Genomic DNA, 288,358 nt, shown 5'->3' with positions numbered 1-288,358 from the left:
ATTAATTGTCATTTTTATTTAGATTTATTTTAATTATGTTAAAGTTAGTGGGTGTTAGGGTTAGGGTTGAGTTAGGGTTAGGGTTAGACTTAGGGTTAGGTTTAGGGGTTAATAACTTTAGTATAGTGGCAGCGATGTTGGGGGCAGCAGATTAGGGGTTAATAAGTATAGGTAGGTAGCGACGACATTGGGGGCGGCAGATTAGGGGTTAATAAGAGTAATGTAGGTAGCGACAACATTGGGGGCAGCAGATTTAAAAAAAACAACAACAAAAAAACAACACGGGACAAAAAAAACCCTCTCCCTTCCCCCCCCCACCCCAAAACACTTCAAAGGCATTACACTTCGTATAACCACTAGGATAAAACCCCCTGTATATAATAAAACAAGACCTCAGCAACCGCTGTTCAAATAACATTTGTCTAGGGAGATAACCATTTGTGTCTTTCATTACCCTCTTTGTACAATAACTCAGTTTGAGGGTATGCTGTAACCATCCAATTCCCTTTATATGTAGTCTGTATTTCCTTGATCTATTCCTCCTTAAACGTATTTTTATCTTATGTGTAAATCGCATCCCATGAAAAAAAGTTCCTATCATATACTTAACTAACCTCTTCTTTTAAGGTAGGGAATGCAGTGTAAATTCTGCGCTATGACATCTGCCTATGTTATTGATTAATCCCTTTCTCTCTACAAAATATTCTCGCTTCCTGAGGGGTTTCAAGGGTCTTAGGCTCTCCTTCTGTTAAAATAATTAGCTTGGCTGGATACACTAGTCTAACGTTGTAATTTGCTTTGATCAGCTGTGAACAGAAAGGTGACATTAATCTTCTTTTGGCCGAGGTCTCTGCCGAGAAATCTTGGAATAACATTATCTTATTTTGTTCTATCATAACTGGAAATGTTTTCCTATAATGCCTCATCATATTAACTTTATCTGTAAATTTTAAAAACTTAACAATTATCGGCCTCGGTTGTGACGCACCCTCTGGGTTCCTATGGCTTATCCCCATTCTATGTATTCTTTCAATTTGTAGCGGTTGGGACTCTGAGTACATATTCAAAGCTTTAGGCAGTGTATTAGTAATGAAATAGACCAAATCTTTAAAATCAGCATTCTCAGGGACCCCTATGATTCTAATGTTATTGCGTCGTGCCCTATCCTCCAAATCTTCTACCTTTTTCTGCATCGTATCTGAGTGAATCTGCAATCTTGTATTAGTCTGCTCTATCTGGATCATTCTATCTTCTAAGTCAGACACCCTATTTTCTACCTCTTCTATTCTTGTAGTGAACTGTCTAACTTCAGTCGATAAGGAGTTGATATCATGTTTGATCTCCACTTTTAGGGCATCTAACTGCAACGTGAACACTCTGGAAATTTGTGCTACTATCTCGGCTGTATTATTTGTAGGTAGCTGGGTCTCAGTGTCAGTTTGCAATGTCTCGGCGCCTAATTCTGAATTTTTAGGGTTATTCTTTTTATCTCTATGTCTCGGTGGCATAGCTGGAGAGCTCCCTTTAGAAGCCGCTATATATTTATCCATCAGAGTATTTATCAATTTTTAAGGGAGCAAGTGTAAACAAGTGTTGTGAAGAAAAAAAAAAAAAAAAAAAAAAAGTGAAGTGCAAAAGTGCAAAGTGAAAATATGGCTCTATTTTAGTAGAGCATACACTTAAAAAAAGTGAAAAAAATATCTCTAAAACTTATTTATCTCCTGTATGTGTACCTTTAGTGAACTTTTAGTGAACTAAGTGTTATTTAAGTGAAATTCCAGTGATTACGGCCTATCTCCGAGACTTAGAGCAAAATAAGGAGTGCTGTATTCTTGTTTTAACCCAGATATTATGTATACTCTAACTGTGGTTTAGGGTACCGAGTTTACAAATAATTCTTTGCAATGTTTCTAGACTGTGTCACTTAAGCTACCAAGCCTGTGTATATATATATATATTTGCACAATCTGAGGTATTATAGCCTTTATTACTACAGCTTCCGCCTCTCTGAATTCTTCTCTCTTAAGCTTGATACTTAAATGCAGATACTCTACAAAGAAAGATCTCTCTGTATTTTAGACTTTAACAAAATTGAGTGTTTCCCCACTAGGGCTCTTTGAATTTTTAACCTAGGTAATCTATGACCAAAAAAAAAAGGAAGAAAAGAATAGCACACAGCGTTCAGGTTTTAGTTTACATCTAGCATGACTCAGAGACAGATACCGAGAATAGTAGACAGACAAATACATAAATATCTAACTCTCATATATGTTATTATCTACTGTCAACTATATATATATGTCCTTATACATTTAAACTACTTCCAAGCCTCAAAACTATTATATTCAACAATGGATCTCTGCTTCTGAGTCGGTATCCACAACCTTATAGACAGTGAGAATTATGTATATAAGTCACAGCTGCAATGGTAACCTGGTGGCAACAAGATGGGAAGAGAAAACCAAGGCAAAAAAACATAAGAAAAAAAAAAAAAAAAAGGAAAATACAGAGCAAAACAACAGAAAGTCCAAAATCAGAACACACAAATACAAAAAAGTCCCCCTTTCCTTCTTCCCTGTTCAAGTTAGTCCCCTCTGAAAAAAAGAAAGTTAGTCCCTTCTGAAAAAAATGTCTTTCCAGCCCTCTGGGCTCTACCGAGGCCTATGACTTCTCCTGGTCCTGCTTCTTTCTATTGTAACAGTCAAAGGTAACACCGGCAGTCCATAGAAGCCGTTAACTTATAATCTTCCTCTTGATATCGGAATGGAGGGTATAAAAATGTTATGACTCTTATGACTCTCTGCTTTCTTAGCTCCTACCCGAAGGTTATGGGAGCTCTACTTTGTACTCCTACCCGTAAGGGTTATGGGAGTGTGTCATAGCATATTTAGTACCACTAGCTTGGTGTTTATAATGATGTCGCTTTCTATCTCCACAGGTAAGCAAAACAGATAAGCACCTTTCCCAGCTGCACAGATAAAGGATAATTTTCTCAGGCTGCAATTTCCTCAACCTTTATTCCTCTTTATCCCTGTCTTGCCCGCTTCCCTTGTGAGGGCTTTGCTCAGGGGTGCTGTATAGCGACTCTTCTCTCCCCCCCTCCACTCTGCCCCTTTGCTTTTACTCAGCTTTAGTAATTTTACACAGTACCTTAGTGACCGCTGAATATCCGGTATGTATCCGCTGCCAAAAGGAACTCCGTTAACTATCCCCTCACCTTGTGAGGTCAGGCACACCTCTCAGCAACACCACGATATCGTCTAGAGGGGGGGGGGGGGGTGGGAGCTTGATGGGGTTTTTACCAGGGCCCACAGCGCTGCTTCAGGATCCGCTCCCTGCCGAAACTTGCAGGGTACTGTTTCCTCGCTCCCGGCCGGTTGCTGTCTCTACAGCCTGCACGCTGTAGTTAAGGCTCTTCTGTCCGCTTACTTAGTTAGATTAGGTACTCTGTTTCCTATGTGAGAGTGAACAATGAAGTTGCTTCAGTCACAGAAGCCTCGCTTATGGCTGACTTCCAGGTGCTGACTGCTCCTGCAATCTATCTGCTATCCGGGTCGCCTGTATGTAGCGGCCAAGGATCACTGCACCTGAGGAGCTGGTGTACGAGCTCGGGGGAGAAGCGCCAAGCTGCAAGCAGATTAGGGGTTAATAAGTGTAGACAGGTGGCGGCGATGTTGGGGGCTGCAGATTAGGGGTTAATAAGTGTAGGTTGGTGACAGCGATGTCGGGGGTGGCAGATTAGGAGTTAATAAGTGTAATGTAGGTGTCAGCGATGTCAAGGGCATCAGATTAGTGGTTAATAAGTGTAGGTAGGTGGCGTCGATGTCGGGGGGTGGCAGATTTTCTTTTCCCATAGAAATCAATGGGGCTGCGTTACGGAGCTTTACGCTCCTTTATTGCAGGTGTTAGGCTTTTTTTTTAGCCGGCTCTCCCCATTGATGTCTATGGGGAAATCGTGCACAAGCACGTAAAACCAGCTCAAAGCAGCACTGGTATTTGTGTGCGGTATGGTGCTCAACGCAACCATATTGCCTGCTAACGCAATAGCAGCGCTATTAAAGGTGAGTGGTGGAAAAAACGTGCAAATTATTACCGAGCCGCTCATAACGCAAAACTCGTAATCTGGCTAATAGTTTATTTTATTTTTTTCAGAAGGTCCAGCAGATTAAGAATATATAATTATTGAAATTATATTTCATTGCATGGGAGAAGGCTGCAACAAAAATATTTTTAAAATTATATATTTTTTCTAAGATTTTAGTAAATAACATTGAAAGTAGGCGGGTGACCGCCATTGCTACTGTGACCAGTTTATTGAATTGTTATCAAGGGTATCCAAATTAGAAAGAGAGGCTTTTGGGAGTTTTAATAAAAACATCCCATTTGCCAGAGTAGAAATAAAAGCACATGTTTTGCAACTTATCACTGTCAACACAATGATCACCTAGCTATAGAGACAAAGGCCTCAATGCATTAAGCAGCAAAAGCTGCTCTTAATCACCTCAAATAGGCTTGCTTGGGTGACTGACAGGCCCTTCTTTCAAGCGAGATGGCGGTATTACTCACTCAAGCAACTGTGTAATTGTACATACAGGCAGCAGATGTACAAGGTCCACTGCCCATTCATTGTGAAGCCACACGGAAAGGTTCTCAAATTGTCTACACAGGCATGGCTTGAGACATTGATACATTAAAAAAAAAAGAGACATCCACTAAAAAAAAGTTTATTTTGGGACTTTGCACATTGAAAGCCTGGGAGTGCCCACTAGACCATCAACAATCCTGACCGGTAGTATAATGGATTGTCAAAAACAATTTCCCCTGCATGAAAAAAAAGGATCGTCATGCACATACAAGCTGCAAAGTACACGCGGAGAACAGCTTGTCATACTTAACAAAGTGGTTAAATGCTGAAATAAAGATGTTTTTACTTATTATTCCAGACTAATGACCATTTTTTGGCAAAACTATTGGTGTCATGGGCATGATGACTAAAGTTTAGCTGGAAGGCACACATTTCCAGCTTTGTGACTCTGGAGGAGGGAAATAAGTGCTCTGGCTTAAACTAGTGCTTTGAGTAACTACAGGGCTTTCTACCTTTAAGGTATATGCACAAATAGTTGTACATGTGTTAAGCTCCACATTTAATCTTGTGAAATGCTTGTGCATTGCCGCCCCTGCACATTGGCCGTGTGATGACCAGGGTTAACCAACCCTGTGGCAGTCACTTGTTTGGCACAAAAGGGTTATCAGACCCCTTCTACTGTCACTAATCTGTCACAATCTAGCCACACCAGGAAAGCCTGTGACTTAGTTCAGTGGGTGCAAGGGTTAACAACACTCTCTAGCCTGTACTAGACATAAAAGAAATGCCCAAAACTCCCCTTTAATGTCACTAACACTAAACTAAAACTATAGCTAGCTGCCACCATTTAAGATTATATGATATAAGAAATGTTAAGGAAAACTCAGAAAATTACAAATGAAATCCCAGAATAAAATATAGCAAAAAACAACCTAAAATCACAGTACTTATACTACCAGTCTTAATACTACCAGTCTCTTTCAGTAACATGGTTCAAATATTAGACACAGGCCAAAGCTTAATAAATTAAGGTTTATTATGTGAAAAATTAGCACAATACATTAATAATAAAAAGATATTAGCAAGGGGGGTGGGTCCGAACACCGAACAAGATGGCCGCTTTTAACTTCGGCTGAATTCTGGACCTGATAGATCCGTTACTTATCGCTCCCATCCCAGGCCAATAAAAGTAATGGGACAACCGGGCTTTGGTTTTCTGTACCCCTAAATGTCCTTCGATAGGAATTTCATGGGCCATTCCCAACAGTTGCACTCTGTTGCACTAAACTGTTTAGGTACCACTAACTATCTCTCAGCTAGCCAGGGATCCTGTCCCTCGACTGGAATGGGCTCCTGGTACAACCTCCCTTTGTCCCAGTATACTCTTTCTTTATCAGAGGCAGCAGGCAGCTGCCTAGCTATGTCCCTGATCTTCTCTAATGTGGGATATGTCCCCTGGGCCTGCTTGAAGGCCTGACTCTGACCAATTATGAATTGCTGTGCACGGGGAAGCCCCCACCCTCCTTATCAGTGTTCTCCCCTGGGTCCTTGGGCTGAAGTACCCCCTGCTCCCTAATCTGGGCAGACTGCTGTCGGGTCACCACTGATACTGAGGGACCCTTCCCCTCTGGCACTACTTCCACACATTTCAGGTACTGAGGGATGAAAGGTTCACACACCAACAAATATCATTTTCATTCAGCTCTCTCTGTCAGTGCATCCTTCCACATTTTCACAGTGCACTGCAGACATGTCTGGCTCAGGTAAAGGATGCATCTCACACACACACCCTGCCCCTCCTCCCCTTAAGCACATATCAGGGCATAGTTAGACATGGTCTCTTGTACGTTAGGACCCATACCTGATTTACTTATGTCACAGGTATCATGGTCAGGTATATACTGTGACAATAACCTACCCAAATAAGTACCAAGCAATACATTTGTAGGAATATTATCTGACACTCCCATATCTCTTAACCCTCTTCCTGCTCCCCAATCTAGATATACTCGTGCCATAGGCACTGCAGGCTGTTCTCCCCCAATCCCTTTTATTACTAGAGTCTTTCCAGGGATAATGTCCTCAGAGCTCACTAGCTCTAAGTGCACAATAGTCACTTCTGCACCTGTGTCCCGAAGCCCAAATGTTACCTTATCTCCAACAGTCACAGGTTGTAAGTTCTCATTGGTACTTTCCTATGGTCGGGTTACAAACAAAACAGAATATGATAATCCTGAGGAGCAGCCTCCCCCTGCAGATGCTGAAGGTTTCTTCCTTTCTGGGCAGTTAATGCTGATGTGACCCATTTTTTGACAAGCAAAACACTTGCGGGTATCTCCTTGCCTAGGTGCAGCACTCGCCCTCCTTTCTCAGAGCGAGCAGACACACTATACGAATGCACAACAGGTTTTGTGAAGGGGATCATGCAGCAGCTCCTTTCCAGGTGGATACCCCCTTAACCTGTTAGCTGTGTAAGAATCTGGCAGCTCACCCGCTTCCAATGCTGTTTTGGGTTTATGATCCAAAACCCATTCTTGGACTTCTGCTGGGCACAGCTGCATAAATTGCTCCTTCGCCATCAGATCTTCCAGCTCTTCTATAGTGGCAACATTTAGCCCTCTGATCCACTGTTTAAAGGCTGTCATCAGGTTTCCAACAACTGCAGTATAGCTCTCTGATATACCCCTCTGCAGAGTACGGAATATCTTTCTGTACACCTCACGAGTGAGAATATACCTCCTCTGCAGAGCAGCTTTAATTGCATCACAGCCCTGATCAAACTCTGAGGCAAGTTCAGCAAAAGCTTCCAGTGCAGGACCTTTCAGACCAGGGGTAAGATACATGGCCCACTGCTCCCATGGCAGCTGGATCTGTCTGCAAACTTTTTCAAAGCTACGCAGGAATACATCCACATCACCATCTTTCTCCAGCATGGGAAAATTCTCTGCATGCACTCTGGGAGCAGAGGAGTCTCTAGGTTCGCTAACAACAGGTGAGACAGTCTCTCTCTCTCTCTCTCTCTCCAAACATGCAAGCTGTAATTGATGTTCTCTCTCAGCTTGGCATTCAGCAGCCTCTCTCTCTCAGCTTGGCGTTCAGCAGCCTGTCTCTCAGCTACAGCAGCCTGTCTCTCATAAAATTTTGTAATCAGCTCCATGCGGAAAACTTGCATCCGCTGAGCCCATATGTTTCAGAAAAGTTTGCAAATAATAGTCCAATGGATTCCCAGATCCTGATGAGTCACTACCCACAGAAGCAGACACCTCTCCTGAGGCTTCAGCTGTTGTGGCCTGGCTGTTATCATATTCGGTAAGAAGTTGTATTTTTCCATCTTTGTTCTTTCCACTGGATGGGATATCTCGCTCCTGGCATATCAGTGCCATCATTTCCTTGCTCTGTTGCTGGTATGCCTCCATAGTAAAAAATAAAATAGAAAAGAAAAACAGAGAATAGGGAAGGGAACTGTTTGCAATGTGTGACTATATAATGCACTGAGTATTAGCCTTTGGAAATTGTGAGAGTCACAATTTTTTTAGTACTAGGATTTTCACACAAGCAAATCCACAAAGCACTAAAATCTAATAAAAACATTATCTACAATGCTGTCCACCAATTTGTGACAACCAGGGTTAACCAACCCTGCGCCAGTCACTTGTTTGGCACAGAAAGGGTTATCAGACCCCTTCTACTGTCACTAATCTGTCACAATCTAGCCATGCCAGGCAAGCCTGTGACTTAGTTCAGTGGGTGCAAGGGTTAACAACACTCTCTGATCTGTACTAGATGTAAATTAAATGCCCAAACCTCCCCTTTAATGCCACCCACACTAAACTAACACTATATCTAGCTGCCACCACTTAAGATTATATAATATGAGAAATCTTAAGGAAAACCCAGATTACAATTTAGCAAAAAACAACCTAAAATCACAGTCTTAATACTACCAGTCTCTTTCAGTAAAGTGGTTCAAATATTAGACAAAAGCCAAAGCTTAACAAATGAAGGTTTATTGTGCAAAAAATTAGCACAATACATTAATAATAAAAAGATATTAGCAAATAGAATTACACAAGCATACCGTTTTTAAAATAAAAAAGAGAAAAAGCAGAACCATTTTACTTTACTAGCCTTGGTATCTGTGACAGGAAGATTGGCAGGAAAAGATAGTCTCTCACTCTGTTGGTATACATTCTCCCATGTAAGAAGAACAACTTTACATGTTAAAACACAAAACTTTATACCTCTTTCCATGATATCAGATTGCTTGAGCCAACCATCTGGCAGCACCTTTGGCTGAAATCATAGAACACATTACATCTTCTGATAGGAAAATTCAGCACATTCACCTATATAAGCACCTTCCCAGGGACATGATGAGAATGAGTTTGGTACCAAATATGACAGGATTGTCATATTTCCCTCATCTAGTGTCATAACATGTGTTAAAAGCATATCTTAAATTGTACCAGTGTCCTTTCATTGACCTTATTTGCTCTGGGGAGGTGCGCTGCTTTGTTTCTCTGGAGCGGACAAGTTTACTGGCTTTATGGCTCAATGCATACACTATAACATTGGGTGAAATGGGCCTTAGAAACTATTTATTAGGGGGTTCTGGTTTATCAAAGGAAAACACACAAACAGCACATAAACACAGCACCACATTTCTTCTTGAAAATAAAAAAAGTTTTTTTTAGCTCACAGGCTAAATAATATTAACCCCTTAGCATCTAAATCATGAGGTATTCATGACACACTCACCATCTAAATAATATTAACCCCTTAGCATCTAAATCATGAGGTATTCATGACTCACTCACAGGCTAAATAATATTAACCCCTTAGCATCTAAATCATGAGTTATTCATGACAGGCCACCAGCAGGGAGTGTCAATCATCCCGATCGGATCAGGATCATTGCAGTCCGCCACCTAGAGGGTGGCGGACAAGTTAAGGAGCAGCTCTCTTACAACCGCTGCTTCTTAACTTAGGTTTCAGCTGAACCTGAAACATTGGGCGTAGAAAGGAGCATCCGCTGCTTAATAAATCTACCCCATGGTCTCTATGACCAAACCCCATTCTTTCAAAAATTAGCTGTGTAATGTAGTGTAGTTAATCACCATTCTGCAGATAAATCCCATCATCATTTAAATGAGTGGGAGTCTCCTCTTTGAAATGAGGGTCACAAATTGCACAGAACAATAGCCAGGCTTCATTTTAATAGGGTTAACTGCAGTCTAGGAAACCAGAACAGAGTACTATTAACATATGCCTAGCTAAAAGCAGTGAATGACAACTTAAAGTAGGTCTACTTTTAGGTATTGCTCTCAAAAATGGGCCCTCCAAAGCATTGTGGGCTGATACACATTAGAACTGTGCATTCATTAAATGGAATTCATATATTTGTTATCCTCAAAATTAGTTTTACACGGTAATACTAAACTATAGCATGGTGGGAGCCGCACTAATCCAACCCTTCTTTACAATGTCCAGGGATGCACTATTAGGAGGATTAGGGCAGCTAAATCCCAGAACCTGCACTTAAGTAGATTCCAAGATGCTGGGGTCCGCTGCACTAATCCTCCTATTAGCACGGCCTTGGACTCTGTGAACAAGAGTTGGATTAGCGCGGCCCCCACCACGCTACAGGTAAGTATTTAAAAAAAAAAATTAAACAGATTTATTGTTTTTCAATTAAATTTATACATATAAGAAAATTCAAGACATTACAATTCTGTCAAACAATTCAGATTATGCAATGTGAAACCTTCAACATGTGTTGTTCTTTTTACTTATTATTTATTGCAACAAATTTTTGAGTATTGTATCTTGCTGCTGTTTATCTTTGAATTTTTGAATTTCTTATTTGTGTACTTATATCTTTGAAGTGATATATACTGATATTAATGAAAAAGTTAAATAGTAATACAAATAATTAATGGGTTAAATGTTCTCTAGCACCACCTAGTGGTACACCTGTATATAAATCACTTGTCTGTTTGTGGGAGACATGGTATGATTAAGGGATTAAGGTCCCGAAACGTCACCTTTTTTGTCTTATAACAATAAATTATATTGAATTTGCTGTTACCTGCCTGCTTCCTTTTTATGATTTTTTGAGGACCTGGGCAGTGGTCCTTAGGTAACGTGCAAACAAGCCAGGGTGCTGAAGTATTTCTCTGATCTTTTTCAAACAATACCAGACCTGACTATATCTGAATCTTTTCTACCTACTCTTGAGTCTACACAATACAGGCACACCTCACCTTACCTGGGGGAAGGGGTTCAACCATGTTATAACTAGTTTATTAAATCCTGATCGGGATTGTATGAACCAAAAAAAAAAAAATGATATACAGGTAAGTGTTTTATGTTACAAATCTTTGAGGATATATTCCTTACATAAAATCTTAAAAATAAACGGCGAAATTACGAGTTTTGCGTTATGAGCTGTGCGGTGCTAACGAGCAGTTTTCTCTCACCGCTCACCTGCAGCGCTGGTATTACAAGTTTTCTGAAACCCGGCGTTAACAAGCAAGAAGTGAGCGTAGAGCAAAATTGAGCTCCAAACTTCACTTCAATACCAGCGCTGCTAAAGTCATCGGTGAGCTGGTTGTACGTGCTCGTGCACGATTTCCCCATAGACATCAATGGGGAGAGCCAGTTGAGAAAAAGTCTAACACCTGCCAAACAGCAGAGTAAAACTCTGTAACGCAGCCCCATTGATTCCTATGGGGAAACACATTTTATGTTTACACCTACCACCCTAACATGAACCCCGAGTCTAAACACCCCTAATCTTACACTTATTAACCCTTAATCTGCTGCCCCCAACATCGCCGACACCTACATTATATTTATTAAACCCTAATCTGCCGCCCCCAACGTCACCGCAACCTACCTACATTTATTAACCCCTAATCTGCCGCCCCCAACGTCGCCGCCACTGGCACTAAATTAAATTTATTAACACGTAAACCTAAGTCTAACCCTAACCCTAACACCCCCTAACTTAAATATAATTTAAATAAATCTAAATAAAATTCCTATCATTAACTACATTATTCCTATTTAAAACTAAATACTTACCTATAAAATAAACCCTAAGCTAGCTACAATGTAACTAATAGTTACATTGTATCTAGTTTAGGGTTTATTTTTATTTTACAGGCAAGTTTGTATTTATTTTAACTAAGTAGAATAGTTATTAAATAGTTATTAACTATTTAATAACTTCCTAGCTAAAATAAATACAAATACGGCAAGATGTCTTCAACAAAGCTGGCAGAAGTGGTCCTCCAGACGGGCAGAAGTGGTCCTCCAGACAGGCAGAAGTCTTCATCCAGACAGCATCTTCTATCTTCATCCTTCCGGCGCAGAGCGGGTCCATCTTCAAGACATCCGAAGCGGAGCATCCTCTTCTTCCGACGGCTTCTTCGTAATTAATATCACTTTAAGTGACGTTATCCAAGATGGCATCCCTTAGATTCCGATTTGCTGATAGAATTCTCTCAGCCAATCGGAATTAAGGTAGAAAAAATCCTATTGGCTGATGCAATCAGTCAATAGGATTTAACTTCTATCCTATTGGATGATCCAATCAGCCAATAGGATTGAGCTTGCATTCTATTGACTGATTGGAACAGCCAATAGAATGCCAGCTCAATCCTATTGGCTGATGCCTTACCTCTACCTTAATTCCAATTGGCTGATAGAATTCTATCAGCCAATCGGAATCTAAGGGACGCCATCTTGGATGACGTCACTTAAAGTGATATTCATTACGAAGAAGCCATCGGAAGAAGAGAATGCTCTGTGTCGGATGTCTTGAAGATGGACCCGCTCCGCGCCGGAAGGATGAAGATAGAAGATGCCGTCTGGATGAAGACTTCTGCCTGTCTGGAGGACCACTTCTGCCCGTCTGGAGGACCACTTCTGCCAGCTTCGTTGAAGACATCTTGCCGTATTTGTATTTATTTTAGCTAGGAAGTTATTAAATAGTTAATAACTATTTAATAACTATTCTACTTAGTTAAAATAAATACAAACTTGCCTGTAAAATAAAAATAAACCCTAAGCTAGATAGTAGTGTAAAACTTATAACTTCTGACTTTAGAATGCGTTAGGAATCTTGACGGAGTAGGGTGTACCGCTCACTTTTTGGCCTCCCAGGACAGACTCGTAATACCGGCGCTATGGAAGTCCCATAGAAAAAAGACTTTACGAAGTTTACGTATATCTGTTTGTGGTTAAGCCAAAAAAGTGTACGGTGCCCCTAAACCTGCAAGACTCATAATACCAGCGGTAGTGAAAAAGCAGCGTTAAGACCTGTTAACACTGCTTTTTCAGCTTACCGCAAAACTCGTAATCTAGCCGAAAGTGATTCTTTATTAAAGTAACCCAAAAACAATGATTTATGCTAGAGAGCTGTATTTTAATCTACTAAATGACCTGTGTTATCTTTTGCAGTTGTAGGGGCCCCCATTTATTGCTGGAGTACCCTAAATCTCAAAGGAGACAGATTCCTGGAATATCCAGTGCAGTACCTTTTTACTTACCCTTTGGTCAAGGCATTGCAAGAAGAGAGATAAAAGTTAAAAGAAGAATGGGTTGTAAATTATCAGAATGTCATGAACCACTTTATTTTGTGTCAAGTTTTTTTGCAGCTCCTAAATATTTTGGTCTATAACCCCTCCTGGTTCCAATTCATGAGAAATAAAATAACAATGCTTCAATCTGGTTCTCTAGTGACTTAACTCCACACAATTTCCATCTATACTATACATCAAGAGAATAACTGTATTCCAATTTATTAGAAAATTATTGTCCAGCAATCTCTCTGCATGATTTCTAAATGTTTCTGTTTTTAAAGAATTACCTCTTAAAACCACCTTGGCCTCTTTTCAATGGCATAACTTAGCTGTTCATACTTCTTTTTTACAATATGATATAATACTTTTTTGTTCATACTCAGGCTATATGAAGCAATTCCATACTTTTCATTACATGCCAATGTAGTATGCAGGGCCCCAATGTTGTGGAGCAATCTGTTAAAGTGAATGTTTGATTCTAAGTCACAATTGCACTGTCATGTTTGTCACCAATAGTACAGACGTTTTCATAACTGGGTTTAAAACGGCTTTACACAATTATGGGTTCCATGGGAACCTATTACAATCCATTTCCACCCACACCACTGCTAATGCTAAACCATCGGAATGTCAATTGTATTTTGGCATGATGGGCATACTAATATCTATATTCTCACTTATAAACGTTCACAAGTATTATCTTTTATAATATTTATTTATTTATGTCCTATAGAAGACAGTAGCCACAGCTTTATTAAACGTGTTTTAGGAATTGAGAGCTTTTTAACATTGTATTTTTTTCATCAGCTATAAGTTCACACTGTATTACACGTGTTTCATTCTAATAATGAGACCCCACTGTACCAAACATGTTCTTTATTAGTAACCTGTTTGTTACAGTGTGGCTGCACAATTATAAGTAAACCAGCTCAGTACTGTGTAAGCTTAGATGCATTTCTAGTATTGTACTCGCAGTATACTAAATGTGTTTGCATGGAAAGCCCCCCCCCCTCATTTGGGCAGCAAGGGTTAGGGTTTATAACATTTGGCCCAAAAGATGGATTGTGAGACTGGCGATACTGAAATGAGCATTACTCGTGGATCTGATAATGCTTTAAACATTGGAATCAATTAAGCATGTGTATATGCACCACATTTTGACATTTTAGTCTATACATTTGAATTAAATAAATTAATAGTAAATAATTTCCTATGTCACTTTAAATAAAAAAAGTCATTATCATCTAATCATATTTTAAGGCATTGGGGCCTATTTATCAAAGCGTCAACTATGTTGCATTCACCTGCATCAATACGCTTGTCAGACATCGCCAGACCTGAATACAATCTCCTTATTTATCAAAAAAAGCCGTCAAAAACATGGCGTCAAGTATGGTGCAAAGAGCATCGGACTGGTGTTAACTAACATTCATCGATGTTCCGTTTTTTCGGGTTTTTCCCAACTTTATTTATACCATTTCACTACTGTCCATGAACAAGCACATTTTTCTAAAGCTAATCTTTTATTTTTCATCTGTTAATGTCCAAGAAATAGATTGATTTATACTTCAACAAACAATGAGGCCTATTTATCAAACCGATAACCACAAATACGCTGGGATTCCGCAGCGTAATTGTGGAGAGCCTGATTTCCCGTAGTTATCAAAGCCTACAGAACGGCAAAAGTAGAAATCTGTGACGTAACATACTATCCGCCAGTCTCAGTCCGACACAGATCGATGCTTACGTCATTACAGATGTTCCGAAAACAAATTCGGCACTATCTGACTACTTTTGCAAGTTATCAACTTTCTAACAGGTACGCTCGCCACTATTCCGGTCCAGCGTACCTGCTTTTCAATCCGCCGCCCTGGATGCCATAGGAATCAATGGGAGTCTGAAAGCAGCGAAAGCTTATGTTCGCTGCTGCCCGATATCCCATTGATTCCTATGAGAGAATAAAAGTTATGTTTACAACTAACACCCTAACATGTACCTCGAGTCTAAACACCCCTAATCTGCCGCCCCAACATCACCGCCACCTACATTATACTTATTAACCCCTAATCTGCCGCCCAACACCGCCGCCACCTACATGATACTTATTAACCCCTAATCTGCCGCCCCTACACCGCCGCCACCTACATTATACTTATTAACCCCTATTCTGCCATGCCGACACCGCTGACACCTAAATAAAAGTTATTAACTCCTATCCCGCTGCTCACGGACCCCGCCGCCACCTACATAAAGTTATTAACCCCTATCCTGCCGCTCCCGGAGCCCACTGCAACTAACTAAAGGTATTAACCCTTAAACCCCTGGCCTCCCACATCACTAGCACTTACTAAACCTATTAACCCCTAAACCGCCAGCCCCCCACATCACCATAAACTAAATTAAACTATTAACCCCTAAACCTAACAACCTGCTAACTTTATATTAAATATTAACTCATCCCTATCTCATAATAAATTAAAAATTACCTTTAGAATTAAATTAAACTATATTAAACTAATAATTAATCTACCCTATTAGACTAAAATTAAAATAAACTATTTTAAACTACTAATTAACCTACCCTAACTGTTAGACTAAATTACATTAAACTACAAATTAAATTAACTATGTTATATATTTAAACACCTAATCCTACTCAAATAATTTAAATCTACACTAAAAATTACTAAGTTACAAAAAACTAACAACTAAGTTACAAAAAAATAGCAAACACTAAGTTACACAAAATATAAAAGAAATGATCAAATATTTAAACTATTTACACCTAATCTAAGAGCCCTATGAAAATAAAAAGCCCCCCAAAATAAAAAAACCCTAGCCTACAATAAACTACAAATAGCCCCTAAAAGGGCCTTTTGTGGGGCATTGCCCCAAAGAAATCGTCTCTTTTACCTCTAAATAAAATATACAAACACCCCCCCAACAGTAAAACCCACCACCCACACAACCAACTCCCCCAAATAAAAACCTAACTAAAAAAACCTAAGCTCCCCATTGCCCTGAAAAGGGCATTTGGATGGGCATTGCCCTTAAAATGGTATTTAGCTCTATTGCAGCCCAAAACTCTAATCTAAAAATAAAACCCACCCAATACACCCTTAAAAAATCCTAACACTAACCCCTGAAGATTCACTTACAGTTTTGAAGATCCGACATCCATCCTCAAAGAAGCCGGGAGAAGTCCTCAACGAAGCCGGCAGAAGTCTTCATCCAATCGGCCGAAGTCTTCATCCAAGCCCGCAGAAGTCTTCACCCAGACAACATCTTCTATCTTCATCCATCCGGCGCGGAGCGGCTCCATCTTCAAGACATCCGTCGCGGAGCATCCTTTTCGTTCGACGTCTTCTTCCCGAATGAAGGTTCCTTTAAATTACGTCTTCCAAGATGGCGTCCCTTAGATTCCAATTGGCTGATAGAATTCTATCAGCCAATCGGAATTAAGGTTGAAAAAATCCTATTGGCTGTTGCAATCAGCCAATATGATTGAACTTTCATCCTATTGGCTGATCCAATTAGCCAATAGAATGCAAGCTCAATACTATTGGCTGATTGGATCAGCCAATAGGATTGAAGTTCAATCCTATTGGCTGATGGCATCATCCAATAGGATTTTTTCAACCTTAATTCCGATTAGCTGATAGAATTCTATTCGTCGGGAGTCGTCGTAAGAAGAGGATGCTCCACGCCGGATGTCTTGAAGATAGAGCCGCTCCTCGCCGGATGGATGAAGACTTCTGCGGGCTTGGATGAAGACTTTGGTTGCTTGGATGAAGACTTCTGCTGGCTTCTTGGAGGATGGATGTCGGATCTTCAAAACTGTAAGTGAATCTTCGGGGGTTAGTGTAAGGATTTTTTAAGGGTGTTTTTTTAGGTGGGTTTTATTTTTAGATTAGGGGTTTGGGCCTTGAATGGAGCTAAATGCCCTTTTAAGAGCAATGCCCATACAAGTGCCCTTTTCAGGGCAATGGGGAGCTTAGGTTTTTTTAGTTAGGATTTTATTTGGGGGGGTTGGTTGTGTGGGTGGTGGGTTTTACAGTTGGGGGGGTTGTTTGTATTTTTTGTTTAGGTAAAAGAGCTGATTTCTTTGGTGCAATGCCCTGCAAAAGACCCTTTTAAGGGTTATTTGTAGTTTATTGTAAGCTAGGGTTTTTTATTTTGGGGGGCTTTTAATTTTCATAGGGCTCTTAGATTAGGTGTAATTAGTTTAAATCTTTGATAATTTATTTTTTATTTTGTGTAACATAGTGGGGTTTTTTTGTAACTTAGTGTTTGTTATTTTTTGTAACTTAGTTGTTAGTTTTTTGTAATTTAGTAATTTTTTAGTTTAGATTTAAATTATTTGAGTAGGGTTAGGTGTTATATAATATATATAATGTAGTTAATTTAATTTGTAGTTTAATGTAATTTAGTCTAACAGTTAGGGTAGATTAATTATTAGTTTAATATAGTTTAATGTAATTTTAGTATAATAGTTAGGATAGATTAATTAATAGTTTAATATAGTTTAATGTAATTTTAGTATAACAGTTAGGGTAGATTAATTATTAGTTTAATATAGTTTAATGTAATTGTAGTATAATAGTTAGGGTAGGTTGATTATCAGTTTAATATAGTTTTTTTTAAATCTAAAGGTAAGTTTAAATTTATTATAAGATAGGGATGAGTTAATATTTAATATAAATTTAGCGGGTTTAGGTTTAGGGGTTAATAGGTTAATTTAGTTTATGGCGATGTGGGGGGCAGGCGGTTTAGGGGTTAATAACTTTATTTAGTTGCGGTGGGCTCCGTGAGCAGCGGGATAGGGGTTAATAACATAATGTAGGTGACGGCGGTGTAGGGGGCGGCAGATAAGGGGTTAAGAACATAATGTAGGTGGCGGCGGGGTCCGGGAGCAGCGGGATAGGGGTTAATAAGTTTATTAGAGTTGCGGTGGGCTCCGGGAGACGCGGTTTTGGGTTAATAACTTTATTTAGTTGCGGCGGGGTCCGGGAGCGGCGGGATCAGTGACGTGCACTCATAGGAGGCAGGTGAGGCACTGCCGCACCTGCCATTTGGGACAAATGAAAACAAAATATATAATTTTATTAAAAAAAAAAAAGTTAAATAAAGTTAAATGTTTTTTTTGTTTTGTTTTACATTTCTAGCTCTATAATATTGTGCAATAGAGAGGCACTGGATTCTGGTGTTTCTCTATTGCGCAATATTTTACATGTATTTTTATTACTAGCCGCTCTGCAGCACCACCCGGTGGTGATTTGCAGCAGCAGCGCAGCTGAAAAAACTGTGAAAGAGGCACCTCTGATGAGGCCTCGTATTTTCCCTGGGAGACCGGCTCAGCCAATCAACACTGGTTGACTCCCTGGCCCTGCTGTATGGTGTCTACTGCGCATGCGCAACGAGGAGCAGTCTGACGGCGCGGGAACAACAGTCAGTGCCACTCATTGCTAACTGTTTGGGACTGTCAGCGAGTGGAGCCTGAGCTAATCGCAGCTGCTGCTGCTGCTGCCCCCTGGTCCTGCCTGGTCACTGAGGAGCCGTCGCCGAGTCACCAACACAGTCACACAAGTAAGTCAGAATGACAAGCCATCGTGTGTGACTGTGATGTGATGATTTATTGTGAGCACTGCAGTAAATATAATAAGGCAGAGAGTGGAGACTGAGAGACAAGTAGTGGCCGCGGCCGCCGCCCCCCCCCACCCCTCTGCTCTGATGTTAAGTGTCTGTGTAAGTCTCACACAGACTCTTAACATCAGAGCAGAGGGGGACAGTGTGATGACATGAGTGAGTGACCGGGCGTCAATGACATGTAATGAGACTCTGATGTGACATCATCTTCTCCTCTGCTTACTAAAATGTAAAATGTAAATGAGCAGCCGGCATCTTGTGATTTTGTAGGCAGTAGACAGTGGGCACTAAGGCAGTTAGGCAGAGTAGTGGCCGCCCGCCCCCTCTGATGTTAAATAAACTTTGTGCCTGATGGTCCCGGTCAGTGTTGCTGCCTACTACTGAGTGTCTGAGTCTGACATCTTCTAGTCTGCTTACAAAATTTATTTTACAGAATGATGAGCAGCCATCTTGTGCACACTGCACAATGCACATAATATATTAAATAGGGGAGAGAGTGAGAGAGAGGGGATAGAGTGAGACAGAGGGGAGAGAGATACTGCATTGTGCAGTGTGCACAAGATGGCTGCTCATTCTGTAAAATAAATTTTGTAAGCAGACTAGAAGATGTCAGACTCAGACACTCAATAGTAGGCAGCAACACTGACCGGGATTATAAGGCAGAGAATAGTGGCCTCCCCCTCTCTGATGTTAAATTTTGAGTCTGACCCGGTCAGTGTTGCTGCCTACACCTACTACTGAGTGTCTGAGTCTGACATCTTCTCTGCTTACAAAATTTATTTTACAGAATGAGCAGCCATCTTGTGCACACTGCACAATGCAGTATCTCTCTCCCCTCTGTCTCACTCTATCCCCTCTCTCTCACTCTCTCCCCTCTCTCTCTCACTCTCTCCCCTCTCTCTCTCACTCCCCTCTGTCTCTCTCCCCTCTGTCTCTCTCCCCTCTGTCTATCTCCCCTCTGTCTATCTCTCTCCCCTCTGTCTCTCTCTCTCCCCTCTGTCTCTCTCTCTCCCCTCTCCCTCTCTCTCTCTCTCCCCTCTGTCTCTCTCTGTCTCTCTCCCCTCTGTCTCTCTCCCCTCTGTCTCTCTCCCCTCTGTCTCTCTCTCTCTCCCCTCTGTCTCTCGCTTCCCTCTGTCTCTCTCTCCCCTCTGTCTCCCTCCCCTCTGTCTCTCTCTCTCCCCTCTGTCTCTCTCTCCCCTCTGTCTCTCTCTCTCCCCTCTGTCTCTCTCTCCCCTCTGTCTCTCTCTCTCCCCTCTCTCTCCCTCTCTCCCCTCTCTCTCCCTCCCATCTGTGTCTCTCTCTCTCCCCTCTGTCTCTCTCTCCCCTCTTTCTCCCTCCCTCCCCTCTGTCTCTCTCCCTCCCCTCCGTCTCTCTCCCTCCCCTCTGTCTCTCTCTCTCTCTCCCCTCTGTCTCTCTCCACTCTGTCTCTCTCTCCCCTTTGTCTCTCTCTCTCCCCTCTGTCTCTCTCTCTCTCCCCTCTGTCTCTCTCTCTCCCCTCTGTCTCTCTCTCTCTCCCCTCTGTCTATCTCTCTCTCCCCCTCTGTCTCTCTCTCCTCTCTGTCTCTCTCCCCTCTGTCTCTCTCTCCCCTCTGTCTCTCTCTCTCTCCCCTCTGTCTCTCTCTCTCTCCTCTCTGTCTCTCTCTCCTCTCTGTCTCTCTCCCCTCTGTCTCTCTCTCTCCCCTCTGTCTCTCTCTCTCTCCCCTCTGTCTCTCTCCCCTCTCTCTCCCTCCCTTCTGTCTCTCTCCCTCCCCTCTGTCTCTCTCCCTCCCCTCTGTCTCTCTCCCTCCCCTCTGTCTCTCTCTCTCTCCCCTCTGTCTCTCTCTCTCCCCTCTCCCCCTCTCTCTCCCCTCTCCCCCTCTCTCTCCTCTCTCCTCTGTCTCTCTCTCCCCTCTGTCTCTCTCCCCCCTCTGTCTCTCTCTCCCCTCTGTCTCTCTCCCTCCCCTCTGTCTCTCTCCCTCCCCTCTGTGTCTCTCTCTCCTCCCTCTGTGTCTCTCTCTCCCCTCTGTGTCTCTCTCTCTCCCCTCTGTCTCTCTCTCTCCCCTCTGTCTCTCTCTCTCCCCTCTGTCTCTCTTTCTCTCTCCCCCCTCTGTCTCTCTCTCCCCTCTGTCTCTCTTTCTCTCTCCCCCCCCCCTCTCTCTCTCTCTCTTCTCTCTCTGTCTCTCTCTCTTCTCTCTCTGTCTCTCTCTTCTCTTCTCTCTCTGTCTCTCTCTTCTCTTCTCTTCTCTCTCTGTCTCTCTCTCTCTCTCCCCTGTCTCTCTCTCCCCTCTGTCTCTCTCCCTCCCCTCTGTCTCTCTCCCTCCCCTCTGTCTCTCTCTCTCTCCCCTCTGTCTCTATCCCTCCCCTCTGTCTCTCTGTCTCTCTCTCTTCTCTCTCTGTCTCTCTCTTCTCTTCTCTCTCTGTCTCTCTCTTCTCTTCTCTCTCTGTCTCTCTCTCTCTCTTCCCTGTCTCTCTCTCCCCTCTGTCTCTCTCCCTCCACTCTGTCTCTCTCCCTCCCCTCTGTCTCTCTCCCTCCCCTCTGTCTCTCTCTCTCCCCTCTGTCTCTCTCCCTCCCCTCTGTCTCTCTCTCTCCCCTCTGTCTCTCTCTCTCTCCCCTCTGTCTCTCTCTCTCCCCTCTCCCCCCTCTCTCTCCTCTCCCCTCTGTCTCTCTCTCCCCTCTGTCTCTCTCTCCCCTATGTCTCTCTCCCTCCCCTCTGTCTCTCTCCCTCCCCTCTGTCTCTCTTCCTCCCCTCTGTCTCTCTCCCTCCCCTCTGTCTCTCTCCCTCCCCTCTGTGTCTCTCTCTCTCCCCTCTGTGTCTCTCTCTCTCCCCTCTGTCTCTCTCTCTCCCCTCTGTCTCTCTCTCTCCCCTCTGTCTCTCTTTCTCTCTCCCCTCTGTCTCTCTTTCTCTCTCCCCCCTCTGTCTCTCTCTCTCCCCTCTGTCTCTCTTTCTCTCCCCCCCCCCCTCTCTCTCTCTCTCTCTCTCTCTCTTCTCTCTCTGTCTCTCTCTCTTCTCTCTCTGTCTCTCTCTTCTGTTCTCTCTCTGTCTCTCTCTTCTCTTCTCTCTCTGCCTCTCTCTCTTCTCTCTCTCTCCCCTCTGTCTCTCTCTCTCTCTCCCCTGTCTCTCTCTCCCCTCTGTCTCTCTCTCTCTCCCCTCTGTCTCTCCCCTCTGTCTCTCTCTCTCCCCTCTGTCTCTCTCTCTCTCTCCCCTCTGTCTCTCTCTCTCCCCTCTGTCTCTCTCTCTCCCCTCTGTCTCTCTCTCTCTCTCTCTCTCTCTCTCCCCCCTGTCTCTCTCTCTCTTCCCCCCTGTCTTTCTCTCTCTCTCTCTCTCTCTCTCTCTCTCTCTCTCTCTCTCTCTCTCTCTCTCTCTCTCCCCTCTGTCTCTCTCTTTCTCCCCTCTGTCTCTCTCTTTCTCCCCTCTGTCTCTCTCTCTCTCTCTCTCTCCCCTCTGTCTCTCTCTCTCTCCCCTCTGTCTCTCTCTCTCTCTCCTCTGTCTCTCTCTCTCTCTCCCCCCTCTGTATCTCTCTCTCTCTCCCCTCTGTATCTCTCTCTCTCTCTCCCCTCTGTATCTCTCTCTCCCCTCTGTCTCTCTCTCCCTCCCCCTCTGTCTCTTTATCCCTCCCCCTCTGTCTCTCTCTCCCCTCTGTCTCCCCCCCTCTGTCTCTCTCTCTCTCCCTTCTGTCTCTCCCCTTCTCCATCCCCCTCTGTCTGTCTCTCTCTCTCCCATCTGTCTCTCTCTCTCTCCCCCTCTGTCTCTCTCTCCTCTGTCTCTCTCTCTCTCTCCCCTCTGTCTTCTCTCTCTCTCCCTCCCCCTCTGTCTCTATATCCCTCCCCCTCTGTCTCTCTCTCCCCTCTGTCTCCCCCCCTCTGTCTCTCTCTCTCTCCCTTCTGTCTCTCCCCTTCTCCATCCCCCTCTGTCTGTCTCTCTCTCTCTCTCCCATCTGTCTCTCTCTCTCCCCCTCTGTCTCTCTCTCCTCTGTCTCTCTCTCTCCCCTCTGTCTTCTCTCTCTCTCCCTCCCCCTCTGTCTCTCCCTTTCTCCCTCCCCCTCTGCCTCTCCCTTTCTCCCTCCCCCTCTGTCTCTCCCTTTCTCCCTCCCCCTCTGTCTCTCTCCCTCCCCTCTGTGTCTCTCTTTCTCTCTCCCCCTCTGTGTGTCTCTCTCTTCTCTCTCTCTTTCTCTCCCTCTCTCTCTCTATCCATCTCTCTCTCCCTGTCTCTCCCACCCCCTCAGTCTCTCTCCTTACGTGTCTCATTCTCCCCCATGGTCTCTTTCTCTGTCTCTCTACCCTCTGTCTCTCTCTCTCTCTCTCTCTCTCTCTCCCCTCTGTCTCTTTGTCTCTCTCCCCCCCCTGTCTCTCTGACTATCTCTCTCTCCCTGTCTCTCCCACCCCCTCTGTCCAATTTATAATCTAATATCTAATTTCCTTCATTCTCTTGATATCCTTAAATGAAAATCATATCTAAATATGCTCAGTAGATGCTGATTGGTGGCTGCACAATAGATACCTCATGTGATTGGCTCACCCATGTACATTGCTATTTCTTCAACAAAGGATATCTAAGGAATGAAGGCATATCCTAGCCAGTGCCTCACCTGCCTCTGACCTCACTGCACGTCACTGGGCGGGATAGGGGTTAAACAGTTTAGTATAGTGGTAGTGTTTAATGACAGTATATAAATAAAGCTGTGAAAAAGCCGAATAGCAGTGAGATCGATGACTGTTTAGTTAACAACAGTCCACTGCTCATCGCCCCATACTTGGTGCGCGGCTTTTTGACAGCTTTTTTGTTAAATATGGAGAGCGTATTCAGGTCCACGGCTGCGATGTTAGGCGATGTCAGGCGAGCGGATTGGTGCCGTCAAATGCAGCACAGTTGACGGCTTGATAAATAGACCTCAATATCTCATAGAAAGTTTTTTTTATATTTATTTGTTATATGATACTTTCACGGAAATTAATGTGTATGTGTATTTCTAGGAGTCATATTTTTTATTTATTTTTTTAAATTATCATTAATGATAGAATTTGTACATATATCCTTGCACATACTTGTATATATATATATATATATATATATATATATATATATATATATATATATATATATATATGTGTGTGTGTGTGTGTATGTGTTATGTCAGAAATCTTTTGCAAACATATTAACATGTATCTATTTTTTTTTTGTTCTAAACAATGTTGTCTGTCATATCTCTGTGTTTATTTATACCACTATATGTATATATTTTAAATGTATTATTATTCTGTGCAGCAATAATTGTGAATATAACATGTAATCAGAGTATCATATGTATTTATTTGCCATCAATGGATATTTTAAAGGGATAGGAAAGTAAAAATTTAAGTTGCATGATTCAGAAAGAGCATGTCATTTTAAAACACTTTTTTAAATTCACTTCTTTTTTCAAATGTGCTTTGTTCTCTTCGTATCCCTCGTTGGAAAAGAATACGCACATATCCTACACTAGTGGGAGCTAGCTGCTAATTGGTGCCTGCACACATTTGTCTCTTGTGATTGGCTAAATAGATGTGCTCAACTAGCTGCCAATAGTGCAATGTTGTTCCTTCAGAAAAGGATAACAAGAGAATGAAGCAAATTTCATAATAGAAGTAAATTGGAACGTTGTTTAAAATTGTATGTTCTATCCAAATCATGAAAGAATATTTTGGGGTGTCCTGTCCCTTGAAGAGCTGGGCAAGGTTTCTCTCTTCACCTGCCTAACCCCTCCTGATTGCAATCTATTTTTAAAAATCACCCCTTCACATGGACTGGCATATAAGAAATTCACTGAAAATAGCATGCCAGTAAAGAGGTGATTTTAATTTCTGCTGTATCTGAATCATGACAGTTTAAAGTTAGGTGGGCTATCCCTTTGAGCTATCAACTTAAGATTCTATTGAATCAAACATTAATTCAAATTTTAAAATCCTTGTCTAAAATATTACACGTTGTGTCCTAATGTCAGCATCAATTTTTTTTTTTAATACTAATTTCACATTTACAAACTTTCAAAGTATAATGCACAATGTAACAAATGGTACTTACAAGTATCAAGCAATTTGATTCGTCAGTGATAGTTTATAATGTGTATTTGAATCAGATTGGCTGATGTCATAAATCATATGATTATGCATATTCCAATCGAAAGTGGTGGAAAAATTCACTAGTGTGTGGGTTGTTTAGGAGTTTGCGTCATAATTGGTGCGAAAAGTGTTGAGTCAAATATATCACAAAGTGGAGAGTGGGACCTGTATTACATGGCTTAAACATGGTGCACATAGATTTTTCCAAAAAATAAAAAAAGGAAGTTAGCTATATTATGTTGTGTATTTATTTCATTTTTGTCTCTATATCTATTAGTGCAACAAGTTTGGGGCAAAACTTTGCACTAAATATGTAGGAATATTGTCTCCTTACTTTGTAATGAGAGACAAAGTTGTAGCATAATCCATAAGTAGTAATGTATTTTTCATTTTTATCCCTATATCTACTAGTGCACCAAATGTGGAGCAATAATATTGTTTGTTTGAAAAAGGGTATACAATTTTAATAAAGTTTCTAATTTACTTTAATTATGTAATATACTTCATTCTCTTGCATCATCGAACATAAGCTTTCTGTGTTTTCAGACTCCCATTGAGTTCTATGGCATCCGTGACCTCAAGGGTGGTGGATTGAAAACTAGGTAAACTGAGTCGGAAAAGACACAAGAAAAACTGTAGAATTTTTTATAACTTTGTGAGAGCTTCAAATAGTGTCGATTAGGTGGGTGAATGAACATGATTCCAATCGAATACCATGGTTTTCAACTTGCATTGATCTGTGTCGGATTAAAAATTGCAGGATCGTATTTTACATCGCAAATTTCGACAAAATTGCCGATCTTGATGCTTTGATAACTACGGCATATCAATCTTGCAACAATTACAACGCGGAATTCCAGCGTATTTTGAGTTGACGCTTTGATAAATAGGCCCCATAATCTTAAGCTTAACATAATGAGGTCCTTCACCAATGCCATCACCCATCATTAGTGACCAACCTTTCATAAAATAAAATAAAAATTTGCTTCCACTTATCTAATAGAAATACAAGTTTAAAAATGCCAGGCAATAAAAACAGAAAAAAATGTATTGCAATAAACACAATATAAGCTTTCAAATTCTGTTATGATTATTTTTGAAATGTATTAATATTAATTTTTTAAAGTACATACATTTAAAAAGCAACAAGAATAGCAGCCTACGTAACTACAAGAATATAATTACTCTCTCAAAAATTGAACTAATTTAAAATCTATAGGGCTAAATCTACCTCTATAAGTATGTCATATAAAATTTAACACACTAATTATTTGGATGACTGGCTGATTATCTGCATTATGACAAACAAAAAAATATGTTCTGTGTCAATAGGCCAAATATACACATAAAAATATGACAGAATTTTTCAATAACATGATTCTCTCATTAGCATGGGTGTGTTTTTCAGATCAGCATACAACCACAATTAATGATTTTTTGCACATAATTTAAGGCTTAACAAGCTGTTTTATTACAAGATTGGTAAAAAGAGACTACTACACCCATTACAAATTCACATATAAATATATCCTTCTGCGGTACACCTTGATAGCTGCACTAAATATCAGGAATTCCTTGAAATTGAAGAGGTTGTAGACACCATTTGTAACCATGTCTTGCCATTGGAATAGTGGATCTATTAGAACATCTGTCTGCGGCAGTGTTAGAGTGAGTGGAATAGCAGCAGACTTTGCAAAGGGATCTGAACATATTGGAGCTAGTAACCTCAGTGCAAATGATGGTCTGCTTCAGTGGGGGGAGAAAGAGACAATGCAGAACCTTAACTTCCGACTAGCCTCATACTTGGACAAAGTAAGAGCCTTGGAAGACGCCAATGCTGATCTAGAGTCAAAAATCAAGGAATGGTACATAAAACACCAGGCAACCACTGTACCCCGTGATTACAGCAAGTACTATCAAATAATTGAAGAACTCAAGAGGAAGGTGAGAAGACTATTTTATTTATTTAAGTCAAAACCTACAACACCTCCCATAATGTATAAGCCATATCAATCACATGACAGGCTGTAAACTTTATTTTAAAAACATCAGAATTAGTAAACTGAAGAGTAGACTTTATCAGCATTTGTAGAATTGTATGCAAACATCAATATATACCTTATGCAGGACATTTTGCATCCAGTATGCTGCCTTTGTTTGCCAAATATGTCTTTCTGAGTGGAGAATGGTTGTGTAATATATATAGTCTAATTCCAACCAAAAAGACAGCCCTTACTACTAGCAATTATCCTCTGAGCAAATGACTTACATACAACAGTTCTAGACGTACATGCTGGTCTTTATGGGCCTCAACCATTAAGGGTGCAGTTACATCCCTTTAAGTTGTTCATGGGTGAGCACTATCACACAGAACAGACCACTGAGCAAAGTTCCTTCCTAGGTAAATGCCCCTCTCTCTTGTTATGTTTCTGCTGGAATTCACTACATTAGTTTCTGTAAATCATTAACTGTGCTTATGAGCATTATATAGATAATTGTTTATTTCTTTAAAAGAACATGACAAAAAAAGATAAAATCTAATTTATCTACACATGATAATATTAAGTTATTAATGTCCTCCCCTGCAGCCAAATCAAAACTACATACAAATACTGCAAATTAAATTATGCCAAACATTTTACAGAGAGTAGGCAAATCAGGGGACAAGATGCAATATGGGTGAATAAGGCTTTATTTCCTTGTGTCTGTATCACTGTGATAGGCTCTGGTTATCATTAAATAAGTTTCATTGCAACAATTGTTTCATTTAGTTATATATTATATTGCATTGTATCACCACATTTAAATGTCCTTTTATTTAAATTTGGAGATATTTAAAATACAAAATAATAGAAGGAAGTAAAGATGGTTTGCTGTCACAGAACACCTGGTATAAATTTCTGATAGAGTCGAGTGGAATTAATAAAACGTGAAATGTAATAATACCTGTGATAACACTAGCCTGTCATGCATATAAATGAGGTGGACCAAGTTGTCTCTTGAAAGAACTGAATATGTCTGAACATACCCAGTGCTTTTAGTGGAAAGCATGTAGATTAATCTGTCTTCAACATCTTAACATATATATCTTCTCAGATCCAAGCTGAAACTGTTGAAAATGCTAGAGTTGTGCTACAGATTGATAATGCCAAGTTGGCTGCAGAAGACTTCAGAATCAAGTAAGTACTGATGTAGATAAGGGTTTTAAGAATGGTTTACTTGGTCAGAAGCAGTCAAACTTTTCTTAGATCATTTACATAAATTGACAAATGCTGGGAGCAGATGAGCCACTGCTTCTAAAAAAAATTCTATATACAAACTCCTTTTATACAGTTGATATGAGGAGAAAATGTTGAACATTTTGCCTCATATTTGCAAGATGAAAAAATAAAACAAAATGTGATTGTGTAAAATTTTTCAGGATTGGCAAAAGTGAGTGAGGTACATTCATATTCCATATCTCTGTGTTACAGGTATGAGAATGAATTGTGCCTTCACCAGAGTGTGGAATCAGATATTAATGGTCTACGCAGATTACTGGATGAGTTGAGCTTTGCTAAATCCAACCTGGCATCTCAGCTTGAAAGCCTGAAAGATGAGATTACATGTCTGAAGAAGAATCACGAGGAGGTGTGTTGTTTAACAAATTATTCCTAATATTTATAAAATCCAATTGCTTTTCTCTAAAGAAGTTTTATAAGTTGTGAATTTGTTAATTATTTTTAGCAATAAAAGCATCTTAGGCTGTTAGTGTCTTCTCACAAAGAAGAATCACAATTTGGGTAATTTCTCATTTTAAAGATACTAGCCTATATTGTAACATTGAAAGATATCTTCCAGCTCATTGATTTTAAAATATGTTATGGACTTCTTAATAAATTCTGACCTTTTATGTGTCCTGTTTAGAATGGTATAATTATTTTTTTCCCTTTTTCTCATCTTCTCAGGAAATGAAGGCCCTGAGGGGACAAAAGGGAGAAATTAACGTGGAAATGGATGCTGCCCCTGGAATTGATTTAAGCAAATTGCTAAATGACATGAGAGCTCAATATGAAGAACTTTCTGAGCAGAACAGACAGAAAGCAGCAGAGTGGTTTAATGAAAAGGTGATTTAGTAATATTATTTGTAATATTTTGACCTTAACCTGCTCCCTACTTAGATGGGTGGATTCATTTTCCAAACTACAGCGCAAATAATATTAATTTCCCTTAATTTTCATCCATTTAGAGTGCAGAACTGAAAAAGGAAATCACACACAGCAGTGAATTGGTTGAGTGCCATAAAACCCAGCTGACAGATTTAAGACGAACTCTTCAGGAATTAGAAATCGATCTTCAGGCCCAAGTTGCTTTGGTAACATAATAGAGCATGCAGTTATATTAAATGTCTTCTATGTCTAAATTCATTAAAACACATAGACATAATCTACTAGCAGTATAATTATAAGTAAGAACAAATATATGTGATTAACATGAATTAAGTAATGTTTTGTAATACTATAATTTTAATAATAATTAGTCAATCAAAATAATAATTCAGTAGTATCTCTGTCAATATCTTGCCAGTTTCTCAGTCACTATATATTACAAATAGAATTGTAAAGTGAGTATAGAAATAATTGTAATTGTCACCTAAATGAATAATGTGTATTAGCCTGTCAATTTAAAAAAATATGTTACACTTACCTAGACATTTTCCTTTCTTTCTTTTTTTTTAAACAGAAAAAGTCTCTTGAGTGCTCCCTGGCAGAAACTGAGTGCTGTTACAATTCTCAGCTAGCGCAGCTTCAGGGATATGTAGGAAATGTAGAGGAACAGCTGAGTCAGGTCCGAAGTGACATGGAGCGACAGAATGGTGAATACAAAGTCCTTTTGGACATTAAGGCACGTCTAGAAATGGAGATCGAGACCTACAGACGACTGCTTGATGGAGAGGCGTAAGTATATATGTAAAAACTAGAGGTTTGGATGAAATATAATCTGTTACATTTGATAACCAATCTAATGGCAATATCATAATTTATTTTTGTAGATGGCAACATAAACAAATTCCAGTCCCTGTAAAAGGTACGTTTGAATAGCTGATAATAAGTGTACAGATGGTCGTTAGGTTTACCTGGTAAAATGCTATTAGTTATATAGGAATCACATATTAAAAAGATAGTCATCATTGTGACGGATTACTCCCCCACTTCTCTTTCGCTCTCTTTTATATATATATATACACACACACACACTGTATAACTGTATATAGGCATCCTTCTTTTGTAAATCAGCAATGAATGTCAAGAAGACTTCAACTACATTCCAGATTAAAAATAAATAATATTATAGGAGTTATTATTTAGTTCTATTATAGAGTTACTTAAAAGGTAAGGAAAGTCAAAATGAAACTTGCATGATTCAGATAGAACATGTCATTTTAAGACACTTTTAAATTCACTTCTATTTTCCAATGTGCTTAATATCCCTTGTTAAAAAATGAATACGCACATATACACTAGTGGGAGCTGCTGCTAATTGGCGCCTGCACATATTTGTCTCTTGTGATTGGCTAAATAGATATTTTCAGCTTCCTGTCAGTAGTGCAATGCTGTCCCTTCAGCAATGGATAACAAGAGAATGAAGAAAATTTTATAATAGAATTAAATTAAAAAGTTGTTTAAAATTGTTTGTTCTACCTGAATCATAAAAGAAAATATTGGGGTTTACTATCCCTTTCATTTTTGCATTACTAATCCTTCCTTACTATGACCCACTATTACCCATGATGTGCTATCAATAACACGGGACTGCACCGAGATTAGAGCACAGTCAGAATTACCAGACAATGTTTAGTGCGGCCTACATCTCTTTAGCACTCCCTGTACTTTCAATGGATAGTTTGCCCGCACTAAACATCACTATATACGCAATTCGCGTTTTGCATTATCAAATATATATATATATATATATATATATATATATACTGTATATATTTATTTAATAATAAAAATATTTTTTTCTATGTGAAGAACATAGGATTGTAAAATATGCGTAATGTAATTTGTGTTTCATGCTTTAGGCCTTACGCCTTGTCTGGTTAGCACAGATGAAGAATTAGTCATCTAAAAGTGCGTTCTTGAAATATTAAATATAAAATAATAAAATATAATAATAATTATTAAAAAAATATTATAGATACTGTAATATATATATTTACTTATTTTGTCCCCTTTTCCTGTATTCCATTCTGAAATTGTGAGCATTCCAGTTCCTGTTAGAAGTGGAAGTGCAGGAAACTGTTATATTCCACACAGCCATTGGCTGCACACATTAGTGACCTATTTATAACAGCCCCTTATTGGCCACAGCAGAGAAAGTAGCCTAAGTTACAACATTGCAGCTCCCATTGTTTTATAGACACTAAAACTTTACACTTATTTTGTCGATATTTAAACAGCTAAAATTGTGATTTTTCATGTTTTCAGCAACTTGACTACAAAGGGCTCCAATGCACTTATATTTTTGTCTTTATGTGTATACATGTGTATTTATGTGTTAATACTTGTATATATGTCTGTAAATACATATATACACATATAAATACATAAATACATATGTGCACACATATAATCATATATATATATATATATATATATATATATATATACACACATACATATATATCTTTAGACATGTATTTGTATGTATCTCTCTATGTTAAAGCCATTTGCATACCCTTTTTTACCCAAATGCCTGAGACCTCATATCTTTGAGCCTTCATAACTTTTTATTGCAATATTTTCTTAAATCATTTTTATTAGTGTTATTATGAGTTTAGCTGTGCTTTTAAATGTATTTTTGATGTGTTTTGTGCAACTTTTTAGTTGAGCGTAACAGTTAACCAGAGTTCTGAAGTGGCATTAACCCAACTCACGTTAAATTAAATTGCGCTCAAGTGAACGCATTCGCAAGTTACTTCTGGTGCACTCAAAGAGCCGCAAAAAAAACTTTTCTCTTACGCACAACTGTTAGGGTCACACTTAATCTAGCCCTAAATGTTGCCAGCCCTAGTGGTTCTATTTTTATTTCTAAATGGGTCTCTGATTTAAATGTATGATAATGAGATAATAAACTATTTTAGGCTAGCTGAGAGGCAAAGCAGTGCATTGTGAAACAAATTAGCCTTCTTGTCCATGTAATGATGATGTTATATAGCTCAAGAACAGTCCAGCTTATAAGAATATGTTTACAAAGTATCCAGTTGTTATTGGCAAATCTGGGTGATATTGTCCATTTTACACTTTCTCTCATCTTTTAGAGCCAAACAAAACCAGGAAAGTTACAACCATAGTGGAGGAGGTTGTGAATGGCAAAATTGTGTCACACAAGGTGAACGAAACAGAAGAGAAGCTAAAAGTATAAATCTGTGTGTCACCATGGAAACATCTGTTCAACATATGTCTTTTTAAAAAAGTATTATCAGTAATATGCTATTTGCTTGTTTACTATATACATGTATAGGGTGTATTTTCTTGCTAATTACTCTTCAATAAAGTCTTTTTTGCAGCACATTTCTTTCCTTTTTTTTTCCTGTTGACACTGTATAGTATCAACCAGCACTAAGAGTGCACCCTAATATATATAAACCAGCACTGAGTGTACCATAATATATATTAACCAGAACTAAGAGTGCACCATATTATATATCAACCAGCACTAAGAGTACACTATAATATATATCAAACAGCATTAAGAGTGCACCATAATATACTGTATATCAACCAGCAAGAGTGTACCATAATATATATCAACAGACACTGAGTGCACCATAATATATATCAACCAGAACTAAGAGTGCACCATAATATGTATCAACCAGCGCTAAGAGTGCACCATAATATATATCAACCAGCACTAAGAGTGTACAATAATATATATCAACCAGCACTGAGTGCACCATAATATATATCAACCAGAACTAAGAGTTCACCATAATATATATCAACCAGCACTGAGTGCACCATAATATATATCAATAAGCACTAAGAGTGCACCATAATATATATCAACCAGCACTAAGAGGGTACCATAATATATATCAACCAAAACTAAGAGTGTACAATAATATATATAAACCAGCACTGAGTGCACCATAATATATATCAACCAGAACTAAGAGTTCACCATAATACATATCAACCAGCACTGAGTGCACATAATATATATCAACCAGCACTGAGTACTCCATAATATATATATCAACCAGAACTAAGAGTGCACCATAATATACATCAACCAGCACAGAGTTCACCATAACATGTATCAACCAGCACTAAGAGTTCAGCATAATATATATCAACCAGAACTAAGAGTTCACCATAATATATTTCAACCAGCACTAAGAGTGCACCATAATATATATATCAACCAGCACTGAATGCACCATAATATATATCAACCAGCACTGAGTGCAGCATAATATATATCACTAAGAGTGCACCATAATATATATCACCCAGCACTGAGTGCACCATAATATATATCAACCAGCACTAAGAATGCACCATAATATATATCAACCAGCATTGAGTGCACCATAATATATTTCAACCAGCACTAAGAGTACAGCTTAATATACACTCACCGGCCACTTTATTAGGTACACCTGTTCTATTGCTTTTTAACAAAAATTGCTAATCAGCCAATCACATGGCAGCAACTCATTGCATTTAGGCATCTAGACGTGGTAAAGACGACTTGCTGAAGTTCAAACCAAGCATCAGAATGGAGAAGAAAGGGGATTTAAGTTACTTTGAACGTGGCATAGTTGTAAGTGCCAGACGGGCTGGTCTGAGTATTTAAAAAACTGCTGATCTACTGGGATTTTCATGTACAACCATCTCTAGGGTTTACAGAGAATGGTCCAAAAAAGAGAAAGTATCCAGTGAGTGGTAGTTGTGTGGACGAAAATGCCTTGTTGATGTCAGAGTTCAGAAGAGAATGGACATACTGGTAACAGGTTTGATGAAAGAAAGGCAACAGTAAATCAAATAACCACTCATTACAACCAAGGCATGCAGAATACCATCTCTGAACGCACAACATGTTGAACCTTGAAACAGATGGGCTACAGCAGCAGAAGACCACACCGGGTGCCCCTTCTGTCAGCTAAGAACAGGAAACTGAGGCTACAATTCGCATAGGCTCACAATAATTGGACAATAGAAAATTAGAAAAACGTTGCCTTGTCTGATGAGTCTTGATTTCAGCTGTGACATTCAGATGGTAGGGTCAGAATTTAGCATAAACAACATGAAAGCATGGATCCATCCTGCCTTGTATTAAAGGTTCAGGCTGGTGGTGGGTGTGGTGTAATGGTGTTGGGGGATATTTTCTTGCCACACTTTGGGGCCCTTAGTACCAATTGAGCATTGTTTAAATGCCACAACCTACCTGAATATTGTTGCTAACCATGTCCATCACTTTATGACTATGTGACAATGAGTTCACTGTACTTCAATGGCTTCCACAGTCACCAGATCTCAATCCAATAGAGCACCTTTGGGATGTGGTGGAAAGGGAGATTCGCATCATGGATGTGCAGTTGACAAATCTGCAGCAATTGAGTGCTGCTATCATGTCAATATGGACCAAAATATCTGAGGAATGTTTCAAACACCTTGTTGAATCTATGCCATGAAGAATGAAGGCAGTTCTGAAGATAAAAGGGGGTCCAACCCGGTACTAGCAAGGTATACCTAATAAAGTGGCCAGTGAGTGCATATCAACCAGCAATATGAGTGAACCATAATAAATATGAACCAGCATTAAGAGTGCGCCATATATATAATATTGCTTTCTAGTTCTGCAGTATTTATCAACACTTGAACACTGCATTTCAAAAGGTCTGAATATGAAAACAACCATTTAACAAAACGTGCAGCGTTTTGCCCACCCAGGGCACTGCAGGACATGCCTCTTAGAATCCATTTCAGTATAGTTAGCTTTTATCCTTTCTGGGTCAGATGTGAACAATCTTGTGCACAGATCTAAGTATACAGGGAGTGCAGAATTATTAGGCAAGTTGTATTTTTGAGGATAAATTTTATTATTGAACAACAACCATGTTCTCAATGAACCCAAAAAACTCATTAATATCAAAGCTGAATAGTTTTGGAAGTAGTTTTTAGTTTGTTTTTAGTTATAGCTATTTTAGGGGGATATCTGTGTGTGCAGGTGACTATTACTGTGCATAATTATTAGGCAACTTAAAAAAAACAAATATATACCCATTTCAATTATTTATTTTTACCAGTGAAACCAATATAACATCTCAACATTCACAAATATACATTTCTGGCATTCAAAAACAAAACAAAAACAAATCAGTGACCAATATAGCCACCTTTCTTTGCAAGGACACTCAAAAGCCTGCCATCCATGGATTCTGTCAGTGTTTTGATCTGTTCACCATCAACATTGCGTGCAGCAGCAACCACAGCCTCCCAGACACTGTTCAGAGAGGTGTACTGTTTTCCCTCCTTGTAAATCTCACATTTGATGATGGACCACAGGTTCTCAATGGGGTTCAGATCAGGTGAACAAGGAGGCCATGTCATTAGATTTTCTTCTTTTATACCCTTTCTTGCCAGCCACGCTGTGGAGAACTTGGGGACGCGTGTGATGGAGCATTGTCCTGCATGAAAATCATGTTTTTCTTGAAGGATGCAGACTTCTTCCTGTACCACTGCTTGAAGAAGGTGTCTTCCAGAAACTGGCAGTAGGACTGGGAGTTGAGCTTGACTCCATCCTCAACCCGAAAAGGCCCCACAAGCTCATCTTTGATGATACCAGCCCAAACCAGTACTCCACCTCCACCTTGCTGGCGTCTGAGTCGGACTGGAGCTCTCTGCCCTTTACCAATCCAGCCACGGGCCCATCCATCTGGCCCATCAAGACTCACTCTCATTTCATCAGTCCATAAAACCTTAGAAAAATCAGTCTTGAGATATTTCTTGGCCCAGTCTTGACGTTTCAGCTTGTGTGTCTTGTTCAGTGGTGGTCGTCTTTCAGCCTTTCTTACCTTGGCCATGTCTCTGAGTATTGCACACCTTGTGCTTTTGGGCACTCCAGTTATGTTGCAGCTCTGAAATATGGCCAAACTGGTGGCAAGTGGCATCTTGGCAGCTGCACGCTTGACTTTTCTCAGTTCATGGGCAGTTATTTTGCGCCTTGGTTTTTTCCACACGTTTCTTGCGACCCTGTTGACTATTTTGAATGAAACGATTGATTGTTCGATGATCACGCTTCAGAAGCTTTGCAATTTTAAGAGTGCTGCATCCCTCTGCAAGATATCTCACTATTTTTGACTTTTCTGAGCCTGTCAAGTCCTTCTTTTGACCCATTTTGCCAAAGGAAAGGAAGTTGCCTAATAATTATGCACACCTGATATAGGGTGTTGATGTCATTAGACCACACCCCTTCTCATTACAGAGATGCACATCACCTAATATGCTTAATTGGTAGTAGGCTTTCGAGCCTATACAGCTTGGAGTAAGACAACATGCATAAAGAGGATGATGTGGTCAAAATACTCATTTGCCTAATAATTCTGCACTCCCTGTAGGTTGACCAGAATAAATATATGTTTAGTGAATAGCACATAATGTTATGTTTTTAATGATTTATATTTTTTATTATGGCCCAGATTACAAGTGGAGCTCATTTGATAGTGTAGGGTGCGCTATCAATATCACGGCCCATGCTCAATATGGAGCAAAATCTAGTATTACAAATCAATGATAATTCAAAATTTCAAGAGAATGTTTAGCGCTGCTGACATATCTTTAGAGTGCCATATACTTTCAATGGATAGAGCAGCCACGCTAAACATTGCTCATATCACAGCGTAAGAGCTCTAAAAAAGTTAGCACCACTTGAGGCCTGAAGTAAAGTATTAGGGCTAGAATAAAAGTATAATAAAACACATGCTAAACTTATAAAAAATAAAGTATTACAGACATTCACATAAATATTACATGTAAAGTATAAGTTTATTATTTAAATAAATATATAAAGAGTATTTTAAAGTTATATGGTATATGGCAATGTGTTGGGCTGAGAAGAATCAAAGATGTGCATATATTTTATGTATGTGTTTGAATATACATTCAAGTATGTGTACATATGTATGTGAACACACGCACATTATATATATATAAATTAAACATTTTCTACTGAGTAAAGAACAATCAGCTAGATTACAAGTTTTGCGTTATGAGTGGCTCAGTAATAACTTGCAACTTTTGCCACCGCTCACCTTTAATAGCGCTGCTATTACAGGTTTGCAAAAACCCGGCGATATGGCTGCATTGATCTCCATACCGCACTCAAATACCAGCGCTGCTTTGAGCTGGTTTGATGTGCTTGTGCACGATTTCCCCATATACATCAATGGGGAGAGCCAGCTAAAAAAAAATCTAACACTTGCAATAAAGAAGCGTAAAGCTCCATAACGCAGCCCCATTGGTGTCTATGGGGAAACAAAATCTATGTTAACACCTAACACCCTAACATAAACCCTGAGTCTAAACACCCTAATCTGCTGCCCCAGACATCGCCGACACCTACATTACACTTATTAACCCCTAATCTGCCGCCCCCAATGTCGCCGTATCTACATTACAGTTATTAACCGCTAATATGCCGCCCCCAAAGTTGCCGCCACTTACATTGCAGTTATTAACTCCTAATCTGCCATCACAATGTCGCCGCCGCCACTATACTAAAGTTATTAACCCCTAAACCACTGGCCTCCCACATCACTAACACTAAATAAATATATTAACCCCTAAACCTAACCCTAAGTCTAACCCTAACCCTAACACCCCTAACTTTAATATAATTAAAATAAATCATTACCTAAATAATTCCTATTTAAAACTAAATACTTACGTGTAAAATAAACCCTAAGCTAGCTACAATATAACTAATAGTTACATTGTAGCTATCTTAGGTTTTATTTTTATTTCACAGCTAAATCTGTATTTATTTTACAGAGGTTTAGGGGTTAATAACTTTAGTATAGTGGCGGCAGCGACATTGGGGATGGCAGATTAGTGGTTAATAATATTTAGTTTAAGTAGTGTTTGTGATGCGGGAGTGTGGTGGTTTAGGGGTTAATATGTTTATTATATATGTTTATTATAGTGGCAGCGATGTCCGGAACGGCAGATTAGGGGTTAATAATTTTATTTTAGGGTTTGCAATGCAGGAGGGCCTCGGGTTTAGGGATTAATAGGTAGTTTATGGGTGTTAGTGTACTTTTTAACACTTTAGTTATGAGTTTTATGCTACAGTTTTGTAATGTAAAACTCATAACTACTGACTTTAGATGGTTGTACGAATCTTGTCGGTATAGGCTGTATCGCTCACTTTTTGGCATCCCAGGCAAAACTCGTAATACCGGCGCTATGGAAATCCCATTAAAAAGGACTTTTTGAAAGCTGCGGTAGTTACGTTGCATTACAGCCAAAAAGGTGTGCGGTACAGCTATACCTACAAGACTCGTAATACCAGCAGTAGTTAAAAAAAAGTGTTATGAGCCATAACACAAAACTCGTAATCTAGTTAAATGCTATTTAAACTAACAAACAGTGTTTTATTTTTTTTGAATATCTGAATTGGGTACCCCCAGGCTTTTCACAAGCTTTTCTTGGACTTCTCTGGGACTTCACATACCTGCACAGACTCAAAATATAAGCAAACAATGCAGAAGGAAATCATAACAACTATCGATCCAGGCAGTTTTGTTTATTAACATGAACTTACCATGTACAGTCAACTTAAACATCAAAATAAAAGCCAAGAAACGTTTTGCATAAAGGCAGAAGCAGGATTTTGGGAGGATAAGGCTACTGAATTAAATTAAAGCAAAAACTGTTGTGAAAGGTGCATTCTGATATACTAGAATAGTATTGGTTAATAGTTCTCAATAGGGCTCGATTACAAGTGCAGCTGTAAATATTTTTGCGTTATCGAAAACACTGCTGTTATTACAAGTTGAAAAAAAAAACTTATTTTGCACTACCAGTAACCTGAAAAGTGCAAAAATCATGTGTGAGGTGTTTTCTTGTGCGTGTGCATGTATTTCCCTATAGAAATCAATGGAGAAAAAAAAGTGGAAAAAAACCCTAACACCCTACTCGACGCAACGACCTTGCATCTTCACTTTTCACTTGCTCTCATGCTATTGGCTAATTTAAATGGGTAGTTTAGGTTTATTAGTGTTAGGTTATTTTATTTGGGGGGGTTGGTGGGTGAGGGAGTTTACTGTTAGGGGGGGGCTTTGTGTATTTCTTGAAAAGAGCTGATTATCTTGGGGCAATGCCCTGAAAAAAGGCATTTTAAAGGCTACTGGTAGTTTATTCTTAGAGTAGGGGTGTTTTTATTTTGGGGGGTCTTTTTTATTTTCATAGGGATTAGGTTTAATTTTGATAAATTTGGTAATTTGATTTTTTTTATTTTCTGTAATGTTAGCTTTTTTTTATTTTTTGTAAACTTATTTTTTTTTGTAACTTTAGAATGTATTAGTTTAGGTAATATGGGTTTATTTAATGGGTTGCTAGGTTAGGGGTTGTAAGGTTAGGTGGTGTTAGGTTAGTGTACTGTACTTAGTTATTTAAATACCTATTTGCATTGTGGGTTTTGGCGGTTTAAAGGGTTAATAAGTTAAATAGGTTTATTGCGATGTAGGGGTTTTGCGGTTTAGGGGTTAATAGGGTAAATAGGTTTATTGCAATGTAGGGGTTTTGCGGTTTAGGGGCTAATAGGGTAAAAAGGATTATTGCGATATAGGGGTTTCTCAGGTTTAGGGGTTAATAGGGTAAATAGGTTTATTGCAATGTAGGGGTTTTGTATATAAAGAAATATACTTAAAGTAGATATAATAGAGTATAAAACTATATAGAAGTAGATATAGAGAAGAAACTTTGTATTTATTTAGGACAGTAGTTTGTTTGTAATTAGAGTGTGGCTATATCTGTAGTTTATTATATAGAAACTATATTTGATATATATATCTATTAAAATTATACACCTAGATTACGAGTTTTGCGTTAGAGGCTATGCGGTGCTAATGAGCAGTTTTGTTTCACCGCTCACTTACCTGCAGCGCTGGTATTACGGGTTTTTACAAACCTGGCGTTAAAAGGCAAGAAGTGAGCGTAGAGAAAATGTTTGCTCCTTACCGCACTCCAATACCAGTGCTGCTTAAGTCAGCGGTGAGCTGGTCGTACGTGCCTGTGCACGATTTCCCCATAGGAATCAACGGGGAGAGCCGGCTGAGAAAAAGTCTAACACCTGCAAAACAGCAGCGTAAAACTTACTAACGCAGCCCCATTGATTCCTATGGGGAAACACATTTTATGTTTACACCTAACACCCTAACATGAACCCCGAGTCTAAACACCCCTAATCTTACACTTATTAACCCCTAATCTGCCGCTCCGGACACCGCTGCCACCTACATTATACTTATGAACCCCTAATCTGCTGCCCCCAACATCGACGACACCTACATTATATTTATTAACCCCTAATCTGCCACCCCCAATGTCGCCGCAACCTACCTACACTTATTAACCCCTAATCTGCCGCCCCCAACGTCGCCGCCACTATAATAAACATATAAATCTCTAAACCGCCGCACTCCCGCCTCACAAACATTAGTTAAATATTATTAACCCCTAATCTGCCGTCCCTAACATCGCCGCCACCTACCTACATTTATTAACTCCTAATCTGACGTCCCAACGTAGCCGCCACTATACTAAATTGTTACAAACTGCTGTTTGTAACTGGCCCTTTAAATGGAAAATTGCCCTGCTTCCCTGGATTTTGGAGAAGCCTATTTGCCAGCCTCCTTCCACATGACTATGGCCCCTGGAAGATTGTGCCCCTGAGGACATATTGACTTTTGTTGGGTGTGTGTGGCCCTTTAAGAACCGTCTGGGGACATATTGTGACTTTGGTGAACAATGCCCCTTTAAGACTATGTCCCCAGACCTGTGAAATGACTTGTCCCTGGCTTTCTCCCACTTGGTTCAGTTTCATTGTGTGCCATTAAGTGCTATGTGACAGACCCTTCGGTCAGAACTACAGAGATAACTTTGTTCAGCTTCAAGAAGCATTCTAAATACAAGTTTGCTGGGATCAGCTCTAATTAAGTTTAGTGATAAAACATTCCCATTGTCTAATCAGACTTCTAGTATTGATAAGGTGGACTGCATTGTTTTATTGTGTGTAAAATGTTATCTGCTGAAGTAATGTTGTGGCCTGTCAAAGGGAGTGTCTCTCTATCTAATATCAAATGTGTGATGGGGGATTTTATGCCTCCCCCTGAGAGTGTCCTGTTTGCATGTAACCTCAATAAAAAGCAGGCTCTGTGCTCCAGCACTTCAGACCTATGTTGACCCTCTAACTTGCAGCTTTGACTTATGTTTGTAGGGGACAGCTTCAGCTATAATCACTACAGGGATTGCTATGCTCTTCATACTCCCTTAGCTATAGGGATTGCTACAGAAGGAAGAGGTTTACCTACTGGAGCCTGGTCGTAGGTCCAGGGCGCAGAGCAGACGGCGAGATACCAGCCCAGCAGCGGTGGTTTGTGGAGTCTGCGTTACTTATGGTGGCTACGCAGCAGTTATAGTGTCCACGGTGCTGCTGCTCCTTTGGTGAGCGCTAGGAGCATCATTTTCTACGGTCCAACTTCCAGCCAGCCTGGAGGCAACCGTAACATTTGGCGGCAGCAGTGGGATCGCGTCCTAGCGCAAGGAGCAGCACCACAACAGCACTGGTATCGTAGGAGAGTAATTGAGGGCAACGCTAGCCACTGCGCAGCGTCCCTACCTACAGCAGCATGGAGCTGACAAGACACTGGTCAGAACCCTGTGAAGAGCACCTCAACCTGATCCGTCGCTATGAGGGCGCTGATTTCGTTCCAGAGGTAAAGAGGCGGCTAGTCCGATATGGTCCAGACCCTGCACAGGAGGTAGTCAGTCGCCTCATCCGGGAATTGGCTACTGAGAACGAAGCGGCACGAGCCTTTGAGCGCCAACTGTGGAGTTTGAGGGTATGGACACCTGGTCTCTCTCCCCAGCCGCAGCATGTTCCACAGGGAGAGGAGAGCAGCGACCTCCCTCCCCAGCGGCAGTATACTGTGCAGAGGGAAGAGACAACCGGTCTCCTTCCCCAACCCCAACCAGAGATAGCAGAGGCTGCAGGCCTCATAGACTGGTCCTGGGAGGACCCCCAGCAGGCAGGTGGAGATGGGACCGCAGTCTCTCTACCGGCCCTACAGGGATGCTGGGCAGGCGGCCCAGATCCCCAGCGACAGACCCAGCTACAGGAAGGGGAGAGCATCGACCTCCCTCCCCAGCCAGAGTGTGCCTTCCAGGGAGCGGAGACAACCGGTCTCTCTCCCCAGCCGCAGCACGTTCCACAGGAAGCGGAGAGCATCGACCTCCCTTCCCAACGGCCGCCGGAGTATCAGGAGGAGGAGGTAAGCCAATCTCCCCCTCCCCAGCTAACTCCTAACTTGGGCCCAGGGTTAACAGTGGAGATGTTAACCCCCACTGACCCCCACGTTCCCTTTGCCACCGGGCAGGACTATGCCCCAATTCCCCCAGCAGAAGAGCTGGCATCAGGACAGAGCGCTGCTGGCCTCTGCCCTACAGACCTTGTCCTTGTTACAGAACTGGCCTGCAAACCCCTCACCCCAGCAGAAGCGCTGGCACCAGGGCAGAGTGCCGCTGGCCTCTGCCCCCCAAGTACCATCAGCTATTTGCCCAGCTGCGCCAGGAAGGCCGAGGATGCTACACTTTCATCCTACAACCTGGAACTTACAGGCCAGTACTACGTATTGTGGGGGGGCTACTTTGCTGCTAACGATTATTTGTGGGTGGGTTGCGAGTCTAACTTAGGCACTGACCGGCAGAAGCTCAGGTGCCTGGTTAGTCTCCCTCCAAAAGGGGAGATATGTTACAAACTGCTGTTTGTAACTGGCCCTTTAAATGGAAAATTGCCCTGCTTCCCTGGATTTTGGAGAAGCCTATTTGCCAGCCTCCTTCCACATGACTATGGCCCCTGGAAGATTGTGCCCCTGAGGACATATTGACTTTTGTTGGGTGTGTGTGGCCCTTTAAGAACCGTCTGGGGACATATTGTGACTTTGGTGAACAATGCCCCTTTAAGACTATGTCCCCAGACCTGTGAAATGACTTGTCCCTGGCTTTCTCCCACTTGGTTCAGTTTCATTGTGTGCCATTAAGTGCTATGTGACAGACCCTTCGGTCAGAACTACAGAGATAACTTTGTTCAGCTTCAAGAAGCATTCTAAATACAAGTTTGCTGGGATCAGCTCTAATTAAGTTTAGTGATAAAACATTCCCATTGTCTAATCAGACTTCTAGTATTGATAAGGTGGACTGCATTGTTTTATTGTGTGTAAAATGTTATCTGCTGAAGTAATGTTGTGGCCTGTCAAAGGGAGTGTCTCTCTATCTAATATCAAATGTGTGATGGGGGATTTTATGCCTCCCCCTGAGAGTGTCCTGTTTGCATGTAACCTCAATAAAAAGCAGGCTCTGTGCTCCAGCACTTCAGACCTATGTTGACCCTCTAACTTGCAGCTTTGACTTATGTTTGTAGGGGACAGCTTCAGCTATAATCACTACAGGGATTGCTATGCTCTTCATACTCCCTTAGCTACAGGGATTGCTACAGAAGGAAGAGGTTTACCTACTGGAGCCTGGTCGTAGGTCCAGGGCGCAGAGCAGACGGCGAGATACCAGCCCAGCAGCGGTGGTTTGTGGAGTCTGCGTTACTTATGGTGGCTACGCAGCAGTTATAGAGTCTACGGTGCTGCTGCTCCTTTGGTGAGCGCTAGGAGCATCCTTTTCTACGGTCCAACTTCCAGCCAGCCTGGAGGCAACCGTAACATAAATGTATTAACCCCTAAACCTAAGTCTAACCCTAACCCCCCTAACTTAAATATAATTACAATAAATCTAAAGAAAACTTACTATTAATAACTAAATAATTCCTATTTAAAAATAAATACTTACCTATAAAATAAACCCTAAGATACCTACAATATAACTAATACTTACAGTATAGCTATCTTAGGGTTTATTTTTATTTTACAGGCAAGTTTGAATTTATTTTAACTATGTAGAATAGTTACTAAATAGTTATTAACTATTTAATAACTACCTAGCTAAAATAAATACAAATTGACCTGTAAAACAAAACCTAACCTAAGTTACAATAACACCTATACACTAACACTATAATTAAATAAATTAACAATTAAATAAATTAAATTAAATTAGCTAAAGTACAAAAAAACCCCACAAAATTACAGAAAATAATAAACAAATTACAAGATTTTTAAACTAATTACACCTAATCTAATAGCCCTATCAAAATAAAAAAGCCCCCCCCAAAATAAAAAAAACCCTAGCCTAAACTAAACTATCAATAGCCCTTAAAAGGGCCTTTTGCGGGGCATTGTCCCAAAGAAATCAGCTCTTTTACCTGTAAAAAAAAATACAAATAAGCCCCCAACATTAAAACCCACCACCCACACAACCAACCCCCAAATAAAATACTATCTAAAAAAAACCTAAGTTCCCCATTGCCCTGAAAAGAGCATTTGGATGGGCATTGCCCTTAAAAGGGCAGTTAGCTTTTTTGCGGCCCAAAGTCCCTAACCTAAAAATAAAACCCACCCAATACCCCCTTAAAAAAACCTAACACTAACCCCATGAAGATCGACTTACAGTTCTGAAGACCGGACATCCATCCTCAAGGAAGCGGCAGAAGTCTTCATCCAACCAGGCCGAAGTCCTCAACGAAGCTGGGAGAAGTCTTCATCCAAGCCGGGAGAAGTCTTCATCCAAGCCGGGCGAAGTGGTCCTCCATCCGATGCGGAGTGGCTCCATCTTCAAGACATCCGACGCGGAGCATCCTCTTCAAACAAAGTCTTCTTACTGAATGACGGTTCCTTTAAGTGACGTCATCCAGGACCTCTTAACGCTGCTTTTTTATCCTAACGCACAACTCGTAATCTAGCCGATAGTATTGCTACACCTGTAGCTTAAATTTTTATATAAAAGAAGAGTTACACAATACTTTCAGCTAGATTACGAGTTGTGCGTTAGGGTAAAAAAGCAGCGTTAAGAGGTCCTAACGTTGCTTTTTTACACCCGCTGGTATTACGAGTCTTGAAGGTATAGAGGCACCGCACACTTCTTTGGCCTTACTGCAAAACGACTTAGTAAACTTTGTAAAGTCTTTTTTCTTTGGGACTTCCTTAGCGCCGGTATTATGAGTCTGTTCTGGGAGGCCAAAAAGTGAGCCTGTCAAGAGTCCTAACGCATTTTAAAGTCAGTAGTTAAGAGTTTTATGGTACAACGCTGTAACATAAAACTCATAACTAAAGTGCTAAAAAGTATACTAACACTCTTAAACTACCTATTAACCCCTAAACCGAGACCCTCCCGCATCGCAAACACTAAAATAATATTTGTAACCCCTAATCTGCCACTCCGGAAACGGCCACCACCTACTTTATATTTATGAACCCCTAATCTGATGCCCCCAACATCACCGACACCTACATTATATTTATTAACCCTTAATCTGCCACACCCAATATCCCCGCAACCTACCTACACTTATTAACCCCTAATTTGCCACCCCCAACGTCGCCACCACTATACTAAATGTATTAACCCCTAAACCTAAGTCTAACCCTAACCCTAACACCCCCTAACTTAAATATAATTACAATAAATCTAAAGAAAACTTACTATTAATAACTAAATAATTCCTATTTAAAACTAAATACTTACCTATAAAATAAACCCTATTCTAGCTACAATATAACTAATAGTTACATTGTAGCTACAGTGGGGCAAAAAAGTATTTAGTCAGCCACCAATTGTGTGAGTTATCCCACTTAAGAAGATGAGAGAGGCCTGTAATTTTCATCATAGGTATGCCTCAACTATGAGAGACAAAATGTGGAAACAAATCCAGACAATCACATTGTCTGATTTGGAAAGAATTTATTTGCATATTATGGTGGAAAATAAGTATTTGGTCACCTTCAACAAGTAAGATTTCTGGCTCTCACAGACCTGTATCTACTTCTTTAAGAGGCTCCTCTGTCCTCCAATCATTACCTGTATTAATGGCACTTGTTTGAACTTGTTATCAGTATAGAAGACACCTGTCCACAACCTCAAACAGTCACACTCCAAACTCCACTATGGTGAAGACCAAAGAGCTGTCGAAGGACACCAGAAATAAAATTGTAGACCTGCACCAGGCTGGGAAGACTGAATCTGCAATAGGCAAGCAGCTTGGTGTGAAGAAATCAACTGTGGGCGCAATAATTAGAAAATGGAAGACATACAAGACCACCGATAATCTCCCTCGATCTGGGGCTCCTCGCAAGATCTCACCCCGTGGGGTCAAAATGATCACAAGAATGGTGAGCAAACATCCCAGAACTACACGGGGGGACCTAGTGAATTACCTGCAGAGAGCTGGGACCAACGTAACAAAGGCTACCATTAGAACACACTACGCCACCAGGGACTCAGATCCTGCAGTGCCAGACGTGTCCCCCTGCTTAAGCCAGTACATGTCCGGGCCCATCTAGAGAGCATTTGGATGATCCAGAAGTGGATTGGGAGAATGTCATATGGTCAGATGAAACCAAAGTAGAACTGTTTGGTAGAAACACAACTCGTTGTGTTTGGAGGAGAGAGAATGCTGAGTTGCAACCAAAGAACACCATACCTACTGTGAAGCATGGGGGTGGCAACATCATGCTTTGGGGCTGTTTCTCTGCAAAAAGAACAGGACGACTGATCCGTGTACATGAAAGAATGAGTGGGGCCATGTATCGTGAGATAAGTGCAAACCTCCTTCCATCAGAAAGGGCATTGAAGATGAAACATGGCTGGGTCTTTCAGCATGACAATGATCCCAAACACACCGCCCGGGCAACGAAGTAGTGGCTTCCTAAGAAGCATTTCAAGGTCCTGGAGTGGCCTAGCCAGTCTCCAGATCTCAACCCCATAGAAAACCTTTGGAGGGAGTTGAAAGTCCGTGTTGCCCAGCGACAGCCCCAAAACATCACTGCTCTAGAGGAGATCTGCATGCAGGAATGGGCCAACATACCAGCAACAGTGTGTGACAACCTTGTGAAGACTTACAGAAAACGTTTGACCTCTGTCATTGCCAACAAAGGATATATAACAAAGTATTGAGATGAACTTTTGATATTGACCAAATACTTATTTTCCAACATAATATTCAAATAAATTATTTCCAAATTAGATAATGTGATTGTCTGGATTTGTTTCCACATTTTGCCCGGCTTGGATGAAGACTTCTCCCGGCTTCGTTGAGGACTTCGGCCCGATTGGATGAAGACTTCTTTGGCAATGGGGAGCTTAGGTTTTTTAGATAGCATTTTATTTTGGGGTTGGTTGTGTGGGTGGTGGGTTTTAATGTTGGTAGGGTTGTTTGTATTTTTTTACAGATAAAAGAGCTGATTTCTTTGGGGCAATGCCCGGCAAAAGGCCTTTTTAAGGGCTATTGATAGTTTGGTTTAGGCTAGGGGTTTTTTTTTTATTTTTGGGAGGCTTTTTGTATTATGATAGGGCTATTAGATTACGTGTAATTAGTTTAAATATCTTATAATTTTTTTATTATTTTCTGTAATTTAGTGTTTTTTAAGTTAGGGGGTGTTAGGGTTAGGGTTAGACTTAGGTTTAGGGGTTAATACATTTAGTATAGTGGCTCGGCATATTAGGGGTTAATAAATGTAGGTAGGTGGCGGGGATGTTAGGGACGGCAGATTAGGGGTTAATAATATTTAACTAATGTTTGCGAGGCTGGAGTGCGGCGGTTTAGGGGTTAATATGTTTATTATAGTGGCGGCGACATTGGGGGCAGCAGATTAGGGGTTAATAAGTGTAGGTAGGTTGCGGCGACATTTGGGGCGGCAGATTAGGGGTTAATAAATATAATGTAGGTGTTGTCGATGTTGGGGGCAGCAGATTAGGGGTTCATAAGTATAATGTAGGTGGCAGCGGTGTCCGGAGCGGTACATTAGGGGTTAATAAATATAATGGAGGTGTCGGCGATGTAGCGGGTGGCAGATTAGTGGTTAATAAGTGTAAGATTAGGGGTGTTTAGACTCTGGGTTCATGTTAGGGTGTTAGGTGTAAACATAAAATGTGTTTCCCCATAGAAATCAATGGGGCTGCGTTAGTGAGTTTTACGCTGCTTTTTTGCAGGTGTTAGACTTTTTCTCAGCCGGCTCTCCCCGTTGATTTCTATGGTGAAATCGCACACGAGCACATACGACCAGCTCACCGCTGACTTAAGCAGCGCTGGTATTGGAGTGCGGTAAGGAGCAAAATTTTGCTCAACGCTCACTTCTTGCCTAATAACGCCGGGTTTATAAAAACCTGTAATACCAGCGCTGTAGGTAAGTGAGCGGTGAGATTAAACTGCTCGTTAGCACCGCATAGCCTCTAATGCAAAACTCGTAATCTAGGTGTGTGTTTCTACACCTGTAGTTTAAAAATAATTAGACTGCCCTCTGGGCAGGCTTATCAACTAGTTGTAATATAATGCAAAAATTTACTTAAAGTAACGACATGCCTTTAGCTAACTGTGTCATGGATTGACCAATATATCTTATATCCATTATGTAATAATCATCATCATCTCGATCTTCAAGTAATCTTTGTTGCAGTATATGCTGCGCCTCTGCTAACTGCCACCTCTCATAACCTCCTCAGTGTTACTTCCTACATTAAGTCTTTCTCATACTTATGTATTCCTTCTTCTTTCAATTTGATTTCTGACACTAAAGGGCAGATTAAGTGGCATGCTATTTAGTGCTTTTGCTTGCCTGCTAACATTGCTAGATGTAAACTTTTAATGCACATGGGTTAGCGAGTGTATCACAAGATGAAAGTAAAAGGTTTGCGTGTGAGTGCTAGCTAACTTTAGGACTTTGGAGACGCATACATTAAATATAGTGCTGAATACAAAAAGAACTTTATAAAGTATAAAGTAAAAACCATCATTAAAGTATGAATTAAAACATATTATTTTAATAATACAAACTTTGTTTTAAAATAATGCAGCTAAATCTTAATTTGTGCTCCAACTTCAGAACTTCGGATATTGTGACCACGTTAACTTCTCTCCATGGACTTCAATGGGGAGCACTGTTAAAAAAATAACTCTTATTGCACGCACGCTAACCCAACACAGGAATAGACCAACTGCACTAAACCCGAATGAAGTTATGCATATTTTACATTCCATTTTTCTTTACATGTTAGAAAATTTTATTTTTATTTTTAAATATTTATTTCTCTATATATCTGATGGGTTTTTTAATGTATAGGTGGCCCTCGGTTTACAACGGTTCAATTTGCGCCGTTTCAGAATAACAACCATTTTTTTTTCAGTCATGTGACTGGCCAGTAGGTGGAGCTGTCCGCTTGTGTTGCAGCAAAGATATGCAAGCCAAGCAAGCTGAAATTAATTAGTTTAACCAGACCTGAGCTATCAAGCAGATTTCAAAGGAACAAGATCTTCCTGTCTATAAATCAGTCCAGATTGGGATGCATAGAAATAACTGCTTGCAGAAAAATGCAAGTAAAGTCTGTGTTGTATGATTATTTTATTAGGTTTATAATGCTGTTTAGCAAATGGTTTTTGTTCATTTAACTTAGTTTAATTATATATTCTGTGTTGTGTGATTATTTTATTAGGTTTATAATGCTGTTTAGCAAATGTTTTTTGTTCATTTAACTTAGTTTAATTATATATTCTGTGTTGTGTGATTATTTTATTAGGTTTATAATGCTGTTTAGCATTTAAAGTCTTCATTTCAAAGCTTTAAAAATAATGTATTAGGTATTACTTATGACAATTTTGAGAGGGACCTGGAACTTAACTCCCTCACTTCCCATTGAATTACATTATAAACTGGGTTTCAATTTGCAACGGTTTTGATTTACAACCATTCCTTCTGGAATCTAACCCCGGCGTAAACTGAGGGCTACCTGTATATATATATATATATATATATATATATATATTTTTTTTTTTTTTTGTTAGCCCTTTCTAGTCATATGCCTTGTCATATACAATAAAAGTTTTAACCCTTATTAAAAAAAATATTTATATGAATTTTTTTATCAGAAAGTGTATATATGAGTGTAAAAATGTATTTTAATGTATTTATACAGTCAGCCAGATTACGTGTTTTGCATTATGGCTGGTTTGCTAATAACTTGCAAGCTATTTTCAACGCTCACCTTTAATAGCGCTGCTATTACAGGTTTGCAAATAAACGCTTGTGCGGGCGATATGGTTGCATTGAGCTCCATACCGCACCCAAATACAAGCGGTGTTTTGACGTGCTCGTGCACGATTTCCACATAGACATCAATGGGGAGAGCCAGCAAAAAAAAAGCCTAACAACTGCAATCGCCGAGCGTAAAGCTCCATAACACAGCCCCGTTGATGTCTATGGGGAAAAAAATTTATGTTTAAACCTAACACCCTAACATTAACCCCGAGTCTAAACACCCCTAATCTGCCGCCCCAATGTCGCTGCCACCTACATAAATTTATTAACCCCTAATCTGATGCCCCCAATGTGGCCGCCGCCACTATACTAAATTTATTAACCCCTAAACCTCTGGCCTCCCACATCACCAACACTAAATAAATATATTAACCCCTAATGTAACCCTAAGTCTAACCCTAAGCTGATTGGAATAGCCAATAGAATGTGAGCTCAATCCTATTGGCTGATTGCAACAGCGAATAGGATTTTTTACCCTTAATTCCGATTGGCTGACAGAATTCTATCAGCCAATCGGAATGTAAGGGACGCCATTTTGGATGATGTCATTTAAAGGGAAACTTCATTCTTCAACAGACATCATAAGAAGAGGATGCTCCGCGCCAGATGTCTTGAATATGGACCCGCTCCCCGCCATCTGGATGAAGACTTCTGCCGCCTGGATGAGGATGGATCTCCGGTCTTCAAAAACTGTAAGTGGATCGTCGGGGGTTAGTGTTAAGTTTTTTTAAGGGTTTATTGGGTGGGTTTTATTTTTAGCTTAGGGTTTTGGGCAATGTAAAAGAGCTAAATGCCCTTTTAAGGGCAATGCACATCCAAATGCCCTTTTCAGGGCAATGGGGAGCTTAGGTTTATATAGATAGGATTTTATTTGGGGGTTTGGTTGTGTGGGTGATGGGTTTTACTGTTGGGGGGTTGTTTTTTTACAGGTAATAGAGCTGATTTCTTTGGGGCAATGACCCGCAAAAGACCCTTTTAAGGCCATTGGCAGTTTAGTGTAGGCTAGGGTTTTTTTTATTTGGGGGGGGGGTTTATTTTGATAGGGCTATTAGATTAGGAGTAATTTGTTTTTATTTTTGATAATTTCTTTTTTTATTTTGTGTAATTTAGTGTTTATTTTTTTTGTAATTTAGAAAAATGTATTTTGTTAATTTAATTTATTTAATTTTATTGTAATGTTAGGTGTTAGTAAAAGGCAGGTTAGGTTTTATTTTACAGTTAAATTTGTATTTATTTAACTAGGTAGCTAGTAAATAGTTAATAACTATTTACTAACTAGTCTACCTAGTTAAAATAAATACAATCTTAGCTGTGAAATAAAAATAAAACCTAAGATAGATACAATGTAACTATTAGTTATATTGTAGCTAGCTTAGGGTTTATTTTACAGGTAAGTAAGTATTTAGTTTTAAACAGGAATTAGTTAGTTATTAGTAAGTTTTATTTAGATTTATTTTAAATATATTTAAGTTAGGGTTATGTTAGGATTAGGTTTAGGGGTTAATAGGTTTATTATAGCGGCGGAGTGGGCGGACAGCAGATTAGGGGTTAATTATATTTAAATAGTGTTTTTGATGCGGGAGTGCGGGGTTTTAGGGGTTAATACATTTTTCAAGTGGCGCCGATGTCCGGAGCGGCAGATTATGGGTTAATCATTTTATTTTAGTATTTGCGATGCGGAAGGGCCTCGGTTTAGGGGTTAATAGGTAGTTTATGGGTGTTAGTGTACTTTTTAACACTTTAGTTATGAATTTATGCTACAGCTTTGTAATGTAAAACTCATAACTACTGACTTTAGATGGCGGTACGAATCTTGTCGATATAGGCTGTACCACTCACTTTTTGGACTCCCAGGCAAAACTCGTAATACTATGGCACTATGGAAGTCCCATTGAAAAAGGACTTTTTTAAAAGTGCGGTACTGACGTTGCGTGACAGCCAAAAAAGTGTGCGGTACAGCTATACCTGCAAGACTTGTAATAGCAGCGGTAGGGAAAAAGCAGCATTATACTCATAACGCAAAACTCGTAATCTAGCTGAGTGTTTGTTGAACAATTTTTTTTAACCCTTACACGTTACTCTGGGGGTTCAATTTATCAAGATCGCTGCTCCATAACCTGTCCGCCTGATGCGGTGGACAGAAATCAACCTGATCGAATACGATCAGGTCGATTGACACCCCCTGCTGGTGGCCAATTGGCCGCGAATATGCAGGGGGCGGTATTGCACCAGCAGTTCACAAGAACTGCTGGTGCAATGATAAATGCTGACAGCGTATGCTGTCGGCATTTATCGATGTGCAACGGACATGATACGCTACATGATACGCTACATTGTACATTGTTTGCTTTCAACTTGTAAAATGTGTGTAAGTGTGTAAGTTAGTGCAGTTGTGATATTGCTTATTACGTCCTGAGCTAACAATAGCACGACCTAACGTGCAATGTAAATTCAAAATATAGAGATAAAATTGTGGTAAAAAGTACAATGCTGAAATTGTGCTATGTTATTTTCTGAGTCTGAAGTTCTCTCACAGATCTCATTTATTTTGTACGCTGGTAATTGTATTAAATATGCAATGCAAATATGCAATTACATTGATAGAAAAAACATGATGCAAATTTTTAAGTAAATGCTCGTTAAAATGCACAGGAAAAAAATAAAACAATTTGATTGATATTTACTTCAGGTAAAATGTTATCAGCAGCTGGTACTCCATGTTAAATTGACTTCTCCCTGTGAGATTCTAAATGCCAGATATCTTTATTAGTTACTAAGAGAGGTAGATCAGCAGTCATCACTCTGCAGGACATCAAGGTTTAGAGAACTTAGAGCAGTTTGACCAGTAAGGGTCGGCATGATGATTTCACTGAATGCTGGCAGGTGTTTGTGAATCAGGGCCCCTTCCTTCCTTTCTCTCTTCTTCACTCTTAAATTTCTCTACATATTCACATTTCCATAAAAGTGTCTCCTCTTTTCTGCATCCTGGTGGACCCTTGTGGAATGCATAATTATTATTAATTTTGAGATACATAAATTATGCACTTTAAATCATACAATGTTTTTCTCATACTGTTTCAGAAAGGGACAGTGATTTTTAATATCTGCTTACTATGCTTCCATAAGAAGCAATTTTTACATTGCAGAGTAAGCAAATTGCAGATAAAAAGATTAATGTTTAGAACAACAAACGGCAAAATATAGCAAAGGAAGAAAAATGTGACTTCAAAAAGCATCAAATACTCTCTCAACAACTGTAGTAATCCCCAAAGTATAGGGCTAGACCTATCTTAAAGAATATACATGATAAAAATAAGGCCTAATAATAATTAGGATGACTGACTGACTTTCTGTATTATACTAAACAAAGGAATTGTACGCAAACAGACCAATTAATCTGTAAGTAAAGCAAAAAATGTAGCAAAATGTTTCAGGAACAATACATTCCTTTTCATAAAAGATTGACAGCCTTGGGTGTTTTTTTAAACCTACAAAAAATAAAGTGAGCTAATCATTTTTTTACACATAATTTATAGTAATCCGACCAGGATTAGCTAATGATTTTATAGTAAAAACAGTGAAAAGGGACTACTACACCCATTCAAACTCATGTATATAAATGCCCATCATGGGACACCTGGATATCCACTGAGTGCTCCAGATCAGAATCTCCTTGAAGTCTGCACAGGCTGTAACTTGGCACCATGTCTTGCTCCTGGAATAGCGGATCTATTAGAACATCAGTCAGTGGTAGCATTGGAAGTATTAAAATGAGTGGGATAGCAGCAGACCTGGCAAAGGGATCTGAATATATTCTAAACGGGAATTTACATGGAAATGATGGTCTACTACAAGGGGGAGAGAAGGAGACAATGCAGAACCTTAACATACGGCTGGCTTCATACCTGGACAAAGTAAAAGCCTTGGAAGAGGCAAATGCTGATTTAGAGTCAAAAATCAAGGAGTGGTACATCAAACATCAGGCCAAAAGCACGCCAGCAGATTACAGCCATTACTATCGCATAATTGAAGAATTAAAAAATAAGGTGAGAAAAATAAGACAGCCCCTGTTACTGAATTAAACACATTTTTATTTCTTAACATTTTGCAGCATATGTATTTTGTTTAAGTTCACAACCACTGGCAATTTTACACACACACATACACACAAGTACACATACACCTATACTAACACAAAACACGGACACACACACCTACACTACCACAACACACATACACACATACACCTACACTATCACAACACACAAACACACATACAAACAAGCACACACACACCTACACTACCACAACACACAAACACACATACACACAAGTACACATACACCTACACTACCACAACCCACAAACACACATGAATACAAGGAGCACACACACCTACAATACCACAACACACAATCACACCTATACTACCATAACACACACATGCACACAAACACCTAAACTTCCACAACACACAAACACACATGAACACAAGCATATACAAACACACATTAACACAACCACACACACATCTACACTTCCACAACACACAAACACACACGAACACAAGCACACACCTACACTTCCACAACAAACACACATAAACACAAGCACACACACACACCTACACTACCACAGCACACATGCACACACACACCTACATTACCACAACACAAAAACACACATGCACACTACCATACACAGATTTGTAGTAATTGAAATGCATAATTTATCAATATATTATCCATACAGAACAAATGCAATGCAGCTATATGTGTGTGTGTGTTTGGCAATACTGTATTATTCATAGCATTAATTTACATTTATCTTCTTCTAAAAAAGGAAAATTCAATTAAACTTTACAGATAATAGTTCATTTGGAGTAATTGGTCATTTATACTGCAAAGTAAACTAATTTTAAATTTAAACAACTAACTGATCTTTTTAAAGGGACAGTCTACACCAGAATTGTTATTGTTTCAAAAGATAGATAATCCCTTTATTACCCATTCCCCAGTTTTGCATAACCAACACTGTTATATTAATGCCCTTTTTACCTCTTTGGTTACCTTGTATCTAAGCATCTGCTGACAGCCCCCAGATCACAAGACTTTTTATTTTTTATCTATTGACTTGCATTTTAGCCAATTAGTGCTGTGTAATGCTGACTCTTAAATAACTCCCTGTGCATTAGCACAATGTTATCTAAGTGGCCCACATGAATTAGCAGTCTCCTGTTGTGAAAAGCTAATAAAAAAGCATGTGATAAGAGGTTGTCTGCAGTGGCTTAGAAACAAGCAGAAATTTAGAGGTTTAAATGTTATAAAGTATAATAATATAGCAATATTGGCTGTGCAAAGCTGGGGAATGGGTAGTAGAGGCGTTATCTAACTTTTTAAACAGTAACAATTTTGGTGTAGACTATCCCTTTAAATAGTATCTGGTACATAAATACAATTTCTCCACTGTTTAGGATTAGGCATGGGTAAAAAAAAAAGTATAACAATTGACACAAGAAACTTAATGGCAGGGTTAAAAGAAGTTTTCCCTATATCAGTTTAGGGTGAATATTTTTCTAAACCAGATCATGCTCTCTATTGAGAGTTGTAGGCCCAGTTCAACATATGATTATTATCTAATATAAGTTATGCAATTGTTTTAGATACTTTTAAAAACAAAAAACAAAGAATGAACATATTCTATAAAGCATAAGAAATATAACCATAGCTTAGTAAATATTGGTAACACCAAAATTCAAGAGATGTATGCTATGGGAGAATTGTCTTCATGTTAATTAAATATAAATCACTGTCTGCCAAACTAGCAATTCTGCTGCAAATTAAATGTTGTCAATTATTATTGTCTGACGTGAATATAATGATAGGCTTTCATAATCATTGCAATTAAAACCTGACTAAATCTTGGCTCTGAAAGAAGAAAGAGCCATAGGGGCCGATTTTAACAATGTCTGTACGACATGATACACTGTAGCGTATCATATCCGACAGACATCGCTGAATGCGGACAGCATACGCTGTCGGCATTCAGCATTGCACAAGCAGTTCTAGTGAACTGCTTGTGCAATGCCACCCCCTGAAGATTTGCGGCCACTAGCAGGGGGTGTCAATCAACCTGATCGTATTTGATCAGGTTGATTGCTGTACGCCTCTCCGAGTGTCGGCGGATCCAGTTAAAGAGCAGCGGTCTTAAGACTGCTGCTTCTTAACTCCTGTTTCTAGTGAGCCTGAAGGGCGAGTTAGCCCAATTTGTAAATAGTAAATTGGCCCCAATAAGTTCTGAAATTTTACTGAAAGTAAAAGTAGCAAAATTGTTCATGTTTCTGAGCAAAAGTCTCCTGAAAATAGATTACATGATAGATAGTTTAAGAAAAGAAAACATTTAAAGGAAACTGTTACTGATGTCTGGAAGATATTTATACATATACAGTCAATCTGTTAAACTGGAATATAGTAGAAAAAAATATACAACATGGGGAAAAACAGACATTTAAACATTCTGGGAAAAGTTACCAAGCAGAAGTAATACAAATTCCTACTGGAGATACTGGACTATACTTACACCTGGGATAGGCAAAGGATAAATCTTCATGTAGAAAGACAAAGATCATTCATAGCCTGCAGCTTTGGAGCAGATTATGAAAAAGTAGTTGCTGTTGCTGTAGTTTTTTTAATCCTTTAAAGGGACATGGAACACTTTGAGATGACAATATAACATGATAAACTGTATGAATAAAAAAACTATGCAATACACTTTTATTATTTATTTTGTTTCCTTTTATTGTAAGTTCATTCTGAAATTGTGAGCTTTTCGGTTCCTGTTAGAAATGGAAGTGCAGAACACTGTTATATTCCACACAGCCATTGGCTGCACTCTCATGTGACTTATTTATAACTGTCCCTAATTGGCCACAGCAGAGAAGGTAACCAAAGTTACAACATGGCAGCTGCCATTGTTTATGGACATTAAACCTCTACACTTGTTTTGTTACTATTTAAACAGCTAATGAAACTTTAAAAAATAAATCTACATGGTAATCTCAGACTAATCTTTTCTTTGAATGCATCATTCTATCGAGCATTTATTTAGTGTTTAATGTCCCTTTAATATTAAAACTAAATGCATAGGATGGATCATATTTAACACACTTTAACTTCTGTCTCCTCAGATCTTAATTGAAAGTACTGAGAATGCTAGAGTTGTCCTGCAGATTGACAATGCCAAGTTGGCTGCTGAAGACTTTAGAATTAAGTAAGTATCAAAATTAAGTAAATATGAGAATATTAATGTTTAGACTATTTATAATTAGCACATAGTAAAACAAGTTTTTTGCATAAATCTTTATTGCATCATCTAAATAGACAGGCAAAGTGAACTATAATGATAGTATGAGATAAAATCATTTAAAAAATAATTAAATCATATTTCAGGTATGAGAACGAAATGTGTCTCCTTCAGAATGTTGAATCAGATATTAGTGGCTTACGCAGAGTGCTTGATGAGCTAACATTTTCCAAATCCACCCTGGTGCCTCAACTTGAAAGCCTTAAAGAGGAGATTGAGTGTCTGAAGAAGAATCATGAAGAAGTGAGTTGTTAAACCTAACTAGTTAATGTAATATTTAGATTGTTTCATTAAAGGGACAGTCTACAATATAATTGTTATTGTTTTAAAAGATAAATAATCCCTTTATTACCCATTCCCCAGTTTTGCATAACCAACACTGTTATATTAATACATTTTTTACCTCTGTGATTACCTTGTATCTAAGCATCTTCTGACAGCCCCATGATCACATGACCTTTTTATTTATTTTCTATTGACTTTCATTTAGTACTGTGTTGTGCTAAATCTTAAATAACTCCTCCAGTGTGAAAACCAGGCCTGGACTAGCCATAGGGCATTCAAGGCAAATGTCCGGTGGACCGGGCTCTTATGGGGGCCTTGCTTCTATATAGAGGCCCCACCCTCTGTTAATATGGGTAACAATAAGAAAGCTGTAACAGTCTGCCTATTTTTATAAGGCAGAAAGTACAGTCTGTCCGTTAAGCAGAGATGCTGCAGAATGAGTTCTGGTCTATTATGGCTACGTAGCTGACAGAAGTCTAACTTATGTTGGCTGCTCCACCTTTAAATGCCCGGGCCTATTTTTGTTCCCAGTCCGGTCCTGGTGAACACAATATTATCTATATGGCCCACATGAACTAGCAGTCTCCTGTTGTTAAAAGCTAATAAAAAAAGCATGTGATTAAGAGGCTGTCTGTAGTGACTTAGAAAAAGGCATACATTTAGAGGTTTAAATGTTATAAAGTATATTAATATAACAATGTTGGTTGTGCAAAGATGGGGAATGGGTAGTAAAGGCGTTTTCTATCTTTTTAAACAATAACAACTTTAGTGTAGACTGTTCCTTTAAATGTTGGGTTCTTTCAAGAAGAATATCGCATGACTGGAAGACATCTACATTTTCGTTCGTTGACAAAAACATGAGTTTGGAAATCTTAAAAAACATGTCCTATATTTTTGTTGTGTCTATTAATTCCCATGAATTATTTTAAATCTCAGGAAATTAAGGCCTTAAGGGGACAAAAGGGAGACATAAATGTGGAAATGGATGCTGCTCCTGGAATTGATCTAAGCAAATTGTTGAACGACATGAGAGCTCAATATGAAATAATTGCTGAGGAAAACCGGCAAAAAGCAGCTGAATGGTTTAATGAGAAGGTAAATTTGTGCTAAAAATTCCCATATCAACTCTGTCATCTGACTTTTCTGTTTTTAAATATTGGGTTTCTTCGGTTTTATTCATTTCACATCTCCCATGAATAAATATATTTTAGAGCACAGAATTGAACAAAGAAATCTCCCACAGCAGTGAGATGGTTGAGAGCCATAAAACCCAACTGACAGATTTGAGACGCACGCTACAAGAACTGGAAATTGAGCTTCAAGCCCAACTTGCAATGGTAAAAATGATATTGAAGTAAAAGTGGTTTAAAGCGTTTCATAGGGGGAGATTTATGAAGCAGCCGATGCCGCTTGCTCCGCCCGATGTTTCCGGCTCGTCTGAAACATAAGTTAAGAAGTAGCGCTCATAAGACCGCTGCTTCTTAACTTATCCGTCATCTCTGAGGTGGCGGACTGCAATCATCCAGATCAGATACGATGTGCAGGGGACAGTATTGTATAAGCATTTCCCCAGAAATGCTTGTGCAATGTTAAATGCTGACATTGCATGCTGTCAGCATTTAGTGATGTCAGGCAGACATTAAAGGACCAGTAGATGTGCATAATCAACAAATGCATAATAAGAAGACAATGCAATAGCACTTAGTCTGAACTTCAAATGAGTAGTAGATTTTTTTAAAATAAATTGCAAAGTTATGTCTATTTCCACTCCCCCTGTATCATGTGACAGCCATCAGCCAATCACAAATGCATATACGTATATGCTGTGAATTCTTGCACATGCTCAGTAGGAGCAGGTGACTCAAAAAGTGTAAATATAAAACACTGTGCACATTTTGTTAATGGAAGTAAATTGGAAAGTTGTTTAAAATTGCATGCTCTATCTGAATCATGAAGTTTAATTTTGACTTGAGTGTCCCTTTAAATCGGCACCATAGCATGATCTTTTTTCTGACTCTAATTCATAATTACAAGTTTGTAAAAACAAGAATGCATCTCAACTTCACCTATATATAAATTTAAAAACAACAAGCATTCTTTCTCTTAACCAAATCATGTTCTTCATGGTAATACAATGTAAATATTGAAAACAAATGGAAAGTCATGCAAACAATATAATATAGTTAAAAATGTACATACCATAGGTTTAAAATGGCATTATATAAAATAAGGCCTTAATCTTAAAAAGTCTCCTTAAATTATCCTAAATGGAGACTGCAACCTTAAAATGTGTATTCAGTATTAAAAAAACAAGCTAAATAAGTGTTACATTCTGAACCAACTTTACATAATGTAAAAAAATATACATTTCATAGAATTTAAAAATGTGTTAGACTTTAAAATCTACAACAAAGCTATTTATTATTTTTATCTTTTTAACATAAACATCCTTTATTTATATGTAAAGACTGATACACAGTTTATTTTAACTCATTAAAGGCCATCTAGACGTTTATCAATATCAAATGTTTTTGGACCATACTTATGTATATACTGTATACATATCCAGATGCTGTAAGCGTCTGGGTATCAAAGAGGCTCTAGCATAACAGAGCACCTCAACTACCATGGATAATATTTGGTTTTTGATTTGCAAACTATCTCTTTTTTAAAAGGTCAAATTTAAACTTTTTATATTAAGCAGAGTTTGAATAGTAGTGAAGTGCATAATAGGAACACTAAAGTCAAAATTAGACTTTCACATTTCAAACAATTTTTAACAACTTTCCAACTTACATCCATTACCTACATTTGCAGTTTCTGAGACACCAACTCCTACTGAGCATGTCTAAAAACTCACAGAATAAACGTATATTCATGTTGTGATTGGCTGATGACAGTCACCTGAACCAGGGGAAATAAAACAATTTGACTAACTTTGAAACTTGAAAGAAAAAAATCTACTAACTAATTCTAAATTTGGACTAACTGATTTTTTATTATCTTTTTATTATGACTGGGCTGATCATGCAATTCTACTATATTTGATGGTGTTTTAAATTAAATGGTGAAAAAGCACTGAATTGAGATGATCAAATAATGTCCCAGCGAGCTAGCTGACTATTCAGGAAGAAAATTAACCAACTTTCTTACTTGAAGTCTTGAAAATATGAAATCAGAAAATTGTATCTTTAAAGAAAATACTAAACACGAGAAATATTTTATTATACCACTTTTTATAAGCAATCTTTTGATTCATTACTCATCTTTCCTCTTTTTGTGGCGATATACAGTGTTTTTTTTTCCTAAAAAAGAGAAGATAGATATAATTTAAGAGAATATATAGATAATTAAGGGGTTAGCATATTGATAATATTTTTATTAAAAAATATGTTTTAAGCAATTATTAACTATTTGACCTCCTTTTTGAAACTAGAAAAACTCCCTTGAGTGCTCCGTGGCAGAAACAGAGCGATGCTATAATTCTCAACTGATACAAATTCAGGGATATGTATTAGATATAGAAGAGCAGCTGAGTCAGCTCCGAGGTGACATGGAGCGCCAGAATGGTGAATACAAAATTCTCTTGGACATCAAGACTCGTCTAGAAATGGAGATAGAGACCTACAGACGGCTGCTTGATGGAGAGGCGTAAGTATGACAGTATTAGACATTAAGAATTTTAAAATCACCATTTATTTGTAGTAACAATATTCACTTACATTATAGTAAACTAATTCTCAACCCATGTCTTTGTTTTCTCACCACATTCCATGATTTTAGGGAATGCAGAGATAGCTTGTTCAATCAAATTGATAAATGACTAAGCTTTTGATTTACCAATTAGCTTAAGGATGTAAACTTACCAAACCAAACCCAACCAAGCTAAGAATTTAGTTAATTATAAGTTCATAATCTTTTTAGAACAGAGATATGATTGGATGAGAGATGACATCAATATATATATATATACAGAGTAGATTAATTATAACCTAATAATATTTAACAATTATTAATGTTACAAATCTCTGCTTAAAGGAAAAAAACACATTCAATTAAAACAGGAGGCAATATATATGGCAATGATGATTTAAAACTTAGTAAACAATGTAGTACTGCAGTGAGTAAGGCCAGCAGAATGCTTGGATGTATTGGTAGATTTATTTGCAGCAGAAATAGTAAGGTTCTTATGCCACTTTATAGATCATTAGTTAGGCCTCATCTTGAGTATTGTGTGCAGTTCTGGAGGCCATATCTTCAGAAGGATATTAACAAACTTGAATCTGTGCAAAGGAGGGCTACCAAAATGGTACATGGTCTAAAAAATAAAACTTACCAGGATAGGCTCAATGACCTAAATATGTATAGCTTAGAGGAGAGAAGGGAAAGAGGTGATATGATAGCAACTTTCAAGTATGTTAAAGGGCTTAGTAAAACTGAGGCTGTGGGTATTTTACATAAAATGGAAAATTCAAGAACAAGGAGTCATGATCTCAAGCTAAAGGGTAGTAGATTCAGGAGTAATTTGAGGAAGCACTTCTTACAGAAAGAGTGATTGATTTATGGAATAAACTTCCTCAAGAGCAGGGGCGAAATTACAGGGGGTACAGATGTCGCAATTGTGACTGGGCCCCCAAAGGTGGGGGTCCAGCTTAAAAAAACAACAACTTTTTTTTTAATAAAAAATGTTTACTTTCCACTGCCTGCACTGATATCATGTGAGTGTGACATGATGCTTTACTAGTGTCTCTGACTACAGGGGTTAGTCTTTCTGTTTTACCCATTGGTGTTTATGTGTGTGTGTGTGTGTTTTTGTGTATGTATGTATGCGACTGTGTGTGTATTTATGCATGTATTGTATGTATGTGTGTATGTATGTATGTGACTGTGTGTGTATTTATGCATTTATGTATGTATGTGACTGTGTGTGTATGTATGCATGTATGTGTGTATGTATGTATGTGACTGTGTGTGTATTTATGCATGTATGTGTGTATGTATGTATGTATGTGACTGTGTGTGTATTTATGCATGTATGTGTGTATGTATGTATGTGACTGTGTGTGTATTTATGCATGTATGTGTGTATGTATGTATGTGACTGTGTGTGTATTTATGCATGTATGTGTGTATGTATGTATGTGACTGTGTGTGTATTTATGCATGTATGTGTGTATGTATTTATGTGACTGTGTGTGTATTTATGCATGTATGTGTGTATGTATGTATGTGACTGTGTGTGTATTTATGCATGTATGTGTGTATGTATGTATGTGACTGTGTGTGTATTTATGCATGTATGTGTGTATGTATGTGACTGTGTGTGTATTTATGCATGTATGTGTGTATGTATGTATGCGACTATGTGTGTATTTATGCATGTATGTATGTATGTGACTGTGTGTGTATTTATGCATGTATGTGTGTATGTATGTATGTGACTGTGTGTGTATTTATGCATGTATGTGTGTGTGTGTGTGTGTGTATGTATGTATGTATGTAACTGGGTGTGTATTTATGCATGTGTGTGTGTGTGTATGTTTGTGGAACCAGCAAATTACAGACCTTGTTACTACAGCAAGGGGGCGGGGGTAAACATTGTCACTATACAGTACCACTATATCCAGTACAGGGTTGTTGGACCATGTCAAAGACTACTGTGGTCACTTTATAAAGTACTGGGGTGGGTAGGGTCAGGCCAGCCATCTCACCGGCAGATTACAGACTGTGTCACTAACTCACTATATACAGTACTGGTGGGTTATACAGTGTCACTATATACAGTAATAGGGGGTCAGACCATCTCACAGACTGTGGGCACAGGGTTCCTCCTTTTGCAGACATGTAATCTGATTTACATTTTTTTTCTGTGTTAAATGTAAAAAAAAAAAAAAAAAAAAAAAAAAAAAAAGATATGTATCAAATTCACTTTTTTTTTTTGGGAGGGGGGGGCCCTTCTTAGATTCTTGCACCTGGACCCTGTGAATTCTAGTTACACCTCTGCTCAAGAGGTAGTAATGACAAACACTGTGGGGGACTTTAAAAATGCCTGGACAAGGATAAGGCTATCCTACGAACTAGATAAGTTTATACTTTTAGGTAATATCGAGCAGACTTGCTGGGCCTATGGCTCTTATCTGCCATCAATCTCTATGTTTCTATATTTTTCTTTATTTCAATTTCCATTTTGATAAATTAACTATTTGTTTTAAAATATAAATATCCTAATAGTACTGTTAAATTGTATCTTTGCAGATGGCAACCTAGACCAGTACCAGTCCCTGTAAAAGGTATGTTTTAGTTCTTGAATCAATTCTTGAGTAATGTTTTTTATAAAAGAATGATCCAGCGCTACGGAATTTGGCGGCGTTATACAAATAAATGATAATAATAATAATAATAATAATCAAGCAATTAATAAGGCATGAAGTCAAATTGCATCAGCCCTGTCCCAGTGTGTACTGTATATTATGCTTTTTATTTGTTACCTTTTAACATAGATTAATTAAATTAATATTTTTATCCCACTGGCCTGTGTGGCTCTTTATCAGTGGATACTTACAGAACAATAAGAATGCCTGAATGAAATACACAAAGTCAGTATTCTACCAGTAGTTGGTCTGATCTTGAATAACATATCTGAGTATGAATCTGGTAAATGATTTCAAAGGTAATTTATTCCTCCTACTATCTATATTAACTTAAATCTATGTTTATTATCCAGAGCCAAATAAAACCAGAAAAGTTACTACCATTGTGGAGGAGGTGGTGGATGGCAAGGTCGTATCCCACAAAGTCAATGAAACTGAAGAAAAACTGAAATCATAATACTATGTGGCTTATTACAGATAATTAAGACAACACAAATATGCGTCTTTAATAAAGCAACTCTAGGAGAACAGTTGTGGCTTATTAAAGTGAATGTTGTTACCCATCAGGTAAAGGGTGCCCCTCCGCTTTTAATTAATAAAGACAATTATGCAATACACCTCTGTCATCTTTAGTTTTTGCAAAATGTATTTTTTATCTGTGTACAAATATAGTGTTGTCCTGGCAGAAGTGAAAAGATCGCTTATTTGCTGTAGTGAACACACATCTAATACACATATTGAGAGAGATAATGCACTGTGATAATATCCAGAACAGTTTGGTGTGTTTGTGTTTGTGTATGTATATACTGTATATACTGTATATATATATAGACATACATTTCTACTCACCCCCCTCAAAAAAAACAAAAAAAACATTGAAAACAATTTATGGGACTTCCATGCCCCATAAACAATAAGCTTCACTCCTAAAATAAGTGGCTATTGGCCACAGCATATTATTGTAGTCTTACTGTCCTCATCCCAACTAGCCCACACCCTATCTATGGATGCATTTCCATATAAATAACAGTGATACCTTCATACTACTGCACCATTTAGGATTTTTTTTTAATTATTGGTTGAGAGACCAATAATAAACCTATAGCACTAGGATTTGTATTGTCTGCTACACCTTACAAAACAATGATTGTAAAATACAATCTTGAACCAGGGTGTTATTTGTGGAGGAATGTCCGTATGAGTGATTTTTCTCTCAATGCTGCAAACATTTTGCCAGATGCCTCCAACAACAAATATGTATCTGAATAATACAACCAGCATTAATGCTGATACAACTACACTACCAATAATATTTGAGAATAAAATCTCAATTAAAATACAACCTCAAAAATTGCTATTATAGGAGTCTATGCCATTTTTTAGAAGAGCTGTGCAAAGTGGCCTGTGCAGCTTTTAGTATATTTTGCTAATTAAAGAACTTTCAGCTCATTAGAAAGTCCAGTGAATTTAAATTGTGTAAACTGCATCAAACACTTTACAATGAGATCCCTCCACACGGAAGCCAAGATGCTGATTGCAGTGGGAAGACCTTGTTGTGACATCACCACATACATGCTTGATCACAAACAAAGCCCATTATCTCCCCTCTGTGCTAGAGGGAAGAGATGCCTCATTCAAAAGACAGACTTCCTTCTTTCAAATGAGGGGTCACTTGTAAGCCTATAATGCAGATGATCACCCTGCCCCTCTAAAAACCTGATAATCTTTAGTGGTGGGGAGAAATGCTACTGCAGACCCCTTACACTCCATCTGAATTAATTAGAGTGGTATGATGCTAACCCACATGTGAAAGAGGAAATGACATTTTTTTAAAGAGGGGATATGCAGCGGTTATGTAGTATTGATCCTTGTCCTAGTTATGCATCTCTGCAGTGTCTGATGAGAGAGAAGGGGCACTTTTAGCGTCCCTGTCCCCGTGTAAAACAGAGGTACTGTATATGAGATCCCAATGTGGAAGAGTTGAATATGCCTTTTTTATGTAGTGTCTCATATACCTGTCATTAATTAACAGGTAATTCCCATAAAAATACTTATGAGGAGTGGATCTAATGGAGCTCCAAACCCCTAAATAAAGCATACAACATACATACACACAATGCCTCTCACATGAAACAGGGGATAGCACAGTTTAAAATTAGGGTTTTCATGACCCTTTAGATAGCAGGTGATTGCCATAGAAATGGCAGTCACCTGTTTGCTAAGTAACTTTTGCAGTGCTCTAAGCTTTAGAAGGGACCCGAGCACCCCAAAAATAAGAACTACAATAGGGCAAGTGACCTTTTTAAAACAGGGTTATAATAAAAAAATGTAAATGAAAATGAATGAAAATCTAATTTTAAAAATTATGAGGAAAAAAATTAAACTATAATTACTGTAATCCCACCTTCATCACAAGACTGCCCATGTAGGGAACTCTGGAAAATCACATTACAATAAGATATTCATGCTGTAGACAGCACACAGGCAAATAAGTTTACTTACTAATGCTATTATTATATGCTGTTATTATAGCTGGTAAAAAACGTCAAAGTCCTGTCAGTTACTGACAGACCATGGGGCTGAATTTTTAAGCACCGTATGATACCTAATACATCTGTTTCCGCACGAGCCTTCACGTCTTAAGACCGCTGCTCCTTAACTGGATACAATCAGATACGATCGGGTTGATTGACACCCCCTGCTAGAGGCTGATTGGCTGCAAATCTGCAGGGAGCAGCATTGCACAAGCAGTTCACCAGAACTGCTTGCGCAATGCTAAATGCCGACAGCGTATGCTGTCAGCATTCAGCGATGTCTGTCGGACATGATCCGCTGAGCGGATCTTGTCGGACAGACATATGATAAAGCGGCCCCCATGTCTGGACTTGAACTTGGGTCTCTAGTACCATATTCCTTTGCTCTGTAATCTTTCCACTCCAGAAACAACTTTGTATCCTCCTTGTGATTTAGTTCTGCCTTGATCACCTAATTATCTGAAATGATTCTCACCCTGACCTGATCATGTAAGTGAGCCTATAAAAACATACTTCCTACTGCTACTCATTGCCACATTATTGTAGTATTGTAGGATGCTTGGGATGCTTATTTTTAAAGTTTCTGATATGTGTAGGAGCATGCACTTTAGATGCTGGTACCTAACTTCTCTCATCAGGACCATATCCTTTCCAATGGATTAGGAATTCCAGTTTCCCTCTGCGAAGCCTGGCATTTAGAATTTCATCCACCATGACAGGCCCTGGAGTAGGTGGCTTACAAGATGGAAAGGGGTCTGGCATTGCAGGTTTGAGAAGGGAGACATGAAAAACTAGATGGATGTTATAGGAAGATTGCAAATGAAGACAAATTGCAACTGGAGATATTATTTTCTCAATGGTGAAAGGTCCAATAAAATGGGGACCTAATTTTTTGGAAGGAAGATCAAGTCAATAAATATACTTTGTCTCCAACTTGTAGGAGTAAGATGCCTCTTCTTGTCAGGACTCAGCATAATGTTTATATTGTTGTTGGGCCTCCTGTAAATGTTGATCAGCAGCAGGAACTGAGCTTTGGAGAGGTGACCCAGGTAACATAGTTTGATGATAACCATAGGTACACAGGAAAGGAGACATGGATACAGATCTATGAACTTGATTATTATAGGCAAATTCAGCCAAAGCAAGTTATTGAGCCCAGTCATCTTGTAAAGTGGTAGTATAACATCTGATGTACTGCTCCAAAGTTTGATTTGTTCGTTCAGCTTGGCCATCCTTTTTGAGATGGAAAGTGGTAGACAGGGCCCACTGAAAGTCATTTGCCAAAAGGCTGTCCAAAATTTGGATATAAATTGGGGACCTCTACCTGACACTATAGTCTCTGGTACGCTATGCAGCCGGAAAATATCTCAGAAGATGGTAGCTATGTGATCTGCATCGGGTACAACCTTGGTGGCAACAAAATGGGCCATTTTAGAAAAGCAATATACTACCACTAAAACTGAAGTTTACCCTTAAGAAGTGGGTTAATCAATTATATATAAAGTCCATTGCTATTTCAGCCCACTGTCTGCTTATTACAGGAACTGGCTGGAACAGACCCAAAGAGGGTTGTCATGAGACTGTGCTAACTATGCACACAGAACATAACTGTACATAAAAATTTATATCTTTTTGCATGCCAGGCCACCAAAATTGTCGACTAATTAACTCTTGAGTCTTATGGATTTCCCTAAGCCCTCCTAGAGAGGTGTCATGGAAATAATGTAGAACCTCAGGAACTACAGAGGATGGCACTACTACCTTATTGTCCTGAATCTGGAACTTTGGATGCTGAATAGTTTCTGTGGATGGCTGGACATCTTCTGGATTTAGAGTCTTTAGACAAAGAGTGTCCCATAAAGAAGCTTTGTTAGATAGGAAATTTCCTGGTTGGAAAATAGTAGTTCACTCTGATACTGTTTTCTCAATGTATCCAGTATGGGATAAGACTCCTGAACGATATGTAATTAAGAAATGGAAGCGGCTGAAGAAGAGTGCCCACCGACCCTACCTGGCTTTGAGTCTACAGGCTGAGCAAATCTATTTCTGATTTCTTTGGTTTGTGAAATGATCATCCCCCTCCAGTAGATGTCTAGATGTCTTTACTCCTTGAAAGCTGTTTTTATGGCGAGTAGTTCTTTATCCCCCATGTCCCAGTTTCTTTCTGCTGGGGAGAGAACTTGAGACAGAAAGGCCACAGGGTGGAGGTAATCCTTGTCACCAAATCTTTGAAATAATACTGCTCCAATGGCAGTCTCAAAGGCATGAACTTCGACATAGAAGGGCTGTCTTGGTTCAGGTAAAATCAGAATGGGTGAGGAAGAGAAAACTCACTTTAGGTTATTAAAGGCTTGTTGTCCTTTGAAATTGATGGTCTTTTTAGTGAGGGCTGTAATAGGTTGAGAAGCAGCAAACAAAGGGTATGAGGGGGTGCTCTATATTTCAAATACATAAATAACTATACATACATAAATATAAACAATGGAAAGCAGAATAATATTATAATCTAAATTTTTATTTACCATCATCTCTTAAAATCTAACCTTTTTTTTTTAACAATTTACATTGTAATATTATTCTGCTTTCCATTGTCTATATTTATGTATGTATTTGATGGACATGTATTTGATGGATATATTATACATATGTTAGGGGTTAATTTTATTTAGTAACTGAATGATTCAATTGGGTATGACTTAAATACTCCCTTATTGGTAAACAACACATCTGATTGGATGTTGTTGTACAAGTTCTGTAACAGTTGGTGCTTTATGCCTGATGAAACGGCTGTTCACAAGTCGCATAGAAAGGGGGTCACATATGTGCCCCTGATAACTTCTGCTTATGTTTTTAATTTGTTTTTAAATAAATAAGTTTTAACTTAGCATATAGTGATAGCACCTTTTGTTATGAGCAACACACACCTTTGGTAGGACACAGCATATCCTTTGGACAGAGTCTAAGATCCTGTCTGTTCCTCACACCAGGTTTGGGTGAACTGATACTCCCTGAGATATCAGCTTGCTACCACTAGCACATAAGGGTGCTCTTGCTTATTGTGAGTACCCATTTTGCTTATCTTACCTATTGATGTGAGACACCACTTTCTTGATCTACACATGAGGTGCCCCTCTATCTGCTTAATTTTTCTAGAATTGCTTGATAGGTTGAGAAGTCCCTTATACATTTTCTATAAAACTTTTTGAAGCCCACAAAGCATTTTAATGGCTCTTTTACTGTGTGGAGTGGGCAAGTTTATTATAGCTTCAGTTTTCATGGAATCCATATGAATCTATCCAGGTGCTAGGATGAAGCACAGGAGTCAGTATTAATGATATATTTATCCAGTTTAGCCTATAGCCAATTAGTTTGTAGATGAGATAGCACAGTCCTTACATTATCATAGTGTTGTTGTACAGAAGAATTCTAAATGAGTATGTTGGCTAGGTAAGCTACTACATAAAATGTCAAGGATATTATGAACAATGTTGTTGACAAACCTTTGAAAGGTAGCAGGGGCATTGCACAGACCAAAGGGCCTCACTGTTCCAGTTTCCAAGTTGATAAACTGATTATGCCTTCATAACCAGGGGAGGCCAAGCACTAAAGGAAACACTGGTGAAGTCAGTAAATAAAAAATCATAGTCTCATGATGCCAAGGCCCAATTTAGACCGATAAAGAAATAGACTCTTATGTGATTGGACCAATTTTCAATGGTGACCCATTAATGAGCTGTATGTGAATTGACTTTTCTTTAGTGACTCTGGGAATCTGCAATCTTTGGGCTAATTGGGTGTCTAGAAAACATTCGCTGGCCCCAGAATCAATCAGGTAGACTAACAGAGTTCTTATCCCACTGCAAGAAGAGAGGTAGGGACAAATAAGGTTTTGAATATCTAGGCATTTGATAAACGGATAGGAGGGGAAGAGGGTGCTTACCCCTAGGAGTCTTGGGCTTGGCAGTGCACAATCAAGCTATATGTCCAGGTTTTCTGCAGTACAAGCAAAGGTTTAACAACCTTCTTCTTTGCTTTTTGGCATCAGAAAGGGGACCCTGGACACCTCCTGCAGGCAGTTACCTTGTTCTAACTGCTATAAAAGGCAGCCTCACAGGCATCTCCCTTCCTTGACATTGTGGTTCTACCTGTCTATTAGCGCCTCTGACCTTGTCTGGTTTCCTGTTTGGTGTTTTCCTCTGATTCCTGCAATCAGCTTGCCTCCTGCCTACTCTCTTGGATTTTCCTTTTGTTTGATGAAATATCGGACCACAATTCTGGTATACCGAACTTGGCCTTGTTTTCTGACTACTATTTTCCCTGTATTTGGTGACTTTTCAGACTTCTCTCAGGTATCTGATGCTCGGCTTTTCTCCTGGCTATTCTCTCATTACCAGCCTGTCACTACTGCCTGTTATCCTGTGCCACCACCCTCCTTTCTCTGGTATCCTGTATCTGTACCCAAGCTCTGTAAAGGGTGTCTGTCAAGTTCCTGTATCCTGGAGGGTATAAGCCAAGTGCCAGTCTCCAGCTGCTGCACCCAAGCTCTGCAGAGGTTATCTGCCAAGTTCCTGTATCTAGTTTGCTGTACCCTAGCTCTACAGAGGTTATCTGCCAAGTGCCAGTCTCCAGTTCCTGCTTACAAGGCCTGCAGAGGGTACTTGCCACATACCAGTATCCAGCTATTGTACTCAATCTCTGCAGTAAATGTCCACCCAGCTTCTGTATCCTGTTCCAGTGTTCGGCCTCAAGTGGGCATTCCAGTCTTCAGCCTCAAGTGGGCATTTCAGTCTTTGACCTCAAGTGGGCATTCCTGTCTTCAGCCTCAAGTGGGCATTCCTGTCTTCAGCTTCAAGTGGGCAGTCCTGTCTTGACCTTGTGGGCACTCTGGTCTCGGTCTTAGAGTGGGCATTCCTGTTCCTTGTACTATCGTGGGCATTACCTCTATTTCCAGCTCTTGAAAGAGAGCACCTGCTCAACTATCCTGCTTCCAGTATCTGATCCTTCAGTGTCCTGTACAATAAACTTGCATTGACTAACTGTTTCTTCAACTATACCTAAAAGGGGTAGTTCCATTAAGAAACCCATTCCACTGACCCCTATTAGTGCACAAGACAGCCTGAAGTTTGACACCACCTCACATGAGATCCAAACACCTGAACCTGTTCCACAGAGAATGAAAATGATAAATTATTACACATCTCTTTTACCCTGTTTAAGGGCATAAATCTTAGCTTGTGCAGTGGAGGTCTTACAAGGGCCTTCATACTGCGACTCAAGACTTTGTAAGAATTGACCCCAAGACACAAGGATAGGGCTGTTAGTGACAAGGAGCTGGGGAGCCCATAACTGTGGTTCATCAGTGAGAAGTTTAATAACAGTTTGCACACGTATAAAATCTGAGTAGAAAGTTCTGAGTTGCAGACAGAATAGAATCTGGAAAGAGGTAATAAAAGTCAGAAATTGTGGCCGATCCCCATTCAATTTCTCAGGTAAAGCAACTCTAGGTTCTGGTGTTGTTAACAGCAGGTTCTGATACAGATGCACTAGTTACTGGTGCTGGAGGGGTACGACCATGCAGGGGTCTTTGGAGTTGCTGTTCCATTCTGTTCTGATTATCTTGTAAGGCAAGCACAGATTAAGTTACTGCTTTTACTTTCTGGGTTAATGCTTCAACTATTCCTGTGAGTTCCATTTTTTTTTGGAGTTATTCTGTGAGGGGGTTAGGGTGTGTTGAACTCAGAATGCAGGAACAGATACACAGAACAATGAAAGTCTTGTTAAAAGCTTAACTGGTTGCTAAGCAAAAGAACATTTGGTAGTTCAAATTGAAGATCAAAGTAACAGCAAGTTTGAACACTAAGGCCCAATGCAAAACACTAAGGTCTGGAATACTTTAAGCCGTTTGCAGTAACAAATTTCACTGGGCACTGGTGCTTGCAAAGGGTAGGTATAGCAGGCACAGCTGATAAAAGGAAAGTAGACACAGGATTAGGTACAGCAGGCACAGTGGGCTTGAGAAAGACTGTCACTGGTATGGTAGACATAGGTTTCTCAGCAGACACAGGATACCCAGCGGGTACTGTTGGTGTCACAGGATACCAGACAGGTACAGCTTCAGGAACAAGGTAAACATACACAGGTATCAGGTAAGTATGCTTGGTCTCTGGAACAAGGTAAGCATACACAGATATCAGGTAAGTATGCTTGGTCTCTGGAACAGGGTGAGCATACACAGGTACAAGGTAAGTAGCCATGAGTCTCTGGAATAAGGTGAGCATATACAAATAGCAGGTAAGTGTGCTTTAGCTAAACAGGAACCAGGAGCAAGGTTGAAAGGTAATAACTCAGCCCTTTTGTTTTTTTATCTCAATATTTTTTGCTATACTGAGTTTGGACATAGGAAGGAGCAGAGCAAACATATGTTTTATAAACAGATTGAGCTACCATTCTTAGACAACAGAATTGGGAAAGTATACTTAATAATGGCTTTGTATGAGCATGTATGTCATATACATTTTTTCCTATTTCATATGGTGGAACATTGCCAAATTAGCCTGCAAAATAGAGTATCCCTGTAAAAATAATTGCTCTGCTGAAAAAAAAATGGTATGATTTCCGTGGGTACTTCACAGAATTATTATTTTTTTTTTTATTGAATTTAATGAGCCCCAAATGACTAAAATTAGCTGTTGCGTGGGGTATGAAAAGGTTTAGCACAGAAGGGTTTTAAAAAAATCACTAGAATGTGTCTTTATGAAGTAAAAAAAACATTAAAGTTTTAAAACATTAAATTAAAAATTGCATAATTTAGTCAGAAACTGATTATTATTGAACAAGTAAATAATCTGCATCCAATCACAATAGGCTTCAACAGTAAATAATCAACTAGCCCTCACTCACTTTCACTCAAGCCTTAGCACTGGCAGAAGTATTATTTTTGCGTGCGCAGGTTAGCCTGCATATTACAAGCTGAAAGTAAAAGTTTTGCGCGCAAGCCAAACCTGATGTGTGCTAGCCAAAGGACTTTGAATATTATGACCATGCTAACTTATTCACCCCATAGACGTCAATAAAGAGTGCAGAAGAAAAAACGTAATACATCATTTGCGTGCTAACCCGACAGAAGATATTAATATCTCACATTCCAACGTTCTTCACATACAGGAAAATGTTATTTTATAATTTATTTTATAAATATATATATTCTTATAGATATATAGGTATAGATATACTGTATATTTTACATTAATATTATTCGATAGCTGCGACAATTTTCAGATATATATAGATTTTTTTATATATATTTTAGTACATCTATATTAATTCTTTTCATTGATTATTAATTTTTTTCAATATATATGTTTAACAAATACATAACACACCTAAATATAACTTCATGTGCACTAACCAAAGGACTTCGGGTATCGCAACCAAGCTAACTTATTCTCCCCATAGACTTCAACAAAGAGCGCAGAAGAAAAAACCTTATCGCTTCTGCGCTAACCCAACATGAGCTATTAATATGCTATTAATATAGCTATTAATATAAAAACGTGGATTTTGTGATGTTGTACAATTTATTTTAAGTGTTGTAATTACAAACAGACAAACACAACAATAAAAATTACTTATTTTGCATCTGCAACCTACAAAAACTATTTGAGTACTTCTTTGTAAACAACATTATTTGTTCTCCCTTCAGGTGCTAGGATCACCAGAGAGTTAGATGTGCTCACACTTAAACAGGCGACTTAAAACTGGCCATGCGAGATGCAGTTTTTCCTTAGGTCAATCCCCTATTTGTTCTCCCTTCAGGTGCTAGGAACACCAGAGAGTTACGTGAGCTCACTCTGGAACAGGCGACGTAAAACTGGCCATGTGAGAAGCAGTCTTCCATTAGGTCAATCCCCGCTATTTTCAAAGTCTGCCCCTGAGACTTGATGATGGTCATGGCGAAACAAACCTTTAGGGGGAACTGAAGTCTTTTGAATTCAAACAGATATTATGAAGGTATAAGAGATATTCATGGTATGAAGAACAATTTCCCCTGGCCAGAATTGGTAAGCATCGTAGCCTCAATCACATTTCTGTAGAGAGCTTTCACTATCAATCTGGTACCATTACAGAGTTTAGGTGGGTTGAGTATCCGCAATAATATCACAGGTGCTCCCACTTTAAGAAGAAGTCTGTGTTCGGGAAGACCAGGAGGATTTAAAGTGTTCAAGAACTCCACCAGGTAGTAGACTGTGTCATTACTTTAAGCCACTGAGTCTACATCAGCTAAGTTGTGGGCGGGATGTCCATCCAGCACACTAAAAATATGTTATTATTGTTCTGTTTACAATTATTTTAATATTAAATTGTAATTATATATTATGACTCAACTGTCAGATGTGAAAAAAAGTAATTTATTTTTTTAGTGATATATATTTATCTTGAGAACTACTAATGTTAGGAGAAGGGATGGGTGAATGTTAGAACGAATGTTATTGTAGAAATTCGATTTACATAATAGGATATAAACAAGATACGCAAAAGCAACTAAGTGACAAGCTAATATCTGTAAGAGGCGCCAATCGTATATTGAAAGGTGTAAGCAATAAGGAGGTATACTCTAGTATAGTAGATCTAGTAAGCCAAAAAGTGTAAAAATGTCTGTCAATCTCTATAATATGTATAGTGGTCTCTACATAAAAAAACGTGAAATAACGTGAATTCCTAAGTTCAAATGCTATAACACATGCACAGTTAGTATAAAATACACAAACAGTAGCATGCAGTATATATAACAAGAACAAAATAATATTAAAGGAAAATATATATAAAAATCTAATTAGTAACAATCATTAGATACTAAAGTCCATAGAATAAAAGGATAAGGAATAGAGTCTCAGTGTAGAACAGTGTAGAGAGCTTTCACTATCAATCTGGTACCATTACAGAGTTTAGGTGGGTTGAGTATCCGCAATAATATCACAGGTGCTCCCACTTTAAGAAGAAGTCTGTGTTCGGGAAGACCAGGAGGATTTAAAGTGTTCAAGAACTCCACCAGGTAGTAGACTGTGTCATTACTTTAAGCCACTGAGTCTACATCAGCTAAGTTGTGGGCGGGATGTCCATCCAGCACACTAAAAATATGTTATTATTGTTCTGTTTACAATTATTTTAATATTAAATTGTAATTATATATTATGACTCAACTGTCAGATGTGAAAAAAAGTAATTTATTTTTTTAGTGATATATATTTATCTTGAGAACTACTAATGTTAGGAGAAGGGATGGGTGAATGTTAGAACGAATGTTATTGTAGAAATTCGATTTACATAATAGGATATAAACAAGATACGCAAAAGCAACTAAGTGACAAGCTAATATCTGTAAGAGGCGCCAATCGTATATTGAAAGGTGTAAGCAATAAGGAGGTATACTCTAGTATAGTAGATCTAGTAAGCCAAAAAGTGTAAAAATGTCTGTCAATCTCTATAATATGTATAGTGGTCTCTACACAAAAAAACGTGAAATAACGTGAATTCCTAAGTTCAAATGCTATAACACATGCACAGTTAGTATAAAATACACAAACAGTAGCATGCAGTATATATAACAAGAACAAAATAATATTAAAGGAAAATATATATAAAAATCTAATTAGTAACAATCATTAGATACTAAAGTCCATAGAATAAAAGGATAAGGAATAGAGTCTCAGTGTAGAACTTTATCCAATTACAAGAAATTGCTACAATTCCAGGATGCTCCTCTAGTGTGTCACACCACAACACAGGATAAGAAGATCAAAAATAAAAAATATAGAGGGCGCCACATGGTGCAAATCAGAAAAAACAGATGATGGATATAGGTGATGTTAGTCCTACTCACATGATATAAAGCACAATTGTGCTATGCAGGCAAGCCGAAACCACAAAAGTCGCCCGGCAGACTCTAAGGCACAGTCGGAGCAGGGGATATCCTTGTCCCGCCAGAGGGAGTCCAGAGATAATCCTGAGATGTGCAGGGAAAGTCAGGCCACAGTCAGTGGTGATGAGCAGAACTCCAGCGTGACCAATAACAATCAGGATGAAGGAATCCAAATGAATAGAGTGCAGCAGCGAGATGGTAAAGGTTAAAAGTTTAATAAAAACATTAAAACAACAGCAACGCGTTTCTCAGTGACACAGCACTGTTTCCTCTATCCCCCTGTCTCTCTCTTTGTCTCTCTCATGTCTCTTTCTCTCTCTCTCTCCCCCTGTCTCTATCTCCCATCTCTCTCTCTCTTGTCTCTCTCTATCTCTCTCTCTCGCTCACTCTCTCTCTCTCCCCTCTCTCTCTCCTCCCTGTCTCTCTCTCTCCCCCTCTCTCTCTCTCTCTCTCTCTCTCTTCCCTGTCTCTCTCTCCCACTCCCCACCTGCCTCTCTCTCCCCTGTCTCTCTCTCTCTCCACTGTCTCTCTCCCCTGTCTTTCTCTCTCTCCCTCTCCCTGGGCGCCATGTACTAAGCTTCGAAGTGACCGTCCGTCTGTATTTCCGCGTCAAAATTCGCTCACGATCTGCTTCTCGTATGTATCAATCTGCGATCTGCTCGAAAAACCACTATTTTCATCAGCGATCGTAATTTTACTCAACTCATCGTTCCGAAGCCTTTTTCCACTTACTACATGTTCGATCGCACGTAAATTCGCTGTAATCGGAAATTATGAATGTTACAACTAATCCGCCCGCTCCAACTTTCACTGTAACTTCGCGTGATTTGCTTCGCGACCATTTAGGTAGCGAATACAATAGAAAACTATAGGGGTTATCAACCTGACGCCAGGTAGAAGTACTTAAGTGAAAGGACTAGACTACTATTGTAGCATTATTGGTTTTTGGATCAGTGAATGAAGATGGAGACAGTTTTACACATGTTTCTTTTCCGATTAATTCAATTACGAGGAAGAAGGGCTATACAGGCACCGGTTAACAACTTGCAGAGAAGGAGAGGTAGAAGAATTAGAGTCCCTAGAGTTTTCCTTCCACGTATGGGTTTGGAAAGCATTTCTGATCGAGAGATTATCCAGAGATTCCGTTTGGACAGAGAAGCTATTATGCAACTTTACAATGAAATAGCAGAATACCTTGAACCAATGACAGCGCGTTCACAAGCCATACCAAGCGATTATGACACCTAGATCGTCACGTGGGTAAAGAACTAAACCAATTAGGTCGCAGACTGCTTCTTAACTTTGCTCTTTCACGCCGAACGAAGCTTCAAAGTTATCAATAATCCGATTGTCTTCGACACACAATAGACGCGAAATTTTACGGCTTGGTTTTTAGTACATTCATGTAACGAAGTGCCATCCGCATGGTGCGAATGCCGGCGGGTTATTTCGATACGGTCTGTGCGAAAAAATTGACGCCTTAGTACATGTCTCTTTCTCTCTCCTCTCTCTCCCCTGTCTCTTTCTCTCCTCTCTCTCTCTCCCCTGTCTCTCTTCCCTGTCTCTCGAAATTCGATTTGAACAAGCAAATGTATCAAAATTCGTATTAAATTTCAAATTTTTAGAAACATTTGCCCATCTCTAGTTAGGAGCAATACATTTGGCATGTAAACTTACTTTATAATGAAGATTTAAAAATTATAATGTTTACGTTTCTAACATCTGTGGTTTTTGAGATATTGATAACGTCATAAATCACCCCCCCCCCTTTTTACCTCCCTTATGTGGATTTTCAGGAAATGGTAAAACAGGTATTTCTTTATTTTTAAAGGAGAATTTTAATACCAATGTTCCCGTATGTAACATCTTCGCTTTTTGTGATAAAAATTCAACCCCTTTTTTAACCCCCTTATGGACGTAATTCCCAAAAATACTGTCATAAAAACAACATACCTTCCAAATTTCACTTTCCTAGGTTAATCGGGTTAAGCAGGGCATTGATGAGTCAGTCAGTCAGGACTTCTTTTATGCTGCGTATATATATATATATATATATATATATATATATATATATATATGTGTGTGTGTGTGTGTAACGCGCTTCGGGTTACACACTTTAGGTCAAACATGGTATCTGCTTAGTGCACATGAAGAATTAGTTATCTTAAGGCATGTTATTGAAATATTAAATATGAAATATTGATAAAAAGATTAACCATTATTAATAATTATTATAGATACTTAAAAAAAAATATATATATATATATATATATATATATTCTATAATTGTTTTTAGAATATTTTAGTACATCTATAATAATTATTGACATTAATTATTAATATTTTCCAATATTTTATATTTAATAAATGCATAACACACCTTCATATAACTCATGTCGGCTTAGCACACATTGAGAACTAGTGTACTCCTGTCAGGTTTGCACACATAAGTCAAACAGGAGTATATTAATTATTTATGTGCGCTAACTCGACATGAAGTATAAAACGTTTAGCCATATAAAAACTTTTAATTAATATGTATTTGAATAATTTTTATCCGATATTTTTTATATGAGTGTAACAGTTTATTTAAATATATTTATGTTGTGTTTGGTGCAACTTTTATTTTATCCCTAACCCTTTACTTGAGGTCTTCAGTCGCTCTATCTAGACTCACTGTAAATTCAATTGCGCTCAAGTGAACATGTTAACGCATGCAAATTAATAAGCATGCAATTTTCTAATATCGCTTGCAGGCAAACATTAGCGTGCCACTTGTAATCTAGCCCCTGGTTTACTTTCAATCTGAAAATTTATTTTTTGCATTCTGTTGAAAATTTCTTTGAAAGTCTATATTCTTCATATCAGTACAGATCAGCTATTTTAGCCATTATTATTATCATTATACATAGAGCTTTTTATGGTGTAAGGACATAATTACTGTTTACAAATAATAGGTTAGTTCTCTTCAGTTTTCAAAGAAATGTTACCTGTTCTGCTATACTATACAAGCTGAAATGTAAAATAGAGCAGGTGGCAAAAACCTGATAATCAGCATTCTCTGTCGTGTACAATTCTGACAAGCTACATTCTCTGTAAAGGTAAACGCTTCACAATCTCCAGGGTCGCAGTTCTTTGAAGTACCTTGTATATCTCTCTTGAGACTGAAGAAAAATAAGGATACTCTGAAAATCTAAAAAAAAATGTAAAGGGCAAGATAACTGCATCTTCTCCTAAAGTCCTGAAGTCTGTAAGTATGTGAAAGATATTTTCTGTATTTATAAAGGTGTCATAGTTCAAGGGAAACACAAAATACAAGGGTTAGAAGACAAATTCATCTGATTTATATCAATTCATCTGTTTATATCAAATACCAAAGGCTAAAACAAGTACAATTCTGTTTATTAAAATTAGTGGTACGAAATCATCAATCATTCTCAGCGTAGCTGATTTTTGGTTTCTTAAAACCAGTTTTCCATTCTATTAGAAATGCATCCTTTTGAATTAATTAATACGTGGAAGTTATGTTTGAAATAATTTCAGAATATCTGTATTTCCTACAAAAGGAAGGATAACCAAATAAGTTAAATAAATAATCTGCAGTTAACAGTTTTCTATCTTTTTGTTATCAATTTTTATTCCCAAATACTGAACTGCAATTATAAATGCTCTGATCTGATGTTCATATTTTAGTTGTGAAAATGTTTCATCGTTTAACAGTAGGATTTGTTGACCATTGAAAAAAAATTTAAAATTGTATTGGTTCAAATGTGAACTGAGAGTGTGTAAGATTGATAAAAACAAACAAATGAAAAAGACTTGAAAACAGCCAATATATTTCTAATGGATTGGAATACAGTTGATATGACAGACAGATAGATAGATAGATAGATAGATAGATAGATAGATAGATAGATAGATAGATAGATAGATAGTGTTCAATTTAGCAAAACTGTTGCCCTGAAAGGGACACAAAAACCCACATTTTTCTTTGTTGATTCAGATAGAGAATGCAATTTTAAACAGCATTCCAATTTACTTCTCTTATTTATTTTGCTTCATTCTTCAGATATCCTTTGTTGAAGAAATAGAAATGCACATGAGTGAGCCAATCACAATTGGCATCTATGTGCAGCCACCTATCAGCAGCTCCTAAGCCTATTTATATATGCTTTTCAACAAAGGATATCATGGGAATAAATAAAATTAAGTAATAGAATTAAACTGCAAAGTTGTTTAAAATGGCATGCACTTTGTAAATAATGAAAGAAAAGAATTGTGTTTCATGTTCCTTTAACCAGCAGTGTACTTTTATTCTGTCCTACATATTCAAAGCTGTTTCAATCTCTCTCTTCCTTTTAATTCTCTATAGATATATAACATTTCTGAAATGATCTGTATAGTAAGCACAGTATGCTTCTTAAGGGTGTGTGCGGGGTAACATCTGCATAAAAATGCAGGAGCAGACTATCACCCCACTATGATATAAATAGCATACCTGAACATGCAGAAACAAGGCTCGAAATCTTAAGAAATGTTTAATTTAGAGAAAATGCATGCTCAGTGATAAAGCTCTTAAAAACTAACTAAACTGGTTCTTGGGGGATTACGTGCTTAAATGGATATTAGACTCATAGCACGTATAGGTAATTAAGCACTTTATTGCAGAAGGCATTTAAAACTGACATCTTTTTAGCACAATTTTTTAAGGTTTTGAGAATCAAGAGCAGTTCAGTGATATAACTCATGAACACCCTGGTAGGATCTATTTTCCTCATCACCTTTGCTCTAGCCAATTACAGAAAATATGTAAATGAGCATGTGTTCTGAGCTAATTAATCACCTTGCAGCCTTAAAGGGACACTGAACCCACATTTTTTCTTTCGTGATTCAGATAGAGCATGCAATTTTAAGCAACTTTCTAATTTACTCCTATTATTAAATGTTCTTCATTCTCTTTGTATCTTTATTTGAAAAGCAAGAATGTACATTTAGATGCCAGCCCATTTTTGGTAAACAACCTGGGTTGTTCTTGCTGATTGGTGGATAAATTCACTCACCAATAAACAAGTGCTGTCCAGGGTACTAAACCATAAATTGGCTGACTTCTTAGCTTAGATGCCTTCTTTTCAAATAAACATAGCAAGAGAACGAAGAAAAAATGATAATAGGAGTAAATTAGAAAGTTGATTAAAATTGGATGCTCTATCTAAATCACAAAAGAAAAAATGTGGGTTCAGTGTCCCTTTAAGTACATTTCACCATACTTCATTATTATGGAGTCACTTCAGCATCTATGGAGGAAGTGCTATTACAACAAAATTGGAGTTTAACTTAAATCCCATCAAAAGACACCGTAATAGTTACACAAAATTTAGAGCGGTGGTTATAACTCAAAACAGCTCAGATACTGGGAGAGCACCCATAACTCTAGGACCCAGAATATCCCAACAGGGTAGTGGCATATTGGGTCCATGTGTCAAACTGCACATGTGACAAACAAAATCAAATACGGAGGACATTTATAAACATCCCAATAGCTACAGCCTGTACAAGAAGCATAAGGGAAAAAACGCCAAACCATAGTTGCCGGGTGTTTGCTGCAAAATGCAAACTTCAACCTGATTATCACAGTGTAAATGCAAACAATACCCATGTACTACCAGAAACTCTTGTCCCATTGGGAGATGGGTGAAAACCAGCAGAGCAAACTGACATTCCAAAAACTGCCAAACAAATCTTTCCTGAATGTAACGAGGCACCTAGTGAATGGCTAGAATACAAGCACAGATACGCAACATTGTAACTCCAAAACTCCATTAAACACGCCTCCCGCTGGACCATATCTGGATACTCTTGTCATAAGTATAAGTGCCCACAACACGAAAGGACAAAAAATGCATAAAACATCAAGTAATCATAACTTACCATAAGTCGGCCATTGAGCCGTACTCCCAGAAGGAAGAGAATAGCCATAGTTAGCCCCTTCTTAAATAGCGTCACTCTTAGAATTGGGAAACAAGCACTAGCTGTATGCAAACTGGAAGCTGACAACATGCCCACAGCATCACCTAATTGTACAGGTGTGCTCCCAATTTCTGCAAACCCCAATATCAGAGCCCTTGTGATCGCACATCACTAGCTAGGACTGAACAGCTGGGCTCAGCTGAAAGGGCTACATCAATGTGTGCATACTATGACAAAGTGAATGGAGCAATGAACAAACTAGGGCATGCGAGTATGAAACTCAAACCAATAAACAATACCGGAAGGCACAGAGGCACCATGTTCAAATCCAAGATCCATACCTTGCAACTATTACAACATCCATCAGTAAAAGAGATAGTTAAAGTGAATTACATAATGTCTATTCCATGAACTAACATAACAGATTGCATAGGTTAACAACTGCAGATATGTCCGGTGTGAAGTCATGTTGTAATCACATAAACACCTCCAATGCACTACAAGCCACACAAACCATCCTCTATGTGATGGTCCAAAAAACTCAAACAGCCAGGACATTATATGCTAGACAGAGCCTGCAATATAAAGAAATACACTACGAGGACAGGTCATAGTTGAATGCAAGTCACAATAGAATAAAGAGGAGATCTATAGAACACCATTACACGAATCCAGCATCCATGATAAAGGAACCACATCTGTAGCTAAAAATCTAGTCTAATTGTTACAGATTAGTCACGCAAGAGGGACATAGAGCCATAACATCACAATTTCGCAACAAACGGTGCAATTTACCCTTAGCACCAGTGCTCAAAGCAACCTATTAAGGAACCCTAAGTTATCTTGACCCGAAAGGACCAACGAGAAAAAGAAAAAAAAACAGACTGGCAAATCTACAAACAATGAGAATAGTCTAAGCTCTCCCTCCACTATAGAAAAATAGTGGCCCAAAGGACCATACTAGAAGACTGTCAAACATGAGAACCCTAAACCAAAACAGGCCCTTACATTATATAGACCTGTCTACAAGAAGAAACCACTACCCAGTGTGCCTGGTAATATGGTGCGCGTGCCTCACTTGCAAAATGACAAACATACATACACAGAGCAATATTAATAAAACAGGGCATAACCAAGGTGTACATTAAGGCCATGAGGCACAAAAGTAGTCTGAAGATCCACCATGTTTCACAACGAAGCAACTCTGTGTCCCTGTCGCCATCCCGCCTCAGGGGGGCCACCATGTCAATGAGCTTCACTTTCAGGAATGATATGGGATGTTTGGATGGCACTCTTATGATTAGCCAGTCGCTCACAGAAAGACGTGCTGGTCTTTCCTACGTAATAGCGACCACATGAGCAGGAAAGGAAAAAGACCACATACTGTGATGTACATGTGAGTCGTGTCTGATCAGGTATGTTTTGGTTGAATTTGGATGATGGAATTTCTGGCCGGTCAACAAAGTGCTACAAGTTATGCAGATGCCACATTTGTAGCAGCCATTTTTGGTCTTAGCTAGCCACGTTTTTTCACTGTGCCATGGATCCGTTTTCATAAGTAGTGTCTTCAGACTGCATCCACTCTTATGCACCACCCTGGGAGGTGGCATGTCATATAGTTGGTAATTAAATTAATTGTCGGATCATTCCTTTCCTTGCTATCCTTGAGTTTCCTCTGTAATAGAGCTGTTTGATCAAGATGTATCAATTAGCTCAAAATGTCATTGACCATGTTCAGGCCATAGCCCCTTTCAAGGAACCTATTCTTCATCTCATTCAATAGTATCTGTTAAAGGACAGGGTCTGAGTTGTTCCGAATGACCCTGAAGAACTGTGATTTAATGATGCCTTTCTTCAGTTGTATGGGGTTAAAGCTACTGTGCTGTAGCAACGTGTTGTGGTCCATGGGTTTAGAGAAAAGAGTAGTTTTCAGCAGACAGTCCCCATCAGTATCCCTCTTAAAAATACATAGAACAAGAAAATTAATTATTTGTTCATTACTTTCACTTTTTAGGGATATAGGAGCTTCTGACTGGTTGAGGTACTGGATCCATTTAGAGAGGTCAAGTTGGGAACCACCCTATATATATATATATATATATATATATATATATATATATATATACATATGTCTATATATGTGTACATATGTATTTATATGTATATATATATATATAAGTACACATATATAGACATATATAGAAGTGCATTGAAACCTTTGCAGTTAAGTAGATTAAATTTTCGAAAAACATATTTATGCAATATTCATATTTAATAAAGGTTTTAACTATATATTTAATGTAAATATTTCACATTCCAATGTTCTGCACATAGGGGAATATGTTCTAAGTATTTATAAATGGATATTCCAATATACTGTATGTATATATCTATACCTATATATAACCATCTCTCTCTCGCTCTCTCTCTCTAAATATATATATATATATATATATATATATATATATATATATTTGTTTTATAAACCATCAGATATATGTAGATAGAAATATTTAATTATGAATAAATAGAACATATACTGTTATGTAAAGAACATTGGAAAATGAAATATTCCTATATTCAAATCAGGTTAGTGCTAATGAGAATATGCTATGTTGTTTTTGCAATATTTTTTTCCAGCTTTTTCTTCTTCATTGACTTCAATGGGGAATGTGAATTTGCTATGTTGTTTGCCCGATATTGAGTTGTTATTTTTTTAAAACATTTTTTTTTCTTCAGTGACATCTATGGGGAATGTGAATATGCGATAGTGTTTGAATGATATTGATATTGATATCCTGATTTTATGGACTTCGACTTTATTCGCGATTTTACCACTAGAGAAAAAACAGTTTACTTTCAACTTGTAATACCAGCGCAACCCAAGTAGCGCAAAAATTAAAATCCTAGCAGAGTTTTAGCAAAAACACAAAATACCGCTCCACTTTTAACCTTGCCCTCTACATTTAAATTAATAGTATGTTTATTGTGCGGATATTAAGGTATTATGATTTAAAGGACCAGTTAATACAGTAGATTAGCATTATCAATAAATGCATTATAAAAAGACAATGCAATAGCACTTAGTCTGAACTTCAAATTAGTAGAATTTTTTCTGATAAATTTCAAAGTTATGTCTATTTCCATTCCTCTGTATCAGGTGACAGCCAATCACAAATGCATATACGTGTATTTTGTGACCTCTTGCTCAGTAGGAGGTAGTTACTCAAAAAGTGTAAATATAAAAAGATGGTGCACATTTTGTTAATGGAAGTAAATTGGAAAGTTGTTTAAAACTGCTGATCTGTCTGAATCATCAAAGTTTAATTTTAACTTGAGTGTCCCTTTAAATGGACTATTTTTTATTTTGTTTTTTAGTACATGATTATGTAGTCGATTCTAAGCCTTCAGAAATTCTTGTTCTATATAAAAAAATAGGATTGGTAATTATTATTATTTTTTTTTCAAAACATTCACAACCTTTCCGAGTCAAACACAGACAATGTTACAAACTCCCATAATATTCAATCTCCATTTGCCCACAATGGTACCAATAATGGCTGTTGAGCACAGAAAAACTAATTTAATGGGGTTAATTGACATATTATGAAGACATATTACACAGTGCAAAGTCAGTTGAAAACTGTCCAACAGCATGATTTACTGCTGGATATGCTCTTTTAGCACAATATACTCTAAATTTGGAATGAATCAATTATTTAATAAATTTCCTTAAACAGATGTGATGTGCACATTTTAGTTTTTGGGTTCAGGCAACACCATTTAAGCTGCTTAAGATATTGTATTCTTAAGTGAAGGGCTAATTAGTTGTGGATGAGGAAATCTGAGTAATATATTAAATGTGTTTGTGTGTATATGTTTGTATGCGTTTGTATATGAATGTTTGTGTGTATAAATGTGTATATGTGTGTGTGCATTAATGTATATGTGAGTGTGTATATGCATGTGTGTATGAATATATATGTTTGTGTGTATGAGTGTGCGTATGAATTTGTAAGTGTGTGTATGAAAGTATATGTGTGTATGTGAAAGCCTGTGTGTACAAATGTATATGTGTGCTTGTGTGTATGATTGTATGTGTGTGTATGAATTTATATTGTCTGCATATGAATGTATATGTATAATTAATTCCAAAAGGACAAGGAGCAAAACCCGGAGCCAAAAAGCTTGAATGGAAGTGATTTATTCAACAATGTTGCTTAGGTATCAGGTAGACAGTCAAAAAATTCCTGATGTGATTTGCGCATGCGCACATGCGCTTCATCAGAGGCTGACTATTCAATGTGCAAGGAGGCCTAAATAGAGGTCAATAGCCAATCACCTCTGAAGATACCTATCCGAATGGTAAGTAGTCAGATGGTAAGGTATCAGGTAATTACCAATAGGGGCTGCAAAACCTATATAGGCTTCCTGCTCATATACTTTCTTATACAACATTATAAGATTATTAAAAACATCAATAAGAATGCATACTGACAATTCAGAAATGTACATATTTAGTTGACTAGGTACTAATTCAATTAATGGAACTTATCTTGGTTGAGAAAAACCTGGAAATCTGCGGAATCTGTTGGCACTCTACAAATAACCAATAATAATAATAATAATAATAATAATAATAATAAATACAGATAAGTAGTGTAAGGCATGAATAATACAACAGGTCAGGGATTAGACTGTCCATAAACAATGAACAACAAATAAATAAACAAATTCAAGCTGTTTAACTAAACATCATTAGGGGTTAATAGATTTAATAGATAGTTTGTGTTGTGAGGGGATGGCGGTTTAGAGGTTATTAACTTTGATAGATACTTTGCGGTATGGGGGTTGGCAGATTAGGGGTTAATACATTAGTTATTGTGGTGGGGGGTTGCGGTTGAGAGGTAGATATCGCGCATGTGTTAGGTGTTTGATTTTTAGCAACGAGCGACGGGTAAAATAAACGGCGCCGCACTTGTATGTGGCACAGTATAAGCGATCGAGTGTAGTGTAAGGTCGGGTTACCATAGTAACCTATTAATGTTTTAGAAATCCATCATCGGGTGGAAGCGCTAACACAACACTAACTTACACCTACACGAAAAGAGCGACCACTCGCAAAGCAGAAACCTTTTCAATGGAAACCTGGTACTAAAATGGAGCTCAATGGAAGCAAGCCCTAAGTTCACTAGGTACTCATTCAATTAATGGAACTGATCTGGCAATGATTGTATAAATAAACAAATACAGAAATGGGTGTAAGGCATGAATAATACAACAGGTCAGGGATCTATCCATAAACAAAGAACAACAAATAAATAAACAAAAAATAATAATTCCAGCTGTTTAACTAAACATCCTTATAGAGAAATTGAAAAAAGCATAAAAGAACTCATAATGAATAAGACATAAAAAGTAACATATTAAAAAAAATGTGTATACCACATCGTAAATTAAACAACAATAAATTTGAATATAAAAATTAAAAATTAAAAAACATATATCAAATTCATATATACACATCATTCTCTAAAGTTAATCATTGGTTGGAAAGCACAATAAATAGAATATGTAGCATAGTATTAGATATTCTACATAGGGCAGAAATGTTTTACTGCAGACTTAAATGTAACTAGTTCAACTAACATTTTATATAAGATAGACACATTATCTCTATGGTCATGTGTATTGGGATCAGGGTAGGCACATAGGGGGTCCTAGGTCCAACATCTAAAAAGCCGTTTTTTGATTATTATGCTATTCAATACTATAATTAAATCCAAAAATAACTCATAAAAGTCATAGTACAACTTAAAAAGTATATGTATCCTTAAAGGGACACTGAACTGATTTCTTTCGTGATTAAGATAGAGCATGCAATTTTAAGCAACTTTCTAATTTAGTCCTTTTTTATTCAGAACTCTGGACAGCACTTTTTTATTGGTGGATGAATTTATCAACCAATCAGCAAGAACAACCCAGGTTGTTCACAAAAATGGACCGGCATCTAAACTTACATTTCAAATAAAGATACCAAAAGAATGAAGACAATTTGATAATAGGAGTAAATTAGAAAGTTGCTTAAAATTTCATGCTCTATCTGGTTTGGGTTCAGTGTCCCTTTAAGACGATAAGGAGGATTATTTTTAATCTTTGTATTTGTATTTATTTATTCAGTAAATGGGGCCTATTTATCAAGCTCCGTATGGAGCTTGAAGGCCCGTGTTTCTGACGTGCCTTCTAAAGACCGCTGCTCCATAACCTGTCCGCATGCTCTGAGGCGGCGGACAGAAATCAACCCAATCGAATAATTGGCCGTGAATCTGCAGGGGGCGGCACTGCACCAGCAGTTCACAAGAACTGCTGGTGCTATGATAAATGCCAACAGCATATGCTGTCGGCATTTATCGATGTGCGGCGGTCATGATACACTACATCGTATCATGTCCGTCGGCACTATCATAAATAGACCCTAATAAATCTACATCCATTCTTTTGTTCATACCATCTGGAAATCTGGTTTGTAATTTTACTATCCAAAATATTTCCTTCCTAAGAAGTCTTTTTTCTCTATCACCTCCCTGGGGTGTTTTTTATGGTGTTGATCCCAATAAATGAGAGATGTCTAGTGCCTGGACCAGGCATTCTGAAGTGTTTTGCAACTGGAGTCCTAGGGTCTTTCTCATCTAGGGATAATAAATGTTTACAAATTCTATCCTTGAAGAGACGGGTCATAATACCAACATACTGTTGGGAGCAGAATAAACAATTAACCAAATAAATGACATATTGTGAGGTACAATCAATTCTATCTCTGATATGAAATGTTTGACCTGTAGTATGAGATGTAAACATATTGGTTACTGTGGTATAATTACAAATTTTGCAGGGGACATGGCCACATTTGAAGCAGCCTGTTTTAGAATTTAACCAATTGGTTTTGGAAGAAGACTTCCCAGCAAAGTTTTTTTCTGGTTATGTCTCCTAAAGTGGGAGCCTTCCTATCTATACATTTGACTCCATTGGAAATTATTTCGGTCAGTGTGTCATCTCCCTTCAGAATTGCTCAATTTCTCCTAATTATATTACAGACTTGTTGGTACTGTCTGCTAAACTGCGTAATAAATAGAATGTTATTCACTAGATCATTGGTTTTGGTATTCTTAGATACTGTCTTATTTTTTTCTTTCAATAAACAAGTCATGTCTGTCTGTTTGAGCAACTAGCCTAGAGGTTAGATCCTGAGCTTGTTCATGATACTTTTTTATTTCAGGATAATTTCAATGTAACCGTAAATATTGTGCTTTTGGGATTCCCTTCTTCAGATGTGGTATATGACATGAATCAGCTCTTAATATGGTGTTACGTGCTAGTGGTTTACGATAAGTAGATTATTCTGTTGTCCTTAGATTCAAGTTTTAGATATAAAAAAATCTATGATCAAAGTGTTATGTTGGGCTGTGAAGTTTAAATTGAATTTGTTATCGTTCATAAAATCAATGATATATTCAACCTTAAGTATGTCATCTCTTTGCCAGATAATAATTAGGTTGGTGATAAAACTGCCAATCTTGGATTTGGCAGTTGAACATGATTTCTTTGACAAAGAATTGGCTGAATACCTTAATGTGGAAGAGCCCACTACCCCATACTTTTGCATAGTGCCAAAAATCCACAAAAGGCCTAACTAAACCACCAAGCCAGCCCATAGTGGCTAGTAATGGCTCAATGTGTGAGAGACTGGGGGGGTTGGCTCGACCACATATTGCAACCTATCATGCTTGCACTACCAGGATACATCAGAGATAGTGCCCATTTAATCACACAACTCAAATGCAATAAAAAAAAAAATCACATGGCTGGACACCTATATTTGGGTCACAATTGATGTAACAGCATTATATTCTAACATTCCACACAGACTAGGCCTTGAAGACTCTAACCATATGTTACATAGACATTCCAATTATAGTGATGACTATATTCAGTTCATTATTCAAGTCACTGAGTTTCTGTTACATCATCATTTTTTCATGTATCAAGAAGAGTATTTTCTGCAAAGATGCGGTATGGCAAAAGGGGCAATATTTGCCCCTGCATATGCCAACATTTACATGAGGTGGTTAGAACTAAACCACATCTGTGCAGATGATTTTCCCTACAGGAAAAATTTGTTTCTATATGGTCGTTTTATTGACGACCTAATTATTATCTGGCAAAGAGATGACATACATAAGGTTGAAACATTCATTGACTTTATGAACGATAACAAATTCAATTTAAATTTCACAGCCCAACATAACTCTACAACAATAGATTTTTAGATCTAAAACTTGAAGCCAAGGACAACAGAATAATGACATCTACTTATCGTAAACCACTAGCACGTAACACCATATTAAGAGCTGATTCGTGTCATATACCACATCTGAAGAAGGGAATCCCAAAAGCACAATATTTACGGTTACATTGAAATTATCCTGAAATAACAAAGTATCATGAACAAGCTAAGGAACTAACCTCTAGGCTAGTTGCTCAAACAGACAGACATGACTTGTTTATTGAAAGAAAAAATAAGATAGTATCTAAGAATACAAAAACCAATGATCTAGTGAATAACATTCTATTTATTACGCAGTTTAGCAGACAGTACCATCAAGTCTGTAATACAATTAGGAGAAATTGAGCAATTCTGAAGGGAGATGACACACTGACCGAAATAATTTCCAATGGAGTCAAATGTATAGCTAGGAAGGCTCCCACTTTAGGAGACTTTACCAGAAAAAACTTTGCTGGGGAGCCTTCTTCCAAAACCAATTGGTTAAATTCTAAAACAGGCTGCTTCAAATGTGGCCATGTCCCCTGCAAAAGTTGTGATCATACCAAAGTAACCAATATGTTTACATCGCATACTACAAGTCAAACATTTCATATCAGAGATAGAATTGAGTGTACATCACAATATATCATTTATTTGGTTAATTGTCTATTCTGCTACCAACAGTTTGTTGGTATTACAACCCGCCTCTTCAAGGATAGAATTTGTGAACATTTATTATCCCTAGATGAGAAAGACCCTAAGACTCCAGTTTTAAAACACTTCAGAATGCATGGTCCAGGCACTAGACACTTCTCATTTATTGGGATCAACACCATAAAAAAACACCCCAGGGGAGGTGATAGAGAAAAAAGACTTCTTAGGAAGGAAATCTTTTGGATAGTAAAATTACAATCCAGATTTCCAGATGGTATGAACAAAAGAATGGATGTAGATTTATTTACTGAATAAAGAAATACAAATTCCTCAACCTATTCATACCTTTTCCAAGATTACAAATAACCCTCCTTATCGTCTTAAGGATACATACACTTTTTAAGTTCTACTATGACTTTTATGAGTTCTTTTTGGATTTAATTATAGTATTGAATAGCATAATAATAGAAAAAGGGCTTTTTACAGATTGGACCTAGGACCCCCTATGTGCCTACCCAGATACACATGACCATAGAGATAATTATGTCTATCTTATGTAATATGTTTATTCAAAGATTAGCGGCTTCCTATACTTTGTATGGGACACAATAATGTTTTCTGCAGCCGGAGTCCGGTTGTCGAAATTGGGTTATAATGGGCTGTTGGAAGCAGTCGATAAACGATATTGCTTCCGACAGCATATTTATCGGTTTGCAAGTGCACGCAAACGGAATTACGGCTCAATGGAAACATACCCTAAATATGAACATTTCTGAATTGTCAGTATGCATTGTTATTGATGTTTTTAAAAGACATATTGTATTGGCTTTTTTTTTAAAAAAATTATTTTTTAAATTAGGGATTTGGGCGCTGAAAAAAGCTGAATGCCCATACAAATGCCCCTTTAGCTTAATTTAAACTTAGCTTTTTTTATTTTTTAAATAATGTTAGCATTTTTATTTTAATTAAGGATTATTTTAATCTATGTAATGGGGTTAATTTAGGGGGTGTTAGGTTAGGGGGCTTAGTAATTAGTTATTTGCGTTGTGGGGTTTGGCGGTTTAGGGGTTAATAGATTTATTAGGTTAATTGCGATGTGGGTTAATGGCAGATTAGGGGTTAATAGTATAAATAGATAGGTTGCATTGTGGGGGCATGGCGGATTAGGGGTTAATACATTTATTATAAATTGCGATGTGGGGGGAATGGCAGATAGAGGGGTTTTCAAGTGTCGGGTTAGATTTCAATGGGAAAAAGGTCTCAAAGAGCACCTTTTTCCTGTTTTACACCTAGTTGAGCTGGGTGTAATTTTTGTTAGTGTATCGGCAGCCTCCGACATTGTATTTACGGTTTGCGTGGGTATTGGAAACCGGGTATTATTTAAAGATTAGTGGCTTACTATACTTTGTATGGGCGCGATAATGTTTTCGGCAGCCGGAGTCCGGTTGCCGAAATTGGGTTATAACGGGCTGTTGGAAGCAGTCGAGAAACAATATTGCTTCTGACAGCATATTTATAGGTTTGCGAGTGCACGCAAACCGAATTATGGCTCAATGGAAACGAGCCCTAAATATGTACATTTCTGAATTGTCAGTATGCATTCTTATTGATATTTTTAATAGTCTTATAATGTTGTATTAGAAAGTATATGAGCAGGAAGCCTATAGGTTTCGAAGCCTATAGGTTTCGCAGCCTGCATTGGTAATTACCTGATACCTTACCATCTGACTCCTTACCATTCGGAGAGGTATCTGAGAAGGTGATTGGCTATTAACCCCTATTTAGGCCTCCTTGCACATTGAATCGTCAGCCTCTGATGAAGCAAATGTGTGCATGCGCAAAACACATCAGGCATTTTTTGACTGTCTACCTGATACCTAAGCAACATTGCTGAATAAATCACTTGCATTCAATCTTTTCTGGCTCTGGTTTTTGCTCCTTGTTCTTTTGGAATTATCTATACATATAGCGGATGGGAATAATGCTTTCCTGCTTACCGAAGCCTCAAGTCCTGTTCGCAGCTGATTGGTGCATCCCAATATTGATTTTTGCCTACCCCATGATCCGGCGCCTATCGTAGGCATGCATGCTCTGACGTCAGAACAGGTGGAGAGCCCACCGAGAAGAAAGATGTGTTTGCACATGGTGCACATTCCCTGCTGATGAGACCGGAGGGCTTTATCGTTTAACTGGAATCGCCAACAGAAGTTGTCCACAGCATATTAAAGACACGTACCAGGCGGCCATAGAGGGGAATAATGGCTGATACCTACGATACTGTAGAGTATCAACAGCACCTACATCCAGCTGGAGGGTAAGTACTTACACTGTCTGCATTCGAACTCTGCCTCACTATTTGCGACTCTTGGCTTTTGCATATTATATGCCAGACATCTACTGGTCTGAACCTGTCACATAAGGACCATCCTTACACTGGGAACTGTAAACAACAAATATTACTGGTCCTTTTGGAGGCGCAGCACACAAGTGCATATTGGAACTTTTCTTATCTTTTTCTTATTGCTATTTGTATTTTTTATTGGTATAATACTATGAATGTATATGTCTGTGTATGACTGTTAGGGATGGGAGAATGTGTTTATATCCGAATTCGAATGTTAGAACGAATGTTATTGTAGAGATTCGATTTACATAATAAAATGTTGAACGAATATTCTTAAAAATTAGATTTTCGAATTTTATTTACAGTTTTCGAATGTCACATTCGAATTCGAATGTCACATTCGAATTCAAATGTCACATTCGAATTCGAATGTTACATTTGAATGTCACATTCGAATTCGAATGTTACATTCGAATGTCACATTTGAATTCGAATATTACATTTATAAAACACAATTGTAGACTAGAAACACTATTTTGAATGTCACATTCGAATCGAATATCATATTCAAATCGAATGTCACATTCGAATTCAAATATTACATTTATAAAACACAGTATTAGACTAGAAATACTATTTCGAATTCGAATGTCACATTCGAATCAAATATCACATTTAAAACACAGTATTAGACTAGAAATACTATTTCAAATTCGAATGTTACATTCTAATTCGAATGTAGAGTTCGAATTCAAATATTTAATTTATTAAACACAGTTGTAGACTAGAAATACTATTTCAAATTTGAATGTCACATTCGAATTTGAATGTCACATTCAAATTCGAATATTACATTTCGAAATTGAATGAATACATAGCTAAACATTCTATTAATCGAACAAATATATTCGAGTTTTATTGAAAAATTCGAAAATGAAAATTCGAAAATAGAATGTTAGAATGTTATATAAACATTCGAAATTCGATTAGAATGAACGAATGTATCAAAATTCATTTAAATTTTGAATTTTTAAAGAAACATTCGCCCATCCCTAATGACTGTATGTCTGTGTATATGCGTGTGTATGAATGTATGTGTGCTTGCATTGAATTAATGTATATGTGTGTGTGTGTGTATGAATGTATATTGTCTGTGTATGAATGTATATGTCTGTGTGCATGAATGTATATGTGTTTGTGTTTCTGTGTGTGTGAGTGAGTCACTGCATGGAACACATCAGACACATTTTGTGTGTGTTGCTTTCTCAGAGATGTATCAATTATGCAGTAAACCTATTACTTTTTATAGTCAGACACTTCCTGAAAAACAAATGTTGTTACTGGACAATTGCATTCAAACAAACCAGTGGAATAGAAGTAGCTTCCTTCCCCTTTAAGTAGTATAAGTAATTAACCCTTCATGAATGAATGAAAATTTATTTCACAGAGCTGGGGCAGTTACAAAAATCTTGTCAACATGGTAGCAGTAATAGAGATGGAGGTCCTTGATGGGTGGTAGAGCGCATGTAGACAATAGATATAGAAAATTGCAAGCTTTTTTACGGTTTAGATTTTGAATTTTATTCTTGAAGCTAAGGGAAGAAAATGAAGCAGCTAACGGAGAGATGCAGTGAATGAGGAGCAGTTTTTAAGAAGTGTGAATTTGGCAGAGGCCTTCATGGTGCACTCCAGAGGGGTGAGATGGCGAATTGGGGAACCACAGATGATAAAATTGGTTAGAGTGCAGAAGTGGAACATTTAGAGATATTAAATTTCTAAAGGGGAAGCAGCAAAAATTAGCCAAGAACTCATTGTGGGGAGCAAAGTTCTGATTCAAACGAGACCCAAAGGCCTTGGAGTTTGAGAGGTTAAAGTGATGGTGGTGTTATCAGCAGCAATCAAGTAAAAGAAGAGGCTCTCTATTTTGTATATATAACGCTTTTTGTAATGGGAAGACATCCAGGGTGAGATACTGGATAAACAGGTGGTGACATAGTAATAAAGGAGGGTAAAGAAGGGTAAATGTATGTGTCAGTTTACAGGTGAAATTGAAATATACATCACTTTATTAAGCACCTAGAGATGACGTGTAAGCTGAAAAAAGAAGGGGGGAATAGAACTAGGCTAGAGGAACTGAAAGTACATGTGACAAATGTCTCCTTGGTGATTGCAGTTACTGTGGATTGTTTGTGATGAAATACGGGTTTTACAGGTACATTAAAATATTTTGGTGTGAGTGATGATGATCATTTGTACACAAATCTTTCAACAGTTAGATTTAAAGGGACAGTCTACTCCAGAATTTTTTATTGTTTAAAAAGCTAGATTAACCCTTTATTACCCATTTCCCAGTTTTGCATAACTAACAGTTATATGAATACAATGTTTACCTCTGTGATTCTACGTGACAGCCCCTTATTTCAGCTTTTTGACAGGCTTGCATTTTATTAAAGCAAACAGAGATGGATACAGCACCCACTACTCACTAAAGCACGGAGGGGCTTACCAAACCCAAGTAAATCAAATGAAAGGATAATCTCCAGCTGTAGTGAGCAAAGTGACTTTTTTATTTTTCATACAAGGTCAAACACAGCAACGTTTCGGGCTAACAATAAGCCCTTTTTCAAGCATGATATTAAGTGAATAAAACAGTGTTTAAATAGCCTTATTGGCGCCAAACAATTGTGAAAAATGCACAAATATTGCCCTCTACTGGTGAAAGATGAATATTGCATATAAAATACAGAACATTATTTCATAAAACTACAACAAAAATTGTAATACAAAAATGTGTTACTTCATATTTTGCAAAATTCAAAAATCACCTCCTTAGGTAAAGTGCCAAGTGATCCTATAAAATAAAATAGAATAAAATAAGTGTCAAATTCTAAATTAAAGTGCAATGTGAATATATAGATCATATAATTCAATATTAAAAATATTTAAATTATGAATTTTCAATTAGTCACAATACTCCTTATATTATAACATAATCAAGTCTTCCTTTTTTATATAGAAACACAATCACCTGAATGGATTATAATAATAGATTTAAAAATTGATATATATGGGGATCCTTCAACAAATATTTGTGCATTTGTGCGATATTTGTGCATTTTTCACAATTGTTTTTTTACTTTTTTTCTGCATAAGGTATAAAAGTTTTTTTTTAATTTCATTTGTTTGTTTGTTTTTTAACATTTTTGTGTGCAGAAAAGTGACCAGTTGTAAGATAGAATTGATCCATTGATTTCAAAGGAGCTGAACTCGCTGCCTGCCGCTCTGAGGAGGGAAGGGTACAAATCTTCATGAATTCTGGTGATGTTGAAATTAGTTTCTCCCACAAGATATTAGTTTCACAAATAGGTTGTATTGAATATAGGCCATTGATTTGTTATTGCTGCCAACAAAGACCCAACTTGCAAATAATCACCGATGGGTTGTGCATTATGGTGCGTTAAGCTCCATACTGCACAAAACCCAGGGCCTGACTTAACGTGCTTGTGCACGTTTTCCCCCATAGACATCAATGGACAGAAAAAAAACGAACACCTGCGATCGTGGAATGGCGATCACTATAATGCATTCCCCATTGATGTCTATGGGGAAAAAAGTTACGTTAAAACACCCTAACATAAACCCCTAATCTAAATACCCCTAACACACCTCCTCCCGACATCATCGACACTAAATAAACCTATTAACCCCTAAACCACCGCCCCCACATTGCAACTACTATAATAAACCTATTAATCCCTAACCCGCCGCCCCGACACTAAAAAAGTTATTAACCCCTAAACTGCCAACCCCCCCACAACGCAACTACTATAATAAACATATTAACCCCTAAACTGCTGGCCCCCCACATCGCTTCTACTATAATAAACCTATTAACGCCTAAACCGCCACCCCCTCATATTGCTAATACTATAATAAACCTATTAACCCCTAAACCGCCGGCCCCTCACACTGATAATACTAAACTAAAACTATTGACCCCTAAAACGCCGACCCCCCACATTGCAAAACACTACATTAAACTATTAACCCCTAAACCTAAAATCCCCCTAACTTTAAATTAAAATTACAATATAACCTTAAAATAAATGAAAACTTACCTGTGAAATAAAAAAATCTAAGATTAAACTATAAATTAACCTAACATTACTAATTAAAAAAATGAAATAAACTAAAAATAAAAAAATTACAAAAAAAACACTAAATTACAAAAAATGTTAATTATCTAACATTAGAAAAAACAAAAAAGTAAAATTATGAAAAAATAAAAAAACACTGATTACGAAAAATAATAAACAAAATTATCCAAAATAATAAAAATTAAACCTAATCTAATAGCCCTATAGAAACAAAAAAAGACACCCCAAAATAAAAACACCCCTAACCTAACAATAAACTACCAATAGCCCTTAAAAGGGCCTTTTGTAGGTCATTGACCTAAGTTAAACTGCTCTTTTACATAATAAAATTACAAAGTCCCCCTAACCGTAAAACCCCCCACCCAACCAAACCCCCAAAATAAAAAAACCTAAGTCTAATAAAAACCTAAGCTACCCTTTGTTCAAATCAGCCAATATAATTTAAGCAGCTCTCATCCTATTGGTTGAGTTAAATATTTCAGTCAATTTTGTTTATTTGGTTAGGTACTGTTTTTATTTTGGGGGAGCTTTTTTGTTTTTATAGGGCTATTAGATTATGTTTCATTTTTATTATTTTGGATAATTTTGTTTATTGTTTTTTTTGTAATGTTAGATCATTTTAAATTCTCGTAATGTAGTGTTTTTTTTGCAATTTAGGTTTTTCTATTTTTCATTATTTTAATTTTTTTAAATATTAGTCACCTAGATTACGAGTTTTGCGTTATGAGCTGCGCAGTGCTAACGAGCAGTTTATCCTCACCGCTCACTTACTTACAAAATTGTGCTCCTTACCGCACTCCAATAACAGCGCTGCTTAAGTCACCGGTGAGCTGGTCGTACGTGCTCGTGCACGATTTCCCCATAGAAATCAACCGGGAGACGCGGCTGAGAAAAAGTCTAACACCTGCAAAAAACTCAGTAACACAGCCCTATCGATTCCTATGGGGAAATAAAAGTTATGTTTACACCTAACACCCTTCATCGGTGGTAAGAGAAAAACTTGTTTAAGGAGATTTCTCTGGGGAGGATGACAGGGCCTTTTGCAGAGCAACTTTTTCATAATTTGCTGGTTTTGCCTATAGGAGTTGTGCCAGAAGAAAAGGAGGGCCAGTTGCGGATGATACATAATTTGCCTTATCCAAAAGAGGGCTTCTGTATGATCCAGAGTTGATATCGGTGAGGTATGCTTCTTTTTACAGAGCGGTGGCTTTGGTCAGAGAGGCTGCCCCTGGGACGTTACTTGCAAAGGTGGATGTGGAGTCAGCGTTTCAGTTGTTGCCAGTTCATTCAAAATGCCATCATCTTCTGGGTAGTTTTTTTGAGGGTTCCTTTTTTGTTGATCTTTGTTTGCCTATGGACTCTGGGGAGGATTACAGGGTCTTTTGCAGATCCACCTTTTCATAATTTGCTGGTTTTGCCTCCAGGAGTTGTGCCAGAAGAAAAGAAAGGTCAGTTGCGGATGATACATAATTTGCCTTAACCAAAAGTGGCTTCTGTAAACGTCGGAATTGATCCAGAGTTGATATCGGTGAGGTATGCTTCTTTTGACAGAGCGGTGACTTTGGTCAGGGAGGCTTCCCCTGGGATGTTACTTCCAAAGGTGGATGTGGAGGCGGCATTTCATTTGTTGCCAGTTCATCCAAAATACCATCATCTTCTGGGTTGTTTTTTTGAGGGTTCCTTTTTTGTTGATCTTTGTTTGCCTATTGACTGTTTTTTCTCTTATTTTGAGAAATTTAGTTCCTTTGTTGAGTGGGTGGTCAGGGGAGCTTTTGTCTAGGCATTTATTGGGGCATTCCGAATTTCTGAATTGGTGGGGAAGAATAGGTGGGATTCTGGTGGTTTCCGAGTAAATAATTTGAGTTTGAGGGATTGTATGGTAGAATTGTGGTTGAGGAAGTTGAAGACTGACCAGTTGGGGAAAGGGGTCTTGATTGATTTAAGGGAAATTGGGGAATTTGCTTACAGCAGTTTCTGAATTTGTCAGAGGCCCTCAGGGGAAGAGGCTTTTTTAATTCATAGGGACAGATCTGTATTGTCACGTTTTCAATTTGTATCCATCTTTCATAAAACCCTTCGTTTTTTGGGCCTGCAAGGGTAGGATTTTGGGTTTCACTCATTGAGAATTAGGGCGCCAACTGAAGCTTCGAATCTGGGTCAGAATGCTTCGGTAATTAGGAGGATTGGGAGGTGGCAGTCTGAAAGATTTCGGGCATACAGTGGGGCAAAAAAGTATTTAGTCAGCCACTAATTGTGCAAGTTCTCCCACTGAGAGAGGCCTGTAATTTTCATCATAGGTATACCTCAACTATGAGAGACAAAATGTGGAAACAAATCCAGACAATCACATTTGGAAATAATTTATTTGCAAATTATGGTGGAAAATAAGTATTTGGTCAATATCAAAAGTTCATCTCAATACTTTGTTATATATCCTTTGTTGGCAATGACAGAGGTCAAACGTTTTCTGTAAGTCTTCACAAGGATGTCACACACTGTTGCTGGTATGTTGGCCCATTCCTGCATGCAGATCTCCTCTAGAGCAGTGATGTTTTGGGGCTGCCACTGGGCAACATGGACTTTTAACTCCCTCCAAAATTTTTCTATGGGGTTGAGATCTGGAGACTGGCTAGGTCACTCCAGGACCTTGAAATGCTTCTTACAAAGCCACTCCTTCATTATTCAATATTTTTCTCAGGTACTGTGTGATGCTGGCTGATCAGACAATTAATTATTGGACGAGGAGAGCAGTCACATTTAAGGATATAAAGGCATTCAGCTGGGTTTTGCAATGGAGAGAATATTGCTAAAGTGGTTTGGGATTAGGGGTATGAGATGGGATCAGCTGGTGAGGTAAGTGGTGGAGTATGCTAGGTTTTTCTCCCCTCCTCATATCTTGGTTGTACACGCTGGGGGGAAATGATTTGGGTTTCATGTCCAAGAAGGATCTAGTAGATATAATTAAAGGGGGGTTTGACAGATTGTTACAATTGTTTCCAAGCCTGGTCATAGTATGGCCTGAAATTGAAAGACGGGTAGTTTGGCGGGTCAGCTTGGAACTTAGGGAGGGAGATTTGAGCCTTCCAGATGGAAGAATAACAGGATGGTGAAAATTGGGGGATGTTGGGGTTCATCATATGGAGTTTGAAAGCGAGTCTGGGCATTGTTTTTAAATCAAAGCTGGGGTTCATGTGAATGAAGTGGGTTTGTATCTGTTTAATTTTACAATCAGAGAAGGGATTGGAAAGTCCTTGGCTTTGGTGGGCAGTACTCACCCAGTAGGCAAGATGTGACCGGGTGCTTGCCCTGATTTGTCAAGTTGTCAAATTGTCAAGTTCTCTAATAAAACCCACCCTGATAAACCACTATGACACATTTTCTAGGCATGAAAAGGCCACAGCTTCTTTATTAAACCATCTTAACTTACAATCATAAAATATATAACTTTTATAAATACCCAACTTCAATTCTTATCCTTCTCCAATAACATGCCTCAACCATTCTAAGTCATGCCCCCTAATATTAACCTTCCCAATAACTTCACAAGAGGTACCTGCCACAGAACAAAACCTTAAAATTATGAAGGATCTCCACTCAATAATAACAATTTAGAAAAATCCAGTGTTAGTGGGGTGGGGAAGCATAGCCATATGCATTTCAGGCTACTCCTAGCTCTTGTTCACCGGCTGCATACCTCCCCACTAATTAACCCTTATATATGCCCTAAAAATTTTGCTGATAGGGTGTTATTATGTTCACCACAGAAATAATATAATTACCTAGGTAAATTTATTTTTGTTGCAGTAATGTTGCTGTCAACATTGCAGGTCCCCTGCAATAGGAGCTTACCCTTTATTTGTCACCCTCACACCAAATGTAAACCTAACTCCTTGCTATAAAATCTGCAGTTAAAGTGACAGTCTACTCCAGAATTTTTTTTTGTTTAAAAAGATAGATAATCCCTTTATTACCAATGTCCCAGTTGTTGTTTTTTTTATAACTAACACTAGTATATTAGTACACTTTTACCTCTCTGATTACCTTGTATCTAAGGAGTGAAAAAAAACTGTCAAATGCAATGAGATAAGAGGCAGCCTTCAAGGGCTTGGAATCTAGCATATGAGCCTACCTAGGTTTAGCTTTCAACAAAGAATACAAAAAGAACAAAGCAAATTTGATGAAAAACGTAAATTGGAAAGTTGTTTAAAAATGCACGCCCTATCTGAATCATGAAAGTTTAATTTTTACTAGACTGTCCCTTTAACCCTAACTGTAACCCTGAAGCCTAAGCTTACTAGTGGCATCACAAATGATGCTGTATGTCATATGTGACTGGATACTAAGAAAACCTTGTATATTTACACATAATAATATTCCTGTAACAATTTATTTTCTCCCTACATTTTTTATTTATTTATAATTACAACCAGCAATGTTTATTTATTCCTGCACATGTATCGTTACTAGTATGGTTGAGAAAATGTAGCCAGAATATAAAGGCTCTGAAACTCTGACAACCACTCAATGAAGGAAAATAGGAGTTAACATGTTTGCATGACAAATAAACCAATATTTGCTTAAAGTGAGCCTAACAGTCTGCATACTTGCAGTTGTAATACAAAGAGCACTCAGACTGAAGTCCTACACTTGAAGAAACATTAAAGGTATTATTTAACATATTTGTATTCTGCATTAAAAGCAAACTCGCTGAAAAAAATGGCATAAACTAAGTTATAATTGAACCATACTATTTAGTTGTTCAATGGATGAACCAGTTAGATATTATGCAGCAAGAAAGAATATTATTAAATTTAAGCATATTTATTTATACTTTGTGGATCTTATATAATTTTAAATTGTATGTGTTTTGTTCATTTTTATATGAATGCCATGTTGTATATAAGAAAAGGGGCACCACAGGGTTTTCAAGAAAGGTTTCACTGATTTTCAGAGACCTTTACAAAAGCAACAAACCTGAGAAAAAGTAAAATATGATGACCTATTAATGATGATGATGGTTGCCTAATATGTTTGAATGTTGGATGTTTAATTAACCTTTAATTCAAGGCACATGTTCAATTAATAGCAAATAACAGACATTTAGATGATTGGAATTAATTTGTGTACACATTTCATATTTTAAACATGTGATTTGCATAATATTTTTAAAATTTGTATTAAATTAATCACTGTGTTTATTTATTTGTGAAATGAGCATGAGCAAAAATGCTAACTTATTAAAAAAAAGCCATGCAGTCACTTAAGAAATGCAAGTGGAGATGGTTTTTCAGTAGGCCTAGGGTGTAGAATTTGGAAGTTCAATGTTCTATAAAAAGCTACAGAGAAAGAGTTTTCCTATTGAATGGAATACTGGTCTCAAATCATCCACATGCAAGGTATAGGGAGTGTTAGTACATTACAAATTCACTTGGAAACCTTATGATATAGTGAGATTTTCAAACACATTGGAATTTGTTCATATTTGTATACCCCAATTCTGATGGCTTGGAATAGGGCCAATGGGTAAAAAAAAAAAAATCTGTTTGAAAACAAACCCCCTGACTTACATATATGTAAATAGACTCAACATTTAATTATTTAAATTCATCAAACCTCCTTATATTGGCAGATCCAGGAACACATATATAGGTCATACATGAGCCAGACTCACCGAAGAAAATAACTTTGTATGTGCTCCATATTTGAAGCATTAGAGGAGTAGTGTAGGACAAGGGAAGTGGACTGGGGCAGATACATGTCTGAAACTCATGCTCTTAGGTCGCATAAACTCCACTTCCATTTCATAAGTCTCTATTAAATAGTTGCATATGGAACTTAAAGGGACACTGTACCCAAAAATTTTCTTTCGCGATTCAGATTGAGCATGAAATTTTAAGCAACTTTCTTATTTACTCCTATTATCAAATGTTCTTCATTCTCTTGGTATCTTTATTTGAAATGCAAGAATGTAAGTTTAGATGCCGGCCCATTTTTGGTGAACAACCTGGGTTGTCCTTGCTGATTGGTGGATAAATTAATCCACCAATAAAAAAGTGCTGTCCAGAGTACTGAAACCAAAAAAAAGCTTAGATGCCTTCTTTTTAAAATAATCATAGCAAGAGAACGAAGAAAAATTGATAATAGGAGTAAATTAGAAAGTTGCTTAAAATTGCATGCTCTTTCTGAATAACAAAAGAAAAAATTTGGGTCCAGTGTCCCTTTAATGGAACTTAACAAGACCTAGAAGTTTCTACTGCAATCCTTAGACCAACGCAGTCATAAAAATAACATGTATTTAACATAAAGATCACAAGGAACAGCCCTAAATATAAAGAAAGAAAAAAAAAATCAGAGGATGAAAAGTGCACATACAGAAGGTTTTTAATTATTTCTGTGTACTTTTAATTATGTCTTTTTTAATTATGTCTGTTTTAATTATGTCTGTGGAAAGTAGGAAGTAGACATCAGGGAGATAAGAAAACTGATGCATGCAAATTCTGATGGGAAATAAAAAGTGATGCCAATAAAATTTAGTCATTTTCTATTTAAAACTCCTTCATCAATCTTCATGATTAACCTAGGTATAACTGACATTTATTTGCTGTCTTTTGTACTCCTGTGAAGTAATTACATGCTTTTACATTATTATTATTATTTAACAAATGTATTCAGCTTTAAATCACTGAATTACTACCAATTAGCCAAAGGGGCGGCAGATTTCATCTTGATGTCTTAGGGTTAGCTTATTTATGGACACTATAGATACAGATGAGAGTAGTAAGGTCACACTAGCTGATTGACACCTTACTCTGATTAATCTAAGGGGTTCCCTCCTCTATGTACAGAAAAAAAATTCAATTTCCGAATGACAAATCAGGTTAAACAAAGCTCAGCAGCACATGTCAATTAAAAGATACCTTTATTCAAATATATTAGATTTTATATAATAATTCAACATTTAGTGCGAACAACTTTAACCATGTTTGCCTGGAACACTGTATTGTGATATAAAACACAAAAGGGCTAGATTACAAGTAAATCCCGCTTTATACAGTGAGAACTTACAGTATTGCTAGCAAGTGGCTCAATAGTTTTAATGTTAGAAATCTGCAATTTTACAAAAGAACGTTTACAGTGTGAGAACAGTTTAAGAGCCCATTATTGCAAATACGAAAAGTCACAGACATTTATTTTCTGTGAGATATTAACATCCAGTTCTATGAATCTTGATTCTAGAACAAAACCTTGTAAAATTAAAAAAAACATGTTTTTTTACAATAAACGTTGTTTGAAAAAAATGTATAATGATCAATTTTATAATGTAATGCATATATATAAAATACATCTTACACACAAGCACTGTATACCCATAATGCCCCAGCTCAAATGGATTAAACAATAATGTTGTTTTCTTTGTAAAAACAAATACAAATGGTTTCACAATTTCTACGGATATCTGTTATTGCACCATATCACAACACAAAATACTGTAATTTCAAAATGGCATCTATTACTTAACCACAGAGAAAAATCATGTTTTAAATAATGAGAATGGCTGGCATTCATGAACGGCCAGATGGTCAAGTTTCTCCGCATCATGGTGCGCATTAGCTGCCCAATTGTACAAGAGCAGGGCTGGTCAATCAATCCCAGTTGATCCTGACAGGATGATTTAACTCCGCCATCTGCAACACTCACGGCTCATTTTATAAAGCACAAACACAATGGTTATTCTTGATGTTGTGATTGTGATTTATGTACTCTCACATTTTTCTGGTTCTCATGTGCTGTGCAACATTACATATTTACTGACCAATTAAGATAGTTAAATATTTAAATTTAAAGACCAACCAAAAGGGAAAAACTATAAAACAGATATGAATATATCCTTAAAGTGAAGGTAACCTTTGGTGAATGAAAGCACTTTTAAAAAAAATACTATTAAAAACAGGGGCACTTTCATTCATCAAAGTTTACAAAACAGCTTCCCCCACATAGAGATCATCTATTCACACGTCTGCAATGACTAATCCTGCTTCCTCCAATCACAGCTTTCCCCCCAGGGTAGTCATTGCCTGAGGCCATGCTGTGATTGGAGGAAGCAGGATTAGTCATTCCTGACGTGTGAATAGAGGATCTCTAGGTGGGGGAAGCTGCTCTAGCTGTGAAAAGAAAAAAAGGTAATTTTTTAACAAAACGGCTGCTTTGTAAACTTTGATGAATGAAAGTGCCCCTGTTTTTAATAGTATTTTTAAAAATCTGGCTTTCATTCACCAAAGTTTACCTTCACTTTAATGAATCTATAAGTACATCTAAGTACATCTAAAATAGCATCAGTGAGTCTTGAAATAGTGTGAAAATAAAAGATAAGAGGCCAGTTTTGTAGTTTATGAAGTCCTGTATAAGCAGTTACAGTGACTATCCCAAAGCTTTCAACTCAGGTTAACATTTGCAGCATTAAAATAATGATATATGTAATAGAGCATACAATTTTAAACAACTTTCCATTTTTACTCTAATTTTCTTTGTTCTCTTGGTATCCTTTGTTGAAAGACATACCTAAGTAGGCTCATCTTTGCTCTACTTGGAGCTAGCTGCTGATTGGTGTACATATAAGACTCTTGTAAGTGGTTCACCCACTGTGTTCAGCTAGCTCCCAGTAAGTAGTACATTGCTGCTTCTTCAATAGATAATGCAAAAAGAATTAAGCAAATTTGATAATAGAAGTAAATAGACATTTGTTTAAAATTGTATGTTCTAACTGAATTAAGAAAGAAAAATGTTGGGTTTTAAGTCCCTTTAACCATGAACTTATAATTCAAGTACTTTTTTTGGCACTTAATATTGAAAGTAAAAGGAGCAGTATTAATCTCCCTCACAGTTTTTTTATTTTTTATTCCTGACGTAATACAGGTTCTATTGGTAAAATGATAATAACCGTATTGCAAATATGTTTACCTTTACAGGTTTGCTGAAAACATTACTGGTCTTTTGAAAATTTGGGTAATAAATCATGGATAACTTATTACGAATTCCACTCTTTTTGGAGGCTGATAGCTGTTTTTCTGGGTCAAAGTGGATGATGCAGCAGCTGAATACAAGACTGGCTGATTTTATGAAGCACTGCTGTCTTTTGGAAGAGACTAATATTGCATTAGAGAAAAAAATTGAGGAGAAGTTAATGAAAAGCGAAGCTGAATTATTTCCTACCTGGAAAGAGAAGGAGCAAGAGTGCAGAGAACTGATGATTTCTGTAAGTGTAATTACTTTACCTCTAACTGAATGGTGCTTCAATGTTAAGCTTAAAGGAACAAATTGAAACAGAAAAATTAATGCAGCGCTAATGACAATTGCCAACGTATACCTTGGAGTATGATAAAAACCATGTGAGTGGTAGTGAATCAATCAGTTCAATCAGTATAGGATGCAGCTGTTCAGTAATCCGTGGGTTTCTTGGTAGTATTTATTTATTCCAGATGAACACAAGTCACGCAAGTAGAAATATACTCACTAGACAATAAAAAACAATCGCCTAGATTTAGAGTTCTGCGTTAGCCGTCAAAAGCAGCGTTAAGGGCTCCTAACGCTGCTTTTGGCCGCCCGCTGGTATTTAGAGTCGGCCAGGTAAAGCTGTACCGCTCACTTTCAAGCCGCAACTTTTCCACACCGCAGATCCCCTTACACCAATTGTGTATCCTATCTTTTCAATGGGATCTTCCTAACATCGGTATTTAGAGTCTTGGCTGAAGTGAGCATTACACCTCTACCGACAAGACTCCTGCCGCCCATGGAAAGGCTGTAGTTAAGAGCTTTATGGGCTAATGCCGGTATATAAAGCTCTTAACTACAGTACTCTAAAGTACACTAACACCCATAAACTACCTATGCACCCCTAAACCGAGGTCCCCCCACATCGCCGCCACTATAATAAAGATTTTTAAGCGCTAATCTGCCGACCGCACATCGCCGCCACCTACATTATCCCTATGAACCCCTAATCTGCTGCCCCTAACATCGCCGACACCTACATAATATTTATTAACCCCTAATCTGCCCCCCCCCCAACGTCGCCGCCACCTAACTACAAGTATTAACCCCTAATCTGCCGACTGGACCTCGCCGCTACTCTAATAAAGTTATTAACCCCTAAACTGCTGCACTCCTGCCTCACAAACACTATAATAAATAGTATTAACCCCTAATCTGCCCCCCCAACGTCGCAAGGTCTGGTCGGCATATTAGGGGTTAATAAGTGTAGGTAGGTGGCGGCGACGTTGGGGGGGGGGGCAGATTAGGGGTTAATAAATATTATGTAGGTGTCAGCGATGTTGGGGGCAGCAGATTATGGGTTCATAGGGATAATGTAGGTGGCAGCATTGTCCGGTGGCAGTAGTGTAAATTTTTTGTAAAAAACTTTTTTGACTGTGAAACATCAGTCTGCTAGTGTAATCTAATTGCAGTTGCCTGCCTGCCAGCGTGTGTGCCAGGCCCACTTGCCAACTAGTGCCACCACTCATATCTGTTGTAACAGTAGTGTAAATTTAAAAAAAAAACTTTTTTGACTGTGAAACATCAGTCTGCTAGTGTAATCTAATTGCAGTTGCCTGCCTGCCAGCGTGTGTGCCAGGCCCACTTGCCAACTAGTGCCACCACTCATATCTGTTGTAACAGTAGTGTACATTTTAAAAAAAAACTTTTTTGACTGTGAAACATCAGTCTGCTAGTGTAATCTAATAGCAGTTGCCTGCCTGCCAGTGTGTGTGCCAGGCCCACTTTCCAACTAGTGCCACCACTCATATCTGTTGTAACAGTAATGCAAATTAAAAAAAAAAAAAAAATTGACTGTGAAACATCAGTCTGCTAGTGTAATCTAATAGCAGTTGCCTGTTCCGATTTCGGCCGAGGGCAGATACACAGAGTGCTCTGTTCTAATCAGAGCCTCGGGTGCCGCAACTGCCTCTGGGAACCTTACCATGGGTCCCAGACTTCCCGTCTTGTAATTCTCTGTCTGGGAAATTATCTATCTATCTATCTATCAAATCTATCTATTTATCTATCAAATCTATCTATCGTATCTATCATCAAATGTATCTATTGCTTCTATTGATCTATCTAATCTATGTATCTATCTATCTATCTCGTGGCTGGACCGACCAAGCATCTTTTTCCATCTCCCGGTTCCTAAAATCATCTCCGGGTTCCTAAAATCAATGCCATATACACGTCCCCTGATAGGGGACGTAACAGGGATTAAACTGATAAGAATAGTACTAGTTAACACACCACTCCTATCTAGTGGCACAGTAGATTGCACGCGGTGCTCTGACAAAATGCAGAAGGACATTTGGCAGACGGACATTTGGCAGATGGACATTTGGCCAACAGGCAGAAAGCTAAAGAATGTTCCAATTTCGGCCGAGGGCAGATACACAGAGTGCTCTGTTCTAATCAGAGCCTTGGGCACCGCAACTGCCTCTGGGAACCTTACCATGGGTCCCAGACCGCCCATCTTCTAATTCTCTGTCTGGGAAATTATCTATCTATCAAATCTATCTATTTATCTATCAAATCTATCTATCGTATCTATCATCAAATGTATCTATTGCTTCTATTGATCTATCTATCTAATATATGTATCTATCTATCTATCTCGTGGCCGGACCGAGCAAGCATCTTTTTCCATCTCCCAGTTCCTAAAATCATCTCCGGGTTCCTAAAATCGATGCCATATACACGTCCCCTGATAGGGGACGTATCAGGGATTAAACTGATATAAATAGTACTAGTTAACACACCACTCCTATCTGGTGGCACATTAGATTGCACGCGCAGTGCCCAAAATTGGAAGTGATTCCTGTTCTTGTAGGGCAGTTAATAGGTCATTCATGTTGCACAGCTCCTCAATGTGACAAATCTTCCTGGTTAGCTCGTCGTTCTCTTTTTCCCAGCTGCTGGATCAGATCAGAGATTGTGAGTAAAACCTGCTCCTGCTGCCGGGTGATCTCACTCAGGACTCGCTTCTCTAGGTCTTCCAGCTGTTTCCTGATGTCCCTAATCAGGGCAGTCAGTCTCTCTGTTACACCAGCTGCTTTCTCTTGCACCCCTCTCCTGTGCTTCTGCAGACTCTGGACTCTTTTCTCAGTCTCCTTTCTCTTTGTGGTCAGTTTCTGCAGAACATTTCTCAGTTTCTTTTTCTTCTTCTCAGAAGCCTCATTCAGCAGCTCGACCTGGTGTCCCCTGTGCTCTCCGGCCAGGGAGCAGGACACACAGATACAGGCAGCATCCTCAGTGCAGTAATATAATAGGAGCATCTTGTGGGTGGAGCATTTTCTGTTACCCCAGGAAGTGATTGCACGTGCAGTGACATCAGTGAGGACAAGGAACGGGACATGGCTAGCTTGGTATCCAACCTTGTGCAAATGGGGAGTTTGTGGTTGTGCAAATGGACAGTTTGTGGTTGTTTGCGGTGCGTTAAACGGGGGGTTTGGTCTGTCACTGTGAAGCGGGCGTAACCCTTACACTACCTGAATGATACAAAATCATACCTGATGTTTTAAAGCACGTTATTCCAAACAATTTAGGAATTTTAGGTGATTTATGCCCTTTATGGATTAAAAACAGACTCTGCATCAACTATGTAATTTTCCATGGGAGTTTTGCCATGGATCCCCCTCCGGCATGCCACAGTCCAGGTGTTAGTCCCCTTGAAACAACTTTTCCATCACTTTTGTGGCCAGAAAGAGTCCCTGTGGGTTTTAAAATTTGCCTGCCTATTGAAGTCAATGGCGGTTTGCCCGGTTCGCCAGTTCGCAAACTTTTGCGGAAGTTCGCATTCGCTGTTCGCGAACGCAAAATTTTAGGTTCGCGACATCACTAATTCTGCTATGTGAAGAACATTGGAATGTGAAATTTTTACATTAAATACACAGTATAACACTTTATTAAAAATGTTATGAAAATTAAATATATTTTCTCAAGTGCGTTAACCCAACATGAAAATATTAATATTTCACTTTTCAATGTTCTTCACATAGAAGAATATGTTCTATTTATTCATAAATACATATTTCTATATATATATGGTGGTATTTTGGCACAATATATATCTATACATATACATATATATATATATATGTATACACACATGATTATATATAGGTAAAGATATATACAGATATATATATAAGACCATCTATTTAAAAATATTTAGAACATATTTCCCTATGTAAGGAACATTGGAATGTGAAATATATACAGTAAATACATAGTTAAACAATTAAATATGAATATTGCATAAATATGATTTTACGTTTTCATGTACTTGACTGCAAAGGGCTCCAATGCACTTATATATATGTCTACATATGTGTACATATTTATTTATGTGTTAATATGTTTATATATGTCTGTAAATATATATATATAAACATATAAATACATAAATAAAAAATGTACACACATTTGTATTTATTTACATACATATTTAAACAAGTACAATATATGCCTTGATTTATCAAAGTGTCAATCTCAGTGCATTCGCCAGTGTCACTACGCTCGCCAGACATCTCTGCCGTGGATCTACATACGATTCTCCTATTTATGAAAAAGGTTTTCGAAAACACGCGCATCAAGCACAACATGATGAGCAGCGGACTGAGCAGCGGATTTTTGTTTAATAATATTCTTCGATGTTGCGAATTTCCATACTTATCAAATTTTTCCCCTTGCATGTATATCATATGAAGACTTTTTTAGTCTTCTTATTGCAACCCTATCCATACCATTTGTACGTATCTTTGTTAATATACTCATTGAGATATATATATATATATATATATATATATATATATATATATTATATAGATATACTTTATATAGATATACAGTATTTTATAAGTTTGCAAGGAAACAGTGTATGCAATACACAGACTTATAACTGTAGCATGAGAAAAAAATTGAACCATGGTACCATTAATAAAATGGACATATGATAGTTTATTAATATCTAACATCACTGACAAAAAAAATTCAGTAATTTGTCTATTATAAGATGTCTGCGACGACAAAAAACAATAGATCAATCATTTTCAAAATAACATTGATTCCTATGGCATTCGCGACCTCAGAGGTGGCGGTTTGAACAATAGGTACGCTGCGTCTTAATAGATGAAAGTGTATATATTGAATATTTGATAAATTTCAGAGAATTTGATTACAATCGAATTACAACTCGTATCACCAGTATTATGCTAAATTTTTGGAGAATGTCAGAGTGAATCATCAGTATTCTGCTGGAAGACCGCGAGAATCGATATGCATCAGTCATCTCATGGGAGTGTAAATTATTTCAAACATTGCAACATTTGACAATCTTGATGCTTTGTTAACTATGGCGAATCAATCTCGCATCATATTCGACGCGGAATTCAATCGTATTATCTGTTGAAGCCTTGATAAATCGAGGCCTTTGTATGTATCTCTAATATGTTAAAGTCCTTTGAATGTCTTTTTTTCTAACACCTGAGGCCTATCATATCATTGAGCCTTTATATCTTTTTTTGTTTTGTGTAGTATTTTTTTTTATTAGATGGTGTTATTATGAGTGTACCTGTACTTTTACGTGTAATTTTGATGTGCATTGTGCAACTTTTTTTATTGAAGCGTATCAGTTAACCAGAGCTCTAATGCGCACCCTAATACTGACATATGCAAACACCCACGATAAACCCAATATAGCTTGTGCGTAACTGTTAGCGCGCCACTCCTAATATGTCCTTTTGTGTTTAATATCCCTTTAATTATTCATTGTTTCATTTGTCAATCATTATTTTACAACAATCACTAATTGTTTTGTTTTTTCTAATATAATTGCTAGCTTATGTCACATAATAAAATACAATATAGGCATGAGTGAAAGATTTAGTACCTTCATTTATAGCCATTGATTATAATGAGTCGTCATAACCAGTAGTTCCTTTACTAAATAGTTATGAGTCAGATCACACAGCTTGCAATTGGAACGTGCATTCTTAATAATTCTGCTTGTCAACACAATTTAAAACATAAAAAAAAATTCTGGTTATTATAAAGTAAAACAGCTTCAAGCAAAAAAAACATATTAACCCCTTAGTGACCAGACCATTTTTCAATTTTCTTACCGTTTGGGACCAGGGCTATTATTACATTTCTGTGGTTTTGTGTTTAGCTGTAATTTTCCACTTACTCATTTACTGTACCCACACATATTATATACCGTTTTTCTTGCCATTAAATGTACTTTCTAAAGATTCCATTATTTTCATATCTTATAATTTAATATAAAACAAATTATAAAATATGATGAAAAAATTTAAAAAAACACAATTTTTTCTAAATTTGACCCCTAAAATCTGTTACACATCTACAACCACCAAAAAACACCTATGCTAAATAGTATCTAAATGTTGTCCCGAGTTTAGAAATACCTAATGTTTACATGTTCTTTACTTTTTTTGCAAGTTATATGGAAATAAGTACAAGTAGCACTTTGCTATTTCCAAACCATTTTTTTTTCTTCAAAATTAGCGATAGTTACATTGTAACACTGATATCTGTCAGGAATCCCTGAATAACCCTTCACATGTATATATATATATATATATATATATATATATATATATATATATATATATATATATATATATATATATATATATATATATATATATATATATATATATATATATATATATATATTTTTAGTACATAACCCAAAGTATTGATCTAGACCCATTTTGGTAAATTTCATGCCACAAGTTCACCGGCAAATGCCATTAAATAAAAAAGAAATCATTAACTTTTTCACAAACTTTTTCACAAACTTTAGGTTTCTCAATGAAATTATTTATAAACAGCTTGTGCAATTATGGCACAAATAGTTATAAATGCTTCTCTGGGATCCCCTTTGTTCAGAAATAGCAGACATATATTGCTTTGGCATTGCTTTTTGGTAATTAGAAGGCCGCTAAATGCCACTGTGCACCACACTTGTATTATGCCCAGCAGTTAATGGGGTTAATTAGGTAGCTTGTAGGGTTAATTTTAGCTTTAGTGTAGAGATCAGCCTCCCACCTGACATATCCCACCCCCTGATCCCCCCTTGACCCCCTCAAACAGCTCTCTTCCCTCCCCCACCTCACAATGGTCACCACTATCTTAAGTACTAGCAGAAAGTCTGCCAGTACTAAAATAAAAGGCTATATATATATATATATATATATATATATATATATATATATATATATATATATATATATATATATATATATATTGTATTATTTATTTTGCAGTGTTGGATCCCCCCTTAGCCCCCAACCTCCCTGATCCCCCCAAACAGCTCTCTAACCCTCCAAGCTCTACCTATTTGCTGCTATCTTGGGTAAAATTTGGCAAAAAATCAAATTTTCTGTAGTGTAGCTGCCCACCTCAATAGCTTACCCCCTCCCAGATCCCTTTCTTAAAATGTTTTCACCCCCCCCTTTCCCTTCTCCCTTCATCCCATACAATTCAATACAAGTTATGTACTAGTGAGCGCACACGCTCCCGCCCCCTGCAGGCTCCCAACCACTCACGCACACTGGATGAAGGGGATCCAGAAGTGATCCAGCGATGGGCTGCCCACCCGCCTCCCTTCTACAGTTCCCACCCACCAACGACCGGCACCATCACTGGCCGATGCAGAGAGGGCCACAGAATGGCTCTCTCAGCATCAGTGGCTAAAAAAAGGGTATTGCAGGGGTGTCTCAATATCGACGCATCACTGCAATACCCTGAAAGCAGCTGGAAGTGATCACGTTTGCTTCCAGAGCTTGAAACCCCAGAGGACATGCCCGGAATGGTTTTTGTAGGACATGCCTGGCACGTCCTTGGTCGTTAACGGGTTAAAGGGATAGGAAAGTCAAAATGATTCCGACAGAGCATGTCATTTTAAGACACTTACATTCACTTCTATTTTTAAATGTGCTTCGTTCTCTGGGTATCTCTTGTTCAAAAAAAATACGCACATATCCTACACTAGTGAGAGCTAGTTGCTGATTGGTGCCAGCAAAGGATAACAAGAGAACAAAGCAAATTTGTTAATAGAAGTAAATTGGCTATTTAACTCATCACTGATTTACCTGCATTGGCGTAGGTGACTTACTGGATGCCTTCATTTCTTGCTGGATATGGGAAGTGACGGGCCAGTCTGGCTGGGTGACCTCTGTTGTTGGCAGGTTGTGACTCAGTGATCTTGGCCAGCCCTCCCTGGAGATTCGACTCCCGACTGGAGAGTGGCGTTCACCATTCCTCTCCATGTTGAACTGCTGAGACGCAGTCCCTTGAGTTAGCTCCTGCAGTCGAAGTGGAGCTGTGCAGCGCTGGAATCTGTCTTCGTGTGAATCGGCCCACCTCCCCCCTCCCACGGGGGCTGCGTGAGGGGGCCTTGGTTTGCCAGCAGGAGCGGAGGTTCTTTTTGGGTCATGTCAGCAGTAGTCTTTGTGAAGCTCACAGATAGGGCCGGTTTTACTCCGGAGACTGTCTGGCCTGAAGAACAGCGGTATCCACCCCTCCTACTTGGAACTGGATGTGGGCGGTTTCTTTTTTTCCTTGTGGAAGTTTCCGTCTTCATCGACCTACCCCCTCCCACTGGTGCTGCGTGAGGGGGGCCCGGACTAACAGCAGGAGTAGTGACCCTCTCTTCGCTACTACAGTTGTCGTGGTTGCAAGTCTTAAGGACAGGGCTAGGTACTTTTTTACCCCTAGAGGGGTTCCCTTCTTTCCTGGAAATTGTTCTAGGTTAATCCTGGCCCTCGTTTGATACTCTGCTACGATTCTAGAACGATTCAATAATACAGTAAAACACTGTGGCAAAGACTTGATAACTATAACTAGAGGCTGAATTGTTAAAATGTTAAATCTCCTGAAAAAAGAGATATAATCTTATTCTTTGATAAAAGATAGTTCATTAGGTAAACAAGAGTATCTTAGGTTTATAACACCTGCTTACAAATTCCTGTTATACTAAAAGTAAAAGCATGTCTACATAAAGATTAACTCAGAATACAGGAAAACATAGGCAGGATTTATAAACATTTTCACCTAGATTTAGAGTTCTGCGTTAGCCTTAAAAAGCAGCATTAAGGGGTCCTAACGCTGCTTTTTAACGCCCGCTGTTATTACGAGTATGGCAGGTACAGGTGTACCGCTCACTTTTCTTCTGCGACTTTTGGCTACCGCAAATTCCCTTACGTCAGTTGTGTATCCTATCTTTTTAATGGGATTTGCCTAATGCCGGAATTATGAGTCTTGGAAGAAGTGAACGGTACAGCCTCTACCTCCAAGACTCCTACCGCATAAAAAAGTCAGTAGTTAAGAGTTTTATGGGCTAACGCCGGAACATAAAGCTTTTAACTACAGTGCTACAAAGTACACTAACACCCATAAACGACCTATTAACCCCTAAACCGAGCCCCCACCCCACATCGCAAACACTAAAATAAAATTATTTAACCCCTAATCTGCCGACCGGACATTGCCGCTACCTACATTATACCTATGAACCCCTAATCTGCTGCCCCTAACATCGCAGACACCTATATTATATTTATTAACCCCTAATCTGCCCCCCCCCAACGTCGCCGCCACCTACCTACACCTTTTAACCCCTAATCTGCCGACCGGACATAGCCGCCACTATAATAAATGTATTAAACCCTAAACCGCCGCACTCCCACCTCGCAAACACTATAATACATTTCATTAACCCCTAATCTGCCCTCCCTAACATCGCTGCCACCTACCTACAATTATTAACCCCTAATCTCCCTCCCCCAACGTCGCCGCTACTATAATAAAGTTATTAACTCCTAAACCTAAGTCTAACCCTAACCCTAACACCCCCCTAACTTAAATATAATTTAAATAAAATTAAATAAATGTACTATAATTAAATAAATTATTCCTATTTAAAAATAAATACTTACCTATAAAATAAACCATAAGATAGCTACAATATAACTAATAGTTACATTGTATCTATTTTAGAATTCTCACTGTCAGGCCGTATAGCGTTATACAAAATGGTCCTTCTACCAAAAATACTATACGTATGCTAAAATTCTCCACTGATACTGAAAGAGAAAGATATTAGGATATTTAATTCAGCCTTGAGAAAATGTATTTGGCAGGATAAAAAAAAAACAGAATATCATTGGCAAAATTGTCTTTACCCAAAAAATTTGGAGGCTGCGCTTTGCCCAATATTCAGTTATATAATTATGCATTCATTGCACGAATAGTCACTGACTGGATATTTTCAAGGGATTACGTAATGAATAACGAACTGGAGAATAATGTAACTGCTCCATTTCTTACCACTGCATTAATACATACTGATAATAAGGAAATTCCAGTTAAAATAAAAAAAAAAAATAGGTCTATTGTTAATCCAATACAGGCATGGAGGAAGATCTGTAAATTACTAGAATTGGATGGCGGGGTCTCCAGATATTTACCGTTGAAGGAGAATCCTCAATTTCATGCAGGGGTACAATCAGCCTTATTTCAAAGATGGCATAATTTAGGCCTAGACAAGGTTATCCATCTAATAGATGTAGAAGGAAGATGTATTAAAACCTTTGCCTCCCTTAGAAGGGAATTTGATCTTCCTCAGAAAGATTTCTTCGCTTATCTACAGGCTAGGCACTATGCTGGTAAGCTAATAAATGCTTCTGGATATAATTGGGCATGGGGTGAACTGGAGAATTGGCTGATGTTAGTGAGAAACAGGCACATGTCTATATCCAATTGTTATCAACTTCTTATCTCCCGCAAAGGCCCTATGAATTTGAGGAAAATTTTGTCTAAATGGACAACAGTCATAGCATCAGGCTTGATAGAAGATACTTATATACAATCATCTATCTTGGAAGTTTCATGTACTACTCTCTCCACAACATGGAGGGAATCCCACACTAAATTGCTATATATGACATACTACACGCCTGAAAAGGGGCTCAAATGTGGAAACTCTCATTTTAATAAATACCCAAAATGCTCACTGTCATCCGCTAATCTCAAACACATGATATGGGAATGCCCAAAAATCAGATATCTTTGGTCAGAATTAGAGTTTTAGTTAAGTAAAGTATTGTGGATCTCCCTTCTGTCTCTTTCATTGAAACAGGTAATATTATTGGGGATGGAGGGGGTAGATCCATCCTGCAAGGGGAAAATGATTAACATGGCCATCTTAGCTGCCAGATATTTAATTTTTTAAAAATGGAAAGAAACTTCTATCCCCAGCATTTCGGAGATCAAGAATTGCATGAAAAAGCAATGCATATTGGAGCAGCTAGATACAAAAATACATGACGCCCGAGATGTAGGCAATTTTTTTTTTTAAAGTGGTCATTATTTATCAAAACGCTCCCAATTAATGAAATTGATTATTTAATATATCCATTTAGACACTCCGAATTAGTCTTATTAGGAGTATGGTAATATATTATTTTTATTACATAAAATTTATTAGTACGAGGTTAATGTTCTAAATTCCCCTTTTTCATTTCTTTAATTATCACTTGTTTACCTCCTTCATCTTTTTTTTTTTTTTTCCCTGGTTTCCTTTTTTTTTTGGCCATACCGGCCCGTTATGAGTTATATCTTTGTCTATCCCGATTGCTCAAGTAAATAGAAAAGAAGCAAAAAAAATACCAACAGTATAATAAGTTTGATGGTATCCTATCCCGTTTTCCTTCACTTTAATTAGACCTGAATTATAATTAAAAGGAAAAAAAAAAGAAGGAAGGAAAAAGGAAGAGAGGAACTAAGGTTGTAATATAATAATATACTGCATGATTTACTTTACTTTTTCCTTATTTAATGTATATTTTCTGAGTTGTATAATGAAAATATGTGTACATTTTGTTTAATCATTCACACTGTTGGCCAATAAATAAAGATATAAAAACAAAAACAAATTGTTCTATCCAAATCATGAAAGAAAATTTTGGAGTTTCCTGTCCCTTTAATGTTGTAGAATTTGTTCTGCTTTATCTAGTAGGACATTTTCCTACTCAAATCCCCATTTTATTTTTAGTAACCAAGGCATAAACTAACTTGAGGACAGTACACAAAAAAAAATCATAAAATCCTACATTCTCCACATTTTGTCAAGTCCAAAGGCAAATACTATTGGAATATGGTATAAATGCAACCATAAGTATAGGTTTTAGGTTTGGTACATGCATTAAGTGAAACCAAATCAAAATCCGACTGTATCTCGCATTGTAATCTGCATGCATACTCCTTTCACAGAGGACTAATCAACATATTTGTTCTGAATAGCCATTGACAGAAAATCTATGGGCAAAACCTTTTGGTATTAAAAACATAATAATAAGTATATATTCATTACAGTTTATTGCCCTTAATTGGACCTACACCTCCTCAGCAGGGGGTTAGCAAATTGAAAGCAATATGTAGCCCCAACATTGGTGATAACTAAAAGCATGACAAGTATGTCAATATGGAAAGATACTTCTACTTAGTAACAAATTATTGGGGCCTCAATAACAATCTTTTTAATATTGGCTCAAGAAAACGAAGGTGGCGCGGAGGGAAGGTGTGAAGCTGTCCTCCCCGATGCATAAATCCTTTGCGGCGGTCCTATCTGTACTTTTACATGCAATTTTGATGTGTTTAGTGCAACTTTTTATTCAAGCGTAACAGTTAACCAGAGCACTAATACGCACGCTAATACTGACGTACTCAAACACCCATGACAAACCCAATATCACTTGCGCGTAACTGTTAGCGCGCCACTCATAATATGTCCCTTTGTGGATAATATCCCTTTAATTATTCATTGTTTCATTTGTCAATCATTATTTTACAACAATCACTAAATGTTTTGTTTTTCTAATATAATTGCTAGCTTATGTCACATAATAAAATACAATATAGGCATGAGTGAAAGATTTAGTACCTTCATTTATAGCCATTGATTATAATGAGTCGTCATAACCAGTAGTTCCTTTACAAAATAGTTATGCGTCAGATCACACAGCTTGCTATTGCAACATGCATTCTAAATAATTCTACTTGTCAACACAATTTAAAACAAACAAAAAAAAATCTGGTTTTTATAAAGTAAAACAGCTGCAAGCAAAAAAAAACATATTAAAGGCATAGGAAAGTCGAAATGAAACTTGCACGATTCAGATGTGCTTCATTCTCTGGGTATCTATTGTTTAAAAAGAATACGCACATATCCAGCACTAGTGGGAGCTAGCTGCTGATTGGTGCTTGCATACATTTGTCTCTTGTGATAGGCTGACTAGATGTGTTCATCTAGCTGCCAGTGGTTCAGTGCATTCGGAAATTCGGAAGTTCAGTATGTTCAGATTCAATCATTATGTTATGTTACGTTAATTCGGATGGTTCCAACCAACACAAAAGGAATAATTCCACTGTTCTATCTCACAATATCTCACAATATTTAATTGTAATATATCTCTATTGTTTTTTTTAATAATAAATATGGAACGGCAAAGGAATTGGGATTAGTCCAGAGAGTAGGACTATCGCGCCATGGCCATTTGAATAAAACAAATTAATCCAAACTAAATCAGATTTTTCGTTACAAATTGATTCGGATTAGTTTTGTTTTGTTTCGTTACTAGGGTGATTCGGAGATTAGGATACATCCAAATCTCTGAATCAAATGATTTTTGTCCAAATTTTGATTCGGAACTAAACAAATTGCATATGTCTAGTCTCAATCATTATTTTACAACAATCACTAAATGTTTTGTTTTTTTTCTAATATAATTGCTAGCTTATTCAATAAATTCAATATAGGCATGAGTGAAAGATTTAGTACCTTCATTTATAGCCATTGATTATAATGAGTTGTCATTCATAACTAGTAATTCCTTTACTAAATAGTTATGAGTCAGATCTCACAGCTTGCAATTGTCAACACAATTTAAAACAAAAAAAAAATAATTCTGGTTATTATAAAGTAAAAAAAACATTAAAGGGATAGGAAAATCAAAATGAAACTTGCATGATTCCGATAGAGCGTGTCATTTTAAGACACTTTTACATTCACTTCTATTTTCAAATGTGCTTCATTCTCTGGATATCTCTTGTTTAAAAAGAATACGCACATATCCTACACTAGTGGAAGCTAGCTGCTGATTGGTGCCTGCATACATTTGTCTTTAGTGATTGGCTGACTAGATGTGTTCATCTAGCTGCCAGTGGTGCAATGCTGTTCCTTCAGCAAAGGATAACAAGAGACAAAGCAAATTTGTTAGAAGTAAATTGGAAAGTTGTTTAAAATTGGTTGTTCTATCCAAATCATGAAAGAGCATGTTGGAGTTTTCTGTCCCTTTAATGTTGTAGAATTGGTTCTGCTTTATCTAGTAGGACATTTTCCTACTCAAATCCCCATTTTTTTTAGTAACCAAGGCATAAAGTAACTTGAGGATAGTACCCACACAAAAAATTTGAAAATCCAAATGCAAGTACTATTGGAAAAGTCCAAAGGCAAGTACTATTGGAATATGGTATTCAATTTTGCATCCAAAATTATAGGTTGGATACAAGCATTTAGTGAAACCAAATCTAGCTCCGACTGTATCTCGCATTGTAATCTGCATGCATAATCCTTTCACAGAGGACTAATCAACATATTTGTTCTGAATAGCCATTGGCAAAAAATCTATGGGCAAAACCTTTTGGTAATAAAAACATAATAATAAGTATATATTCATTACAGTTTATTGCTCTTAATTGGACCTACACCTCCTCAGCAGGGGGTTAGCAAATTGAAAGCAATATGTAGCCCCAACATTGGTGATAACTAAAAACATGACAATTATGTCAATATGGAAAGATACTTCTACTCAGTAACAAATTATTGGGGCCTCAATCACAATCTTTTTAATATTGGCTCCCGATAACAAGGTTTCAGCTAGTATGGAAAGCATGTTCTTTCAGTGATCACAATCCAGAATGGAATTTGGTGCTAAAATGCCAGAGCTGTAAAAGAGCTTTACTCAAAAAATGGCCTGAAAATGTGTTTTCGGTTGTTACGTAGTTGCTATTGTGATCGAAACTGGGAATCCAAACTGACAAATACAATGGCCATTTTACACCTTTAATGTTTGCATTACAGGCATTTTTAATCAATCCCTTGGTAAGCAATATGAATGCCATTTTGTAAAAGGGCAAGATAGGTATATTGGGCATGTTTCATCAATTATTATATTCACACTTTTAATATTTTAAAAGTTTTTTAGTATTGACTGAGAAAGCACTTTTTTTCTAGTTTGGTGAATTTTACATCAGAAATCATGAAGAACACTGCAGGCAATTAGTTTCTATAAAATAGACTGTAACTAACATCATCTTCTAGAATGGGATTTTTAATAATTTTCATACTGTAAATTATGAAATCATGAAGTTACAAGTTTTATTCCATTGCACTAACGAGGCCGCAAAATTGTTGCCAAACCTTCTGCACCTCACTGTAAAGAATGAAGTTTGCCTTTGCCCAATTTCTATTACTGTAAGAAGATGGTGAGACAAGGTACTAGATAATATATTTTAAACACAATTATTCAAAACACTATTTTTGAGCCTGTGCAGAAGATCTCTGTATCCAGCAAACAAAGACCGAATGGCAAAAAATTTAATTCTGTCCACAGCAATGTAAATCCCGATTGATATCCCCCAAAAATGAAAGTACTGTATCTGACAAACATGAAACTGCCAAAATAAAATAAAAAAAAAACATTTTTGGAATTCACGTTCTACACAGCATTTCTAGATTTTGTGGTCTTAATTTGCCTTTTCTCAAGATTCCTGTCAATCTCATTATCATATATTAATACCTAGACCTTCTGTTGATGAACTATATTATAGCGAACTGACGTTTAATGAATCTAGACTAAATATACAAGTATACTTTTAAAAATGGTGTCTGTGGCCAGTTTAAAACCCATTGAAAAGAATTAAGAAAATGGATTGTGATGGCTGAAAAAATGTTGGCTTTTTCTGTAAGATAATAATTCGTTTTTAGGTCTAAGAAAGGTCCAAAAATGTATGATTGTGATCAACTTCAAAAAGAAAACTGCACTTTTTGTGATTGATGCCTAGAAAAGGATAAAGAGTTAAACTATCACAAATCAAAATGATTGTCAATATGCCTAGCAATGTGATGCTGTATAATAGAAAAAAAGCATTAAAGTGAATGTAAATTTTCACAAATCAAAGCCCTGTTTGTAAAAATACTATTAAAAACAGGGGCACTTTCATTCATGAAAATTTACATTGCAGTCATTTTTTTAAAATACTTACCTTTTATTCCTTGCAAGCTTGGAAAACCGGAGCAGTAATTCCCCCGCCGCCAGGTCGTCTCTTCTAATGTCAGAAATAACAAAATATAATAAACACTGAAATTACAAACAAAAAAAAATGCTACCATTACAAAAAATAACAAACTAAATGATCCAAAATAATAAAAACTATCACAGGTAAGTTTTTATTTATTTTAAGGTAGTTAGTATATTGTTACTTTAATTTAGGTGTATTTAAATGTTGTTAAATTTAGGGGGTGTTAGGTTAGGGGTTGATAGTAGGTAGTTGCGATGTGGGGGGGGGGGGGCGCGGTTTAGGGGTTAATAACTTTATTTTGTGTTAGCGATGGGGGGCGGCGGTTAAGGGGTTAATAGCTTTATTTTGTGTTGGTGATGTGGGGGACGGCGGTTTAGGGGTTAATAGCTTTATATTGTGTTGGTGATTCTTTTCTCCATAGACTTCAATGGGGAATGCGAAAATGCAATGGGGATTTCACAATCGCAGGTGTTTGTTTTTTCCAAAAAAAATTCTCCATTGATCTCTATGGGGGAATACGTGCATGAGCACGCCAAGTCGGAAATTGGGTTGTGTGCGGTATGTGTGTTGCCACACCATAACGCACACGAAAAGAAAGTTTGATTAACTCTTGTAATGACGGCGCAATGGAAATAGCGGTACGGCCACTAGATAAATATTTGAATGTTATTTTTACATTAATCACTTCATGATGTGTGCAATTAATCATTTCATATCATTTGAGTAATCATATAATTAACAGCTAAGAGAAAATATGTTTTAAAAATGTGCAACGTAAAAAATTCTGAACAGTTTATAATGAGTTTGAATTTGAAAAACCCACAAACAGACATGTAATACAGTTTTGATGGATTGTAAAGTAGCCCAATGTAGAGATGTGTTATTACTACTTGTTTCTTTCATAAACTGGTGATGATATATATATATATATATATATATATATATATATATATATATATATATATATATATATATATATATATATATATTTATTTACCATATTGCCGCTTTAAAAAAGGCCACATATGAAAAATACATAAGTCAGGGCTGCTTTCAGGGCTGCTTAAAGAATTTTTTTTTATAAAAACCCTGTATTTTTCTTATGTGTCCATTTTTAAAGTGGCAATATGGTAACTATATATATATATATATATATATATATATATATATATATATATATATATATTGGCCAGATGCGGTAACTAACTCTTCCAGATTTGCTTTTAATCTTAGCTGAGAGCTTGTAAGCGAGTGCTGGACTTTCTCGGTGTGTTGCATTAATTTATTTTGTAATTTTCCCTATGGGCCTTGCACCCAGGCTTGTCTGGGGTTAACTGCCTGTGACTCTGGACACAGCACAGCTTCCTGAGAGTGCTATAGCACCCAGGGCTGAGCATGTTTCAGGGTCATGGGATGTGTACCCAGTCAAGTCTGAGAGTGCAGTCTCCTTCCGTGTTTTGTATGTATATATATATATATATATATATATATATATATATATGTTGTAGTGGTTTAAAATACATTAGGGACATTATAGTCCTTAAAGACATCCACAATAATAAACCTTGTGAACACCACAATAAACTTTAATCACATCCTCCAACCACAATTAACTCTAACCTCACTGGCTTCCCAGACACAATATACAAGTTGTTCAACATGATTCCAGCCCACTAGCTTTTCCCCAGAGTCCATTCTCAACCACTCCATTCTCAACCACTCCTCCCCCCTTATATGACCAATCAGAAATGTAGTGAGAGGGCCGATCTGCCACCAAGTACTGGTTCAAATTAGCATTTAAAAAAATGTATACATAGGAAGGAATACCTAGATCTATGTAGACAGGAAGATAAATGTGAGAATGGGAGGTACAATTTTGCTGCCACTGGAGGAGGATGTATATTGACAAAGTGGATAAAGGTAAGAGGTCCTGAGGAAAGAGGGAGGCCTCTAGGAAGTTTTGGAAGAGTTTGGGTTGTGGTGGAAATTATAGAGGTGGCTGGAGTTGCAAATGGTTTAGTGACTGTGTATTGGGTAGATTGTAGTGGGGGCCAGTGCATTTAGGATCAAATATGGTGGGGGTCATGGTTTTTGTTTATTGAAGTGGGGGAACATAAAACGCACTAATACTTAGGGCCAGTATGTTCACAAACTGCATGCATCAGGTAGCACTCGAATTACAAGTAAAAAGTAAATTGTTTTCACTCTCATGCACTAACCCGACGATCATAAAAAGACGAACTTAGAATATTGCGTGCAATAACCTATTCCACCATAGCAGTCAAAGGAGAAAAAAAACACCCTACTCGCACGCAAACATGATTGCATATTCTCAAGTGCGCTGACCCGCCATGAAAATTTGAATATTTCACATTTTAATGTTCTTCACATTGAAGAATATGTTCTATTTATTCATAAATACATATTTCTACATGGTATTTTGCTACAATATATATCTATACCTATATATAAAGATGAATATATATAGGTAGAGATATATACAGTTTTATATATATATATATATATATATATATATATATATATATATATATATATATATATATATATATATATATATATATAAAAATATATATATATATATATTAGGCAAGTTGTATTTTTGAGGATTAATTTTATTATTGAACAACAACCATGTTCTCAATGAACCCAAAAAAACCATTAATATCAAAGCTGAATATTTTTGGAAGTAGTTTTTAGTTTGTTTTTAGTTTTAGCTATTTTAGGGGGATATCTGTGTGTGCAGGTGACTATTACTGTGCATAATTATTAGGCAACTTAACAAAAAACAAATATATACCCATTTCAATTATTTATTTTTACCAGTGAAACCAATGTAACATCTCAACATTCACAAATATACATTTCTGACATTCAAAAACAAATCAAAAACAAATCAGTGACCAATATAGCCACCTTTCTTTGCAAGGACACTCAAAAGCCTGCCATCCATGGATTCTGTCAGTGTTTTGATCGGTTCACCATCAACATTGCGTGCAGCAGTAACCACAGCCTCCCAGACACTGTTCAGAGAGGTGTACTGTTTTCCCTCCTTGTAAATCTCACATTTGATGATGGACCACAGGTTCTCAATGGGGTTCAGATCAGGTGAACAACGAGGCCATGTCATTAGATTTTCTTCTTTTATACCCTTTCTTGCCAGCCACGCTGTGGAGTACTTGGACGTGTGTGATGGAGCATTGTCCTGCATGAAAATCATGTTTTTCTTGAAGGATGCAGACTTCTTCCTGTACCACTGCTTGAAGAAGGTGTCTTCCAGAAACTGACAGTAGGACTGGGAGTTGAGCTTGACTCCATCCTCAACCCGAAAAGGCCCCACAAGCTCATCTTTGATGATACCAGCCCAAACCAGTACTCCACCTCCACCTTGCTGGCGTCTGAGTCGGACTGGAGCTCTCTGCCCTTTACCAATCCAGCCACGTGCTCATCCATCTGGCCCATCAAGACTCACTCTCATTTCATCAGTCCATAAAACCTTAGAAAAATCAGTCTTGAGATATTTCTTAGCCCAGTCTTGACGTTTCAGCTTGTGTGTCTTGTTCAGTGGTGGTCGTCTTTCAGCCTTTCTTACCTTGGCCATGTCTCTGAGTATTGCACACCTTGTGCTTTTGGGCACTCCAGTGATGTTGCAGCTCTGAAATATGGCCAAACTGGTGACAAGTGGCATCTTGGCAGCTGCACGCTTGACTTTTCTCAGTTCATGGGCAGTTATTTTGCGCCTTGGTTTTTCCACACGCTTCTTGCGACCCTGTTGACTATTTTGAATGAAACGCTTTATTGTTCGATGATCACGCTTCAGAAGCTTTGCAATTTTAAGAGTGCTGCATCCCTCTGCAAGATATCTCACTATTTTTGACTTTTCTGAGCCTGTCAAGTCCTTCTTTTGACCCATTTTGCCAAAGGAAAGGAAGTTGCCTAATAATTATGCACACCTGATATAGGGTGTTGATGTAATTAGACCACACCCCTTCTCATTACAGAGATGCACATCACCTAATATTCTTAATTGGTAGTAGGCTTTCGAGCCTATACAGCTTGGAGTAAGACAACATGCATAAAGAGGATGATGTGGTCAAAATACTAATTTGCCTAATAATTCTGCACTCCCTGTATATACATATATATATATATATATATATATATATATATATATAGGAATACCTATTTATAAATACATAGAATACATAGAACATATTCTGCTATGTGAAGAACATTAGAATGGGAAATATATACAGTAAACACAAAGTATAACACTTTATTAAAAATGAATTTTGCCAGAAATCTTGCTGATTGATAGGGGATCAAATATTTATTTCACTCATTAAAATGCAAATAAATGTATAACTTTTTAAAATGCGTTTTTCTGGATTTTCTTGTTCTTATTCTGTATCAATATCACTGATCAAATAAACCTACCATTAAAATTATAGACTGATCATTTCTTTGTCAGTGGGCAAACGTACAAAATCAGCAGGCGATCAAATAATTTCTTTCCTCACTATATATATATATATATATATATATATATATATATATATATACAGGGAGTGCAGAATTATTAGGCAAATTAGTATTTTGACCACATCATCCTCTTTATGCATGTTGTCTTACTCCAAGCTGTATAGGCTCGAAGGCCTACTACCAATTTAGCATATTAGGTGATGTGCATCTCTGTAATGAGAAGGGGTGTGGTCTAATGACATCAACACCCTATATCAGGTGTGCATAATTATTAGGCAACTTCCTTTCCTTTGGCAAAATGGGTCAAAAGAAGGACTTGACAGGATCAGAAAAGTCAAAAATAGTGAGATATCTTGCAGAGGGATGCAGCACTCTTAAAATTGCAAAGCTTCTGAAGCGTGATCATCGAACAATCAATCGTTTCATTCAAAATAGTCAACAGGGTCGGAAGAAGCGTGTGGAAAAACCAAGGCGCAAAATAACTGCCCATGAACTGAGAAAAGTCAAGCGTGCAGCTGCCAAGATGCCACTTGCCACCAGTTTGGCCATATTTCAGAGCTGCAACATCACTTGAGTGCCCAAAAGCACAAGGTGTGCAATACTCAGAGACATGGCCAAGGTAAGAAAGGCTGAAAGACGACCACCACTGAACAAGACACACAAGCTGCAACATCAAGACTGGGCCAAGAAATATCTCAAGACTGATTTTTCTAAGGTTTTATGGACTGATGAAATGAGAGTGAGTCTTGATGGACCAGATGGATGGGCCCGTGGCTGGATTGGTAAAGGGCAGAGAGCTCCAGTCCGACTCAGACGCCAGCAAGGTGGAGGTGGAGTACTGGTTTGGGCTGGTATCATCAAAGATGAGCTTGTGGGGCCTTTTCGGGTTGAGGATGGAGTCAAGCTCCACTCCCAGTCCTACTGCCAGTTTCTGGAAGACACCTTCTTCAAGCAGTGGTACAGGAAGAAGTCTGCATCCTTCAAGAAAAACATGATTTTCATGCAGGACAATGCTCCATCACACGCGTCCAAGTACTCCACAGCGTGGCTGGCAAGAAAGGGTATAAAAGAAGAAAATCTAATGACATGGCCTCCTTGTTCACCTGAACCTGTGGTCCATCATCAAATGTGAGATTTACAAGGAGGGAAAACAGTACACCTCTCTGAACAGTGTCTTTGAGGCTGTGGTTTGTTGCTGAACGCAATGTTGATGGTGAACAGATCAAAACACTGACAGAATCCATGGATGGCAGGCTTTTGAGTGTCCTTGCAAAGAAAGGTGGCTATATTGGTCACTGATTTGTTTTTGTTTTGTTTTTGAATGTCAGAAATGTATATTTCTGAATGTTGAGATGTTATATTGGTTTCACTGGTAAAAATAAATAATTGAAATGGGTATATATTTGTTTTTTGTTAAGTTGCCTAATAATTATGCACAGTAATAGTCACCTGCACACACAGATATCCCCCTAAAATAGCTATAACTAAAAACAAACTAAAAACTACTTCCAAAACTATTCAGCTTTGATATTAATGAGTTTTTTGGGTTCATTGAGAACATGGTTATTGTTCAATAATAAAATGAATCCTCAAAAATACAACTTGCTTAATAATTCTGCACTCCCTGTATATATATATATATATATATATATATATATATATATATATACAGTGGGGGGCAAAAAAGTATTTAGTCAGCCACTAATTGTGCAAGTTCTCCCACTTAAGAAGATGAGAGAGGCCTGTAATTTTCATCATAGGTATACCTCAACTATGAGAGACAAAATGTGGAAACAAATCCAGACAATCACATTGTCTGATTTGGAAATAATTTATTTGCATATTATGGTGGAAAATAAGTATTTGGTCACCTACAAACAAGCAAGATTTCTGGCTCTCACAGACCTGTATCTTCTTCTTTAAGAGGCTCCTCAGTCCTCCATTCATTACCTGTATTAATGGCACCTGGTTGAACGTGTTATCAGTATAAAAGACACCTGTCCACAACCTCAAACAGTCACACTCCAAACTCCACTATGGTGAAGACCAAAGAGCTGTCGAAGGACACCAGAAACAAAATTGTAGACTTGCACCAGGCTGGGAAGACTGAATCTGCAATAGCCAAGCAGCTTGGTGTGAAGAAATCAACTGTGGGAGCAATAATTAGAAAATGGAAGACATACAAGACCACTGATAATCTCCCTCGATCTGGGGCTCCACGCAAGATCTCACCCCGTGGGGTCAAAATGATCACAAGAACGGTGAGCAAACATCCTAGAACCACACGGGGACCTAGAGAATGACCTGCAGAGAGCTGGGACCAACGTAACAAAGGCTGCCATCAGTAACACACTACGCCGCCAGGGACTCAGATCCTGCAGTGCCAAACGTGTCCCCCTGCTTAAGCCAGTACATGTCCGGGCCCGTCTGAAGTATTCTAGAGAGCATTTGGATGATCCAGAAGCAGATTGGGAGAATGTCATATGGTCAGATGAAACCAAAGTAGAACTGTTTGGTAGAAATACAACTCATCGTGTTTGGAGGAGAGAGCATGCTGAGTTGCAACCAAAGAACACCATACCTACTGTGAAGCATGGGGATGGCAACATCATGCTTTGGGGCTGTTTCTTTGCAAAGGGAACAGGACGACTGATCCGTGTACATGAAAGAATGAATGGGGCCATGTATCGTGATATTTTGAGTGCAAACCTCCTTCTATCAGCAAGGGCATTGAAGATGAAACATGGCTGGGTCTTTCAGCATGACAATGATCCCAAACACACCACCCAGGCAATGAAGGCGTGGCTTCGTAAGAAGCATTTCAAGGTCCTGGAGTGGCCTAGCCAGTCTCCAAATCTCAACCCCATAGAAAACCTTTGGAGGGAGTTGAAAGTCCATGTTGCCCAGCGACAGCCCCAAAACATCACTGCTCTAGAGGAGATCTGCATGCAGGAATGGGCCAACATACCAGCAACAGTGTGTGACAACCTTGTGAAGACTTACAGAAAACGTTTGACCTCTGTCATTGCCAACAAAGGATATATAACAAAGTATTGAGATGAACTTTTGATATTGACCAAATACTTATTTTCCACCATAATTTGCAAATAAATTCTTTCCAAATCAGACAATGTGATTGTCTGGATTTGTTTCCACATTTTGTCTCTCATAGTTGAGGTATACCTATGATGAAAATTACAGGCCTCTCTCATCTTCTTAAGTGAGAGAACTTGCACAATTGGTGGCTGACTAAATACTTTTTTGCCCCACTGTATATAAGAAATAGATGGCTAGATTATGAGTTTTGCGTTATGAGCTGTGCGGTGCTAACGTGCAGTTTATTGTCACCGCTCACTTACATACAGCGCTGGTAGTACAGGTTTTTACCAACCCAGCGTTAAAAGGCAAGAAGTGAGCGTAGAGCAAAGTTTTGCTCCACACTACACTCCAATACCAGCGCTGCTTAAGTCAGTGGTGAGCTGGTTGTACGTGCTCGTGCACGATTTCCCCATAGACATCAATGGGGAGAGCCGGCTGAGAAAAAGTCTAACACCTGCAAAAAAGCAGCATATAACTCAGTAACGCAGCCCTATTGATTCCTATGGGAAAATAAAAGTTATGTTTACACCTAACACCCTAACATGAACCCCAAGTCTAAACACCCCTAATCTTATACTTATTAACCCCTAATCTGCCATCCCCGACATCGCTGACACCTACATTATATTTATTAACCCCTAATCTGCCGCTCCGGACATCGCTGCCACCTACATTATACTTATTAACCCCTAATCTGCTGCCCCCAACATCGACGACACCTACATTATATTTATTAACCCATAATCTCCCTCCCCCAATGTCGCCGCAACCTACCTACATTTATTAACCCCTAATCTGCCGCCCCCAACATCGCCGCCACTATTCTAAATTTATTAACCCCTAAGTCTAACCCTAAACCTAACACCCCCTAACTTAAATATAATTTAAATAAATCTAAATAAAATTCCTAACATTAACTAAATAATTCCTACTTAAAACTAAATACTTACCTGTAAAATAAACCCTAAGCTAGCTACAATATAACTAATAGTTACATTGTAGCTATCTTAGGGTTTATTTTTATTTTACAGGCAAGTTTGTATTTATTTTAACTAGGTAGAATAGTTACTAAATAGTTATTAACTATTTAATAACTACCTAGCTAAAATAAATACAAATTGACCTGTAAAATAAAACACTAACACCTAACACTACACTGCAATTAAATACATTTCCTACATTAAATACAATTAAATAAATTAAATTAAATTAAATTAGCTAAATCACAAAAAAAACACTAAATTACAGAAAATAAAAACAAATTACAAGATCTTTAAACTAATTAAGATCAAAATAAAAAAAAAGCCCCCCCAAAATAAAAAAAAAACCCTAGCCTAAACTAAACTATCAATAGCCCGTAAAAGGGCCTTTTGCTAGGCATTGCCCCAAAGAAATCAGCTCTTTTATCTGATTGGATCCGCCAATAGGATTGAGCTTGCATTCAAGCCAATCAGAATTAAGGTAGAAAAAAATCCTATTGGCTGATTGGATCAGCCAATAGGATTCATCTTGGATGACGTCATTTAAAGGTACCTTCATTCGTTGTTAGTCCGTTGTCTTGAAGATGGACCCGTTCCACGCCGGAAGGAAAAAGATAGAAGATGCCGTCTGGATGAAGACTTCTGCCCATCTGGAGGACCACTTCTGCCCATCTGGAGGACCACTTCTGCCGGCTTCGTTGAAGACATCTTGCTGCTTGGATGAAGACTTCTCATGGTAAGTGAATCTTCGGGGGTTAGTGTTAGGATTTTTTTAAGGGTGTATTGGGTGGGTTTATTTTTTAGGTTAGGGCTTTGGGCCTGCAATAGAGCTAAATGCCCTTTTAAGGGCAATGCCTATCCAAATGCCCTTTTCAGGGCAATGGGGAACTTAGGTTTTTTAAGTTAGGCTTTTATTTGGGGGGTTGGTTGTGTGGGTGGTGGGTTTTACTGTTGGGCGGGTTGTTTATATTTTTTTCCAGGTAAAAGAGCTGATTTCTTTGGGGCAATGCCCCGCAAAAGGCCCTTTTAAGGGCTATTGATAGTTTTGTTTAGGTTAGGGTTGTTTTTTTTATTTTGGGGGGGCTTTTTTTAATTTTGATAGGGCTCTTAGATTAGGTGTAATTAGTTTAAAGATCTTGTAATTTGTTTTTTATTTTCTGTAATTTAGTGTTTCTTTTTTTTTGTAATTTAGCTAATTTTATTTAATTTAGTTAATTGTATTTAATGCAGGGAATTTATTTAATTGTAGTGTAGTGTTAGGTGTTAGTGTAACTAAGGTCAATTTGTATTTATTTTAGCTAGGTAGTTATTAAATAGTTAATAACTATTTAATAACTATTCTACTTAGTTAAAATAAATACAAACTTGCCTGTAAAATAAAAAAAAAAGCCTAAGCTAGCTACAATGTAACTATTAGTTATATTGTAGCTAGCTTAGGGTTTATTTTACAGGTAAGTATTTAGTTTTAAATAGGAATAATTTAGTTAATGATAGTAATTTTATTTAGATTTATTTAAATTATATTTAAGTTAGGGGGGTTAAGTTTAGGGTTAGACTTAGGTTTAAAGGGTTAATAAATTTAGAATAGTGGCGGCGACATTGGGGACGGCAGTTTAGGGGTTAATAAATGTAGGTAGGTGTCTGTCTGCGATGTTGGGGGCAGAAGATTAGGGTTAATAAATATAATGTAGGTTGCGGCAATGTTAGGGGCAGCAGATTAGGGGTTACTAATATTTAACTAGTGTTTGCGAGGTGGGAGTGTGGCGGTTTAGGGGTAAATATGTTTATTTTAGTGGCGGTGATGTCCGGAGCAGCAGATTAGGGGTCAAAAAAATTATTTTTGTGTTTGCGATGCGGGAGGGCCTTGGTTTAGGGGTTAATAGGTAGTTTATGGGTGTTTAGTGTACTTTTTAGCACTTTAGTTATTAGTTTTATGCTACAGCGTTGTAGTGTAAAACTCATAACTACTGACTTTAAAATGCGGTAGGAATCTTGGAGGTAGAGGGTGTACCGCTCACTTTTTGGCCTCCCAGGACTAACTCGTAATACCAGCGCTATGGAAGTCCCATAGAAAAAAGGGTTTACGAAGTTTACGTAAGTCGGTTTGCGGTGAGGCCAAAAAAGTGTGCGGTGCACCTAAACCTGCAAAACTCGTAATACCAGCGGTAGCGAAAAAGAAGCATTAGAACCTGTTAACACTGCTTTTTCAGCTTACCACAAAACTTGTAATTTAGCCAAATGAGTTTCCAGCATATAATCCAAATAGCAAGTATTTTAACACTGGTTAATTCCAGTGTATTACACTCCAGCACTTTCTTTCACCACAATGACATAGGTACCCTATTACTGACTTAACAGGATCTTTATAGCCTTAATACCCTCCAGGTGAATTTGATAATATTAATTAACACACACCTAGGTTACAAGTTTTGAGCGCTATAGGGAAAGTAAAGAACGCAACAAAAGTTGCGTTATTCAACCCCCTAGAGCGCTGCCATTACAAGTTTTAAAAAACCCGGCTTGTGCGTGCGATATGGCTGTGTTGAGCTCCGTACAGCACACAAAACAAGCGCTGTGTTTGATGTGCTCGTGCACACTTTCCCCATATACATCAATGGGGAGAGCCGGCTAAAAGAAAGCCTAACACCTGTGATCGCGGAAACAAAAGCTCCGTAACGCAGCCCCATTGATGTCTATGGGGGAAAAAAACTAATGTTTAAATCTAACACTCTAACATAAACCCCGAATCTAAACACCCCTAATCTGCTGCAGTTATTAACCCGTAATCTGCCGCTCCCGATATCGCCACCACATACTAAAATTATTAACCCCTAATCTGCTGCTCCCGATATCGCCGCCACTATACTACATTTATTAACCCCTATTCCGCCGCACCAAAACATTGCCGCTACTATTTTAAAGTTATTAACCCTTATTCCGACACTCCCCAACATCGCAGCAACTAAATAAAGTTGTTAACCTATGGCCTCCCACATCACAACCACCAAATAAACCTATTAACTAAACCTATTAACCCCTAAACCGACAGCCCCCCACATCGCAACAACCTAAATTAAACTATTAACCCCTACACCTACCCCTAAACCTACCCCTAAACCTAACCCTAACCCTAACAACCAGTCTAGGCCAAAATAAACTTTCATGATTAAGATAGAGCATGTAATTTTAAACAATTTTCCAATTTACTTTTATCACCAATTTTGCTTTGTTCTCTTGGTATTCTTAGTTGAAAGCTTAACCTAGGAGGTTCATATGCTAATTTCTTAGACCTTGAAGCCCACCTCTTTCAGATTGCATTTTAACAGTTTTTCACCACTAGAGGGTGTTAGTTCACATATTTCATATAGATAACACTGTGCTCATGCACGTGAAGTTATCTGGGAGCAGGCACTGATTGGCTAGACTGCAAGTCTGTCAAAAGAACTGAAAAAAGGGGCAGTTTGCAGAGGCTTAGATACAAGATAATCACAGAGGTTAAAAGTATATTATTATAATTGTGTTGGTTATGCAAAACTGGGAAATGGGTAATAAAGGGATTATCTATCTTTTAAAACAATAAAAATTCTGGTGTAGACTGTCCCTTTAACTAAATAATTCCTATATAAAACTAAAAACGTACCTGTGGAATAAAACCTAAGCTAGCTACAATATAACTAATAGTTACATTGCAGCTAGCTTAGGTTTTATTTTTATTTCACAGGTAAGTTTGTATTTATTTTAACTAGGTAGAATAGTTACTAAATAATTATTAACTATTTACTAACTACCTAGTTAAAATAAAAACAAACTTACCTGTGAAATAAAACCTAACCTGCCTTACACTAAAACCTAAAAAAAAACTACCATTACAAAAAATTTTAAAAAAAAACTACCATTACAAAAAAGAAAAAAAACTACCATTACAAAAAAAAAAAAACAAAGGATATTATCCAAATAAATAAAGATTATTCCTATTCTATAAAAAAGCCTAATCTAGAATAAACTACCAAGGGTCCTTAAAAGGGCCTTTTGGGGGGCCTTTAAAAGGGCCTTTTGTAGGGCATTGCCCTAAGTTAAACAGCTCTTTTGCTACAAAAAACACCCCCTAAAAATACATTACACAAAATAACAAACAAATTATCAAAAATAAAAAAAATGATTCCTATTCTAATACACATTAAAAAAAAACACCCCAAAATAAAAAACCTAATCAAGAATAAACTATCAATGACCCTTAAAAGGGCCTTTTGTAGGACATTGCCCTAAAGATATCAGTTCTTTTAGTGAAAAAAAATTACAAAGACCCACTAACATTACAAACCCCCACCCCCCAAAACCCACAAAATAAAAAAACTATCTACAAAACCTAAGCTACCCATTGCCCTGAAAGGGCATTTGTATGGGCATTGCCCTTAAAAGGGCATTTAGCTCTTTTACTGTCCAGACCCTAGACTAAAAAAAAAACACCCAAAAAACACTAACCCCCGACGATCCACTTACAGTTTTAATTCAAATTAGCCAATAGAATAAGAGCTGCTTAAATCCTATTGGCTGATTTGAACAGCCAATAGGATTTTAGCAGCCCTAATTCCTATTGGCTGATTTTAATTTTTCAGCCAATAGGAATGTAAGGAACGCCATCTTAACTTGTGTCCCTTGCATTGAAGATTCAGTGTACGGTGGCGACCGTATGAAGAGGATGCTCAGCGCCGGATGTCTTGAGGATGGACCTGCTCCGTGCCTCCGGGATCAAGATAGAAGATGTTGCCTGAATGAAGATTGAAGAGGCTGTCTGGATGAAGACTTCTCACTGCCTGGATCAGGACTTCAACTCTGGGATGAAGATCGTTCAAGCGTGACTTCAAAAACTGTAAGTGGATCGTCGGGGGTTAATGTTAGGCTTTTTTAAAAAAAAATTGGATGTTTTTTTTTTTTTAGTTTAGAGTCTGGGCAGTAAAAGAGCTAAATGCCCTTTTAAGGACAATGCCCATACAAATGCCCTTTTCAGGGCAATGGGTAGCTTAGGTTTTTTTAGAATTAGGTTTTTTATTTTGGGGGGTTGGTTGGGTGGTGGGTTTTACTCTTGGGAGGGTCTTTGTGTTTTTTTTACAGGTAAAAGAGCTGACAATGCCCCACAAAAGGCCCTTTTAAGGGCCATTGGTAGTTTATTGTAGGCTAGGGTTTTTTTTTATTTTGGGTGAGCTTTTTTATTTTGATATGGCTATTAGATTAGGTGTAATTCTTTTTTATTTTGGATAATTTCTTTTTTTTTTTTTTTTTATTTAGATACTTTGTACATTTATAGAGTAGTGTTAGGATTTTTTTAATGTGTATTTTAGTTTATTTAATTGGTAGTTAGTTTAATTTTAGTTTTTTAAATTTGACATTTAAATTTTAGTTTTTTTAATTTGACATTTAAGTTTTAATTTAATTTAAGATAGGAAAATTGTAAATTTAATATAAAGTTAGGGGGGCATTAGGTTTAGGGGTGAATAGTTTAATTTAGTTTATTTCTATGTGGGGGGCTTTCGGTTTAGGGGTTAATAGTTTAATTTAGTATAATTTGTTGTGGGGGGCTTGCGGTTTAGGGGTTAAAAGGTTTATTATAGTGGCGGCGGTGTAGGGCTTAATAACTTTAGTATAGTGGGGGCGATGTGTGCGGACAGCAGATTAGGTTTTAATAATATTTAAATAGTGTTTGCGATGCAGGAGGGCAGCGGTTTAGGGGTTAATAACTTTAGTATAGTGGTGAGGGTGTCAGGGAGCAACGGAATAGGGATTAATATTTTTTTAAAGTGGCAGTGATATCGGGAGCGGCAGATTAGGGGTTAATTAATTTATTATAGTGTTTGAGATGCGGGAGGGCCTCGGTTTAGGGGTTAATAGGTAGTTTATGGGTGTTAGTGTACTTTTTAACACTTAAGTTATGAGTTTTATGTTACAGCTTTGTAGCGTAAAACTCATAACTACTGACTTTAGATGGCATTACGGATCTTGTCGTTTTAGGCTGTAACGCTCGCTTTTTAGCCAAAACACAAAACTCGTAATACCGGCGCTATGGGAATCCCATTAAAAAAAGTTATTTTTAGGAGTGCGGTACTGACTGTGTTACAGGCTAAAATTCAGAAGCATCTGTCTGTACAAAAATTTCTATAGAAAAATCAAGGGTTACTAGGACAGGTTGTGTACAAATTGGCCTTTATTTAACAAGCTGTCTACTTTCCTGCATTAGCGGCCCCAATACGCTCACCTAAGCTCGCCTAACATCGCTGCCGCTGACCTGAATACGTTCGCCAAATTTATCAAGAAAGCTGTCAAAAAGCCACGCACCAAGTACGGTGAGATGAGCAGCGGACTGTTGTTAACTGACAGTCATCGATCTCGCTGCTCATCGGCTTATTCGCAGCTTTCTTGCTAGCCTGTCACTAAGCACCCACACTATACTATACAATTATACCCCCTAAACCGCTGCTCCCGGAGCCCCCCGCAACTAAATAAAGTTATTAACCCCTAAACCGCCGCTCCCAGACCCCGACGCAACTCTAATAAATATATTAACCACTAAACCGCCGCTCCTGGACCCTGCCGCAACTCTAATAAATATATTAACCCCTAATCTGCCGCCCCCTATACCGCCGCCACCTACATAAAGTTATTAACCCCTATCCTGCTGATCCCGGACCCTGCCACAAATAAATCAATTGTTTTACCCCTAAACCGCCGTACCCGGAGCCACCCCACCTACATTACATTTATTAACCCCTAATCTACCCCCCCTACACCGCCGCCACTATATTAAATGAATTAACCCCTAAACCTAAATCTAACCCTAACACCCCCCTAACTTAAATATAATTTAAATACATCTAAATAAAATGACTATTATTAACTAAATTATTCCTATTTAAAACTAAATACCTATAAAATAAACCCTAAGCTAGCTACAATATAACTAATAGTTACATTTGTATCTATCTTAGGGTTTATATTTATTTTACAGGCAACTTTGTATTTATTTTAACTAGGTACAATAGCTATTAAATATTTATTAACTATTTAATAGTTACCTAGCTAAAATAAATACAAAATTACCTATAAAATAAATCAAAACATAAGTTACAATTACACCTAACACTACACTATCATTAAATAAATTAAATTAATTTAATACAATTACCTAAAATTAAATTAAAATAACTAAAATTAACTAAAGTACAAAAAAACCTCTAAATTACAGAAAATAAAAAAAACAAGAAGTTTAAACTAATTACACCTAATCTAAGCCCCCTAATAAAATAAAAAAGCCCCCTAAAATAATAAAATTTCCTACCCTAAACTAAATTACAAATAGCCCTTAAAAGGGCCTTTTGCGGGGCATTGCCCCAAAGTAATCAGCTCTTTTACCTGTAAAAAAAAGAAATACACCCCCCATCATTAAAACCCACCACCCACACCCAACCTTACTCTAAAACCCACCCAATCCCCCCTTAAAAAACCGAACACTACCCCATTGAAGATCACCCTACCTTGAGCCGTCTTCACCCAGCTGGGCACAAGTCTTCATCCGATCCGGCCAGAAGTCTTCATCGAAGCAGAAGAGGTCCTCCAAGCGGCAGAAGTCTTCATCCAAGCGGCATCTTCTATCTTCAATCAATCGGAGTGGAGCGGATCCATCTTCAATCCAGCCGGTGCAGAGCCATCCTCTTCTTCCGACGCCCTAACACTGAATGAAGGTTCCTTTAAATGATGTTATCCAAGATGGTGTCCCTTGAATTCCGATTGGCTGATAGAATTCTATCAGCCAATCGGAATTAAGGTAGGAAAAATCAGATTGGCTGATGCAATCAGCCAATCGGATTGAAGTTCAATCCGATTGGCTGATTGGATCAGCCAATAGGATTGACCTTGCATTCTATTGGCTGTTCCGGTCAGCCAATAGAATGCGAGGTCAATCCTATTGGCTGATCCAATTGGCTGACGTAACTTAGGTTAGGATTTATTTTACTTGGTAAATTTGTAGTTATTTTAACTAGGTAGCTATTAAATAGTTAATAACTATTTAATCGCTATTGTACCTAGTTAAAATAAGTACAAAGTTGCCTGTAAAATAAAAATAAACCCTAAAATAGCTACAATGTAATTATTAATTATATTGTAGCTATCTTAGGGTTTATTTTATAGGTAAGTATTTAGTTTTAAATAGGATTAATTTATTTAATTATAGGAATATTTATTTAGATTAATTTAAATAATATTTAAGTTAGGGGAGTGTTAGGGTTAGGGTTAGACTTAGGTTTAGGGGTTAATTCATTTAATATAGTGGTGGAGGTGTAGGGGGGGCAGGATAGTGGTTAATAAATGTAATGTAGGTGGCAGCGGGCTCCGGGAGCGGCGGTTTAGGGGTTAAACTATTATTTTATTTGCAGCGGGCTCCGGGAGCGGCGGTTTAGGGGTTAAACAATTATTTTATTTGCGGCGGAGTCCGGGAGCGGCAGGATAGGGGTTAATAACTTTATGTAGGTGGCGGTGGTATAGGGGGCGGTAGATTAGGGGTTAATAGGTATAATGTAGGTGGCAGCGGGGTCCGGGAGCGGCGGTTTAGGGGTTAATAAATGTATTATAGTTGCGGCAGAGTCCGGGAGCGGTGGCTTAGGGGTTAATACGTATAATGTAGGTGGTGGCGGTGTAGGGGGGGCAGATTAGGGGTGTTTAGACTCGGGGTACATGTTAGGGTGTTAGATGCAGACACTTCCCATAGGAATCAATGGGATATCGGGCAGCAGCGAACATGAGCTCTCGCTGCTGTCAGACTCCCATTGATTCCTATGGGATCTACCGCCTCCAGGGCAGCGGATTGAACACCAGGTATGCCGGGCCGGAATAGTGGCGAGTGTACCTGGTTGTTCTTTGATAACTTCTAAAAGTAGTCAGATTGTGCCGAACTTGCATTCAGAACATCTGTAGTGATGTAACCATCGATCTGTGTCGGACTGAGTCCGGTGGTTCATAGGTTACATCACTAGATTCTACTTTTGCCAGTCTGTAGGGCTTGATAACTATGGCAAATCAGCTTTGCCACAAATACGCTGCAGAATTCCAGTGTATTTGCGGTTGAAGGCTTGATATAAATAGAGGCCATAGCCTTCTTCAATTTTACAAAGGCTTGTTTGCACTCAGAAAACCACTTTATCATCAATGGAGCATTTGCCTTTGTAAGGTCAGTAAGGGGGCCAGAAATTGAAGCAAAGTCTGGGATAAACCTCCTATAGTACCCAATTAACCCTATAAAGGTCCTGACTTGCTTCTTAGTGAGGGCATGAGGCCAGTTTTGTATGGCTTCCATCTTTACTTTTTGGGCTTTGCCAAACCCCTACCAATTGAATAGCCCAGGTATTTTGCCTCTTCCAAACCTATTTTGAAGGATTAGCTATTAGCCCAGCTAAGCAAATAGATCCAAAATTGCCTGACCTTTAGGAAGATGTGAGTCCCAGTCTGCACTGTGAATGACTACATAATCCAAATATGCTGCAGCATAACGACTGTGAGATATCAGAATTCTGTCTATTAATCTCTGAAAGGTAGCTGGGACCCCATGTCACCAAAATTGTAACACTTTATATTGAAACAAGCCCTCTGATATTGAAAAAGCAGTCTTTTCCTCAGTCAGTCAGGAGTACCTGCCAATAGCCTTTCATGAGGTCTAAAGTCGTCAAGTAGCAAGCTTTGCTCAATCTCTCTATGAGTTCATCAACACTGGGCATTGGATTAGCATCAACTTTTTACACACTGTTTTACAGTAGTAGTTTACAGTAATCATTACAAAATCTTAATGACCCACCAGGTTTTGGTATCAAAGCAATAGAACTATTCCCCTCACTTTGTGACTCCTCAATAACATCAAGTTCTAACACTTTCTTCCTTTCTGGCTTCGGGAATTCTATTAGGGTTACGATTTATTCTTACACTCGGTTCAGTAACAATGTTATTTTTAAGAATAATGGTCCTACCTGGTAATACATAAAACACATTGCTATTTCTTATAATATAAACCCTAACTTCATGTTTCTGATAAGGAGACAGTGTTTCTGCAATATTCCCCTCAGGATTTTTAACCACAGCAGATACTGCTGCAGTGGTTAAAACCTCTCTGTCCTTCCAAGGCTTTAGCAGGTTAATATGATATATTTGCTCTGGTTTCCTTCTGCCTGGTTGTCTCACTTTATAATTTACCTTACTAACTTTTTTAATAATCTCATATAGACCATGCCAGGAAGCAAGGAACTTGTTTTCTACAGTAAAAACAAGGACCAACACCCTGTATCATGTGCTTATTGCATATGTTCCTAGACTATAAGCATGACAGCTGCCATTCTATCCTGCATCTGGCCTATGTGCTCATTAACACTGTGGTATGGGTTAGATTCTTGTTCCTAGTTTTCTTGGCTATATCTAGTAATCCTCAAGGATGTTGTGCATATAAAAGCTTGACAGGGGAAAAACAGTGGATGCTTGTGGCACTTCCGTATTGAAAACACCAAATAAGGCAACAAACAATCCCTATATTTCTCATCCTTATCAATCACTTTCCTTAACATACATTTCAGGTTTTTATTTAATCTTTTTACTAGGCTATCAGTCTGGGGATGATAAACAGATGTTTTAAGATGTTTAATTTGGAGAAGTTTACATAAAATAATTACCCTGATCAGTAAAAAGTTATATAGGAATACCCACCCTGCTAAACATTAGCATTCGTTCTTTTGCTATTAAGTTGGCAGATGTATTTTTTAGTTGAAATATTTTCATTAATTTTACTTTCGCAGTAAACATAAAATGTCAAACAACAACATGGATACATTGTATATATTATCACAGTATTTTGTCTTGGTAAGAGGTAACAGTGTCCCAGGTATTGTTGCATCCTCCTATTAATCAAAAGATGAAAAGTAGATTCTGGGGACCTCCAAAAGTAGAATAGACCCTAGGAAAGAGTTCAAAATCGGAATTAACTTAGTCCTCAAATGTAGGTATTGTCTCTATCCTGCATCCTTAGGGACAATGATATCAAGACTTGAGAAGTTGTTTTGGTGGAGATTGTTAAAAAAATAGAAATAACTACATGGTATAACACAAACTGCCAATAAAACATGAACAAATAATATGATAACACTTATATATGTTGGGTACAAACATGAGTGTCTGTTATTACCTAGGATACAGGTACTTCCATAAGGGATAGGTGAGTGTTCCATCATATGTGTCAAAATGTATCTAGTTGTGTAGGGGTGAGCTGGCCATCATTTATATCTCAGGGATTCACCTCATAGTCTATCTAATTCCCTTTCTTTCATGATCCAGTAAAACCAGACTTTGTGGAAATGTGTGTTTGTGCCTTGAACCCATGAGGCTTGTTCCGACATAGTGTATGTATCTTTGATCTTTGATAAAATCTCATCCCACATAGGGGCCCCCACCTTCCAATGTCTAGCTATAGAAATTTGTGTGGCTGTACATAAGGTTCTAATAAACGTATTTATTGCAGGATTGTGCGGTTTAATGTATTTATTTAATAAGGCTTGGGAGAGTGTGAGGGTTATGCGTTCTGATAATACCATACTGATTAATGTGGAGAGTCTGATCCAAATATATTGTATTTTGGGGCATTCCCACCACATTTGTATATAAGTCCCAGGCATTGCGCATCCTCTATAGCAGTTCCTGTTATTTTGTGTGGAGAAATGCATGGTCTTCAGGGGGGTCAGATACTATCTGAATATGGTTTTAATACAGTTTTCCCTAAAGTCAGTACTGATTAATCCTTTATTAGATCATAAGAAAATATGGTCCCATTCATCTTTTGTATGTACCTGTCCAATGTCTGCTTCCCATTTTTCTAGTATGGGTGATTTAGAGTTATATTTAGCATTTTGTATAGCCAAGTATATTTTAGAGATCATATATTTATTCCTTACCCCAGAGCTACATATCTGTTCTAGCGGGGTGAACTGTTGAGTTGTCGGGTAGGGGTAGTATTTATTGATTGCTGCATTAACCTGGAGGTACAAGAACCAGTGTAATTTAATGGAAATGATTCTTTCTTGGATCTGAGCATAAGAGATAATTGTTTCCTTTTTCTAAGACATCAGCCACTCTATATCTATCTATCTATCTATTGGGTACTTGTAAAGCGCAAACTAATCCCCCGTGAGGGTCTCAAGGCGCTATGGGGGGGAGAGGGGGGATAAGGGAAGACGATTCAGTTGAAGAGCCAGGTCTTGAGGTCCTTCCTGAAGTTTGTAAGGGAGGTGGATTGTCTGAGGTGCAGCGGAAGGGAGTTCCATGACCTTGCTGCCAAATAGGAGAAGGATTTTCCTCCAGCTGTTTTTTTCTTGATGCGGGGGATGACTGCGAGTGCTTGGTCGGCAGAGTGGAGTTGTCTGGAGGGGTGTAGAAATTGACACAGTGATTGATGTATTCAGGTTAAGTCTGAAGAAAGGTTTCTTCCACTGTGGCAGTAGAAGGTGCATTTCATGCACCCATGCCACGCTGGGGGATACGTTTACATCTACTGATAATGAAAAATCCTTTCATATAAAGGAATACATTAATTGTAATACATCTTACGTGATTTATCTACTCACGTGCAAACAGTGCAATATTAAATATAATATATTAAATATGTTGGCCAGACGACCAGACCCCTCAAAACAAGGTTCCTGGAACATCTGAGATCCATCAGTGATGAGGACTCGGATACTCCAGTTGCCTTACATTTTAAGTCTGAACATAATGGCAACAGTAAATTACTATGCTTTCAGGGTATTGAGCACGTGAAAAGACCACCTAGAGGAGGCAATAGATTAAAACTCCTAAGTCAAAGGGAGGTCTATTGGATTTTCCAACTGAATACGAGGGTCCCTAAAGGGTTAAACTCAGATTGGGACATTAAACTCTATGTGGACTGAATTCATTTAACATTTGGAGAAGAGGGTATCATTTAATAATAATTACTTTTGGTGAAATATAATTGTGGAGCATTTATTATTGAAACCTAGGCTTCACCTTGATTATTATAAATTTCAATTGAAAAACTATGCCCCTTTATTATTGTTAAATATAATGATTTCGTTTTATAATGGGACATATCTATTTAGATAATAACAATTACTTTTGGTGAAATATAATTGTGGAATATTAATTACTGAAACCTAGGTTTCATTTTGATTACTACAAATCTCATATGAAAAATTATGACCCTTTATTATTGCTAAATATAATAACCTTATCTTATAATGGGCCACATCTGTTTAGATACTAGGTAACTTTTTGGAGGTTTATTAAATATGTTCTACACATGTTGATCATTTATGGCTTTTTGGGTGATTCAAAGAGAATGATGATTTCTAAACATTAATTGAAGTAAGCCAATTGATCCATAGAATGTAATACATATGAGTGTCTCTCTGCATATTCTGTTTTCACATAGGCTTACCCTTTATTCATTGTTTGTAATGAACTCAAATGAATGTATATGTTACCCTCCATTTTCTTACTTTAATCTGACTTACCTTTAAACACCTGTGTTAGGGGAGTGGTTACTGCCTTTATCAAGGGAGTGTTTTCAGGTTTAGTCAGAGGTCACTGAAGAAGTGAGAACTACGAAACGCGTTTGACCTGTAATTTGTGCTGGCGTGTATGCCTTTTTATGTGCTATCTATCTAATAAAAGAAGCTTTTTATCATAGCTCATTGGTGCCGGTTCGTTTTTTGGCATTTCACCCTGACCGATCCATTTGAGTGCAAGGATTCTGGCTACTCCTTAGATTGATGTATTCAGGACCGATGTTGTGGAGGGCATTGAATGCACAGGTTAGGAGCTTGAAGGTGATTCTCTTGTTAACGGGGAGCCAGTGTAGGTTCCTTAGGTGTTCAGTGATGTGGTTTTGGTGAGGGATGTCGAGGATGAGTCTGGCCGAGGTGTTCTGGATGCATTGGAGTCGTTTCTGGAGCTTGATGGTGGGGTAGAGTGCATTGCCGTAGTCCAGTCGACTACTGACGAGGGCCTGGGTGACAGATTTTCTAGTTTCAGTGGGGATCCACTTGAAGATTTTTGCAGTAGGTGGAGTATGTGAAAACAAGTCAAAGAGACAGCGTTGACTTGGCGGTCCATGGAAAGTGATGAGTCGAGGATGACGCCTAGATTTCGTGCGTGGTGTGTTGGAGTTGGAGGGTGTCCGAGGGCTGTGGGCCACCAGGAGTCATCCCATGCAGATTTGGTGGGTCCGAGGAGGAGGATTTTGGTCTTGTCAGTGTTGAGTTTGAGACGGTTGTTGTTCATCCAGGTGGCGATTGCTGTAAGTCCTTCGTGGGCATTTTTCTTGGCGGTGGCGGGGTCTCGGGTGAGTGAGATGATTAACTGGGTATCATCGGCGTAGGAGACGATGTTGAGGTTGTGTTGCCGGACGATGGCGGCGAGGGGGCCATGTAGATGTTGAAGAGGGTGGGGCTAAGAGAAGAGCATTGGGGTACGCCGCAGCTGATTGCTGTGGGATTGGAGGAGAAGGGTGGGAGTCTGACTTTCTGGGTTCTGCCGCTGAGGAAGGAGGTGATCCATTCCAGGGCCTTATTGCAGATGCCAGCATTGTGTAGGTGCGTCAGGAGGGTGTTGTGGGCTACAGTGTCGAATGCAGCTGAGAGGTCTAGAAGAATGAGCACAGCAGTCTCTCCTTGGTCGAGCAGGGTGCGGATGTCATCTGTGGCAGCGAGGAGGGTGGTCTCAGTTCTGTAATTGCTCCTGAAACCAGATTGGGAGGGGTCCAAGATGTGGTTGGTCTCGATGTGGTCAACAAGTTGTGCGTTGATGGCCTTCTCGATTACTTTGGCTGGAAAGGGGAGAAGAGAGATGGGGCAGTAGTTTTTAGGATCTATGGGGTCAGCTGTAGGTTTCTTCAGCAGGGGTTCCATTCTTCTGGGAAGGTGCCAGTTTTGATGGAGCAGTTTATGGTGAGGCAGAGTTCATGGGCGATGGTAAAACCTGCTTGGTTGAATATGTGGTGCGGGCATGGGTCTGAGGGTGCTCCGGAGTGGATAGATTTCATGATTCTGAATGTGTCCTCCGTGGTGAGGGGGCTCCAGGTAGTGCGAAGAAGGTGGCGGGTAGTGGGTTTGGGTGAGGTGGTGGGTCGGCAGTGAGTGGTGAGTTCTGGAGTACAAGGCTGTTGTAGATGTTGATGATCTTGTGGTGGAAGTAAGTAGCGATGTTGTCGCAGAGGTCCTGGGAGGGTGGGATGTCATTAGTATCACTGTTGGGTTTGGAGAATTCCTTGATGACTGTGAACAGCTCTTTGCTGTTGTGGGTTTTGGCGTGGATTCTGTCTAGGATAGCGGTTTTCTTTGTGGTTTTGATGAGTTAGTGGTGGGTGATGACGGCTTCTTTGTAGGCGGATTTGTCTGAGGGGGACTTGCTGGATCACCATATTCTCTCTAATCGTCTGCAGTGGCATTTGGAGTCCTGGAGGGTGGGGGTGAACCAGCTGTCCTTGTTGGTGGGCTGGCGGCAGGACGGTTTCTTGAGGGGGGTGGGGGTATTTGTTCAGTCTGTGATCCAGCGATGTAGGTGGTGGGCGGAGGAGTTGGCAACAGTGGAGGTCACTGGGGGAGACTTGATCAGGGTGGAGTGCAGTTGTTCTTGGGTGATGTTGTTCCAGTTTCTGCAGGGCGGGTGGTGATGCTGGACGTGCGTGGTGGGTTTGTTGAAGGAGAAGTGTATACAGTGATGGTCAGTCCAGTGGAGTTCGGTTATGTGGTTGACTGAGATGTGGTTGCCTGCGGAGAAGATTGGGTCGAGGGTGTGTCTGGCTATGTGAGTTGGGGCATTTACAAGTTGCTTCAGTCCAATGGTTCCAAGGTTTTCCAGGAGGTTGGTGGTGTTGTGGTCATTGGGGTTGTCTAGATGGAAGTTGAGGTCACCGAGTAGGATGTAGTCCTTTGAAGCGAGGGTGTGGGGTGCAAGGTGGTCAGTGATGGAGTCACAGAAGGCGGGACGCAGTCCTGGAGGTCTGTAGATGAGGCTGCCGCGGAGGGTGATGTTATGGTTAACCTTGATTTTGAAGTGTAGATGTTTCCAGTCTGGTGAGTGATCATCAGAGGTGGTTGTGACTTGGATGGAGTGTTTGTGGATGATGGCAATGCCTCCTCCAGGTTGGTTGCTGCGGTCTTTGTGGGTGATTTTATAGCCATAGGGGATGGCATTGGCGATGTCCGGCGCGGATGTGGGGTTGAGCCAGGTTTCAGTGAGGAAGGCGACGTCTGGGGAGGTGGAGTCAGGCAGGTTCCAGATTTCGATGGTGTGCTTGTGGATGGAGCGGGTGTTGAGGAAGATGCAGTTGAGGTTCTCCCAGCTATTTGAGTGAGGGATGTTTGGTAGGTTTGTGGTCGGGAGGGCGGTGAAAGAGCAGTTGCGGCAGGTGAATGGTCCTTTGGTGTTCATCGGGGATGGCATGCTGATGATTTACCGATGTTGAGAGAGCGAAGGGTGCTGGAATTATAGTGGTGGCAGGTGTGGAGGTCATGGTTCGTGGCGCTGGGTGCGGTCCAGGCGCAGACGGGCGCTGACATGCTTACATTTGGCGCACCTTCGGCTCGCCATCGGTGCATCCGCTGCGCGTGTCCGCTGCACAGTCACACAGCGACTGCAAGTATATAGAGATGGGAGGGGGGGAGGGTTGGAGCAGGAAGTCAGAAGAATACAGGAGGGCAGGGAGTCTCAGAAGGGACTGAGCAAAATAGCAGAGAATGCAAGTATATAGAGCTGGGAGGGGGGAAGGGTTGGAGCAGGAAGTCAGAAGAATACAGGAGGGCAGGGTGTCTCAGAAGGGACTGAGCAGAAGAGCAGAGAATGCAAGTATATAGAGCTGGGAGGGGGGAAGGGTTGGAGCAGGAAGTCAGAAGAATACAGGAGGGCAGGGAGTCTCAGAAGGGACTGAGCAGAATAGCAGAGAATGCAAGTATATAGACCTGGGAGGGGGAAGGGTTGGAGCAGGAAGTCAAAAGAATACAGGAGGGCAGGGAGTCTCAGAACGGACTGAGTAGAATAGCAGAGAATGCAAGTATATAGAGCTGGGAGGGGGGAAGGGTTGGAGCAGGAAGTCAGAAGAATACAGGAGGGCAGGGAGTCTCAGCAGGGACTAAGCAGAATAGCAGAGAATGCAGGTATATAGAGCTGGGAGGGGGGAAGGGTTGGAGCAGGAAGTCAGAAGAATACAGGAGGGCAGGGAGTCTCAGAAGGAACTGAGCAGAATAGCAGAGAATGCAAGTATATAGAGCTGGGAGGGGGGAAGAGTTGGAGCAGGAAGTCAGAAGAATAAAGGAGGGCAGGGAGTCTCAGAAGGGACTGAGCAGAATAGCAGAGAATGCAAGTATATAGAGCTGGGAGGGGGGAAGGGTTGGAGCAGGAAGTCAGAAGAATACAGGAGGGCAGGGAGTCTCAGAAGGGACTGAGAAGAATAGCAGAAAATGCAAGTATATAGAGCTGGGAGGGGGGAAGGGTTGGAGCAAGAAGTCAGAAGAATACAGGAGGGCAGGGAGTCTCAGAAGGGACTGAGCAGAATAGCAGAGAATGCAAGTATATAGAGCTGGGGGGGGAAGGGTTGGAGCAGGAAGTCAGAAGAATACAGGAGGGCAGGGAGTCTCAGAACGGACTGAGCAGAAAAGCAGATAATGCAAGTATATAGAGCTTGGAGGGGGGAAGGGTTGGAGCAGGAAGTCAGAAGAATACAGGAGGGCAGGGAATCTCAGAAGGGACTGAGCAGAATAGCAGAGAATGCAAGTATATAGAGCTGGGAGGGGGGAAGGGTTGGAGCAGGAAGTCAGAAGAATACAGGAAGGCAGTTAACTCTTTTTGCAGTTTATCAAGGTCCGGAAGGGAAATCCTGATTGGTAAAACTCTAAAGAGATATAGTAGTCTAGGGACTACATTCAACTTGATGGTAGACAGGCGACCATACCATGAAAAACCACAGTTTTTCCATTTACCCAAGTCTTTTCTAATAGTTTTGTAAAGGGGGATATCATTTAATTTAGATAGGCCTGTGTAGTTCTGTGATAGTTTGACTCCTAGGTATTTAATTGAGTCTTTCACCCATGTAAACTCAAAATTAGATTCTATTAACTTTTTAGTTTGTTGTGGTAGAGATAATGGTAGGGCTTCGCATTTGTCGGGGTTAATCTTGTAACGCGATATGTCAGAGAAGTGTCTCAGAGTTTGATAGAGGTTAGGTAGGGTGATTAGTGGTTTAGTCAAGGTTAAAAGGATGTTGTCTGCAAACAGTGTTAATTTATAGGTCTTCTGATTCAATTGGACCCCGTGTTCAATTGGGAGTTTCTAATATAAGCTGCTAAGGGATCGATACAAAGGGCAAATAAAAGAGGCAATGGGGGCAACCCTCTCAGGTTCCATTTAGGATATTAATAGACCTTTGACTGGTAACCTGCTGCTCTAATAATTGCTGTAGGATGGGAGTATATCCCTTTAATAGCTTGCACAAATCCATGAAAACCCATTTGTTTGATTGTTTCTAGCATATAGTTCCAGTCAACTCTGTTGAATGCCTTCTCTGCATCCAATGATAGAAGCAGAAAAGGCACTTCTTTTGTTCTTAGATAGTCAATAAGGGAGATTCTAGTATGTATGGAGAGAGTGGTGTGTACTCAGTGGACACACCACGCCCTTAGGGGGCGCTTCCTCAGTTTCAATATAATAGGTGATATGGTAGTGCTTGTAATGTCTCAACAGAAAAAAACAGACCTAAATCTAGAAATATGATAATAGCAACAATAATAAAACTATAAATAAAACCCTAAAAAATCTAAAATGTGGACATAAGTAAGTAACCACAATGCTGAAAATGATAATAGTAAAAAACTATATATATATATATATATATATATATATATATATATATATATATATATATATATATATATATATACACATACATATATAAGAATACATATATATATATATATATATATATATATATATTACTGGAATATAAACATAGATTGGAAAAAATATTAAAACCAATTCAAAACCAAATAATGATAATGTGAAAGTCTTTTTTTTTTTATTCATAACACATCACTTTTCACACCACTAATTTAGTCACTGTTACACAGTGCTATTAATATATTCTTCATATTTGCACTAGTCCCTATGAACACACCATCAACTATTTAACATGTATATCACTTTTTTTATAGGATATCACCATGTATCTATTCTAGCACTACTAAATCATATGGAACAGTGATTACCATTTGTAATTTAATATACATGTTCTCTATGTGAACACTGATAGTTACTGGCAGCACAGGTCTAATCCCCTGGATGAGATATAAATTATTTAATAAAACAGAATATAGATAAGCACTTTAATGTTTTTCTCAATTGGAGAAAGAGGATTCACTAACAAGAAATTATTGTTTAGTTACTGTGTCTCTTAATAACTTGTTAAAATAGATTCACCAAATAGTGAATTAACAATGCACATCATATATTTTCCAATATGTTATACCTGTTTATTATTTACATAAAATATCATGCCTTTACAACTAAAAAACATTTTATAAATCCTGCTTTTCTGCCCTTACCCTTAGCAATTGCAACTGTCTGTTCAATTCTGGATTTATAAAAAACATTTTATAAATCCTGCACTTCTGCCCTCACCCTTAGCAATTGCAACTGTCTGTTCAATTCTGAGGTTCATTAATATGCACAATCTCAGTGTTTGACTGGCATCTATGTGGACCAATCACCTAACACTTCACATCAAAACACTTGATACACCCATTCAATGAATCAAGTGTGACAGGCAGCAAAAGCTGCATTCAAGACATCTGTTCACAAAACAGTTATGGCTCTATTATTTTTATGTTTAAGGAGTTACAGCTCTACTTTTGAAGTAATAGTACCAATACAAATATCAAATTAAACAGTTATGGAAAGTCTGCTCAAGACAATCATACGTTACCCTAATAAACCGTAAGTCAGCACTAATGTGTTATCTAACATTTGAGATCAATCAGCTAGTTTCAACAAGTGGCAACATTAATATTAAGAGTATCAGACTTGCAGCATACTGAGAAACTAAGGAGATTTAAATTGAGAGAATGTATAGGCAGTTATTTTAGATGCACTTTGGGTTTATGTATATAGATAAAAGCAATGGTTCTATGATTTATGTCAATTTTTTAATATGTCCTATTGAGATAGACTTTGGACAAAAAATGTTATGTTTAATGTAGTTTTTTAGTTATTTTGTATTGTATGTTTTTATACATCTATTTATACATTGTATTTGTAAGGAGGTTCAACATGTAAATATCTTCTTACCTACATGTGTTTACAAAGGTTACCTTAACAACCACACAAAGGTGATTGTAGTTAGGTGTGGTTTTTTTGCCAATTGTGTTTCTGCTAATTGATTATCCAATCACAATAGCCCATTTGTTTTTAGATTTCTGTTAAATAGCAAGTGTTTTATAATGTTTGTCATAGCCTGATGAAACAGCCCTGAGTAGGCTGAGAAACTAGTTGCTGTGTTAATAAAGACTTTTTATACTTTTATACACTTGCTATTGTGTGTATTTTTTTCACCTCCTGTGATAAATTATATCGTTGATCCTGGTTCCTGTTGAGGATTGCTGTTTTAAGTCTACTGGGCGACGTTTTGGCTCCAGTTTGCTGAGATTGCACCTGCAGGTGCCCACCATCTTGTAAGTGCAAGCTATTGGTATTATTTTCCCCTTGTCCTGATGATATTGGGCCATGTCGTGTTGCTTTTTCCTTTATCCATAGGCACATATACATTGGAGTGTCAGAGGATTCCTGACTGTCTCTGCGCTTTGGATACAGTGTGCTGAACCACTGAGAAGTGTCAGTCTGCTCTACTAGCACCAATTGGGCTGCTTTATGTTTGTGAGTATTCACATTCTCATATTGCTGCTCATTTTACCTGTACTGGCGATATTAGGCCATGGTGGCGCCTCTGTTTTTTATTCTTTAATAAGGGAGATTGTTCATCGAACATTATCTGGGGCTTCGCGATTAGTTATGAATCCTACCTGATCGGGATGACTCAGGGAAGGAAGATGTCTGTTGAGTCGGGTGGCCATGATCTTGGTGAGTATTTTTATGTCCTGATTAATCAGGGAAATTGCATGATAGCTTTTGCACAGTTTGGGGTTTTCCCCTGCCTTAGGTATTACCACTATCTTAGCTTGTAAAATTCCTAGGGGTATTTCCCTTCCTTGCATTATATGTTTGCAAAATTTTAATAAGTCTGGGACTAATGTTTGTTTGAAGAGTTGATAGTATTCGCCTGGAAACCCGTTGGGGCCTACCGCCTTTCCTGGTTTTAGATCTTTGATGGCTGCTAAAATTTCTCCCGTAGTTACTTTAGCATTTAAGTCTTTATTTATATCCTGGTCTATAGTCTTAAGATGAGCTTTTGTAGAAACTGTTGAAGTAAGGTTTGTGTCTGAGGGGACGGATCAGTTTTATTGCCATCATAGAGGTGTTCATAATAGGAAGCAAAGCTATCCGTGATCTCTTGAGCGTTTGAGGTACTGGAACCATCTGGTTTTTGTAATATAGGGATGGAAAAGGATCAGATCCTCTCTCGCAGCTTATACGCCAAAAATGTATCTGTTTTTTTTTTTTGAGAAGATAAAGTATAAGGCTCTGAGTCTTTGGGTAGCCCTAATGGAGTCTTTATTCAAAAGTTTTGCAAGTTCCTGCCTTTTGTGTTGCAGTAATTTAAAGGTAGATTGTGACAGAGTCTGTTGGTGTTGTTTCGTTAGTTTGTCAATGTCTTTTTATAAAGTGTCAGATGTAGCCTGGTATAGTTTTATGCGTATAGCTTTTTCCCTAATAAGAAGCCCTCTAATAAAAGGCTTGGAAGCCACCCATGTGAGAAGGGGATTATTTGAAGTTCCCTCATTAATTTCCCAGTATTCCATCATAGCTTTCAGGATAGAATTTTGGGTCTCAGGGTTTTTAAGGGTGTTGGGGTCGTATGTCCAGGACTTAGGTCTGTGGTAACCATGAATATTTGAGATCTCAATCTGGACTATAGAGTGGTCCGACCATACACATGAGTGTATGGAGGAGGAGATTAAGTCAGGGATTAGTACTTGGCTTAAATATACATAGGTGCCCTTAGGCCCGTGTTTCTGGTGAGTCTTCAGACTCGCCAGAAACAGCAGTTATGAAGCAGCGGTCTAAAGACTGCTGCTCCATAACCCTGTCCACCTGCTCTGAGGAAGCGGACAGAAATCGCCGGAAATCAACCCGATCGGGTTGATTGACACCTCCCTGCTGGTGGCCATTGGCTGCGAGTCAGCAGAGGGCGGCGTTGCACCAGCAGCTCTTGTGAGCTGCTGGTGCAATGTTAAATGCAGAGAGCGTATTGCTCTCCGCATTGAGGTCTTGCGGACCTGATCCGCACTGTTGGATCAGGTCCGCAAGAACTTTGATAAATAGGCCCTATTGTCTAGTTTTGAATATAACTTATGTGTATGGGAGTAAAAAGTTTGTTCTATGGTCTTTCCATATAGTGTGTCCCATGAGTCTAATATGGTATGGGCTTGTAAGGAGTCTTTGATAGATTTAACAACTGTATTGTGTTTATGCGTCACTTTTGCAGAAGCTGCTACTAAATTGTGAGACATGTTGATATTGAAATCTCCTCCTAAGAAGATTCTGGATTGTGACCATCTAGTTAATAATATCAATATTTTTCTGAAGAAAGAGTCCTGTTTATCATTTCGGGCATATATATTGCATAAAGTTATATCTATACCTTGGAGCCTTCCCCTGACTATTAAGTATCTTCCTTCAGGGTCTTTGATTACTTCTTCTAAAGTGAAATCGAGTGAGCTGTGTATCAAAATTGTAACCCCTCTCTTCTTCTTTTCTGTGGTGAAATGATAGATATGTGGGAACTGTCTTGTCCAACTCTTTGGTATTGCCATATGAGTGAAGTGTGTTTCTTGAAGGTAAATTATATTGGCCTTAAGTTTGGAATATTGTGTGAGGGCTGTTTTACATTTAATATCAGAATTAAGGCCACATACATTATGGGTGATAAGCTTAATAATTGGGGTCATAATTATACTTCAAAGTGTACTCTCGTAGTTGGGACCCTCTGTAAATAGATCTTAGTGAGTCAGGCCATGTTCTACTTACGTATCCTGCCCTGGTAACCAGACTAGTGTTTGTATTCATGTTATTGTATATCGTACAAAGAATAAAAAAACAATAATGTAGAACAAAAATAATTTAACAGTAACAAGAACAACAAATTAACATATTGTAAAATTAACTGACATGTACTCATCATATGTTGATAACTGACAAATAGGCTGTGCAGTGTGCTGCTTATAGTATCTAAATATTAATAATTAACTACAATGAAAAATGGTTTGACAAATGTGGCTTTTTACGGCCCTCTGAACTTTACTAACAGTAGTATGCAACTTATGATATTAACTAAACAAAGATCAGAACAGTCCCTTGTTGTAGACATATGTGACTCCTCACCTAAGCTGTAGTTCAAGGCTAAAACATTGTATAAACATTTTTAAAAACCTGCAGAAAAAAAAGATAGCAAGATTAGTTTGAGCATATATACTCATCTCTATCTCTGCTTCATCTGTCATCTCTTCTTAGTGGTCATAAGTGACCTAAGAGTCCAGCGTTCTCCAAACAATCAACTCTGGTTAAAGGCTTTAACAGTGATGAATAAGAAGTAATCGCTGGAGAAGATGTTCTTCAGGTTTTGGATTTCTTTTTTGTAATCCTAGTCCATCTTTGTCTCTGTGGTTGGCTTGAGTTATATGTGGCTCCTCTGCTCCGGCTGTATAAGAAGGAGGCATGTTAGGTGGCTCCAATTGTAGGTATTTGCAGATTTCCAGGATGTTCACCTCTTCCTTGAAGCTGAGAGTTTTTCCTTCGTGAAATATCTGAAGAGCAAAAGGAAAGCCCCATCTGTAGTTGATCTGGTACTTCCTTAGAAGTGATCTAAGAGGACACAGTGTGCTTTGTTTTTTGAGTGTTCTTTGGCAAAGAGATAGAATTGGATGATAGAGCCTTGGAACTTAAACGTTGGTGTTTTCCTTGTCGCTGTGAGAACTATCTCTTTCACTGGAAAGCAAAGCATTTTAACTATTTCATTTTCTTTAGGTTTTGGGGCAAAGTGCCCGGTGAGCCTGTTCTATCTTGAACATGTTGCCGTCTGTCTCTCCCGTAATGGCTTGGAAGAGCTGCAGCAGGTAGGCATTCAATTCATCTGGGGTAATTGACTCTGGTACGCCTTTTAGCATCAGATTATTTCTACGGCTCTGGTTCTCCATATCCTCTATTTTGTCCTGGATGTTATTAATTATTTGCTGTTGAGTGGAGACCTGGTGAGCGAGGGTGGTTATTTTGTCGGATGTGGTTTTCTCATTATATTCTAAGGTAGTCACTCTAGTGCCAAGATCAGTCATGTCTCACTTGAGGTCTGGCAGACTACTAGTGACTGTATTTTGTAGAGAGTCAAACTTCTCCCAAAGCTTGTCGAAATTGACAGAGATGTCCTGTTTGGAAACCAGCATTTTTTGGTTTGCTTTTGTTGCAGGTATTGAGTCTTTCAATGAAATCTGAGATTCAATTTCTGAATCTGAATCTTCTTCCAAAGTGTTTTGAGATTCCAGAGTCTTTTCACCTTTGGTTGATTTAAAGAATAATGCGGCTGCTGAAACCTTATTTGCTGAGTTCGGCTTATTTAATTTTCTGGCCGCAACAATTTTGACAACAATTTGTAATAGCAGATTCTATATAATTTAACATGCATGAATTTTGGCAATCAGTATTACCAATGTTGCATTGTATCGGATCATGACAGTCTTTCACTTTATGACCCAGTTCATTGCAAAGAAAACATTTTATAACATAATCTGCTCCTCACCTAGATCCTTTTAAATGATTAACACTCCTGGAAGTAGAAATATAGAGTCCCTGAAAGTATGTCCTATGTTCCTCAGTGTCCCTCAAACCAAGAACAGTCTTATCAGGTCTTGCAGCATCTTGATTTCTCACTCTCTACACCCGCTCTGATCAAGAAGGCCCCTGCTTGTCTTTTGCATAACTCTCCACCAGACCAATCAACTGATCTGCAGACTGAGGATCACTCTGACTGACCAAGTGTTGCACGGCAGCAGGTAAAACTCTCAAGAGTTCCACAATATAACTGGAAGAATTCACCTCTGGTTGTAGCCATTTGCGAACAAGATGTATAGAAGGTCCATGCATGAAATCTATGAGCATGTGCTGCTATAGTCACTCCCAGCCTTGTCAGGATCTCAGCTTTCAGCATGGCGTAGTCCCCTGCTTGTTCTGGCTCCAAATCATAAAAGGCCTTCTGGGGTTCTCCACTCTAAAAAGGTGTCAATATACTTGGCCATTCACTTACAGGCCATCCTTCTCTCTCAGCAGACCTTTCAAATGTCAAAAGGTATACCTCAACGTCATCTGCAGGTGTCATCTTCTGAAGGTAACAGCTGGCACGGATCATCTTAGCCTCTGTATGTGTCCCTTCAGGGATTTTAGTCAAACCTTTAGCCAAGTGTCTGTTGCTGCTCCATTCTGAACACACAGTTTGCTTCTGATTGAGATGCCACAACTTTCTGAATCATGGCATCTGTATTTGTCTTTTGAGTAATTACCAGTTGCTGCAGAACTGCCATATTCTCTTGTTGTGCAGCTATGGCTTGTTGCTGTGTGACTGTAGCCTTCTGCTGTGTAGCTGTAGGTTGCAGTAAAACATTCACAACATACTCTATTTTACAGACTGCTAGTTTCCTCTTCAATACCCACAGGCTTCTTCAATGACGGGCCCGCAAACCCCACCAAATGCAACAGACTGCCTGTCTGTCTGGTACTTTACAAGCATAGCCCCAGGGGTGGAACTTCAGGGGGTGCAGAGTAAGAAACTGTGACTGCCCCCCGCCCCCCGAGGGTGGGGGCCCAGTTTAAAAAAAAAGTTGACCTGCCACTGCCTGCACTGATATCATGTGAGTGTGACGTGATGCTTCACTAGTGTCTCTGACTACAGGAGTTAGTGTTTCTGTTTTACCCATTGGCGTTTATGTGTATGTGTGTGTGTGTGTGTATGTTTGTTGAACCAGCAAATTACAGACCTTGTTACTACAGCATTGGGGGGACGGGGGTAAACAGTGTCACTATACAGTACCACTATATCCAGTACAGGGTTGTTGGACCATGTCACAGACTACTGTGATCACTTTATAAAGTACTGGGACGGGTAGGGTCAGGCCAGCCATCTCACCGGCAGATTACAGACTGTGTCACTAACTCACTATATACAGTACTGGTGGGTTAAACAGTGTCACTATACATAGTAATAGGGGGTCAGACCATCTCACAGACTGTGGGCACAGGGTACCTCCTTTTGCAGACGTAATCTGATTCACATTTTTTTTTCTGTGTTAAATGTTAATAAAAAAAAAAAGATGTATCAAATTCACATTTTTTTTGGGGGGTGGGGGGTCTTCTTAGATTATTGCACCTGGGCCCTGTGGTTTCTAGTTACGCCTCTGCATCGCTCTCTAGGGTTTTAGGGAAACACGTCCAAACTGTTGTGAAGTTTAAAAAGGCAGCAGCCTGTTTATTTGTAGTTCATAACATTATTCCAGCAAAACAAACAAACAGTGAGTTTTTAGCATAAAGTCCAGCATATAATCCAAATAACAAGTCTTTTAACACTGGTTTATTAGACTCCATCACTTTCCTTCACCACAATGACACATGTATATGATATGTATATATGATATATATATATATATATATCAAAACTAAACAATAGTTAGGCATTTGTATATCAAGTTGATTTTTTTGGTTTATTGCAGCATAAGAGTAAAAACATAAACAGTAGTTTGGTAATATCTCCTGCAAAAAAACAATTCATACTCAATACTAGGGAATACCAGGTATGAGTTGTTACGCAAATGTATACCAAAAATCAGCAAAGCCACACCTGAGCTCATTGTTCACACTAGGAAGTAGCGTACCATGTCACAGGGCACAATTTGGAAAACAGGTTTAACCAGATCTCAATCAATATTGCATAAAAGTAGCCTGATCCTAAACTTCAATATTTAACATGTGGCAGTGTAAATAAAACTCTGTAATATCCATGTGCACTGGACATTTCACAGTATTAACAATGCAAACACTTTGCCCACCTGTAAGGATCTCTACTGGTTGGTCAAATCCTTCCAAGCCCAAGCTGGTGAAAACTCTTTCTTATGCTCCTGAAACTTTTCAGTGTTTTTCAGTAGCGACCATCCTGACGTATTGACCATGTGACCAGCTTTCTGATTCACAAAAATGCTTATCCAAAAGTCTCTGGAAATAGCGTCTGCTATAGCAATGGTGTCATAAATAATCAACTTCATAAAGGATGAAACAGCCAGCTCTCCAGACTAAAATCTTAACGCCTAGATTTGGAGTTTTGTCGGTAAAGACCTGCGGTGCTAACAAGCCTTTTTTTCCAGCGCACCCTTAAGACAAAACTGGTATTACGAGTTTTCTGAATGGCTGCGTTAGCCTCAGAAAAGTGAGCATTGAGCCAAATTTAGCTCCACTTCAACCCTCAATACCAGCGTTGCTTACGGTAGCGGTAAACTGGAAAAACGTGCTCGTGCACGATTTCCCCATAGGAAACAATGGGGCTGAGCTGGCTGAAAAAAAAACTAACACCTGCAAAAAAGCAGCGTTCATCTCCTAACGCAGCCCCATTGTTTCCTATGGGGAAACACTTTCTAAGTCTACACCTAACACCCTAACATGAACCCCGAGTCTAAACACCCCTAATCTTACACTTATTAACCCCTAATCTGCCGCTATCGCTGACACCTGCATTATACTATTAACCCCTAATCTGCCGCTCCGGACACCGCCGCAACCTACATTATAGCTATGAACCCCTAATCTGCTGTCTCTAACATCGCGACACCTACATTATATTTATTAACCCCTAATCTGCCCCCCCAACGTCGCCGCCATCTACCTACACTTATTAACCCCTAATCTGCCGACCGGACATCGCCGCCACTATAATAAATGTATTAACCCCTAAACCGCCGCACTCCTGCCTCGCAAAAACTATAATTTTTTTTATTAACCCCTAATCTGCCCTCCCTAACATCGCCGCCACCTACCTGCAATTATTAACCCCTAATCTCCCGCCCCCAAAGTCGCCGCTACTATAATAAAGTTATTAACCCCTAAACCTAAGTCTAACCCTAACACCCCCCTAAGTTAAATATAATTTAAATAAAACTAACTAAAATTACTATAATTAAATAAATTAATCCTATTTAAAACTAAATACTTACCTATAAAATAAGCCCTAATATAGCTACAATATAACTAATAGTTACATTGTAGCTATTTTAGGATTTATATTTATTTTACAGGCAACTTTGTATTTATTTTAACTAGGTACAATAGCTATTAAATAGTTATTAACTATTTAATAGCTACCTAGTTAAAATAATTACAAAATTACCTGTAAAATAAATCCTAACCTAAGTTACAAATACACCTAACACTACACTATCAATAAATTAATTAAATAAATTAACTACAATTATCTAAACTAAAATACAATTAAATAAACTAAACTATAATACAAAAAAAACACTAAATTACAAAAAATAAAAAAATATTACAAGAATTTTAATCTAATTACACCTAATCTAAGCCCCCTAATAAAATAAAAAAGCCCCCCAAAATAATAAAATTCCCTACCCTAAACTAAATTACAAAGTAATCAGCTCTTTTACCAGCCATTAAAAGGGCTTTTTACGGGGCATTGCCTCAAAGTAATAAGCTAAAAAAAAATACAATCCCTCCCCAACATTACAACCCACCACCCACACACCCCTACTCTAAAACCCACCCGATCCCCCCTTAAAAAAACCTAACACTACCCCATTGAAGATCACCCTACATTGAGCCGTCTTCAGCCAGCCGGCCACCGATGGGACAGAAGAGGACATCCGGACCGGCAGAAGTCTTCATCCTATCAGGGCAGAAGAGGACATCCGGACCGGCAGAAGTCTTCATCCTATCCGGGCAGAAGAGGACATCCGGACCGGCAGACATCTTCATCCAGGCGGCATCTTCTATCTTCATCCTTCCGGAGCGGAGCCATCTTCTATCCAGCCGACGCGGAGCCATCCTCTTCTTCCGATGGACTAATGACGAATGAAGGTTCCTTTAAATGAAGTCATCCAAGATGGCGTCCCTCGAATTCCGATTGGCTGATAGGATTCTATCAGCCAATCGGAATTAAGGTAGGAAATATCTGATTGGTTGATTTAATCAGCCAATCAGATGGAAGTTCAATCCGATTGGCTGATTGGATCAGCCAATAGAATGTGAGGTAAATTCTATTGGCTCCTCCAATCAGCCAATCGGATTGAACTTCAATCCGATTGGCTGATTAAATCAAGCAATCAGATTTTTCCTACCTTAATTCCGATTGGCTTATAGAATCCTATCAGCCAATCGGAATTCGAGGGACGCCATCTTGGATGACGTCATTTAAAGGAACCTTCATTCGTCGCTAGTCCGTCGGAAGAAGAGGATGGCTCCGTGTCGGCTGGATAGAAGATGGCTCTGCTCCGCTCTGGAAGGATGAAGATAGAAGATGCCACCTGGATGAAGATGTCTGCCGGTCCGGGTGTCCTCTTCTGTGGCTCAAGGTAAGGTGATCTTCAATGGGGTAGTGTTAGGTTTATTTAAGGGGGGATCAGGTGGGTTTTAGAGTATGGGTGTGTGGGTTGTAATGTTGGGGGGGATTGTATTTTTTTTTACAGGTAAAAGAGCTGATTACTTTGGGGCAATGCCCCGCAAAAATCCCTTTTAAGGCTGGTACAAGAGCTGATTACTTTGTAATTTAGTTTAGGGTAGGGAATTTTATTATTTTGGGGGGCTTTTTTATTTTATTAGGGGGCTTAGATTGTAATATTTTTTTATTTTTTGTAATTTAGTGGGGGTTTTTTTTTTATTATAGTTTAGTTTATTTAATTGTATTTTAGTTTAGATAATTGTAGTTAATTAATTTATTTAATTAATTTATTGATAGTGTAGTGTTAGGTGTATTTGTAACTTAGGTTAGGATTTATTTTACAGGTAATTTTGTAATTATATTAACTAGGTAGCTATTAAATAGGTAATAACTATTTAATAGATATTGTACCTAGTTAAAATAAATACAAAGTTGCCTGTAAAATAAATATAAATCCTAAAATAGCTGCAATGTAATTATTAGTTATATTGTAGCTATATTAGGGTTTATTTTATAGGTAAGTATTTAGTTTTAAATAGGATTAATTTATTTAATTATAGTAATTTTAGATAATTTTATTTAAATTATATTTAACTTAGGGGGGTGTTAGGGTTAGGGTTAAACTTAGGTTTAGGGGTTAATAACTTTATTATAGTAGCGGCGACGTTGGGGGCGGGAGATTAGGGGTTAATAATTGTAGGTAGGTGGCGGCGATGTTAGGGAGGGCAGATTAGGGGTTAATAAAATTTATTATAGTGTTTGCGAGGCGGGAGTGCGGCGGTTTAGGGGTTAATACATTTATTAAAGTGGCGGCGATGTCCGGTCGGCAAATTAGGGGTTAATAAGTGTAGTTAGGTTGCGGCGACGTTGGGGGGGGGCAAATTAGGGGTTAATAAATATAATGTAGGTGTCGGCGATGTTAGGGACAGCAGATTAGGGGTTCATAGCGATAATGTAGGTGGCGGCGGTGCCCGGTCGGCAGATTAGGGGTTAAATAATTTTATTATAGGGTTTGCTATGTGGGGGGGCCTTGGTTTAGGGGTTCATAGGTAGTTTATGGGTGTTAATGTACTTTATAGCACTGTAGTTAAGAGCTTTATGTTCCGGCGTTAGCCCATAAAATTCTTAACTACTGACTTTTTTATGCGGTAGGAGTCTTGGCGGTAGAGGCTGTACCGCTCACTTTCTCCAAGACTCGTAATACCAGCGTTAGGCAAATCCCATTAAAAAGATAGGATGCGCAATTGACGTAAGGGGATTTGCGGTAGCATCGAGTCGCGGAAAAAAAGTGAGCGGTACACCTGTACTAGCCAAACTCTAAATACCGGCGGGCCTTAAAAAGCAGCGTTAGGACCCCTTAACGCTGCTTTTTAAGGCTAACGCAGAACTCTAAATCTAGGTGTATGACTTTATTCAAATAGCGTGGTAAAAAACATCATCTTCATAAAATCATATAGGTCATCAGGCAAGATACATGATCGTATGATTTTATGAAGATGATGTTTTTACCACTCAATTTGAATAAATAATTTTTCGTTTAGTCCGGAGAGCTGGCTGTTTTATCCTTTAACCCCTTAATGACCACAGCACTTTTCCATTTTCTGTCCGTTTGGGACCAAGGCTATTTTTACATTTTTGCGGTGTTTGTGTTTAGCTGTAATTTTCCTCTTACTCATTTACTGTACCCACACGTATTATATACCGTTTTTCTCGCCATTAAATGGACTTTCAAAATATACCATTATTTTCATCATATCTTATAATTTACTGTAAAAAATATTATAAAATATGAGGAAAAAATGGAAAAAAAACTTTTTCTAACTTTGACCCCCAAAATCTGTTACACATCTACAACCACCAAAAAACACCCATGCTAAATAGTTTCTAAATTTTGTCCTGAGTTTAGAAATACCCAATGTTTACATGTTCTTTGCTTTTTTTGCAAGTTATAGGGCCATAAATACAAGTAGCACTTTGCCATTTCCAAACCACTTTTTTTCAAAATTAGTGCTAGTTACATTGGGACACTAATATCTTTCAGGAATCTCTGAATATCCATTGACATGTATATATTTTTTTTTAGAAGACATCCCAAAGTATTGATCTAGGCCCATTTTGGTATATTTCATGCCACCATTTCACCGCCGAATGCGATCAAATAAAAAATGTTTTTTACTTTTTCACAAATTTTTTCACAAACTTTAGGTTTCTCACTGAAATTATTTACAAACAACTCATGAAATTATGGAATAAATGGTTGTAAATGCTTCTCTGGGATCCCCTTTGTTCATAAATAGCAGACATATATGGCTTTGGCTTTGCTTTTTGGAAATTAGAAGGCTGCTAAATGCCACTGCGCACCACACGTGTATTATGCCCAGCAGTGAATGGGTTAATTAGGGAGCATGTAGGGAGCTTCTAGGGTTAATTTTAGCTCTAGTGTAGTGTAGTAGACAACCCCAAGTATTGATCTAGGCCCATTTTGGTATATTTCATGCTACCATTTCACCGCCAAAAGCAATCAAATAAAAAAAAATTGTTCACTTTTTCAAACTTTAGGTTTCTCACTAAAATTATTTACAAACAGCTTGTGCAATTATGGCACAAATGGTTTTAAATGCTTCTCTGGGATCCCCTTTGTTCAGAAATAGCAGACATATATGGCTTTGGCGTTGCTTTTTGGTAATTAGAAGGCCGCTAAATGCTGCTGCGCATCACATGTGTATTATGGCCAGCAGTGAAGGGGTTAATTAGGTAGTTTGTAGGGAGCTTGCAGGGTTAATTTTAGCTTTAGTGTAGAGATCAGACTCCCACCTGACACATCCCACCCCCTGATCCCTCCCAAACAGCTCTCTTCCCTCCCCAACCCCACAATTGTCCCCGCCATCTTAAGTACTGGCAGAAAGTCTGCCAGTACTAAAATAAAAGGTATTAAAAAAAATAATATTTTTTTTAGCATATTTACATATGCTGCTATGTAGGGTCCCCCCTTAGCCCCCAACCTCCCTGATCCCCCCAAAATAGCTCCCTAACCCTCCCCCTCTGCCTTATTGGGGCCATCTTGGGTACTGGCAGCTGTCTGCCAGTACCCAGTTTGCAAATAAAAATGTTTTTTTTTATTATTTTTTTTTATTTGTTTCTGTAGTGTAGCTTCCCCCCCACAGTCCAATACCCCACCAGCCAAACCGATCACCGTGCGCATCCCCCCGGTCATCCCCGCCCCCCTCCGCATCACAAAGGCCATCGATGGCCGCCACCCACCTCCCACACCGGCTCCCACCCACCAACGAACTTAGCCGTTAATGTCCGGTGCAGATAGGGCCACAGAGTGGCTCTCTCTGCACCGGATGGCTAAAAATGGTTATTGCAGGATGCCTCGATATCGAGGCATCACTGCAATAACCGAAAAGCAGCTGGAAGCGAGCAGGATCGCTTCCAGCTGCTTTCCACACCGAGGACGTGCAGGGTACGTCCTCAGGCGTTAACTGCCTTTTTTTGAGGATGTACCCTGCACGTCCTCGATCGTTAAGGGGTTAAGCAACTGACTGCTGTGTGCATTGCTGTGCAGTCATTTTTTGAGGGAAAGAGCCACAGGCTCACAGCAGTGTGTGCAGCATGGCAGAGTGTGAGTAATTAAAAGGTTGACAGTGCTAACGGAACCAGCAGCCCACCGGGCATTTGCCTTCTTTGCCAGATGGTCAGTCCGGGTCTGCTTTGAGCACTTATAACGTTTTGTGCAATTATTTTTAAAGTATTTTTTATTAGATGGTGTTATTATGAGTGTGTGTACTTTGTAATGTATTTTTGATGTGTTTTGTGACACTTTTTTTGTTTCGCAAAACAGTTAACCAGAGCTCTAAGGTTGCGATAACCCAACATGCGTTAACTTCAAATGCGGTCAAGCTATCACGTTTACTTTCAACTTGTAATACGATCGAAAAACCTGATCCATACAAACAACCGCGATAGACCCTTTTTCACTCATGCATAACTGTTAGATCTCCATTCATAATCTAGCCCATAGTATGGTTCACAAAATAATACAAATTTGAATGAGACCATGCATCACAAACTAAAAGCACAAGGGCAAATTGTGGTCACATATTTTTTTTCCCCTATACCAACTTTAAGTTCTGCAATAGGATTAAGATCTTGCTCAAAATAGAGAAAGCATCTTAAACTGGTGATTCATCTCAAAAGTGAGAAATGGTTTAGCAGTGACAGAGTTAACAAATTGCTAGGGACATTAAAAGTCAGTTTATGATACTGTGTGGCAAAAGTCCATGACTACAAAAAGTAGATCTCAGTGAATGAGAAAGATTAGATTATGTTTATTTATAAATTAGTAAAAAAAATATTTCTAGTACATCTTAACTGTTCTATTAATGTTCTTTCTATTTTACAGATAAATAAAGCAGTTATGGAAAAGGCTCAAATCACCTCAGAAATTGATTATTACAACATGGAACTCACTCATCTACAACAAAGGTAGTAAATTATCATTTTATTATAAACAGCTGATATTTTTATTGCTGATATCTAAGTATTTATGTCTTTAGGATTGCAATACCAAGCTAATCAGTTATATACATTTTCATCAATACAAACTGACATCACATTAGAAAACTTTCGTTACATTTCCCCGCAGGTTATCTGTAATAAGTACTATGATTCCAAAATGACGTGTGCATTTTCTTATATTAATTATGATTTGTGGAAAAATCAAAGGCCAAGATTCAATAAAACAAATGTGCAATTAAAAGCTTGCCGCAATTTTACAATTCAAAGATTAGTACCCACCCTTTGTCACAGCCACGAGTTTCAAGTTAAGTTCTGCAGTAATCGTGAGCTGCATCTACCTCATAACCATTCCCCAGGAGCGAAACTACAGGGGGTGCAGAGGGCTCAATTGCGACTGGGCCCCCAAGGGTGGGGGCCCAGCTTCAATCGGCCAATAGAAAGCAAGCTCAATCCTATTGGCTGATTGGATCAGCCAATAGGATGAAAGCTCAATCCTATTGGCTGATTGCAACAGCCAATAGGATTTTTTCACCTTTAATTCCTATTGGCTGATAGAATTCTATTAGCCAATTGGAATGGAAGGGATGTCATCTTGGATGACGTACCTTAAGGGGAAACTTCATTCTTCGCTGACCATCAGAAGAAGAGGATGCTCTGCGCCGGATGTCTTGAAGATGGACCTGCTCTGCGCCGGATGGATGAAGATAGAAGATGCCATCTGGATGAAGACTTCTGCCCGCTTGGATGAAGACTTCTGCCGGCTTCGAGGAGGACTTCTGCCTGCTTGGATGAAGACTTCTGCCACGTGGATGAGGATGGATGTCCGGTCTTCAAAAACTGTAAGTGGATCATCGGAGGTTAGTGTTAGGTTTTTTCAAGGGTTTATTGGGTGGGTTTTATTTTTAGATTAGGGTTTGGGCAGTAAAAGCGCTAAATGCCCTTTTTAAGGGCAATGCCCATCCAAATGCCCTTTTTACGGCAATGGGGAGCTTAGGTTTATTTAGATAGGTTTTTATTTGGGGTTTGGTTGTGTGGGTGGTGGGTTTTACTGTTGGGGAGGTGTTTGTATTTTTTTTACAGGTAAAAGAGCTGATTTCTTTGGGGCAATGCCCCGCAAAAGGCCCTTTTAAGGACCATTGGCAGTTTAGTGTAGGCTAGGGGTTTTTTATTTTGGGGGGGCTTTTTAATTTTGATAGGGCTATTAGATTAGGAGTAATTATTTTTTATTTTTGATAATTTCGTTTTTTATTTTGTGTAATTTAGTGTTTATTTTTTTTAAATGTAGATACATGTATTGTATTAATTTAATTTAACCCCTTAACGACCGAGGACGTGCAGGGTACGTCCTCAAAAAAAAGGCAGTTAATGCCTGAGGACGTACCCTGCACGTCCTCGGTGTGGAAAGCAGCTGGAAGCGATCCTGCTCGCTTCCAGCTGCTTTCCGGTTATTGCAGTGATGCCTCGATATCGAGGCATCCTGCAATAACCATTTGTAGCCATCCGATGCAGAGAGAGCCACTCTGTGGCCCTCTCTGCACCGGACATTAACGGCTAGGTTTGTGGGTGGATAGGAGCCGGTGTGGGAGGCGGGTGGCGGCCATCGATGGCCCTGGATGATGCTGAGGGGGGCGGGATCGGGGGCGGGGATGCCCGGGGGGCGCGCACGGGCGCGCGCGCGTGCACGGGAGGTGGGGGCGTGCACGGGGAGGGAGCGGGTGGGAACCGCTGCACTACAGAAAAAGTAGCATTAAAATTTACTAAAAAGGGGAAATAAAGTTGGAAGTAAAAAGATCAGGCAGGTGGTGGGGGTTGGTCTGTGGGGGGGGGAAGCTACACTACAGAAACTAAAAATAAAAACAAAAAAAAACCTTTTTATTTTGCAAAATGGGTACTGGCAGACAGCTGCCAGTACCCAAGATGGCCCCCAATAAGGCAGATGGGGAGGATTAGAGAGCTGTTTGGGGGGATCAGGGAGGTTGGGGGGCTAAGGGGGGATGCTACACCCCCAGCATATGTAAATATGCTTTAAAAAAATAAAAATTAAAATAAAAAAAACTTTTATTTTAGTACTGGCAGACTTTCTGCCAGTACTTAAGATGGCGGAGACAATTGTGGGGTGGGGGAGGGAAGGGAGCTGTTTGGGAGGGATCAGGGGGTCTGATGTGTCAGGTGGGAGGCTGATCTCTACACTAAAGCTAAAATTAACCCTGCAAGCTCCCTACAAACTACCTAATTAACCCCTTCACTGCTAGCCATAATACACGTGTGATGCGCAGCAGCATTTAGCGGCCTTCTAATTACCAGAAAGCAACGCCAAAGTCATATATGTCTGCTATTTCTGAACAAAGGGGATCCCAGAGAAGCATTTACAACCATTTGTGCCATAATTGCACAAGCTATTTGTAAATCATTTCAGTGAGAAACCTAAAATTGTGAAAAATTCAACGTTTTTTTTAATTTGATCGCATTTAGCGGTAATATGGTGGCATGCAATATACCAAACTGGGCCTAGATCAATACTTTGGGTTGTCTGCTACACTACACTAAAGCTAAAATTAACCCTACAAGCTCCCTACAAGCTCGCCTAATTAACCCCTGCACTACTGGGCATAATACACGTGTGGTGCGCAGCGGCATTTAGCGGCCTTCTAATTACCAAAAAGCAATGCCAAAGCCATATATGTCTGCTATTTCTGAACAAAGGGGATCCCAGAGAAAAATTTACAACCATTTATGCCATAATTGCACAAGCTGTTTGTAAATAATTTCAGTGAGAAACCGAAAGTTTGTGAAAAAGTGAACGATTTTTTGTATTTGATCGCATTTGGCGGTGAAATGGTGGCATGAAATATACCAAAATTGGCCTAGATCAATACTTTGGGATGTCTTCTAAAAAAATATATATACATGTCAAGGGATATTCAGGGATTCCTGAAAGATATCAGTGTCCCAATGTAACTAGCGCTAGTCTTGAATAAAATGGTTTGGAAATAGCAAAGTGCTACTTGTATTTATGGCCCTATAACTTGCAAAAAAAAAGCAAAGAACATGTAAACATTGGGTATTTCTAAACTCAGGACAAAATTTAGAAAATATTTAGCATGGGTGTTTTTTGGTGATTGTAGATGTGTAACAGATTTTGGGGGTCAAAGTTAGAAAAAGTGTTTTTTTTCTATTTTTTTCTCATATTTTATAAAAAAAATTATAATAAATTATAAGATATGATGAAAATAATGGTATCTTTGGAAAGTCCATTTAATGGCGAGAAAAACGGTATATAATATGTGTGGGTACAATAAATGAGCAAGAGGAAAATTACAGCTAAACACAAACACCACAAAAATGTAAAAATAGCCTTGGTCCCAAACGGACAGAAAATGGAAAAGTGCTGTGGTCATTAAGGGGTTAATTTATTTTATTTTATTGCAATGTTAGGTTTTAGTGTAAGGCAGGTTAGGTTTTATTTTACAGGTAAGTTTGTATTTATTTTAGCTAAGTAATTAGTAAATAGTTAATAACTATTTACTAACTAGTCTACCTAGTTGAAATAAATACAAACTTACCTGTGAAATAAAAATAAACCTAAGATAGATACAATGAAACTATTAGTTATATTGTGGCTAGCTTAGTTTTTATTTTATAGGTAAGTATTTAGTTTTAAATAGGAATTATTTATGTAATAATTGTAAGGTTTATTTAGATTTATTTAAATTATATTTAAGTTAGGGGGTGTTAGTGCTACGTTAGGGTTACGTTTAGGGGTTAATAGGTTTATTATAGCGGCCGTGTGGGCGGACGGCAGATTAGGGGTTAATAATTTTATTATAGTGTTTGCAAAGCGGAATGGGCCTCGGTTTAGGGGTTAATAGGTAGTTTATGGGTGTTTGTGTACTTTTTAACACTTTAGTTATGAATTTTATGCTACAGCTTTGTAGCATAAAACTCATAACTACTGACTTTAGATGGCGGTACGGATCTTTTCATTTTAGGCTGTACCGCTCACTTTTTGGCCTCACAGCAAAACTTGTAATACCGGCGCTATGGAAGTCTGATTGAAAAAGGGCTTTTCTTAAAATGTGGTACTGACGTTGCGTGACTGCCAAAAAAGTGTGCGGTACAGCTATTCTTACAAGACTTGTAATAGCGGCGTTAGAGAAAAAGCATCATTATGGTCCATAACGATGCTTTTTCACTCATAACGCCAAACTCGTAATCTAGCTGAGAGTTTCTCCTACAACTGTTTCAGTGCTATAAACATTACCTTTGCTGCAAATGATCATGCTGCCTGCTCTTGCACAACCAATGATACAAGAGCAGAGCTTGTCAATAAACTATTACAATTCTAAATTACAAATATTAAAATGTAACTCCGCCAGTCTTAAAGGGACAGTATACACTCATTTTCATATAACTGCATTTAATAGACACTACTATAAAGAATAAGATGCACAGATACTGATATAAAAATCCAGTATAAAATGGTTTAAAACGTACTTAGAAGCTTTCAGTTTAGCTCTGTTGAAAAGGTAGCTGGAAAGCCCACTGCAAGTGGGAAATAAGACACTCCCCCCCTCCTCCTTCTTTTGCATATGAAAAGACCCTTTACACAAACAGCAGCAAGCTGGAGAAGGTAGCTGACGGTATTCTCATAAAACTTTGGGGCTTGGTTAGGAGTCTGAAAATCAGAGCAATGTTATTTAAAAATAAGCAAAATTATACATTTTTAAAAAAAACAAACTTTATGGGCTTTATAAACATATCATCTACAAAACATTTATGCAAAGAAAAAATTAGTGTATAATGTCCCTTTAAGGTGGAGGATTGGCTAAGTAGCAGTGGTCTTATGACTGTAGCTACTTAACTAGTGCTTCAGGACAGGTTCACTTACGCAAGCCTGAAATACTCAGGCCTCGAAAGCTTCATAAATGGGGCCCTGTATCTTTAGAACAGCTAGCACCACTGAAGCATGATGGTGCTACAGTAATGGGTTTGTATTTCAGTCTTACAATTAGAGAATACTACTCTTATAGAAATACCTTGTAAATGGATTGTTTTGCCTTTGTCATTTGTGATCAATAAATTATTTCCCAATGCTCATGTTTCAGGAGCAGCAAAGAACTTTGCATACAGAAAGAGCTTTTAAACAAATTTCAGCTGCTTAAAACAAATAAAATGGAGTTCGATCAGTGTATTGCAGATTTAGAGCTTGTTATCAAGACCAAAGAGGAAGAAAAGGATGATTTAGAATCAAGTCATGCACAGGTAAGTTAATGGATCTTTATAATGACTGCTAAGGATACTAAAATTTTAAAAGTTAAGAAACTAGAAGCCAAAGGATGTCCCAGGGACTTAAGTGGGGTCATTAGAGGAGAGAAGGAAAGGGTGATATTATTATCAGTTATTTGAGCACCAACAGATTCTGCAGCACTAAAGACATGGGTCTAATATGCAAGGTGACAATTATAGGAGGCAAAGGGATAGAGGGCCCTGCCAAGAGTTTCACTGTTGTAAATCATCTCTCTTGAAAGTGATCTACAAAGCAGCTAGGCTCATAGGCGTACATGCTAAGTGGGTTCAAGGGGATAACTAAAGAAGGAGAGGAACTAAGATAGGAAAATGTTAGTGTATATTCTATGCATCCCTAAACAGTAGAGTCTTTATGGAGAACTTGAAAGTTTGAAATCTAGGGGAAGTCGTGTAGAGTGAGGCTGAGGGTTCCACATAATAGGGGCCACTATGGAGAAGTCTTGGAGATGGCAATGTGAGGAGGTAACAAGAGCGGAGGAGAGGAGTTCATGAGCAGAGCAAAAGGGTAGAGTATCTGGAGACTAGGTTGGAGATATAGGTGGGGCAGTGTTATTGAGAGCTTTAAAAGTTAGTCAGGATTTTATGTTTTATTCTGGAGGTTAGAGGAAGCCAGTGAAGGGACTGGAAAAGAGGTGCAGCAGGTGAGGAGCAACGTGTAAGGAAGATTAACCTGGCAGAGGCATTTATTATGGATTGTAAGGGAGATAGACGGCAGCTAGGGAGACTGTAAAGAATGGAGTTACAATAGTCAAGGCGGGAAATGATGAGAAAGTGGATTAATGTCTTGGTTGTGTCTAGTGTAAGGAAGTGGCAAATTTTGGAGTTGTTTTTAAGGTGAAGGTGGCAGGAATTAGCCAAAGACTGGGTGTGGGGAGTGAAAGAGAGATCCAAATCAAGTGTGACCCCAAGACATCGGGCATGCAGGGTTGGGGTAATGATGTTATTATCAACAGTTAGAGAAAGTTGGAGGTAGGGATTGTGGAAGAAGGGGGAAAAATAAGGAGCTCAGTTTTGGAGAGATTTAGCTTAAGGTAGTGAGAGGACATCCATGACATATGGTAGAAGCCTTAAAGGGACACTCAAGTCAAAATAAACTTTTATGATTGAGATATAGCATGCAGTTTTAAGACACTTTCCAATTTATATGTTCATACTTTCTGGGGAACAAGATCCTACTGAGCATGTGCACAGGGTATACATATACTAGTCTGTGATTGGCTGTCTGTCACATGATACAGGAGGCCGGAAAATGGGAGAAAAAATAAATTTGTCTATAAAAATACCATTGCTTATTGAAGTTCAGAGTTAAGTATTATTGTATTGTCTTTTTATTATGTACTTGTTAATTATGTAATTCTACTGCATTGAGTGGTCCTTTAAAAGTAACATGACACACTTTGGAATAGTAGTATAATATGTTTAATTATGAATAAGTATGTATAAAAAACAGCAATAAACTTTGAATATTTATAATTTAATTTTTTTAATCCTAAGAATTGGAAGTGCAACACCACAGATTTTACAAGCCTAAGCTCCCACATATCTTTCCCTAACTGGCTCTAGCTGAGGTTATAAAACAACATACTGCAAAACAATGCAGCTTTTACTTACGGCTAGATTTGGAGTTTTGTCGGTAACGACCCGAAAAACTAACGCCGGCTTTTTTCTGGCCGCACCATAAAAATAACTCTGGTATCGAGAGTCCACATAAAGGCTGCGTTAGGCTCCAAAAAAGGAGCGTAGAGCATTTTTAACGCAGCTTCAACTCTCGATACCAGAGTTGCTTACGGACACGGCCAGCCTCAAAAACGTGCTTGTGCACGATTCTCCCATAGGAAACAATGGGGCTGTTTGAGCTGAAAAAAAAACCTAACACCTGCAAAAAAGCTGCGTTCAGCTCCTAACGCAGCCCCATTGTTTGCTATCCGGTAACCCTTCCTACGTCTGCACTTAACACTCTAACATGTACCCCGAGTCTAAACACCCCTAACCTTACACTTATTAACCCCTAATCTGCCGCCCCCGCTATCGCTGACCCCTGCATATTATTTTTAACCCCTAATCTGCCGCTCCGTAAACCGCCGCTACTTACATTATCCCTATGTACCCCTAATCTGCTGCCCTAACATCGCCGACCCCTATATTATATTTATTAACCCCTAATCTGCCCCCCACAACGTCGCCTCCACCTGCCTACACTTATTAACCCCTAATCTGCCGACCGGACCGCACCGCTATTATAATAAAGTTATTAACCCCTAATCCGCCTCACTAACCCTATAATAAATAGTATTAACCCCTAATCTGCCCTCCCTAACATCGCCGACACCTAACTTCAATTATTAACCCCTAATCTGCCAACCGAATCTTGCCGCTATTCTAATAAATGTATTAACCCCTAAAGCTAAGTCTAACCCTAATACTAACACCCCCCTAAGTTAAATATAATTTAAATCTAACGAAATTAATTAACTCTTATTAAATAAATTATTCCTATTTAAAGCTAAATACTTACCTGTAAAATAAATCCTAATATAGCTACAATATAAATTATAATTATATTATAGCTATTTTAGGATTTATATTTATTTTACAGGTAACTTTGTATTTATTTTAACCAGGTACAATAGCTATTAAATAGTTAAGAACTATTTAATAGCTAAAATAGTTAAAATAATTAAAAATTTACCTGTAAAAGAAATCCTAACCTAAGTTACAAATAAACCTAACACTAGACTATCAATAAATTAATTAAATAAACTACCTACAATTACCTACAATTAACCTAACACTACACTATCAATAAATTTATTAAATACAATTGCTACAAATAAATACAATTAAATAAACTAGCTAAAGTACAAAAAATAAAAAAGAACTAAGTTACAAAAAATAAAAAAATATCTACAAACATAAGAAAAATATTACAACAATTTTAAACTAATTACACCTACTCTAAGCCCCCTAATAAAACAACAAAGCCCCCCAAAATAAAAAATGCCCTACCCTATTCTAAATTACTAAAGTTAAAAGCTCTTTTACCTTACCAGCCCTGAACAGGGCCCTTTGCGGGGCATGCCCCAAGAAGTTCAGCTCTTTTGCCTGTAAAAAAAAAAACATACAATACCCCCCCCAACATTACAACCCACCACCCACATACCCCTAATCTAACCCAAACCCCCCTTAAATAAACCTAACACTAAGCCCCTGAAGATCATCCTACCTTGTCTTCACCTCACCAGGTATCACGATCCGTCCTGGCTCCAAAATCTTCATCCAACCCAAGCGGGGGTTGGCGATCCATCATCCGGTGCCTGAAGAGGTCCAGAAGAGGCTCCAAAGTCTTCATCCTATCCGGGAAGAAGAGGCGATCCAGACCGGCAACCATCTTGATCCAAGCGGCATCTTCTATCTTCATCCGATGACGACCGGCTCCATCCTGAAGGCCTCCACCGCGGACCCATCTTCTTCCGGCGACGTCCAACTGCAGAATGACGGTTCCTTTAAGGGACGTCATCCAAGATGGCGTCCCTCGAATTCCGATTGGCTGATCGGAACAGCCAATAGAATGCGAGCTCAATCTGATTGGCTGATTGGATCAGCCAATCGGATTGAACTTGATTCTGATTGGCTGATTCCATCAGCCAATCAGAATATTCCTACCTTAATTCCGATTGGCTGATAGAATCCTATCAGCCAATCGGAATTCGAGGGACGCCATCTTGGATGACGTCCCTTAAAGGAACCGTCATTCTGCAGTTGGACGTCGCCGGAAGAAGCTGGGTCCGCGGTGGAGGTCTTCAGGATGGAGCCGGTCGTCATCGGATGAAGATAGAAGATGCCGCTTGGATCAAGATGGTTGCCGGTCCGGATCGCCTCTTCTTCCCGGATAGGATGAAGACTTTGGAGCCTCTTCTGGACCTCTTCAGGCACCGGATGATGGATCGCCAACCCCCGCTTGGGTTGGATGAAGATTTTGGAGCCAGGACGGATCGGTGATACCTGGTGAGGTGAAGACAAGGTAGGATGATCTTCAGGGGCTTAGTGTTAGGTTTATTTAAGGGGGGTTTGGGTTAGATTAGGGGTATGTCGGTGGTGGGTTGTAATGTTGGGGGGGGTATTGTATGTTTTTTTTTTACAGGCAAAAGAGCTTAACTTCTTGGGGCATGCCCCGCAAAGGGCCCTGTTCAGGGCTGGTAATGTAAAAGAGCTTTTAACTTTAGTAATTTAGAATAGGGTAGGGCATTTTTTATTTTGGGGGGCTTTGTTGTTTTATTAGGGGGCTTAGAGTAGGTGTAATTAGTTTAAAATTGTTGTAATATTTTTCTTATGTTTGTAGATATTTTTTTATTTTTTGTAACTTAGTTCTTTTTTATTTTTTGTACTTTAGCAAGTTTATTTAATTGTATTTATTTGTAGCTATTGTATTTAATTAATTTATTGATAGTGTAGTGTTAGGTTAATTGTAGGTAATTGTAGGTAGTTTATTTAATTAATTTATTGATAGTATAGTGTTAGTTTTAATTGTAACTTAGTTTAGGATTTCTTTTACAGGTAAATTTTTAATTATTTTAACTATTTTAGCTATTAAATAGTTCTTAACTATTTAATAGCTATTGTACCTGGTTAAAATAAATACAAAGTTACCTGTAAAATAAATATAAATCCTAAAATAGCTATAATATAATTATAATTTATATTGTAGCTATATTAGGATTTATTTTACAGGTAAGTATTTAGCTTTAAATAGGAATAATTTATTTAATAAGAGTTAATTTATTTAGTTAGATTTAAATTATATTTAACTTAGGGGGGTGTTAGTGTTAGGGTTAGACTTAGCTTTAGGGGTTAATACATTTATTAGAATAGCGGTGAGCTCCGGTCGGCAGATTAGGGGTTAATAATTGAAGTTAGGTGTCGGCGATGTTAGGGAGGGCAGATTAGGGGTTAATACTATGTATTATAGGGTTAGTGAGGCGGATTAGGGGTTAATAACTTTATTATAGTAGCGCTCAGGTCCGCTCGGCAGATTAGGGGTTAATAAGTGTAGGTAGCTGGCGGAGACGTTGTGGGGGGCAGATTAGGGGTTAATAAATATAATACAGGGGTCGGCGGTGTTAGGGGCAGCAGATTAGGGGTACATAGGGATAATGTAGCTGGCGGCGGCATGCGGACGGCAGATTAGGGGTTAATAAGTGTAGGTAGCTGGCGGCTACGTTGTAGGGGGCAGATTAGGGGTTAATAAATATAATACAGGGGTCGGCGGTGTTAGGGGCAGCAGATTAGGGGTACATAAGGATAACGTAGGTGGCGGTCGGCAGATTAGGGGTTAAAAAAATGTAATCGAGTGTCGGCGATGTGGGGGGACCTCGGTTTAGGGGTACATAGGTAGTTTATGGGTGTTAGTGTACTTTAGAGTACAGTAGTTAAGAGCTTTATGAAACGGCGTTAGCCCAGAAAGCTCTTAACTACTGACTTTTTTCCTGCGGCTGGAGTTTTGTCGTTAGTTGTCTAACGCTCACTTCAGACACGACTCTAAATACCGGAGTTAGGAAGATCCCATTGAAAAGATAGGATATGCAATTGACGTAAGGGTATCTGCGGTATGGAAAAGTCGCGGCTGAAAAGTGAGCGTTAGACCCTATTTTGAGTGACTCTAAATACCGGTGGTAGCCTAAAACCAGCGTTAGGAGCCTCTAACGCTGGTTTTCACGGCTACCGCCAAACTCCAAATCTAGGCCTTAGAAAATTACTGCAGTAAGTCTTATCTACCAAAGTAATGCAACTGGATTGGCTGTTCCAAATAAGCAAAATGGTGATTGGTCATTGAAAAAAAGCTTCAGCATTTATTTATTATTATTTCAAGCTTGTATAGTATGATTATTTACCTCAAGACTACAGAAAGTATTTTAGTTGCAAAGTGTTTCATTCCCATTTAACAGAAGTCTTTTTGAGATCAGCTTTATATTTTAAAACAGAATCTGCAGAAGTTTTGAGTTTAAAGTGACATTAGGTAAAATTATGTATTTAAAACAAAGATTAAACTGAGAATAAAATGTAAATGTATTTTTTTAGCTTATAATACTTTAAATATTGAAGAAATAAGTGTAACATTTTAGTCTCTCTAAAGCAGGAGTTGACAATGTCTTAGGCAGTGGGCAGTGGTGTATTTAGGTTTTGTGCTATCCTAAGCACTCAAAGTGATGCTGCCCCCCCCCCCCCCAGTTCACCAAGGCTTACAAAACACTTGTATACACTCAGGGGGTTAAATTAGCACATGTGTACACAGTATATGCTGTATGTGAGCAGTAATATTTATATATACAGTATATATATATTACAGATGGCTAGCGCTATTTAAGTCACCTGCTGCTCCTACAGAGACTCAAAAAGTGCTGCCCCCAATCTGCTGCCCTAGGCAAGTGCCTTGTTTGCCGAGGCCAAAATATGCCCCTGGTGGTGGGGCCTGTGATAAATTTACAGGACAGCCAGCTTATATAGAAAGCACACAGAACACAATGTCTGAGCGGTTTTGACCTTTTGTCTTGTAGGAATCTATTGGTGTCTATATTTTATGTTTATTTATAAATCTGTTTCTTGGTTATTGTTTATGTCCAACCCTTATCTTCTTAAAAAATGATATTCATACAATAAGTATATCACAGAGCCAGTTTTAAACGCTCATCCTATCAAATCCAGAATGTCATATCAGAATCCATATTTGTGCATAAAGTTTCACAGATGTTTAGCAGCTACATAACTTACATATTTTAGGCTCTCTTAGCTGCTTTGCACAAAGTTATATATTAAGGCCTAGATTACAATTGGAGCACAAAAATATTAGTCCTATTGTGTGTTAACATTGTTTGAGCCAATCAGAAGCGCTTCTATTTTTGTGCTCATATTACAAGTCCAGTCTTAATTTGTATCACTCAAGCTATAGCCTAGGGCGCATAATATACTGTATGCATGTCAGATAGTCACATTATAGATTTTTATGTAGGCGCATACTAAAATTCACGCTCAAGCACTAAGCCAAAGTAGCGCTAAGCAGACGGTTTCATGGGGCCTATTTATTAATGTGCGAGCGGACATGATCCAATATTGCGGATCATGTCCGCTGCACATCGATAAATGCAGACAGCATACGCTCTCAGTATTTATCATTGCAACAGCAGTTCTTGTGAACTGCTGGTGAAATGCCGCCCCCTGCAGATTCGCGGCCGCTAGCAGGGGGTGTCAATCAACCTGATCGTATTCGATTGGGTTGATTTCTGGTGATGTCTGTCCGCCGCCTGAGAGCAGGTGGACAGTTATGGAGCAGCGGTCTTTAGACCGCTGCTTCATAACTTCTGTTTCAAAACGGAGCATCAAGATCTGTACAGAGCTTGATAAATATGCCCCCATGCCTCAATAAATTTTACACAAGGCTTAACTTTACACTTATAAGCGCAATGAGTCCGCTAATAGAATTCCCTCCACTATCCATTAAAATTATCAGTTGCTATAAAAATGTTTTACCCGTCTTAAGATGCTCTGGTTAAAATTTATATCCATATACTTGTAATTACAGATTGTGTGTTATTCTTAGAGCAAGATAATGCACCCGGTGCTATTGATTGTGCTCCACTTGTAATCTAGTCCTAGTTATTGTTACCTTAAAGAGTAAAAAAATTGGCAAGCGTGGATTTTTACACAATATTTCTACAAGGGCCTAACCTTATTTTACAGATACTAAATTTATGCAAATTTGCATTTATGTATGTGTTTAATAGTGCATAATTACATAGTCCCACAGTTAAAAGAAAGAGAAAAAATGTTTTCTCATTCTGTACTATAGGAAGTATCTGTAAAAAGGAATGATTATGGGGCAGTAACTCTAGGAGGACATGTTTCAACTGGATTCTCTATCCACATCCTTAATGACCTAAGTTACTTGTCCTCTTTGTTTCTTCTTAATGGTTTTCAGGCTACAAGGCATATATAATTTTATATTTATGTTCTATAAATAGAGAAATCAAAATATGATATACCTAATGATTATTAAGATCTAACAGCAAGACATTTTTATTTAGGTATCTGAATATGATTCCGAAGATAAAATATAAAATGTAACCCCTAGCTGGCAGAACACATGGCCATGCTTAAAGGGACAGTGTACACTTATTTTCATATAATTGCATGTAATAGTCACTACTATAAAGAATAAGATGCACGGATACTGATATAAAAATTCTGTATAAAACTGTTTAAAAACTTACTTAGAAGCTCTGTTGAAAAGGTAGCTGGAAAGCCTACTTCACGTGGCAAATACGACACTCCCCCCTCCCCCTTCTTTTGCATATTAAAAGACCCTTTACACAAACAGGAGCAAGCTGGAGTAGGTAGCTGTCGGTATTCTCATAAAACTTTGGGGCTTGGTTAGGAGTCTGAAAATCAGAGCAATGTTATTTAAAAATAAGCAAAACTATACATTTAAAAAAAAAAAAAAAAACTTTATGGGCTATAAATAGATCATCTACAAAACATTTATGCAAAGTAAAAATGAGTGTATAATGTCCCTTTAATATAATTTATAATCATACAACAGACAGCCGTGCTTAATATAATCATACTACAGACTGGCTTTAACCTTATTTGGTTTGGAGCACTTTGAGTAAGTGGCTTTGACTATATTGGTTAAACCATTTGCAGGGGTTAAAAATAGTAATACTGGAATTAGTTTTATAAATAATAATAAATTAGTTTTAATAAAATAGAACAATTCATTTTTTACTTTAGAATGCTCATTTACCTGTATTTTTCTGCTGGTTATAGTTCAGTTCTACCAGCTATTAAACTGTAATCTACTTGGCAGCAGTTGCCAGGTGGGACTGCCTGTGTTTGGCTGTTCTTTTGCCCCATATGGAGCACAACATACTGTTAACTTTTTTTTTATTATTATTACTCACTCACTCAAATATTTTTATTGAAGTACACAAAACTTGTATTATGATGACAAAAAACACACGTGATTATTCTTCTCTACAAATATTAATGCTTTGACGACTGTTATAACCATTAGATACCACAGGAAGGCCACATATCAATTAAAATAAAATAGATGTGCATTGGGGAATATTAGTGCATATTAAATATTGTCGACTAGATTACAAGTGGTGTGCTAACTTTTGCACACAAACGATATCGGGTTTTTTCATCATTTTGCATGTGTTAAAAAGAGTGCTCGTATTACAAGTTGAAAGTAAGCAATTGCATTTTACACTTGCCAGATTATCGCAACTGAAGCTCTTGTGTAAAGGGTAGTGCATTAAAAAACGGTTGTGCTAAACACAACATAAATACTTTTTAACATACAGTTGCACTCATCTAAACACTATTGCTTCTTGCTTGTGTGAAAAACTCTTTACTTTCAACTGGTAACACGCGTGCAAAAGGATTACTTCTAGCGAAGATAATGCTCGAGCGGAAGTGCTAAATGGCATGCCACTTGTAATCTGACTCTGTGTTTGCTTTGTTCCCCTTCCCATCTTTCCTATTTTCAAACTATTCATTATGTTATCTGCAAATTCATCTACCTCTTCCACAATTTAACACTTTTGTCATTTTCTCATTTTTTTTATTCTTTAACCCTTTATCCTCTATTTCCCATACTTTTATTGGCCCTTAATCCTAATCTTGCTTCCTTCCCGCATTCATCTTTCGCCCATCTTCTTCCCAAACTTTTTCTATAAATTGAATTCATCCTTCTTTTTCTCTTGTTAATCTGCCTTCACTTTTCCCTAAATTCTGTTTTTCTATCCTTCCCTTAATTTACTTTTTCTTTCTCTCTCTACCTCCCCTTTTCCCTCTCTCATTCCCCCTCTCCCTCTCTCCCCCTCTCTCTCACACTGCAGGCAGTCCTAGCTGTGCAGCAGTTAATTCATCCTATCGATAAGATTCACATTGCCAAGGTGGAGGATGGAAATAGGATGGAACTGTCCCAGCTGCTCAATGAAATTAGGACACACTATGAAACTCTCATCAGCAACAATCAGATATACAACGACATTCCTCACAACATCCAGGTAACTGTTTTACACATGCAGGCCCCTTCCCAGAAGGGATGCAGAGTCATTATCTGCTAAGCACTGACTCAGCCTCTCCTGACGATCTGTTCTCTATTCCCTATTCAGTGTAACATTTGCCGGTGTGGGAGTGTCACTTCCACTGCAGAAGAACATAACAATATACAGCATGCAATACAGCTGTCTAAATTCAGTACGCTTTGTAATGTTTTACTTTTATTACCTATTGAATTCTTACACTTCCTATCTTAGCAATAGGCCTGACATTGCTTAACATGTAAATAAGGGAAAGGCCTTTTATACAGGATTTTCTGATAACATAATTGTTAGACAGAGAACAGATGTTTAACGCAAGCGACCTGTATCCCAGCTCACTTAAACATATGTGTATTAAATAAATGTTCTCTTTTTCATGCTTAAAGGGATATGAAACCAAAAAAATTTATTTTATAATTCAGATAGAGTAGGCAATTTTAAGCAACTTTTTTATTTTTCTCCTATTATCAATTTTTCTTTGTTCTCTTGGTATCATTATTTGAAAAAGATTAATTTAGCCACCAATCAGCAAGCACTCCCCAGCAAGCACTACCCCTAAGCTTTCATTCCTGCTTTTAAAATAAATACACCAAGAGAATGAAATAAAATTGATAACATGAGTAAACTAGAAAGTTGCTTAAAATTGCATGTTCTATCTGAATCATGAAAGAAAAAAAAATGGGTTTCATATCCCTTTAATGTTTTTAAAGTAATATCATTAGTATTTATCCTTACAGATGTGAAACTTAAAGGGACACTGAACCCACATGTTTTCTTTTGTGATTGAGATAGAGTAAGCAATTTTAAGCAACTTTCTAATTTACTCCTATTATCAATTTTTCTTCGTTCTCTTGCTATCTTTTTTTGAAAAAGAAGGCATATAAGCTAAGCACTTGTTTATTGGGTGAATTTATCCACCAATCAGTAAAAACAACCCAGGTTGTTCACCAAAAATGGGCCGGCATCTAGACTTACATTGTTGCTTTTCAAATAAATATACCAAGAGAATGAAGAAAATTTGATAATAGGAGTAAATTAGAAAGTTGCTTAAAATTGCATGCTCTATCTGAATCACAAAAGAAAACAATTGAGTTCAGTGTCCCTTTAATGCTTTGCAATGTGTAAGATGTAAGAATGAGGGTGAAATAAACAAAATTCACAATATATTAGGTCATCTAGACTTTCTTTTTACAAATTTACAGATTTTCCTTTAACATATTCAAGGTAAGAATACCTTAGCGTAGTAACTGCTATTAGTCATTTCTATGAAGTTTCTTCACTAGAAGATATAACCATTCTTGTATGGGAAAAAAATGTTCCATATTTGCTTGACAATTTTTCCCAAAAACTTATACAAAGATTTTAAAAAATGATTGATGGTCTTATACAATTGTGTCATCAAAGAGACAGAAAACTTTAAAATTTTCAAGAATGCATATGAAAGTGCAGTGTTTGCACATGCTAAAAATATTTTTGAATGAAAAATGTTAAGTTAAAGCTGTTTATTTGGGTTTTGAACCTAACAGGATGTGCAAATGGGCAATTACAGGGATAATTTATTACTAGTTATGGGCGAATGTTTTGCAACATTCGAAAAATGAAACAAATTTAACACATTAGTTCGTTAATTTCGAATGTTTGTACAACATTGTAACATTCGTTTCATGTATTCGAATTATGCAATATTCAAATTAAAAAAAATTGAATTTATATATATGTAATAGTATTTCTAATGCTTTCTTTAAATATCATATTCGAATTATGTATTATTCGAAATAGAAACATTCAAATTTATATATTTATATCTATTATGTATCAATTTACTAAATTCTCTACCACATTAACTATTGAACTTCTGAATAGTATTTGTTAAATCAAATGTTACATTCAAAATTTCGAATGTGGACATTCAATCTAATTATGAACATTCAAATTCGAAAGTGACATTCAAAAACTGTAAATAGCATTCGATTGTAGAATTTTTGAGAATATTCATTCTTGTCAACGTTCGATTAAAAAAGTGTAAATTGAATTTCTACAATAACATTCACTCTAACATTCAAATTTGAATATAAACACATTCGCTCATCCCTATTTATTATTAGTGGCCCTGTTTGTTTGATGCACATTTCACATACTTTTGCATTTCTTTTTCCAGTGCACAAAAACTTGTCAGGTAGTAACCATAATTGATTGCGTTTTTGGTGTAAAAAGCCAACTTTTGTTAATGTCAGAATGAAAACCATATACTCATATAACTATGATCAACTTTTTGCGATAGACAGGTCAGGATTGTGGGTGGAAGAGCTTTAGTGAATAGTGGTAGTTTGGAAATGTTAGTAGTAGGTTTACACACAAATCAGTTACGCACATACACATCTTTTTGTTTTACCCTTTGGACACACAAAACCTTATTTTCTCTTTGTTAAAACTTACATATATGTTTATTTTAATATTGTTTACTGTTTTTAATTTAATGCTGTTTACTTTCTACTTTGAGGTAATTTTTTTCTGATTTATTATACTTTAATGCAGTGTAAAAACATATTATTAAAGTATATGTTATGTGATATTAAGAGGTTATATGTCTTTTTATTCTGCAACAATGTTTCTTTCATGTAATTAGCAAGAGTCCATGAGCTAGTGACGTATGGGATATACATTCCTACCAGGAGGGGCAAAGTTTCCCAAACCTTAAAATGCCTATAAATACACCCCTCACCACACCCACAATTCAGTTTTACAAACTTTGCCTCCGATGGAGGTGGTGAAGTAAGTTTGTGCTAGATTCTACGTTGATATGCGCTCCGCAGCAAGTTGGAGCCCGGTTTTCCTCTCAGCGTGCAGTGAATGTCAGAGGGATGTGAGGAGAGTATTGCCTATTTGAATGCAGTGATCTCCTTCTAAGGGGTCTATTTCATAGGTTCTCTGTTATCGGTCGTAGAGATTCATCTCTTACCTCCCTTTTCAGATCGACGATATACTCTTATATATACTATTACCTCTGCTGATTCTCGTTTCAGTACTGGTTTGGCTATCTGCTATATGTAGATGAGTGTCCTGGGGTAAGTAAGTCTTATTTTCTGTGACACTCCTAGCTATGGTTGGGCACTTTGTTTATAAAGTTCTAAATATATGTATTCAAACATTTATTTGCCTTGACTCAGAATGTTCAACTTTCCTTATTTTTCAGACAGTCAGTTTCATATTTGGGATAATGCATTTTAATTTAACATTTTTTACCTTAAAATTTGACTTTTTCCCTGTGGGCTGTTAGGCTCGCGGGGGCTGAAAATGCTTCATTTTATTGCGTCATTCTTGGCGCGGACTTTTTTGGCGCAAAAATTCTATTTCCGTTTCCGGCGTCATACGTGTCGCCGGAAGTTGCGTCATTCTTTGACGTTATTTTGCGCCAAAAATGTCGGCGTTCCGGATGTGGCGTCATTTTTGGCGCCAAAAAGCATTTAGGCGCCAAATAATGTGGGCGTCTTATTTGGCGCGAAAAAATATGGGCGTCACTTTTGTCTCCACATTATTTAAGTCTCATTTTTTATTGCTTCTGGTTGCTAGAAGCTTGTTCTTTGGCATTTTTTCCCATTCCTGAAACTGTCATTTAAGGAATTTGATCAATTTTGCTTTATATGTTGTTTTTTTCTTTTACATATTGCAAGATGTTCCACGTTGCAACTGAGTCAGAAGATACTTCAGGAAAATCACTGCACAATGCTGGAGCTACCAAGCTAAGTGTATCTGCTATAAACTTTTGGTATCTGTTTCTCCAGCTGTTATTTGTATTGCATGTCATGTCAAACTTATTAATGCAGATAAAATTTCCTTTAGTACTGTTACATTACCTGTTGCTGTTCCGTCAACATCTAATTTTCAGAGTGTTCCTGATAACATAAGAGATTTTATTTTTTTAAATCCATTAAGAAGGCTATGTCTGTTGTTTCTCCTTCTAGTATACATAAAAGTCTTTTAAAACTTCTCTTTTTTCAGATGAATTTTTAAATGAACATCATCATTCTGATACTGATAATGGTTCTTCTGGTTCTGAGGTTTCTGTCTCAGAGGTTGATGCTGATAAATCTTTGTATTTGTTCAAGATGGAATTTATTCGTTCTTTACTTAAAGAAGTGTTATTTGCATTAGAAATAGAGGATTCTGGTCCTCTTGATACTAAATGTAAACGTTTAAATAAGGTTTTTAAATCTCCTGTAGTTATTCCAGAAGTGTTTTATCTCCCTGATGCTATTTCTGAAGTAATTTCCAGGGAATGGAATAATTTGGGTAATTCATTTACTCCTTCTAGACGTTTAAGCAAATTATATCCTGTGCCATCTGACAGATTAGAGTTTTTTGGGACAAAAATCCCTAAGGTTATGGGGCTGTCTCTACTCCTGCTAATGTACTACTATTCCTACGGCAGATAGTACTTCATTTAAGGATCCTTTAGATAGGAAAATTGAATCCTTTCTAAGAAAAGCTTACTTATGTTCAGGTAATCTTCTTAGACCTGCTATATTTTTAGCGGATGTTGCTGCAGCTTCAACTTTTTGGTTAGAAGCTTTAGCGCAACAAGTAACAGATCATAATTTTATAGCATTATTTTTATTCTATAACATGCTAATAATTTTATTGGTGATACCATCTTTTGATATCATTAGAGTTGATGTCAGGTATGTGTCTCTAGCTATTTTAGCTAGAATAGCTTTATGGATTAAACTTGGAATGCTGACATGTCTTCTAAGTCAACTTTGCTTTCCCTTTCTTTCCAGGGTAAATAATCATTTTCGTTCCTTTCCTCACAAGGAACAAAAGCCTGATCCTTCATCCTCAGGAGCGGTATCAGTTTGGAAACTATTTCCAGTTTGGAATATATCCAAGCCTTATAGAAACCTATAGCCAGCTCCTAAGTACCTATGAAGGTGCGGCCCTTATTCCAGCTCAGCTGGTATGGGGCAGATTACGTTTTCTTCAAAGAAATTTGGATCACTTCCGTTCTTAATCTCTGGTTTCAGAAACATTGTTTCAGAAAGGTACAGAATTGGCTTCAAGTTAAGGCCTCCTGCTAAGAGATTCTTTTCTTTCCCGTGTCCCAGTTAACACAGCAAAGGCTCAGCATTTCTGAAATGTGTTTCAGATCTAGAGTTGGCTGGAGTATTTATGCCAGTTCCAGTTCTGGAACAGGGGCTGGGGTTTTATTTTATCTCTTCATTGTACCAAAGAAGGTCAATTCCTTCAGACCAGTTCCGGATCTATCATTATTGAATCGTTATGTTAGGATACCAACATTCAAGATGGTTTCTGTAGGACTATCCTGCCTTTTGTTTAGCAAGGGCATTATATGTCTACAATAGATTTACAGGATGTGTATCTGCATATTCCGATTCATCCAGATCACTTTTAGTGTCTGAGATTCTCTTTTTAGACAAGCATAACCAGTTTTGTGGCTCTACCGTTTGGCTTAGCCTCAGTTCCAAGAATTTTTTTCAAAGGTTCTCGGTGCCCTTCTTTCTGTAATCAGAGAATAGGGTTTTGGTATTTCCTTATTTGGACGATATCTTGGTATTTGCTCAGTCTTCTCATTTTCGAAGAATCTCATACAAATCGACTTGTGTTGTTTCTTCAAGTTCATGGTTGGAGGATCAATTTACCAATCAGTTCATTGATTCCTCAGACAAGGGTAACCTTTTTAGGTTTCTAGATAAATTCAGTGTCTATGACTCTGTCCTTGTCAGACAAGAGAAGTTTAACATTGATATCAGCTTGTCAAAACCTTCAGTCACAATCATTCCCTTTGGTAGCCTTATGCATGGAAATGTTGGGTCTTAGGACTGCCGCATCAGATGCGATCTCCTTTGCTCGTTTTCACATGCGACCTCTTCAGCTCTGTATGCTGAACCAATGGTGCAGGGATTACTCAAAGATATCTCAATTAATATCTTTAAACCGATTTTACAACACTCTCTGACATGGTGGACAGATCACCATCGTTTAGTTCAGGGGGCTTCTTTGTTCTTCCGACCTGGACTATAATCTCAACAGATGCAAGTCTTACAGGTTGGGGAGCTGTGTGGGGGTATCTGACGGCACAAGGGGTTTGGGAATCTCAGGAGGTGAGATTTCCGATCAATATTTTGGAACTCCGTGCAATTTTCAGAGCTCTTCAGTCTTGGCCTCTTCTGAAGAGAGAGTTGTTCATTTGTTTTCAGGATGGTTTAGATAAGGGTTTGTCCGCAAGTTCCTTGAAAGGTCAAATCTCTGCTCTTTCTGTTCTTTTTCACAGAAAGATTGCTATTCTTCCTGATATTCATTGTTTTGTACAAGCTTTGGTTCGTATAAAGCCTGTCATTAAGTCAGTTTCTCCTCCTTGGAGTTTGAATTTGGTTCTGGGGGCTCTTCAAGCTCCTCCATTTGAACCTATGCATTCATTGGATATTAAATTACTTTCTTGGAAAGTTTTTTGTTCCTTTTGACCATCTCTTCTGCCAGAAGAGTTTCTGAATTATCTGCTCTTTCTTGTGAGTCTCCTTTTCTGATTTTTCATCAGGATAAGGCGGTGTTGCGAACTTCTTTTGAATTTTTACCTAAAGTTGTGAATTCCAACAACATTAGTAGAGAAATTGTGGTTCCTTCATTATGTCCTAATCCTAAGAATTCTAAGGAGAAATCGTTGCATTCTTTGGATGTTGTTAGAGCTTTGAAATATTATGTTGAAGCTACGAAATCTTTTCGTAAGACTTCTAGTCTATTTGTTATCTTTTCCGGTTCTAGAAAAGGCCAGAAAGCTTCTGCCATTTCTTTGGCATCTTGGTTGAAATCTTTAATTCATCTTGCCTATGTTGAGTCGGGTGAAACTCCGCCTCAGAGAATTACAGCTCATTCTACTAGGTCAGTTTCTACTTCCTGGGCGTTTAGGAATGGAGCTTCGGTTGACCAGATCTGCAAAGCAGCGACTTGGTCCTCTTTGCATACTAAATTCTACCATTTTGATGTATTTTCTTCTTCTGAAGCAGTTTTTGGTAGAAAAGTACTTCAGGCAGCGGTTTCAGTTTGAATCTTCTGCTTATGTTTTTCGTTAAACTTTATTTTGGGTGTGGATTATTTTCAGCAGGAATTGGCTGTCTTTATTTTATCCCTCCCTCTCTAGTGACTCTTGTGTGGAAAGATCCACTTCTTGGGTAGTCATTATCCCATACGTCACTAGCTCATGGACTCTTGCTAATTACATGAAAGAAAACATAATTTATGTAAGAACTTACCTGATAAATTCATTTCTTTCATATTAGCAAGAGTCCATGAGGCCCGCCCTTTTTTTGTGGTGGTTATGATTTTGTATAAAGCACAATTATTCCAATTCCTTATTTTATATGCTTTCGCACTTTTTTCTTATCACCCCACTTCTTGGCTATTCGTTAAACTGAATTGTGGGTGTGGTGAGGGGTGTATTTATAGGCATTTTAAGGTTTGGGAAACTTTGCCCCTCCTGGTAGGAATGTATATCCCATACGTCACTAGCTCATGGACTCTTGCTAATATGAAAGAAATGAATTTATCAGGTAAGTTCTTACATAAATTATGTTTTTTTTTTGTTTTGTTTTTAATTGCTAACATTTATACACATAATTGTGCCCATGGCTTTTGGCCAAAGTTCCCCAGTTGTTAATGTTAAACAATAATTTGTGCAGTCTAAACTTAATTCAAGTTATCATTTAGAATTTCCCATTGATGTCACTGTAAGTTGATAAAACCAAATCACTGCCAATATTTAGAAAATGCTAAGCTTAAAAATCTGTACTCTACAAACTGCAAATAGACATTAATCATTAAACTACAATTTTAACGATTAACAGCTATCGAAAATTCATTATTAACAACTATTTAAAAAGAGGCCTAAATTAGGCATTTTATACTTTACCTATTAAAAAAGTAGGCACATACATTAAAATGTACGATATAAACCATTAATGACCTAGATTACAAGTGGAGCGGAAAAATATTAGCGCTATTGAGATCTAACACCATTCAAGTTAAATCAATAGTGCTCTTTATTTTTGTGCTCATATTACAAGTTGAAAGTAAAATGGTAGCTCCCAAGTAAAAGCCTCAGGCGCGATAACATTTATAGGTTGGATAAATACTTCACCTAATAGACTTCTATTTGGTGTGTTGCAAAACGTAGCTCTTGGCTTTCGATCAAGCGTTAACTCAAAGGTGCGCTAATCCAAAGGTACACTAACGCAAACTTTGGTTTAGAAATAAATCTAAAAGTAAAATATATGTATTTCATTAAAATAAATGTTTCAAAAGTGCTTTAAAGAGATATGCTATAAGACAAAGTGTTGGATTTGGAAACACTCAAATGTGAACATATATATTTCTGTGTATTTGCATGTACATATGCATATATGTGTAAGTATGTGTACTTGTGTACATGTATATGCACACATACATACACATACAGTACAGGCAGTATGTACACGCACAATCCTACAGATACTGTATACATACAAACATACAAATGCACACATATACATATACATTTTTAAATCCTTCCAAATTCAACACCTTGTTATATATCATATCTCTTTAAAACACTTTTTATATATAGAAAATACATATATTTTACTTTTAAAACAGTATAGATTACAAGTGCTGCACAAACTGAATTAGCGTGTGTCGGGTTTGCGTGAGTGAAGACCTAGCATAAAGTGCAAGAGGTAGAAAAAAAATGTGCACCAAATACAACATAAATACATTAAAATAAAGTATTACACTCATATATACCCTATCTGATAAAAATATTCATATAAATATTAAAAGTTAAAAGTTACAATGTATATATATATATATATCTGATGAAGCGCATGTGCGCATACGCGAAACGCGTCAGGTGTTAATGTCTTGGCTTCACCTATGTACTAGCACTTTGCTATAAACTTGCTTTGAACTGACCTTGGATGAAGCATCGGCCTCTTTTTGTCCTCCTTTGGGGATCTTCTGTTCTCTCTCTCTCTCTCTATATATATATATATATATATATATTTATATATATATACACACAGTATATATATATAAATATAAATATATATATTTTGAAAAGAACATTAGCGATACCCGAAGTCCTAAAGATAGCTTGCATCGGGTTTCGCTCTCGTGCAAACAATTTACTTTCAACTTGTATTACACACCCCTGTTAAAAGTTTACTTTAAGCAAGCTTTGCACACGAGCAAAAAAAAATAAAAAATCTGCCCCAATGTATATATGTGTGTGAAATACTTTATTTTCATTTGTTTCCCATGTGTTTGGTTTTACTTTTATTGTAGCCCTAACAGTTTTAATTTTGGTCTAATTTTGTAGCGCTGTTATGTGTTGCGCTTAAGTGCAATGCATAACTGACCACTTACATCATGAAAAATGTTAAGATATTGAAAGTATTTAGAGCACACTTAAAAAATGTCAGCCAAGCTAACATTCTCTGCTAATTCTTTTTTTTACCATGGACTTCAATTGTAATATCAGGTTGTGTGCTATGTTTGTAAGGCTCTGCAATATTGATAGTTTCCCCTGAGCTATCAATAACACTCCACTTGTAATCCCTGCCTTTTTTTCTCCAATACTATTCCAGAAGAACAGTCTTTCAAAAGGGGCAATATATCACCCTTGATCAAAAATTTACTTTCTTACATTTAATATATATTAAATATATAGGCTTAAATGTCTGGAAGCATTAGTGTAGCTAAACTGTCCTCAAACAGACATAATATGTAAATATAAAAGTAAAAGTTAAAAATCTTAACTGTAACACTGCCCCACTGACCTTGCTCAAATAACATTTTATGCAGGTGACCAAAGGAAACCTTTATTAATTTTTTACTTTGACCAAATAAGATGTCAACAAATATAAGAAGCATGAGTTACATTTCCTAAGAGTTGCAAATGTGTGGCAAGATAATAGATTAGATTCACTGATAATTCAAATAACTCTCTAAAGAGACAGCCTGATGTGTATCTGATTTATTAATATTCTAGTGAATTTTCTTAGGATATATAGGATATTACATAGGAAGTGAGTATAGAAATATTCACCACAGAGGTCACTGAAGTAGGTGTGCATGCTTAGGAGCTTTTTATCACTGTTGTATTCTCATACAGTTGGAAGAAGAAGCAAGACACAAAATGGAGAAAGACAAAGAGGAATTGAGGGAAGCCAGAGCTTTGCTGACTGAAACCAGACGCCAGTGGAAACACTTCCAGGCTGAAATTGAGTCTTTGCAAGCACTGGTATTTATTTCAGATATTCCAGAATAATAGTCCATCAAATGTTTATTATTAAAATAGTGTTACACTGAAAAATTTGATAAAATTGCAGGTCTTACGGTTTTGTGTGCTAGATGCCCTAACAGCCTCTCTAATTCCTATGTTATTGTGCGTAACCTCACTTATTCTATTCTTTAATGGATGCTTTCTATAGAGTAGAACAGGAATTGGGGAGAGTTACAGATAATTACGTTGATTCATTCATTTAAAAAAAATAAAAGCCATGTTTTTCCTTTATACAGCAGATATTTATTGGTGTTCATTATATATCTGCACCAGTTGTTGCACAGTAAGGGCTAGATTACAAGTGAGGCGCTATCTTAAAGGGACATTGAACCCAAATTTTTTCTTTCACGATTCAGATAGAGCATGACATTTTAAGCAACTTTCTAATTTACTCCTATTATCAATTTTTCATCATTCTCTTGCTATCTTTATTTTAAAGGCAGGAATGTAGATCTTAGCAGCCAGCCCATTTTAGGTTCAGCACCATGGATAGCGCTTGCTTATTGGAGGATTACATTTACCCACCAATGAGCAAGCATAATCCAGGTTCTCAACCAAAAATGGGCTGGCTGCTATGCATCACATTCCTGCTTTTTAAATAAAGATAGCAAGAGAATGAAGAAAAATTGATAATAGGAGTAAATTAGAAAGTTGCTTAAAATTGCATTCTCTATCTGAATCATGAAAGAAATCATTTGGGTTTAGTGTCCCTTTAACGTGCAACATAAAGGGGAAAATTAGCCTGCATGTTAAATAACCAGCAATTACAAGTGGATGGATAATGCTACCATGATTAAATAATCATGGTAATCAATAATAAGTAAATGCTCACTTTTACACTTAGCGCTAGATATTATTAACCAGAGATCAGACTTCTGGTTAATAAAAAAAAATTACCTCAATTACCCTCAAAATAAAGAGGACAGTACATTAAGATGAAATATAAAGATGCACAAATCAGTTATAAGGGGTTAAAGTGAGGGGATGTGTTTTCACTATAAATATATAAATATATATATATATATATATATATATATATATATATATATATATATATGCATATGCTTATATACTATATACTGTATTTATGTGTCATTATGTATATATAAACATATTAGCAGTGTACATAAATATATATGTATATAAGCATATACATACAGTATATGTTTATTTATTGCTGCTCAATGCTGCACGATTTGCCCCCTGGGCTGCACTAGGTGTCTTGCTGTGGCTGCCAGCATGAAAATGAGGCTCATGAGCATTTGGCGCCGCAACTGCAATGTTGCGCTTACGCGAGCGTGATATTTGTACTCCACTCAGTAATACCAGTCAACGGAATATTGCAATATTGCTCTCCACTTGAAATATGTTTCTTGAGCGTTACAATTGTAATTATTGTTTTTCTGAGTTGCTTACAGTTAGCGTTTGAGGTGTGAAATATCATGTATTAGGCACCTCACACAACTATAGATGTTACTGGCAGGAAGTCCACTAATGAAACTTTGCATTTACAGGGGAAGCGATACTTAATAAATTTAGGACATAATATCACCTTAAAGGGACACTGAACCCAAATTTTTTCTTTCGTGATTCAGATATTGCATGCAATTTCAAGCAACTTTCTAATTTACTCCTATTATCAAATGTTCTTCCTTCTCTTGGTATATTTATTTGAAAAGTAAGAATGTACGTTTTTTGAACAATCTGGGTTGTTCTTGCTGATTGGTGGATAAATTCACCCACCAATAAACAAGTGCTGTCCAGAGTCTAAACCAAAAATTGTCTGGCTCCTTAGCTTAGATGCCTTCTTTTTTAAACAAAGATAGCAAGAGAACGATGAAATATTGATAATAGGAGTAAATAAGAAAGTTGTTTAAAATTGCTTACTCTATCTGAATCACAAAAAGAAAATTTTTGGGTTCAGTGTCCCTTTAAAACAGGGCACTTCAAGCAACCTCACAAGACTCTATGGGCTCCATTTATCAAGCTGCGGTAGCAGCTTCAGAGCCACAGCACTGAAGGCTTATTCAGAGCGAGCCTAAAACACTAGTTAAGTATCAGCAGTCTTAAAACCACTGCTACGTAACCTCTCTGTGACACTTATGGTGGTGGATTGCAATAATCCAGATTGTTTCATATTGGGATGATTGACAGCCCCCTCTTGTGCACAATTGGCCACACACAAGAAGGGGACGGCATTGCACAATTATGCAATGTTAAATGTGGGCAGCGTACTGCTGCCCACTCACTGCTAGGCTGGGTGGACAAGGTTCATGACAGCTACCCTCGTCTGCCCACTGCAAAACTGCTTCCATATAGTGCTCCAGACACATGCGTGATTATGAGCTTTTTTAACAAAAGATACAGAGGGCTCTTTTTAACAAGCTCCGTATGGAGCTTGATGGCCCCTGATTCACAAAGACCGCTGCTCCATAACTTGTCCGCCTGCTCTGAGCAGGCGGACAGACATCGCCACAATACAACCCAATCGAGTATGATTGGGTTGATTGACACACCCTGCTGGAGGCCCATTGGCCGCGAGTCTGCAGGGGGCGGCGTTGCACCAGCAGCTCCTGTGAGCTGCTGGTTGCAATGCTGAATATGGCGAGCGTATTGATTGCCGTATTCAGTGAGGTCTGGCAGACCTGATCCGCAGTGTCGGATCAGGTCGGCCAGACCTTGATAAATATGCCCCAGAGAATCTAGAAAATTTGATCATAGAAGTAAATTATAAAATTGTTTAAAATTGCATGCTCTATCTGAATCATGAAAGAAAAATTGGGGTTTCGTGTCCATTTAAGCATTGCTCTGTTTGTTTGTTTTTTAATGATTAAACTAGATACTAGAAATGTCACTCTGGATAGTATGATATTGTAAGACAGAAAATAACTAGATTCCAGTCTTGCAACAAAAAAACAATAATGCTTTTTCTACTTTGGTGCAAATCGTTGTCGTTAATCCAGTATGTTAATCTTTTCTTAAAAGGACATAAAAAGGTAATAATAAAATGCTTCCTAATAAATCTGGATTATTTAAAAAACATAACCCCAACATCAGTTGGAAACCCCCACCCTAATATCACGTTATTTAATTAACCCATCCACTGACAGAATCCCACCACAACCAAAATCCTTTAGATCAACTACTCCACTAACATCTCTGTGAAACCTACCACACATTTGTAGTACCACCAGGTACCACCAATAGGAAACTCTCTAAAAAGTCCACAATCCACCCACCTGGGACTCCTCCAGTCCTGGATAAAGTAGTTTAGACCCCTGCATATTATTATTAACCCCTAATCTGCCGCTCCGTAAACCGCCGCTACTTACATTATCCCTATGTACCCCTAATCTGCTGCCCCTAACACCGCCGACCCCTATATTATATTTATTAACCCCTAATCTGCCCCCCACAATGTCGCCTCCACCTGCCTACACTTATTAACCCCTAATCTGCCGAGCGGACCGCACCGCTATTATAATAAAGTTATTAACCCCTAATCCGCCTCACTAACCCTATAATAAATAGTATTAACCCCTAATCTGCCCTCCCTAACATCGCCGACACCTAACTTCAAACATTAACCCCTAATCTGCCGACTGGAGCTCACCGCTATTCTAATAAATGTATTAACCCCTAAAGCTAAGTCTAACCCTAACACTAACACCCCCCTAAGTTAAATATAATTTAAATCTAACAAAATTAATTAACTCTTATTAAATAAATTATTCCTATTTAAAGCTAAATACTTACCTGTAAAATAAACCCTAACATAGCTACAATATAAATTATAATTATATTATAGCTATTTTAGGATTTATATTTATTTTACAGGTAACTTTGTATTTATTTTAACCAGGTACAATAGCTATTAAATAGTTAAGAACTATTTAATAGCTAAAATAGTTAAAATAATTACAAATTTACCTGTAAAATAAATCCTAACCTAAGTTACAATTAAACCTAACACTACACTATCAATAAATAAATTAAATAAAATACCTACAATTACCTACAATTAAACCTAACACTACACTATCAATAAATTAATTAAATACAATATCTACAAATAAATACAATGAACTAAACTAACTAAAGTACAAAAAATAAAAAAGAACTAAGTTACAAAAAATAAAAAAATATTTACAAACATCAGAAAAATATTACAGCAATTTTAAACTAATTACACCTACTCTAAGCCCCCTAATAAAATAACAAAGACCCCCAAAATAAAAAAAATGCCCTACCCTATTCTAAATTAAGTTCAAAGTTCTTTTACCTTACCAGCCCTGAACAGGGCCCTTTGCGGGGGAAGGCCCCAAAGAATTCAGCTCTTTTGCCTGTAAAAAAAACACATAAAATACCCCCCCCCCAACATTACAACACACCACCCACATACCCCTAATCTAACCCAAACCCCCCTTAAATAAACCTAACACTAAGCCCCTGAAGATCTTCCTACCTTATCTTCACCATACCAGGTTCACCGATCGATCCAGAAGAGCTCCTCCGATGTCTTGATCCAAGCCCAAGCGGGGGGCTGAAGATGTCCATGATCCGGCTGAAGTCTTCATCCAAGCGGGAGCTGAAGAGGTCCATGATCCGGCTGAAGTCTTCATCCAAGCGGGAGCTGAAGAGGTCCATGATCCGGCTGAAGACTTCTATCAACGGCATCTTCAATCTTCTTTCTTCCGGATCCATGTTCATCCCGCCGACGCGGAACATCCATCTTCACCGACGACTTCCCGACGAATGAAGGTTCCTTTAAGGGACGTCATCCAAGATGGCATCCCTTGAATTCCGATTGGCTGATAGGATTCTATCAGCCAATCGGAATTAAGGTAAGAAAATTCTGATTGGCTGATGGAATCAGCCAATCAGAATCAAGTTCAATCCGATTAGCTGATTCAATCAGCCAATCAGATTGAGCTCGCATTCTATTGGATGTTCCGATCAGCCAATAGAATGCGAGCTCAATCTGATTGGCTGATTGAATCAGCCAATCGGATTGAACTTGATTCTGATTGGCTGATTCCATCAGCCAATCAGAATTTTCCTACCTTAATTCCGATTGGCTGATAGAATCCTATCAGCCAATCGGAATTCGAGGGACACCATCTTGGATGACGTCCCTTAAAGGAACCGTCATTCATCGGGAAGTCGTCGGAAGAAGAAGATGGGTCCTCGGTGGAGGTCTTCAAGATGGAGCCGGTCCTCATCGGATGAAGATAGAAGATGCCGCTTGGATCAAGATGGTTGCCGGTCCGGATCGCCTCTTCTTCCCGGATAGGATGAAGACTTTGGAGCCTCTACTGGACCTCTTCAGCCGCCGGATGATGGATGTCTAGCCCCCACTTGGGCTTGGATGAAGATTTTGGAGCCCGGACGGATCGGTGTGATACCCGGCGAGGTGAAGACAAGGTAGGAAGATCTTCAGGGTCTTAGTGTTAGGTTTATTTAAGGGGGGTTTGGGTTAGATTAGGGGTATGTGGGTGGTGGGTTGTAATGTTGGGGGGGGGTATTGTATGTTTTTTTTTACAGGCAAAAGAGCTGAATTCTTTGGGGCATGCCCCGCAAAGGGCCCTGTTCAGGGCTGGTAAGGTAAAAGAGCTTTGAACTTTTGTAATTTAGAATAGGGTAGGGCATTTTTTTATTTTGGGGGGCTTTGTTATTTTATTAGGGGGCTTAGAGTAGGTGTAATTAGTTTAAAATTGTTGTAATTTTTTTCTAATGTTTGTAAATATTTTTTTATTTTTTGTAACTTAGTTATTTTTTATTTTTTGTACTTTAGTTAGTTTATTTAATTGTATTTATTTGTAGGAATTGTATTTAATTTATTTATTGCTAGTGTAGTGTTAGGTTTAATTGTAGATAATTGTAGGTAGTTTATTTAATTAATTTATTGATAGTGTAGTGTTAGGTTTAATAGTAACTTAGGTTAGGATTTATTTTACAGGTAATTTTGTAATTATTTTAACTTTTTTAGCTATTAAATAGTTATTAACTATTTAATAGCTATTGTACCTGGTTAAAATAAATACAAAGTTACCTGTAAAATAAATATAAATCCTAAAATAGCTATAATATAATTTTTATTTATATTGTAGCTATATAAGGGCTTATTTTACAGGTAAGTATTTAGATTTAAATAGGAATAATTTATTTAATAAGAGTTAATTTATTTCGTTAGAATAAAATTATATTTAACTTAGGGGGGTGTTAGGGTTAAAATTAGCTTTAGGGGTTAAAAAATTTATTAGAGTAGCGGTGAGCTCCGATCGGCAGATTAGGGGTTAATAATATTTATTATAGGGTTATTGAGGCGGGAGTGAGGCGGATTAGGGGTTAATAACTTTATTATAGTAGCGGTGCAGTCCGCTCTGCAGATTAGGGGTTAATAAGTGTAGGCAGGTGGAGGCGACGTTGAGGGGTCGGCGGTGTTAGGGGCAGCAGATTAGGGGTACATAGGGATAACGTAGTTGGCGGCAGTGTACAGAGCGGAAGATTAGGGGTTAAAAAAATTTTTTAGAGTGGCGGCGATGTGGGGGGGCTTCGGTTTAGGGGTACATAGGTAGTTTATGGGTGTTAGTGTACTTTAGAGTACAGTAGTCAAGAGCTTTATAAACCGGCGTTAGCCCAGAGAGCTCTTAACTACTGACTTTTTTCTGCGGCTGGAGTTTTGTCGTTAGATTTCTAACGCTCACTTCAGAAACGACTCTAAATACCGGAGTTAGAAAGATCCCATTGAAAAGATAGGATACGTAATTGACGTAAGGAGATCTGCGGTATGGAAAAGTCGCGGCTGGAAAGTGAGCGTTAGACCCTTTCCTGACTGACTCCAAATACCGGCGGTAGCCTAAAACCAGCGTTAGGAGCCTCTAACGCTGGTTTTGATGGCTACCGCCAAACTCTAACGCCTAGATTTAGAGTTCTGCGGCCAAAGGGGTGCGTAGCTAACGCACCTTTTAAATACTGCTGGTATTGAGAGTTCACAGAATGGCTGCGTTAGGCTCCAAAAAAGGAGCGTAGAGCATATTTAACGCAACTTCAACTCTCGATACCAGCGGTGCTTACGGACGCGGCCAGCTTCAAAAACGTGCTCGTGCACGATTCCCCCATAGGAAACAATGGGGCTGTTTGAGCTAAAAAAAAACCTAACACCTGCAAAAAAGCCGCGTTCAGCTCCTAACGCAGCCCCATTGTTTGCTATGGGGAAACACTTCCTACGTCTGCACCTAACACTCTAACATGTACCCCGAGTCTAAACACCCCTAACCTTACACTTATTAACCCCTATTCTGCCGCCCCCGCTATCGCTGACCCCTGCATATTATTATTAACCCCTAATCTGCCGCTCCGTAAACCTCCGCTACTTACATTATCCCTATGTACCCCTAATCTGCTGCCCTAACATCGCCGACCTCTATATTATATTTATTAACCCCTAATCTGCTGCCCCCAACGTCGCCTCCACCTAACTACACTTATTAACCCCTAATCTGCCGACCTAATCTGTTCCGATCAGCCAATAGAATGCGAGCTCAATCTGATTGGCTGATTGGATCAGCCAATCAGATTGAACTTGATTCTGATTGGCTGATTTCATCAGCCAATCAGAATATTCCTACCTTAATTCCGATTGGCTGATAGAATCCTATCAGCCAATCGGAATTCGAGGGAAGCCATCTTGGATGACGTCATTTAAAGGAACCGTCATTCGTCGTCTAGTCGTCGGTTGAAGAGGATGTTCCGCGTCGGCTTGGAAGAAGATGGTTCCGCTCCGCTCCAGAAGAAAGAAGATTGAAGATGCGGCTTGATAGAAGACTTCATCCCGATGATGGACTTCCGACTTCAGCCCAATGATGGATTTCTTCAGCTGCCGATTGGATCCAGACTTCAGCCCGAGGATGGACGTCACTCTTCAGCCCCCCGCTTGGGCTTGGATCAACACTTCCGAGGACCGATCGGTGAACCTGGTATGGTGAAGATAAGGTAGGAAGATCTTCAGGGGCTTAGTGTTAGGTTTATTTAAGGGGGGTTTGGGTTAGATTAGGGGTATGTGGGTGGTGGGTTGTAATGTTGGGGGGGGTATTGTATGTGTTTTTTTTACAGGCAAAAGAGCTGAATTCTTTGGGGCATGCCCCGCAAAGGGCTGGTAAGGTAAAAGAGCTTTGAACTTTTTTAATTTAGAATAGGGTAGGGCATTTTTTTATTTTGGGGGGCTTTGTTATTTTATTAGGGGGCTTAGAGTAGGTGTAATTAGTTTAAAATTGTTGTAATATTTTTCTAATGTTTGTAAATATTTTTTTATTTTTTGTACTTTAGTTAGTTTATTTAATTGTATTTATTTGTAGATATTGTATTTAAATAATTTATTGATAGTGTAGTGTTAGGTTTAATTGTAGATAATTGTAGATATTGTATTTAAATAATTTATTGATAGTGTAGTGTTAGGTTTAATTGTAGATAATTGTTGGTATTTTATTTAATTAATTTATTGATAGTGTAGTGTTAGGTTTAATTGTAACTTAGGTTAGGATTTATTTTACAGGTAATTTTGTAATTATTTTAACTATTTTAGCTATTAAATAGTTCTTAACTATTTAATAGCTATTGTACCTGGTTAAAATAAATACAAAGTTGCCTGTAAAATAAATATAAATCCTAAAATAGCTATAATATAATTATAATTTATATTGTAGCTATATTAGGGTTTATTTTACAGGTAAGTATTTAGATTTAAATAGGAATAATTTATTTAATAAGAGTTAATTTATTTCGTTAGAATAAAATTATATTTAACTTAGGGGGGTGTTAGGGTTAGGGTTAAAATTAGCTTTAGGGGTTAAAAAATTTATTAGAGTAGCGGGGAGCTCCGATCGGCAGATTAGGGGTTAATACTTGAAGTTAGGTGTCGGCGATGTTAGGGAGGGCAGATTAGGGGTTAATACTATTTATTATAGGGTTATTGAGGCGGGAGTGAGGCGGATTAGGGGTTAGTAACTTTATTATAATAGCGGTGCGGTGCGCTCGGCAGATTAGGGGTTAATAAGTGTAGGCAGGTGGAGGCGACGTTGTGGGGGGCAGATTAGGGGTTAATAAATATAATATAGGGGTCGGCGGTGTTAGGGGCAGCAGATTAGGGGTGCATAAGTATAACGTAGGTGGCGGTCGGCAGATTAGGGGTTAAAAAAATGTAATCGAGTGGCGGCGATGTGGGGGGACCTCGGTTTAGGGGTACATATGTAGTTTATGGGTGTTAGTGTACTTTAGAGCACAGTAGTTAAGAGCTTTATAAACCGGCGTTAGCCCAGAAAGCTCTTAACTACTGACTTTTTTCTGCGGCTGGAGTTTTGTCGTTAGATTTCTAACGCTCACTTCAGCCACGACTCTAAATACCGGAGTTAGAAAGATCCCATTGAAAAGATAGGATACGCAAATGACTTAAGGGGATCTGCGGTATGGAAAAGTCGCGGCTGGAAAGTGAGCGTTAGACCCTTTCCTGACTGACTCCAAATACCGGCGGTAGGCTAAAACGAGCGATATGGAGCCTCTAACGCTGGTTTTCACGGCTACCGCCCAACTCTAAATCTAGGCCTAAATCTAGGCCTTGGTATCTTTATTTAGAAAAGCAAGAATGTAAGCTTAGAAGCCGGCCTATTTTTGGTTCAGGACCTGGGTAGTGCTTGCTGATTATTGTCTAAATTTAGCCACCAATCAGTAAGTGCTACTCAGGTGCTGAAACAAAAATGGGCCAGCTCCTAAGCATATATTCGTGCTTTTTCAAATAAAGATACCAAGAGAACACAGTGAAATTGATAATTGGAGTAAATTAGAAAGTTGCTTAGAATTGCATGCTTTATCTGAATCATAAAAGTTTACTTTTGACTAGACTATCTCTTTAAAGGAGCACCCATTCTTAAAATGTATATGCAAAAGGCATTAGCTTCCACACACTATTGTGAACATTGCATTTACTAGATTTGGTCCTGCATGCTTACAAATATTTGTTGTTACCATTCTTGACAAGACTTCTAAGACAGTATATTTTTTTACATTTTCTCTTTTGATGGCTTATTAATTTGCAACTAAATAATAAAGTTAATCAAATATCTTTGCTGATAATGTACAGTGAACCTGACAAAAAAAAAGTTTGATTTATGGCTGAAATTAAATAGTGTCATTAACTATTTGGCTGGAGTATTGGAGTATAATTAATTATCTTCTGAGGTTTACAGAATATTTTTTTTAATGTGATTGCAAACAAAATAATGGGAAATCTGTTGGTATTTACTCATCACTGTAAAGGAGAAAAAATAAAATAAAATAAGTCACTGATATGAATTTTCTATGAAACTTTCTGCTGTCTTAAAGGAAAGAAGTTTGAAATACAACCTGCATGCTACCAAACTTCAGCACCAGAAGCAACTTGAGAATTTATCTGCTGTCATTGCGGATTTAGAAAAAGAGCTCAAGGAAGTTAGAAAAGGGGTAAGGACGCAGCTCCAAAAACACACAAAGCTGTTGAACACCAACATGAAACTGGAACAAGAAATCTCAGCGTATCGCAGACTGCTTGAAAATGAAGAAAACAGGTATTCTTTCCAAGCAAGAATGTTCTGAATTGTAGGACAAAACGTTCAATATTAGAATGTCATTGTGTAAGTGTGAAATTTCTAAATAAAGAATATAAAGTGCTGCTTACATTAAAAGCAATTCTCATTAGACATCATAAATATTGGCTGTTGCTTTGCAAGATTCTGGTAATGACACTAATAACAATGCAATGAGCAAATACATTGTTATACATGACATTATAGTCTACAAGACACCCATAGCTGGCATTTTACTATGAGTTGAAACAAAAAAAGAACATCCTGTGACAAAATAAGTTAAGCAAACTAAGTTTTAATCCCACTAAAAATGTGCTGTCCTCAACTGCTTGAATGTGTATTTCTCAAGCTAAGCCAGACACAACATAAAATCATGCCATTTCTCCTGCTAATAATTATTAAGTGCTTCCCCAACAAAAGCAAGCACCTGGCCAACATGTTACATGAGGACTAACCAACCATCTAGGGAGGGAGTGTGGGAGATTCTCCTGGCTCATTCAGCCCCTGATTAGTTTATCGCTTCCACTGACTCCAACACCTTTTAAAATCTTACAGCCCTGATCCATTTCTGACCCCACTCTACCACATTGCATTAAAAGATAAGTGTGTAACACATCTGTAGATTTTACTGGGTAACTTTTTTTTCTTTTCTTAAATTATTGCACAGACTCAGGGGGCATGGTGCTCTGTGTACTAATAAGGGTGTGTCTATTAAAAAGGATAATTCAGCAGTATATTTTCATTATTTTATTTGTAACATTTGTTTGCAACCATGCTTGTCTAGGTTATTTGGGACTTCAAGACATCAAGCATCCAAACCATCTACAAGCAAGATCAATTTTATCTTGCCAAATGGTTAGTATTTAAGCAAACATTGTTTAAAGTTCAATAAAATGTACTGTTTGTGGAAGTTTCCCATCTAAAGTAAAAATGACTACAAAATTAATACTTAAAGGGACACTGTACCCAAATTTTTTATTTCGTGATTCAGATAGAGCATGACATTTTAAGCAACTTTCTAATTTACTCCTGTTATCAAATTTTCTTCATTCTCTTGGTATCTTTATTTGAAATGCAAGAAAGTAAGTTTAGATGCCGGACCATTTTTGGTGATCAACCTGGGTTGTTCTTGCTGATTGGTGGATAAACTCATCCACCAATAAAAAAGTGCTGTCCAGAGTTCTGAATAAAAAAAAAAGCTTAGATGTTGTCTTTTTAAAATAAAGATAGCAAGAGAACAAAGAAAAATTGATAATAGGAATAAATTAGAAAGTGGCTTAAAAGTGCATGCTCTATCTGAATCATAAAAGAAAAAAATTGGGTTCAGTGCCATTATCATTTCCTACATACAAAATATATATTTTTACATTATAAAAAGTTAATTTGATTTTAAAGCTTTTGACTAATTGTAATACAAAATGTCTCATTTTCTCTAGTGTGATTGATGTATGCAGTATATAGGAATTACCACAAGATGGCTAAAATATATGGGCTAGATTACCAGTGAAATGCTAATTTAATGTGCTCCCTTAAAGGGGCACATTTGGCCATTTACGCACACAAGTCAAATAATCGGCCATTACAAGTGGCTGGTTAATGAGTATGAGCATCTTTATTTATTTATTTTTTAAAACTGCACAAAGCAGTTTTAAGGACTGAAAAGTGCCTTTACATTTCAGTATATGAGGACTGTGATTTCAGATTCAGCACTGCAGAATCTGTTGGCACTTTATAAATAAAGAATAATAATATTAATAATAATAATAATATATGTATATTTATATATATATATATATATATATATATATATATATATATATATATATATATATATATATATATACACAAATAAACACAAATATATATATATATATATAAGCATATACATACAGTGGGGCAAAAAAGTATTTAGTCAGCCACCAATTGCGCAACTTCTCCCACTTAAGAAGATGAGAGAGGCCTGTAATTTTCATCATAGGTATACCTCAACTATGAGAGACAAAATGTGGAAACAAATCCAGACAATCACATTGTCTGATTTGGAAAGAATTTATTTGCAAATTATGGTGGAAAATAAGTATTTGGTCACCTACAAACAAGCAAGATGTCCGGCTCTCACAGACCTGTATCTTCTTCTTTAAGAGGCTCCTCTGTCCTCCACTCATTACCTGTATTAATGGCACCTGTTTGAACTTGTTATCAGTATAAAAGACACCTGTCCATAACCTCAAACAGTCACACTCCAAACTCCACTATGGTGAAGACCAAAGAGCTGTCGAAGGACACCAGAAAAAAAATTGTAGACCTGCACCAGGCTGGGAAGACTGAATCTGCAATAGGCAAGCAGCTTGGTGTGAAGAAATCAACTGTGGGAGCAATAATTAGAAAAAGACATACAAGACCACTGATAATCTCCCTCGATCTGGGGCTCCACGCAAGATCTTACCCCGTGGGGTCAAAATGATCACAAGAACGGTGAGCAAACATCCCATAACCACACGGGGGGACCTAGTGAATGACCTGCAGAGAGTTGGGACCAACGCAACAAAGGGTACCATCAGTAACACACTACGCTGCCAGGGACTCAGATCCTGCAGTGCCAGATGTGTCCCCCTGCTTAAGCCAGTACATGTCTGGGCCGTCTGAAGTATGCTAGAGAGCATTTGGATGATCTAGAAGTGGATTGGGAGAATGTCATATGGTCAGTAAAACTGTTTGGTAGAAACACAACTCGTCATGTTTGGAGGAGAGAAAATGCTGAGTTGCAACCAAAGAACACCATACCTACTGTGAAGCATGGGGGTGGCAATATCATGCTTTGGGGCTGCTTCTCTGCAAAGGGAACAGGGTGACTGATCCATGTACATGAAAGAATGAATGGGGCCATGTATCGTGAGATTTTGAGTGCAAACCTCCTTCCATCAGCAAGGGCATTGAAGATGAAACGTGGCTGGGTCTTTCAGCATGACAATGATTCCAAACACACCGCCCGGGCAATGAAGGAGTGGCTTCGTAAGAAGCATTTCAAGGTCCTGGAGTGGCCTAGCCAGTCTCCAGATCTCAACCCCATAGAAAACCTTTGGAGGGAGTTGAAAGTCTGTGTTGCCCAGCGACAGCCCCAAAACATCACTGCTCTAGAGGAGATCTGCATGCAGGAATGGGCCAACATACCAGCAACAGTGTGTGACAACCTTGTGAAAACTTACAGAAAACGTTTGACCTCTGTCATTGCCAACAAAGGATATATAACAAAGTATTGAGATGAACTTTTGATATTGACCAAATACTTATTTTCCACCATAATATGCAAATAAATTATTTCCAAATCAGACAATGTGATTGTCTGGATTTGTTTCCACATTTTGTCTCTCATAGTTGAGGTATACCTATGATGAAAATTACAGGCCTCTCTCATATTCTTAAGTGGGAGAACTTGCACAATTGGTGGCTGACTAAATACTTTTTTGCCCCACTGTATATATTTGCATTTTTCTGCCCAACGCTGCATGACTTACCCCATTTGCTGAGCTAGGTTCTTTGCCTTGTCTATCGGCATCAGAAAGAGGCTCCCATTGGAGCCTATGGAAAAGCACTCTCGTGAGCGCAAAACTCCAATGCAATGTGAATGCAAGATCGCGTTTGAATTTTGCTTTACTTGTAATACCAGTGCACATTTGCGTGTGCCAGTATTACTATGCAGAGCACAAATATCGCACTCGTGAAAGTGCAATTTTGCGCTCCACTCTTAATCTAGACCAATATATTTCCTTATATACAGTGAGCGCTTAATGAATCCAGTTGTGAATTTCCTTTGAATTTTTTTATTTTTTATTTAAAATGTGTAGATGCCATGAGAGAGTAAACAATATAATGTCATTTATTTTGCCCTTTTCTCTTAGCAGATGTCATGTAATTCCAATTTGTATTCTATTTGGAATGTTAATATATCTGATGGGTAATTATTTTTCATTGCTGGTTACATATGCATTGGGTATGGTGAAGCTAAATAGGACAGATAACTTCTGTCTCTAACATACATCATAGAAAAAACAATAATCAAGTAAAATGTAGAGTTGCAATATGCTAAGTCAGATAATAATACTTTACTATCTACTTTAATTGCTTGGTATTCTTTTGTTAAAAAGCATACCTAAGTTCCTTCTGGGTGCGGTCCAATTATTGGTGGCTACACACATATGCCTCTTGTGATTGGCTCAATAATTGTTTTCATCTGGGTCCCAGTAGGGCATAGCTGCCCTGCAGCTGACTTTAACTACGTGTTAACTCTTTATGTAAACAATAGGGCAATACTGAAAAGCTCTAATACATTACAGGTAAAAATCTTCAAATCATTAATTCCAAAATTCATAATAATTCTGAAATCCAGACTTTATCATTTTTTTTTTCTATAAAATGAAATTTTTGAAAAATACAATTTTCCCTGCCAGTAAATCATAATCTTCTGTGTCTTTGGTTTGGTTTGTGTGCTCTAAAATACTAATTCTAGTTTATATATTTTTTTTAAAACAATACCTATTACCTTTCTGATTACAGAACTGTGTTATCTTGCTGATGGTCACAAAACCAAAAAGAGAACAGTGCAGGTCTGAGTGATCACTATACAGGCTCACTATATAGTATTAATGCTGTTCCCATATGTAGCATATAAAAGCCCTGCTATGCTGGTGTAAATACACACTAATATGTATACGTATTATTGTACTGGACTTCAAGTGCTCATATCCATAGGATACTGTACTGATCAAAAATGTTGTAAAATATATCTTGAACTGCAATCCAATGCAACATATATATCAGAGGTTACCTGTATCCTGTAACGATATCCAGATAAAGGAGCACTAAATAGAAGCTGTAGTCCATGTCAGCTCAGGAACCATGCTAGTACCTCCCAACCTCCTGCTGCGGCTTGAACTGGAAGTGTGTCATAGAAGTACGTTCAGCGGTGATGGAGTCAGAGGTTGTAGAAACATTCAAAGTAGATCTGTGGGGAAGACACAGAAGAGGGAACAGAGCGAAGACTTGCACTCACTTACCACCTCTCAAACCATCATGGGTATACCGCCACCATTGGACCAAAACGCCAACGCCTTCCTGGATTCCTGCTGTCGTGTACACTACACGTGATCTCTCGGACGTAGCCACAACACACCTCTCGCTCGAAACAAGTCAGTGGTAGGTTGGGAAACATACTTCACGGAGCCAGTCCAATAGGGAACCAGTGCCACAAATATATGAGGAATGCTACTACCGAGCAGGCAAAAAACATAAATGATCCAAAAAAATGAAAAACGGTAGCAGCAACTTGGGCAAAAAGTTAAATCTTTAATGATAATCCATTTAAAATTATGTATTCCAAGGAGGAAAGGTAAATGAAGAAAAACAGTGCATGGATACAAACAGACAGTATACGCGTTTCGGCGTGAGCCGTAATCACTACTGATCAGTAGTGATTACGGCTCATGCCAAAACGCGTATACTGACTGTTTGTATCCGTGCACTGTTTTTCTTCATTTACCTTTCCTCCTTGGAATACATCATTTAAAAAGGATTATCATTAAAGATTTAACTTTTTACCCAAGTTGCTGCTACCGTTTTTCGTTTTTTGGATCATTTATCTTTCTGATGGTACTATGTATAAAAAAGTATTAAACATTACATAAAACTACCTTTAGGTTGAATGTATAGCTGTATGATGTAAACATTGCCTAAATGACATAATATATTGGTGTTTACATTTGGTCCCATCCCTTCTCCAAGCTGTCCCATTTTACAGATACAACTTTTACAGACTTTTCCGAAAATCAAACCTTTTCCAGTTTGGATAAAGGGTTGTCTTCCTTAATTACTTCACTTGTATGTCCCTTTTAATCAATAATTTCTTCATTTATTCAATACTACTAGTTGGTAAGCCTGCCTAGAGGGCAGTCAACCTAGTCCCTATGAAAATAAAAAAGCCCCACTAAAATAAAAACACCCCCTAATCTAATGCTAAACTACCAATAGACCTTAAAATGGCTTTTTGTAGGGCATTGCCTTAAGTTAAACAGCTCTTTTGCAGTTACAAAAAAATCTAAGTCCCCACTAACAGTAAAACCAACCACCCACCAAACCCCCCAAAATAAATAAACCTAACACTAAAAACCTAAACTGCCCATTGAATTTGAAGAATCAAATCAGCCAATAGGAATTCAAGGGACGCCATCTTTAATCGCGTAGGTTTTTTTAAAAAAAATGTTTTGTTTTTTTTAGATTAGGGTTATGGGCACTTCTTAACAGAGTTGAATGCCCTTTTAAGGGCAGCAAAAGAGCTAAATGCCCTCTTTAAAGGCAATGCCCATACAAATGCCCTTTTCAGGACTATGGGTAGTTTAGTTTTTTTAGTGTTAGGTTTATTTATTTTGGGGGGTGGTGGGTTTTACTGTTAGGGGGGACTTTGAAATATTTGTAACTGTAAAAGAGCTGTTTAACTTATGCCCTGCAAAAAGCACTTTTAAGGGCTATTGGTAGTTTAGCATTAGATTAGGGGGTGTTTTTATTTGGGGGGGTTATTTTCATAGGGATTAGGTCTACTTTTTTTTATTTTTGATAATTTGTTTATTTTCTGTAATTTTAGACTTCTTTATTTTTTGTAATTTTAGTTTAATTTAAACTTAGTTTTTTTTATTTTTAAAGTTATTTAAGGTTTTTTATTTTAATTGTAATTTTGTATTTTTAATTTAGGTAATTGGGTTTAATTTGGGTGGTGTTAGGTTAGGGGGTGTTAGGTAAGGGGCTTAGTAATTTAATTAGTTATTTGCGTTGTGGGTTTTGGCAGTTTAAGAGGTTAATAGGGTAATTAGGTTTATTGTGATGTGGGTGTTTTGCGGTTTAGGGGTTAATAGGGTAATTAGGTTTAATGCAATGTGGGGGTTTGGCGGTTTAGGGGTTAATAGGGTCATTAGGTTTATTGCGATGTGACGTTTAAGGGATTAATATGTTAGGTTATTCGCGGATTAGGGGTTAATTACTTTACTATTTCGCGCTGTGTGGGTTTGCTGTTTAGGTGTTAATACTTCGTGTGGGAAGTTATTTTTTTTTTTGTTATACTTCGTGCGGGCGGTGTTTTTTTTTTTTTTTTAAATGCTCCATTTACCTTCGATGCGTCCCAGTGGATTCCGAAAATGGCAGGGTGGTGATAGAATATTATATATTATATTAATTATATTGTCCATAATAATTTTTGCACATAACTTGTCATATACTTAAAGTATACATACACTTAATTATTATTTAAATATATGCATATATATACTCTCACCTGTTCTGGCAAAATAAATATCATTGTTGATAAATAGAAAAAATCAAATCAAATAAAGTTAACATAATAAAGTAATGCAATAATTGTTTACGCTGGTATTATATACAAGAGTTCAAGCTATATAATTCATTAGAAACTTCCATGTTTGCTATGTTGATTATTTAAATGCATACACTGTAACGAACACACCAATAGTAGAGTGACATGAAAATGCTCTAAGCATATGATAGTTATTGTGCAGTGTGATAGTTATTTATATGTAAAGAGGAATGATACATCATCCTCTCTATGTCAACTATCTACTGTATGAATCATTAACACACAAGGCACCATTAGCACATTATGCAAAATAAATGCAAATAAGTAGTATTCAGTTAGGATGTCTAATACTTTATAATGATGTTGACACTTGAATTATATTTTTTTTAAATTCACTCCCAATAATTAATCAAATCATACTCCACATTTAAGCCTAGCCTAATAAATGCACTGCTTCTCAATGTTTTTCAATAGCAGTCACATGACTGGAAAAAAGGTTGTTATTCTGAAACTGTGTAAATTGAACCATTGTAAAACAAGGGTCACTTGTACTGTATGTAAGTACATTGGAGCACTTGGCAGTCAAGTAGATGAAAACATGTAACAGCATATTTATGTATATATAAGTATAAAGTGTTATACTGTGTATTTACTTTAACCCTTTAACCTAAATGGATGTATATATAAGTCATGCGGTACTTTGCCTATCGTACCACATGACATATATATATGTCTGAGCTGCAGGAAGCTCCAGCAGTCTCGGCTGTTGACAGTGACAGCTGTCACACTGTGTGTGTAACCGTCTGTAATGATCATCTGCTGGTGCTGGCGGAAGGTGTGGGAGGGAAAATATGAGACAAGTGGGCAGACCAGCAGCAGAGGGGATAGGGAGTGGGATGGCTCGACACTGCAGAAAAATAAATAAAGCAAGAGGGAGGGATGGGGAGCTAAGCTACAGAAAAAAAAAGGCGGGCTGGGGAGCCCTAGACAACGATCGCCGGAGCGGAAAACACAACACTACGGACAATGTAAAATAAAATACAAAAAAATAGTTATTTTATTGGTACTGGCAGAAAGTAGTAGTGAGAGGGGGAGAATTAGAGAGCTATTTGGTAAGATCAGGAAGGTGGGAGGATCACAACATTGCAGGAAAAAAAATTAATAATAATAATAATAAAAAAAAAAAAAAAAAGCTGCACACTGCCAGTACCTAATATGATGGTGACCAGTGGGAGTTGAGGGAGAGAAGAGAGCTCAGGTAGGGATCAGATAGTTGGAAGTGTCAGGTGGGAGGGTAATCTCTACACTTAAAGGGGCAGTAAACCTAAACAATAATGTTATATAATTCTGCACATAGTGCAGAACTATATAACATTAATTTAAGGCTTCTGAAAAGAACAGAACAGAGCCAGGAGCAGCGTTCTACAAATTTCTACTTTGGCATTAAAACAAATTCAAATACTTTGAAGTATAAAGTTGGCACTAAATTAATGTTATATAGAACTGCACTATGTGCAGAATTATATAACATTATTGTTTAGGTTTACTGCCCCTTTAAGCTAATATTAACCTTACAAGCTACCTGATTAACCCTTTCACTGCTGGGAATAATAGAAGTGTGATGCACAGCTGCAATTAGCTGTATTCTAATTACGAAAAAGCAGTAGCAAAGCCCTGTATGTTTGCTATTTCTGAACAAAGGGGATCACAGAGAAGCTTTTACAATAATTTGTGCCATGATTGCACAAGCTGTTTGTAAATAATTTCAGTGAGAAACCCAAAGTTTGTGAAAAAGTTAACAATTTTATTTATATGATTTCATTTGGCTATAAAATCGTGGCATGAACTATACCAAAATGAGCCTAGATCAATACATTGGGTTGTCTACTTAAAAAAATATATATATATATATATATTTCTGTTTAAAGGGATAGTAAATTTTATTATTAATGAAATTTACAAAATGTTTATTTCATGTTTTATAAACAATTTGCATATTTTTTTACATTATTATATATTCATTATTTTTGTATTATACAATTCCTGTCAATTACTTCATTGGCTCCGCCCATCAATGTAGCTTCTCAGCACTTTATAAACATGTACAGCAGTGCCACCTGCTGTGCACATCTCTATTAGAGCTATTCCAATAAATGTGCCCTGGAGGAGAGCCTGAACGGAGGGGTATGTGACCTCCCCTGCAGGCAAATGGAGCAGTCTGGGGGCGGAGATGTGTGGATCCCGGTATTTAGGGCTGTGACTATTGAGGTCTTCATCTTGTGCCCCTGCAATCGCAAGGCGAAATTGACAGGTGCAGCTTGCAATTGCAGTGATCCGAGGTGGAGGACCTGTTAGTGGAGGTGTGGAGGGTAGCAGCGGATAGAGGCATGGTATTTAGAGCTGTGATGATTTAGGTCTCCATCTTGTGTCCCTGCAATCGCAAGGCGAAATTGACAGGTGCAGCTTGTGATTGCAGTGATCCGAAATGGAAGACCTGTTAGCGGAGGTGCGGAGGGTAGTAGCGGATAGAGGCACGGCTTGGCTAAAAGATTATTTAGCCGCAGTCAACCTCGCCGGAAACCTGGTTGAGGTGAATGAGGGTGGGAGCAGAAGTGGTCTAGGCCCCCGGATCAGCTGTCCCTGGATGGGAGAGGAGGCAGGAGCAGTGGTAATGGCGATGGGCAGGGGCAGATGGAGAAGAGGCCCATGCGCCGGAGGGAGAGCAGCCACGGAGGAGCGTAGGCCCAGGAGCCTGAGGAGGGGCATGCAGCAGGACCAGAGTTGCGGCAAGTAAGGGTGCTGTGGTTGGTGAGCTGGGCCTTGATCTGCAGGGATGGCACAGGCCGGGAGAAAGCATCATCTGTGATCCAGGAGGGGGAGGCGGCAGGGGTGGGTGCACCCCAGGCTCACAGGTTGCGGGACCAGCTGCAGGAGAGAGGAGCAGCAAGGAGATAAGGGGGAATAGGTGGGAAAGGTAGAAGGAGGGTGGATTATGCAGGGATGGGAGGGGAGAGGGAGAGAGACATGGCAGCGCAAGGGGTAGTTATGCGGAGTAGTATGCAGCGGCAGCACAGAAGGGGAATTGCTGCGAGGGGCTTGGCACGTGAAGGGGAAGCAGTTAGTGGGGGTAGGGGGGCAGAAGAGGAAGGCGGGTAAGGTAGAACATAAGATTACTGGAAGGGGGAAGGAGCAGGGTAAGAGGGCAGGAAAGGGGGGGGGAGCATAAGGGGGGAGTGGTTCCGCTGGGGAGGGCTAATGTGACATGTATATTTCCCGCAGGTGAGGGGAGTGAGCCAGTGGAGCAGGTGGGCGGTGGGGCAGAAGTTTCTGCTGAAGCTGATGTGAAGGACCTGGATAGATTATTACTATAGTGACCTGGAGGCAGAGGATCCAGGGGAGGGGACATCATCGGGTCCGGTGGAAACATGGCAGGTAGGGGACCTGGCTGCTTTGGAGCATTTTCTCTGGACATGGGTGCCGGGGCAGGTTGGGCAGGAGGAGAGGCATGGGAGGGAGGTAGCTAGGTTATGGTCTGTGGCTAGGGATGGTAGTGTTAGGAGAGGCGGAGGGGGGGGACAGGACAGGGTTTTCACTGTCTCCATTCTGCAGATACGTCCACAGGGGAGGGACTCCCTGGTGCGCCACAGTCCCCGGAGGTCTGGAGCTGGACGGCGGCAGGAGAGGTCTCGCTCGCCTAGGGAGAGAGGCATCGGGTCGTGAGGCAATCCCCAACGTGGGGGAGGTTGGAGAGGGCGGCAGACAGGAGCGGCAGAAGGAGAAGGTTGAGATCCCTGACACAAAGGAGTAGTGCGAATAGGCCTAGGGAGAAGAAGTGGAGGGGCAACCGGAGGTCAGGGTGGCGGATCTGGAGGAGGTGGAGCTACAACGGCACCCAGGATGGCAGGTGAGGGTGCTATTAACACTGTAGGAGTGACTGGAAGTGAGCATGGAATAAGGGGGGAAGGAATTGCTGGCAAGCTTTGAGAAGCAGTTGGCGGGACAGCAAGGAAATGTAGTGGCAGCATGGAATGTAGGGACAGGAGCAGGGGTTCACGGGATGGGGGCAGGGGGTCCCAGCCAGGGGTTAGGGGGGCTGCCGGGGATCCTGGCCAGTGGAAGCGGGGGGGCAGTGTTCTGAAAGTGGCAGAGAGTGCGCTTAAGAGGCCATGCTTGTGCTCCATCGGTCCACTGGGGATTCATCTAAATCAGGAGGTGAAGGAGAAAATATGGAAGAGAGAATTCTTGGAAATATTTTCTGTACTCCCACTGGAGCAGGTCTTGGAGATCAAAGAAGACACGAAATGCGACAAGGAGAAGAAGGAAGAAGACGAAAGGAAGAAGAGGTACCGGAAGTTACCAAAGACACTGTCAAATTGGTCGAAGGCGTTCTGCATTTTGATGGCTGTGATTGGGGAGAAGTTCCCGGATCAGTGCTCTGCGTTGTTTTGTTACTACGACAAAATTACGGGGGCATACCGGACATATGGGGGGTTAGCATGGTGGTGGTATGACAAGCAGTCTTGTCAGCGGCTCGCAGTGCAGCCAGAAATGAGGTGGGATGATAGGGATATGGTTGGAGTTGATGACTCCACTGCATGGTTCCTTTCCTGTCTCAAGTGGAGTGGGGGGGACAGCCAGCGGTGCTGATGGGGGGAACATGAGTGGGGGAGCAGCTGTGGCCATTAGAAAAGGCCTTTGCTTCCAGTCCAACAAAGGGCAGTGTAAGTTTGGAAGTGGATGTAAGTACAAGCATGCGTGCTCGGGATGTGAAGGGAGTCATCCCTGGGCCAGATGCTTTAAGAAGGGGAACGGAGGTGGGAAAGGAGGGGAGGCTACTTCTAAGGGCCAGGACCCCAGTGAATGTAAGAAAGACGGTGCCCAGGTTAGAGCAGTTTTCTAAGGTCAGGGAAAAGGCAGGTGATGCGGAACTTATTCTTACAGGTTTTAGTTCGGGTTTTTGGATTCCGTTTGTGGAAGGGGGGGAGGTAAAGGTTTCGGGTAATTTAAAGTCGGCCAGAGAGTTCCCAGAGATTGTTCAATGGAAACTAGACAAAGAAGTTGCATTGGGGCGAATGGCAGGCCCCTTTTTGTTTCCTTCAATGAGGAACCTAAGAGTGTCCCCATTGGGGGTGGTGCCCAAGAAGGTCGCGGGACAATTTTGCATGATCCATCACTTGTCTTACCTGAAGGGGACGTTGGTTAATGATGGGATTGATCCAGATGTGGCGGTGGTGCGGTATGCTTCTTTTGACAAGGCGGTGGGTCTGGTGAGGGAGGCAGGAAAAGGGGCATTGTTGGGGAAAGTGGACGTGGAGGCGGCCTTTCGGCTGTTACCTGTGCATCCAGTGTGCCATCATTTGCTGGGGTGTTTTTTCCGGGGAGCCTTTTATGTGGATTTGTGTCTGCCGATGGGGTGTTCCATTTCCTGTGCATACTTCGAGAAGTTTAGTGCTTTTGTAGAGTGGGTGGTGCGTCGGGTCTCTGGTTTGTCATTGATTGTCCATTATTTGGATGATTTTCTGTTTGTAGAAAGGGCAGGGAGCACGGATTGCAATCAGTTGATGGAACATTTCTTCCATGTGGCTTCGGAGATCCCAGTGGCTCATGAAAAGACGATGGACCCTGGAACTTCTTTGAGTTTTTTGGGTATTGAGATTGATTCTGAAACAATGGAATGTCATTTGCCTCAGGACAAGTGGGTGGACCTGAAAGGCTCCATTATGGAGGCAATGGGAAAGCAGAAGCTACAGCTGCAGGAAATTCAATCGTTGGTTGGCAAATTGAATTTTGCCTGCCGGATAATCTCGGTGGGGAGGGTTTTTGCACGAGGCTTTCGTTGGCCACAGTGGGAGTGAAGGGCCCACGGCATTGGGTCAGGTTGAGATCCGAGCTGAAGGAGGACCTGAAAGTTTGGTTGACTTTTCTGGAATGGGAGGGCTTTGGTGCAGGAGAAGGCGGTGTCCAATGAAGAGTTGCACTTGTTCACCGACGCTTGGGGGTCGGTGGGCTTCGGGGGGTATTGCATGGGGCAGTGGTGTGCAGGGTTGTGGCCTGTGGCTTGGAGGGAGAATAGGCTGACTAAGAACTTGGTGTTCCTGGAACTTTTTGCACTGTTGGTGGTGTTAAAAGTATGGCCCAGTAGGCTGTGGGACAGAAGGGTGGTTTTCCATACCGATAATCTTGGAGTCGTGTTTGCATTAAACAAGTTGTCGTCTAGCTCGCTGCCAGTGGTGCGCTTGCTCAGGCTGTTTGTATTGGATTGTATGCGGATGAATGTATATTTCCGTGCTGTTCATGTGCCAGGTTGTCAAAATGTGATTGCTGACTATTTCTCGATTCCAGTGGGCTCGGTTTCAGGAGATGGCACCAGAGGTGGAGGAGGAAGGAGTTCAATGTCCGTTGGAGCTGTTGGAGTTGGAGTTTTGGAACTGCTGAAGGTGGCAAGGGGAGCGTTAGCTCGAGGTACATGGGATACTTATGTGAGAACATGGGGACAGTGGCTGCAATTTTTGAGGTTGAAAAGGGAGGAATCCTCTAGAGAAGGGTGGATTCGGGTTTTGATGGAGTGGATGGGGGAGTGGAGTAAGAAGGGGATGTTGAAATCTATGGTGAGGAGGAATGTGGCGGCGTTGTTGTTCAGGGCAGCATTTGTTTTGGCCTTTTTTGGAGCCTTTCGTATATCTGAATTGGTGGGGGCTAATAGGAGGGATGTGGGGAGCCTTCAGGCCAGCGATATTTCCATCAGGGATGGGGTGTTATGGATTTGGTTGAGGCGATCCAAAACAGATCAGGAGGGGTTGGGTCGCTGGGTAAGGATTGGGAGAACGGGAGGGGCATTTTGCCCAGTTGGTTCTATGTTAAAGTTTTTGGAGAGGCGGCCGGTTGGTTTCCTTCCTCTGTTTGTGCATAAGAATGGGTCGGTATTATCTCATTTTAAATTTTTAGCGGTCTTGCGAAAGGGGTTGGTGAGGCTGGGTTATTCGGTGGGTGATTTTGGTGACGCATTCCTTCTGCATTGGGGCTGCCACTGAGGCTGCCAGCTTGGGATTTGGTGAGAATGGGATAAAGAGAATTGGTGGATGGAAGTCTGGATGTTATCGTTTGTATGTTAGGCCAGAGTAGAAAGTTTAGGATGTTATTTGTCTTGACAGGTCCAGTTCATTGTTGGATTATAGGGCATTCCTACATATATTGGGCTTGCAAGACAGCGGCAGTGAAAGAACAAGGAGTCCAGTTGAACTTTCCTGAGGAGACAGTGTTGTTAAGATGGTTCGGGGTCAGGGGCTTGAGGTGGGACCAGATGCTTAGAATGGTGGTGGACTATGCTAGGTTGTTTAGGCCTCCAGCTATTTTAGTTATCCATGCCGGGAGTAACGATTTGGGCTTCCAGCGGCAAAAAGACTTAGTGGACAAGATTAAGAGGGATTTGGGCAGGTTAAGGGAGTTGTTCCCGAATCTTGTTATTGTGTGGTCCGACATTGAGCCCCGGTCAGTGTGGAGGGCGGCTTGGGATCACAGGAAGCTGGAGACCTCTGGAAAAAAGATCAATAGAACAGTTTTGTGAACAAGTTTGGGGGGTTCTGTATCTGGCATATTGAATTTGAGGGTGAGACAGGTCGTTGAATTTGAGGGTGAGACAGTTCGTTACCACCCAAAAAAGCAGCGTCTTTTTGCTCAACATGCTCAACATGTGCCTTTCACAGAGAAGAACTTTACAGCCCAGCCCCGAAATACCAGGCAATCCCCCTCTGAACGAGAGAAACAGCAAAACCCCAGATGTACGTTTCGTCCTATTGTGGGACTCATCACTGAGGTGCAGCCATATCCCTCTAGGCATACTGAGCAACGGGTCCACGTCTGGATTCCCGCATCACACTTAGGGAGAAATCCAAAAATGTCATAATTTGCATAAATAAATAGAGAGAAGCGCTCAACCTGGAAACGAACAATATCATAATAGCTTGTTCTATGGCTAGTTACCACCCAAGAAGCAGCCTCTTTTTGCTCAACATGTGCCTTTCACAGAGAAGAACTTTCCTGAAGCATATCAGTCTGATCCTGACTTCACAGTACAGTCCAGCCCCGAAATACCAGGCAATCCCCCTCTGAACGAGAGAAACAGCAAAACCCCAGACGTACGTTTCGGCCTATTGTGGGCCTCGTCAGTGAGGTGCAGCCATATCCCTCTAGGCACACTGAGCAACGGGTCCACGTCTGGATTCCTGCATCACACTTAGGGAGACTTCCCAAAATGTCATAATTTGCATAAATAAAAAGAGAGAAGCGCTCAACCTGGAAACGAACAATAGCATAATTGCTTGTTCTATGGCTAGTTACCACCCAAGAAGCAGCCTCTTTTTGCTCAACATGTGCCTTTCACAGAGAAGAACTTTCCTGAAGCATATCAGTCTGATCCTGACTTCACAGTACAGTCCAGCCCCGAAATACCAGGCAATCCCCCTCTGAACGAGAGAAACAGCAAAACCCCAGACGTACATTTCGGCCTATTGTGGGCCTCGTCAGTGAGGTGCAGCCATATCCCTCTAGGCACACTGAGCAACGGGTCCACGTCTGGATTCCTGCATCACACTTAGGGAGACTTCCCAAAATGTCATAATTTGCATAAATAAAAAGAGAGAAGCGCTCAACCTGGAAACGAACAATAGCATAATTGCTTGTTCTATGGCTAGTTACCACCCAAGAGGCAGCCTCTTTTTGCTCAACATGTGCCTTTCACAGAGAAGAACTTTCCTGAAGCATATCAGTCTGATCCTGACTTCACAGTACAGTCCAGCCCCGAAATACCAGGCAATCCCCCTCTGAACGAGAGAAACAGCAAAACCCCAGACGTACGTTTCGGCCTATTGTGGGCCTCGTCAGTGAGGTGCAGCCATATCCCTCTAGGCACACTGAGCAACGGGTCCACGTCTGGATTCCCGCATCACACTTAGGGAGACTTCCCAAAATGTCATAATTTGCATAAATAAAAAGAGAGAAGCGCTCAACCTGGAAACGAACAATAGCATAATAGCTTGTTCTATGGCTAGTTACCGCCCAAGAAGCAGCTTCTTTTTGCCCAACATGTGCCTCCATCTTGTGTCCCTGCAATAGCAAGGAGAAATTCCCTCCCTCCCTCTTTGCTAGGTTTGTCGCAGCTGTAAGCGGGGGTGCTTGTTTCATGGGATGTAATTTGAGTAAAGTGGTACCTCCCAAAAGAGGTGGGAGAGTTGTGTGGGGGGGGATGTACCTGGCGGTATGCCGGTGGAAGGTACATCTCTGTGGGCAAGCACCTTAGGTTCTTTATACTGATTTATAAGTTTACATGTTGATGAATTCTATTGAATTTATATGTTATATATTTATTAAATAATTTAATAAATGTGGGCTGCGGCCTTTACACCCACTTCTCTTGTGTGTTGTATTATTGATAAAGCGTAATGTATGCCTTATAGGGGGGTCAATGCGCCCCGGAGGAGAGCCTGGACGGAGGGGGATGTGACCCCCCTACAGGCAAATGGAGCAGTCTGGGGACGGAGCTGTGTGGAGTCTGGTATTTAGGGCTGTGACGATTGAGGTCTCCATCTTGTGTCCCTGCAATCGCAAGGCGAAATTTCCTCCCTCCCTCTTTGCTAGATTTGTCGCAGCTCTAAGCGGGGATGCTTGTTTCATGGGATGTAAGTTAAGTGGTACCTCCCAAAAGAGGCGGAAGAGTTGTGTGGGGGGGGATGTACCTGACGGTATGCCGGTGGAAGGTACATCTCTGTGGACAAGCACCTTAGGTTCTTTATACTGGTTTATAAGTTTACATGTTGTTGAATTCTATTGAATTTATATTTTATATATTTATTAAATAATTTAATAAATGCGAGCTGCGGCCTTTACACCCACTTCTCTTGTGTGTTGTATTATTGATAAAGCGTAATGTATGCCTTATAGGGGGTCATTGTATTACCTCTATTCCTCTTGAAACTTGTCCTTTCAAATACTAAAGTGATGTATACAGCAGTCCTGCCTGCTATACACATTATTGTCAACATACCTGCGCTTTCATGACAATAGAACACTTTCTATGTTCTTCTAACTTTTTTCCTTCAACAGATTGACGTGTACAGCAGTCCCACCCGCTGTACACATCAGTAGGCACATGAATGCTTCCTTCCTTCTTTTTTTTTTTACCTTCAGTTGATTGGCGTGTACAGCAGTCCAGCCCGCTGTACACGTCACAAGGAAGAAACCGTTCACAGTAAATGGGGGAGTTCAACTAGTGGATGCTAGCCACTTCTCCTCCAATCTGATTGCTCCTTCAAGAAGATTGACGTGTACAGCAGGTGGGAAAAATGAAGGAAAAAAGTTAGAAGAACATAGAAAGCGTTCTTTTGTCATGAAAGCGCAGGTATGATGACAGTGATGTGTATAGCAGGCAGGACTGCTGTACACATTGCTAGAATCATTAGTAATTAAAAGTGTAAGTAAAATGTAAAAAAAAGAGCAATTACAAAAATTTGAAATTTTGTTGAACATCTATAAGTTGAGGTAAATTATAAATCCTATATTTTGTGCCACTCATGCAGAAAAGTAACAAGCACTGACAGACTGTGGGTACTATGCTTGTAATGAAATACATAGGTTCAATAGTCCAGATGGCTAAGCTTTTGATTGGGTAGAAAAAAGGGAAGAAAAAAAAACAGAGGAGGGAGGCTGGCAGGGGAGCATTATCTATAAGATATAAGATGAATAAAAAAATGTATTTAAAAGAAGTAATAAAAAAAGAAGAGGTTTTTATTACTAATATGGTATAAACTTTAATTTTTTAAATAGTTATATTGAAGAGTTTACCATCCCTTTAAATGGAGTGATAGCAAAAATGCTAAAAAATTCTCTGGTATTTTGGGCGTTCTCTGAAACTCCCAGTAGTGAAGGGGTTAAATATTTCACATTCTATTGTTCTGCACATAGCAGAATATGTTCTATGTATTTATAAATAGATATTCATACACACACATATATATATATATATATATATATATATATATATATATATATATATATATATATCTGTCTGTATATATCTATACCTATATATTCTTGATAGATAGATAGATGATAGAGAAAAAGGTATAGATATATATTTTAGCAAAATACCATCAGCTATATCTAGAAATATGTATTTATGAAAAAAATAGAACATATTATGCTATGTAAAGAACATTGAAATGTGAAATATTCATATTTTGATGTCGGAACATAAGGTCAGATTTAGGGCCAGATTACAAGTGGAGCAGAGTTTAACCTTTTTGCGCGCATCGGGTACCGCTCATATTATAACTTAACCCTATGCGTACACATAGCGGAAGTTATAATATCATTAACGCATTAATTTATCCCCCCGTAGAAGTCAATGGAGCAAAAAAGTGGAAAAAAACACCCTACACACGTGCAAGCCCAATTGCATATTCTCAAGTGCACTAACCCGACATGAAAATAGGAATATTTTACATTCCATTGCAGAATATGTTCTATTTATTCATAAATACATATTTATATATATAATGGTATTTTTCTAAAATATATATCTATACCTACAATTAGGTATAGATATATACAGGTATATATAGGAATATATATTTATAAATACATAGAACGTATTCTGCTTTGTGCAGAACATTGGAATGTTAAATATTTACAGTAAATAAACAGTATAACACTTTATTAAATATGAGTATTGCATAAATATGCTTTTACATGTTTTCATCCACTTGTTTTTTATGAGTGTAACTGTACTGTGACACTTGTTAGTTTTTGCAAAACAGTCAACCAGAGGTCAGAAGATGCTTTATCCCAACTTGTGTTAACTTCAATTGCGCTCAAGCGATCTCGTTTACTTTTAACTTGTAATATGTAATATGAGCGCTACATCCGACGTGCACATACACCCGTGATAAACCCCTAACTGCTAGCGCGCCACTCGTAATCTGGCATTTAGTGTTTATTTTAGCATCATGGGGACTTTTCTGTATAACGCATGCGCTAGAATAACATTAACACACGTGGGGATGTCAATCACAAGAGAAAGGCAATAGGATAATCAAATCCTCCATTACTACTAATTATACGCATGCGTCTATGGATTTACATTGAAAACAGGGAGCCATACGGCTAAGCTTCCTATTGAATGCCATAGAAAGCACAGTGGGGGAAAAGGGGGCTGGCAGGGGAAAGCAAGTATGACAAATATGTAATGATGCCATATAATAAATACAGGTACTTCTGAAAAAATAGTAAAAGTGAGATAAGACTTATATTTGTGCGCACTTCATGTTAGGACAGTCTAGTTACTTTGAGTTTACCATCACTTTAAGTTATTTTTAGCATATTTAAAGTGATGGTAAATCCTAGCGTTTTGAAATGCTAGGATTTACCAGTTTTATAAATAAAAGAGACTTTCAGTCATGAAGTATAAAAAACGTTATGCTGAAACTTGCTTTATTGGCCTGCAGTTTGTGCCGAGGTGAGCACCTCCAGCCACCCACGGCAAAACACAATTTTTTCAGTGAGGTGACTTTTCCACCTCTTAGCCAATAGCCATGTTTGCTGATCGGCATTATTCCAGATGGCTAGCACACTATTGGCTAAGAGGTGAAAACACTACCTAATTGAGAAAATAGCGTTTTGCTGTAAGTAGCCAGAGGCGCTCAGCTCTTCATACACTGCAGGCAAATAAAAGTACTTTCAGCATGAAGTTTTTTATATTTCATGACTGAAAGGTATTTATAGCACTGGTAAATCCTAGTGTTTCAAAAATGCTAAGATTTACCATCACTTTAATGTAAATAATTTTTTTCAGTGTAAGCTGTTAATGAGGGTACAGTATGTCACTGCATTGTTGGCTGTCAGACCATTAGACACAAATTAACATTAATATAACTCTCTATATTTATTTATCACTAGTAACACTATCCAATCAATAAATATAAGCTTAAAGTGACACTCAAGTCAAAATTAAACTTTCATTATTCAGATAGAGCATGCAATTTTAAACAACTTTCCAATTTACTTCCATTAAAATAAGTGCACAGTCTTCTTATATTTAAACTTGTTGAGTTGCCCAATCCTACTGAGCATGTGCAAGAATTCACAGAATAAGCATATATGCATTTGTGATTGGATGATGGCTGTCACATGGTACGTTTATGCATTTGTGATTGGCTGATGGCTGTCACGTGGTACAGGGGGAGTCTAAATAGACATAACTTTTAAAATTGTCAGAAAAAAAATCTACTATTCATTTGAAGTTCAGACTACTAAGGGGTATATTTATCAATGTGCGAGCGGACATGATACGAAGTAGCGTAACATGTCCACTGCACATCGCAGCACATCGATAAATGCCAACAGCATACGCTGTCGGCATTTATCATTATACCAGCAGTTCTTGTGAACTGCTGGTGCAATGCCGCCCCCTGCAGATTCACGGCCAATCGGCCACTAGCAAGGGGTGTCAATCAACCCGATCGTATTCGATCAGGTTGATTTCTGTCCGCTGCCTAACAGCGAGTTATGGAGCAGCGATCTTTAGACCGCTGCTTCATAACTTCTGTTTCCGGCGAATCAGAAGTTCAATCCTATTGGCTGATTGCTTCAGCCAATAGGATTTTTCAACCTTAATTCCGATTGGCTGATAGAAATCTATCAGCCAATCGGAATCTAAGGGATGCCATCTTGGATGACGTCACTTAAAGGAACCTTCATTCATCGGGTAGTCATCGGAAGAAGAGGATGCTCCGCGACGGATGTCTTGAAGATGGAGCCGCTCCACGCCGGATGGATGAAGATAGAAGATGCCGTCTGGGTGAAGACTTCTGCCGGCTTCTTGGAGGATGGATGTCGGATCTTCAAAACTGTAAATGGATCTTCAGGGGTTAGTGTTAGGATGTTTTAAGGTGTTTATTTGGTGGGTTTTAATTTTAGATTAGGGGTTTGTGCTGCAATAGAGCTAAATGCCCTTTTAAGGGCAATGCCCATCCAAATTCCCTTTTCAGGGCAATGGGGAGCTTTGGTTCTTTTAGATAAGTTTTTTATTTGGGGGGGTTGGTTGTGTGGGTGGTGGGTTTTACTGTTGGGGGGTATTTGTATTTTTTTATTTAGAGGTAAAAGATCTGATTTCTTTGGGGCAATGCCCCGCAAAAGGCCCTTTTAAGGGCCATTGGTAGTTTATTGTAGGCTAGGGTTTTTTTATTTTATTTTGGGGGGCTTTTTTATTTTCATAGGGCTCTTAGATTAGGTGTAATTAGTTTAAATCTTTGATAATTTATTTTTTATTTTGTGCAACTTAGAGGTTTTTTTTTTTGTAATTTAGTGTTTGTTATTTTTTGTAACTTAGTTGTTAGTTTTTTGTAAATTAGTAATTTTTTAGTGTAAATTTAAATTATTTGAGTAGGGTTAGGTGTTTAAATATACAGTATAATATAGTTAATATAATTTGTAGCTTAATGTAATTTTAGTCTAATAGTTAGGGTAGATTAATTATTAGTTTAATATAGTTTAATATAATCTCAGTATAATAGTTAGGGTAGATTAATTAATAGTTAAATCTAAAGGTAAGTTTAAATTTATTATAAGATAGGGATGAGTTAATATTTAATGCACAGTTAGCGGGTTGTTAGATTTAGGGGTTAATAGTTTAATTTAGTTTATGGCGATGTGGGGGGCTGGTGGTTTAGGGGTTAATAACTTTATTTAGTTGATGTTGGCTCCGGGAGCGGCGGGATAGTGGTTAATAACATAATGTAGGTGGCGGTGGTGTAGGGGGCGTCAGATTAGGTGTTAATAACATGATGTAGATGGCGGCGGTGTAGGAGGCGGCAGATTAGGGGTTAATAACATAATGCAGGTGGCGGCAGGATCCGGGAGCGGTGGGATAGGGGTTAATAAGTTTATTAGAGTTGCGGCAGTGTCAGGGAGCAGTGGGATATGGGTTAATAACTTTATTTAGTTGCGGCGGGATAGGGGTTAAACAGTTTAGTATAGTGGCAGTGTTTAGTGACAGTATACAAATAAAGCTGTGAAAAAGCCGAAGAGCAGAGAGATCGATGACTGTCAGTTAACAACAGTCCGTTGCTCATCGCTCCGTACTTGGTGCGCAGCATTTTGACAGCTTTTTTAATAAATATGGAGAGCATATTCAGATCTGCGGCCGTGATGTTAGGCAATGTCAGGCGAGCGTATTGAATGCAGCACAGTTGACGGCTTGATAAGTAGGCCTCATTGCAAATAAATAATATAAGGTGCAGAAGCTAATACAATAGTAGTCGTAGGTAATTATAAGATTATAAAATGGAAATGCTACATTGTAACATATGTAATATTGATAATTAAAAAGGGATATACTTTATGTGTGAATGCATACAATATGTGTAGCATAGGTGTAATATGGCAAAAAAAACAATAATTTACACACTGAGAATCCCAGTGTGACCATAATTCAGCATAGTAGAAAAGTACATGGTATCAACCAGCAAATCAGTTGTAAAAAATATATAAAACACAGAAAAAAAAGTGTAACAATGTACTACAAATTATCAATGTGATATGAATAAGTGCATGGTGCAATCCGTGTAGTAAGCACAAGTAATGAATAATACAAATTAATAAATGTGAGTGATAAACAGCAATTATAATCCAAGATAGCCTACTACTAAAAGATCGAATAGTCTAAGAAAGATATAATAAAAATTAACTAAATCAGCACTAGATATTTGTGTTCAGCGTGACAACAGCTCTGGGAAAAAAACTATTTCGTAGCCTGACTCTCTTGCTATTCAGACTCCTATACTGCTTCCCAGATGGCAAAAGAACAAACAGTCCATGGCTAGGATGGAAGGAGTCTCCAATGATACAGCGTGCCCTTTGCAGGCATCTCCTGTGCTGAAGGTTCTCAATAGAGGGTAGCTATACACCAATGATGTACTGGGCAGTTTTCACCACCCGTTGCAGAGCTTTCCGGTCGAGGTTAGTACAGTTGCCATACCACACTGAGATGCAGTTGGTAAGAATGCTCTCAATGGTGCAGCGATAAAAAATAACCAAAATCTTAGAAGACAGATGTACTTTCTTCAGCCTCCTTAAAAATAGAGTTGCCGTTGTGCCTTTTTAACTAAAGTGAGGGTGTTTAGTGAACAGGACAGATTTTCGGTAATGTTAGTTCCCAGAAATGTAAAACTAGTCACCCATTCTACCTCGGACCCATTAATATAAATGGGCATGTGTGTACAGCATTTGGTCTTTCTGTAGTCCACAATAATCTCTTTGGTCTTCTTGGTATTAAGAGACAAGTTGTTATCAGAACACCAAGTCACCAGATGCATTACCTCCTCCCTATAGGCCGGCTCGCCATTATTGCTGACCCTGTCTACCACAGTAGTGTCATCTGCAAAATTAATGATGGTATTCAACACAAACTTAGGCAGGCAGTCATGGGTAAAAAGAGAATATAATAGAGGGCTCAGAACACAGCCTTGTGGGACTCCAGTATTAAGGGTCAGGGTAAAGGAGATAAAATTGTCTAACCTCACTGACTGAGGTCTATTGGTCAGGAAGTCCAGGGTCCAGTTACAGAGCCATGTATTGATACCCAAGTCATGAAGTTTTAACCAGCCTTGTGGAAATAACAGTGTTGAATGCTGAACTAAAATCAATGAACAGCATCCTTACATAAGTGTTGTTACTGTCCAAATTGGTCAAAACTGAGTGTAGTGCCATAGAAATAGCATGTTCTGTTGACCGATTTTGGTGATAGGCATATTGATGAGGGTCCAGTGTACATGGTAAACAGTCTTTAAGGTGGGCCATGACCAATCTCTCAAACTGATGGTTTTAGCTCTAATTGGCAGTCAACTACTCAAAACAACGAACATAAGATCAGTGTATTTGTCACATGACCAGGCAAACAAACTCTCATATGAAATGAGATGTCCATGGGCATTTGTTTACATTGCCTAATAGAAAATCTAACCCTGGATGGAAGAGTAACAAAGGAAGGGCCAGGCAGACATCTGAGAAGCAAGGCAAGAAAGACTGAGAAGGTAAAATTACAAAGGGAACAAGATTGGGTTAGAAAAAGGGAGTAAAAAGTAAGAGAGTTAGAAGCAGAAAATGAAAAGCTGGGGGCATTAATAGATAGACAATAAAAAGACAATATTACAATATTACTAACAAATTTAAGTTTTTTTTTGTTCATTCCTTATTATAACTACTGCAAATATTAATGTTTATATCAGTCTTCCTTTACTTTATAGTAGGTTTGTTCAATAGCCCTCAAGTTATTTTATTATATGGCGCTTCACAAGCTTAATACTTCATGCCTCTAAACCATGGAGAGTTTTATTTAGTATTTTAATCCTAGAACAGTAATATTACTTTACTCTTTTCACAACAAATCTGTACTAATGAAAATAGAGGAGATTCTGTATGTGTGTGTCTTTCTGGGTCTGTACAATATCCAAGTTACGTCAAGACATTTCTGGTTTATTTGGTTTCATTATTTCTAAAATTAACCCACTGGCCATTCAATTTAAAGCAAAAATAAACACCTTGATATTTTTTAAATAAAATGTTTAGTTATGCATAATAAAACAACTTTGAAAAGCATGAAAAGCACCCAGCTGACTTCTTAAGGTTATAACCCTATTAAATATATTTCCCTAATGGTCCTTTTCTGATAAATGCAAAACACAGTACTCTACACTAACTCTGGCTTTAGATTACAAGTGGCGCGTCATTTAGCGCTTTCGCTCGAGAGATAACACGGCAAGAAGTAAAGATTTTGCACAAGGGTGTTAATGCTAACTAAAGGACTTTAGATCTCAAACCGTGCTAACTTATTATCCTCCTAGACTTCAATGGAGAGCACAGAAAAAAAACTAACACATCACTTGCACGCTAACCCAATAGAAGTTATTAATATTTCACATTCAAATGTTCTTCATACACAGGAAAATATTATTTTTAATTTAATACACATTTATTATAAAAATCAGATTTTAATTTCATTTTAACGAAACGAAAATCTGAATGAATGCACCAATGAAAATAAAGAAAACTAAAAAATACTGACAAAAATCATCAGTATTCATTTCTTTCTTTATTTATTTTTTTAAGCGGTTAACTTACCTTAATGTGCTCTTCATGCTCCCCAGAGCATAAAGGTAAGTATTGTAGCTGTAGGTGAACTTTTCACCTGTAGCTTTGAAACATTTACATTTGTTTTAATGAAAACTAATGTAAATATTTAACAAAAATTCAGTTTTTTGTCTTAAACTAAACGAATACCAAATAGTGCAGCCAACGTATATACGGGGGAAACTAATTTGTCTGAATATTCAAAACAAAAATGTTGTCTGAAACAAAATGTTCTTGGCTGTCTAGTATATATATTCATATAGATATAGGTATATAGATATACATTTTAGTTAAAAAGAAAGAATAAAACCCATGTGCTTGGCTCATTATAATGTTACTTAACCGCAACAAAGTACTTATCCCCCTAGTATATAGAATAAACAGAATAAAACACAAAAACACAGTATTTGCAGAAACGCTACAGAACTAGCAACTATAACAAAACAGGAGAGTAACGTAAGTGGTCAAATACATTTTTATTTTTAGTGTATCTTTTATTATATTCAAGACTAATATTGTGAGTTAAAATACCATTTTCTGGGGCCGATTTATCAACTGTCTGTCCGACATGATCTGCTCAGCTGAATGCCGAGAGCATATACTGTCAGCATTTAACATTGCACAAGCAGTCCTTGTGAACTGCTTGTGCAATTCCACCCCCTGCAGATTTGTGGCCAATCAACCCGTATGTGATCAGGCAGATTGATGTCTGCAGCCTCAGAGCAGGTGGACGAGTTAAGGAGCAGCGGTCTTAAGACCGTTGCTTCTTAACTGCGGTTTCCAACAAGCCTGAAGGCTCGCACGGAAACAGGGGCATCAGGGGGCTATTCGGCCCTTGATAAAAAAAATGTTATGTAATCAAAACATCAACAACAACAAAAAAAGAAATTAAAAAACTATAACCTCTTATAAAAATGTTAAATACATTGCAGTTTGCCCAAACCAATTTCAATCAAATTAATCAGTGCATAGTTGATGTAGTTGATATAATATTAGAGATGTTAATATTGTGGGAAAAATTACCAGGAAGGGTGGGACTTAATTTACAGCACTAGCTAAAAACTGTTTGTATAACTGCTTGTAAAATAACAGATGTTTCTAACACATTTTGAGTGTTTGCTGCTGAACTGTGCTGTGTAAAGCCTGATACTTTGCTGCAACCGAAGGTTTTGTTACTTATTTTACAAGGTGTTTGTGAGAAGTTCTTTATATAAAGCGCAATACCTTGAGCTGTTGAGATTCTGTAATATGTGAGTATACCGACACACATATGTATTGAATCAAGAAAGTTTTAACAGTTTCACAATATGGTTCTGCTTTCTTTTCTCTTTTGAGGAATCTTCATTAGAATACTTCATATAAGACTGCATTATTTTCATCAGTTAATTCTTGCACTGATATTGCCAGTTTGGTTTTGGTTTATATTTTAGTACTGGTTCACTATTTACCATTTTTATTTTATTCACTTTTATGTGAGAACCCCTGTATTGTGATATTTCTTGTTTTATTATAAAAAGTTTATTACAAAAAAAAATTGTAAAACATTGCATTTGCGCTTTTAAAATGACAAACATTTTATTTGATGCATTTTGCTTCAAATATTTTTATGACAGTTTGTACCTGAGTTTTGAAGTTAAAGGGACATTAAACAATAAGGGCTAGATTACAAGTTGAGCGCAAGATATCACCTTCGCTAAAGCAATATTTGCGCTCTAACTTATTAGTACCAGCGCACGCAAATGTGTGCTGGTATTACAAGTGAGGTGCAATGTGATTGCAACCTCGCGTTTGTATTGCACGGAAGCATTGCGCTAACGAGAGCATGCTTCCATAGACTCCAACGCAGCGAAGGTGTAAGTCACACAGTGATGGGCAGCAAAAGTAAATATATATGTAAATGATTATATACATATATATGTATGTGTTAATATGTTTATATACACATATTAACACATAAATATACATATATATATATATATATATATATATATATATATATATTTACTGGGAACATACTGTACAGTTCCCATAGACCACAATCTAAAGGCACTTTATAGTGCTGTTTTTTTTAACACCTCATACCCACCAACTTAGTTGCTTAGTTGTTTTTAAAACCAAAAAAATTGAGAGCAAATTACTACCGTTAGCTCACGGTAGCAATAACCAGCCACTTGTAATGGTTGGTTATTTATCTCCAGCCCGTAAACAGGTGAATTTGCCCGTTAGCGTGCATGCAATAAATTAGTGCCTCTAATTACAATAAATTAGTAATCTAACCCTAAATAAATTGTATAAGTATAGTATTGAGGTTATTCTCTCTAATCATGGGTTCATCCCATTGTTTCCTATGGTGTCCGGTAGCTCAAAGCTCACAGATTGAGGCTCTGGTCCAACTATTTAAATCTTAAATCAGTTGAATCTACCTCTAGATACAATCGATTTTGCACAATTCCCATGAAATTATGGAGTAATTGAGTTTCAGCAAATTTTGATCACTGCAACGGAACTTTAAATCGATTTGGACAATTTTTTTAATACATGATAACATTAAATAGTCTATTTTGCATGTAATTTGATGCTTAAATAAAGCAATTTTTTTCAGTTTAAGCTTTGATAAATAGGGCCCTATAACTGTGGCTAGCCTGATAGTCTGCTGACTAAAGCCCCGATTGGCATTTGAGGAAAGTTACTACTTGGAATATATGCTTTGTGGGATAATTTTCATTTCATTTTATATATGCAGTACAGATAAGTGGGTAATGGTTTAGTAATATAATGGTCAAGCAAAAAAGGTGACTAAATGAAGCTATATTTGAGAACAATATTTTGGTAAACCAGTTCTGATTATATTATCATATTAATTAGAATGAGTTAATGAAATATTGCTTTAGCACTGCAAAGTTCTGACCATTTCTTCAACATTCTGTAGAATCTGCCTGGGATTCAGAGGTGGATGCTGGACAAGAGACATCCCAGGATGACAGTGAAACAGTTGAAAGTGGGATTACTGAAGAGGGAAGCTGGCCAATCGAAGGCCCAGAATGTAAGGAATAAAGAGTAATGATAGCAGAAATAAACCAATATATCAATGGAAATATATTTTATATGTCAATATATCTTCATATTTAGAATTACAGTAAATCTCATACTAGAGGAATAATTATTCCCTATCTACTTGTAAATGTCAATCGGTTTGTACCGTGTCAGCGCCTGCTTCTAATAATTTATGGCAGCAAAAAAATTGCCAAAAATGAACACAAAGATAACAAACACCTAGATTACAAGTTTTGTGCTATAGAGGGTAGTTAATGAACACAATTAAAATTCAGTTATTTCACCCTCCATAGCGCTGCCATTACAATTTTTTAAAAAGCTGCCTTGTGCGTGCGATATGGTTGCGTTGAGCTCCATACCGCACAAAATACAAGCGCTGCTTTGACATACTCGTGCACACTTTCCCCATAGACATCAATGGGAGAGCGTGTTAGACAAAAACCTAACACCTGCGATTGCGGAATGAAAAGCTCCATAACGCAACCCCATTGATGTCTATGGGGAAAAAAAGTTACGTTTAAACCTAACACACTAACATAAACCCCAAGTCTAAACACTCCTAATCTGCTGTCCCCGACATCGCCAACACCTACATAAACGTATTAACCCCAATCTGCCGCTCCCGATATCGCAGCCACCTAAATAAAGTTATTAACTCCTTATCTGCCGCTCCCGAAATCACTGCCACAAAAATAAAGTTATTAACCCCTATTCCCCTGCACCCCAACATCGCCCACACTATAATAAATCTATTAACATCTTTTCCTCCGCTCCCCAACATTGCCGCCACTAATTAAAGTTATTAACCCCTAAACCTCTGGCCTCCCACATCACTACCACTAAATAAACCTATTAACCCCTAAACCGCCAGCCCCCCACATCGCAACAACCTAAATTAAACTATATTAACCCCTAAACCTAACCCTAAACCTAACACCCTCTAACTTTAACATAATTAAAATAGAGCTAAATTAAAGTTACAATTATGAACTAAAAAATACCTATTTAAAACTAAAAACAATAAAAATTATTCCTATTCCAATGGATTCCTATTCCAACAAACACCCCCTAATAGTATACAAACCCCCACCCCCCCAAACCCACAAAATAAAAATAAAGTAACCTAATCTGTCCATTGCCCTGAAAAGGGCATTTGTATGGGCATTGCCCTTAAAAGGGCATTCAGCTCTTTTGCTGCCCATTAAAAATAAAAAAATGGCTACTCTAAAAACAAAAAACCCACCCAAAAAAGAGAAAAAAAAATTACACAAAATAACAAACAATTTATCAAAAATAATAACAATTATTCCTATTCTAATACCTAGTATTTGGCTGATTTGAATAGCCAATAGAATAGGGGTAAGAATGTGATATGTTAACTGCGCTAGCAATAATAATTTTTGCGCCAGTCGGGTTGCGATCGTATTATGAGTTGAAAGTAAACTATTTTCGCTTGCGTGCTAACCCGATGAGCATAAAAAGCCAAACTTAAAATATCGCACACACAATAATTATTCCCCCCATAGAAGTAAATCGAGTGGAAAAAGAGCACCCTACTCGTGCACAAACCCGATCCCATATTCTCAAGTGTGCTAACACGACATGAAAATAACAAAATTTATGCTTACCTGATATATTTCTTTCTTTCCGGATATAGTGAGTCCACGGTGTCCTAAATTACTGTTGGGAATATCACTCCTGGCCAGCAGGAGGAGGCAAAGAGCACCACAGCAAAGCTGTTAAATACCACTCCCCTCCCCACAATCCCCAGTCATTCGACAGAAGGAAAATGGAGAAAAGGAGCAAGGTGTAGAGGTGTCTGAAGTTTAGTCAAAAAAACTGTCTTTAAAATACGGGGCGGGGCCATGGACTCACCATTTCCGGAAAGAAAGAAATTTATCAGGTAAAAATAAATTTTGTTTTCTTTCTTAAGATATGGTGAGTCCACGGCGTCCTCAATTACTGTTGGGAACCAATACCCAAGTTAAAGGACATGGAGGACTAGGGAGGGACAAGACAGGGAACCTAAATGGAAGGCACCACTGCTTGAAGAACCTTTCTCCCATAAGAAGCCTTAGCCGAAGTATCAAATTTATCAAATTTGGAAAAAGTATGCAAAGAGGACCAAGTTGCAGCCTTAAAAATCTGTTCCACAGAAGCTTCATTTTTGAAAGCCCAAAAAGAAGAAACATCCCTAGTAGAGTGAGCCGTGATTCTCTCAGGAGGCTGCTGTCCAGCAGTCTCATACACCAAACAAATAATACTTCTCAACCAGAGGGAAAGAGAAGCAGCAGTAACTTTCTGACCTTTATGTTTTCCAGAAAAACAAACAAACAAGGAAGAAGACTGGTGAAAATTCTTAGTCACCTGCATATAGAATTTAAGAGCACGTACAACATCCAGGTTGTGCAACAAACGCTCCTTATGAGAAGAAGGATTAGGACAGAGAGAAGGAACAACAATTTCCTGATTAATATTTCTATCCGAAACAACCTTAGGAAGAAAACCAAAATTAGTACGAAGAACTGCCTTATCTGCATGGAAAATTAGATAAGGGGATTCGCACTGTAACACTGAGAGCTCCGAGACTCTCCTCACAGAAGAGATAGCAGTAAGAAACAAAACCTTCCAAGATAACAACTTAATATCTATGGAATGCAGTGGCTCAAACGGAGCCTGCTGCAAAACTTTAAGAACAAGATTAAGACTCCAGGGTGGAGCAACAGACTTAAACACAGGCCTGATTCTGATCAAGGCCTGACAAAAGATTGCACATCCGGCACGTCCACCAGATGCTTGTGCAGCAAAATAGATAGAGCAGAAATCTGACCCTTCAGAGTACTGACAGACAAACCTTCCTGGAGAAAAGACAAAATCCTTGGAATCCTGACCCTACTCCACACCAATAAAGATATTTACGCCATACCTTATGGTAAATCTTTCTACTAACAGGCTTAAGAGCCTGAATCATGGTCTCAATGACCGAATCAGAAGAATCACGCTTAGACAAAACTAAGTGTTCAATCTCCAAGCAGTCAGCTTCAGAGAAATTAAATTTTGGGTGAAGGAAGGGACCCTAAATCAGGAGGTCCTTCCACAGAGGTAATCTCCAAGGTGGGAGAGACAACATCTTCACTAAGTCTGCATACCAAATCCTGCAAGGCCACGCAGGAGCTATTAGAATCACCAATGCCCTCTCCTGCTTGATACGAGCAATGACTCGTGGAAAGAGAGCAAACGGAGGAAACAGGTATGCCAACTTGAAGTTCCAAGGAACTGCCAGGGCATCTATCAGAATGGCCTGAGGATCCCTTGACCTTGACCCGTACCTTGGAAGCTTGGCGTTCTGTCGAGATGCCATCAAATCCAACTCCAATACCCCCCATTTGATGGTTAATCTGGAGAACACCTCCGGATGGAGTTACCATTGCCCAGGGTGAAAGGTCTGTCTGATCAGAAAATTCGCTCCCCGGTTGTCCACTCCTGGAATGTGGATGGCAGATAGACAGCAATTGTGAGCCTCCACCCACTGAATGATCCGGGCCACCTCCTTCATTGCTAAGGAACTCTGAGTCCCTCCCTGGTGGTTGATGTAAGCCACTGAGGTTATGTTGTCTGACTGGAATCTGATAATCTGGGCTAAAGCCAGTTGAGGCCAAGCCATCAAGGCATTGAAGATCGCTCTCAACTCCAATATGTTTATGGGGAGAGTAGATTCCTCCTGAGACCAAAGTCCCTGCGCCTTCAATCCCAGACTGCTCCCCAGCCCATCAGACTGGCGTCACAATTACCCAGGAAGGTCTCCGAAAACAAGTCCCAAGAGACAGATGTTCCTGAGACAGCCACCAAGGGAGAGAATCTCTTGTCGGCTGATCTAGCACTATCTTCTGAGACAAATCTGTATAATCTCTGTTCCATTGCCTGAGCATGCATAATTGCAGAGCTCTCAAGTGGAATAGAGTGAAAGGGACGATGTCCATGGAAGCAACCATCAGACCAATTACCTCCATACATTTTGCCCCTGATGGCTGAACAGCAGACTGTAGAGATAGGCAAGAGGAAAGAATTTAGTTCTTTCTGACCTCCGTCAGAAATATCTTCATTAATAGGGAATCTATAATGATCCCTAAGAAAACTACCCTTGTAGCTGTAACTCTTTCCCAAATTTACCTTCCATTTGTGGGAACGAAGAAAAGACAACAAGATCTCTGTGTGAGATTTTGCTAGTTGAAAAGATGGTGCCTTAACCAGAATGTCGTCCAGATAATGCACCACAGCAATTCCCTGAGACCGAATCACTGCCAAAAGAGCCCCCAGAACCTTTGAGAAAATTCTGATAGCTGTGACAAGGCCAAATGGAAGGGCCACAAACTGAAAGTGAGTGTCCAGAAAGGCAAGCCTTAGAAATTTGTGATCCCTGTGAATAGGAACATGAAGGTACGCATACTTCAGGTCTATGGTAGTCATGAAATTACCCTCTTGTACTGAAGGAAGAATGGGATGCATAGTCTCCATCTTGAAGGACAGTACTCTGAGAAACTTGTTTAGACACTTTAGTTCTAAAATTGGACGGAAAGTTCCCTATTTTTTGGGAACCACAAACAGATTGGAGTATAACCCCAGACCCTGTTCCTGAACTGGAACTGGAACAATCACTCCTAGATAGGAAAGGTCTAATACACATTTCTAGAACGCCTCTCTTTTTATTTGGTCTGCATATAATCTTGAGAGGTGGAACCTGCACCTGGGGGGTAAGGTCTTGAATTTTAACTTGTAACCCTGGGATACTATAACCACTGCCCAAGGATCCGGGACATCTCATATCCATGCTTTAGAAAACCAAGAAAGTCTGCCCCCCACTTGATCCGATCCCGGATCGGGGGCAACCCCTTTATGCTGACTGAGACTCAACTGTGGGTTTCTTAGACTGCTTCCCCTTGTTCCAAGACTGACTGGGTTTCCAAGAAGGTTTAGAATGATCCTGCTTGGCAGAGGAGGGGGAAGACTTACCTCTGAAGTTACGAAAGGAACGTAAATTACTCTGACTTCCTTTCAGTCTATTTTTCTTATCTTGTGGCAGAAAAGAACCTTTACCACCTGTGATATCTGAAATAATTTCTGCTAAACCAGGTCCAAACAAGGTCTTACGCTTCTAAGGAATCACCAAGATTTTAGACTTGGATGAAACATCCGCTGACCAAGATTTCAGCCATAATGCTCTACGTGCCAATACAGCGAAACCAGATATTTTGGCTCCTAACTTAATGACCTGCAAAGAAGCGTCAGTAATAAAGAAATTGGCTAACTTAAGAGCCATAATCCTGTCCTGGATCTCCTCCCAGGGAGTCTCAGACTGGAGAGACTCAGACAAGGCGTCAAACCAATAAGCCGCAGAGCTTGTCACGGTAGGAAGGAATGTCAAAATATCTTTTTAATTTACTAGATTTCTTATGGTTGACAACGACAGTAACATCAGAGTCATCCAGAGTAGCCAAAACCTCCTTTAATAAAACACAAAGGTGTTCAAGCTTAAATCTGAAAGACACCACTTCAGCATCAAAAGAAGGAATTATACTATCCGAATCTGAGATTTCACCCTCAGAGGCTACCAATGTATCTTCCTTTTCAGACTTGTGAGAAAGAGCAACCTGGTTAGCCGTAGTCAGATCAGAAACCTTACTATCTGATTCCCTAAATTTCCTCTTGCGTCTTACCTGTAGCATGGGAATAGCAGCTAATGCTTCAGATACCGCAGAGGATACTCGAGCAGCAATTTCTGCATGCAAATAGACTCCTCCAGGCACTGCATGTGACGTTGTTAACATCTGGGACATCTGAGGAGGAAGCTGTGTTATTGCCTAAACTGCATCAACCTGAGAGAGTGGTGGCTCAGGAACAAAAAGTCTATCTTTATACATCAAAGTTCTTTCAATGCAAGAACTACAAAAGGGCAAAGGAGGTTCAACTTGGCTTTCTGAACAACCAAACTTCACCTCCTCCTTGCACCGAAGGCAAAGAGAATGACTGGGGATTGTGGGGAGGGGAGTGGTACTTAACAGCTTTGCTGTGGTACTCTTTGCCTCCTCCTGCTGGCCAGGAGTGATATTCCCAACAGTAATTGAGGAAGCCGTGGACTCACTATATCTTAGGAAATAAATTAATATTTCACATTCCAATGTTCTTAACATAGCAGAATATATTGTATTTAATCATAAATACATATATATATATATATATACGGTATATATATATATGATTATACTGTATATAGGCATAGATATATACAGATATATCTATTTATAAATACTTGGAACATATCCCCCTATTTGCAGAACATTGGAATGTAAAAGAATTACAGTAAATACACAGTTATACACTTTTTGAATATGAATTTTTCATAAATATGATTTTTCATGTATTCATCTAATTAACTGCAAAGGGCTCCAAAGCACTTCTATATATGTCTATATAAGTGTACATATGTATTTATGTGTGTATATATATATCTGTTAATACATAAATAAACATTGAAATACATACATATATATAAATATACATACCTGCATATGTATATACATACATACATATACATTTTTAGACAAGTATATGTTCCCTTTGCCTGCCTTTTTTTTCTAGCACCTGAAATCTTATATCTTTGAGCCCTTACAACTTTTTTGTCCAATATGTTTTTTTAATAATTTTATTAGGTGTTATTATGCGTGTAAGTGTACTTTTGTAATGTATTTTTGATGTGTTTTGTGACACTTTTGTGTTTCATGAAACAGTTAACCAGTGCGCTCAATGCGTTCAAACAGCTGTGATAAAACCCTTTTCACTTGTACGTAACTGTTAGCTTGCCCCTCGTTATATAGCTTTTTGATGGGAAAACAGATCTCCTAACTTAAATGTATATATACCATGTAGATATAAATGTGCTCCAAAATTAATTATTCTATTTGATGATATTAATTGAGAATATTACTACACTAAAACAATGTTTTTTATCAGTACAGAATTATCTGTACTTAGCTTTAGGGGATAGATATTCCTTATACTGTATATGAGATTATGGGGCATATGTATCAAGCTCCGCATGGAGCTTGATGCCCGTGTTTCTGGCGAGCCTGCAGGCTCGCCAGAAACAGCAGTTATGAAGCAGCGGTGACAAAGACCGCTGCTCCATAACCTGTCCGCCGTCTCTGAGCAGGCAGACAGACATCGCCGGAAAACAACCCGATCGAGTACGATCGGGTTGATTGACACCCCCCTGCTGGCAGCCCATTGGCCGCGAGTATGCAGGGGGGCGGCGTTGCCCCAGCAGCTCTTGTGAGCTGCTGGTGCAATGCTGAATACGGTGAGCGTATTGCTCGCCGTATTCAGCGAAGTCTGGCGGACCTGATCCGCACTGTTGGATCAGGTCTGCCAGACTTTGATAACTTGGGGCCTATAAATCGATGTATCGTCTGTAGTGACCTCATTGCTGGAGCTATGGCTAGCTTTGTTGTACATGAAATACTCGTTGATGGTATATTTTTTTAATCAGGTTCAAATGCAGAAAAAAATGCTGAAGATAATTCTGAATACAGAACAAACTTGGCAACATTGAATGGAAATATTGCAAGCGAGAGAGCAGAAGCAAGTGGCACTATACAGTAAGAAACTGATATTTGTGTTTCTTTACTTTACTTTTAATTGAACATTAACATCTTGCAAAACAAAACATAATTGAAAAAGAGTAATACAATTAAAAACTGCTTACTTTTCCGCAGGTGTGCAACTGAACTGGAAAACAATGTACATTTTACTAAAAAATATAGTTTGAATGCTTTTAAAGCAATTATTTTTATGCAGATCCTTTGCTTTGCTTAATTGCTGATGTATACTATGTATTTATAAAGATAGATAGATAGATAGATAGATAGATAGATAGATAGATAGATAGATAGATAGATAGATAGATAGATAGATAGATGATAGAAAGATAGATAAATAGATAGATAGAAAATAGATAATAGATAGATAGATAGATTGATAGATAGATAGATAAATAGATAGATAAATAGCTAGATGATAGATAGATGATAAAAAGATAATGGATAGATTTATTAATATATTTTTATTATTTGTTTTCTTTCTTTGTGTTAACAATGTACCTTTTTGATTAAGATAATATACAAAAAAATGTAAACGTTATCTCTTTTGCTTCAACTATTATCTTAAATAGAGGCCATGATACTGTATTTTTCATGTTAATTATTGACAGTAAAAAAAAAACAGATTTATGCTATCAATTTATTTTTGCAGACCGGAAAGAGTGCATGAAATAATTAAAGAATGGGAAGGATCATTTTTCAAGGACAACCCTCGACTGAGAAAGAAATCAGTGTCCTTGCGGTTCGACCTTCACTTAGCAGCTGCTGATGAATCAAGTTCTCATACCAAGCAGGACAATCTACCCAACATTGAGGTGCGATTAATAATGAGACGCTCATGCAGCATTCCATCCATGAGCCCATGAACTACATACAACAAATCCAAAGATTAAGTAGAGACGACATGGACTTTAAATTAACATATAATGGTGCTTACCAGCAAATCCATAAGGACAGGTATTTTGGTTGAATCCCTTTTTCAGTAAGGGGAGAACAATAAACCATAAATATTTGCATAAACAACAGTTTTATATGCTATTATTATATAGTAGAAATGTTTTACAAACAAAGGAAAAGGTTTCTGCTAATCTCAAATTCTCAATGAGAAGTTTAGACATATCCTAGAGAAAATAATTATTCTCTATGATAGAAAATGTCATACTATTTTGTTGTCAAGTGGCTTACAAGTTATTTTATTGAACTTCTCTAAAGCTTTATTATTAGGTATGTAAGACTACTGCTTTTAGGATTCTTATTGACAGGGTCAATTATCTGATCACGTATACTGTAAAAATTCCCACCACATTGTCTTATATTTTATTTGACTGTAAGATACAGTTGATGAGAAATATTCATCAGTATTTATAGCTTTCATCTAAGTATTGTATTTGCTGCAAATAGTTGTGTGTGCGTGCCATGACATATGGCAGAACAGGGGCAAAATAAATATTGGCATCTAGGAAACCTGACTGATATATATAATATCCATAATTTCCATTCCATACTCTACATAGAATGGACCAAAGAAAGGGACACTAAATTTGTACATGTATATATATGTGTGTGTGTGTGTGTGTGTATGTACTGTGTGTATGTACTGTTTCCAATATACAGGTGGCCCTCGTTTTACAATGGTTCAATTTACACCGTTTCAGAATAACAACCTTTTTTCCAGTCATGTGCCTGCTATTGAAAAGCATTGAGAAGCATTGCATTTATTAAAATAGCCAGTAGGTGGAGCTGTCCGCTTGTGTTGCAGCAAAGCCAAGCAAGCTGAAATTAATCAGTTTAACCAGACCTGAGCTAATGAGTAGATTTCAAAGGAACAAGATCTTCCTGTCTATAAATCAGTCCAGGTTGGAATGCATAGAAAGAACTGTTTGCAGAACAATGCAAGTGAAGTCTGTGTTGCGTGATTATTTTATTAGGTTTACAAAGCTGTTTAGCAAATGTTTTTGTTCATTTAACTTAGTTTAATTATATATTCTGTGTTGTGTGATTATTTTATTAGGTTTATAATGCTGTTTAGCATTTAAAATCTTCATTTCAAAGCTTTAAATAATGTATTAGGTGTTACTTATGCCAATTTTGAGAGGGGCCTGGAACCTAACTCCCTCACTTCCGATTGACTTACATTATAAACTGGGTTTCAATTTACAACGGTTTCGATTTACAACCATTCCTTCTGGAACCTAACCCCGGCGTAAACTGAGGGCTACCTGTATAGTGAATGAAAGCACACCTCCAGGACTCTGACACCACTAGAAATTCATGAAGTGAGCTTTATTCTACACATCATTAAAAATATTGCTTAGGCTGCACTTTGGGTACAATGCCCTCTTTGCTGTAGTAATTGCAAATTGCCTCTAAACCTTTGATGAACAATAAATCTTACTTCATGAAATTACATCAGCTTTGTTGTTTGATTAATTTGTGACTTGCATGTTGGACAGTGTAAACTCATATCAGTTTTCCTTTCTTACATATTCAAAGTTAATGAGAAGGAGGTAATAAAGACCTTCTCCAGTAGGAACTGAATTGGAGCTTTGCAGTTCACAAATACTACAGTGGTTCATTATTCCAAAACTAAGAATTTTTTACAATACAGCGTTCCCTTGATAATTACTCACAAAAAGATATAGGGGTCGATGGCTGTACTCACAGTTAGGATAAAATAAATAAAAACATCATAAAGCAATGTGATTTAACTTAAACAGATCCCTTAAAGTGACCATTTTAGAACATGAGTGCCTTGCTGTATTCCTGGCTGAGTAAAATAAATTTTTAATGTACGCCATTTTGCCTACACAGGTTAAAGTGTATCTACTATGCAAAAAAAAACTAAAGATTGTAGAAAATAAAATAGTTAAAAAAAATTCAACTTTTAACATACTTATACCATTTGGACAATTACCATTTTCAGAATGTTTTTTTATTTCTTCCTCTTTACATTCTGTGACACAACAAAAGAAAGCTATGTAAAGCTGTTGCTTTGTGCTATGCAAGTATGTATACTGTTAGGTATTAACCTCCTACACTGACCATAATCTGTGATCATAACCATAAATTTAACCTCTTGCATTAAATAAAAACACAGCTATATCTTTCTATTAGCAAATATAAATATATTAAAAGAGAGTCAACTTTATATAACATGCAATTGTAAGTATTTAAGAGGGTTGAGTGTGTCTAATAATGTATATATTCCACAGGGAAGAAGGGAATAACATATAAAGGAGTGGCTCATACTTACCTGTCTAGGACCTTTATTTTTATAACTGGGTTTTACAAAAGTCATTGATATTGCTATTAAAAAAACCTAAGTGTAACTACATAACTATATAAATATGTGTAGTCAGAGTAAACAATGAACCCATGCACACTATCAAGCAGTAGCCCAGCATTAATGGGTTATCATACATACCAAAGCTTTGAGGCAATCTCTCCATGATCCATCATGTGTTGAATTGATTTGCAGAAAGAGATGGGAATGCTTTGGGCTGTCAAGTGGAAAACATGCTGACACTCATAAACTCTTGTCTAAGAATTGTCATGCCATTCTAATGAATCTTCCACTAGCCCTAATTCAAGTCTCACCTTGACATAATCCAATCAGGGGCTAGTCTCCTTAATATGATATAAAAAAGTGAGATCAAATAAAACATGTTTTGTAAAAATGTAATTTATGTGATTGTACAAGCAAATATACTCACTACATTATAAGAGAAACAATAAAGACAACGTATAAAAAGAAGTTTATATTAAAAAAAAATGGTCACTCCTAACCTTTCCCTAAGGATCAATTAAGAGTACTGTTTACCTTTTACCAATCCTGACATTCAGACTTTGTTCAGAACATAAGGAACCTCAAATCAATATTTACATAACAGGTGGTAAAAGTTTACTTAATGATAAGGCTGTCTCTAACACCAACCTAGTGGGTGAATCAGTAATATGCCTTAAAGGGACACTGAACCCAATTTTTTTTTCTTTCATGATTCAGATAGAGTATGCAATTTTAAGCAACTTTTCAATTTACTCCTATTATCAATTTTTCTTCGTTCTCTTGTTATCTTTATTTGAAATAGAAGGCATCTAAGCTATTTGTTTGGTTCAGAACCCTGGAAAGCACTTGTTCATTGGTGGATGAATTTATCCACCAATCAGCAAGAACAACCCAGGTTGTTCACCAAAAATGGGCCGGCATCTAAACTTACATTATTACATTTTAAATAAATATATCAAGAGAATGAAGAAAATTTGATAATAGGAGTAAATTAGAAAGTTGCATAAAACTGCACGCTCTATCTGGATCATTAAAGAAAAAATTTGGATTCAGTGTCCCTTTAAATAGCCTTCAAGAGTAGCAGCTTTAGAGAACATATATTGTTGTTATCGTATATCTACTGGAAAAAAAGAACACTGGCTCCCAAATGTCTAACTATGACATTATTAATGTATTTTTTTTATTTCCAGAATATTCCCAAATCGTTTTTTTGTCAAATCAAGGCATCGATAATCCTTCAGTGAGTAGCACACAGGCTAGGGATCTTGGTATCAGTATGACAGCCTTCAAGTTACATCTCTGAAAATGTAATATAGGCATGCCTAGCAGTGAAAAAGGGACACATGGATGTGAGTACATGCTTGATAAAAGAGATTATGCTTTGAAAGAATCAGGGTGTTAACCTTCAATGTCATCAATGTAAAGATGCCACCATCAGGAATAAGGTATGAGGCATTATAGCAATTGGCAGTTTATTGCACCAAAGAATTACATTTTTTTCAAAGTTTTTTCATCAGCAGTGAACTTAAGCTCAAGGGGCCGAATTATCATTGTGCGAGCGGACATGATCCGATATTGCGGATCATGTCCGCTGCACATCGATAAATGCCGACAGTATACGCTCTCGGCAGTTATCATTGCACCAGCAGCAATGTCGCCCCCTGCAGATTCACGGCCAATCGGCCACTAGCAGCGGGTGTCAATCAACCCGATCGTATTCGATTGGGTTGATTTCTGGCGATGTCTGTCCTCCGCCTAAGAGCAGGCGGACAGGTTGTAGAGCAGACTGCTGCTTCATAACTTGTGTTTCCGGCGAGGCTGAAGGCTCGCCAGAAACACGGGGCTTGATAAATATGCCCCCAAGATAAGTTACTGGATACTGTGGGTCCTTTAACTAAATTATTTGAAATGTCAGAAATTGGAGTTGCAGAAAATTCTCCTTTGGATCCTTATATTGTACGTGAATGGGTCCAAAGATCCTCTGTTTTGTGGGCAACACTAACACAGCATGTCCCTGGAAAGGACGCAACATATTACGCAAAATTTATCCTAACATATCTGACTTTGCTAATGATATTGCCTCTGATGACAACGGCCTTTTATTTGGAGACTCTTATTTAAAAGAGTTGAACCAATAATGTTAATACATTTTCTAATTTAAATAAAGTCAAGACTCTGTCAAGAATTTTTTTTTACCCCAACCAGAATTTCTCTGACAGGGCCGGGAGAGGCAGAGGCCGCTTTCCGGCCGTCAACCATTCTTATCCAGGTCTCATTATTTCCAATCCCATCAACCCCATTTATCTCCTTCCCAGTACAAAGGAACTTCCAAGACCCTCAACCTCTTCCTTTTTCCATCAAGAGGACGTCCATGGAATCAAAGGTTTCAGGGGCAGAGCAAGAGCAAGACAAGCTCCAGGTAAATATGTTATTTCCTTCCCATGCTTTTTTCCCCAGACAGAATTGGTGGCAGAATCGCTTGTTTGCCCAAAATTGGGTTTCAATTACCTCAGACCCTTGGGTTCTTCAAGCGGTGTCAGGCATTCATATAGAATTCATCTCTCATCTGTTCAAATAAACTACCTCAGCCTATTCATTTTTCTCAAGAAGACAAAATTCTGGTCCAAAACGAAATTTCAACCCTTTTTTCCAAAAAAGCATTCTCCCCGTACCTTCAGCCTCACAATATCTTATTTAAGCAACTTTTTCTGGTAAAAAGAAAAACAATCAGTTCAGACCAGTTATAAATTTAAAATCCCTAAATGCTTATGTTGCATACCATCATTTCAAAATGGAGGGTATTCACTTACTAAGAGAATGTTTAGAGAAAACGATTGGTTAGTTGTCTGGATCTCACAGACGCTTACTTAACTGTGCCAATCGCCCAAGAACATTGGAAATTTTTAACTTCCGTTGGGAGGACCAATTTTGGAATTTCACCTGCCTTCCTTTCGGTCTGTCCTTGCTCCTTGGATTTTCACCAAATTACTTAACCTGTGGCTTGGTTGAGACTTGGGTGTTCGTCTGATAATTTATTTGACGACATTTTAATTATGGACCAGGATTTTCTCTCTCTTCAGGATCATCTTCTTCCACAATTTCCTTATTGGAATCTCTAGGTTTTATTGTGAACAAACAGAAATCAAATTTTCCCTACCAAATCTTTAATTTTCTTGGGTTTCCAGATAATACAGTCTTTCACCTTGAGTCTTCCTTCAGACAAGGTGAAGAACATCAAGAAAGAAATTTAAAAACTTTATCCAAAGATTCGGTTCCAATCAGGACTATAGCCAGAATAGTAGGTTTACTATCATCCTCTATTCAGGCTATATTCCCGCTCCTTTACATTATCGCGAACTTCAGAGATTAAAATCCTTCATTTGAGAAAGGTTTTTCTTATTCTCATTTGATTCCTCTTTCTTCAGAAGCCAAAGACGAACTTTCCTGGTGGCTTTCTCATTTAGAAGCTTGGAATGGGAGAGCCATTTTTGGCAAGACTCCAGATTTCATCATCGAATCCGACGCCAGTCTTTCAGGCTGGGGAGCTCGTTGTGGTCCCTCCATCACAGGTGGCAAATGGACTCTGGAAGAGAAACATTCATATCAATTGTTTAGAGTTATTGGCTGGCTCGTTTGCAGTCAAAAGTTTTGCCAATTTTCTTCTCCAGTTCCATTCTCCTGCGTATGGACAACATTTCTGCGGTGCAGTATCTCAATTTTGGGAGGCACCAAGTCCAGAGATTTGTCCAATATAACCAAAGATTTTATTCATCTTTGTTTGGACAGGAATATTTCGATCAGAGCAGAATATATTCCAGGTCAATCAAATTCAGCGGCGGATTGGGGATCTCGTCATTTGACGGATTTCAGTGGAAATTGGACAGGAGCATTTTTCTCTCTCCCAATCTCTCAGGGGTCCCTTTTGTTTGGATCTTTTTGCATCCAGGACCAATTTTCAGATTCGTCCTTACTTCAGCTGGCATCCGGACCCGAGGCACGGCCATAGATGCTTTTCTTCATCCATGGCCTCTCCAGAAGTTTATGCATTCCCTCCTTTTTCTATGATTCCGAGGACAATTTCAACTTTCAGGGATCTCTATGCTTAACGATTGTGACCCCTTTGGCCGACTCAGTCATGGTACCCCTCTTTTGGAGATGTCCATCAATCTCCCAATTCTGTTTCCTCTTTTCCCATCTTCTCAGGATCCGGAGGGCAATTGTCACAGTCTAGTTCTCCAAGGCTCTCTTCTCCTAGTGGCATGGACGATCTCAGGGACCCTGGACTCTCCGAGGCCTTTCGGAAGGAGCTAAGTCTCTCATTCAAGAGTCTTGGGCCCCAGGTACTCGTAGATGCTACTTGCCGCCTGGTCTAAATGGTCTAGCTGGTGCTGTGGAGAAACTTGGATCCCGTTTCTTCAGATTTAATGAAATTATCAATTACCTGTCTCATTTTTTGATTCAGGTCTAGCTTACAGAACCATTAACGTTCATCATTCAGCTATTTCGGCCAGACATAATTTGATTAATAATCTTCCGTCGGTAAACACCCTTTGGTTTGTAGGGTGCTCAACCATCAGATTGAACATCCTCCGGTCCCTAAACATGAATTTTTCTGGGATGTGGATCTAATTTTTTCTCTTTTCAAATCTTGGCCTGATAATGTTTCTTTATCCTAAAACAACTTTCTCTAAGCTTGCTACTCTTCTTTGTTTAATTTCATTTAGAAGAGTTTCTGATGTTAAAGCTTTAGATTGGAATTCTAAACGTTTTTCTCCAGAGGGAGTTATTTTTTCTGTCCGTAGAACTAAGACTTTTCTACCTCTATTTTCTATCCTTATCTTCCTTCCAAACCTTCTCTATGTGTGGTTGAATGTTTGAAATCTTATGTTAAGAACTTAACTTTCAGAAAACCCTCTGATAATCAACTTGATTTCTTTTGTCTCCTCATGCTCCTATCACTCTACTTCATCGCAAGGTGGGTTAAATGGGTTAAATGAGCGATATCTCTTTTTCAGCTCATCAGTCAGAGGTTCTGCTGCTCGAAGGCCTTTTTAAAATCTGCTCCTCTCCAACAAATCTTAGTGTGGCAGATTGGTCTTCAGAAAATTTATTTTTCTTAATTTATTTTTCTTAATTTATTGTATTTGCTTAATGTGCTTTAAACTTGCAAATTAGGAGTCTCTGGTCTTGTAATAAAATTCCATTCCGATTATCCTAGTTTTTTTGAAGGTATAATCTAGATTTTATTAAAGACACAGAGATGAGTATTTTCCCACCTCAGAAATGTATTTAACCCCCCCTTTTTATGTTTATATATTATTAACGTATTTTATTTTAACAGTTTCCATCTGATCTGAACCCGTTCCTCATATCTGGATTTATACCTTCCGTGCAAGAAAACTGCCATTCTTCAAATAGACTCGGTCAAGTTCATCTCCTTCAAACAAGTTCTTTTCCAAGAAGTTCTTCAATCAAGCTCTCAGTTTTTTCTCTTTATTATATGTTTTTTGGGACTGTTTGGACTTTCTGTTGTTCTAAAAAATGTACCTTTTGTGAGCATCAGTCAAGAAAGAGGAGGTTTGGCTGCATATTGGCCACTTTATGGTCACTACTCCTTCTCTGATTGGTCACTTTTTTCTTTGAGTTATAAGTTAGCTCACATCTTAGCTACTTATTGTTATTCTCTAATATCTCTTCTGTTTTAATATCATTATACTTATGTTCTTTGTTATTCTTTAAAAGACTGCATATGAGTAGTAAAGACAGATTATGCAAAATTCTCATCTCGTGTCTTTAATAAAATCTAGATTATGCCTTCAAAAAACTAGGATAATCGGAATTTTGATATGGATAAATATTGTAATTTTTATACTTTAAATTCAAAATAAAAATAAAATATGACACTAGAAATATGTTTTTTGTTAGGGATAAGGAATGTTTCCCTGATTATCAGATGTATAAAAGTAGCATGGCTAATATAAAGAAAAAAATGTTCAATGTATTATGATATCAAGAAATTTACCCAAATGAGGACATGTATATATAAATTTGTAGTTATTTTAACTATTTTTAAATGCACGTGAGATAAGTGCTTAGTGCAAAAGCCATAACAAAGTTTTGTAGTGTGACCTATAGAAGTATATAAGGCAGCACTATCTGAACTTCAGATTTTAGTGAGCTTGAGGCTTTTGCTTGAGTGTTACCATTTTACTTTCAACTTGTAATATGAGAGCAAGAATAATCGTTATTGATTTAACTTGAGCGGTGTACGCACTCAACTGCGATGATACTTTTGTGCTCCACTTGTAACCTAGGGGCCAAATTATCAAGCTCAGAAAGGAGCTTGATGCCCCTGTTTCTGCACGAGCCTTCAGGTTTGCCGGAAACAGTGGTTATGAAGCAGCGGTCTAAAGAGCGCTGCTCCATAACTTGTCCGCTGCCTCTAAGGCTGTGGTCTTTAATCTGCCCAATCCTATACGATTGGGCTGATTGACACGCCCTGCTAGCGGAGATTGGCCGTGAATCTGCAGGGGGCAGCATTGCACAAGCAGTTCCACCAGATAAATGCTGTCCGCATTTATCGATGTGCAGCGGACATGATGCTACATCGTATCATGTCCATCCGCACTTTAGTAAATTGGCCACCTAGGCTCTATATTTAGTGATTTGTGTGGTTTTTTTCTTACTTACCCCCTCTTTTTAGATGGACAGATCATCTGTATCCACACCATAATCTAATTCTCTCACAGCCTCTAGTGAAATGGCTTTGCATAATTTCTCCTCCCGTTTTCTGGACTCAATATTCAAAGGACCACCTCTATCGATTTTCTTAGAATGTTTATGTAACATTCTTCTTTTCTTCTTTACTGCTGCTTTACAATGGTAATACCAATAATTAATAGTTCTCTGATGAATGCCAATACTAAACACGCTGTCCCTTTTTTTCTGGGCGCACTTTTTTTCCAATTGTGGTAAAGAAAAACCTCTTGATTTTGTAATAAAGCATCATTTAAATCAATATTTTTTTTCAGAGAAAACTTGTGCCACCTTAATCTATTCAGGAACTTGTGGGGAATGTTGTTCTGGTGTTCTTTCTGACTTATGTGTGTCCTCCTTGTTCTGTACAGAAAGCTCATTACTTTAATTTTCTGTTGATTTGTACCCATTTTCTTGTTCCACTCAACATCATGTTTTTTCCCACTGCCTGTGCGGTGGCATAAGATGTGTAAGAAGTTTGCTTGTGCCATCTCGGATGCAACCTGCTAACTGGGTCTTTCCAGCAACTCCCCTTGTGCAAACACTGTCTTTCATGTCCTCCTCTCTGCCCCTCACTGCTTTGACCCCCCCTATGTCTCCCTCAGTGACTTACCATTGTACTCCCTCTATGGCTTTTCTAATCTCGATTGGACTCTCTATTGAACTGACCGTTTGACCTCTCTATGCACTCCTCTTTTGACTTTCCCCTGCATTGGCTTTTTGACTTACCCCTAAACTGTCTCTTTGACCCCCTCCATGGACTCCACCTTTGTGTGGCATTTTGCTATCCCCTGTCCATTGTGGCCCTTGAGGGCCTTAGTTGCTAGGTACAGTTTGATTAAGTAATTTGGTGTACTTTCCATCTGCTGCCCCTTTCTCCTTTGTGAATCAATGCACATCTAAGAATTTAGTATCTGCATCAATGAGTCCATAAGGATAGGATGTAATGTAAAAAAAGAGTGTGAATCGGTCATTTTAGATTTGGTTGTTTGTTGTACAGTTTTTATTAATTTTTTGTGTATCAATCATTGATTGACATAGTTGGAAACAGTGCCATTGTGTGCAAATGGAGAGAAAAAAATAAAATAGTGCTTTTATGTGTTGCACATATAAATTGTAATATAAGCAATATTTAGCGAAACCGCATATCCATTGAAAATACAGGGCTAAAAAGATGTCGGCCGCACTAAACATTCTCGGTAATTCTGTTTTACCATTGACTTGTAATACCAGATTGTGCACTATTCTGAGTGTGGGCCTTAATATTAAAAGATATGCTATGCATACAATATCCTGAGCAGACCACCTTCCTTTTTTAATTTTTATTATTACATTTTTTATATAAATAATGTGACACAATGGGGCAGTACAACTGATCAGAAGCCATATCATGTGCACTATCCTGCACCTCTGTTGTAGGCACAAAATAGCTTTAATTGTGTGGTGATACTGCTTTTTGCTGGTGGTACAGCCTCATCAGTGTTATCTAAAGATAAAAGCGCTGCAAAATTAAGTAATTGGATCATGATGCTTATATTAATAAAATGGGGTTTACAAAATAGGGGCTAGATTACGAGTGGTGTACTAAGTGTAGCTCGCAAGTTATAAGGGGTAATTTGCAGCTCTTTGCTCGTGTCAGAAATAGCATGCGTATTGAGACTGAAGATTCCAAGCTCTCACACCCTATCTTGTAAAAACCATACAAACCCAATTAAAACTAGGTTTTATTAGGATCAACAAACCTCTTATTTAAAAAATTGTATGCAACAGAATCATCTATTGGATCATAAAGAATCCAGAATTTATTTTTCAGTGTCTCTGCAGAGTATAAACTCTTTTCCCAGTGAAAAGAAAAAGAAACTTGGCAGGGAAGAGCTGTTCTGTTTCAGATCCTATTTAAATCACACTACTAGGTAGAATAAATACACAGTATGTATATATATATATATTATATATTATTTATATATATATATATAAATATATATATATATATATATATATATATATACACAGTATATCTACAGTACATATGTATATGTGTGTGTATAAATACTGTATGTATATATATATATATATATATATACACACACACAGTATATATGTGTGTATATACAATATATATATATATATATATATATATACACAGTATGTATGTATATATATATATATGTATATATATTATATATATATATATATAATATATATTATATATATATATATATATATATATATATTATATATAATATATATATATATATATATATATATATACATACAGGGAGTGCAGAATTATTAGGCAAGTTGTATTTTTGAGGATTAATTTTATTATTGAACAACAACCATGTTCTCAATGAACCCAAAAAACTCATTAATATCAAAGCTGAATAGTTTTGGAAGTAGTTTTTAGTTTGTTTTTAGTTATAGCTATTTTAGGGGGATATCTGTGTGTGCAGGTGACTATTACTGTGCATAATTATTAGGCAACTTAACAAAAAACAAATATATACCCATTTCAATTATTTATTTTTACCAGTGAAACCAATATAACATCTCAACATTCACAAATATACATTTCTGACATTCAAAAACAAAACAAAAACAAATCAGTGACCAATATAGCCACCTTTCTTTGCAAGGACACTCAAAAGCCTGCCATCCATGGATTCTGTCAGTGTTTTGATCTGTTCACCATCAACATTGCGTGCAGCAGCAACCACAGCCTCCCAGACACTGTTCAGAGAGGTGTACTGTTTTCCCTCCTTGTAAATCTCACATTTGATGATGGACCACAGGTTCTCAATGGGTTCAGATCAGGTGAACAAGGAGGCCATGTCATTAGATTTTCTTCTTTTATACCCTTTCTTGCAGCCACGCTGTGGAGTACTTGGAGGCGTGTGATGGAGCATTGTCCTGCATGAAAATCATGTTTTTCTTGAAGGATGCAGACTTCTTCCTGTACCACTGCTTGAAGAAGGTGTCTTCCAGAAACTGGCAGTAGGACTGGGAGTTGAGCTTGACTCCATCCTCAACCCGAAAGGCCCACAAGCTCATCTTTGATGATACCAGCCCAAACCAGTACTCCACCTCCACCTTGCTGGCGTCTGAGTCGGACTGGAGCTCTCTGCCCTTTACCAATCCAGCCACGGGCCCATCCATCTGGCCCATCAAGACTCACTCTCATTTCATCAGTCCATAAAACCTTAGAAAAATCAGTTTGAGATATTTCTTGGCCCAGTCTTGACGTTTCAGCTTGTGTGTCTTGTTCAGTGGTGGTCGTCTTTCAGCCTTTCTTACCTTGGCCATGTCTCTGAGTATTGCACACCTTCTGCTTTTGGGCACTCCAGTGATGTTGCAGCTCTGAAATATGGCCAAACTGGTGGCAAGTGGCATCTTGGCAGCTGCACGCTTGACTTTTCTCAGTTCATGGGCAGTTATTTTGCGCCTTGGTTTTTTTTCACATGCTTCTTGCGACCCTGTTGACTATTTTGAATGAAACGCTTGATTGTTCGATGATCACGCTTCAGAAGCTTTGCAATTTTAAGAGTGCTGCATCCCTCTGCAAGATATCTCACTATTTTTGACTTTTCTGAGCCTGTCAAGTCCTTCTTTTGACCCATTTTGCCAAAGGAAAGGAAGTTGCCTAATAATTATGCACACCTAATATAGGGTGTTGATGTCATTAGACCACACCCCTTCTCATTACAGAGATGCACATCACCTAATATGCTTAATTGGTAGTAGGATTTCGAGCCTATACAGCTTGGAGTAAGACAACATGCTGTGATAAGTGTACTAACACACCAATCCTTATGTTTAAGGAAAGTCCCCTTATATAGAATGGATTTGTATGCGTGGCAACATTACCTAACAAATATGAATAAATGATAGGTACCTCTGTTGCTAGCAAGGTGTTAGGTGCTTTAACCAGATATCTGCACAATATTAACGAGTAGTTAAATTGAGCATTAACTTAACTGAATACACAGCTTAGAAACAGACCGAAAGTTAGCAGTGTTAGATACATTAATAAAGTTCATCTTTAGCTGTAGATACAATTGATGCGGTCAAATACTGTTATAGAAATACTTGCGATTGTCTTTGGTATGATTAGTTCCTCAGTCAGAGTTTGTTACAGCTGCAGCTCTTAGACGGACTGAATCTGCAGAGCCTGTCAGCGTGAAATGACTACACCCAGCAGCTTTACTTGCAGCGTTGTGGCTCTGAGAATCAAACAGGCAATCCAGACTTAGATTTTCTCAAAGTAAAGTGCTGTTAGGTTTGCGGCAAAATATCAAAGGTTTGATGCTATGACTTTTGTAATCAGACATTTCATAGGTTTTGAGCTTTAGAATTTCTACAAAGGCTTAATATAAAGTTTTAGGAACAAACGATCAAGGGATTCCCTAACACTTCTGAAATAATCAAGCACTGAAGCTTGTGAAAGGGAGTTCCTTTATAGAGAGCTAACAGGGTGGAGTTTCTTAATTAAAGGGACATGCTACTGACAGGATATGACAGATCCCCCCTTCAGGAGCGTCTCCCGAAAGCAAAGGTCCCGGCTTCGAGGGGAAAGCGGAATGAAAAGACTGCAACAATAGGGGCGTTCAAGTCCCGAATAGGTACCCAAGAATCCTCCTCAGGAGAGTACCCCTCCAATGTACAAATACTCAATAGTATTCCGGCGCTTTCTGGAATCCAAAATGCGTTCCACCTCATAATCCATTTTGTCATCAAAAGGAACTGTGGAATGATGAGAACGAGTATCGGTGTGCTCATGATGACCCAAGTACGGCTTCAATAGAGAGACATGGAAGGTCGGATGAACGTGAAAATTACTGGGCAATTGCAACTTCACTGCGTTTTCATTGATAATCTTTAGTATTGGGTATGGACCGATTATGGTCAGCTAGCTTTTTACAGGGTACTTTGAGGTTGATATTCTTGGTAGACAACCAGACTAAGTCCTTGACTTTATAATTCGGAGGAGGTGAACGTTTTCTATCAAAATACAACTTTTGGGTTGCTTTAGCATTTTTGAGATGAGTTTGTAGGGTTTCCAAGGTTTCCTTGATTTGAGTGAAATAATCCGAGACAGCGGGGGAATTTGATGAGGAAGTTGTGTTTGGAAATGATCTTGGATGGTAACCGTATGTGGCATAGAATGGTGACACTTCCGTGGAAGAACTGATGGAATTGTTGTATGAAAATTCCGCCAAAGGTAACCATTCGCTCCAATCCTCCTGCAAAGTTGAAATATAACAGCGGAGATACTGTTCCAAGGTCTGATTGAGTCTTTCTGTTAACCCATTAGATTGTGGATGAAAGGCTGTTGAGAATCTGAGAGAAATGTTCAATTTATTGCATAAATATCTCCAGAATTTTGACGTGAATTGGGATCCACGATCCGTAACTATAGATAGAGGCAATCCGTGTAACTTGACAATATGTGTCAAAAAAACCTTAGCTGTGGTGGAAGCAGTTGGTATCCGTCGTAATGGGATAAAATGAGCCAATTTAGAGAGGTGGTCAACAACTACCAAGATTGTAGTATAATTGTTAGAGATGGGTAGGTCAACGATAAAATCCATTGATATATCCCAGGGTCTCTCTGGAATGGGTAGAGGTTGTTTATAGTCCGAATGGTTTATTATGTCCCTTTTTCTTTGTGACACAAATATGACATTTGTTAATGTATTCTTGTATGGTTTTAGTCATATTTGGCCACCAGTAATTCCTACTGATAAGTTCGTTTGTCTTTTGTATTCCGAAATGTCCTGCTAGAGGTAAGTATGGTTTTGTTGTAGGATGGTGTCTCTGAGTGACTGAGGTATATATATGAGGTTTTTATAATGATATAATCCAGTATCTGAATCATGATAACAGACTGAAGGAATTTCAGTGTCTGACTGTTGAGCTCTTTGTATATCAGCTTGGATTGTGGTTAAAGATGCTAAGAGTTTGTAAGGTGGTATTATATATGACTTCTCTTCACCTTCTGTTGGTACGTTAAACGACCTTGACAATGCATCTGCCTTAGAGTTTTTTGTTCCTGGGATGTAAGTTAGCACAAAATTGAAACGGTCCAGGAACAAAGCCCATCTTACTTGTCGTGAGACAAGGTTTTGTTTTTCTTTAAGTATTGGAGGTTTTTATGGTCTGTAAAGACTTGAAAAGGTGTGTTGTTCCTTCCAATAAATGTCCAGTGTTCCATGGCCGACTTCATTGCAAGCAATTCTTTATCTCCAACCGAATAGTTCCTCTCAGCAGGTGTTAATCTTCTGGAATAATATCCCACTGGATGAGTAATGAAGATTCCTTATCAGGCTGGGATAAGATTGCGCCAATTCCTACGTTGGAAGCGTCAACCTCAAGAGTATATGGTAATTCCGGATCTGGAAGGTGTAGATTGGGGCGGTTGAAAATAATTCTTTAAGGTGATGAAAAGCTTGATTTGATTCTTTATCCCATATGAATTTCTGTTTTCCTGTTAAACGAGTTAATGGTTGAACTACAGAAGAAAAGTGGTTTATAAATTTTCTATAAAGTTGGTGAATCCCAAAAATCTTTGTAGTGATTTAATGGAAGTGGGAGTTGACCAATCACGAATTGCAGAGAGTTTTTCAGGATCCATTTGAATCCCATCAGGGGATATAATGTAGCCGAGGAATTTAATGGTAGTTTTATGGAAGCTACATTTTTCCATCTTAGCATATAACTTATGATCCTTAAAGTGGCTAAGACCCATCTTACATGCCTGGTGTGTTCTTTTAGATTTTTTGAATATATTAGTATATCATCTAAATATACAATTACACATACATCCATAAGTTCTTTGAAGATTTCATTAATGAAATATTGAAATGCTGCGGGAGCATTAGTCAAGCCAAATGGCATAACGTTGTATTGATATAAACCATACCGGGTTCTAAAAGCTGTCTTCCACTCATGACCAGATTTAATTCGAATTAAGTTGTAGGCCCTTGAGATCCAACTTGGTGTAAATAGATGCCCCATGGAGACGTTCAAGTAATTCTGGTATGAGTGGAAGGGGGTATTTATTTTTTTATTGTAACAGAATTCAGAGCCGGTAATCTATTATTGGACGGAGACTGCCATCTTTATTGGTAACAAAGAATATGGCAGAGGCTATTGGTGAGGATGAGGGGGTTATAAAACCTTTTCTGAGATTCTCGTCAAGATAATCCCTTAAATGTTTTAGTTCTTTCTGTGATAACGGAAATAAATCTTCCAGAAGGAATTTCAACCCCAGGTTTTGTTTCTATGGGGCAATCAAAATGTCTATGGGGAGGTAATGACTCAGCTTCTTTTAAATTAAATACATCAGCAAAAATCTCTATAGTCATCTGGTAAGTGAGGTTCAATGTGTCTAATAGAGACATATGGAAAACATGTCTCAGTACAATACTTAGAAGGGAAAGTAATTTCATTGTTTAACCAATCTATCAAAGGATTATGTTTTTTAAGCCAAGGGTATCCTAAGATTACTGGATGTAATGAACTAGAGATTATGTCATAGGAAATAAACTCTTTGTGTCCAGAGTTAGTGATAGTTAATATGGGTATGGTGTGATGCGTTATCGGCCCTTTTAAATATTGTGACCCATCAATTACACGCACATACAGAGGGGTTTCTTTTAACACACTTGGAATTTTATTTTGTTTAACAATTAACTCATCAATTAATATCCCGTTGGCTCCTGAATCAAGTATGGCTTCGCTCTGGACCTGGTTGCAATCCCACTGTAAAGATAAGTTAAGTGACATGTAAGTATTAGTATTTTTTGACTGATGTTTGCAAACGTAATCTGACTTACCCTTTCTTTGACGTGTAAGTATGGGACAGTTTGCAACATCATGTTCTTTGCTGGCGCAGTACAGACACAAGTTAGCTAGGCGCCTTCTTAATTTTTCCTCTTGACTCAAGGGTCCTCGTATTGCACCAATTTCCATGGGGACTGGTTGAGACGATGCTTTGTCCAGGGATGTATGGTATTGTTTTTTAATTGGGAATTCATATAATTGTCTTTCGGACTTTCTCTCTCTATGTCTTCTGTCCATGGAAATGCATAATTTCATAAGCGCCTCCAAGGATTCTGGGTATTCAATCGTGAGAGTTCGTCTTTAAATATTCGGACAGTCCCAAGCGGAACTGGTTTTTTAAACTTATAGTGTTCCATTGTGAGTCAGTGGCCCAGAGCTGGAAGTCCGCAATATAGTCTTCCACTGCCCGTTTTCCCTGTTTTAGAGATCTTAATTTTTGTTCCGCTGTGCTGTTTATTTACATCCTCATACAGGATTGACATGGTATGGAAACATTTTTCAATCGAATTTAAGATTGGGTCATCCAACTCAAAGAACCTGTCTGCCCATGCTCTGGGCTCCCCAGTAAGAATAGAAATAGCAGTGCATACTTTTATTTTATCTGTACGGTATGTTTTAGGCTTTAATGAAAACATTAACATACAGGCATTTTTATATTCTCTGAACTTGGTTCGATCACCACTAAAAGGAATAGGAGGGTTAACCTGTGGTTCTGGGAACTCACTTGTCTTTTGTGCAACAAAATCATTAAGCAGTTTTTTTAATGTATTATTCTCATTAGTGAGATCTCTTAATCCTTGTGCAAGAATCTCCACCTTCTGATTTAAAGATGTTATTTGATTGGACATTTCCAGTGGGTCCATTATACCAGAGGTGTTATTTTACAGGCTTGATTATTCTGTGATAGTGTACTAAACACACCAATCCTTATGTTTAAGGAAAGTCCCCTTATATAGAATGGATTTGTATGCGTGGCAACATTACCTAACAAATATGAATAAATGATAGGTACCTCTGTTGCTAGCAAGGTGTTAGGTGCTTTAACCAGATATCTGCACAATATTAACGAGTAGTTAAATTGAGCATTAACTTAACTGAATACACAGCTTAGAAACAGACCGGAAAGTTAGCAGTGTTAGATACATTAATAAAGTTCATCTTTAGCTGTAGATACAATTGATGCGGTCAAATACTGTTATAGAAATACTTGCGATTGTCTTTGGTATGATTAGTTCCTCAGTTAGAGTTTGTTACAGCTGCAGCTCTTAGACGGACTGAATCTGCAGAGCCTGTCAGCGTGAAATGACTACACCCAGCAGCTTTACTTGCAGCGTTGTGGCTCTGAGAATCAAACAGGCAATCCAGACTTAGATTTTCTCAAAGTAAAGTGCTGTTAGGTTTGCGGCAAAATATCAAAGGTTTGATGCTATGACTTTTGTAATCAGAGACATTTCATAGGTTTTGAGCTTTAGAATTTCTACAAAGGCTTAATATAAAGTTTTAGGAACAAACGATCAAGGGATTCCCTAACACTTCTGAAATAATCAAGCACTGAAGCTTGTGAAAGGGAGTTCCTTTATAGAGAGCTAACAGGGTGGAGTTTCTGAATTAAAGGGACATGCTACTGACAGGATATGACACATGCATAAAGAGGATGATGTGGTCAAAATACTCATTTGCCTAATAATTCTAGTGGATACAGTGGATATAAAAAGTCTACACACCCCTGTTAAAATGTCAGGTTTCTGTGATGTAAAAAAATGAGACAAAGATAAATCATTTCAAAACTTTTTCCACCTTTAATGTGACCTATAAACTGTACAACTCAATTGAAAAAACAAACTGAAATCTTTTAGGTAAAGGGAAATAAAAATAAAAAACTAAAATAATATGGTTGCATAAGTGTGAACACCCTTTTATAACTGGGGATGTAGCTGTGTTCAGAATTAAGCAATCGCATTCAAATCATGTTAAATAGGAGTCAGTACACACCTGTCATCATTTAAAGTGCCTCTGATTAACCCCAAATAAAGTTCAGCTGTTCTAGTAGGTCTTTCCTGACATTTTGTTAGTCGCATCCTACAGCAAAAGCATGGTCCGCAGAGAGCGTCTAAAGCATTAGAGGGATCTCATTTTTAAAAGGTATCAGTCAGGAGAAGGGTACAAAAGAATTTCCAAGGCATTAGATATACCATGGAACACAGTGAAGACAGTCATCATCAAGTGGAGAACATATTGCGCAACAGTGACATTACCAAGAACTGGATGTCCCTCCAAAATTGATGAAAAGTCGAGAAGAAAACTGGTCTGGGAGGCTGCCAAGAGGCCTTCAGCAACATTAAAGGAGCTGCAGGAATATCTGGCAAGTACTGGCTGTGTGGTACATGTGACAACAATCGCCTGTATTCTTCATATGTCTGGGCTATGGGGTAGAGTGGCAAGACGGAAGCCTTTTCTTACAAAAAAACCCATCCAAGCACGTCTAAATTTTGCAAAAACAGATCTGAAGTTTCCCAAAAGCATGTTGCAAAGGTGTTCTGGTCTGATGAAACCAAAGTTGAACTTTTTGGCCATAATTCCAAAAGATATGTTTTGCTCAAAAACAACACTGCATATCACCAAAAGAACACCATACCCACAGTGAAGCATGGTGGTGTCAGCATCATGCTTTGGGGCTGTTTTTCTTCAGCTGGAACTGGGGCCTTAGTCAAGGTAGAGGTAATAATGAACAGTTCCAAATACCAGTCAATATTGGCACAAAACCTTCAGGCTTCTGCTAGAAAGCTGAACATGCTGAGAAACTTCATCTTTCAGCATGACAACGACCCAAAGCATACATCCAAATCAATAAAGGAATGGCTTCACCAGAAGAAGACTAAAGTTTTGGGATGGCCCAGCCAGAGCCCAGACCTGAATCCAATTCAAAATTTGTGGTGTGATCTGAAGAGGGCTGTGCACAGGAGATGCCCTCGCATTCTGACAGATTTAGAGTGTTTTTGCAAAGAAGAGTGGGCAAATCTTGCCAAGTCAAGATGTTCCATGCTGAAAAACCCATACCCAAAAAGACTGAGGCCTAGATTTAGAGTTTGGCGTTAGCCGTGAAAACCAGCGTTAGAGGCTCCTAACGCTGGTTTTAGGCTACCGCCGGTATTTGGAGTCACTCAAAATAGGGTCTAACGCTCACTTTTCAGCCGAGACTTTTCCATACCGCAGATCCCCTACGCCATTTGCGTATCCTATCTTTTCAATGGGATCTTCCTAACTCCGGTATTTAGAGTCGTTTCTGAAGTGAGCGTTAGAGCTCTAACGACAAAACTCCAGCCGCAGGAAAAAAGCAGGAGTTAAGAGCTTTATGGGCTAACGCCGGTTCATAAAGCTCTTAACTACTGTACCCTAAAGTACACTAACACCCATAAACTACCTATGTACCCCTAAACTGAGGTCCCCCCACATCGCCGCAACTCGATTAAATTTTTTTAACCCCTAATCTGCCGACCGCCACCTACGTTATACTTATGTACCCCTAATCTGCTGCCCCTAACCCCGCCGACCCCTATATTATTTTATTAACCCCTAACCTGCCCCCCACAACGTCGCCGCCAGCTACTTACAATAATTAACCCCTAATCTGCCGCTCCGACACTGCCGCAACCTACGTTATCCCTATGTTACCCCTAATGTGCTGCCCCTAACCCCGCCGACCCCTATATTTATATTTATTAACCCCTAACCTGCTCCCACAACGTCGCCGCCAGCTACTTACAATAATTAACCCCTAATCTGCCGACCGCAAAGCGCCGCCCACCCTACGTTATCCTTATGTACCCCTAATCTGCTGCCCCTAACACCGCCGACCCCTATGTTATATTTATTAACCCCTAATCTGCCCCCATCAACGTCGCCGACACCTGCCTACACTTATTAACCCCCTAATCTGCCGAGCGGACCTACTATAATAAAGTTATTAACCCCTAATCCGCCTCACTAACCCTATCATAAATAGTATTAACCCCTAATCTGCCGTCCCTAACATCGCCAACACCTAACTTCAATTATTAACCCCTAATCTGACGACCGGAGCTCATCGCTACTATAATAAATGGATTAACCCCTAAAGCTAAGTCTAACCCTAACACTAACACCCCCCCCTAAGTTAAATATAATTTAAATCTAACGAAATTAATTAACTCTTATTAAATAAATTATTCCTATTTAAAGCTAAATACTTACCTGTAAAATAAATCCTAATATAGCTACAATATAAATTATAATTACATTGTAGCTATTTTAGGATTAATATTTATTTTACAGGCAACTTTGTAATTATTTTAACCAGGTACAATAGCTATTAAATAGTTAAGAACTATTTAATAGTTACCTAGTTAAAATAATAACAAAATTGCCTGTAAAATAAGTCCTAACCTAAGTTATAACTAAACCTAACACTACCCTATCAATAAATTAATTAAATAAAATACCTACAATTACCTACAATAAAACCTAACACTACACTATCAATAAATTAATTAAATACAATTTCTACAAATAATACAATTACATAAACTAACTAAAGTACAAAAAATAAAAAAGAACTAAGTTACAAAAAATAAAAAAATATTTCAAACATAAGAAAAATATTACAACAATTTTAACTAATTACCACCCTACCTCTAAGCCCCCTAATAAAATAACAAAGACCCCCAAAATAAAAAAATTCCCTACCCTATTCTAAATTAATAAATTTAAAAGCTCTTTTACCTTACCAGCCTGAACAGGGCCCTTTGCGGGGCATGCCCCAAGAAAATCAGCTCTTTGCCTGTAAAAAAAACATACAATACCCCCCCCCCAACATTACAACCCACCACCCACATACCCCTAATCTAACCCAAACCCCCCTTAAATAAACCTAACACTAAGCCCCTGAAGATCTTCCTACCCTATTCTAAATTAAAAAAGTTAAAAGCTCTTTTACCTTACCAGCCCTGAACAGGGCCCTTTGCGGGGCATGCCCCATAGAAATCAGATTGAGCTCGCATTCTATTGGCTGTTCCGATCAGCCAATAGAATGCGAGCTCAATCTGATTGGCTGATTGGATCAGCCAATCGGATTGAACTTGATTCTGATTGGCTGATTCCATCAGCCAATCAGAATATTCCTACCTTAATTCCGATTGGCTGATAGAATCCTATCAGCCAATCGGAATTCGAGGGACGCCATCTTGGATGACGTCCCTTAAAGAAACCGTCATTCGTCGGGAGACGCCGGAAGAAGAGGATGGATCCGCGTCGGATGCTTCAACATGGACCCGCTCCGCACCGGATGGAAGAAGATCGAAGATGCCGCTTGGATGAAGATGTTTGCCAGTCCGGATGTCCTCTTCTTGCCGGATAGGAGGAAGACTTTGGAGCCTCTTCTGGACCTCTTCAGCACCGGATGCCAGGACAGATCGGTGATAACTGTTGAGGTGAAGACAAGGTAGGAAGATCTTCAGGGGCTTAGTGTTAGGTTTATTTAAGGGGGGTTTGGGTTAGATTAGGGGTATGTGGGTGGTGGGTTGTAATGTTGGGGGGGGGGTATTGTATGTTTTTTTTTACAGGCAAAAGAGCTGATTTTCTTGGGGCATGCCCCGCAAAGGCCCTGTTCAGGGCTGGTAAGGTAAAAGAGCTTTTAAATTTATTAATTTAGAATAGGGTAGGGAATTTTTTTATTTTGGGGGTCTTTGTTATTTTATTAGGGGGCTTAGAGTAGGTGTAATTAGTTTAAAATTGTTGTAATATTTTTCTTATGTTTGTAAATATTTTTTTATTTTTTGTAACTTAGTTCTTTTTTATTTTTTGTACTTTAGTTAGTTTATGTAATTGTAGTTATTTGTAGAAATTGTATTTAATTAATTTATTGATAGTGTAGTGTTAGGTTTTATTGTAGGTAATTGTAGGTATTTTATTTAATTCATTTATTGATAGGGTAGTGTTAGGTTTAATTATAACTTAGGTTAGGACTTATTTTACAGGTAATTTTGTTATTATTTTAACTAGGTAACTATTATATAGTTCTTAACTATTTAATAGCTATTGTACCTGGTTACAATAATTACAAAGTTGCCTGTAAAATAAATATTAATCCTAAAATAGCTACAATGTAATTATAATTTATATTGTAGCTATATTAGGATTTATTTTACAGGTAAGTATTTAGCTTTAAATAGGAATAATTTATTTAATAAGAGTTAATTAATTTCGTTAGATTTAAATTATATTTAACTTAGGGGGGTGTTAGTGTTAGGGTTAGACTTAGCTTTAGGGGTTAATCCATTTATTATAGTAGCGATGAGCTCCGGTCGTCAGATTAGGGGTTAATAATTGAAGTTAGGTGTCGGCGATGTTAGGGAGGGCAGATTAGGGGTTAATACTATTTATGATAGGGTTAGTGAGGCGGATTAGGGGTTAATAACTTTATTATAGTAGCTCTCATGGTCGCTCGGCAGATTAGGGGTTAATAAGTGTAGGCAGGTGTCGGCGACGTTGAGGGGGGCAGATTAGGGGTTAATAAATATAATATAGGGGTCGGCGGTGTTAGGGGCAGCAGATTAGGGGTACATAAGGATAACGTAGGTGGCGGCGCTTTGCGTTCGGCAGATTAGGGGTTAATTATTGTAAGTAGCTGGCGGCGACGTTGTGGGGGGCAGGTTAGGGGTTAATAAATATAATATAGGGGTCGGCGGTGTTAGGGGCAGCAGATTAGGGGTACATAAAGATAACGTAGGTGGCGGCGCTTTGCGGTCGGCAGATTAGGGGTTAATTATTGTAAGTAGCTGGCGGCGACGTTGTGGGGGGCAGGTTAGGGGTTAATAAATATAATATAGGGGTCGGCGGGGTTAGGGGCAGCAGATTAGGGGTACATAAGTATAACGTAGGTGGCGGTCGGCAGATTAGGGGTTAAAAAAATTTAATCGAGTTGCGGCGATGTGGGGGGGACCTCAGTTTAGGGGTACATAGGTAGTTTATGGGTGTTAGTGTACTTTAGGGTACAGTAGTTAAGAGCTTTATGAACCGGCGTTAGCCCATAAAGCTCTTAACTCCTGCTTTTTTCCTGCGGCTGGAGTTTTGTCGTTAGAGCTCTAACGCTCACTTCAGAAACGACTCTAAATACCGGAGTTAGGAAGATCCCATTGAAAAGATAGGATACGCAAATGGCGTAGGGGGATCTGCGGTATGGAAAAGTCTCGGCTGAAAAGTGAGCGTTAGACCCTATTTTGAGTGACTCCAAATACCGGCGGTAGCCTAAAACCAGCGTTAGGAGCCTCTAACGCTGGTTTTCACGGCTAACGCCAAACTCTAAATCTAGGCCTCAGTCTTTTTGGGTATGGGTTTTTCAGCATGGAACATCTTGACTTGGCAAGATTTGCCCACTCTTCTTTGCAAAAACACTCTAAATCTGTCAGAATGCGAGGGCATCTCCTGTGCACAGCCCTCTTCAGATCACACCACAAATTTTGAATTGGATTCAGGTCTGGGCTCTGGCTGGGCCATCCCAAAACTTTAGTCTTCTTCTGGTGAAGCCATTCCTTTATTGATTTGGATGTATGCTTTGGGTCGTTGTCATGCTGAAAGATGAAGTTTCTCAGCATGTTCAGCTTTCTAGCAGAAGCCTGAAGGTTTTGTGCCAATATTGACTGGTATTTGGAACTGTTCATTATTACCTCTACCTTGACTAAGGCCCCAGTTCCAGCTGAAGAAAAACAGCCCCAAAGCATGATGCTGACACCACCATGCTTCACTGTGGGTATGGTGTTCTTTTGGTGATATGCAGTGTTGTTTTTGAGCAAAACATATCTTTTGGAATTATGGCCAAAAAGTTCAACTTTGGTTTCATCAGACCAGAACACCTTTTGCAACATGCTTTTGGGAAACTTCAGATCTGTTTTTGCAAAATTTAGACGTGCTTGGATGGGGTTTTTTTGTAAGAAAAGGCTTCCGTCTTGCCACTCTACCCCATAGCCCAGACATATGAAGAATACAGGCGATTGTTGTCACATGTACCACACAGCCAGTACTTGCCAGATATTCCTGCAGCTCCTTTAATGTTGCTGAAGGCCTCTTGGCAGCCTCCCAGACCAGTTTTCTTCTCGACTTTTCATCAATTTTGGAGGGACATCCAGTTCTTGGTAATGTCACTGTTGCGCAATATGTTCTCCACTTGATGATGACTGTCTTCACTGTGTTCCATGGTATATCTAATGCCTTGGAAATTCTTTTGTACCCTTCTCCTGACTGATACCTTTTAAAAATGAGATCCCTCTAATGCTTTAGACGCTCTCTGCGGACCATGGCTTTTGCTGTAGGATGCGACTAACAAAATGTCAGGAAAGACCTACTAGAACAGCTGAACTTTATTTGGGGTTAATCAGAGGCACTTTAAATGATGACAGGTGTGTACTGACTCCTATTTAACATGATTTTGAATGCGATTGCTTAATTCTGAACACAGCTACATCCCCAGTTATAAAAGGGTGTTCACACTTATGCAACCATATTATTTTAGTTTTTTATTTTTATTTCCCTTTACCTAAAAGATTTCAGTTTGTTTTTTCAATTGAGTTGTACAGTTTATAGGTCACATTAAAGGTGGAAAAAGTTTTGAAATGATTTATCTTTGTCTCATTTTTTTACATCACAGAAACCTGACATTTTAACAGGGGTGTGTAGACTTTTTATATCCACTGTATCCACTAGAATTATTAGGCAAATGAGTATTTTGACCACATCATCCTCTTTATGCATGTGTCATATCCTGTCAGTAGCATGTCCCTTTAATTCAGAAACTCCACCCTGTTAGCTCTCTATAAAGGAACTCCCTTTCACAAGCTTCAGTGCTTGATTATTTCAGAAGTGTTAGGGAATCCCTTGATCGTTTGTTCCTAAAACTTTATATTAAGCCTTTGTAGAAATTCTAAAGCTCAAAAACCTATGAAATGTCTCTGATTACAAAAGTCATAGCATCAAACCTTTGATATTTTGCCGCAAACCTAACAGCACTTTACTTTGAGAAAATCTAAGTCTGGATTGCCTGTTTGATTCTCAGAGCCACAACGCTGCAAGTAAAGCTGCTGGGTGTAGTCATTTCACGCTGACAGGCTCTGCAGATTCAGTCCGTCTAAGAGCTGCAGCTGTAACAAACTCTAACTGAGGAACTAATCATACCAAAGACAATCGCAAGTATTTCTATAACAGTATTTGACCGCATCAATTGTATCTACAGCTAAAGATGAACTTTATTAATGTATCTAACACTGCTAACTTTCCGGTCTGTTTCTAAGCTGTGTATTCAGTTAAGTTAATGCTCAATTTAACTACTCGTTAATATTGTGCAGATATCTGGTTAAAGCACCTAACACCTTGCTAGCAACAGAGGTACCTATCATTTATTCATATTTGTTAGGTAATGTTGCCACGCATACAAATCCATTCTATATAAGGGGACTTTCCTTAAACATAAGGATTGGTGTGTTAGTACACTTATCACAGAATAATCAAGCCTGTAAAATAACACCTCTGGTATAATGGACCCACTGGAAATGTCCAATCAAATAACATCTTTAAATCAGAAGGTGGAGATTCTTGCACAAGGATTAAGAGATCTCACTAATGAGAATAATACATTAAAAAAACTGCTTAATGATTTTGTTGCACAAAAGACAAGTGAGTTCCCAGAACCACAGGTTAACCCTCCTATTCCTTTTAGTGGTGATCGAACCAAGTTCAGAGAATATAAAAATGCCTGTATGTTAATGTTTTCATTAAAGCCTAAAACATACCGTACAGATAAAATAAAAGTATGCACTGCTATTTCTATTCTTACTGGGGAGCCCAGAGCATGGGCAGACAGGTTCTTTGAGTTGGATGACCCAATCTTAAATTCGATTGAAAAATGTTTCCATACCATGTCAATCCTGTATGAGGATGTAAATAAACAGCACACTGCGGAACAAAAATTAAGATCTCTAAAACAGGGAAAACGGGCAGTGGAAGACTATATTGCGGACTTCCAGCTCTGGGCCACTGACTCACAATGGAACACTATAAGTTTAAAAAACCAGTTCCGCTTGGGACTGTCCGAATATTTAAAGGACGAACTCTCACGAGTTGAATACCCAGAATCCTTGGAGGCGCTTATGAAATTATGCATTTCCATGGACAGAAGACATAGAGAGAGAAAGTCCGAAAGACAATTATATGAATTCCCAATTAAAAAACAATACCATACATCCCTGGACAAAGCATCGTCTCAACCAGTCCCCATGGAAATTGGTGCAATACGAGGACCCTTGAGTCAAGAGGAAAAATTAAGAAGGCGCCTAGCTAACTTGTGTCTGTACTGCGCCAGCAAAGAACATGATGTTGCAAACTGTCCCATACTTACACGTCAAAGAAAGGGTAAGTCAGATTACGTTTGCAAACATCAGTCAAAAAATACTAATACTTACATGTCACTTAACTTATCTTTACAGTGGGATTGCAACCAGGTCCAGAGCGAAGCCATACTTGATTCAGGAGCCAACGGGATATTAATTGATGAGTTAATTGTTAAACAAAATAAAATTCCAAGTGTGTTAAAAGAAACCCCTCTGTATGTGCGTGTAATTGATGGGTCACAATATTTAAAAGGGCCGATAACGCATCACACCATACCCATATTAACTATCACTAACTCTGGACACAAAGAGTTTATTTCCTATGACATAATCTCTAGTTCATTACATCCAGTAATCTTAGGATACCCTTGGCTTAAAAAACATAATCCTTTGATAGATTGGTTAAACAATGAAATTACTTTCCCTTCTAAGTATTGTACTGAGACATGTTTTCCATATGTCTCTATTAGACACATTGAACCTCACTTACCAGATGACTATAGAGATTTTGCTGATGTATTTAATTTAAAAGAAGCTGAGTCATTACCTCCCCATAGACATTTTGATTGCCCCATAGAAACAAAACCTGGGGTTGAAATTCCTTCTGGAAGATTATTTCCGTTATCACAGAAAGAACTAAAACATTTAAGGGATTATCTTGACGAGAATCTCAGAAAAGGTTTTATAACCCCCTCATCCTCACCAATAGCCTCTGCCATATTCTTTGTTACCAATAAAGATGGCAGTCTCCGTCCAATAATAGATTACCGGGCTCTGAATTCTGTTACAATAAAAAATAAATACCCCCTTCCACTCATACCAGAATTACTTGAACGTCTCCATGGGGCATCTATTTACACCAAGTTGGATCTCAAGGGGGCCTACAACTTAATTCGAATTAAATCTGGTCATGAGTGGAAGACAGCTTTTAGAACCCGGTATGGTTTATATCAATACAACGTTATGCCATTTGGCTTGACTAATGCTCCCGCAGCATTTCAATATTTCATTAATGAAATCTTCAAAGAACTTATGGATGTATGTGTAATTGTATATTTAGATGATATACTAATATATTCAAAAAATCTAAAAGAACACACCAGGCATGTAAGATGGGTCTTAGCCACTTTAAGGGATCATAAGTTATATGCTAAGATGGAAAAATGTAGCTTCCATAAAACTACCATTAAATTCCTCGGCTACATTATATCCCCTGATGGGATTCAAATGGATCCTGAAAAACTCTCTGCAATTCGTGATTGGTCAACTCCCACTTCCATTAAATCACTACAAAGATTTTTGGGATTCACCAACTTTTATAGAAAATTTATAAACCACTTTTCTTCTGTAGTTCAACCATTAACTCGTTTAACAGGAAAACAGAAATTCATATGGGATAAAGAATCAAATCAAGCTTTTCATCACCTTAAAGAATTATTTTCAACCGCCCCAATCTTACACCTTCCAGATCCGGAATTACCATATACTCTTGAGGTTGACGCTTCCAACGTAGGAATTGGCGCAATCTTATCCCAGCCTGATAAGGAATCTTCATTACTCCATCCAGTGGGATATTATTCCAGAAGATTAACACCTGCTGAGAGGAACTATTCGGTTGGAGATAAAGAATTGCTTGCAATGAAGTCGGCCATGGAACACTGGAGACATTTATTGGAAGGAACAACTACACCTTTTCAAGTCTTTACAGACCATAAAAACCTCCAATACTTAAAGAAAAACAAAACCTTGTCTTCACGACAAGTAAGATGGGCTTTGTTCCTGGACCGTTTCAATTTTGTGCTAACTTACATCCCAGGAACAAAAAACTCTAAGGCAGATGCATTGTCAAGGTCGTTTAACGTACCAACAGAAGGTGAAGAGAAGTCATATATAATACCACCTTACAAACTCTTAGCATCTTTAACCACAATCCAAGCTGATATACAAAGAGCTCAACAGTCAGACACTGAAATTCCTTCAGTCTGTTATCATGATTCAGATACTGGATTATATCATTATAAAAACCTCATATATATACCTCAGTCACTCAGAGACACCATCCTACAACAAAACCATGACTTACCTCTAGCAGGACATTTCGGAATACAAAAGACAAACGAACTTATCAGTAGGAATTACTGGTGGCCAAATATGACTAAAAACCATACAAGAATACATTAACAAATGTCATATTTGTGTCACAAAGAAAAAGGGACATAATAAACCATTCGGACTATTACAACCTCTACCCATTCCAGAGAGACCCTGGGATATGTTATCAATGGATTTTATCGTTGACCTACCCATCTCTAACAATTATACTACAATCTTGGTAGTTGTTGACCACCTCTCTAAATTGGCTCATTTTATCCCATTACGACGGATACCAACTGCTTCCACCACAGCTAAGGTTTTTTTGACACATATTGTCAAGTTACACGGATTGCCTCTATCTATAGTTACGGATCGTGGATCCCAATTCACGTCAAAATTCTGGAGATATTTATGCAATAAATTGAACATTTCTCTCAGATTCTCAACAGCCTTTCATCCACAATCTAATGGGTTAACAGAAAGACTCAATCAGACCTTGGAACAGTATCTCCGCTGTTATATTTCAACTTTGCAGGAGGATTGGAGCGAATGGTTACCTTTGGCGGAATTTTCATACAACAATTCCATCAGTTCTTCCACGGAAGTGTCACCATTCTATGCCACATACGGTTACCATCCAAGATCATTTCCAAACACAACTTCCTCATCAAATTCCCCCGCTGTCTCGGATTATTTCACTCAAATCAAGGAAACCTTGGAAACCCTACAAACTCATCTCAAAAATGCTAAAGCAACCCAAAAGTTGTATTTTGATAGAAAACGTTCACCTCCTCCGAATTATAAAGTCAAGGACTTAGTCTGGTTGTCTACCAAGAATATCAACCTCAAAGTACCCTGTAAAAAGCTAGCTGACCAGTATATCGGTCCATACCCAATACTAAAGATTATCAATGAAAACGCAGTGAAGTTGCAATTGCCCAGTAATTTTCACGTTCATCCGACCTTCCATGTCTCTCTATTGAAGCCGTACTTGGGTCATCATGAGCACACCGATACTCGTTCTCATCATTCCACAGTTCCTTTTGATGACAAAATGGATTATGAGGTGGAACGCATTTTGGATTCCAGAAAGCGCCGGAATACTATTGAGTATTTGGTACATTGGAGGGGGTACTCTCCTGAGGAGGATTCTTGGGTACCTATTCGGGACTTGAACGCCCCTCTATTGTTGCAGTCTTTTCATTCCGCTTTCCCCTCGAAGCCGGGACCTTTGCTTTCGGGGAGACGCTCCTGAAGGGGGGGATCTGTCATATCCTGTCAGTAGCATGTCCCTTTAATTAAGAAACTCCACCCTGTTAGCTCTCTATAAAGGAACTCCCTTTCACAAGCTTCAGTGCTTGATTATTTCAGAAGTGTTAGGGAATCCCTTGATCGTTTGTTCCTAAAACTTTATATTAAGCCTTTGTAGAAATTCTAAAGCTCAAAACCTATGAAATGTCTCTGATTACAAAAGTCATAGCATCAAACCTTTGATATTTTGCCGCAAACCTAACAGCACTTTACTTTGAGAAAATCTAAGTCTGGATTGCCTGTTTGATTCTCAGAGCCACAACGCTGCAAGTAAAGCTGCTGGGTGTAGTCATTTCACGCTGACAGGCTCTGCAGATTCAGTCCGTCTAAGAGCTGCAGCTGTAACAAACTCTGACTGAGGAACTAATCATACCAAAGACAATCGCAAGTATTTCTATAACAGTATTTGACCGCATCAATTGTATCTACAGCTAAAGATGAACTTTATTAATGTATCTAACACTGCTAACTTTCTGGTCTGTTTCTAAGCTGTGTATTCAGTTAAGTTAATGCTCAATTTAACTACTCGTTAATATTGTGCAGATATCTGGTTAAAGCACCTAACACCTTGCTAGCAACAGAGGTACCTATCATTTATTCATATTTGTTAGGTAATGTTGCCACGCATACAAATCCATTCTATATAAGGGGACTTTCCTTAAACATAAGGATTGGTGTGTTAGTACACTTATCACAGCATGTTGTCTTACTCCAAGCTGTATAGGCTCGAAATCCTACTACCAATTAAGCATATTAGGTGATGTGCATCTCTGTAATGAGAAGGGGTGTGGTCTAATGACATCAACACCCTATATTAGGTGTGCATAATTATTAGGCAACTTCCTTTCCTTTGGCAAAATGGGTCAAAAGAAGGACTTGACAGGCTCAGAAAAGTCAAAAATAGTGAGATATCTTGCAGAGGGATGCAGCACTCTTAAAATTGCAAAGCTTCTGAAGCGTGATCATCGAACAATCAAGCGTTTCATTCAAAATAGTCAACAGGGTCGCAAGAAGCATGTGAAAAAAAACCAAGGCGCAAAATAACTGCCCATGAACTGAGAAAAGTCAAGCGTGCAGCTGCCAAGATGCCACTTGCCACCAGTTTGGCCATATTTCAGAGCTGCAACATCACTGGAGTGCCCAAAAGCAGAAGGTGTGCAATACTCAGAGACATGGCCAAGGTAAGAAAGGCTGAAAGACGACCACCACTGAACAAGACACACAAGCTGAAACGTCAAGACTGGGCCAAGAAATATCTCAAGACTGATTTTTCTAAGGTTTTATGGACTGATGAAATGAGAGTGAGTCTTGATGGGCCAGATGGATGGGCCCGTGGCTGGATTGGTAAAGGGCAGAGAGCTCCAGTCCGACTCAGACGCCAGCAAGGTGGAGGTGGAGTACTGGTTTGGGCTGGTATCATCAAAGATGAGCTTGTGGGGCCTTTTCGGGTTGAGGATGGAGTCAAGCTCAACTCCCAGTCCTACTGCCAGTTTCTGGAAGACACCTTCTTCAAGCAGTGGTACAGGAAGAAGTCTGCATCCTTCAAGAAAAACATGATTTTCATGCAGGACAATGCTCCATCACACGCCTCCAAGTACTCCACAGCGTGGCTGGCAAGAAAGGGTATAAAAGAAGAAAATCTAATGACATGGCCTCCTTGTTCACCTGATCTGAACCCCATTGAGAACCTGTGGTCCATCATCAAATGTGAGATTTACAAGGAGGGAAAACAGTACACCTCTCTGAACAGTGTCTGGGAGGCTGTGGTTGCTGCTGCACGCAATGTTGATGGTGAACAGATCAAAACACTGACAGAATCCATGGATGGCAGGCTTTTGAGTGTCCTTGCAAAGAAAGGTGGCTATATTGGTCACTGATTTGTTTTTGTTTTGTTTTTGAATGTCAGAAATGTATATTTGTGAATGTTGAGATGTTATATTGGTTTCACTGGTAAAAATAAATAATTGAAATGGGTATATATTTGTTTTTTGTTAAGTTGCCTAATAATTATGCACAGTAATAGTCACCTGCACACACAGATATCCCCCTAAAATAGCTATAACTAAAAACAAACTAAAAACTACTCCCAAAACTATTCAGCTTTGATATTAATGAGTTTTTTGGGTTCATTGAGAACATGGTTGTTGTTCAATAATAAAATTAATCCTCAAAAATACAACTTGCCTAATAATTCTGCACTCCCTGTATGTATATATATATATATATATATATATATATATATATATATATATATATATATATATATATATATATATATATATATATATATATATATATATATATATATATATATATACATATATATATATATATACATACATACTGTGTATATATATATATATATATATATATATATATTGTATATACACACATATATACTGTGTGTGTGTATATATATATATATATATATATACATACAGTATTTATACACACACATATACATATGTACTGTAGATATACTGTGTATATATATATATATATATATATATATATATATATATATATATATATATATATATATATATATATATATATATATACATACTGTGTATTTATTCTACCTAGTAGTGTGATTTAAATAGGATCTGAAACAGAACAGCTCTTCCCTGCCAAGTTTCTTTTTCTTTTCACTGGGAAAAGAGTTTATACTCTGGCAGAGACACTGAAAAATAAATTCTGGATTCTTTATGATCCAATAGATGATTCTGTTGCATACAATTTTTTAAATAAGAGGTTTGTTGATCCTAATAAAACCTAGTTTTAATTGGGTTTGTATGGTTTTTACAAGGATAGGGTGTGAGAGCTTGGAATCTTCAGTCTCAATACGCATGCTATTTCTGACACGAGCAAAGAGCTGCAAATTACCCCTTATAACTTGCGAGCTACACTTAGTACACCACTCGTAATCTAGCCCCTATTTTGTAAACCCCATTTTATTAATATAAGCATCATGATCCAATTACTTAATTTTGCAGCGCTTTTATCTTTAGATAACACTGATGAGGCTGTACCACCAGCAAAAAGCAGTATCACCCACACAATTAAAGCTATTTTGTGCCTACAACAGAGGTGCAGGATAGTGCACATGATATGGCTTCTGATCAGTTGTACTGCCCCATTGTGTCACATTATTTATATAAAAAATGTAATAAATAAAAATTAAAAAAGGAAGGTGGTCTGCTCAGGATATTGTATGCATAGCATATCTTTTAATATTAAGGCCCACACTCAGAATAGTGCACAATCTGGTATTACAAGTCAATGGTAAAACAGAATTACCGGAGAATGTTTAGTGCGGCCGACATCTTTTTAGCCCTGTATTTTCAATGGATAGTGCGGTTTCGCTAAATATTGCTTATATTACAATTTATATGTGCAACACATAAAAGCACTATTTTATTTTTTTCTCTCCATTTGCACACAATGGCACTGTTTCCAACTATGTCAATCAATGATTGATACACAAAAAATTAATAAAAACTGTACAACAAACATCCAAATCTAAAATGACCGATTCACACTCTTTTTTTACATTACATCCTATCCTTATGGACTCATTGATGCAGATACTAAATTCTTAGATGTGCATTGATTCACAAAGGAGAAAGGGGCAGCAGATGGGAAAGTACACCAAATTACTTAATCAAAACTGTACCTAGCAACTAAGGCCCTCAAGGGCCACAATGGACAGGGGAGATAGCAAAATGCCACACAAAGGTGGAGTCCATGGGAGGGGGTCAAAGAGACAGTTTAGGGGTAAGTCAAAAAGCCAATGCAGGGGAAAGTCAAAAGAGGAGTGCATAGAGAGGTCAAACGGTCAGTTCAATAGAGAGTCCAATCGAGATTAGAAAAGCCATAGAGGGAGTACAATGGTAAGTCACTGAGGGAGACATAGGGGGGGTCAAAGCAGTGAGGGGCAGAGAGGAGGACATGAAAGACAGTGTTTGCACAAGGGGAGTTGCTGGAAAGACCCAGTTAGCAGGGTTGCATCCGAGATGGCACAAGCAAACTTCTTACACAGTCTTATGCCACCGCACAGGCAGTGGGAAAAAACATGATGTTGAGTGGAACAAGAAAATGGGTACAAATCAACAGAAAATTAAAGTAATGAGCTTTCTGTACAGAACAAGGAGGACACACATAAGTCAGAAAGAACACCAGAACAACATTCCCCACAAGTTCCTGAATAGATTAAGGTGGCACAAGTTTTCTCTGAAAAAAAATATTGATTTAAATGATGCTTTATTACAAAATCAAGAGGTTTTTCTTTACCACAATTGGAAAAAAAGTGCGCCCAGAAAAAATAGGGACAGCGTGTTTAGTATTGGCATTCATCAGAGAACTATTAATTATTGGTATTACCATTGTAAAGCAGCAGTAAAGAAGAAAAGAAGAATGTTACATAAACATTCTAAGAAAATCGATAGAGGTGGTCCTTTGAATATTGAGTCCAGAAAACGGGAGGAGAAATTATGCAAAGCCATTTCACTAGAGGCTGTGAGAGAATTAGATTATGGTGTGGATACAGATGATCTGTCCATCCTAAAAAGAGGGGGTAAGTAAGAAAAAAAACCACACAAATCACTAAATATAGAGCCTAGGTGGCCAATTTACTAAAGTGCGGATGGACATGATACGATGTAGCATCATGTCCGCTGCACATCGATAAATGCGGACAGCATTTATCTGGTGAACTGCTTGTGCAATGCTGCCCCCTGCAGATTCACGGCCAATCGGCCGCTAGCAGGGCGTGTCAATCAGCCCAATCGTATAGGATTGGGCAGATTAAAGACCACAGCCTTAGAGGCAGCGGACAAGTTATGGAGCAGCGCTCTTTAGACCGCTGCTTCATAACCACTGTTTCCGGCAAACCTGAAGGCTCGTGCAGAAACAGGGGCATCAAGCTCCTTTCTGAGCTTGATAATTTGGCCCCTAGGTTACAAGTGGAGCACAAAAGTATCATCGCAGTTGAGTGCGTACACCGCTCAAGTTAAATCAATAACGATTATTCTTGCTCTCATATTACAAGTTGAAAGTAAAATGGTAACACTCAAGCAAAAGCCTCAAGCTCACTAAAATCTGAAGTTCAGATAGTGCTGCCTTATATACTTCTATAGGTCACACTACAAAACTTTGTTATGGCTTTTGCACTAAGCACTTATCTCACGTGCATTTAAAAATAGTTAAAATAACTACAAATTTATATATACATGTCCTCATTTGGGTAAATTTCTTGATATCATAATACATTGAACATTTTTTTCTTTATATTAGCCATGCTACTTTTATACATCTGATAATCAGGGAAACATTCCTTATCCCTAACAAAAAACATATTTCTAGTGTCATATTTTATTTTTATTTTGAATTTAAAGTATAAAAATTACAATATTTATCCATATCAAAATTCCGATTATCCTAGTTTTTTGAAGGCATAATCTAGATTTTATTAAAGACACAGAGATGAGAATTTTGCATAATCTGTCTTTACTACTCATATGCAGTCTTTTAAAGAATAACAAAGAACATAAGTATAATGATATTAAAACAGAAGAGATATTAGAGAATAACAATAAGTAGCTAAGATGTGAGCTAACTTATAACTCAAAGAAAAAAGTGACCAATCAGAGAAGGAGTAGTGACCATAAAGTGGCCAATATGCAGCCAAACCTCCTCTTTCTTGACTGATGCTCACAAAAGGTACATTTTTTAGAACAACAGAAAGTCCAAACAGTCCCAAAAAACATATTAATAAAGAGAAAAAACTGAGAGCTTGATTGAAGAACTTCTTGGAAAAGAACTTGTTTGAAGGAGATGAACTTGACCGAGTCTATTTGAAGAATGGCAGTTTTCTTGCACGGAAGGTATAAATCCAGATATGAGGAACGGGTTCAGATCAGATGGAAACTGTTAAAATAAAATACGTTAATAATATATAAACATAAAAAGGGGGGGTTAAATACATTTCTGAGGTGGGAAAATACTCATCTCTGTGTCTTTAATAAAATCTAGATTATACCTTCAAAAAACTAGGATAATCGGAATGGAATTTTATTACAAGACCAGAGACTCCTAATTTGCAAGTTTAAAGCACATTAAGCAAATACAATAAATTAAGAAAAATAAATTAAGAAAATAAATTTTCTGAAGACCAATCTGCCACACTAAGAATTTGTTGGAGAGGAGCAGATTTTAAAAAGGCCTTCGAGGCAGCAGAACCTCTGACTGAGTGAGCCGAAAAAGAGATATCGGCTCATTTAACCCATTTAACCCACCTTGCGATAGAAGTAGAGGTGATAGGAGCGTGAGGAGGAACAAAAGAAATCAGAAGTTGATTATCAGAGGGTTTTCTGAAAGTTAAAGTTCTTAACTCATAAGATTTCAAACATTCAACCACACATAGAGAAGGTTTGGAAGGAAGATAAGGATAGAAAATGGAGGTAGAAAGAGTTTTAGTTCTACGAGACAGAAAAAATGTAACTCCCTCTGGAGAAAAACGTTTAGAATTCCAATCTAAAGCTTTAACATCAGAAACTATTCTAAATGAAATTAAACAAAGAAGAGTAGCAAGTTTAGATGAAAGTTGTTTCAGGGATAAAGAAATATTATCAGGCCAGGATTTGAAAAGAGAAAAAATTAGATCCACTTCCCAGAAAAATTCATGTTTAGGGACCGGAGGATGTTTTAATCTGATTGGTTTGAGCACCCTACAAACCAAAGGGTGTTTACCGACGGGAAGATTATTAATCAATTTTGTCTGGCCGAAATAGCTGAATGATGAACGTTAATGGTTCTGTAAGCTAGACCTGAATCAAAAACATGAGACAGGTAATTGATAATTTTCATTAAATCTGAAGAAACGAGATCCAAGTTTCTCCACAGGCACCAGCTAGACCATTTTAACCAGGCGGCAAAGTAGCATCTACGAGTACCTGGGGCCCAAGACTCTTGAATGAGAGACTTAGCTCCTTCCAAAAGGCCTTGGAGAGTCCAGGGTCCCCTGAGATCGTCCATGCCACTAGGAGAAGAGAGCCTTGGAGAACTAGACTGTGACAATGGCCCTCCGGATCCTTGAGAAAATGGGGAAAAAGAGGAAACAGAATTGGGAGATTGATGGACATCTCCAAAAGAGAGGGGTACCATGACTGAGTCGGCCAAAGGGGAATCACAATCGTTAAGCATAGAAGATCCCTGCAAACTGTTGAAATTGTCCTCGGAATCATAGAAAAAGGAGGGAATGCATAAACTTTCTGGAGAGGCCACGGAAGAAGAAAAGCATCTATGGCCGTTGCCTGCGGGTCCGGATGCCAGCTGAAGTAAGGACGAATCTGAAAATTGGTCCTGGATGCAAAAAGATCCAAACAAAAGGGACCCCTGAGAGATTGGAGAGAGAGAAAAATGCTCCTGTCCAATTTCCACTGAAATCCGTCAAATGACAAGATCCCCAATCCGCAGCTGAATTTGATTGACCTGGAATATACTCTGCTCTGATCGAAATATTACTGTCCAAACAAAGATGAATAAAATCTTTGGTTATATTGGACAAATCTCTGGACTTGGTGCTTCCCAGATGATTGAGATAATGCACCGCAGAAATGTTGTCCATACGCAGGAGAATGGAAACTGGAGAAGAAAATTTGGCAAAACTTTTGACTGCAAACAAGCCAGCCAATAACTCTAAACAATTTATATGAAATTGTTTCTCTTCCAGAGTCGATTTGCCACCTGTGATGGAGGGACCACAACGAGCTCCCCAGCCTGAAAGACTGGCGTCGGATTTGATGATGAAATCTGGAGTTTTGCCAAAAATGGCTCTCCCATTCCAGGGTTCTAAATGAGAAAGCCACCAGGAAAGTTCTTCTTTGGCTTCTGCAGAAAGAGAAATCACATGAGAATAAGAAAAACCTTTCCTCAAATGAAGAATCTTTAATCCCTGAAGTTCGCGATAATGTAAAGGAGTGGGGAATATAGCCTGAATAGAGGATGATAGTAAACCTACTATTCTGGCTATAGTCCTGATTGGAACCGAATCTTTAGATAACATTTTTGAAATTTCTTTCTTGATGTTCTTCACCTTGTCTGAAGGAAGACTCAAGGTAGAAGAGACTGAATTTATCTGGAAACCCAAGAAAATTAAAGATTTGGTAGGAAAAATAATTGATTTCTGTTTGTTCACAATAAAACCTAGAGATTCCAATAAGGAAATTGTGGAAGAAAGATGATCCTGAAGAGAGAGAAAATCCTGGTCCATAATTAAGATGCTGTCCAAATAAATTATCAGACGAACACCCAGAAGTCTCAACCAAGCCATTACAGGTTTCAGTAATTTGGTAAAAATCCAAGGAGCAGAGGATAGACCAAAAGGAAGGCAGGTGAAATTCCAAAATTGGTCCTCCCAACGGAAGGTTAAAAATTTCCAATGCTCTTGGGCAATTGGCACAGTTAAGTAAGCGTCTGTGAGATCCAGATGAACTAACCAATCATTTTCTCTTAAACATTCTCTAAGCAGGTGAATACCCTCCATTTTGAAATGATGGTATGCAACATAAGTATTTAGGGATTTTAAATTTAAAATGGGTCTGAACTGATTGTTTTTCTTTTTTACCAGAAATAAGTTGCTTAAATAGATATTGTGAGGCTGAAGTATGGGGAGAATGGCTTTTTTGGAAAAAAGAGTTGAAATTTCGTTTTGGACCAGAATTTTGTCTTCTTGAGAAAAATGAATAGGCTGAGGTAATCTTATTTAAACAGGATGGGAAATGAATTCTATATGAATGCCTGACACCGCTTGAAGAACCCAAGGGTCTGTGGTAATTGAAACCCAATTTTGGGCAAACAGAGCGATTCTGTCACCAATTCTGTCTGGGGAAAAAAGAACATGGGAAGGAAATAACATATTTACCTGGAGCTTGTTTTGCTCTTGCTCTGCCCCTGAAACCTCTTTGATTCCATGGACGTCCTCTTGATGAGAAAAAAGAAGAGGTTGAGGGTTCTTGGAAGTTCCTTTGATACTGGGAATGGTATTGGGAATTATAATGGGGTTGATGGGATTGGGAATAATGAGACCTGGATAACAAAGGTTGACGGCCGGGAAAGCGGCCTCTTCCTCTCCCGGCCCTGTCAGAGAAATTCTGGTTGGGGTAAAAAAAATTCTTGACAGATGTCTTGACTTTATTTAGATTAGAAAATGTATTTACATATTGATTCAACTCTTTTAAATAAGAGTCTCCAAATAAAAGGCCGTTGTCATCAGAGGCAATATCATTAGCAGCAAAGTCAGATATGTTAGGATAAATTTTGCGTAATATGTTGCGTCATCTTTCCAGGGACATTGCTGTGTTAGTGTTGCCCACAAAACAGAGGAGTCTTTGGACCCATTCACGTACAATATAAGGATCCAAAGGAGAATTTTCTGCAACCCCAATTTCTGACATTTCAAATAATTTAGTTAAAGGACCCACAGTATCCAGTAACTTATCTTGACAGATTTTCCACGATCTGTCTACACCCTTCTTTACGATCCACTTACAGTTGTTGAAGTCCCGCTTGAAGGCTCTTCATCCAGCCGGTGAAGTCATCATCCATGCAGCAAGATGTCTTCATCCAGACGGCCTCTTCTATCTTCATCCAGCCGGCGAAGTCCTCAAGACAACATTTTACAGACAAATACAGGGGAAATTGAGGGCCCTATTCCTGTGGGAACTTACAATCCAGGGGCCCCATCCGATATGCAGCGTCGCCTGCAAAAGCCGGCGGCGCCGGTTTTTGCGCGGGTTTGGTATCCTATATACAGCGCCGCATATAAATGCGGCACGTATATTTCACCCGTCGGACGTAGTTTTTTCACCCATAGACTAACATATAAAACCCGCGCAATTTGGTATCCAATATCCAGCGCAAGGCCTTACGTGGTGAAAATGGAGAAATCTTACTCCATTTTCACCTCGCCATAAAATGCAGCCATAGCAGGCCTTGCGCTGAGTATGGGAGCACCGTAACTCCCTAAAATGCCTGAAAAAAAAACCTAACACCTATCGCATGCGCAATGTCGATCTACCTGTCAACCGCAATCCCCCACCGCAATACCTAATAAAGTGTATTAACCCCTAAACCGCCGCTCCCTGACCCCGCCGCCAGCTACATTAAATTTATTAACCCCTTAATCTGACCCCCTTACACCGCCGCCACCTACATTAAATTTATTAACCCCTAATCTGACCCCCTACACTGCCGCCACCTATATTAAATATATTAACCCCTAATCTGACCCCCCTACACCGCCGCCACCTACATTAAATGTATTACCCCTAAACCTAAGTCTAACCCTAACACCCCCCCTAACTTAATTATTATTTAAATAAATCTAAATAATATTAATATTATTAACTAAATTATTCCTATTTAAAACTAAATACTTACCTATAAAATAAACCCTAAGATAGCTACAATATAATTAATAATTACATTGTAGCTATTTTAGGGTTTATATTTATTTTACAGGTAACTTTGTATTTATTTTAACTAGGTACAATAGCTATTAAATAGTTAATAACTATTTAATAGCTACCTAGTTAAAATAATTACAAAACTACCTGTAAAATAAATCCTAACCTAAGTTACAAATACACCTAACATTACACTATCAATAAATTAATTAAATAAATTAACTACAATTATCTAAAATAAAATACAATTAAATAAACTAAACTATAGTACAAAAACAAACAAACACTAAATTACAAAAAATAAAAAAATATTACAAGAAGTTTAAACTAATCACACCTAATCTAAGCCCCATAATAAAATAAAAAAGCCCCCCAAAATAATAAAATTCCCTATCCTAAACGAAATTACAAATAGCCCTTAAAAGGGCTTTTTGCGAGGCATTGCCCCAAAGTAATCAGCTCTTTTACCTGTAAAAAAAGAACAATCCCCCCTTAACATTACAACCCACCACCCACACACCCCTACTCTAAAACCCACCCGATCCCCCCTTAAAAAAACCTAACACTACCCCATTGAAGATCACCCTACCTTGAGCCGTCTATACCCAGCCGGGCCAAAGTCTTCATCCGATAGGGCAGAAGAGGACATCCAGACTGGCAGAAGTCTTCATCCTATCCGGGCAGAAGAGGACATCTGGACCGGCAGACATCTTCATCCAAACGGCATCTTCTATCTTCATCCATCCGACGAGGAACGGCTCCATCTTGAAGACCTCCGGCGCGGAACATCCTTCTAGGCCAACGGACTAACGACGAATGAATATTCCTTTAAATTACATCATCCAAGATGGCATCCCTCAAATTCCGATTGGCTGATTTTAGGGGGTTAGACTTAGTTTTAGGGGGTAATACATTTAATGTAGGTGGCGGCGGTGTAGCGGGGTCAGATTAGATGTTAATATATTTAATGTGGGTGGCGGCGGTGTAAGGGGGTCAGATTAGAGGTTAATATATTTAATGTAGGTGGCGGTGGTGTAGGGGGGTCAGATTAGGGGTTAATAAATTTAATGTAGGTGGCGGCAGGGTCCGGGAGCGGCGGTTTAGGGGTTAAACACTTTATTTAGGTGCGGCGGGGTCCGGGAGCGGCGGTTTAGGGGTTAATACATATAATGTAGGTGGCGGTGGGCTCCGGAAGCTGCGGTTTAGGGGTTAATACTAGGATAGGTTTATTGCGGTGTGGGCTATGGTGGTTTAGGGGTTAATAATTAGGCTTATTGCGTTGTGGGGGGGGTGTCAGTCTAGGGGTTAATACATTTATTATTAGGAGTGAGAGGGAGGATTACGGATATAGGGGTATACGTGTCGGGCTTATTTTTGGGAGGCGTGTTAGACAGTTACAGGAGATTTAATATTTTAGTTACTTTTTTTAGGCACAGGCAGTTTCTAAAGTGCCGTAAGTCACTGGCGACTCCAGAAATTTGTAGTTACGCTTATTTCTGGTCATCGCTAGTTTATCCGACTTACGGCACTTTAGCAACTGCCGGCGGGATATATGTAATACCCCGATGTGCGAGGTGAAACTACGGGCGGCGCGGGTTCCCTCGATTGCGCCAAAAACTATGCTGTATATCAGATCGTGGCCCTAGATGGGTAGGAGAATGGGAAACAGGAGGTGAGGACTGCAAAGGTGAGAATGATATTAGTGAGGAGATAGAGGGCAACTGTTAGTTAAGTGAAGTTAGTTTGTTAATAAGTTGGGGCGATAAGCTTCCCTGAACAAAAAGGTCTTTAGGGAAAGTTTGAAGGAGAGGTTAGGGGCAAGTCTGACAGCTCAAGGAAGTGCGTTCCAGAGGGTTGGTGCCGCACAAGAGAAGTCCTGTAGTCTAGTTTGAGAGGAGGTGATGGTAGAGGATGCAAGAAGATGGTCATTGTTGGATCTTAGGGGGCGGGCAGGGGTATATTTGTATATAGATCTAATTTATTATGTTAAAGTTAGGGGGATTAGGTTTAGGGTTAGGTTTAGAGTTAGTGGTTAATATAGTTTAATTTAGCTTGTTGCGTTGTGGGGGGGGCTGGCGGTTTAGGGTTTAATAGGTTTATTTAGTTAATAATTATAAATTTAATTTAGATCTAATTTAATTATGTAAAAGTTAGGGAGTTAGGTTTAGGGGTTAATATAGTTTAATTTAGCTTGTTGTGATGTGGGGGGGCTGACGGTTTAGGGGTCAATAGATTTATTTAGTTAATGATTGTAAACTTAATTTAGATCTAATTTAATTATGTTAAAGTTAGGGATGGTTAGGGTTAAGTTTAGGGTTAGGTTTAGGGGTTAAAATAGTTTAATTTAGCTTGTTGTGATGTGGGGGTCTGGCATTTTAGGGGTTTATAGGTTTATTTAGTTAATAATTGTAAATTTAATTTAGATCTAATTTAAAAATGTTAAAGTTAGGGGGTTAGGGTTAGTTGTTAATGTAGTTTAATTTAACTTGTTGCGATGTGGGGGGCTGGCGGTTTAGGGGTAAATAGGTTTATTTAGCTAATAATTGTAAATTTAATTTAGCTATATTTTTATTATATTAAAGTTAGGGGGTGTTAGGGCTAGGTTTAGGGTTACGTTAGGGTTAGGGTTACGTTAGGGTTAGGTTTAGGGGTTAATATAGTTTAATTTAGCTTGTTGCGATGTGGGGGGCTGGCGGTTTAGGGGTTAATAAATGTAGTATAGTGGCGGTGATATCGGGAGCGGCAGATTATGGGTTAATAATTTTATTTAGGTAACGGCGATATAGGGAGCGGCAGATTAGGGGTTATTAACTGTAGGCAGGCATCAGGGATGTTGTGGGCAGCAGATTAGAGGTGTTTAGACGTAGGGGTTTATGTTAGGGTGTTAGGTTTAAACTGTATTTTTATTTCCCCATAGACATCAATGGGGCTGCGTTACGGAACTTTTGTATCCGCAATCGCAGGTGTTAGGTTTTTTTTTTTTCGGCTCTCCCCATTGATGTCTATGGGGAAATCATGCACGACCACGTCTCAGCAGCGCTCTGATTGTGTGCGGTATGGACTCCAACGCAACCATATTGCACGCAAATGGCGTATGTTTGAAACTTGTAATGGCAGTGCTATAGGAAATTAAATAACGTAACTTTTGTTGTGTTCGTTAACTTCTCTATAGCGGTCAAAACTCGTAATCTAGCTGACTGTTATCAGTTTAACCCCTTAATGACAACTGACGTACCAGGTACGTCATGCATTAACTTACAGTTAATGACAATAGACGTACCTGGTACGTCAGTTGTCTAAGAGAGTGCTGGAAGCGATCGCAATCGCTTCCAGCAGCTCTCAGGGTATTGCAGTGATGCCTCCATATGGAGGCATCCTGCAATACCCTTTCAGAAGACTCCGATGCAGAGAGAGCCACTCTGTGGCCCTCTCTGCACCGGTAGCGATGGTGCCGGTTCGTTGGTGGGTGGGAGCGCAACAGGGAGGCGGGTGGGCGGCCCATCGCTACCCGGCATCCGGCTCCTGTAAGTGCAATGTGCACGCCGGGTGCCGGGAGCGTGCGGGGGCGCGCATGCGCGTGCGCGCGCGCGATTAGCTAGCCACACTGACACCAATGAGGAGGGAAGAGGGGGGAAAAAATAAATATATAAGGATCTGGGAGGGGGTTGGGGTATTGTGGGGGGCTGCTACACTACAGAAAACATTTAAAATGGCAATAAAAGATCAAAAAAACACTTTTTTGGGGGGCAAATTGGGTACTGGCAGACAGCTGCCAGTACCCAAGATGGCGGCAAGTAGGTAGGGGAGTGGGTTAGAGAGCTGGGGGGGGGGATCATGGAGGTTGGGGCTAAGGCAGGAGTCCATCACAGCTAAAACATTTTATTTTTTTTTATTAAAAAAAAGAAAAACTCCTTTTATTTAGTACTGGCAGACTTTCTGCCAGTACTTAAGATGGCGGGGGACAATTGTGGGGTGGGGGAGGGAAGAGAACTGTTTGGGAGGGATCAGGGGGTGGGATGTGTCAGGTGGGAGGCTGATCTCTACCCTAAAGCTAAAATTAACCCTGCAAGCTCCCTACAAGCTACCTAATTTAACCCCTTAACTGCTGGGCATAATTTACGTGTGGTGCGCAGCAGCATTTAGCGGCCTTCTACTTACCAAAAAGCAACCCCAAAGCCATATAAGTCTGCTATTTCTGAACAAAGGGGATCCCAAAGAAGCATTTACAACCATTTGTGCCTTAATTGCAGAAGCTGTTTGTAAATAATTTCAGTGGGAAACCTAAAGTTTGTGACAAAATTTGTGAAAAAGTGAACTTTTTTTTTTATTTGATGACATTTGGCGGTGAAATGGTGGCATGAAATATACCAAAATGGGCCTAGATCAATACTTTGGGTTGTCTTCTAAAAAAAAATATATACATGTCAAGGGATATTCAGGTATTCCTGACAGATATCAGGGTTCCAATGTAACTAGCGCTAATTTTGAAAAAAAGTTGTTTGGAAATAGCAAAGTGCTACTTGTATTTATGGCCCTATAACTTGCAAAAAAAGTAAAGAACATGTAAACATTGGGTATTTCTAAACTCAGGACAAAATTTAGAAACTATTTAGCATAGGTGTTTTTTGGTGATTGTAGATGTGTAACAGATTTTGGGGGTCAAAGTTAGAAAAAGTGTGTTTTTTTCAATTTTTTCCTCATATTTTATATTTTTTTTATAGGAAATTATAAGATATGATGAAAATAATGGTATCCTTAGAAAGTCCATTTAATGGCGAGAAAAACGGTATATAATATGTGTGGGTACAGTAAATGAGTAAGAGGGAAATTACAGCTAAACACAAACACTGCAGAAATGTAAAAATAGCCATTGTCATTAAGGGTAAGAAAATTGAAAAATGGTCCGGTCATTAAGGGGTTAAAGGGATACTGAACCCAATTTTTTTCTTTTGTGATTCAGATAAACCTTGAAATTTTAAGCAACTTTCTAATTTAATCCTATTATCATTTTCTCTTCATTCTCTTGCTATCTTTATTTGAAAAAGAAAGTCCAGCACCTTGGACAGCACTTGTTTATTGGTGGATGAATTTATCTCCCAATCAGCAAGAACAACCCAGGTTGTTCACCAAAATGGGCCGGCATCTAAACTTACATTCATGCTTTTCAAATAAAGGTACCAAGAGAATAAAGAACATTTGCTAACTAATTTTCTAGTAAATTAGAAAGTTGCTTAAAATTGCATGCTCTATCAGAATCACAAAAGAAAAAATTTGGGTTCAGTGTCCCTTTAAGGAATACGGAAATGACTCATTATTAACTTGGGCCCAGATTACGAGATTTGCGTTAGAGGCTATGCGGTGCTAATGAGCTGTTTTCTCTCACCGTTCACTTTCCTAAAGCGCTGGTATTACGAGTTTTCAGAAACCCGTCGTTAAAAGGCAAGAAGTGAGCGTTGAGCACAATTTTGCTCATTACCGCACTCCAATACCAGCGCTGCTTAAGTCAGCGGGGAGCTGGTCGTACGTGCTCGTGCACGATTTCCCCATAGGAATCAACAGGGAGAGCCACCTGCAAAAAAGCTGCATAAAACTCCTTAACGCAGCCCCATTGATTCCTATGGGGAAATAAAATTTATGTCTACACCTAACACCCTAACATGAACCCTGAGTCTAAACACCCCTAATCTTACACTTATTAACCCCTAATCTGCTGCCCCCGACATCGCCGACACCTGCATTATATTATTAACCCCTAATCTGCCGCTCCGGACACCGCCGCCACTTACATTATACTTATGAACCCCTAATCTGCTGCCCCCAACATTGCTGACACCTACATTATATTTATTAACCCCTAAACTGCTGCCCCCAATGTCGTCGCAACCTACCTACACTTATTAACCCCTAATATGCCGCCATCACTATATTAAAGTTATTAACCCCTAAACCTAAGTCTAACCCTAACTCCCCCTAACTTAAATATAATTTAAATAAATCTAAATAAATATTCCTATCATTAAATAAATTATTCCTATTTAAAACTAAATACTTACCTGTAAAATAAACCCTAAGCTAGCTACAATATAACTAATAGTTACATTGTAGCTATTTTACGGCTAGATTACAAGTTTTGCGTTAGAAGCTGTGCGGTGCTATGCTCACCGCTCACTGACAGACAGCGCTGGTAATATGGGTTTTTATAAACCCGGCGTTAACCGCAAAAAAGTGATCGTAGAGCAAAATTTTGCTCCACATCTCACCTCAATACCAGCACTGCTTACGTTAGCGGTGAGCTGGCTGAACATGCTCGTGCACGATTTCCCCATAGCCCCATTGATTCCTATGGGGAAAATACATTTATGTCTACACCTAACGCCCTAACATGAACCCCGAGTCTAAACACCCTTATTCTTACACTTATTAACCCCTAATCTGCCGTCCCCAACATCGCCGACACCTATATTATATTATTAACCCCTAATCTGCCGCTACGGACACCGCCGCCACCTACATTATACTTATGAACCCCTAATCTGCTGCCCCCAACATTGCCGACACCTACATTATATTTATTAACCCCTAAACCCCCCCCACTAAATTACAGAAAATAATAAAAAAATTACAAGATTTTTAAACTAATTACACCTAATCTAATCCCACTAACAAATTAAAAAGCCCCCCCAAAATAAAAAAGCCCTACCCTACACTAAATTACAAATAGCCCTTAAAAGGGCCTTTTGCGGGGCATTGCCCCAAAGAAATCAGCTCTTTTACATGTAAAAAAAATTACAGATCCCCCCAACATTAAAACCCACCACCCACACAACCAACCCTACTCTAAAACCCATCCAATGCCCCCTTAAAAAAACCTAACACT

General features: G+C 38.4%; 3 protein-coding genes across 3 annotated transcripts; all 3 read left to right on the top strand.

Annotated features, from left to right (window-relative positions):
- Positions 1-26,506: 26,506 nt before the first annotated feature.
- On the top strand, positions 26,507-32,302 carry LOC128641512 (keratin, type I cytoskeletal 17-like). Its single transcript, XM_053694102.1, has 8 exons — positions 26,507-26,839; positions 27,992-28,074; positions 28,369-28,525; positions 28,843-29,001; positions 29,124-29,249; positions 29,618-29,832; positions 29,928-29,962; positions 32,199-32,302. Exons 1-8 carry the CDS (start codon positions 26,507-26,509, stop codon positions 32,300-32,302), a joined length of 1,212 nt encoding a protein of 403 aa, XP_053550077.1.
- Positions 32,303-54,061: 21,759 nt separating this feature from the next.
- On the top strand, positions 54,062-64,832 carry LOC128663343 (keratin, type I cytoskeletal 17-like). The gene is made up of 8 exons (XM_053717632.1): positions 54,062-54,403; positions 57,544-57,626; positions 57,806-57,962; positions 58,941-59,099; positions 59,216-59,341; positions 61,441-61,655; positions 64,260-64,294; positions 64,729-64,832. Exons 1-8 carry the CDS (start codon positions 54,062-54,064, stop codon positions 64,830-64,832), a joined length of 1,221 nt encoding a protein of 406 aa, XP_053573607.1.
- A 15,082-nt stretch (positions 64,833-79,914) lies between these two features.
- On the top strand, positions 79,915-241,723 carry KRT222 (keratin 222). Its single transcript, XM_053698477.1, has 11 exons — positions 79,915-80,078; positions 107,240-107,526; positions 166,603-166,685; positions 171,824-171,980; positions 181,922-182,092; positions 192,288-192,416; positions 202,836-203,056; positions 203,859-203,929; positions 231,538-231,651; positions 239,206-239,314; positions 239,967-241,723. Exons 2-11 carry the CDS (start codon positions 107,287-107,289, stop codon positions 240,178-240,180), a joined length of 1,509 nt encoding a protein of 502 aa, XP_053554452.1. The 5' UTR covers positions 79,915-80,078; positions 107,240-107,286; the 3' UTR covers positions 240,181-241,723.
- The last annotated feature ends 46,635 nt before the right edge of the window (positions 241,724-288,358 follow it).

The sequence above is a fragment of the Bombina bombina genome, chromosome 1 (genome assembly GCF_027579735.1).
Source record: "Bombina bombina isolate aBomBom1 chromosome 1, aBomBom1.pri, whole genome shotgun sequence".
Taxonomy (NCBI): Eukaryota; Metazoa; Chordata; class Amphibia; order Anura; family Bombinatoridae; genus Bombina; species Bombina bombina.
This window is presented reverse-complemented; position numbering and strand designations above follow the sequence as displayed.

Bases quoted from the DNA above. Each gene is read 5' to 3' on its own strand.
- LOC128641512 (XM_053694102.1), top strand. From the start codon at position 26,507: ATGTCTTGCCATTGGAATAGTGGATCTATTAGAACATCTGTCTGCGGC. The intron at 26,840-27,991 runs GTGAGAAGACTA...ATATCTTCTCAG, and splicing joins TTGAAGAACTCAAGAGGAAG to ATCCAAGCTGAAACTGTTGA. The intron at 29,963-32,198 runs GTACGTTTGAAT...CTCATCTTTTAG, and splicing joins AATTCCAGTCCCTGTAAAAG to AGCCAAACAAAACCAGGAAA.
- LOC128663343 (XM_053717632.1), top strand. From the start codon at position 54,062: ATGTCTTGCTCCTGGAATAGCGGATCTATTAGAACATCAGTCAGTGGT. The intron at 54,404-57,543 runs GTGAGAAAAATA...CTGTCTCCTCAG, and splicing joins TTGAAGAATTAAAAAATAAG to ATCTTAATTGAAAGTACTGA. The intron at 57,963-58,940 runs GTGAGTTGTTAA...TTTAAATCTCAG, and splicing joins TGAAGAAGAATCATGAAGAA to GAAATTAAGGCCTTAAGGGG.
- KRT222 (XM_053698477.1), top strand. From the start codon at position 107,287: ATGGATAACTTATTACGAATTCCACTCTTTTTGGAGGCTGATAGCTGT. The intron at 171,981-181,921 runs GTAAGTTAATGG...CTCACACTGCAG, and splicing joins TAGAATCAAGTCATGCACAG to GCAGTCCTAGCTGTGCAGCA. The intron at 182,093-192,287 runs GTAACTGTTTTA...ATTCTCATACAG, and splicing joins ACATTCCTCACAACATCCAG to TTGGAAGAAGAAGCAAGACA.